The sequence below is a fragment of the Pinus tabuliformis genome, chromosome 5_1, assembly GCF_031772625.1.
Source record: "Pinus tabuliformis cultivar Carrire ecotype Pingquan chromosome 5_1, CPIR1, whole genome shotgun sequence".
In the NCBI taxonomy this organism is placed as follows: domain Eukaryota; kingdom Viridiplantae; phylum Streptophyta; class Pinopsida; order Pinales; family Pinaceae; genus Pinus; species Pinus tabuliformis.
In genome coordinates, this window is record NC_142305.1 from 287007772 (window position 1) to 287296129 (window position 288358).

At 39.0% G+C, this 288358-nt stretch overlaps 2 protein-coding genes across 3 annotated transcripts; both read right to left on the reverse strand.

Moving 5' to 3' along the window:
• Positions 1-78286: 78286 nt before the first annotated feature.
• On the reverse strand, positions 78287-216403 carry LOC149164469 (PLAC8 family protein). 2 transcript variants are annotated; one of them, XM_089432085.1, is made up of 5 exons: positions 216154-216403; positions 211535-211640; positions 168929-169106; positions 101051-101277; positions 78287-78803 (listed from the first exon to the last, which is right to left on the reverse strand). In XM_089432085.1, exons 2-5 carry the CDS (start codon positions 211535-211537, stop codon positions 78648-78650), a joined length of 564 nt encoding a protein of 187 aa, XP_089288211.1. In that variant the 5' UTR covers positions 211538-211640; positions 216154-216403; the 3' UTR covers positions 78287-78647. The 2 variants fall into 2 exon arrangements, with proteins under 2 accessions (XP_089288211.1, XP_089288212.1); XM_089432086.1 differs by lacking the exon at positions 211535-211640 and having other exon boundaries at positions 216154-216398.
• LOC149164470 (uncharacterized) lies at positions 145709-156114 on the reverse strand. Its single transcript, XM_089432506.1, has 3 exons — positions 155261-156114; positions 154986-155156; positions 145709-145802 (listed from the first exon to the last, which is right to left on the reverse strand). The coding sequence occupies exons 1-3, from the start codon at positions 156052-156054 to the stop codon at positions 145709-145711; spliced, it is 1059 nt and encodes a 352-aa protein (XP_089288632.1). The 5' UTR covers positions 156055-156114.
• Positions 216404-288358: the final 71955 nt, after the last annotated feature.

Consider the following 288358-nt stretch of genomic DNA (forward strand, 5'->3'; position numbering starts at 1 on the left):
GTTACCTGTGACGGAATGGTGATATAAAACTTCCTTCCATACCACAAAAAAAATGACCACATTTATGGCACTTTATGGATATCACCCACCCTCTTTCACATCGTGTTCAAGCAAGGGAAGATCACATCACACATTAACAACAAGTTCTCCAACTCTTAAGGGCTAACCCGACTTTCACACGTAATCGAATAAAACAATAGTAAAATCATCAACATAGGGAAAGAAGTTTTGACATAGGTGACTCAGTATTTTTACAATTACAACCATACAAAGAAATGTCCCTTAAGCAATTTCAGAAGCTTAATAAATTATCACCCAAGTACTATGGTGTTTACAAGGTGTTGCAAATGATTGGTAAGATGACATATAAATTGGATTTTCTTGCATCTTTTCGAGTACACCGAATTTTCAATGTTTTGTGCTTAAATAACTTTATAGGTGGCAATCTTCTAGTTCAAACAATATGGACGAAACTTGATGACGAAGGAAAACATATATTGGAAATTAAAGCACTCATGGAAACAAAGCCTAGGAAGTTACGTAGTTGATCAATTTGAGAGTATCTCATTAAGTGGAACAACGCACCTGCTAAAGCTTCCACATGGGAGGATGAGTGTTTTATACAAAAGAATCTAGAACTACTTAGACATTGAGGATGAAATTCTATTGAAGGAAATGGGCATGTTATGTTCCTAAAATACTAATGTAGCCCACATATTGTTATTTCCATGCCATATGTACCCTCGATATTGCTATTATTGTGGCGCTTAGAAAAGCTCATTATTGCTACTTTTGTGTGCTTACATTATTATTGTTTTGTAGGCACTTATTATATTGTGACCCTTTTGACTGTTATATACCAAAAATGTTTTATCATTTTTACCATTCAATAATTGTTCATTTATGTGATGTAAACGTAGGTTCCCCCTCAAAGAAACTTATTTTCAAGTTGTTGATATATCTTTCCTTTTGTTCTATGATCTAGTTACATTAAAAAAGGGAATAAAAAAGGCAAGAAGCATTTCCTTCACCTTTTAGAAGTGATAAAGGAAAACAACGATAATGGAGTATAATTCAAAGTGAGGAAGATGTGATACGCTTGGTGTAATTTCATTTTAAGACATTATTACTTATATTTATTTGCAAATATTGTGGAAATATTGGGTGTGGGGCTAAGATTGAAGTTGAATAAAAAATGTAAATATTAATATATTGTTATGAATGAAATAATTTTTACCTCACATATTATTTATTTGGAAATGTAAGAGGATCCACCATGTGTGTAGTCAAGTTCCCAACTGCAAGGCACAAATTAGGCATCAGTTGTAGTTCAAGAAAGGGTGATTTTGAAGTGACAATTGTCATAGTTAAGAAAATAAATAGTCCATCTTTAAAAAATATTCCTACCTCCAGCATTATAGTAGGAGAGAAAGGACAACGAGTGGAAAATAGGAAGATAGATTATGGGAGAAAAAGGAAATATGAAACAAGAGGTAGTAGTGGGAGAGAATGATTGGTCCTAGAAGAATCAATTATAGAAGGACGATTCGATATTTATAAAATTCCTAATAGGAAGGACAAATTGAGGCTTGAGGGGATTTGCTAAGGTAGTAGTTCACCAGTACGGTAGAGCTATAGGGTAGTGAATTGAATTGTTGTGTATGGATTTTCAAAAAAAATGGTGTTGCATAACTTCTTGTTTTTATATATGTAGAAATACGAATGGGTAATATGTATATTGTGTTGTATCAACATATCTAGAGGAAAAAAAAATTAATCCTGAATTTTGAAAAAAATACTCTGTATAGAAATGATGAATAAACTAGGAATCTAGATTTAATTAAATTTTAATAAAAAAATTCATAAATAGAAATATATAAAAAGGTTAGCATGTCTAAGGGATAACATTAGGAAAGTCTCTTAAGTTACCCCTCAACAACATGCATTCCCTATTTGACTAAAAGAATCGTTGAGAGAAATAGAAAAATAGAAACCTGAAAGCCATGAGTCATGTATTCTATTCTTCTATAAACAAGGATTCTTCGTGATTATATGAGATATATGTAGATACATAAGTGGAAATAATAAATTATGTTAGGATTCAGTAGTACACTATTCTAAAAATATAGAGAATGCATTCTAAAACATAATTACATTCAAACCTAAGAGAAAGGGATTGGATACTTAAAACATGACTACCTTCTATAATAAATGTCAGTTTAAAAGAATTTTATTAAGTCCAAAAATTAAAAACACGCATGGAAGCTACTTTCCTCTTATGAAAATTGAGTTGCTGGAAAATATTATCTATAGTTACACAAACAATTTTTAAAATGAAAACAATTTAACTCATAGTCCAATAAAAGTTTGTTCATTTTAGGTATGTTCTATGCTTAGAGCAATTTATTTCAATTTTCACATTTAGCTCCATATCTTTTCTAGATTAGCAATCACATTAGCATTAAAGTAAACTACAAATAGAACATAAACATAAATCTCAGAAGACAAGCCAAGACACGAGGACACAAGATGTGTTGCTAGCCAGGGACAAACCCCACAATGTGAGGAAACCCTTGATCAATTCTTCTTTTATGTTTTTCAAAGTTCAGCAAAGAAAGCAAGAGAGATAGTACATTTACAATAGAAGTCAATCACTTTGACTTTTGATATCGGCATGAGATCAGTTGAAGACATAGTGCTTCAACTGATTCTCTAAGGTGACTCGTTCACCTATCATAATGCTACATCTTTTCTATTTGTTGCACATTACGGTGTGACACCTTGTTGTACTGTCACATGTGATGAACCTTGATGACTGAGCTGCTCTCATCTTCATGCTGCTCATCATGATGCATCTTCCATGGTCTTATTCATCATCAAGCTGCCAATGCTCATATCATAATGCTGCTTATTATGCTGCCCATGATCTCATACATCATGCTACCTTCTTTCGGAGACAGATGCTCCAGATGTTTCGGCAGTTCCCGGTAGTTCCGGCTTTTCCAGCAGTTCCAGCTTTTCCAATAGTTCCGACAGTTCTGGCATTTTTTACTTTTCTGTCTTTTCCAGCTTTTCTAGCTTTTCTAACTTTTCTGACGTTTCTAACTTTTCCAGAAAGTTTGGCTTTTCCGGCTTTTCTGGATTTTTTGTCTTTTCCAGGTTTTCCGGCTTTTCCGACTATTCTGGCTTTTCAAGAAGTTCTGGATTTTCCAGCTTTTCCAACAGTTCTGGTAGTTCCAGATTTTCTAGCTTTTCTGGTTATTCTGGCTATTCTGGCTTTTCTGGCAGTTCCAGCTTTTCCAACTTTTTCGGCTTTTCCAGTTTTTCCGACTTTTCCTTAGGATCTCTCCTCCTACTAAAATCCAAAGATAAGTAGAGAGAGGAAGAAATCCAAGTGTGTGTAGAAATGACTTGAAGTCATCTTTTATTTATTCTAAAACATAGAGGTTGACTAGACATGACTGTTGGGCTTCTGAGCCTACATAAGTTGTTGGTCGACTTAACAATTTGTCCATAACTTAAATAAATTCATAAATTCATAAATATTTATTGGAATTGGATGATATTTAGATAAATCCTACACCTCTCAATGAGAGGGATCCAGTAAAAATATCAGCTGCCATAAATAATATGACAAACATGGAGTTTGGCCCTAGTTGCCAATTTTAACACTCCCTCTCAACTAGGGAGAACTCCATCCGTTGATCCATATGTCCAACTATATTATCTCTGCCATCAGTGCCCTGCACTGCTCTGCTCAGTTATGCTCAACTTTGCTAGCTCTGCTCAACTCTACTGGCTCTGCTTAGCTCTGGCTAGCTCTCCTTAGCTCTGCTGGTTGTACTTTGCTCTGCTAGCTCTATTGGCTCTACTCTGCTCTGCTCAACTCTGCTGGCTCTGCTCTGCTCAGCTCAACCCTGTTGGCTTTGCTCTACTCAACTTAGCTCTGCTGAACCATGAAGAAGAAGAATTGATCGAGAATGTGTCATACCGTTCTCTACTAACTTGAAGTCAGTCTCAGAGTGTGTACCACTGGTCCGAGACCAGTCCTAAACTGAGTCGAAGTCAGTGTCATACTAGGTACAACTCCTACCACTGGTCCCAGACTAGTACTCTACTGACTCGAAGTCAGTCTCAGAGTATGTACCACTGGTCCTAGACCAGTCCTCAACCGACCCAAAGTCAATGTCATAGTGGGTACAACTCCTAGCACTAGTCCCAGATCAATACTCTACTGACTCGAAGTCAGTCTCAGAGTATGTACCACTGGTCCCAGACAAGTCCTCAACCAACCCGAAGTTAGTGTCATAGTGGGTACAACTCCTACAACTAGTCCCAAACCAGTACTCTACTAACTCGAAGCCAGTCTCAGAGTATGTACCAGTTGTCCCAGACCAGTCCTCAACTAACCCGAAGTCAGTGTCATAGTGGTTACAACTCCTACCACTAGTCCTAGACCAGTAATCGTTGATCCCAGATCAATGAAGGTCAGCCTAGCATAGGGAGTATGGTAGATACAACGATGCATCCATCGATACTACTATCGTCCCTATCCTCATTTCCCTTCTTATTGATCAGATGAGAGGTACTTCACATGAGTCCCAGATTGCATGGGTAGGATGCCTCGACAGGAGAACTTAATCAATCTTCTCCTCGCAGGAGAGCTAATCATCCTGTAACACAATCACCATGGAGAACACATCATCCAGGCCTCGCAGGAGAATTAATCATCCTGCTACACAATCGTCATGGAGAACACATCATCCAGACCTCATAGGAGAATTAATCATCCTGCTACACAATCTTCATGGAGAACACATCATCCAGACCTCATAGGAGAATTAATCATCCTGCTACACAATCATCATGAAGAACACATCATCCAGACCTCACAGGAGAATTAATCATCTTGCTACATAGGAGAGTGAATCATCCTATCCCACAAGACAACGAATCATCTTGTCCCACTACAAAGCGAATCATCTTGTTCACAAGAGAGAAAATCATCCTATCCACAGGAGAGCAAGTCATCCTGTCCCACAAGACATCTTGTTCACAGGAGAGTGAATCATCTTGTCCACAGGAGAGTGAATCATCCTGTCCCACAAGAGAGCGAATCATCTTGTCCCACAAGAGAGCGCATCATCTTGTCCACAGGAGAGCGAATCATCCTGTCCATAGGATACTGAATCATCTTGTCCCAGTGTGCACCACTGGGGGAGGGTGAGTCACCCTGTGGTCATATGTTGCTCCAGTAAGAACTGCAAGCCCCCAGAGCTCCCAGAGCTCAATGTGTGCAACATGCAGGACCCTTTTACAAGGGTCTCTGGATGACTCCAAGTCATTTGGGAAGATCAAAAATTCGATCTTTCCCTGGGGCTTTGACAAAGTGTAGCGACCTTTACATCATCTCAGTGCAATGGAGCCTCCTTGCTCATTGACTTACCATATCTCAGATAAGGCAGTATTTGATGTCTATCTGCTGGTGCAATCATTGAATATGGGATTCCTCAATAATCGAATCCCACCTCTGGTTGTCACAGAGAATCACAGTGGTATTCATCATGTGTAATCACTCAAGAGTTTCCACAACTAGGCAACTTCATACGAGGTCATACTCGTAGTTATGTATCTGGTCTTAGTGGTACTTATAACAACTGATTTCTGCTTCCTGCTCATCCATGATATCGAAGTAGAATCCAAACAGAACTAGCACTGATAAGTGCTCTAGTGATCCTCCACACTTCCTGCCCAGTTAGCATTTGAATAATCATGCAATTTTCATATTTCCAACAGTGTATCTCAATCCATGAGAGATTTTGCCTCGAAGATATCTCAAAGGATTCTTGGCACCAATCTAGTGAGGCTCAACCAAATATGAGCTCACCATGCTAACTGCAAAACATATGTCTGGAGTTCACCAAGAACATCAATGTGATAGATTTTATGAAACTCAAAGGCATTTCCCAAATTTTTTCTGACATCACTACCATAGAACTTCTGAAATTTAATATCCTCGAGGTAGTCACAGGCTTGTAGTTTATCATTCCACATTGGGAATCCAATTCCCTCTTGCTTCTACAAATGAGAGGGTCTACACTTGTCAGAAATAGGTCGTCCTTATGAGGTGCCAGTATGAGAGGTCTATCATCCACAACCTTCGAATAATGGTTTGGATCGGTTTCACTCCTAGTGAATCTCAGCTTCATCAAACAGCTATCAATCCTCTCATACTACGCCCGGGATGTTTTTCTTCAAGCCATAGAGGGCTTTCTTCCACCTGTTTACATGAGATTCCCATTCATGAATATCAAACTCCATGAGTTGTTCCAAACGTGTGGACCTGCTACATGAGGGGAATCATCCCCTTGTAATATTTTCCTTCGGTACATCTCAGACATGTACCTTCATGCTCTTTTTGAATTCAGACATCCTAGTCACCATCTGACTCACAGACCTCCGGTGCTGAGTTAATGGCCATGGTCCCTAGTGGACTTGAAACAACCCTGAACTCTAAAACATCTTTGAAAAATATATTTTCAAACACGTACCTTTCCATCGATGAGTGCCACCCTGGAACCTTAAGCTTCCATTTCTGAGATGGACGCCAGGTTGTTCTTGCGATCAAGTACATAAAAGAGATTATGGATTTCCTTGCTTTTTTTGAAGAGTCAACCATTTCCTTGATGATCATTCCTTTGATCATTGAAGATGTCCCTGGAATGATTGTTATCTTCATCAAGAGATGTGTCTCTGCTTTTCAAACACTCCTTCGCATAATGGCCAAACTTATTCCAACCAAGGCATTTGCCTTTCCTTCCACCCTTAGATCTGAACTTCCCAATGAAGTGATCTTCCGTTGTGCCATTCTGATAATATTCTCTGCTTCCACTTCACACTTAGCGAACTTAGAAGAGAGATGTGGAACTCATTAATCCTTTTTCCGTGTCCCTATTGTCTTTGGTGATTGCTCTTTCACTCTTGCTTGGGAATTTTCTTCACCGCAACTCTGATACGATGTTAATTTTAGGTATGTTCTATGCTTAGAGAAATTTGTTTCAATTTTCACAGTTAGCTCCATACCTTTTTCCAGATTAGCAATCATATCAGCATTAAAGTAAAATGCAGATAGAACATAAACATAAATTGCAGAAGAAAAGCCAGGACAAGAGGACACAAGATGTGGTGCTAGCTAGGGACAAACCCCACAATGTGGGGTAACCCTTGATCAATTCTTTTTTTTATGTTCTTCAAATTTCAACAGAGAAAGTGAGAGAGATAGTACATTTATAATAGAAGTCAATCACTTTGACTTTTGATATCGGCATGAGATCAGTTGAAGACATATTGCTTCAACGGATTCTCTAAGGTGACTCATTCACCTATCATAGTGTTGCATCTCGTCTATTTGATGCACATTACCATGTGACACCTTGCTGTACTGTCACATGTGATGAACCTTGATGACTGAGCTACTCTCATCTTCATGCTGCTCATCATGCTACATCTTCCATGGTCTTATTCATCATCAAGCTGTCGATGCTCATATCATCATGTTGCTTATTATGCTACCCATGATCTCATACATCATGTTGCCTTCCTTTGGAGACAGATTCTCCAGTTGTTTCAGTAGTCCTCGGTAGTTCCGGCTTTTCCAGCAGTTTCGACTTTTCCGGTAGTTCCGACAATTCCGACATTTCCTGCTTTTCTGGCTTTTCTAGCTTTTCTGGTATTTCCCACTTTTCCAGCGTTTCTGACTTTTCTGACAGTTCCAGCTTTTCCGGCTTTTCCGGCTTTTTGGCTTTTCCGGCAGTTCCAGGTTTTTCAGATTTTCCGGCTTTTCTTCAAGTTTTGGATTTTTCGTCTTTTCCAGCTTTTCCGGAATTTCCAGCTTTTCCAGCTTTTTCGGCTATTCCAGATTTTCTAGCTATTCTAGCTATTATGTCTTTTCTGGCAGTTCCAGCTTTTTCAGCTATTCCGGCTTTTCTAGCTATTCTAGCTATTCTAGCTATTCTGTCTTTTCTGGCAGTTCCAGCTTTTTCGGTAGTTTCGGCTTTTCTGGCAGTTCCGGCTTTTCTGGCAGTTCTTGCTTTTCCGGTTTTTCTGGCTTCTCCTTAGGATCTCTCCTCCTACTAAAACCCAAAGACAAGTAGAGAGCAGAAGAGATCCAAGTGTGTGTAGAAATGAATTGAAGTCCTCTTCTATTTATACTAAAACGTAGAGGTTGAAAAGACATGACTGTTGGGCTTCTGAGCCTACATAAGTCGCTGGTCGACTTAACAATTTGTCCATAACATAAATATTCATAACTTCATAAATACTTATCGGAATTGGTTAATATTTAGATTAATCCTACACCTCTCAATGAGAGGGATCCAATAAAAATATCAGCTGCCATAAATAATATGACCCACATGGAGTTTGGCCCTAGTTGCCAATTTTAACAAAGTTACATAGTCTCAGCTTCTATTGTAAGCAAGGAAATGTTGTTACAAATTCAAAATATAGAATATGTAAATATATATAAATATTTAATCTTGTGCCAAACTGTACTTGACCATGTTGAGGGAAAATAACTATATATGGAGCTGAGGTAATTAAATTAAAAGTTACATAAGACCTATTCTATAAAATTGAAGGTAATGAAACTTCATTCCCAAAATAGAGTAGTTCGCAGACTCAACTACCAAGTCTTCTAAAATGTATATACACTTATATTAGATTCCTAGTAGCAAGAGTATGGAAGCCTAAGCATGGATTTGGCTAGAATTTGGCCTACATTCAACATATAGTATTGAAAACCCTTCAATAAGAAGCAATGATAAAGAAGTAAGTTGATGGGTACCTAGGGTGAATCCAAGCATAAAAAATATAAATACCCTTCCTTTCGATAACCTCAAATGAAAGAGTGGAACTAATGTACATTCAATAAGAATGATGTTGGATGACAAATTGGATGGAAAAATAAGAATAATTATAATGACTTGTATAAAAAAAGAGGGTTAGGAATATACAGAATTACCTAGAAAGAATTTAGTGAAAACTAAGAGTCACGACCTTGAGATAAATCCATATTCTATTACTGAAGCATGGTTTGTAATTTAAATATAAAAGAGAAAAACTATCCTTTCTTTTCAGAGAAGAAGAAGTACTGCAAGGAATAAAGAAATTATGTAATTACCATCTAGGCACGCAAGTCATTAACATTTCAGAAAATATATGAAAACCCTAACCCTATGGGAGGGAAGGGTGGAGGCTTATTATTAATCTATACAACTTGAACGGAAAACAAAATATAGTCTTCCCTTCTAGGGTTAAAGAGATAAAATGTTAAGTAAAGTTTGTAACCTAAAACACTATAAAACCCCTCTCTGTTAGAAGCCATGATTTAAAAAAGAAAGCTTTGGCATGTGAGGAAAAAATGAAGGAATTTAGGTAAAGGACAGTTCCATCCTTTACGAAAAATCAATGTCTCGACTAATCTATGAAGAATATTGAAAACAAAAATTACAAGAACAAATACCAGTACCATCGCAAAAAGTTACCTAAGAGATCAGTAAGGGTAAAGGCTAGTTGTTCCATTCGAGGGAAGGAAGCCAAACACATGGCAAGTTAGTAGCAAACATGAACACCCTCATATAGTTGTGAAAAAGAGATGATTTCCCGATCTAAACACTTGGCCTACATTACTGCATAAATCCCCTTAGCTACGAGGTTGGAACACCCTAGGAACAAAATCACAAGGAGGGAAGGAACTGACTTAAATTAATAAATTCATGAAGAGAAAAAAACTCTAAATGGTCATACAAGTAAGAAAAGTGGTCACGCGAAACCTCAAAAACCTTACCACTTGTAGAGCACCAACGAGAAAGCACCAAAGTGAGAATGACCACAAGATCGAAGAAGGGTGTAGTTACCCTAAAGTGGTAGCCTAAGTTTTAGTCATTGTTAGCTCATGAAACATAAATGTCAACCATCCTTACTCTAGCCTATCATGTGGCCATGTGAGGTCTCACCTTTAAAAGAGGGCCACTTTGCCAAGGCAGAAGTATTGGCACATGTCCTATTGGGTCACAAACCCAAGATTTAACTTTACATTGCCACTACAAATCGAATTAATGTTAGGTAGAAGTATTACATTACTAAGGTTAAAAATAAGAACTTTATATAACCAAATTATAATAGTGACTAACTATATTACAATGGTAATCCATGAGAGTTTTTGTTAGAGATGTTGCAGTTTCGACATTTGAGAAGGAATTATTGACAAGATATCATAAAAGTGTTATATAATTCATGGTAAGTTTCCAAATGCCTTACCTTAGTTAAATATTTTTTTGTAACCTATTATCACAGTCTAGTTTTAGAGTAAAGGGCTTAGTGGTCTTAAGTACTTTTTTTTGTAACCTATCATCATAGTCTAGTTTCAAAGTAAAGGGCTCAATGGTCTTAAGCTTTTATTGAAAATTTCAGGGGCACTCACAGTTAAATTGTCATAGTTTCAGAGTAAAGGGCTCAGTGGTCTTAAGATTTTATTGAAAATTTCTGGTGCACTCACAGTTAAATTGTTAGTGTTGTTCTAGAAATTTTGAAATGGAGGAATTGACCATTGAAATGGAGGTTTTGATAAATCAAAGGTCAGCATTGTTCCAGAAAATTTGAAATGGAGGCATTGAACAATCAAAGGTCAGTACAATAGAATTTCAGGCACACTCAAAATTAAATTATCAGCGTTGTTCCAGAAAATTTTGAAATGGAGGCTTTGATCAATCAAAGCTATTATCAACGTTGTTCCAGAAAATTTGAAATGGAGGCATTGACCATTGAAATGGAGGCTTTGATCAATCAAAGGTCAACATTGTTCTGGAAAATTTGAAATGGAGGCGTTGAGCATTGAAATGGAGGCTTTGATCAATCAAAGGTCAGCATTGTTCTGGAAAATTTGAAATGGATACATTGACCAATCAAAGGTCAGCACAACAGAAACATCAAATTCAAGTAAAAGTGCAACAATAGTCTAACTAGGTAGAGGAATTTCCCAGCTTTCATTGCCGCCCAGAAAAATGTCCGACTGCGGCCATCGACAATTCCTCCACCCTCCACCACCCTCTGCCAACTTCGCCACCATTCCACACTAATTGCTTCTGGGACAGCCCTCTAGCCTAGAAAGGACTCCAGCCTCCACCAGAAGATACTGACGCTACCTAAGACCTGCATTAATGCGATAGTCATTTGAATTTTGAAAATGCCCACCAAAATTCTAGATATTTTAATTTCAAATTCGAGAATGGTTAATCAATTTCATCTCATTGGGTATAGCAATGCATCAGGAGCTTAGCTAGCTGTGGCAAAAGGAGGCGAACTCAAATACTTCAAATCTTTTGGTGTGGCCACCAATATCCACTTGGATTATTCCTCCCACCTTAGGAAGCAATGGTCCCCATTGCGTTGAGTTCCTCCATGAGATGATGAAAATTCTGCTGAACTTCATCCTTGGTGGGCCACTTGGCCTGGTGAAGGAGTTGGACTTCTTTGACAGCTCAATATAGTTGGATCTTCTGCTGGCGAGTTTTCCTAATTTGCGTGTCCATGATCCGATCAGTTGCAGCTTGTTCCATGCAATCCAAATTTAACTCTGTTGATGTGAGTTGTTCTGCAATGTTGGACGTGTCTAGTAATGGTGGAAAGTATGGCCGAAGGTGATCCACATTAAACAATGGGTGCAGGCCAAGGAATAGAGGAATGATGAGCTCAATAGAATTATCTCCCATAGCCTTAGTGATGGTGTATCGCCCATATCGAAGCGCTGAATCCTGCAGTGGGGCCCAACGAGGCACTCCTTCTGCAAATGTAACCAAACATTTTTTCCCACCTGGAACTTGTGTGGTACCCGATGCTGATCATGCCGTTGCTTGTACTTGGCATTGGTTTTGTCCAATATGTCATGGACCTATTGGCAGATGTGTTGAATATTCTCAATGAAGCTACTTTCCTTATTCGCATCGGACTGGACATGAGCCGAATCTCTCCAAGTCACTGTAACTGGTATGGCCACATCAATGGAACATAGTGGTTGGAATCCCAAGCCCACCTAAAAATGGTTGTGGATAGTCGAGTTGTGGAGAGCACGGTTGTAGCCATGTTGGACATAGGGGATGCTCTCATCCCATGTGCATGGATTATTTGAGTTGTACATGGACAGAATGTGCACCATCATCCTATTGACGACCTTTGTCTAGCCAACAGTTTGGGGATGGAAAGTTGTGGAATTAGTGAGACTGCTATCCCGATATGAGATGATAGACTATGGGATCCCAAAGTGTAGCCACATTTGTTCAAATAAGAGTTTAGCAGTGGCTTCTCCTATGATACTCTTCTTGCAAGCTACCATAATGGCCATGTTCAAGAATCTGTCAACGACCACATAAACACAATTGTTTCCATGCTTAGTAGAAAGAAGGCTTGACATGTAATCCATGGATATGGATTCCCAAGGCCGACTAGGGGTATGCAGCGGAGTACAGAGACCTTGCTTCTTGGTGGTCAGTTTGGAGATGGCACATGAAGTGTAGGATCTTATGTACTTCCTGACATGTCGTCGAAGATTCGACCAATAGAAATACTTCTGCAGTACTGGCACTATTTTCTTGACCCCAAAATGCCTAATGGCCTAATTGTAGTGCACTTCCCAAATCATCTTCACATGCTCACTATGTCCCATATGGCATAATAAAGCATCCTAGAGATGAAAACCTGGAACTTGCTGACCCCTTAAGAGAATATGGCATGTGCGACCGAATTTCGGGTCGCTTTGGTAGAGAAGTGGCCAATCAGAAGTCTCATGCCCACAAGATTTGATCATGGTAGTTATCTCCATGATCGGTGGTCAACTAAGGCAGTCTACAACATTATTTGTGCTTCACTTCTTGTACTTGATATTCAAATCGAACTGTTGCAGGTATGTGGACCACTTCTGATGGTGATCATTCTGCAACTTCCCTTATGTCTATATGAATTTCTAGAGTTGGTGCTCTCTGTGGATGATTGTTTCCTTCCCCAAAATGTAATGCTTACATTGTTGGTAGGCCTTCACAATGGAATACATCTCTTTATCATATGTGGGATAATTTTGGACAATGTCTGAAAGTGTCTCATTGTGATATGCCACTAGATGCCCTTGTCAAGTAAGGACTGCACCAATGCCATTGTCAAAGGCATTTGTCTCAATCTCAAATGGTTGTTGCAATTCTGGTAATGTGAGCACTGGTGCAGACTAGAGGCGATGTTTCAACTCTACAAATTCCTTCTGTTGAGATTCAGACCAGAATAATTTTCCTTTCTCTCCTCCTTTGGTGACTTGACTCAAGGACCAAGTGATATGAGAGAACCCCAACATGAACCTGTGGTAGAAATTGGCAAGACCTAGAAAGTTACGGAGCACTGTTAGAGTGGTTGGGGCTAGCCAATCTCGAATGAATTGGATCTTGGTTGGATCCACCTGCACCCCCTATTTATCAAGGTCCTTATAATACTAGTGATTACCCCATTCTTATTGTAGTTATACCCCTTATTAATATTTTTGTGCCCTATTGCCCCCATATTGTCATTACTGTGCCCCATAGAATCCCTTTATTGTTATTTTTGTGGCTTTATATTATTATTGTTAGGTCGGCTGGATTATATTGTGACTCCTTAAACTCCTATATATAGAAAGGAGGTTTTGTCATTTGAATCGTCCAAGAATTGTTCATTTATGTAATGTAAAGGAAGTTTCCCCCTCGAAGAGGCTAAATTCTAAGGCGTTGATCTATCTTTTCTATCTTTTCTTGAGCTGGTTTCATAACATTTGGTATCAGAGCTTTGGATTCTAGGGTTTCGCTGCTCCAAACAGGTCATCGTGGAATTTTTGCTATAACTTTTTTTTCTGCGATGTTTCAGAAGTTGCAAAAAAAACCGTTTGAGAAGAAATCGTGGTGAACCTTCGGTCCGAATTTCAGAGCTTTTCACACTATATTTGTGGAGATATGATCTGAGGAAGTTGATCTTTTTGCAGACTCCGGAATTACATTCCAAACAGGTGACCTGGGGAAAATCGTCATAACTTTCTCTGAGGGGATCGGATTGAAATTTCGTTAGAAGGTACAGAAAGAGGACGGACTGTAGTTTCTTGTATGCATTTTTCAGATCCAAAGGTTGAAACAGTGACTTGTGGCATGTCGTACAAGTTCGCTCTACTGAACTAGTCTATAATCAAGTCACTGTGGGAGATTTCGCATAACTCTTCCTTGGAGAATCCAATTTGGGTCAGACTTGTGGCATTGGAAAGAGGACACAAAGGGTACCACAGGTCACAAATTTAGAACTAGATGATCGGAAAGTACAGAGATACATCAGAGGCAATATCGAGCTCCTACAAAGTGAAAAAATGTGTGTAGATTTTCTTAAATTTTTGCTTAAGCTTGGTTTGAAAATTTATTTTGAAGGAATGAAAAGGGCATAATAGAGCATTATTATCGGTAACTGATGCCCCGAGGAAAGAAAATGCAAACACCTAGTAAGGAACCTGAAAGCTCTAGCATGACTCATGAAGAAGAAGAAGAAATGCTATATGATATATCAAAATTACAAGAACAAGTGTCACAAGTGTCACTTGCACAAAAAGCAACAGAATCTAAGATGGATGGATTACGGAAAGATGTAGAAGCTCAGATGGATAGTTTAAAGAAAGGTGTAGAAGCTAAGATGGATTGTTTAGAGAAAGGCGTAGAAGTTAATATGGATGGCATGGAAGCTAAGGTGAATGGCATGGACGCTAAAATTGATGGCATGGATGATAAGATGGAAGAATTGAAGATAAATATGAATAAGTTGCTACAAGAAATGGTCACTAAGGGTGAAAAGGTACTAAAGGAAACTCATGATGAGAACAAAAGAAATGTTAATCATGATTCCATAGACTCTAATGTTGGATCTAAGACTCACCATATTCCAAAAATCGATATGAGGAAGTTTGATGGCGAGGAAGTTTGATGGCGAGGATCCCGCCACATGGATATTACAGATGGAGCAATTTTTCAATCTCAATAATGTGCAAAACACACAAAAGGTACGTATGGAAACTTTATATTTGGAACCAAATCAGTTTGTATGGTATCAATGGCTTTTCTCTCGTAAACAATTTATCACTTGGGCAATTTTTATGGAAGAATTGATAGCACATTATGAGGATACAAAAAGCAACACTTTTTTTAGCCAATTGATAAGTCCCAAACAAAAGGGTTCAATAATGGAGCACATTGAGGAGTTCCAAAAATTGAACATAAGGGTAAAAGATATTCCAGAGGAGCATAGGATTGATGTGTTCTTAGGGTCTTTAAAGGATAATACCCAACATGATGTTTGCCTTTGGGAACCTAATTCATTAGAGAAGGCATTCAGGTTAGCAAGAAAAATGGAAAGCAAAATTATCGCAACCAGGAAACATACCACTCACAACTATAAAGACGGAAGTGTTGTTGCCCTTAGTCTTCCACAACCTATAAGGTTGACACCACAACAATTGGAAGGAAAAAGGGCAAAAGGGCTTTGTTATAGTTGTGATAGCAAATACACTAAAGGTCATAAGTGTGCTGAGAAGAAATTATTCTACATAGATTGTGAATAGGAAGAAGAAAAGGAGCAAGAAAGGTCAAAAGAAGAGGATATACTCCAGGAACAAAGCCTAGATGAAGAACAAATAAATCCGACCATATCTTGTAATGCATTGGCGGGAATTACCACTCCTCAAACCATCAAGATAGAAGGACAAATCAAGAGGAAAAAGGTAATAGTGTTGATTGATTCAGGAAGCACCCACAATTTTATTCATTGTAAGGTAGCAAAAGAATTGAATTGCTTCCTATATCCAGCACCAGAGTGTCAAGTGATGATTGCAAATGAAGGAACAATAAATTGCTCTGGAAAGTGCCATAATATCAAGCTATCCATGGGAGAATATGTATTGACTAGCCCAATGCTTTCCATTCCAATGGGAGGTGTTGATGTTGTACTAGGAGTCCAATGGCTACAATCCTTGGGTACAATAGCTTTTAATTTTCAAGAACTTTTCATCAAATTTTCTACGGAAGGAAAGGAAGTTGAATTAAGGGGTATTGCAGGGAAACCAAGAAAGATAATCAGCTCTAATGGTATGACAAAGCTTCTAAAAAATGAGCAAAGAGGTGTAATTACACAATAATGTTCGCTAGATGTTTCCACATTGGAATCATCTATTTCTCCAGATCTCCAAAAAGTCCTGGACAATCATTCCAAGGTATTTGAGACTCCCAAAGGTCTCCCACCTATGCGTGATCATGATCATGCTATTCATCTAATTCCAGGAAGTGTTCCCCCAAACATCAGGCCGTACAGATATCCCTATGTCCAAAAGAGTGAAATTGAACGTATGGTTGCAGAAATGCTAGAGGCTGGTATAATTCAATCGAGTCAAAGTTCTTTCTCTGCTCCAGTAGTATTGGTGCATAAGAAGGATGGATCATGGCACATGTGTCCGGATTATAGGGAGCTCAACAAGCTCACTATTAAAGATAAGTTCCCCATTCCTGTCATTGACGAAATACTGGATGAATTGCATGGATCAATTTACTTCACCAAGTTGGATCTTCGTTCAGGATATCATCAAATCAGAATGAACACTGAAGACATTCCAAAAACAGCATTGATAACTCATGAGGGTCATTATGAATTTTTGGTCATGCCTTTTGGCCTTACCAATGCACCTTCAACATTTCAAGGTTTGATGAATTCAATTTTCAAACCATTCCTTAGAAAATTTTTGTTAGTATTTTTTTATGATATACTAATCTACAGCAAGTCTTGGAAGGATAATGTTGAACATGTTGACAGGGTGCTACAACTATTGGAGGAGAAACAATTATATGCAAAAAGATCCAAATGTTTCTTTGGAGTCCAGGAGGTGGAATATATGGGTCATATTGTATCTCATGAAGGAGTTAAGGTAGACCCTAGCAAAATTAAAGCCATTAAGGAATGGAAAATCCCCACACCCATAAAGCATCTGCGAGGATTTCTCGGGTTGACAGGGTATTATCACAAGTTTGTTAAGAATTATGGGAGAATAGCAGCACCTCTAACAACATTATTGAATAAAGATGCATTTTCATGGACTCCAGAAGCAACAAAGGCCTTTGAACATCTTAAAGAGGCAATATGCCAAGCACCGGTCTTAGCTACATCGGACTTCACAAAAACCTTTATTGTGGAATGTGATGCTTCAGAAAATGGAATTGGTGTTGTTCTAATGCAAGATGAAATACCCATTGCTTTTGAAAGTCGTCCAATCAAGGGAAAGTTTTTAAGCAAAGCTATTTATGAGAAGGAAATGTTGGCAATACTCCATGCACTTAAGAAATGGCGACCCTACCTAATGGGAAGACACTTCAAGGTAAAAACGGATCATGATAGCCTTAAATACTTCTTAGAACAAAGATTATCCTTTGAAGAGCAACAAAAGTGGGTCACAAAGATGTTGGGTTATGACTTTGAAATCATCTACAAAAAGGGAAGCAAAATGTGGTGGCAGATGCACTCTCAAGAAAGGATGAGGATGTGGAAGCATTGTTGTGCGCCATTTCTATTATCCAACCAGATTGGATAAACGAAGCAAGGGAGGAATGGAAGAATGACGAAGAAGTGTGGGCATTTATTCGAAAATTACAACAAGATTCCAGTACGTCTGATACATTTAGCTGGCAAAATGATTCGTTATGATACAAAGATCGCTTATACCTCTGTAAGAATTCCCAGCTAAAACAAAAGATTCTTATGGAATTTCACAGTTCTCCCTTATGAGGGCACTCAGGATTTTTAAAAACTTACCACAGGGTTAAGAAGGAATTTTTTTGGGATGGCCTTAAATCAGATATTCAAAAGTTTGTGGCAGAATGTTTGGTTTGCCAACAAAATAAAGTTGAAACAATTAAGACACCGGGTCAATTACAACCTTTATCCATTCCAAGCCAACATTGGGAGGAGGTTTCAATGGATTTTATCACAGGTTTACCCAAGTCTGAGGGAAAGAGTGTCATCATGGTGGTAGTTGGCAGACTTACCAAGTATGCACACTTTTGTGCATTATCACATCCATTTAAAGCCAGTACAGTTTCTACTGCATTTATGGAAACAATTCAAAAGCTACATGGAAACCCAAAAATTATTGTAAGTGACAGAGATCCCATTTTCACTGGAAATTTTTGTACAGAATTATTTTCTTGTCTTGGTACTCAGTTAGCTCATAGCTCATCTTATCATCCTCAATCTGATGGGCAAACTGAGATAGTAAACAAATGTTTGGAAGGATATCTTCGTTGCTTTGTATTTGATAAACAGACAGAATGGGTCAAATGGTTGCCTCTAGCTGAATGGTGGTATAACACTTCCTTCCATACAGCAACAAAAATGACCCCATTTATGGCACTTTATGGGTATCAACCACCATCCATCACATCATATTTAAGAGAAAATTCTAAGGTTCAGGCAATGGAACATCACATCAAACATCAACAACAAGTCCTCCAACTCTTAAAGGATAACCTCGTGTTGGCACAGAATAGAATGAAACAACAGGCAGATCAACATCGCAGTGAAAGAAGTTTTGACGTAGGTGATTGGGTATTCCTACGGCTACAACCGTATAAGCAAATGTACCTCAAGCAAGCTAATAAGGATAATAAATTATCACCAAAGTATTATGGTCCGTACAAGGTGTTGCAAAAGATTGGTACTATGGCATACAAATTGGAGCTTCCTGCAGCTTCTCGATTGCACCCAATTTTCCATGTTTCATGTTTAAAGAAGGTTATAGGCGACAAGATCCCAGTTCAAACAATATTGCCAGAACTTGACAAGGAAGGAAAAATTATATTGGAACCAGAAGCAGTCACAGAAACAAGAACTCGACAGCTACGAAATCGATCAATTTCAGAGTATCTTATCAAGTGGAAGAACTTATCCGCTGAAGATTCCACATGGGAGGATGAGAATTTTATGCAAAAGTATCTAGAACTACTCAAGCGTTGAGGACAACACTTTTTTGAAGGAGAGGGGCATGTTGGGTCCCGATAATACTAGTGATTACCCCATTACTATTGTAGTTATACCCCTTATTAATATTGTTGTGCCCCTATTGCCCCCATATTGTCATTACTGTGCCCCATAGAATCCCTCTATTGTTATTTTTGTGGCTTTATATTATTATTGTTAGGTCGGCTGGATTATATTGTGACTCCTTAGACTCCTATATATAGAAAGGAGGTTTTGTCATTTGAATCATCCAAGAATTGTTCATTTATGTAATGTAAAGGAGGTTGCCCCCTCGAAAAGGCTAAATTCTAAGGCATTGATCTATCTTTTCTATCTTTTCTTGAGCTGGTTTCATAACAGTGGACCACTTCTGATGGTGATCATTCTGCAACTTCTTTATGTATATATGAATTTCTAGAGTCGGTGCTCTCTGTGGATGATGGTTTCCTTCCCCAAAATGTAATGCTTACATTGTTGGTAGGCCTTCACAATGGAATACATCTCTTTATCATATGTGGGATAATTTTGGACATGTCTGAAAGTGTCTCACTGTGATATGCCACTAGATGCCCTTGTTAAGTAAGGACTGCACCAATGCCATTGTCAAAGGCATTTGTCTCCATCTCAAATGGTTGTTGCAATTCTGGTAATGTGAGCACTGGTGCAGACTAGAGGCGATGTTTCAACTCTATAAATTCCTTCTGTTGAGATTCAGACCAGAATAATTTTCCTTTCTCTCCTCCTTTGGTGACTTGACTCAAGGACCAAGTGATATGAGAGAACCCCAACATGAACCTGTGGTAGAAATTGGCAAGACCTAGAAAGTTACGGAGCACTGTTAGAGTGGTTGGGGCTAGCCAATCTTGAATGAATTGGATCTTGGTTGGATCCACCTGCACCCCCTATTTATCAATAATGTATCTCAGATACTAAAGGCGAGTAACGCCAAAAGTACATTTCTCCAAATTGGCGCATAGCTTGTGTTGCTGCAGTGTTTGGAGAACCTGTCAGATGTGGTGGAGGTGCTCTTCCCAACTGTGGCTGAATATTAGGATGTTATCCAAGTATACCACTACAAATGAGTTGGTGAATGGCCATAAGATGTCATAAATGAGCCTCATGAAGGTTGTAGGAGCATTCGTCAACCCGAACGACATAACCAACCATGCGAAAATGCCCTCCTTGGCTTTAAAGGTAGTCTTCCACACATCGAAGGATTCGACTAGTACCTAGTGATATCCGGACTTCAGGTCAATCTTGCTGAGATATTTTTCTCCCTTGAGTTGTTCTAGAAGGTCATCAATCCATGGGATCATGTACCTATTCTGGACAGTGATCTTCTTCAGCGCCTGATAGTCAATACAGAGTTTCCAAGTCCCATCCTTCTTCTGTACCAACACGATCGAGATCCCATAGGGTGATGAACTTAACTGAATGTGACCTTTCTACAACAACTCATGAATTTGCCTTTTGATTTCATCATTCTTCAGAACAGAGCATCGATAGATTGGTCTAGTGGATAACGACACACCTGCAGTCATATCGATGGAGTGCTTCACCTGAAAATGCAGAGGCACCCCTGCAGGGGAGGTGAGGATGTCCTCGTATTCCTCCATGACCTTGTCCATCAGTTGTTGTCGTGTGGAGGGAACCTGTCTGGAGGTCGTGGTCACTATCTTCTTATTTCCTTCAGGGCCTATCATCAAGAAAATAAATTTCTCAGTCTTTGAAATCAACTTACTCCATTGTTTTGCAGTAACGAGAGATGGTGGTAGGTAGGGCTACCTCTGGTATGATGTATAACTTGTTTACTAATGTAACAATAACAGTGCGAGGCCTTGACTCATACACAACATGTCACTTCCACAGGTATGGTTTGCCTAATAATACATCACAAACATCAAGGGGAGAAACTTCACATAATACCTCATCAATGAAGGGCTTGCTGCCATATGGAAGGCGACATTGTTGGCTCACGCGCAGATCCCATCCTTGGTGAAGCCACCTGATGGTGTACGATTATGGGTGTGTTGTGGTTGGTAAGCCCAGCCATTTCATGACCTCTACAGCAATGAGGTTTTTTTGTCTCCTGCTATCGACAATGAACTGTAGAGGGGAACCCTTCACCCACATCTAGGAGTAGAAGAGACGCTCTTCCTCCTATAGATCTTCGGGTTCCTCCTTTTGGATATTTGTGGTGGGGACAGTGGCATTGGGCTCCGCATCAATAATCTGCTTCTCCTTGTCATTCCCCTTGTTAGGTTTTGACTCAGAGTCGAAACATGCATTTGATTCTGAAGCCTTCAGCTCAACCACCAGTGATTGCTTGGTCTGGCACTCGCTTATGTTGTGGGTGGAGCTCTTATCGAACTCACACCACTTTCCCATGTCCATCTTCATCTTTGAAGTTTTGTCACTTGCTTTTGGCTTTGATTGGTTGCCTTGGGCCGTCCCGCCTTGGCTTTATCCTTTGTTCTGCGGTTTGGGGCACCTTTGCCTAGATTTGGATTTGCAGATCCAAAGTCTCGCTTCTTCTGTTTAAACTTCTGCTCGATCTTGATGGCATATCAGCATGCCATGCCAAGCAAGGACATGCCCAAGAACTCCATCTCATCCTGGATATATCTATCTAGGTAGTTGCGGTACTTGAGTACCAAATGTTTCTCAGAATCCTTGATGCTTAACTTCGTGCCTAGTATATGAAAAACATTGGTAAAATTTGGTACATCTTCATCAGGATTTACAAGGCTGGTCTTGCAAAGGTTTGACCAGTTCAAACCCTAACTCCTTATATCCAGACCTCGTTGGGTGTTAAGTTCCTATACCAATAGGTTTCATTTTTCATGATTGACCTAGGAAGTGCAAAATATGTTCATCTTTTCATGCTGCAAAGGTTCCATATTTTGTAAAAGCATTAGAAGAAAATTAAAAAATGTAAAGAGGGTATGCCCTAAAAGAAAAATCAAAGGGCAAGAAAAATCAATTGGTCAGAAAAAATAATAGAAATGAACCCCAAAGAAAGACCAGGAAAGTGGCCAACCAAAATGCCACTACTAGCTTGTTTGTAAATTCACATTGTGCGGATATTATTGTTCATCACACTTGATGGATGGCCCAACAGTTCAATCTGGACCATGCCATGTTTTAAATTGCTTGTTCTAGACTAGAGAATGAATACCTGTCCAAATAGTTCAAGCTTGGTAGATGAGTAGATAGGCAGAGAAATTAAGGAGCCCAACTGCTTAATCTGGGCCCTTGGAAGAAATAAGGGTAGATTTAGATAGGAAGACAGTCAAAAGAAAAGAGGACAATCAGGGTTTGCTAGTTTAAGTGCACCCAATCAAATTAAAGAAAAAATGCTAGGTGTATTAGGCTGGGTAGGTAATTTGAGGTTGCAGAAGCAGGTGGGTGCTCATTTTTGTCTTGTCAAGAAAGACTCATATCATCAGTGACATAAGCACTAAGGCAATGGTTGGACTATGGAACAATGGATGCATGACTAACCTTCCCCTCTCCTCCCTCACAACAAACACTCACTAACATCCCTTAAAGAGATTGAGATCTGCTCAAAAACTCTTAAACTTCACTCCATGTCCATGAAAAATTTAAGTAAAACTTCTAGTTTGCTTAAAGGCTCAAAGCCACATTTCTTGTGTAAAATCATCATTTCAATTTCCTCTCATGCCTAAGTTCACTTGATAAACTTAGCATTCACCTATACAAATTCAATCCATAAAGTCATATTAATTTCTAACTCTATTATTTAACTCCCTAAATCATTTTCCCTACCCCTAGTTCTACGAAAAATTATATAAAAACCCCAAAAAATATTAAAATATCCCACCCCATGGCACTATAGCCATATGATACAGTCTTGGGAAATATCTAGTCCACTTGGGACTGATATTAGCCTTTCCGCGTCCTAGCCCTTGGAATTAACTTAGCATTTGGCTAAGTTAATAACCATCCCCCCCCACTCATAAACCTTATTATTTTACCCTCCGCGCTCATATCTTTGGGTTTTTGTTTAAATATTTGATAAAACGGCTAAACCATAACCCTCGGCGCCCAAAACCCACATAACCAAAGTTTCACCCCCGCGGTATATTTTATAATAATTAATACATGGGCGGGTCCCCGCGCCGTATTGTACCCGCAACTTCGCATCCCGTCAACCCTCTGATCCTCCCTCCCAGATCCGACGGCCCTCGCCGATTTCGGAGCCGCCCCGACGTACGGGAGTTAGTGCCCGATAGCACGGCGGTTTTGCCGTCGTACAAAAGACGCGTGCCCTCTTCTGATTGCGTCGGGCGGGCTCTGACATATACCGCCCCCGTACCAAAGGCGGTCCGATAAAACCATTTACCACCTTCTGTCCCAGCTGCACACGTCATACGCCACGCCAGCCCCCACACCACTGCTTCGTCCGACGTGTCCGCTTCATCATCCAACCATGTTAGCGCCAACGTCAGCTACCACGTCACCTTACCATACCCGCTACCCGCCAAATGACGTCATGCTGACATCATCCCAAAAAAGCGCCAAAAGCGCCAAAGTCCCAAATTTTCATAAAATTACGCAAAAACGACCGTTTTCTTTCATTTTCATTGGTCAGTTGGGGAGCGACGTGCATGCCGTTTTACGTTGATTTGCCGCCCAAGCTTGAATTTAATCATCCACGCCGCTGCCGCCTGCAAATTCAACTCCGCAGTTCACCATTGAACCTGCTCAGCCGCCCTCTGCACCACAAAACCAGGTATTTTCCCAAATTTCACCTGTTAACCCTCCTTTTCGCCATTTTCTCCATTTTTAGCTGCGTGGATCAATGGGCTCGAGCATAATTTATTGAGGTTGTAGTAATGGAACCCGCTATAGAGCAACAGAAACCAAGATGGAACTATAGCCAAAGTTTTTCAACTTTACCTATCTTGCTTTAGAAAGTTGTTCCTTCATATTGACCAACAATCCCTCGCTCTAGTTGAATATTGTTGGCTCCAAACACTCCACATCGTACTGCATGTGTGATCTACTAGCTACATGAAGCGTTGAGATACCAGCCAATCTGGCAATGATGAATTAGAGCGTTCTTAAGGGAAAATGTGTTACATATTTTTTGCTAATCTTTCCATCTCTCGCTGGCTTGGATCGAGGTATGCAGTAAGTGGAAATATAATATTTCACCCTGTCTCCACTCCTTCTCCCACCTATAAGAGAGATGGGGGCACCTCTCATGGATAAGCCTATCAGATAATATATTTCCTCTACCGTTATCTCGAGCAGATGTTCCCCAAATCTGAATGTTTCTACTTGCACATCCCATAAATGAAAAAGGTATGCTAGTAATTCCATCTTCTTCCTCATACTAAGAAGCCAGAATAATTTCAACAATCCATAGTTTTCCAGTGCCTGGATGGTAGCAGGATCATTAGTTGCATTCAAATGCTTTTATTCATGTTCTCTTTCTCTCCAGATAAAGGCCATTTTCTACTAATGAAGACCTGAAACATCAAGAAGAGAGTCATTAGGATCCTTTCCATGAAAAGAAACTGAAAGTTTTGGAGGGAAACTGGAAAATGCATTTTGGATTTATGCCCAATGTGCCCCTATGAGGAGAGATAGTGCATTGCACCCCTCCCGTGTAGTGCATTCTCAATTAAGCGCAATGCACCTTTCGACCATTTGGGCCTGCATTAGTCCTACGAGAGTTATTTAAACCCCAGGGCTCTCAAAAACACCTAAAAATTACATGAAAACACAAAATGGAACCATGAATTGAAAGAGAAAGGTCTTATCTCTTACCTAGAAGTTACGATGCTTGAAACGATCCACCAGATTGATCGCAATCAGTGGCAGAAGATCAAGGGAAAAACTACTCAGAACTCTCACTGTTGAAGGTAAATGTGAAATGGTAAAAATGAATAGTCATTTTGAATATTTATGGTTGTTTATTCCATTATTTTATTCGTATTTAATGTTTTCACCTAGTTGCAACCCATTTTTACCATGAAATGAGTATTTTTAATCCCCTTTGTGATGTTTTGAGCATGTCGATAGTTGTTTGACAGGTATATATCATGTTTTGAACAAATTATTTTGACCAAGGAGCAAACTTTTATCAATTTTTGGGGCTCCACAAACTTACAAAAAAGGAACCCCCTAGAGTCCTCTTTTAGCTCTTTTCAAACTCCCAAAATATGAAAATATTGTCGAGCACTTTTCTTTTCGAACTCATTAAAAAAAATGATAAGACATCTACTTAGTATAAGTTTAACCATTTCCGAACTGAGATAGACTACTTATGAAAGAGGAATACCTTAGTCAAACATGGCTAAGAGGTTCTCTTGGGTATTATTTTCTAGCTTTACAGACCTTAGGGACTATCTATGGAAAGGAACATCTAGAGTTTTCTTTTTTGCCTCTTTTTCAAACTCTCTAAACATGAAAAATATGTCGAGTTATACCTTCGTTTGGCTTGTTAAAACATCAAACAACGATGGAATCTTCGTTCATGACGATATCGGACCACTGCTTCTCTAGGTTCATTAAACATACTCAGAGAGATTCATCTGAAGGATGAACTTACAAATCAAGCATATGTTGTCCTCTTGTGCTTGTTAAAATATAAAGAGGTATTGACCAATATGGTTGGGGAACTTTGGAAAATAGGGTACTTCATTTGTTAATGGCAGTGAGTCGCTCTTGAACACGACACTATTCCACTTCATCTTTGTGGTTGTTGGGTTGGTAAATCTACTTGTCATTTGGTTTATCATACCATTTCAAAGCCTCCGCTTTTGGTTTTGGGTCAATGTTGCTAACTCCATTCAATATCACCATTGTGTTCAAGAGAAGTCATTGAGTTAATATCTGCTACAATATTCTTAAGCCTTCATTCCATGTCTTCCTTTCCTGATCCAGTTGCATATCAGCATCATTCTATCTCAAATCATGATACCCATTTCATTTCATTGATGGGGTATACATCAAGACCCTCCTGTGATGGGTTGCTTCTTGTCGACATCAGTTCATTATCCAGGAATTTAACTTAGAAACATCCCTTAGTACCTTGGTGCTTTCATACTTCAATGGTAAGTTTCCTCACTCTTGGCAATAGGTTTACATGATTGGGCTTCAACTGAAATATTATGTTTAGTGTTCGACATCATCTCATTTATTCACACCAGACGGATTGTACTTGAGTACCTTGAGAGACATTAACATCATCAGTGGTTTCTCTCGCGTATGTTAATGGCTTACATCATTTGTCAGTAATCATATGGTGTCTACCATGTTCGACCTCAACTCATTGAATCACATGGTTATAATCATACATTGGTTGGTCATGTGAATGAGATAGCAGACCTTAGATCTAGTTCCATCCATCCGGGATGCGATTTTAGGAGTAATACAAGATCACAATGTATGATGATTATGATCGTACAGATAGTCATCCATTCATGGGTCCACCATTTTTCATATGTGGATGTGTCTCCTAATCATTGTACATGTAATGTTAACTTATGTGTTAAGTATGGGTATGCCTCCCTCAGCAAAGATGTCATGATGTAAATGTATTATAACAGATGATCTCGTCGATTGTTCTTGATTGCGACTTGTGACAAGGTAAAGCACTTCAGTCATCAATTGTCATTTCTAAATTTGCGCTTTATGGAGTAATATGTTATAGACCATTTTGTCACATTTGGTCAGTAGGCCTACAAACATGATCATTCATATCCTTTGAACATTTTTTCACCCTCCCTACATAAATCCCTAAACATGACTCTTTCTAATCCCTGAGTTTCTACCTAAAAGTACCACATTTCAGTCATTTTATGGACTAACTCACCTTGGATCCTCATTTTCCAACGTTGACTACCAGTTTTCCCTACTCCACACCTCATTGATCACCAGCAATTTGCTCAATGTTGTGGGTGCGTGGATTCTAGAAATTCTGGAAAACAAAAAAGAATCTTGAAGTTTCCTCTTCCATAAGATTCCAGGATATGTTGTAACTATTTACCTCAGATAAAATATTGAATCCTTGAGCTCATCCTCCCATCAAAAGTGGATCTCAAGCCTAGATTGGTAAAAGGATAAGAATTCATGAACTACCTCCTTCACCTATATATTTACTATCATCCATAGGCAATGGGATGGCTTTTGGAGAATGATTCTACCTTTATATATTTGATGTGAGATATATCATTCCATGCATTAGGGTGATTAGAGGTGCACTTTGTGGCAAGGAAAAGACAAGTCAACTTAGAGGAGCTCTTCTACAAGATCAACACCTATTTTTAGTTGTAACTCACTCCATTTCTATTAATGCAAAGAGTTCTTATTTTTCCTATATATGATGTTATGGTTTCATGTGTTTCAATACCATGTTGATCTATTGAATAAAGTGATTATATGAAGCTACATAGATTATGTAGATCGTCGGTTTGTGTTCTCTGACTGTGAAGGTTCTAATTATAGCGATTAGAGATAGGATTGGACCATACAAGCCAAGGAAGGAGAGAAGCATACAACAGATTTCAGGCAGGTTTCATCCTGTTATCTATTTACTTTAAGGAAAAAATTAGTCCCTTTGTACTTCTATTGTTCTAGGTCAGTCCACCGGGCCTAGGGAAGATACTTATGTCTGCAGTTGTAGATTCCATATAACACTTAGATACTCCCTTTGAGGTAAATAATCCAGAATCTACAATTTGACAATTTTTATATAAGAACAGTCCTTCATTTTTGAATTATCTATTTTTCTTTTTCAAGATGAGTTGAGGTTTTAAGGATAACCCTTTCTAATATTTATAATAATACTCTTTTTATACTTTAATTAAAGAAATTTAATAGTGACATTTAATTTGATCCCCTTCTTTTTTACTTGTAGTCTTTTGCATTTTAATAAAAATTAATATTTTATTATAAGTATTGATAAAAGTTTATTTTTATATTAAATCATATATATATATATAGACTTATATAAAAATCCATATAATATATATCATCCTTTTCCTTTTTCTTTTTCTTTTTTAAATACCTTTTTCACTCTTCTATTTTTATCACCTTTTAATCACTCAAGATAAATATAATATTTGTTGTTATATTTATATATAAATCTCACACTATATATATATATATATATATATATATATATACAGGTCGTACCAATACATAGGAACAATGGCAATAAGTTTTCCCAGGCTAACCATGATGAAAGTGAACCACAAAAGAATGAACATACTTGTTAACCTTTCACATGCAATAAATGTGTTACAGGCGGTAGCATATCAAACAATGGGAATGTATGGTAGATCACTTGGCAGAAAAGGGAATTCTTGTACAAAAAAGATATTGCAGATTTATATGGATTTGGAAAGAATTTGGGTAGACAGACTGACCATATCACTGACTTCGATTTGTACATATGAGTGGGAAACTGACAGCATGGGTTTATATGAATGATGACTAGTAGAGTTAGGGATGAGAAGAGTAGTGAAATCAAACAAAGGAATATGGTGTAGAGGTTCATATTTGAGCAACATTGAATGCAACTAAAGCAAGGTAAATGACAATGTTGATGGTGGCATGACAAGGATCCATGGCAACTGTGGAACATGTAAGCACGGGTGATTGTTGACCATTTCTATCATGCTATTGATAGGTTGCAATGTCAAGGGGAAAGGAATATAGAATTCAACCACATCTACAATTTTTTTCTTTTCTTCTAATTATTTAAAAATATATGTGATTCTTTTTTTAGTTTAAATTCTCTTTTTTTAATAATTTTTATATTTATTAAAAAAAATGTTTTACATACATACATACATATATATATTTCATATGGCCAAAGGCCTGATAGCAGAATGGAGAACCTCCAAAAAATCTTTTTATGGCTAATAGACATAACCGCAATGGAAATGAACTTGAACAAGAATTGATGGCCAAAAATTGAGATCAGAGAATGAGGCTCTGATACTAATGTAACAAACAAATTTTGTATACTCAGTGGAATATTCAAAATATTTGGAACATGTAAATATATATTATAGGATAACTAATATATTTATATAAGAATGTGAATGTATAAGAGATATGATTTATATGTTAGAAATGAGGACCTTGCTTATATACTAGGAAATGTGCCCCTTCATGAATAGTCATGTCCTTTAGGACATGTTTTTCAATATGTTAATTATTTATTAATTAACTTATATATTATGTTTATAGCACTCTCACTAGGGAAGATACAATGAAATTGTTATTTTTTGTAGGAGCACTTGGAGCTATGGACCAACAATAATATAAGATGGAATAACACTAGAGCTCATCGCTAAGGAATGTACCAGAATTGAACTATGAGTCTTTGAGTGCAATCCCTGTGAAATTGTTTGAGGCCACTATAGTGGTAGTGTAATCTTCTGCAGTCAGTGGATGAATAAATCATTGTGGTTCTTATTGTATAGTTGATAAACCACTTCGACAAGGAAAACAAATTCATTCTGGTGCTTGTTGAGTTGTTGATAAACCACCAGGACAGTAGATTCAATCTCCTGGACTGAGCAATACCCCAATTGGACCTTCGTTGAAGTCCTATGAATGAGATTTAGTAGAGTGAGTGGGTCATTGTGGTGCTTACTACTAGAGAGAAGTTGATAAACCACCTGGAAATTGAACTCCATCTCTTAAATGTATGATCAATCCATTTTATGAATTTTCCGTAAGTAATGAACCCCTCAGACTTTGGATCTGGCTTAGGGGTGGTCAACTACAAACAAAATGCAGTGTGGTTGGCCTATGGTTTGGTGTGTAATGGATGTCCCTCCTTTAGTTTCCAACCATATTAACACATAGAGATAAGTATAATTTCTTACACATATTAGAGTATGGATTATGATATTACTTGTTTTGATTATCATTAATTTAAGGTCATGTATGTTTATGAATGATTGCTTGTGGTTCACTATTATGCTTGGGATTTAGAAGCTATTTTATATGCCTATGGTTGTAATAAATACTTAGACTATGAAGTTTGTCTCCATACTTATGATTTGCAAGATATATTGTATGCTATGAACTGAATGAATACCTATATTATGTTGATAACTACTTAGTTCATGAATAATGTAATAAATTGTGGGTTTATGCACCTTCATGTTATTGTTATGGCTGATAACTAAAATTGTTTTAATGCTCATACATTTCATGTTGCTAATAAGATAGATTGTGACTCTCCTTGAATAATTATATTTGCTCTATATGTGCATGTTGAGCTAATTAGTGTTACACCTCTCATTGAATAAAGTTTAAAAATATTTTGCAAGAGGTTAGTAGAACTAGGTTGATTGGTACATTGTTCCATCATCAACATTGATGAATTATGTCAAACTTAGCAAGGGGGTTTCCCCTCTTCTTGTCTCAAGAACCTACAAATTGGGCGTTATGGGCACCCTTTCCCTATATTGATTACCAAACTATATTTTTAGGACCATAGTTTTAGGTCCTTGGGTCATAACCCATAAATTTTGGTGTTGGGGCAGTTGCCCCCTTCTCTATGTAGAAATTCAAAACTTTGTATATCATTACCATCTATTAGATTAGTGGATGGAATGGTTAACACATACTTACTTATGATAGAGTCTATTCCTGACAAGCTGGTTCCCAAACCCCAAACCAATGCAGACAAGTCGATGCTCAAAACCCTGACCAATCCTAGCAGGCCACCACACTAGCCCTAGTCTAACCATATTGGGCTTATAGTATGCTACAAAGTAGCATGGGAAGGCTAATAGTTGATTCTCAGTTCATCGTGCCCTCCAGCGTAATGGACCACCGAACCTATGGACAAAACTAATCAATTGTACATGTAATTCATACACAGTGGAGGCTTAGTGGGCCTAGAGTATAATCCTTCCTAGTAGAATCTCTCCATCGACCTATTAGGACACCAAGCCCCTAAAGGATTTGAACATAACATCTCATGGGAAAACCAATATGTTGGCATAACTAGTCCAGTGGAACTTCACCACCAGACTATTGGGCCACCAGGCCCCCAAAAGTGTTTGTGGAATAATCAGTTGAGTAGCATCAATCTACTTGTGAATCTAGCCTGGTAGAATCTTTCCATTAGATAACCAAACCATCGAGAATAACTTACATAAAATAATTAAATGGTCAATATGATTCATTGTGGTGTGGCTCACGGGTGAACCCCTTTGGGCTCTCGGCCTTCAACTTTCAAGAGAATGTGCAAATAAGAGTTCAATCAACTAATTCCAAAGAGAGGGCGTGATGGAGTGGACCCACAGGGATCACATCCTTCAGGTCATTAGCTTAACATGTTTATGGTGTGGAAGGAATGGAGCAGATCCCTGATCAAATCTAACATGGACCTAGGGGTTCCACCTAGTCGGCAACCTTCAACCTTTGGCCCTTTCTCGTGATGAAAACTACATTTACACGTGAAAAAAATGACTTGCCACCATTTGGCTCCTTGTATGCCCGCAATGATTGTGTGGTAGTGCCAAATAGACTAGGTAGAGGCCACGTGCTTCCCCCGTGATGACATGGCCTCTTTTTTTAGGTCAATTTCCTAACAATCATAACCTTTGATTTAGGACTCAAATTGAGATAAAATGTACATCACCAAAAATCTCTTAGTCAAAAGAACATAATGACAATATTAGTTCTATGATTTGAAGTATTTGATAAATGAAGTTGTGTAACCCCATATTCATAACACACCTTGGAGACCAAGTTAAATAGTTAACACTTCCACAACCCAAGACAATAGGAGGGTCTAGGAGGTGGTTACACTAGTGGTTATGTTTTGCTCCTTCAACTTCTAACTAAGTTACAATATCTAATATTATAGATTCTTATTCACCATAATCACATGGCTAACCCCTTTTCCATGTATAATGGGTGGCATAACTCTTGCATACAAACTTTGATTGAAGTAATTCTTGCATTGTTGGAAACATATGAATAGCACTAGGGAGTGTGGTGCTTAATAATAATAATAAAATTACCCCCAAAAAATGTCATTTGGTGCCTCAAATTACTCCTAGAAGGTTTCATACCACAATTTTCCTAATTGGGACCCATTGGTAAAAATAGTCATGTAAGTTTATTTCTCCACTTTTTCCACTCTAAAAGTGTCAATATGGATGAAAAATAATATAATGATCCAATCTAGATCACACCTCCCCATTTTGGGAAGCTTTTGGTCTCCAAGCTTCCATTGAATGAGGTGAGGAAACATTTTCTCCTACAATGAAATTCAATAATACATGCCCGCTTTAGGTCTTAAGCTGGCCCCATGGACCAAAGGGGGTAACCCTTGATATGCACAAATGGTAATTTCCTCAAAATACTTCAAAACAATCATTTAAAAATGTTTATATTGTCATATTAATTATGGTATGTAAGATAGAAAAGATGAGAACTTAATAATAGAGTGGAGATAATAAGCACTCGAATAAAAACATGTTGAAAGATATCCAATAGGCATTATCATATCCATAATATAGATTCCTCAATGTAAAAAGGTGAAAGGTTAGGAAGAAGGATATGCCCAAGTGAATAGTATTGGTAATCACTAGTCATAAAAGAATACATATATATTAAACATAAGTGGTCATACTACTAGTATTCCTACACAAATTTAAGAGGAGGAAGTGTGTTAAATTTATATCAAGCAATTCATTGTATGCATGAAAACAATGAATACTCTAAGTAAATTTAAGAACTTACAACACAATTATAAACTTTGCAATATTTAATTTCTGACAAATATATCTACTGTGATTAATTAGTGATAGTGTATATCAAACAAATATGAAGTTCTAGGAAGATGATAAGTCAAACCCTAACTAAAACATTAAAAATATCTAGAAAATATTATAAATTCTCCATAATACTTTAGTCACTGATTAAAACTATCAAGGAAACATTAATAGGCAATCATGGTTTGTGAATAATTATTTCATTGAATAAACTATGATCTACAAAGTTGTATAATTGCATATAAGTAAAAAAAAAAAAAATGAATTCACCTAAGAAAAATTTTAGATTCACAATAATAAGAGATGAACTGAATCTACATTATGGGAGATAGATCTATTGGTTTATCTTTGATCTACTACTTAAAAATTTGACCACTGAGCTCTAGTGAGTTTACTCACCTACCCTTGCATAAAAGCCTCCCTTGGTTCAGATGTCTTTGAGCCCTTCTTATTCTATTCCAATTTGGTTTACCATTTCCATTTTTATAACTTCTCCTGTAATAATAACATCAAGATTAATGGTAATTTAGATTAGTGGCCTCCTATTGGATCCATGGTTATTTAGTAAATTAAATTATTTCTTTAATCTAATTCATTTCAACGAAGTTAAAATTTCTCCTCCAAAAAATTTACACCATATCCAATTAATTTTCTTCCATCACATAAAAATAAAATTTAATTTCTTAAAGATTACATAGGAATGAAATGCAATAAATTTATTTTCTTAAAATCATTTGGGTAAAAATATATATTACATACCTCTAATTTTATGTAAATAATTTGATTTGATTTTTTTTTATATTATGCAGTAATTTTTTTTGGTTAAAATTAACCCATTAATAAAAAAAACAAAACAAAACAAAAACAAAAAACCTCAAAACTAAACAAAAACAAAAACGAAAAAACAAAAAAACCTCAAAACTAGAATATATTTCATTTAGGTAAAATAAAAATTCAAATTTTAGAAAAAACCAACCGTAAAAAAAATTCTTGTAACCAAAACTTTCAATAATGCCACATCATAATGATATTAGTTCATTTTCTTGTTCTTAATCTTCTCAGATGCCACTACCAAAATTTTGAGACAAAAATAAATTCCCCTTGCAGATATAATTTAATTGAATAAGCCAAATAATACGTTGATATCACATAGAGCGAGAGGTAAGGTTTCACGGAAGTCAGTTTCTCGAAACAATGATACAATTTAATGTTGATATGTAAGTCCATTGCATTGGATGATTTACACTTCCTTTTTTTTAAATGAAAACCATACATATTGGAAGGTGAGGAGCAAGATATTTAATTTGTAAGATGCTATGTGATGGGATCAAAGGGCAGAGGATCAATGTGGTAAATCAATGAAAACTTTTACCTTGATGTGCAAGTCTGATATATCAGAGACTTTATATTACTTTAGATGAACGGTGGCAATTTATATAGGGTGTTAAACCATTTATAACATTATAAACTATTTTTTCCTAATATCATTTAAATTACTCACGTGCCTTATATTAAAGTTGGGAAAAAACTTCAGTTTGATTTATAAAAGGTCAGATGTTTTTCTTTTTCTGAAATTTTATATATATATATATATATATATTATAACGAACATGTATTATGTTACTTAAAGAAAAATGTGAACTCTTACAAAAATCACATGCACTATGATATTTATAAAAGTATTTTATTATAATATATCCCATATCATATAATAATTTTCAATGATTTTATAAGATTGATGTTTTTTATATGAAAATAATTTCATGAATTAGGAAAGATATGAAGTTAAAGATGAAATTTAATATTGCTATTTTAGATTTAATAGAAAGAATTTTGATATGGTTAGCATGTATTGATTATGAGAAAAATAATAATATCATTATAGAATTTGATGTTTCGGATAATATTTTAGGCTATATACAAATATACCTAAGAGAAGGTGTATAATAATGAAGTTAATAAGGCTAGTGATTACAAGATAAAGGTCTAAGTGACAAAAAAATTGAAGATGTGGCATAATTAAAGAGGGTCAAATTATTCTACAATATTTGGATCTTACTAGGGATGGTGCCTCCCTATGAGGTAGCAAGAAATGAAAACTTTGTGCCTTCAAACATTGGTCATGGAGTCTATATGAATTTGAAAGTCAAGAACATAACCCCTCTCAAAAATGCATAATATCTACACCATATTAGTAGATAGTTACAAACGACGAAAATCCTATGAATATCCACCAATAGACAAGTGAATGTGTTCCAAAATCATTTTATTTATCTTTTTTACCTATAAATATTCATATCCATGCTAGAGAGGTTGTTTCTATGAGAACCCATGATCGATAACCCATGTCGTGAGCAGTGGATTCCACCTCTTATTGTACTAATCAGATATGCATCATTTGATAATAAAAAATATTGTTGCCAAATTCATTGGGTGGATCAATTATGTTAACCACCATGGATTTTTTTGACATGATTTCAATCATAATCACCGATCTTTGTTAATGTTGTCCATTGGATCTATCGTATGAATCAAATGTTTTTAAACCTCATGAAACTTTCCATCCAATGGTGATCTCCACTTTTATATGCGATGAATGTGGATCATATGATCCATCGGGTGACTCATGCATTGTTAAATATCACGCAAGTGTTTACCCAATGAAAATGTGGAGCATTTAGTTTGGTCTCTCTGTACTATTAGATTTGTCATGTCGAAAAGTGGGGATTATCCCTCATGTATGTTGAAACATGATTCTCAATAAGAATCATTGATTTATCAATGGAAATTCCAAATGATTCAATAATTACAAAAATTCATAAGATTTCTCTTTCTATATTTTTTCATTCATCATTTTAAAATGTGGGGTTTTTAATGTACATGATATTAATCCCATCTATTTTTCATTTTAGAAAATATATTCCATTATTTTCATTGATATAAGAGAGAAAAACTTCTTTTGATTCAAAACCTTTAATTGTTTAATAAAGAAGGGGAACTCTTAATATAGAAAGAAACAAACCCTAATTTATCCATGAAAATGTGTAAAAATCATTTGTAACTTAGTGTCATATTTGATAGATAGCAAGAATGATGTAGTGATTAATTACAGAAGATTAAGTATAAAACCTTGATGGGCTAAGTTGTTAATAAAGTGTGAGATACTATGACCTTCCTATCAGCATACAAGGTCATTATTTAAGGAAATCAATAATAATGATTAGGTCTAAAAAGTCAATTCCAATTGTTTATAATCATTGCTCAAAGTGGTTTATGATGGAAATTCATTTAGCATTAACAAGTTTTTTAGTATGTAAAGTAGGATTACTCTTGAAAGAGATGTTCAATGGTTGAGACAGTAAAGTAAGGATTTGTATGAATACCCTTTTTTCCTTCCCAGTGTCACTACACTACCAAAGAGCATCCATATCCCATAGTGTAGTCCACCCCGACATCACAGTGCTTTCTCCACTTCCAATAGGCATCCATAGCCTCAACAGAGATACATGCATTCACCTCTTGGATAATGTGAAGACACAATAACATATTTTTTGTTAAATTGGGATGTTTATGCACTAGATCTTACGCTAATACCAAATACCTTGTTGCACTACCAATGAGCATCTATATCCCTATGGAGATGTTTGAATCCCCAAATTATATATGAAGATTACCACAAACTTTGCTCCACTATCAACAAGCATCTATAAGCCCCATAGAGATGTTTACATAGATATTCTTTATTATAGCATAGAGGGATGATGTCTAATAATGAAAGCAAGATGGTATACTCACATCATAATTATTTATCATTAAGTATGTTAATCTCTCATAGTTTCAACTCTACCCGCACATAAATTAGTTATAATTTATGTTATAGGTGGATGTAAAACTTTGATCCAAATTAAAGTGATTAGTTAGAATTTGAGTATTTAAGCCATTTTTAGAATATGGTTACCAAAACAAAATTCCCTTTCAACCTGCTGGCATGAAATGAATCTCTTTAGTGACATTTACCCAAACTCATTAAATAAATATATACTAAGTATGGGTTATCAATCAATATATCATTCTCGCTAGGATCAATTAAGGTGTTTAAGACACAAGGGATCCATCATTATGTGATAAAAATTATAAAAGACTTATTTATGTACAAACTTAATTGATCAAGGGTTTTCCCCATCTTGGGGTTTTTCCGTGGCTTGTGCCATATCTTTGTGTTCTTTTGGCTTGGCTTGTCTTCTGCACTTTCATTTAATGTTCTTTCGTTAGTTACTGATGGTTTATGGTCTAATAGAATTGATAATGAAGTGACTAAATAAAGCAGAGAACATGTTAACTCAAATTTTAACATGGTATCAGATGTCGGATGAGAACAAGCCTAACTCAAATTTTGACATGGTATCAGAGTTGGGATGAGGACAAGCCAAAGCAAGAGAATGGAAGAAAGCAATCACTCTGTCATGCAGATCTTATGAAGTTATCTTCTGAGGCCAGCTGCAGAATGACTACTCTTATGCTGGAGGCTGAATCTCAGAGATCATTTATGGGCTCAGTTGCAAGCTTCTACTGTGTCGATCCTATTTTATTCTGAGGCATGAACAATCTCCTATGATGGACAGATCAAAAGGCATACCTGGGCTAAATTGTCTTTCTCTTCTGTGTTGATTTGAGTCTATTCTGAGGTATGTTACTCTGAGTTTTGAGGTTTAATCTTTCATCTTTCCGGAAGGCTCTTCATTGGATAAACACTGCAATTCTGTGATTTATCTCGCACAGCTCAAAGGGTTAATCCTTGATGTCTGCCTGAAGCTCGAACATGTTTTCTTAAAGCTGTTGCTCTGATGTCTTTTGAGGAGGTTTCCTGAGGCTCGGATCTCTTTTCCTAATAAATTGAGACTGCTTTAAAAGCTACCATTAAGGGTTGTTCTCGGACCTATATCAAGGTCTCATTATGGACATGATTTCTGTAGAAATTTCTGTTTTCCCACCCCGGTTTTCAGTTTCACCTTATTTCTCCCATGTAGTTAAATGCCCTTCCCCATAACCATACATTTAACAAGCTGAAAAAATAAATATTGCTAAAAACACAAATTCTGGAAATTTTACAGAATGCTGGAAATTGCAGAAATAAAAATCAGCAGTAATAAACAGCCATTAAAACACATTTAAACACTGAGATTTTTGGTCAATGTGACCCTGGAAAAACCCCCTACAACTCTTGGGGAAAACCAATTTGAGAGCTCTTCTTTATTTCTGGAAAATGCCTTTTTACAGTACGAGAAATATTCAGCAAAAATCAGCAAGCAAACTTTTACAACTTATCTCAGCCTTGTTGAAACTCCGCCCTGCTGAAACTCCGCTGTACAGACTTGCTAAAACTCCGCCCTGCTGAAACTCCGCTCTGCTGAAACTCCGCAACTCACTGTCTAGAAATCTCCCTTGCTCTCTTGCTCTCCTTCTCTCAATCTGCTCATGAAATAATTAATGACCTTTTCCTCCTTTAATCTAACCCCAAGTGACGTTTGGGTGATCCAAGTGACTTTTGGGTGATCCCTAAATACAATGGTTGAAATAGATTGAGATCTAAAGCTGAGATTAAATGCTCATTTAAATCTCACTTTTTATTTTTTAATTCACCCCACTTTAATAAAGACCCACTTAGTCATTTATTTCCAAAGTCACTTTTCCTTTCTAATTTTTCATTGACTTTATAAAAGTCACTTTAAAATTAGACTTAGTAACTTTATCACTTAAAGTCACTTTTAAATTAGATTTAAATTTATAAAAATTATAAAGTTACTTTAGGAGAAAAATTAAATTCTTTTGGACACTTTTCCCTAGGCCAAAGATCAAAGCCTAAGGGAACCACCTGTCCTCCGGTACCAAATTTCAACACTCCCTCTTATCGAGGAAGGTGTTCCTCACCACACCCATCTTGTCTCTGAAGTAGACATGCATGCCCCGTGGTAAGGCTTTAGTAAGAATATCTGCAACCTGCTCATCAGTGGAAATATACTCAAGCTTCACAGCTCCCTTCTGAACATAGTCTCTGATGAAATGATATATGATCCCGATATGCTTTGACCTGTCATGAAATACTGGATTCTTCGTGAGTTTAATGCAACTCTGATTATCACAGTAAATCACTGAAGGTCTCAACGGTTGACCAAAAAAGCCAAACAACATCTTGCGGAGCCAGATAGCCTCACAACTAGCTAGACTGGCTACCATATACTCTGCTTCCGCTGAACTTAGTGCTACTGACTGCTGCTTCCGGCTGAACCATGACACTACTGCTGAACCCAACCCAAAACAGCACCCTGAAGTGCTCTTCCTATCAGAAGCACAACCTGCCCAATCAAAATCAGTGTATCCTGCCAATCTCACTCCATCTCCCTGCCTGTAGTCCAGACCATAATCCACTGTCCCCTGCAAGTACCGCAAAATGTGTTTTGCAGCCACCCAGTGAACCTTCCTAGGCTCACACATAAACTAACTCATCGTGTTGACTGCAAAATAGATATCTGGTCTAGTGTTGATCAAATACATCAAGGAACCAATCAGCTTCCTGTACAATGTGGGATCCACCAACTCGGAATCCGAAGCATGAAGCTTCTTCCAGTTGGTGATCATCGGTGTCGACATGGGTCTACAATCCTCCATGTGGAATCTGCTAAGGATGTCCACAATATACTTCCCCTGCCCCAGGAAGAAATGCCCCTCCTCCTGCCACACCTCCAAGCCCAAAAAGTAATGCATCAAGCCGATGTCCTTCATCTCAAACTCCGTCGCAAGATCTCTCTTGCAGTGCTCTATGAGTCTCTCTGCACCTGTAATGACCAAGTCATCCACATACAGCACCAGAATGAGAGGCTCCTCACCTATCACAATAAAGTAAAGGTTCGGATCTGCCTCACTCTTTGTGAAACCCATCCCCTGCAAATATGTATCTATCCTGGAGTACCAAGCTCTGGGAGCTTGCTTCAGGCCATAAAGGGCCTTCTTCAGTCTGCACACATGGGACTCCTTCCCATGCACCTCAAAGCCCTGTGGCTGCTCAATGTACACCTCCTCCTGTATGAAGCCATTGAGAAATGCAGTCTTCACATCCATCTGGTGGATCTTCCAACCCATCTCTGCTGCTATCGATATAATGGAGCGGATCGAAGTATATCGAGCCACGGGAGCGAAGGTCTCCTCATAATCAACTCCCTCTACCTGGGAGAACCCTCTAGCCACAAACCTTGCTTTGAATTTCTCAATGCTGCCATCTGCAGCATGCTTTACCTTGTAAAGCCATCTGGAAGTAACCACGGATTTGCCCTCAGGCCTCCGCACCACCTCCCAAACATCATTCTTCATGATAGAAGAATACTCCTCCTGCATGGCCTCTCTCCAGACCTGCTGGCTAGCTGCCTCCTCATAGCTAGAAGGCTTAGAGTCAAGGATGCTGGTAACCATCATCATATAGCTACAAATCCTCTCAGGTGGTCTACTCTCTCTGACCGGCCTCTTCGGCTCAGCAACAGATGAGGCATCTCTCAAGGTGTCCTGAAGCCACTTGGGCTTCCTTTTCCCTGAGCGCACTTCTCCCACCAGAGAATGAAACTCCTCCTCCTCATCATCATCAGGAGCCTAAACTCCTGACTGTCTGTCTGCTATCCTCCTACCTGCACCTGAAGCTGTAGAAGCTGAGGTACCGTGTGAAATGTCCATTAGTGGACTCCCTAGTAAAATGCTCTGTGAACTGCTCTACATGCTGCCCAGAGCACCACCCCTCTGGCTCGGTGAGCCATTGCTCACTGACGGACCTGACATCCTCATAGATGTACCTCCTGATCCTCCTGATCCCTGCCCACTGGATCCCTGCGACTGACTCAACTGCTGCTGAGGGTCTGGCTGATCCAGATACTCTAACTCCCGTGACCTCCTAAAGGCCACGTCCTCCTCGAACTTCACAGCCCGTCTGACAACAACTCTCCTCTATGCAGGAATGTAAATCTGAAAGGCCTTTGAGGTCTCACTGTAGCCCACAAAGATACCCTTCTCTACGGTGGGCTCTAGTTTGGTCCTCTTCTCCTTGAGTATATAGGAGTATGTAATGCATCGAAAGATATGAAGATGACCAATATCAGGCTTCTTCCTAGATAAAGCCTCCTCCGAAGTCATGTGCCCCAAGGCACGATGCAAACTCTTGTTCTGCAAGTAAACAACTGTGTTGCAGGCCTCTGCCCACAAGAACAATGGCAACCCCTGATCATGTAACATGGCTTTGGCAGCCCCTATGATGGATCTGTTCTTCCTCTCTGCAACCCTGTTCTGCTGGGGGTTGTAAGGAACAGTGAACTCCCTCCTAATGCCTGCCTCCGCACAATAATCGACAAACTCTCCAAGGGTGTACTCTCCTCCATTGTCCAACCTCAGGGACTTGATCTTTCGACCTGTCTGTGTCTCCACAAGATCTCTGAACTCCTGAAACCGCTTGAAGACCTGACTCTTGGTCTTCAGAAAATAAATCCAGGTCCTCCTGGAGTGATCATCAATGAATAAAACATAGTACTCATATCCACTCAAGGAAACATGAGACATCCGACCGCTCACATCGGAATGAATCAAATCAAGTATCCCAGTCGCTCTGCTGTCACTGCTGGGAAAAGGGGATTTGGCAAACTTGCCCCTCACACAACCTCTGCAAGTATCAAAGTGATCAGTACTGAAATCTGGTACACCTGTAGTGATCTCCTGCAATGTCCTCAAGGCTCCATGATACATATGTCCCATCCTGCGGTGCCAAATCTCACACAGCTCAGAACTACTAGCTCTGCTGTCGGTACTACAGCTCAATGCCAAAAGGGCTGGAATGCAAACTTGTACACCTTTGCATGGCGTACACTTATCACTTTAGCTGAATCAGCTGGAGTGCCCCTGGGATACATCAACACCTGTCCTCCCCTGAACAGTACCTCATATCCTCTGTCCTCCAAAGCTGAGACAGATATGAGGTTCTTCCTCATCAATGGCACATAAAGAACATCTGACACTTTCAAGGGAGGTTTGGACTCCCTCTGAAATGTCAGTGTCCCCACCCCGACTACTCTAACAACTCTGTCATCACCGAGTACTACCACTATATTAGTGCCACTCTCTGAAAGCTCTGAGAAGTACTCACGGACTCCTGTCATGTGACGTGAAGCCCCACTGTCCACATACCAGATACCTGAAGATGCTCCGCTAATCGAGGGAAAAGCATGCTCCCTCTAAACCTGTGTGGCAGGTGATCCTCCACTAGAGGACTCACACGTAGTGAACGCAAACTCCCGGTCAAAACGACCTGCAAAGTCCTCAATCTCTGTTGAAGCTGCCACGTCCTGGTTCTTCCCCTTCTTCTTCTTCTTCTCCGGACACACAACTGCAGAGTGTCCCATCTTTTGACAATTCCAACACTTCACCTTGGAATAGTCCTTCTGTGTGTTCCCCTGTTTACCTTTACCTTTGCCTTTGCCCCCACCACTGCTTGTGGAAGCCTACTTCTTCCCTTTGCCTTTCTTGCCTCCTGCCACCAGTGCTACATCCTCATCCTGCTCAACTGGTTTGGCTGCCCCAAGTTGACCTTTCCTGATCTCTGTCTGAATGCAATCATCCCAAAACCTCTCCCATGTGGGAAGGGTCTCACGTGCACAAACCCCATCAGTAAAGTTCAACCATGAACGGGGGAGGCCATTCACTACAATCCGCACCAACTCAGTGGGTGGAATGGCCTCTCCAATCGCTGCCAACTCATCTCTCACATTAGTAATCTTTGTGACATATCCAGCTGCACTATCATTACCCATCTTAATGTTTTTCAGTTTCTCCTTCAGAACCATTTTCCGGTTCTCATTGGTACTCTGGTAGAGATTGGACAATGTTGTCCACATCTCATGGGCATTGCTCTTTCCTCTCACATGAGGAATGCAATGGTCTTTGATTCCGTCTAGAATCAGCCTCTTACCCTTGTTGTTCTTTTTATTATAAGCTGTCAACTGAGTAGCATCAGTAGGCACAACAACAGGGTTCTGTGTGGTATGCACCATGATATCCCAGACTTCTGCCTCCTCAAAGATACTTTGCATTCTCTCCTTCCAAACGCTGTAATTTGTATGCCCATCCAGCCTATCCTCCACCCTCAATCCCAATGACATCCTGTTGTCCTAAAACTGAAAAATAGCACTGTTGTAGTAAAGATAAAACTGTTGTTTATGAAAAAATCAGCTTGCTGGAATTTTCTGAGTGAAAAATCAGCAGCTGTAATTTTTCCTTTTGCTGTCCCAAACTGTCCTTCAGCACTCAAGCGTTGATACCATGTAGAAATTTCTGTTTTCCCACCCCGGTTTTGAGTTTCACCTTATTTCTCCCATGTAGTTAAATGCCCTTTCCCATAACCATACATTTAACAAGCTGAAAAAATAAATATTGTTGAAAACACAAATTCTGGAAATTTTACAGAATGTTGGAAATTGCAGAAATAAAAATCAGCAGTAATAAACAACCATTAAAACACATTTAAACACTGAGATTTTTGGTCAATGTGACCCTGGAAAATCCCCCTACAACTCTTGGGGAAAACCAGTTTGAGAGCTCTTCTTTATTTCTGGAAAATGCCTTTTTACAGTAAGAGAAATATTCAGCAAAAATCAGCAAGCAAACTTTTACAACTTATCTCAGCCTTGCTGAAACTCAGCCTTGCTGAAACTCCGCCCTGCTGAAACTCCGCTGTACAGACTTGCTGAAACTCCGCCCTGCTGAAACTCCGCTGCTGAAACTTCACTATGTTGAAACTCTGCTCTGTTGAAACTCCGCAGCTCTCTGTCTAGAAATCTCCCTTGCTCTCTTGCTCTCCTTCTCTCAATCTGCTCATGAAAGAATTAATAACATTTTCCTCCTTTAATCTAACTCCAAGTGACTTTTGGGTAATCCAAGTGACTTTTGGGTGATCCCTAAATCCAATGGCTGAAATAGATTGAGATCTAAGGCTGAGATTAAATGCTCATTTAAATCTCACTTTTTATTTTTTAATTCACCCCACTTTAATAAAGACCCACTTAGTCATTTATTTCCAAAGTCACTTTTCCTTTCTAATTTTTCATTGACTTTATAAAAGTTACTTTAAAATTAGACTTAGTAACTTTATCACTTAAAGTCACTTTTAAATCAGATTTAACTTTATAAAAATTATAAAGTTACTTTAGGAGAAAAATTAAATTCTTTTGGACACTTTTCCCTAGGCCAAAGATCAAAGCCTAAGGGAACCACCTGTCCTCCGGTACCAAATTTCAACAATTTCTAGTCATATTATCTGTGACTAGGCTTAAATCTTATCTAAAGAAAGCGAAGATTTTTAAAGGGCATATATATTCCCTGATCTGGAGGTTTGTGGGCCTAATCTAATAGCCCTCACCAAGCCCAGTTATCTTTCAATCAAATCAGAATTCTGGGTTCAGCATATCACAATTTAAGGGGGTCAAATCAAATCAACAGTATTTTCTCAGAAGCCTGAATTTCTGTTTGGAAATATTCCTTCGATTCGTATAGAAAGCAACTATTCAACAAATTATGAGCTCTCGGCCTGAGTGAAGAAAGTATAATACTTTAGGATTTCTAAGTCTTCATCCTTGATTGAGAAGGAACCCTTACCTCTGCAAATTGAAGGACAAACAAGAAGCCAAGTATCAACTTCTGAAATTTTCTCCAACATTATTTGATCTATTTAATAAGTTTGATCAGAAGAAGGATGTTCCGAGCTTGGTCATACACTGGACATCATCCATCCTCAGTATTCGGCACTTAAGTTTTGTTTTCTGAACTATGAAATCTAAGCACACTTATTGGTGCTTTGTAAAGGTCCGGTACATCTTGTAACACTTCAACTTTTGGAAGGCAGCTTGAAAAGCTACAGACTTCAAGCAAATATTGTCTTTGGTATGACTGAATCATACGCAAGACATGGCATTCAGGTTCAGATTTATGTATTATCATCCCAAACAAGTAAGTTGATTCACATTGTATAGTTATAAGAAGCCATATTGACATTACGTCTTCAGTATACAGTATTCTGGCATTTCATTTACAGTCAGGTTAACATTGGCATCATCTCACATACATACTTACAGTCAACATTAAGAGAAGTATTGGTATGACATACTTGCAGTCCGAGACAGTTATGATATTTTGATAAATTACTGACGACAGTATCATATTGAAATTCTGATGTCAAGACTGGTTGTAGGTAGTTTGAATTTCTCTTTTCTCATCATTCAGAAAAGAAGAAGCATTGTTCCATTACTCCAATCTATGACATTCAAACCTCTATCATAAAGAAGAGGGAGTTGAGTCTCCTATACGAAAAGAGAACCTACGACGATGGATCTCCAGTTTTGAACAATAGCATAAAATTATAATTTGAGTACGAGAGGATAATCACAACAAAAGGAGGATCACACCTTGTATCTGTGCATAAACCTGGAACAAATCTATAGTCTGATCAAAGCCTATAGCCTGGTGGTGATTTCAGTCCAGCATAAAATTTTCTGAGCATTTTATTATATTTCAGTGCATCATGAAGAGGTGTGTTGCAGGCACATATGCTACAAGGAGTCGAAGATCAGAAGCAATCTTTGTAACCATACTTCCCAGTATTGGAAAGGTCAGATGCATTCACATAAGGCGCCTGGCAGCCAATGAAGAAGTGTAAATCCTCTGGAGGAAAGGAACAGATCTAAGGGTGCTCTATGATTGTCTCATCTTCCAATAAGTCTGGTTCTCTTGAAGTATTGTAACTAAGATAGAAGAAATAACAATTGTTGAAGGATAATACCTCTGGAAAGGATCTTTTTCGTTTTTTTTAGTAAAGTCTACAGCTCTAATCTGAGCTTTCTTCAAATCAAAGTCTGAGGTTCTAATCAAAGTTCAAAGACTATTAAACAGGGGCAGTATGAAGAAGCCTAGCACTTGATGGAACCGTGTTAGTAGCATCTTGGAAGTCTGGCCGTTAAGAAAAGTGCATAGCACCTTGAAGTAGTTTCTTATAACAACCCTTATGTGCAAGAAATCAGAGGTAGCTTGAAGAAAGATATAGATGCCTGAATAAGAAATCATGAATTAAGTAATTTGATGATTCAAGATCACGTGAAGCAAGGCTTCAGAGGGAGCGACAAAATCCCTGATGACTTTTCCTACCCAATAATTTTTTAAGTTATGGCAGTTGGGTTTGATGACTCTGATGATCTCTGTCACCTCAGAAGGATAGGTTGCTCGAAGTTTATGCATGGAAGAAATATGTCAATTAGAGTATAAATATATAGTAACTGATGATGTTGATCCTCATATAAGTTGTCTCTTAAAGTCAAGATGGAAAGACCTTACCATGTTGCATTGTTCCCTGCACTTAAAAGTTGCTGGTCTGCATTCATATATCTTGTGGATCCCTGTTTATGCCTATGGATAAGCCTCATATATTGGACAGTTGTTTGCTGAGATATCCCTGTGACTCTAGTGCACTATCAATCATTGCTAGACTGAAGTTTGTGACTCTACGAACTCCATTGAGGCTGAATGAATAAAGCAGCCAGCATGGACATCTAAGTAAACTCCACAACAGCCATTTATGCACACATTGTTGTATATTTCAGAGTAGGATTCAGAAAATCCTATATTAACAACAGATACCACTTTATATGGTACAGCAAGGGACATTCTTGTTTATGGAAGAACACTACCAGGATTATGGCATGTTTAATTACAAAGTGGATGGATCTTATGATAAGCAGGCTGCCAGATGGACACTTTGCACTCTGGAAAGACAAGCTTAGGCTTGTGGTCTCCCTGAGTAAGAGGGAGTAAGAACAGTTAAATATTTCCTTCATCAGATATGCAAGAAGCAGAGGATAGCCAAGTGCTGCTAAGATCTCTGATGTAAATCAGTAAGTTGTGTATACATCTATATGTTGTTGGGAGCTATGAGGCTTTCATTTGACAATTTGATCATCAATATCATCTTCAAGATCTAGTCTTGATTTCCAGAAAGCAGCCTGGCACTATTCCCTTTATGAAAGGATCTTTGGTTAAGATGGAACATTGAGCTCTGGGAGCTCCTGAAGACTTGGGGTACTTATTGAGCTATGAGCGACCATAGGGTGAGTGGTTCACCTTCCCCTATAGGTGCGCGGTGTACAGGGTGAGTGGTTCACCTTCCCCTGTGACAGATGACGTGTGTAGGGTGAGTGGTTCACCTTCCCCTACGATTGATGACACATGCGTGTAGGGTGAGTGGTTCACCTTCCCCTACTGTTGATGACAAATGCAAAGGATGAGTGGTACACCTTCTCCTATGGCATATGAGCAGGATTAGTCATTCAACTTCTCCTGCGGATACCCCGATGAGAGATGCATTTAGGCATCTAGTTGTGGACATGTTGGTGGGACGTGGTTCATCCTTTCCCCACATGTAGGATGCTCATTCCCTATGATTGATGGTTGACATGTCGGTGGGATGTGGTTCATCCTTTCCCCACGAGTAGGATCCTTCCTACAATTGATTGGTTGGTATGCATGTAGGATGTGGTTCGTCCTTTCCCTACGTGTGATTGTGATGTGCGATTGTAGGATGTGGTTTGTCCTTTCCCTACGTGTGATTTTAGGATGTGGTTCTTCTTTTCCCTACGTATGGTTGTGAGCAGGATGTGATACATTCTTTCCCTGTTATTGATTCAGTATCATCATACCCATGTAGTCTGGGACATATGGGAAGTACCTCTCATCTGGAAAATGAGTTTGGAAAAGTGGTTAGGGACCATAGAACTACTGATGGACACATCGGATATTGCCGTACTCCCTATGACTAGGATACATGGTCTTCTTCAACTTGATCTGGGATCAAGTCTGATTGAGGTTTTACCTCTGGACTGGCTTTTTTCAGTAAAGAGTGGTAAAGTCTTATGACTCACTCTCGATCAATTCTTCTTCATTATTACATCAGTGTTCAGCAGATCAGAGCAAAGCAAAGATGAGATTTAGAGATGGTTCATGGTGTCTGGATGACTTTATGATCAGTGACAGTCGCCGATGGTTTCACAGGCAGAATTCTCCCTAGTTGAGAGGGAGTGTTAAAATTGGCAACTAGGGTCAAATTCCACCTTGGTCTACTCCTTTGAAGAAGATTATTGTGGCATTGAATTCCTCTTTTCGAGAGGTCCAAAATCGACCTTAAGATCATCAAATTTGGATAAGGAAAAATATTTATTTACTTAAAAGAAATTCTACAAGTCATAACCTTATTAAGGTGGGAAAAATGAAAATTTGAAATTCAAATTTGCCTCCAAAATGCTAAGGTCGGCTTCACCTCCATAAGGACAAATTGTTATATATAAAGGTGCCCTCCATTCTCATTTGACACATCAATTCTCTCCTTATTCTCTCTGAAATGGCCACAGAAGAGGAAGATCTCTAGCGAAGGTATCAAGGGCAAGATTGGGATCTGTTTAGTCTTCTTCATGAGCTGAGTTCCTCAGGCAGGAGGCCAAGGTCAGTATGGAGGAAGTCTGGGTTTATCTATGAATAATTTTGGGCTCATTTATCATCTTTTTCAGGACCGAGTTAGAGCAGAAAAGGAGCCGCACTTGGCAAGGGTTATTGGATGGTGTTTTTGGTATATATTTGTATGGGTCTCCTCTCCAACAGTAAGTCGCACTCCTATTAACATGGTTCAGATAAACCGCAATACTTGTCACAGAAGGCCGAGAGTTTGGTTGTCATCACAGCTAGGTCGTGGGCCTAGTCTCCATGATCAGGTGGACTGAAAGGCTTATACATCAGCCCAGATCTACTAACTAAAGTGCACAGAATCTTGTGAAGGAAAGTCGTTGCCCTGAAATAAGAACTAAGGGTGAGTAATCAGCGTGAAGTAAAACCTAACCAGAACTCAGTCTTGAAGAGGCAGTTTCCTTGAAGATTGGACAGTGGTACTGATCCTCATATTGGAAAATCTATGATTGTACTCTCTCTTCCTCTGTTAAAAATTTGATAATAATAATAAGAAGAATTGATCTGTTGAGGAAAAGTGTAACTAGGTTCAGTATTTGTAAATGTAATTTTGATCTTTGTACTTGTCAAGAAAAAAAAATATTATTTTGTAAATTATTCGAATGATTTTCTTGCTCATTCCATAGGTCTAGGAAAGTCAAAGAGTCAAAGTCATGTGTAAAAAGCTCTTCTTGAGCATATATGTAAAATTTATACTAGTCAAGAACAGCCCTCCAAGACAAGCACAATCCTCCAAGGTAAGCACGAAAAAGTCTGCCTGCAAAACAATGAAGAAAAACAATTAAGTCGGCCTCAAAATGTATATTGAAGAACAGTCATGTCGGCTCAATTAAAGTGACATGTCTAGTCATGAATACAAGTCGACTTACCTGCACGTAGACCACTATATATACCCCGCTGGGGTTACCACATGAAAGAGATATTCGGATACCTCTAAAACTTCGGATGGTGCAAGAATCTCGGTCAACCACAGGAGGACGAACACTTTGGATAAGTAACTCAGATTCTCTTGGATCGGTACAGGGATTTAATCTGCATTACAAGAGGACATTGTCTCGTGGAAAACTTCAGTGAGCAGATTACAATCTCAGCCTAACTATGATGATTATCTCGGTGCAAGAGTACAGTGATTGTTTCGATATAAATAAGATAATGAATATGACAGTGCTAATCATTGTCTCGACATATCAGATGGAGAGGATACACTCATTGTCTCAGCACAATTGTGATCTCACAAGTAATACACTCTCAACATACTAAACGCAGTCAAGACCTCAACATAATGATAGTCATCATCTCAGTCATAATCTTAATGAAGACAAGGTCATAATGAAGATTTCAGTGCATGGAATCAAGATCGTGATGAAGATCTCAATAAAGGAATAGCCATGGTGCAACAAGTGGTGCAGTAGTGATGGCCTCAATGGTGAAGCAGCAGTGTTGATGATGATCTCAGCAGTAAGGAGAGGATTGGTGTCTTGGTCTTGGAGTGGCCTAGTAGGTCAAGGGTCATGGTCTTGGTATTTGTCAATTGGAATCTCTATAAGAAGAATTATGTGCGGGTTTTCCTCTCCAAGAGGGAGAGGTTTTGGCCCTGGCAGAATGCCAACATCTTGTGTTCTTGTTTCTTTGTTTTTGGTAGCTATTTGATGAAATAAGAAACACACACTCTAACAATGTCAAAGAGAAGATTGTGCTAATAAGAAAATTAAAAATGCCTCTCAAATAGTTATCATGCCTAGAAGAATTGTATTAATGCTAACTGCCCTAAATTCTTCAACATGGTATTAGAGCTAAGGTTCAAAAGTCAAAGGAAGGGCAGCAAAGAGACATACAAGGATCAGTCTTCAAGGGCATCAAAACAAGTTGAAGGGTTTTGTCAAGATTGAAGAATCAAGTCTACAACGAGCATTCTACAACAGCAAGAACTTGTGTCTCCACAAGCCATCATCAAAAGGCCAACAAGAACCTCATCAAGATGTTTACAAAGCAAGGTAACTCAAAGGATCTCAAAATCAAAGAAACGGGTTGAAACCCTAGTAGCAATCTTGATCTACACTACTAAAGAAGGTAAAGCATATTGAAGAAGAAAAAGCATTGTCATCACCTTCAAGGTTATAAAAGCATGGATCACTTCCTTGCCCTAGAAGGAGATCATCCAAAGGAAGCAGCAGATCATCCTCATAAAAAGGAAGCAACCTTTTCCCTTAAAGGAATGCTTTCCATCGAAGAGAAGATCATCCAAGAGGAAACTCCAATACATCTTCCCCAACCAGCATCAAAGTGATCAAGTAGAAGAGTTCATATTCACTTGTCAAGTAAGTATCTTTCATTTTTATAATCAAGTTTGGTTAAATGACTTCATAACTGCAAGGAGATCTATGGATTGAATGGGTCATCAAAGGTCCTTGCATGGAATAAGGAGGATGTCACAATCCTCATGGATGAGAGAAATCAGTGAACAGGTCTCCTTTGAATTCATGGGAGGGAACTCTTAAAGACCTGGCATCCCTATGTAGCAAGAAAGGAGACATAAAAGAGATATATAAAATGCTAGAAGACATACTCTCTGAAATGAAGTTAAGAAGGTCATATCACTTAGAACTAATTGAAGGTATCAAAGGATGTAGGAATATCTTCATAAGATCTCAATTGGGAGACCTAGGAGAGATGATAAGAAGATGATCATCATAAGCAAGGTAACAAATGTCCATAAATGTGGAAGGTTACCTCATTCGACAATTTGTGGTCTCTATGCTAGATAGAGAAAGATAAGTTGATGGCAAAAGCATTTAAGGTTAAAGAACTCAAACATGTGCAGAAAGTAAAGGGAAGGTTGGTCCTCAAACAAGACAGAATTGTATAGCTAAGATTCAATGCTATGGAAAAATGATGAAAAGAAGCACATATCACTAGAAAGATGGAGGAAGTTGAAGAAAAAGGCCAAGGAAAGAGGGAATAACAATGATTGAGATAGTATCCCTCACAAACGGGTCCTATCTTAAGCTCCTAAATCTTGTGTTATAGATATGACCATGATAATAAGATGCATCGTGGCATCATGGAAGCATTAGGGATAAGAGCTCGTTACATCACCATGGGAATCATGAAGGACAAAATGTAGTATACCTAGGGGGGATAATATGGGGTACAAAGGGAGGTACCTAAGGGAATAATGTAATAATGGGATGGGCCATAGTAATAAATAAGGTGGTTAACCCGTATCATGTAAGGGACCACAAGTAGTTAACAATAATGTAATAATCCCATGGTATTAGATAGATGGTATTGAGGGAACCAGGTAATGACCCATGGTATTGTATGTATGAGGCCTATATAAAGGCTAGAGACTCCCCATTGAGAGATGTCAAGGATTATTGTATGAACAGGCATATGGCTTGTGGAGTGTTCTCCTTCCTTAAGGAGTGAATGTATGGTGTTGCCCTACCTTAAGGGTTTGATCAATAAAGAAGAATTTCTATCTATTTCTCTCTGGTTATTTTTGGGTATATTTGAGTTTTCATATACTTACAGGTCAGATCTATAACAAATGGTATCAGAGCACTTTCTTGGGCAAAGCGGAGAATTTTTTTTTAATTTTTTGCAGAAACTTTTTGGGGCGGCGAGTTTGCAGATCATATCTGTACGTTCTGATGAAAATTTTGCAAAATATAATTGCAGATCTAGGTTCCTTGCAAAAAAATACCCAATTTGAAAAAACAAATTGTCCGAATCGGAGTTCGGATGAGGGAGATATCACTGATTTAAAAATCAGCTATGTTACAGACATTTTTTGGGGCGGTGAGTTTGTAGATCAGATCTGTACGTTCTTGTGCAAAATTTGTAAAATCTCATTGCATATCTGGGTTCTTTGTAAAAAATACCCAATTTCAAAAAAACAATCGACCGAATCGAAGTCCGGATGAGGGAGATATCGCTGACTTAAAATCAGCTATTTTTCATAAATTTTTGTGACGGCAGGACAGTTGCAGCGCGAATCTGAAATTCCAGTGCCTAGATCAGGATTTCTATCACATGGGAAGATGCAGAATGGTTGTTCCATTTCCGAAAACAGGTCATAATAGGGATTCTGAGCAATATTGACTAAATTGTGACAATTTCAAATTTTTGCCAAGTAAGTGAATTTTTTTTCCCAAACCCTCTTCATGGTGATTCTATATTTTACAGGAAAAGATAATGGTCCTACTATTGAAGAATACATAAAAGAAAAAAATTCATTATGGGCAAAACATTGGAGATTTTGGGTAGTGGCTAATTTTACAGACAAGGCGGCCACATGGTGGGAATTACTTAATAGAAAGAAGTGTTCCAACCTGCCTGATGAAGAATTTGAAAAATTCATTTTAGACAAATGGTCTCATGCTAGAAAACAAGATAATGAGAAACATGTGGGCTTATTTCCTACTGGTATCTCCTTATTGCAAGTTCATGGATTGATTCAAAAGGAGAAGATCATTGTGTCTATAAATCCTAGTTGCAAGCATAATTTTATCAATGTTAATTTGGCAAAAAATTGCAAGTTCCCGCAAAACACATTGAAAACACACAGGTTGATAATGAGGATGTTCAAGTTTATAAAGATTTAAAGCTTTCTATGGATAAGTATGTGTTGCATTGTGATTTTTATACTTCAGATATGGAAAACATGGATGTTGTTTTGGGATATCCTTGGATGGAATCTGTGGGTACTGTCAATATTAATGTGCAGAAGAAATTCCTGAAGCTCTGATATAAAAAGAAAATTACATTGCAGGATATTTCCATTAAGACCCAAGCAGAGACTATGGAGGCAGAAACACAAAGCTCTAATGACATTGACACATCAGATGATGAGCCTTTAATGGTTGACAACCAAGCACAAACATCGAACCAGGTACCAGAAAAACAGGGAGAATCCAAGGAGGCTGAAGCAGAAAAGGTTACAGGTATTGATACATCAGATGAGGACTCAGTGGTTGAAGTAATACTGGAAGATAAGAAACAACAGCAGGCACCACAACATGTACCAGATACCAATCAGGCTCCATTAGGTGGTGAATTAAAAAAAGATACGTCGTTGGTTAAAACTTCAGCGTTTCACCACCCTCATCACCCCGCAAGAAAACAACCAACGAGATGGAAACGAATTAGCCACAAGGACAACAACCCCTGCATGACAAATAGAAAGGGGCGACGATCCACCTACTACACATCAACACAAAAGAGCCGCCAAGGTCAACTTCCAAGCGAGCTAGGCACCAGCTAGATCTAGGGTTCATCTTTCTCTTGGATGGCTAGATGCACGTGCATGGTACCAATGGACTACTCTTTTGAGTAGATCTTATTATTTGTGTTCTTCGTATGTTTTTGGAATGAAACATGTTAAGGGGGGTGGAATGTAGTATACCTAAGGGGGATAATATGGGGTACAAAGGGAGGTACCCAAGGGAATACTGTAATAATGGGATGGGCCATAGTAATAAATAAGTTGGTTAACCTGTATCATGTAAGGGATCACAAGTAGTTAGCAATAATGTAATAAGCCCATGGTATTAGATAGATGGTATTGAGGGAACTATGGTAATGACCCATAGTATTGTATGTATGAGGCCTATATAGAGGCTAGAGACTCCCCATTGAGAGATGTCAAGGATTATTGTATGAACAGGCATATGGCTTGTGGAGTGTTCTCCTTCCTTAAGGAGTTAATGTATGGTGTTGCCCTACTTTAAGGGTTTGATCAATAAATAAGCATTTCTATCTATTTCTATCTGGTTACTTTTGGGTATATTTGTATTTTCATATATTTGCAGGTCAGAGCTATAACACAAAATCCATGGCAATCAAACTTGAAGGATATATCTCTTGGGAACCTCATTGGACATTGCAGGAAAGGATAAAGACATCCAAGACAAGGCTCATCATACATCAAGAAGGAAACATTTTCTAGATGGGGATATACAAGATCCTCAAGGTTCTTCGATGGAATCCTCATAGGAGGGTTCACTAATCTATAGAAGAAGCAAGTGTTTCATCAGAAACTCCAACTTATGGAATTCATGGGATGATGGTATGATGACATGAGAAATGACGCAGATCAAGGGATTAAAAATATTTTCAATCAAGGAAGTTGCTCGAAGAAGCCTAGATGACCTAAAGGTAAAATTAGGTATGTATGCTTGTGTTTAATATTACAATGTCATGTCGTATGGTTGTCAGTAACATGGATCATTGCTTCTATCTTGAGAAGCATGATCAAGAGAAAAAGGATCTCCTCCTCTGAAAAGATGCAGGAAGGCATAGAGTCACACTAAGATGAAATCAACACAATATGTTCTCATATGAAGTATGAGGTGGTTGACTATAGTTAAAAAAATCTGATTGAAAGCTTGTGGAATGAAATGAATGAGGAAGGAAGAGATCGTGAGATATGCAACCATGATGAAGGCAATCAACATCCAATAGAATAAGAAGATTTGACTAGGAAATATCCTAGAAGGATATTTCCTAGTCAAATCTGAGAAAAATAAATAAAAAATTATATATATATATATATATATATATATATATATATATATATATAAAATAAAATATTAAAAAAGAATAGACACCCTTGACAATGGATATCTTTGGAAGATGTGTCAACATGAATGCAAGATGTTGATACCTACAAGAATATGGCATGATAAAGAGTCATCTAGTAAGGTACGATTTGATTTAATGTTATGTTTTGATTTCTTGAATAATATATGGATGAGTGCATGCAAGGCTACTGGAACAAGAGTTGAAATTACAAGTACAACTAGCATTCATGTAGTGGACGGAAATTCCTAAAAGAAGCATGATGGGAAAGAAGTAGCTATATGGCGAAGGTTCTAGATATGTATCAACAATGCCACTTTCCATAAAGAAAGGAATGGAATGACGAACCAAGAAGGAAAGTGATCGATGGTTGATTCCCTACAAGAAAGAAACTCAACTGAATTTTATGACATCAAGAAAAGAAGTTGATCAAGAAGTTGAAGGACCCACGAAGAAGAAGTTGTTGATGAAAAGGAGAATCCCTTGTGTGAAAATTCTATCACTGCAGCAACTGATTTACTTTTCCTACTTATTTCATCATATGTTATTCATGAAATTACTTCATCAAACATTAAAATAAATACTGCTGCAGATATCACATCATAATACAGAAACAAAAATATGCACACATTGACACAGTTATTTTGGACTAATGTCCCCGGAAAAACCCAATGTGGGAAAACCGGTGCAACAAGGGAAGATTTTATTATTCAGCAATTTTCTTGTACAACAAGGTGCCAAACTGGCTTACCCACAGATAGATAAACTTCTAGCACTTTCCTAAACGCAACGTAGGCCTTACTGACCTCTACTACAACCTAAAACCCTTTGCATCAGCCTGAAACCCTTTGCGCCAGCCTACTAAGGCTCTGCACAGCCTCTCTAGGCTTCTGCGTCACTCCTGCAGCCTCTATGTGGATGACGCAGGCCCTTCTGGCTCTGCGCAGTCCTTGCTGCCTCTGCGTGGCTTCCTCTGGCTCTACGTCTACCTCTTCTGCACTGATCTCCTGTCTCTCTATTTCGTACTTGCTTCCTCCTGACTACTCTCCAGACCACTGGTTCAATTTCTCAACAAACTCCGCTCTAGAAATTGAACTGACTGGTCTCCCTTTGTGTGTTCTCCAAGTGCCCCTCAAGCCTCTTCTTATACTTTTTTTGTTGACATCTCAACGGCCGAGATTAAGTCCCTAATCAATAACTAAGATTAGATCCAGCTTGATCCATGTCTTTTGGACCATTCTAACACAGATTCATATTAATACACATTAATATTTTATTTTCCCTAAGTTTAGGCTTAGGGACTCCATTAAAAAAATTAATTATTTTAATATCTACTAATATGTTTAGAATCTACCCAAACCCTTTCTGGGTATTGGAGATCTACAGTGCCCCAACCTCTCCACCAAATTTCGTGGCTAGAGCACATCCGATGCTACCCCAAATCAACACTCCCTCTTAGCGAGGACTGTGCTCTAGCAATACTCCTCACTGAGTATTACTCTGATCATCCGGCATCCGTCCCTGTGCTGATGCTAGGCCTCCCTGCCCAACATCCTCTGCATTGTTGCATCCTGTACTGTTGCCCATGGTTCTGCCACTGCCACTATTGCATTTGTACGACAGCTCCCTCTGCATCTGTGTTGTTCCTCGTCCTTTCTCCTAGCACTGCATTTGCATTGCGCCTTCCTCTGCATCTGTGTTGATGTTGGTCCTCTCTCCCAACACTGCATCTGCACTCCAACTCCCTCTTCATTCGTGCCACTAACACACTACTTCTGAAAGGGGTTCTTTACCATCCCCATCTTTTCCCTGAAGTAGTCAAATTTTGACTTTCCAAGGGCCTTGGTGAGGATATATGCCACTTGTTCCCCTGTAGGAGTGTAGCTCAACTGTACAGCTCCACGTTGGACACAATCTCTGACAAAGTGACACCGGATATCAACATGCTTTGACCTATCATGAAATATTGGATTCTCAGAGAGTTTGATGCAACTCTGATTATCACACATGATCCTGGTCGCCTCCATATTTCTTCTAAATAGGTTTACCAGCAGTTTTCTAAGACATATGGCCTCACATGAAGTTGTTCTTTCTGTCATATATTCCACCTCAGACAAGCTCAGAGCCACGGACTTCTGTTTCCTACTACACCAGGAGGTTATTCCTGATCCAATGTTGAAACAGTACCCAGAGGTACTTTTCTGATCCACTGAACTTCTTGCCCAATCTGCATCAGTAAATCCACTCAACCTGATATCCTTCCCCTTGTTGTACAAGAGCCCATAATCAACTGTTCCCTGTAAATACCTGAGAACGTGCTTGGCTACTGCCCAGTGAGCCCTCTTTGGTTCCACCATGAACTGACTGAGGGTGTTGACAGCGTAGCAAATATCTGGCCTGGTATTGACTAGATACATCAAGGACCCTATGAGCTGTCGGTATAGGGTGGGATCGACATCCTTGTCTTCTGATGCATCAATTTTCTTCCAGTTGGTGATCATTGGCATAGCCATAGGTCTATAGTCTCCCATCCTGAACCTTTTCAAAATTTCTATAGCATACCTTCCTTGCCCAAGGAAGATTTCTCCTTTCTGCTACCAAACTTCCAACCCTAGAAAATAGTGCATTTGTCCTAGATCCTTCATATCAAACTCTGTGGCTAGATTCTTCTTACAATCTTCAATGAGTCTGGATGATCCTGTCAGGAAGAGTTCATCCACATATAATACTACGATAAGTGGCTTGCTCTCTATGACCAGATAGTAGAGATTCGGATCCGCGTCACTCTTGACAAACCCCATCTTCTGCAAGTAGCCATCTATTCGACCATACCACGCTCTTGGTGCCTACTTCAGTCCATACAAGGCTTTCTTTAGTGTGCATCATAGTTTTAAAACTCCGACTCCGACTCTGAAATGGTAATGACTCGGCCAGCTCGATTTCAATGACTCAGTCGTTGTAAAAAATACATTAAATATTTATTTTTTTTATAAAAAAATATAATTTTAAATATTTTAACATAATTTTAAAGATTTTCATTCATGTTTCCAAACACACAACACTATAATATAGATGGAAGACAATATATGATCAAAGTAGGCTCATGAACCAATCCATTATATCAAAATGGTACCCAATGGCAATACGTAGTCAACTGTCATACATGATCAAAGACTCAAAACAAAAAACACATAACCAAGGAGGCTAGAAATGGCCTCTACAACAAAAGTAAACTGTGACCAGACTCCAGTACTAGTACTACAGCTACTGGCTAGTAGCTACTGCCAGAGGAACCAAGCTCATGTCGATCAATCTCTGGATCATCATCAGAGTCAGACAGGGGGCCCCATGGCTCCTCCTCATCATCATCATCTCCAACTGCAGTTGTAGAAGTGGTACCACTAGCAGGCTGTGAAACTACAGCAGATGCAAGCTGAGATAGAGTAGATATGCGGCTGCGCTTCTGTCGTGGCTGAGCAGAGGAAGCACCTACAACTGGAGTCCTTGCTGGCTGTGAGACAGAGGCTCGTGGATTGGAATATGCATTCAACTGAACAGTATGTTCAAGTTCAACTGATGTCTCGATATCTAAATCTAAATCAAGATCCTCATCACGATCAAACTCTGCTGGACGACTCTCCACTACCCAATCTGATGTTGGATCAATGTCTTCCAACACAATGGGATCTGAATCAGGTCTTTTGTTTAGCAAATGGTTTCGTCTGAGCCGGAGGTTGTATTGGACATAAACTAGATCATTTAACCGTTTTTTATCCAAACAGTTTCTCTTCTTTGTGTTACTTGGGAGCAGGAGCGAAAACGGGAGCGAGAGCGACATTTTCAGAAGCTCCTGGTTTGGGAGCAAATCCCAGAGGAGTTCGACAACCAATGTCACTAACATCAAGGTACATAAAGGGATTGGTGCTCTTGATTAAATACGAGTTCCATACCCTAATACATGACAAAATTCAATGGAAACATTGCAATCCTCCAATCCTGAAATCCTGAAAAACTGATAAGTCTGTTGGATTTTGAATGAAATCTAAAATTCTACTTTCTCCATATGAAATCCAATGAGGCCGAAACCAGTGTTGTGAAAAGCGCGATTAAATCGCGCTTTTTTGAAAAATCGCGCTTTTTTCCCCGCGCTGATTTAATCACGCTTTTTACACGAAAAAATCGGCTTTTTGCCGATATTTTCCGAAAAAAGCGCGATTTTTTTTTGAAAAAAGCGCGGGGTTGCCGGGACAGCATGATTTTATAAATTCTTTTTTGGTTTTTCATTTGGTCATTTGGGTTTTTTCATGCAATTTTTTTTGAAAGAAACAAATAATTTTTGAGTGGGGCAACTTAATGATCAAGTCTGGGCCCTAGTATGGATATGTTATTCATGGTAATGTTAAATTCTTAAAGTAAAAGTGACATTCTCCTTAATCTTCATTTTCATCCTTTTACTTAAATTTTTAACATTACCATGAAATGACTCAGGATGTTTGAGAGTGGTTCCAGCGTCATTGGATTTCATATGGAGAAAGTAGAATTTTAGATTTCATTTAAAATCCAGCAGACTTATCAGTTTTTCAGGATTTCAGGATTGGGAGATTGTAATGTTTCCAGGTGACACCACCTGCTCGGGCTACCCCTGCCACCAGTAGAGGACATGGTCTACCTCCTATAGCTCCTACTTCTAGTTCTTCAGCTTCTAGAGCACATCAAACTCCACTGTCATCTCCACCAGCACAGGCACCAGCATCTACATCTAGAGGAAAAGGGAAAGCTGTGGCATTTTCTCGCAAGAGGGGCAGAGGAAATCAATAGGATTAGACCTCATTTTATTGTATATGACATTATGACATGATGAGATACATTATCATATTATTTGTTGATATTTTGAGGCTGAGTTGGGACTCAGGAGTCAGGACTTACTATTCAGGACATGATTCAATGTTATGTGTGATTTTAGCGCTAGAAATGATATTAAACATCTTATATATTAGTTCTTTTATCATATTTATGTGTCAATGCATTTATTTTATGTTGTAGATGGTTTAGATATTAAAAAAATTGAAAAAAATTGAAAAAAAATGAAAAAAATAAATAAATATTTTTGTACCAAAAGATTTTTTCCCACTTTTTTCCGATTTTTTCCCGATTTTTCCGATTTTTTCTGATTCGTTCCTCGCGCCGATTTAATCTCGCTCGCACTTTTCACAACATTGGCCGAAACCACTCTCAAACATCCTGAGTCATTTCATGGTAATGTTAAAAATTTAAGTAAAAGGATGAAAATGAAGATTAAGGAGAATGTCACTTTTACTTTAAGAATTTAACATTACTATGAAATTTGAATAGCATATCAATAGTATAGAGCATTTGAGTGTGTTAAATAGGGTTTGGGAGGGGTAAATGGACCCCAAATAACATTTAGCTAATTCATAAAACACCTTGAAGTCCAAACCAATCAGAAAACCCCTTAAAATTTCATTAAAATAATGTTAAATCGTTGTTTTAGTGGGTTACGGGCCGTTGTTTGCGACTCGGCTGAGTCAGTACAGGAAACGGCCGAGTTGGCCGAGTCAGCCATGACTCGGCCAACTCATTCAATGACTCGGCCGAGTCATCGCTGACTCGGCCAACCGAGCCGTTTTTTGTACCGAGTCACTCTAGAGGGCAATGGAACGGACCAACTCGGCCGTTTTTTAAAACTATGGTTTGCATACATGAGACTTCTTCTCATGAGTTTCAAAGCCCTCTGGTCGTTCAATATATACTTCTTCTTCTATTACCCCGTTCAAAAATGTCGTCTTGACATCCATCTGATGGATCTCCCATCCCATCTGGGCTGCAAGAGATATCACGGTCCTAATAGATGTATACCTGGCTACCGAGGCGAAGGTTTCCTCATAGTCAATCCCTTCCTTTTGAGCATACCCCTTAGCCACAAACCTGGCCTTGTATTTTTCAATACTGTCGTTTGCAGCATATTTGATCTTGTAGATCCATCTTGAACCTACCACAGATCTGTCTTGAGGCTTTGACACCACCTCCCAGACATCGTTTACCATTATGGAGTTATACTCCTCCACCATCGCATCTAGCCAGACTTGATGCTAAGCTACCTCTTTGAAGTTGGCAGGCTCTCCATCCTGAGCTACTAACGCCTAATACCTGTCTGGCTATTTTCGCTCCCTTTTACTGTTCCTTGGCTCTCCGATGAAGTTCTCTACATCACGCAGAATCTGACGAAGTTCCCTGCTGGTTCTTCCTCTGCCAACAGGTGCTTCTGTTTGCTCCTCTTCCTCATCCTAAGAATCTTCCTGATCTGAGGAAGGATTCTTCACTTCCGTTGGTTGAAGAGGCATGACCAACGGATCCTCTTTCGACTACTCCTTGGAAGGCATTTCGCGAGATCTTTTGAAAGCTCTGTCCTCCATGAACTTTACATCTCGTCGTACTACTACCTTCCTGCTCCCTGGAAGATAGATCATATACGCCTTAGTGTTCTCGCTATATCCTGACAAATACCCCTTTTCTGCAGTCTGATCCAACTTCTTCCTCTTTTCTTCGGGTATGCGACAATATGCCAAACTCCTAAATATCCTGAAATGACTGACTTCAGGTGTCTTCCCAGTGAAGACTTTCTCTGGAGTAATCTTGCCCAATGCCCAATGAGGAGTCCTATTTTGAACGTAGACAGTTGTGTTGCATGCTTCTGCCCATAGGAATTTTGGCATATCCTGATCATACAGCATGGCCCTAGCTGCTTCTACAATAGTCATGTTTTTCCTTTCTGCCACCCCATTCTGCTCCGGATTGTAGGGAGTTGTCCACTCTCTTTTGGTGCCCTCCTTAGCGCAAAAATCAGTGAAGTCCTTATCGACATATTCTCCGCCATTATCTGAGCGCAAGACTTTTATTTTCTTACCTATCAGATTCTCCACTAGAGCCTTGAACTCCTTGAATTCACTAAAAACCTCATCCTTGGTTTTCAAAAAATAGATCCAAGTTTTCCTCTAGTGGTCATCAATGAAAGTAAGGAAATACTCGGCACCGCTGAGAGCTTTGACGGACATAGGTCCGTAGATATCTGAGTGTATCAAACCTAGCACACTCTTGGCCCTGTGGTTGCTCCTAGGAAATGCCGCCTTGGCATACTTTCCTAGAGCACATCCCATGCATACATCATCTCGTTCCGTACTCAGATCCGGAACTCCTGTTACAGTGCTCTTGAGAATTCTCAGAGCTCCATGGTGCAAGTCACCCATCCTTCTGTGCCATAGTTCATTCAAATCTTTGTCCCCATGACTGCCTATTAGTGCCATTGGAGATTCTAGTTGTAATTTGTACAACCAATTACTTTTGATCCCGATCTGCACTTTCTTTTTCCAGCTAGGGTGTTTGACGTATACCTTTTCCTTGATGAAGTAGACGTCATAGCCCTTGCCTTGTAGTTGTGACACAGAAAGTAAGTTCATCCCCAATCCTGGCACATGCAACACATTTGTGGCACGGAACCACTCTCCCAATTTTGTCTGAAAAACTATGGTACCCTTTCCTACTAGAGTACACTTTGCCTTGTTCCCCATGGTGATCTGAAAGTTCATCTTCTCTTCTCGATATTTTGAGAAACACTCCCTGATTCTCGTCATATGCCATGAGGCTCCACTGTCTATATACCATACTTCTGATGATGCAGCACTAGTCATGCATGCCACTTCTTCTTCCAACCTGGAAGCCAACATAGAGAAATCGAAATCTCTCTCGCTTATGCAATCTTATGAAAATCTGTGAGTCCCCTGAGGTGGATGCCTCTACATTGTGGTCTCGACCCATAACTGATTTTCCCTTTCTGTCTCTGATTACTTGCTCTGATACCATGTGAAAATTCTATCACTGCAGCAACTGATTTACTTTTCCTACTTATTTCATCATAAGTTATTCATGAAATTACTTCAACAAACATTAAAATAAATACTGCTGCAGATATCACATCGTAATACAGAAACAAAAATATGCACACATTGACACAGTTATTTTGGATTAATGTCCCCGGAAAAACCCAATGTGGGAAAACTGGTGCAGCAAGGGAGGATTTTATTATTCAGCAATTTTCTTGTACAACAGGGTGCCAAACTGGCTTACCCACAAATAGACAAACTTCCAGCACTTTCCTAAACCCAGCGTAGGCCCTACTGACCTCTGCTACAGCCTGAAACCCTCTGCGTCAACCTGAAACCCTCTACGTCAGCCTACTAAGGCTCTGTGCAGCCTCTCTAGGCTTCTGCGTCACTCCTGCAGCCTCTGCGTGGATGATGCAGGCCCTTCTAGCTCTGTGCAGTCCCTGCTGCCTCTGCGTGGCTTCCTCTAGCTCTGCGTCTGCCTCTTCTACGTTGATCTCCTATCTCTCTATTTCGTACTTGCTTCCTCCTGACTGCTCTCCAGACCACTGGTTGAGCAAGAGCGCCTTTCAAGCGTTAGCGTGAGCGACAGTCGGACCCACCAAGCACTACTATCCGTAGTATAGATAGTATAGACCCTAGTTTAGATAGTATAGATAAGGGTTGGCTCATTACCTCGTACCAATAAGGCCAATAAGGAGAGCGAGTGCTTGCCTCATTAACAAACATATATATCAATTTCTCAGCAAACCCGCTCCAGAAATTGAACTGACTGGTCTCCCTCAGTGTGTTCTCCAAGTGCCCCTCAAGCCTCCTCTTATACTTTTTTTGTTGACATCTCAACGGCCGAGATTAAGTCCCTAATCAACGGATAAGATTAGATCTGGCTTGATACATGTCTTTTGGACCATTCTAACACAGATTCATATTAATACACATTAATATTTTATTTTCCCTAAGTTTAGACTTAGGGACTCCATTAAAAATATTAATTATTTTAATATCTCCTGATCTGTTTAGAATTTGCCCAAACCCTTTCTGGGTATTGGAGATCTCATGTGCCCCAACCTCTCCACCAAATTTCATGGCTAGAGCACATCCAATGCTACCGCAAATCAACACCTTGTTATAAGAGAGCTCTGACAAGTCCTTGATCAAGAGGGAGCTTGGACTGGGTCACCCCTGATTAAAAAGGAGTGACATTTGTGTTTTCTATTTCATGTGGCATGCACTAGACCAGGACTAACAGTCGTAAGTCTTAGTGAGGGCCATGAAGAGAAATGTAGACACATGGTGGATGTATCCTCCCTGATTAAGAGGGAGAGTAGACACAACATTCTTGTCTTCACCTGAGAAGAAATAATGGAAGACACCTAGGAAGAAATAATGGGAGGATTGGGTAATCATCTGGCATCTGATACTCTTTGAGGATGTGTAGGGCATCCAAGATAAGAGTAGGCAAGAGGGCCGATATTCTTTGAGGGTTGGGAACCTGAGATAAGAATAGTCCTAGAAGGTCATACTCAGTGAACACCTGGGTGGGTATGTACCTTGAGAGACAATGATGAAGGTGGCTATAGTCATTGGTCTCGCCAGCATTGTAGCTCATGGTCTCGTGGAGAGATGGAGTTGTTAGTCAAGGCCTTGCACTATGACAATGCTAATTCTTATGAGAAATTATTCAGATTGAGAATGACCAAGTACCATTGTAAATACCTCTCTAGTTAAGAGGGAGTATTGAAGAAAAGTGTAACTAGGTTCAGTATTTGTAAACGTAATTTTGATCTTTGTACTTGTCAAGAAAAAGAAATGTTATTTTGTAAATTATTCGAATGAGTTTCTTGTTCATTCCATGGGTCTAGGAAAGTCAAAGAGTCAAAGTCATGTGTAAAAAGCTCTTCTTGAGCATATATGTAAAATGTATACTAGTCAAGAACAGCCCTCCAAGACAAGCACAATCCTCCAAGACAAGCATGAAGAAGTCTGCCTGCAAAACAATGAAGAGAAACAATTAGGTCCGCCTCAAAATATATATTGAAGAACAGTCATGTCAGCCAGTTAAAGTGACATGTCTAGTCATGAATACAAATCTGCTTACTTACACACAGACCACTATATATACCCGCTGGGGTCACCATAGGAAAGAGATATCCGAATACCTCTGAAACTTCGAATGGTGCAGGAATCTCGGTCAACCACAGAAGGACAGACACTTCAGCTAAGTAACTCGGATTCTCTTGGATGGGTACAAGGATTTAATCTGCATTACAGGAGGACATTGTCTTGTGGAAAACTTCAGTGAGCAGATTGCAATCTCATCCTAACTATGATAATAATCTCGGTGCAAGAGTATAGTCACTGTTTCAGTAAAAATAAGATAATGAAGATCACAGTGCTAATCATTGTCTCAAAATATCAGATGGAGAGGATACACTCACTTTCTCGGCATAATGACAGTCATCATCTCAATCATAATCCTAATGAAGACAAGGTCATAATGAAGATTGCAGTGCATGTAATCAAGGTTGTGATGAAGATCTCAATAAAGGAATAGTCATGGTGCAGCAAGTGGTGCAGTAGTGATGGCCTCAATGGTAAAGCAGCAGTGTTGATGATGATCTCAACAGTAAGGAGAGGATTGGCGTCTTGGTCTTGGAGTGGCCTAGTAGGTCAAGGGTCATGGTCTTGGTATTCGTCAATTGGAATCTCTATAAAAAGAATTATGTGAGGGTTTTCCTCTCTAAGAGGGAGAGGTTTTGGCCCTGGCAGAATGCCAACATCTTTTGTTCTTGTTTCTTTGTTTTTGGGAGCTATTTGATTAAATAAGAAACACACACTCTAACAATGTCAAAGAGAAGATTGTGCTGATAAGAAAATTAAAAATGCCTCTCAAATAGTTATCATGCATAGAAGAATCTTATAAATGATAACTACCCTAGATTCTTCAACATGATCAAGGGTTTTCCCCATCTTGGGGTTTTTCCCTGGCTTGTGCCATATCTGTTAGGTAAAATTGACTGGGTGTTTGAGTCAAGGTTGACCTTGTTAAATAGTAGTGGTTTTGAGCACATGGTATAGTGTACCATGGTATTATGGTTTGTGGTATTGCATGTAATGGAACCTATAAAACGTTGGGAATAATTCATTGTAATGTAGGCCTGAAGGTGAGTGGTGAAGGCTCACTTGGTCATATTGGCCAGGGTTTTGGCGAATGCTAATGAGATCTCATTGGGTTGGGGTTTTCCCCAGATTTGGGGTTTTCCTGGATAAATATTATGTGTATAATATTTATGTGTATTGTTGCTGGTTATTTTATTATTCCTCTCTGTAAATCTCAGTAAATCTCAGTAATAATTTATCTCTCTGCAGTAAATTTCTTAACAACTGGTATCAACGCTAAGTTGGCTTCAAAAGGACGTTTTTTGTTGCCAAGGGTTTGTATTGGCCTGGTAGATAGAGAGATAATTGATTTTTTCTTGCAGGTCTGGATCAAAAGCCATAGGTTGTGAAGCAAAGATGTGCGTTATTGAGTCATGAGAGATTCAGTGGATGAGGAGGATATGTGCACATGGATTAATTGATTGATGAACCATGTACCTGAAAAGAATACCTAGATAACTGGGGGTTACAGTGGCTGGTGACCCATGTAATTCGGTAAATGGGTTCTTTTTATATGGACATTTATGTCATATGTACAAAAACAGCAACAAGGGTAAAAAAAAAATATTATAATGGAGTGAAATTTTTATTTTGCATGTAAATGGGCATACTGCTATAAGACCTAGTGAGGCATGCGTACCCCTCGGTAATTACCAGTAAAGTCTAGGTTAGACCTAGGTAATAAGGGGATGTCGGGTTAACAAATCCTGGGTAAAAACTTTGAAGGGGGTAAGGGCTAGAGTGAGCGGGATTGTCTCACTTAGCAAGTTTTGGCTGGATTTAGTCAAGGAACCCCAAGTCAAGTTTAAGAGGGGAATTGTTAGGTAAAATTCATTGGGTGTTTGAGTCAAGGTTGACCTGGTTAAATAGTAGTGGTTTTGGGCACATGGTATAGTGTACCCATGGTATTATGGTCCGTGGTATTGCATGTAATGGAGCCTATAAAAGGGTGGGAATAATTCATTGTAATGTAAGCCTGGAGGTGAGTGGTGAAAGCTCACTTGGCCGTATTGGCCAGGGTTTTGACCAATGCTAATGAAATCTCATTGGGTTGGGTTTTTCCCCAGATTTGGGGTTTTCCTAAATAAATATTATGTGTATAATATTTATGTGTATTGTTGCTAGTTATTTTATTATTCCTCTGTAAATCTCGGTAAATCTCAATAATAATTTATCTCTCTGCAATAAATTTCTTAACAACAATATCTTTCTATTCTTTTGGCTTGGCTTATCTTCTACACTTCCATTTAATGTTCTTTCGTTAGTTACTGATGGTTTATGGTCTAATAGAATTGATAATGAAGAAACTAGATAAAGCAAAGAACATGTTAACTCAAAATTTAACAACTATACTTGTTTGAATTGCTTCTAGGGTTTGCAATATATTATAGTAGAGTATGGCATATATTTGGAATAAATATTGAGGCCCTAGATATAATGAGATTGATATCTTGATTGAGTTAGTGATGTGATCTAGGGGTTATAACCTAACCCAAGCAAGAAGTTGAAGTATAAAAGTATGTGTCTCTTGTTGTTCATGAACCTAACTAAGTTTAGGTATTTGATGTCTAAAGTCTAATGCTTCCATTATTATATGATTCTGATATAGTTAAGTCCATTCTTCTATATATGTTTTTGGTTGTACTTGCTATCTAAGTTGTGCTGGCACATAATATTCAAGATGATGAAAATGTTTGTAAGTAAAGTTGATTTGATTGACAAACATGATGAAGTAAGTTATATGAATGATGATAAGAAGGATGGAAGCCATGAAAGATTATATGATGCTATGGAAAAGAAGTTGATCTCCCTAAGTTAAAAGGGAGTTGGGATAAAAGAAAGAGTATGTCTCCCAAGTTGAGAGGGAGGACATATTATAGTCATGATGAAAAACTTCAAGAAGAAATTGGAGAATGAATGTTGAGGTGTTGCTGAAAGAAGGAAAGATTTGGTTGTAGAATATGTTGTTGCATGAGAAGTAGGAAAGGAAGCTATATGATTGAGGAAAATTATGTCAAGATTTGGAAACCTCTAAGTCCTACTATGATAAATTGTGAAGCAACATCAAGATGTTTGAAGACCCCGAAGGTTTGTGTTTAGTTATGTATTTGAAAGTTTGTTACTGACTGGGGTTGATCAGGAAAATCTCTTGAAATTTTGGAAGCATGCTCGATGTTACCGATCTATTGATCAGGAAAGAAATTTGATGTGTTGAGGCATTGTGTCTGTGAAATGCTTCGGAGGACATTTGGTTGGCATATGTGTTGATGTCTAGTTCCCGAAGTAGTAGGGATGGTGACGTTGATCATAGAGCTCTGACCTTTCATTACGCCCCTAGTTCCTTGGGTTGATGATTAGCAAGTAAGCCTAATGGTACCTAGGGAGGCTGAAATTTTTAGTCCATCTTAGTCCCACCCAAATAGATTGCCCGGGTCAGGAATCTAGTCTAGTGTTGAAGAATGTAACTAGGTTCGGTCTTCATAATTGTATTTGAGTCATAATGAAATGTATTTATCAGAAGAAAGAAAGAAAAAAAGTGTTATTATTATTATGACTTATTAAAGTGTGGGTTTCATGCTTGGGTCATCATGTTTTAGGTCAAAGTCCCCATTGAGGACTTCTAGTTTTTGTCTCAAGTCATTAGAGTCATTTTCCACTTAAAGAGACCCTTCTTGGGCTTTTGAATCATGTAAAAAGAATTAATATTGAGTAAAATAAGTCATTTGTCACCTCCACACCAAGTCGGCCCTTACCTGATTAAGTCAACCTACAAGAGGGTAATTCGACCTCCCGAAAAGGGTATATATACAAGCAGTTCAATCCATTCGGAAGACATATCTCACACAAGTTAAATATCCAAGAGAAGGAGGCAGAAAAAGTGTGAAATAACAAGAGGAGGAGATTTGCTCGAGAAGGAAAAATCAAAGTTATGGGTTGTCTCTCTCTCTCACGTGTGGATTTACTGGGCTATTTGCTGGCACGCTGAAGTTTTTGTTGGGTTGAATATTTTGTTGGCCTACTGCTAGGTCGAAGATTTTGTTGGGCTACTGTTAGATCGAAGTTTTGTTGGATTACTTCTAGGTCGAAGTTTTGTTGTTGCATCTAGGTCAAAGTTGTTGCTAGAATGTCATCATCTGTAGAAGAAGAGAGGGCTGACTTGGTTGTTGAAGTCTAAGTCTAGGTCGAGGAGTCTTGGATCATCTTGTGAAATTATTAAGGAAGAGTTGTTGACTAGGTTCTCCCTTAGATAGGGGTTTTTCCCTGGCTATCCGCCTACACTTGGTGTATGTGATCTTTGTGTTATTGTTTTAGTAATTGCTTGATGAACTAAAGATAAAAGAAGAACATAATAAAACATAAGAATATCACAAGTAATAATCAATATAAAGAAAATATTTGCCTTTCTAATTTTCTAATAGTATGCATCAAAGGTGAATCGGAGAGTAACCTTGGTGTCTCAAAGGTGTTTGAGAATGAAAAGAATGGATTAGTTATTGATGATGCAAGTATATATAGTTTAGTATTTTTTCAGTAATCAGAGATTGTTGAAGGTGTTTGCATCAGTAATTAGAGATCGTTGAATACATTTGCATCAGTAATCAGAGATTGTTGATGGTGTTTGTATGGTGGCTTTGGTGAGAAGTTGTAGTGAACAAGATTTATTTGTTTATGACATAAGTGGCCTATTGGTTCTAGTGTAAAAATAGATGAAAGATGGATCAACAAGGTCATCAAGTGGTAGTTTGTAGATCATGGGTAGTAGCTCCTTCTAGAGGGTGCTAGTAAATGTTTAGGGGCAATAGTCCCTTTCAGTAGAGATTGATAAACGAGCAAGGGAAAGAGTCCATTTTAGTAGCCACTGATAAACGAGCAAGGGAAAAATTCCCTTTCAATGAAGATTGATAAACAAGCAGGGATAGAAGTTTCTTTAAGTAACATTTGATAAACCTACAAGTAGTAGTTTGTGGAGCATTGATGTAATAAAGTTGAAGCTTGTAATAAAAAGAAGATTGGTGTCTTATGTATATGTTACTCATGTGCTTGATGTTTATGATGTTATGTTCTACATTATTGAGTTGTGTTGTTGATGCATGAATAATAAGTGATTGAAAAGTATAATTGGTGAAGAAAAGGGAAAGGAAAAGCAATTGAGTCTATTCATTATGTGTGACTTGGTTTTGCGTTATTTCTCTCTCACACGTGCAAAGGAAGGCTAGGGTTTCTGTAACATATTTAGGGTTTTCCTCTACAAATTCGATCTTGAAGAACAAAAGGCAAGAAGGTCAAGCGAAGGTCACAAGAAGTCATCCTCGAGCTCCAGAAGTCAAAGAAAGCCAAGTGAAGGTCTAAGAAAGTCCTGGGAGGCTAAAAGAAGCTCGCATGTGTGGCAACAGCGACTGTTGGAGGGCCGAATTTTTTAGTTTTGCAATGGAGGCCGAAATTCTGCAGCGGGAGGTCGAAGTTGTGCTACTGGAAGCGATTTGACTAGGTTTGACTTGGACAAGGAAAGCACATCATCTGGAAATGTTGGACTTGGTCTTGGAGGGTATTGGTATTGGTCTAAAGGTCTTGGAATTATCCAATTGAAGAATCTATAAGGAAGGGAAGAGATTTGCAGGTTTTCCTCTCAAGTGGAGAGGTTTTGGCCCTGGCTTGCAGCCTATACTTTGTGTTATTGTTCTTCTTGTTTTTGGTAGATGTCTGATGATATATATACATAATAATAATAAGAGAAGTCAATAAGTAAGATAAGTAAAAATACATCATAAGCAAGTTATCAAAGAAAGAGAAACCACTATAATCATTCCCCTTTAGATTTCTCAACACATTTGTGTGTTGAGTATTTTTGGAATACAATATATATTACATGGTATTACTTATGGAGCGGTGAGCATGGACATATATGGTGTAATGAATATGTTTTAAAGGTTATACATGTTGAATGCATAATAGTTGGGCATAATGTTATTATATATGATGGAGACAGAATACTTTAAACGTATTGACTTAGTAGGTCAAAGTTTTGTTATTTACATATAAGCAGCGTTCTATCTAAATAGAAGATATCAAAGTAAAGTTGTGATTGTTTTGGAAATTGAAAGAAGACATTTTTTTGATAATGTATTCACTCATCTCCATAGTTGGAGTAGTTCTCATTGGTAAAGAGAACTACCATGAGTGGAAGATAAGGCACACCTTGATTTTCAATAAGTTGTGGAAAGGAGTTTGTGAAAGAGGAGGAAATCCACCTCAAATGCCCACTTCTAACTAGGAGCTTGTCATCTGGGAAAACAAGAACAACAAGCCCTATGCCTTGATTGCAGCACCAATCAATGAAGAGTTGAGTCATCATATTACTCCTTTTGCAGATGCTTTTGGTGCATTAAGGAAGCTGAAAAATTAATGATTTGCACTCTGAGCTAGAAGTTGTTCAATTGATGATCAAATTGTTTAATTCAGAATTGAAGGATGATGATCCCCTTGCCTTAGCCTATGAAATAAGAGCTATTATGCATGGCATAGAAGCCACTAGTGTCAAAATCGATGTTCCTCTCGATGTTTTTTCAACGCGTTGTATACCACTTTTTCCCACTTGAGTCATTACAAGCTAGTGGCAAACTTTTAGAGAATTTTTTTACTCTCTTGTGGACAAGTTTGATGAAAGAGAAGGCTTTTGGGAAGAAGAAGACAGTTTCTCAATCTCTTGAAGAAGTTGTAGCCTTGCACAAAAAGAAAAGAATCTTGAGGGATAGGATTCCTCTAGAGGAAGAGGTGGTCGAAGAGGACGAGGAAGGAAGAATTTTAGAGGCAAGGGGGAAGACATTTCCAAGGAGAAAGGTCTGATCTTCATTGCATACGGTGTAACAGAAATGGTCATGATGCTTCTACATGTAAGCTCTCATGGGACAGGATTAGACATGAAAGGGATGAAGAGAAAGTAAAATCATCAGATAAATCGAAAGGAAAAGCACTTGAGTCCGCTCATTACATGTGGCACATTGCAACATTGGAGTGATTGAAGACTTACTTAATGTTTCACTTGCTTCATGGAAAGATACTTGGTTGCTTGATTCAGGAGCAACTTGCCACGTGATTTTTAGAAGAGATTTCTTTGAAGAATTCACTAGCAATGTTGATGGAGCAATCTACTTTGCAAATAAGTCAAAACTCAAGCCATCAAGGCTTGGCACCAGCAAGCTCAAACTGTCTGGTCTTCCAGACTTTCTTCTACATGATGTTTTATACCTCCAGGAGTTGAGGAGAAACTTGATGTCCTTGGTTCACATTCGCCAGCAAGGACACTCTCACATATTTGATGGCAAGGTTGAGGTCAAAAGAGCATCTGACCACTTACTTGTCATGATTGGGATAGAAGAAGAAAGACTATGGAAGTTGTAAGGAACCTCTGCTCGTGCAGAGAAATTTTCATACAGTCCTCACTATGATAAAGGTACACTTCCATCAAGTCTTTTATGGCACACTAGATTTGGACATTTGAACTATGACAGTGTTCGTTTGTTGAAGAAAAATGGTGTTACTAGTTTACCAACTATTCCTAGAAAACTTAAGCAGTGTCATGTTTGTATTTTAGGAAAGCACAAAAAACAATCATTCCATGATTCTCATCCCAGAGCACATAGAAAGCTTGAACTCATTCATTCTGATTTGTGTGGCCCAATGTTTGTTCCTTCTGTCAATGGTAATAAATACAGGATGACATTTATTGACAACTACACTAGAATATGTTGGGTATATCTATTGAAGAACAAATCTAAGGTTTTTGAAACTTTTAAAAAATTTCATGCATGGATAAAAAAATGATGCACAATAGCATATTGGCTTTATTTGTACTTATAATGGAAAAGAATATACTTCAAATGAATTTGAATATTATCTTCATCAACATGGGATCAAATAACCATGCTTTATAATCCTCAATAGAATGGTGTAGTTGAAAGAATGAACAAGATAATCTTAAATATGGTACGTTCAATGATGTTTTTCAAGAATGTTAAGTTGATGTTTTGGGTTGATGCAATTCTATGTGTTGTGTATATAAAGAATAGGTGTCCATCTCATGCTCTGAAAGACAAGACTCCTTATGAAATGTGGTATAGCCACGTTCTTTTGGTGAGGCATCTCAAGGTTTTTGGTTCCACCTGTCATGCCTTGATACCTAAGGAGCAAAGAAACAAACTCGGTGCGAGTCGCGAAGGTATCTTTTTGGGGTACTTAGATACCTCCAAAGCATATCGTCTTTATGATGAACTAAATAAGAAGTTTATAATATCTAGAGATGTGATCTTTCTTGAAACTTCCAAGACTAGCGATGTTGTTGAGAGGCAGCGTGATCGTTTGGACAGATTCAGGCATGCAAAAACTTTTCAAGAGTTTGATAATGAGATTCCACATCTTGAAGGGGGGATCCCTATACTGGATCAATCTGTGGAATCTCCTTCTAAAGCACTCTCTCCCCCTCATGAAGCTCCAACCATTGATCAAGAAGACACTTTGAGTGATGTGATTGAGAGAATTGGGAAGCTAAATCTTGATTCAACCCCATCTTAGTCAATTGAGCAGTCTGGGCCATCTCAAAAAGGTCCTCCAAAATGGCTCACAAAGACACTTGAAAGTGTTCGTCCTAATGAGGTTGGAAAAACAGGGACAAGAAGCTCTGCTAGACATAATGGAAGTAATGTAGACAATTCTAATTCACCTATTGATATGATGTTTCTTATGATTGTGAACTAAATTTGTCAATAGATTTCGAACCAACTTCCTTCAAATAAGTCGTTTCTCTTAATGAATGGAAAGAAGCGATGCAGAAAGAATATGATGCTTTGATAAATAATGGCACCTAGAAGTTGGTTGATCCTCCATTGAGGACCAAACTGATTTGCTGCAAGTGGGTCTTCAAAAACAAGTGTAAAGCATATGCCTCACTTGACAAGCATAAAGTCAGACTTATGGCAAAAGGTTTTGCACAGAAGGAAAGGGTCGATTACGAGAAGACTTTTCCCCACAGCAAAATGGGCTACCATCCGAACGCTCTGTGTCTTGGCAGCTCTAAACAATTGGAAAGTTCATCAAATGGATGTAAAGATTGCTTTCTTGAATGGAGATCTAAAAGAGAATGGTTTTATGTCCCAACTAGAAGGATTTGTTGTGAAGGGTCAAGAACACAAAGTATGCAAGCTTGTCAAATCCTTGTATGGCCTCAAGCAAGCATAGCGACCCTGGTACAAGAAATTCACTGAGCATCTTCTAAAACTCAATTTCAAACACTATTATCTTGATTATGCAAGTTTGTTTGTCAAGAAAATTGGCAAAAGCGTTGTATATCTTGCAATGTACATAGATGATCTTCTGATGACAAGGAACAATGAGAATTACATTGCATCCGTTAAGAAAGAACTGAGGAAAGGTTTTGAAATGACAAATTTGGGTTATGTTCACTACTATCTTGGTATTGAAGTAACCCAACATCCAAAGTTTATATTCCTCTCTCAAAAGTACATTGGAGATTTGTTGAACATGTTTGGCATGGTTGAGCGCAATCCCTTGATTACTCCAATGGAACAGAATTTAAAGCTCACATCCACTGAAAGAAAAGAATTTGAGGATGCAAGGAAGTATAGACAGGTTGTAGGAAGTCTCCACTACCTGATTACTACCCAACCAAACATTTCATTTGTTGTTGGAATCATCTCCAGGCTTATGCAAAAGCCTTGTGAGGGTCATTGGTCTGCTACAAAAAGGGTTCTAAAGTACTCGGAGGGAACTCAAGACTTTGGACTCAAATATACACAGGTGTGGATGACTTTAGCTTGATTGGATACTCTGATTCATATTTTTATGGAGATAAAGAAACTGGAGTATCTACTTCAGGTTATGTTATAAGTCTTGGATCAGGAGCTCTCTTGAACATATTTGGCATGGTTGAGTGCAATCCCTTGATTACTCCAATGGAACAGAATTTAAAGCTCACATCCACTGAAAGAAAAGAATTTGAGGATGCAATGAAGTATAGACAACAAGTAGGAAGTCTCAACTACCTGATTACTACCTAACCTAACCAGATATTTCATTTGTTGTTGGAATCATCTTCAGGTTTATGCAAAAGTCTTGTGAGGGTCATTGGTCTGCTGCAAAAAGAGTTCTAAAGTACTCGAAGGGAACTCAAGACTTTGGACTCAAGTATACACAGGTGTGGATGACTTTAGCTTGATTGGATACTCTGACTAAGATTTTTATGGAGATAAAGAAGCTGGAGTATCTACTTCAGGTTATGTTATGAGTCTTGGATCAGGAGCTCTCTCTCTCTCTCAATGATGTGCATTGATGTGCATTATTGTTTTGAAGCAAAAATAAGTTTCTAACTTGGACAACGCTTTATAAGCACTTAGATTTTCCTCCAAGATGTGCATTGATGTGCAATATTCTCTCTCTCTCTATGATGTGCATTATTGTTTTTCAAGCAAGAATAAGCTTCTAACTTGGACAACGCTTTATAAGTACCTAGATTTTCCTCCAAGATGATAGCATAAACTCACTCAGAATCATTCAGGTATAACATTAACATCTAATATATTTTCACTCAATTGGTATCCCCATTACAGGTGCTCTCAGATTTACTTTCAACGTGACTACAGAAAGTCAGTCAATATGTGTCACCTTAAGTATATCATCAACATCTAATTTAATACCACATAGTACAATTGTATTATAATGTGCCTTGATAGCATTATTTATATATCATTAAATACCATATAATAGTAATGTATCATAAATAGTACATTTTAATTCTACGTAGTCAAATAGAAATACCGCAAAACTGTAGATATGTCATAATAACAAATATTATGTATAGAAAATCTATATTAAAAACTGGAGATGATATTATGTATAGAAAATCCATATTAAAAACTTGAGATGATATTATGTATAGAAAATCCATATTAAAAACTGGAGATGATAAAAGGCATGGGTTCATTCTATGAGACTCGTTATCATCCTCCATATGCTTCTTGCTCCTTGCTTCTTCAGCTTCATATAGCCAATGTTTTGAGTTTATATATCTTGAAGGTCCACAAATGATGGAGGTGTCCCCCTAGGGAAACATGAGCACCTTGTACAGACACTTCAGTCTTCCATAATATGTTTATGTTTGATATCCATCTTTTGTTTGGAGGACCAGACAAACAAAATGAAGTTCATCGAGGGATAGACTGATGCGGCCCTCTATAAAACGCTAATTTTTAATTAATTATAATGTAATATTTATATTTAATTAATCATAATGTAATATAATAGATATTAATAATGTACTAATTATGTATTCAGGAGGCAAAAGATCATCAAGTGCGGGTCCCAGTTCCACTTGACATGCAAAGGAGAATACTCGCAGTTACACCATTAAATGAATGGTGCTACAGAACTATCAATATCCCAGGCGACACGGTGAATGGTGACCCCTGCTCTTTTCATCCATGGTATGATCCATTATCTTTCTTACCAATCTAGCCGAGTTGACACTATCACTTGCATTAGCATTGAATGTTTTTATCTAATGGGTCTAATGGTTAAGAACATGTGCTTCTTTGTAACAGGTCACGTGTCCAAATCCAAATCCAGTGAGGTGGAGTTGATTTTCCAGTGAAGCATTCTCAAATTGGACTAAAGAAGGACCTTTAAATAATAAATTAAACATAATCTTGTATGTGTCAATATCAATAATGTATTAAGCATGTCAGTAACAGAATATATTATTGTGCCGAGAGGCTCCTCTACAGCAGAATATATTATTGAGCCGAGAGGCTCATTCTACAGCCCATTATGAGGGATGTGTAAGTTTCCGTGCCCCTTTAAATAAAAATTTAAAAAAAAAAAATATGTTCTAAATAGAAAAATAATGTCGACTATAATTAAAAAAAAATGAATATGCTTTAAAGTAATTAGAAGTAAAAAAAATGTGTGAATCTCATTTTTAAATCTTAAACTTTTCAAAAATATTTCAAGAAGAGATTTAAATAAACTATTTGAAAATCTATGTTAACTAATTTATGTTGATATCAATAGAGAAAAAAAATTAAGTTTTTGTGGTTAAAATTTTTGTTTGGTCCTATATATACTCTATTTAATATTCAAAAATACAATTTAAACAATGAAAAATAACACATTGTATTTTGCACTTTAAAAAAGTTTGGTTAATATGACATTAAGGTATATTACCATCCCAATTGATCTATTAATAGTTTAAATTTTCTAGTCAGCCATAGAATCTCTCAAATAAGATTTTATGGAATCTTCACCAGCCAATTTTATGACTCTTCACCAGCCTATGGATGGGAAAGTCAAAACCCTGTAAAATTTCACATTCAAAATCAAATCTGTTTCTGCCGGTCAAAACTATCCTCTTTGAAGGCATATATAATATATAAATACAGTATACGTATAAAAGTATTGATGTCCTAAATGAGATTTGTTCTGTTTTTTTAGGCAGGATCTAATTCACCAGGAAGTGTATTTAAATCCTAGGTTGATGTGCAATGTGTCACGAAAACAGAAAATTATAATAATTAAAAGTAATATAATAATAATAATAATATAAGCCAAAAGTTGAAATTTACAAAATATTAATAACTAGGATAAATCCATCTTAACTGTAGATTTATGAAATGTTGATAAGGATCAAATCCATGGAGGTGCCTTCAAATACTCCTTTAAAAAGCATTGCATCTCAAGGAGGTTGATTCCTCTCAGCACTGGATAGATACAGGGTTAAGACAGATTTTGAATATTTCCAAGTATGAGGAGGAACAAAGATACCCATTCCCCATTGTAACTTAGACCTGGAGGAACAAAGTCAACTTGAATTGTGATTCTAAGCTACCACAAACAAAAAATAGGAAACAGCACAGGAAACGGGAACAGAACAAGAAACAAGGTTATAGGGTTTCGGGAGATGAGATACATAAGCCCCCTTCTTCCCGGCATATATTATACTTGTAAAATTCACTAATAATGTACTAATGACTAATGTAGCTTCAAGATAAGGAAAGAGAACTGGAACAGGAACTGAACAAGAGAGACAGGGCTGCTGATCAGATTTCTGGTAATTATAGTCGCAATTCATATATCTTATTTCAAGGCATTACAATTTCTTTACCATGCACATCTACTCACAGGCAATTCATTTTCTCAAGCTCAAAATTGTCTACAATAAAGCTCATGCATTTCTGGGCAGTTCAAATTCTTTGGAGGACTAAGGATTATAATCGATACAATCCTTACTAAGCCTAATATAGATTTCAATTTTGCGAGACAATGTTTCAAGTGGTGGGAAAACAAACAGGTACACAGAATCTCTCAAAGAAATGGAGAGTTCTATTTAGTATTTATGCAAACGGATCACTTACAACTAAGAACAAAAATGCTACTTTTCAGGACAAGTACACAATATACATATTACAGATACATTTGATCTTTGTATAAAACATAAAAGAATTAGTATCAGACCACCTTCAATATCTTTGCCTCAATTTTCAGATATTGCTTCCATAGTCAGAACAGGTGGGGCAGTTACAACAGAAAGATTAAATCCATCTGAACGCTCATGAATTTCCCTATACTCTTGACAAATTGCACACATGTGGCAGAACAGATGAGTTGCAAGATCTCCACAGGGTGCCTCCTGCAATGCAAAAGTCAATAAAGGATGTGATTCCCACTAAGAAGAAAACGGTTAACTACACAGTTGAATTACCAATGGTATGACTAGAATGCCAGTATATGCCACATGACCATAGAAACCCAAGTCTTTCAGCATAGTTACGATCAAATTTACTATGATTATTATGTTCATTGGGAATTTTATTTAAGCATGTTCCAGAACACTACAATCAGATACTTTCCTATTCCAAAATTGAAAGAAAACTCTAGTACTAGCAAGAATGTTTTTGAAAATTTTAATAAGAAAAAGGCCTGATTGACTTGACCAATTACAAGGCATTTAACTCAAACTTCACAGCGATCTAAATAATTTGGATGTGACGTTGCAAAAAATGCTGGGGTTCACCCATATCTCAACAACAATTGTAACTAGAGGTTGACAGCATAGATACAAAATTCGAATATAGCTACAGTTAGTCACAGAAAAATACAGATCTAAGAAAATTCATCACAGCTCGGATAGGAGAATACACATCTCACAAATATGAAAACACTTGAAAAAATGATATGTTCATAAATAGAAAATTAGTTATCAGAGACTTACATAATATAATAAGCTGTGTGTTCAACATATAGGATCTATTCCTTCTATCATATCTCTTACATAAATATAAAATATATTAATTTATAGATATGTATAAAATATAGTAACTTATAGTTTCTAGTATATATTTTCTAGAGAAAGAAATGCCAAGGATGCTGTAATCTTCACGTGGCCACATCCATCTCATATTGCATCATTAGTGCATTCGATTAGGCATCCATAATGGCTAAGATCATCATTTATTGTCATATAAGATTAAGGTTAAAGCCAACCTCGTCAACTTTAATGCATAGGCTCAGTAAGCCTCTTGGTAAGTGCATCCCACTTATGTGAGTCCATAACCCCTCTTGGGAGGAACCCCTACTTAAGTTGTGTATAACTACACAACTCAAACCTTATTGGTAAATTATATTTTTGATCATTGAAATAAGGCTCTCCAATACAAGTGTTTTCGTCCTATGAGCATTACACCTTCAGTGTTCTCTTATGGTTGTGCATATTTTCTCTTTTGTGCATTTGCCCATCTCATGTGTAGCACACTCATGCTTGGGCATCTTTCTTTCTCTAGTGCACTTCTAGTTGAGCCCTAGCACTCTTCTTCAGCCCTTTTCTTTATCTTTCCACGGCATGGTTTTGAGTTGCCATTTCGGTTCCATTCGATCCCCTCTTCTTGTTTGTGATCTTGAAATGGTATCAGAGCAGGTGTGAACCTTCCCTTCTCATTTTGTTATTATTTTGCTGGTTTTTTCCAACTGCTGACACACATATTTCTCTGCATAGACTTGGCATGTGCAAAAACACCTGGGTTGTTTCATAATCTTTTGATAATTGAAACACATCCCTCTAACACAAGTGTTTTAAGACTATGGGCATGACATTTCTGGTGTTTTAAACATGGTTTTCCAAATGGAGGGCAGTGTTCACCACCAATGGCTATCCCTGCAAGACTTGGTGGGAATACATCCTGCAACCTCTCTAAGCATTACGCCTTAGCAGAGAAAATCCAAGCCCTAGGTTCGCGATCAAAACTTGCCCTGCCATCCTCAATGCTAGCACCTCATAGGGTCAAAACAACATCTTCAAGTGAGAATTCTTTCTTTGATCCTTTCCCCACCTTTGTCTAGGGTAAGAATATCACTAGTTGCAACATTCTTTTCTCCTACCCTAGACTGGGTCCACTTGACCCTGTGTGGTCCAACTCCTTTGAAAGATCATTCTTCAAGAACCATCTGGGATACGAATTCTAACAAGGATTTTAGGGATTGGCGAACTCCATCACAAGTCTTATCCCATAAACCTAACCCTCAAATCCTCTCTTCCTTTCCCCAAAATACATAGTACCTTGCTTAGAAAGCAAGCAAGCTCCATCCTTCAAACTCCTCTGGGAAAGGGTTTATTTGGGTTTGTTAAAATTGGCAACTAAGGCCAAATTCCACCTTAGGACAGCTCATATGATGGAGAGGATTATTGCATTGGATTCCTCTTCTCGAGGGGTACAATTTTGATATAAAAATCATCTCGCTCTGACAAGCAAGAATGGAATTTGAATTTATTCTTTCTCATGCACAAATTGTCAAGGTCGGCCTCAGTGAAATGTAGGCTCATGAAACCCAATGGATGTGTCTCCTCACCCTCGACGAAGTGTATAAATAGGAGTGACCTCTCTCTCATTTGGACATCATTCATCTCATCATCTCTCTCCTCTCTTGATTGGTTCGTACAGCTTGGAGGCCTTCTCTACTTTGCACGTGTGAAAGAGAACGAAATTTCAGGACTGTTTTGGAGGCTGAAAATTTCAGAAATCAGAGTAATGTTGACCAGAGTTGACTTGGACTGTTTGACCATGCGTTGACTTCATTTTTGTGGGAAGAATTTCGTTTTCTGAAGGCCGCATTAATTGGCACGATTTTCGAGATGATTGGGACATTTTGACCAAGTTGACTTCAGCGTTGACTTTCTGACGTGACTGCAGAAATTACAGCAGGGTTTGATTGGTTTGACCAATCTGTTTTTGTGCTGACTTTGACCCTCTTGGAAGGCCGAATTCTTCTGCTGCTGACTGAGCTGCTTGGAGGACATTTTGGGGCTACTTTGACCACCGATGACTTTCTGGTTAGGGCTGCATTGTCTGCTGTTGACTGCTGATTTGGCAAGACTGTTTTGGGCAAGTTATTTGATATTTGTACTCTCTCTCTACTAAACTATTGAAGAATAATAAGAAGATTTGATCAAAGAGTGTCCCACATTCGAGTTTGTCCCTGGCATCCACCATATCTTGTGTCCTCTTGTTTTGGCTTGTCTTCTGCACATGTTTTTATGTTCTATCTGCATTTAGTATCAATGTGTTTAAGTTAATGTGATTGCTATTGTATATAATTGGAAATTGTCATTGGGTTGGTAAAGGAACATTGAAGTAAATTGTGCTAAAGCATAGAATATACCATTGTTATCTAAAATTAACATGGTATTGGAGCTCAGGTGAAAACAAAGCCCAAGCAAGAGTGAGGAAAAGCAATCACTAAGTGAAGTTGTTCATGACGACAACATCTTACTTCAAATCCGAGGACAAGCTTAAGGACAAATCCGACTATCATGCATGGAAGATGTCTCTAGATTTGACATTGGAAGAAAATGATGCCATAGACTATGTCAAAGGAAGAATAGTGGAGCCTCCTTCAAATGCATCCGCAGCTACACAAACAAAGTACAAGAAAGGTGAGGTTAAAGCTAAGAAGATTATTGTTGATTCTATTCACAAGCCTTTGGTTGCCTATATTTCTGATTTGGAAACATCTAAGGAGATGTATGACAAGCTGGTTGGGATGTTCAAAGTAAATAATGCAAATCAAGTTCTCTTTCTCAAGAAAAAGTTGAAAGACATCAAGATGGATAGAGGAGAATCCATCCAATCCTACTTCATCAGGATTACTGAGATCAAGAATGATCCTATCTATTGGAGAAGTCATTGGTGACAGAGGGCTCACACTTGGAGGCCTTACAAGAGAATGGGATGTGTTCAACACTACAATCCTCAACAATGACAGGATTCCGGGATTTGATGAATTATAGGCCAGATGCATTCAAAAAGAAATAAGGATGATGGAAAGAGACGAGCCTTCAAATGGAAACAATCTTACCGCCTTCTCCACTCAGTCTAAGGGGAAGAACAATGTTGGTCCAAGAAATCAAGGACAAGGGTTCAAGCCGAGATTCAAAGAAGGAAGGAAAGGAAGATGCTTCAATTGTAACAGGTTTGGCCACTTAGCTAGAGAGTGTTCTCACAAGAAGGATACTCCAAGAGATGATGACAACAATAACAACAACTTAAAAGGCAATGGCAATCAAAGGAACAACAGGTTCAACAACAAAGGAAAGAGGAATGCTCCTGTTGCTCAAAATGGAAATGTTCGTCCTCCCAAGTAGTCAAGAAACTCCAGGTATGAAGAAGTTAATGTTGTAAAGCAAAAAGAATTTTATCTTGTTTCTGCCCTCACCACCGCCTCTCCTCCGAATACATTGGATCATTGGTTGATTGTATCGTAGAATGTAACTAGGTTCGGTCTTCATAATGACTTGTAATTATGAATTTATGTAATGAAGAAGACAAAGATAATAAAATATATTTTTGTAATACTTGTCTCATGGGTTTCATGAGAAAGGAGTTTTTATTATAGGTCAAAGACTTCTTCTTGATGTCTTTAGGGATTTGTCATCTTGTCATAAATATAATTAAAGAAGTCATGTATATGAAGTGATGTTACACTCAAAGGACGAATTATTGATGTAAAAGTATGCCTCAAAACCTTGTCATATTGCTCCTTGAAGATGGCTCAATACACGTTGAAGATCCTACCTTATTCATGTCAGCCTACACACTTGTTCAAGTCGACTTCCTAGCAAAAGGTCATGTCGACCTAGAAGCAGTAAGACTGTCTCTATATATAAATGGACTGCGGCATCATTTGGCACCATGAAGTTCGGATAAGTTCTGTGATTACAGTGCTATTGAAGGACCACAGAAAGAACGAAATAGAAGAGGAAGACAGTGAAGGAAAGAAGGATAAATATACCACTGTTTTGGTTCTCATCCACCGAGTTCAGTTCTGTGGAAAAGTGCGAAGAAAGGAATTGCTTTCTGAGCTAAGTCCGAAGACAGGAATGCGAAGTAGGAATCTACTCAAGAAGGGAATTGTGATCCGATACTAAAGAGTCGAGTCATTTATAGAGCTCAGCCTTGGATTCAAGGTGTAACTTAAAGGGTGCAGAAAAGTATTGACAGTATATTGAAGAGAGCTGAGAAAGAGTACCTTGTTTAGGGATACCAAAATAGAGATCGAGTTTCTCTAAGCATAGTCGAAGGAACAAGGAACAAGTACAGTACAGTGCAGAAGGCATACTGAAGTCAAGGGTCAATGTCTTGGTAATGGTACTTGTCAATTGAAAATACATAAGAAGAATTGCTTTCAGGGTTTTCCTCTCCAAGAGGGAGAGGTTTTAGCCCTGGCTTGAAGCCTAATCATTGTGTCATTGTTCTTATTGTTTTACGTTTTTATTGTTATTTGATGTACTGCACATAAATAATAATAAAGAACAACGATAATGCAAGAAGAGTTACACAAGTAGTAATGAAGTAAAGAGAATTTGAAACAAAACATGCCCTCCTAAATTCCCATCATGATATCAGAGCTATGGTTACATTCAAGGGCATCTTAGTGACACTTAAGGGTTGGCTATCTCTTGGGCGAAGGATTGAAGTCACCACAGTGACTGTTTCAACACTATATCTCTGTGTTACTTCTAGTTCAGTATCAATTCTAAACTCTTTGGTGCATTTCAATGACACTCCAAGAATGGCATCTAAGCAAAATCTAACATATCTCTATATAATCCACAATGTCGGGCTAGGATGGATTACAGTCAAGTATACATTGTAGAATTAATCATAGGTTCGGGTCCTCTCTATACTTGGATACCTCCCTCAGTCTTGGTTCAGTGATACACAATTCTTGACATACCTTTACAAGTATAGGTGTTGCAATTCGGATGGTCTACATGTTGGCTTCAGTTCGGATGCTAACCACAGTTTGGATAAATGCTCAGTATAACAATGACATCAGTCTCGGATCCTTTCAAGAAAGATCTCAGAACCTCGGTCAAGAAGATGGGTAAACTTTCGGTGGTACTACAATGACAATGCTTCACTATATAGGTGCCATTTGACAGTGTTATAACCTCGGTAATAAGAAGTCTGGAACAGCGACAGTATTAATACCATAGAATGTCACAGTAATATGCCACACAATGTTGCTCGATGTCAAGAGTAATCTCATCATTCACCTTGTTGTTGCTACTTTATTACAATTGATCTCAAACAGTGATTGGTTCGACCTATATGACAGTACCATAAGATGATCAGTGTCATATGTCATATCAATGATCATAAGAATCAGATGTATGAGGAGTCAAAGTATCTCAAGGCTCAAGTGATCTCAATAACATATAGTCTGAAGCAGTTTCGGTAATGTCATAATTATGCTATGGTGCTTGGTGCTGGACAGTGCAAGAAGGTCTCAAAGGAAGTCTTGTAAAAGGATTTCAGTTGTGTCATGCTAGGCAACTCAAGCAAGGATCTCATTCAAGGAAGCATCAAGGTGAAGATCTCCTCTTCACGTGCCAAGTAAGTATCTTTCATGTTTATAATCAATCCTTGGTTTAAATGACTTCGTTTTGCAAGGAAATCAATATGCTGGTTGGGTAACCGAAGGTCCTTGCATGAAATAAGGAGGATAGTCATAGTCCTCAAAGATAAGAGAAGTCATTGAGCATATCAATGAAAAGGGTCTCCTCTAATTTCATAGGAAGGGACTCTTAAGGTTCTCTCACAAAACAATATTGGAGACATCAAAGAGATATATGATGCAATGAAGCAGGTCATATTGAAGGTATCGAAGAATGAAGGGATATCTTCATAAAATCTCAACTGTGAGATTTGGAGAGATGATAAGAAGATAATCATCATTAACTAATAAGCAAGGTAACAAATGTCCATGGGACAAGAGAGTTGCCTCATTCGACAACTTGTGGTTTCTATGCTAGATGGAAAAAGACAAGTTGAGGACAAAAGTGTTGAAGGTTAAAACACTCAAACATTTTCAGAAAGGAAAGGGAAGTTTAGAAAATTTGGTCTTCAGAAAAGAAAGAAGAGTATAGCTAAGATTCAATGCTATATGGAAAGAAAGCTCATATCACCGGAAAGATGGAGGAAGCTGAGGAAAAAGACCAAGGAAAGAGGGAGTAACAAATCTCTACTATGATTAAGATGGCCTCCCTCACAAAAGGGTCTTATCATAAGCTCCTAAATCTTTTGTTATAGATATGACCATGATAAATAATAAGATGCATCGTGGCATCATGGAAGCTGTTGTAACATATTTGGTTTTGATAAGCTAGTTTTTGTTTAAAAAAGAGGGTATAAAAAAAAATAGAATAAAAGAATGAAAATGCAATAAAAAATGATGAAAGGAAACCCCATGAAAAGAAAAAAACAATTGTATAAGTGAGAAAATTTAGATGCCACTAGAAAGAATAATATTTGCATCAGTTTAATCATGATCAAATCATTTAAATTTGTGTCTCTAGATTAGTGAATAAGTTCACCAAATTATTTAATCTTGGTTGAACATGAATTAGATAGGATAGAATAGGAAAAAAAATTGACCAAATATACTCAAAACTTGGCCAAATGCAAAATATGTACTAGAGTAGGGTTAGAATAGAATTAGGAAAAATAAAATGGTCGCTAGATCAAATGCGCCTATTCATAAAATAATTATGCTTTAATTAGGAGTTAATCGTTTTTTAAGGGTGATTAATTATATGTAATAAAGCTATGAAATGATTTTAGTCCAAAGTCATAAAATGACAAAATTCATTTGTCACCAAGCACTATTGAGCAGCTTGCTTTCAACAGTGATCATCTTCCCTACCCAAATCAACAGCAGGGAAGTCATTTCGCAGCCCCTTCCCTCTTTTCACGTTAACGGCAGGGGGGGTCCGAAAAGTGGTATTCTTTTCGGCAGGCCCCTTGCAATGTGTCATCCCCTCGCAACTTCGCATCCCCCCCCCCCCCGAGGCTCAATACCGCTTACCACTACCCCCCCTCCGAAATCCGCTCATCCTTCTCTTAAACACGTCATCCCGCCAACGGTTATCACACCACTTCCACACATTCCCTCCACTAATCATATTCTCCCACATGTCCATACCTGTTGCTACATGCCCGTTACACTCCTGCCCGTTACCATGCTCATGTTGTCCATTAATGCTCCCAAATCCTGTTTGGTAACGGTTTGATCCTAACGGTAATTCATTTTGTTGTTATAAATAAACCCTCCATTCCTTTCGCGTGATTCCCCTGACTTCATCGCCACTGTTTGAATTACAAGTTTTAAAGCTCGACTCTGGTTAAACTCTTACAGACTGTGCTTACTTTTCAAGCAGATACCAAGCTCACTAGTGTCTACAGAGACTGTTCTCTGTTCAGGTATCTATCCTATCAGCATCTTGTTACTCTTCCTCTCTGTTTTATCAGAATATGGCACCAAAGAGAAAAGACCAACCCTCTGGTAGCAAAACCCCAACTCAGGAAAATCCTAAAACCTCTGATACCCTAGACCTTGACCATATCCCCTTAGCAGACCAGTTTTTCAAAATCACTGATACAGAGTGTGAATTTGATATGTTTGAATTACACCACTAGCTAAAACAAACTTACCAGGATTTAGAGGATGAGATTAATCTATGGGAATCCCTGTTGCCCATGTTTATGTTCCCTCAAACCCACTTATTCCCTGATTTGGTCATGTGGTGTCAGGCTAGGTATAATCCCCTCCAAAGAACCATTGTGGCCCAGAATGGAGACATTATGATCTCTATCACACCTGAAACCATAAACAAAATGCTGCTAATTCCTGAGAATGACTCCCTTAGCCATTTCTTTGTTGCTGTCCTCATGGATTTATATCATAAACTCACTTTCCCCCAAAGAGCTCAAATTTTCGAAATCTTTCTTCCAGAAGATGTTGAGCTTCCCAAAAAGAATCCTCCATATCCAGCCTCTATGTTTCCAGAGAGAGCCAAACAAATCATCTCCCTAGTTTCTTGCTTGTTAGGTTACCAGACAGACCAATGGGTAGATGAACCTATTCTAGGTTATCTATCCATCTTCTCCAAAGAGCACAAGCCAGCATTCATGTATAATTACAGTGAATTTCTGGCTGAAAATATGCATGAACAGATAATGAAGATGACTATTGAGGGTGTGTTCAAATACTCTTCTGTATTGGTTCATATGTTCCTTTTTCAACAAGGAGACATGTTGCCAATAACTTTACATAAGCAGGATGATCAACAAATCAATCAATCAGTTATACAGTGGACCTCATTGGTTAGAAGAAACTCAACTGAGTTTAAATTTACAGATTTTATTAACTATTTCATTCATCCAGTTGCACAGCTTCTTAATAGCCAGAGTGAACCTAGAATCAGTTTAGAGATAAAAAGGGTCCTGCACCTAAGTGACCAAGCCAAAACTGGAGACTGGTATCTTTACCAGAATTATACAGAGATAAGGGTATATGGCTGTGAGCTAGCTCCTTATAAGCTGCCTAAATATGTTCCAATGAGAATTTTCTCTCTGGAATATATAAGGCAAATGATTAACATGGATGAGCTTCATTTTGTTTCAGGTAAGAGGAAGTCTCAATTTAAGATCAAGTCCCAAGTGGGACCTTTTATATGTAATACCAGAGCAGCAGGAATTGAAGCAGATTCAATTCTCAAGCAGATGGGATTCCAACCAAGCTTTACCTAGTCATATGACCCATTCAACATAATCTCTAATTTAAGGGTGGAACTCAAAACCATGCCTTATAATCACACTCCTAGACCAGAGATTGAGAAATATAGGAATCAAGAACAGTGGGAGGAGAACACACTTCAGGAAGCAAAAGAGAAAATTCTACCTGCTTCTACCCTCTAGACTCCCATTTCTCAAAGCAAATAGGAAAAGAGGCCAAGAGAAGAATCATCATCTTCAGCAAAGAGTGCAAAAGAGTTTGTCATCTATCAGAAGAAACAAAAGATTGATCCTAAAGTTACCATTGTTCAGGGTCAGAAAGAGCCAATAATTATTAATTTGGATGATTCACAGGTTTCTACAGGATCAGAGGAAAATGTCCTTAATACTCCATCCCCCTCTTCAGCTTCACAGAATCTACTGGAGATTACACAGTGAACAAGAGTAAATGAACAAGATGAACCCAATATTTTCACTAATTTTCTAGAAATTAAGCAAAAGAATGAAACTCTTAAGGCCAATGTCTATGCTCAATTCTGGAAGCAGACATCTACTTCACAGCATAGATTGTTGACAGCATTTGACAATGAAAAGGGAAGGATGCAAATGGCATTCTTACAGGCCCAAGTGCCTTTTCCAAAGACTTCTTCAGACTATAAGAAAACTATATTTTCTTTTGATGCAAAACAAATACATCCTATCAACCAAATGGACATGCATAGACAGTCTGGAGAGATGCTTTTCTCCACCATGACTAACACTGCCATGGCACTGTCAAAGTTAAGAACAACTCTTTCAAATGTGCAGTCATAGTTGAAGATAGAGAAGATATCCTCCTTGGCAAAGGATAATAGGGTCAAATCATTAGAAGATTTAGTGATCAAGATTGGGTATGATCCCACTGATGTTAAAGTTGTAGAGGACATCATCAAGAAAAAGAATGCAGACATTACAGCACTTAGGAAGCAACTCAAATTACCTTCTACAGAGGATCCTCAAACCAAGGAGATAGAAGAAAGCGAGCAACATAAAGAAGAAATGCTCAAACTAATCATTGAGCAGAATATACAAATAAAGAAGATGGAGGAGCAGATAGAAAGCTTGCTCAAGGAAAAGGAAGAGTCTACACAAGTGGCCATAGCTCCAATCACAACTATACCCATCACAGTGGCAGGGACAACAGGGGAATCAACATCAGCAACAGCAGAGTCTACATCAAAAACAGGTGATCTAAATAAAGTCATACAAGAATTGTCTCTCCAGAGACAGGAAAATGAAAAACTTCAGAAGAAATTCAAAAATCTGGAGGCACAGAAAATAAAGAATGACACTCTTTATGTAGAAGAGATGCAAAAGACCCACAGACTGACCAAGAAGATTGAAGAGTTGGAAAATGAGTCACTAATGGCTCAGACCTTGGCCCAAGCCAAGGAAAACATTTGGGCATATATAAGTCAAGCTATAACTGAAGTTTGGCCCTCCATACAAATTATTTTTGAACAGGAAGAGCTTATTACTAGATGCCAGACAGTTATTGAAGAAGTCAGAGCAGCACTTAAACAAAAACCAGATGAGGCCACATATATGATTAAAGTGTTGAATTCAAAAACCAGAGCTGAATTAGAAGAGATTCAGATTGCAGACAGAACAGAAACCATTTTAGAGATTAAGAAAGTTTTGCAGAAGAAGAATCTTATGACTCAGTTGGAGACAAAGTGCCAGACTTTGAGAACTATTGTCTAGAGATTTCATTTTAAGTTCAACTTGCTTAATCAAAGAGGATTGCCAGGACTAGTAGCACCAAATGACAGATTGATCAGTTTGGAGGAATATTGCCAAAAGCTTTATACAATTGCAATTGATAAAGCCAAATTTGTAGGTATCAAAGGTCATCTTACAGGGAAGGCTTTCTTAGAGGCTTTAAAATTTGATTTAATGATCAAGCATGAAATTAAACATATCTTTGTAAATAAGCCTACTTTTGAAAAGTATACCGAGGTGGATGAAGTCTATAGAAAGTTAATTAATCTTTCTATACCAAGTGAAGATAGATGGGATCACTTGTGTGAAATCATGAGTAACTTTCACCATCAGCTGCTTCATTGTCACATATGAACATGCTGTCAGTCTTTCATCAAGGGTTAATGTCATATAATTGACAAGTGTATCTCCATACAATATCAAATCTTTATCACAACATACAATCATTTCCATCAAAGTCCTGCTTTATAAAGATCGGGAAATCCATCATGATCATACAACTTAAATAAAGTGTAAGATGTTTGCCAAATACCATACCAGGAGAGATTTAAGTCATATTAACTATTATTGTCAAGTGCACTAATATATCACGAGTCAGAGATCAATCTTACTTTCATATGCATGTGATAGGCAAACATAAATCAAATCATCTATGAAGGTGATATTCTTGTCATACCTTGAGTCTTAACTTGCCACCCAACATTGCAACTAAATCGTAATAATAGCCTTTACATACCTTGTAACATTTGGATACCTTTAGCTATATATGATTTGTCATCAACAGTTGTAAAGCTTGCACACTGCTCTAGCTTACCTTCCTGCACCAGCTTCTTCCAACACTAGTTTTTCTCTTCCAGTACTATGTTTCTTTTCTTGCACTAGTTTTTCAGATGATCCCCAAGAAGGATCTGCTTATCACATCTTCAGTGGGAAGTTAGAAGCATTCAAATACTCACATGTTCATGTAGCAACAATAATCAAAATAAGAGCACTGACATAAAGAAATAGCATGAAAGATACTTTCATGGGAAGTTTCTAGCTCCCTCTTGATTTAGTCTCCATCTTATCCAAGAGGCGTTATTGTCCATTGATCACATATAGAGATGCCTCCTCACGATTATTACCTATATCCTTTATCTTCTTTCATCAACAACTACGTCTAATCAATGCATAAATCTTCAATATACCCTTCTCCTAGGGTTTCCACTAGATGTTGGAACAACTTCTCACTGATCATATTAGGGTTTCATCTCCAAGCCCACACTCCAAGGGTTTCTGCCAAACCCTAACTATTCTTGCTAGAACAAAGTTACCTAGGGTTGCTTGCAAACCCTAGGATTCTTTTAGGTCTTTACCATAGTGGTGTCTTCATAAGGGTGATTACAAAGACTTTTCTTCAGCGCAGCTCTCATACCATGTTGATTTTCTTTAAGGGCTATATTGTTCTTTGCTTAAGATAATTGCATTACATCATTTACACATTGAATTACCCCCATAGCATCATAAATTCATAACATCATATGCAATTATGTAGAAAGAACAACATCATCAATAATGCAGTGGAACATAAAGGAACATCGGAAGAAAAGCATGCACAAATAGAGACACCAGGATTGGTCGAAGACCAGAGCAAAACCCCAGAAGGGGGAAAACCCAAAAACAATTCTTCTTCTTCTATTAGATTTCATCAATTGTTTAGCTGAGATATAAAGTACAAATATCAACAGGTTGCCCAGGGCCTATACAGGTCTTGTTCACAATTTCATTTGTGAACAAGATTCATCATCAATGTTGCCACCCAAAGTTGTCCCAATAACTTTCCATTATGGCTACAACATACAAATACTATCATAATGCTAAGACTAACTATACTACCATAGTGCGAAGACCAACCATACCAATATGCTTCAAATATATATGTGATGCCAAATCAATATGGTGAGCCATGCTAGCTTTGTCTCATCTATGTATATATAGACGTCGTCGTGCAAAGATGCAAGTCTAAACTCATTAACAAGATACATACATCATAACCAATAATGTTATACGTACAATTTAAGATACCAAATGATGCCTTAACGCAGAGTAATGGTGTGCCATACATAATGATATTCTGCCATACCATATATGATGACATACCAACACACTGTACAACTGAAGTCAAACGTGTACATATGTTGTATTGTGAAGAGACAATGTAGGTACTATTTATCATAGAGAACATAATAGTAGAAACCATATATCATCGATATGCCAATAATATAATGTCGATATATACATAACGCAGAGATGTTGTGGATGCCATATAATATCTATAGTGATGTGATATTAATACGGGGACATAGATTTGGGTGCCATATCATAATGAGAATGCAATTTGGGTGCTACACCATGAGAGCGATACCAATTGATAGAGAGCAATCCCAATATAGCAAGTGCAATGGCAATGGGTAGAGCGAGAATCCTGAAGCATAGGTGTGAGAGTTTTGTAGATTAGATAGAGTGAGACTATTGTAGCGAGGGCGAGAGTGAAAGAGTAAGGTTCTGCGCGAGGGCTGAGAGAGAGATCTTATCACAAATCGAGATACATCTTGAAGCAAGAGCGAGCCCCTAAGGCAAATGCGAGAGTGAGAGACCTGTAGCAGAATGTCGTAGTTGAGCGATGCTTGTAGACAGACCGAGAGTGTATAAAGAGTAGTGTGAGCTATCCAAACTTGAAACAGAGAGACCTAATTTCCATCTCAACCCTCAGATCACATTAAACATTCGAATCCTCAGATCACATTAACCATCCAAATCACTAATAAAGAGATCAACCAATGCAGAATATATAAAGAATGTTGCTAATCGAATATGAGCTAAGCCGACATAGATTAATGGAGGGAAATTTCCAATTTTGAATTTGACAAATTGTATCTAAATATATGTTTCCAAAAACCCCTTCTTTTATAAAATTATTGACCCAAATAATTCATTTGACCAATTCTCTTTGACTAATATAGATTAGTCGAAGGGAATTTCTTCCTCACTGCCAAATTTAACAATTGGAAGGGCTTCTTGGAGGGGCTGAATTGGTGCTTGGAGGATGACTTGGTCTAGGGTTTTGGGTTTTGGTTTTCTCAGATTCTATAAGAAGAGGAGATTTTCTAGGTTTTTCCCTTGGAGGGGTTTTTCCCTGGGTTGGAGCCTAATACTTGTGTCCATCGTATTTATTGTTTTTTCTCTTGATAATTGTTTGATGAAAATATCTAATAAAGAAGTACAAGAAGAAACTGAAATTCACAAGCAATTATTAAGGTTCAGGAGAATTTGAATTGATAGTTTCCCAATTGTATTCTCCAAAGGGGGGGGGGGTGGGGGGGGGTGGTGGTTGCGAGACTAACTGCTTGCATCTAATGATGAGGCAAAGAAGGGTGATCTGTACTCTCTAATGAAGACCAGTGTAACTCTAGTAACACAGGACCCCACACCTCATAATCATATAGGCCAATGGGCCGAACTACAGTATTTAGGAGTGACATCTTGGACAACATGCCCTAGAAGTGGTTCTGGAAACACTCTCTCAAGAAGAGCGAGGAAACCATAACCTTTGCTAACTCAGGGTTGTAGTGCATGACATAGGCTAAAATGCAAATCTATGAATAGTACCCCCAAGTAGGTGTATGTATAAGTGATCTCAGTCTCCTCCCCTTGAAAAGAAATGGTGATCAAAGAGTGCCTTCTTTGATCCATTGACAATCATGACCTTGGTTTAAACTAGGATGATTGTCAGTTGTCTAAGGTCACAAAAGAGGGAAGCTAGTTTTCTCTGCAACCCCTCGGGGAAGAGGCTAGAAGGACCACATCATCAGTGAAAAGAAGGATAGGTATCAAGACATGATGGAGTAGGCATCCATCTCCCTCTTGAGTGTATTGCTTGCAAATCCAAAGATCTACACGTTGGTTTTAGATAAGCGTTTATCTGTATTTTCGATGAGCATTTCTCTGTTTTTCAATATTGTTTAAGTTGAGCCTGTGTCACATTTTTTAACAGTATTCCCTTTTAACGGTGCTCCCTTTTGACGGTGCTCCCTTGCGCCATTGCCCATATACTAAGCTCCTGTTAGATTCTTCGACTGGTTATCTACCTGCAGTGATCGTTGTCCCTACCTGCCATTACAGGGATTAGAGAATCATATAGTAGTTGCGAGCAGAAGCCATCCTCCCGCGACATCACACCTATCCGCTTCGCTGTCTCATTCCCCAAAATACTACGCTGTCTCATTCCCAAAATACTACATTATCCTCTGTCCACATCCGTTTTAATACCCCTGCTTTAATATATCATAGTGAATTTTTACACATATTACCAGCAGAGGTGCAATTTCTTATAGTTTATTAGCAGCAGAGGTATATTTTTACAGTACACAAATTTCAAAAAAAAAAAATGCATTCATTGATATCTATCGTGGGAGTGGTTCTCACCGGCAAGGAGAACTATCCAGAATGGTCACGCAAAATCAAACACACTCTCATTTTTAATGAGCTGTGGAAAGGAGTGTGTGTTGGAAACGAAGACAAAGAGCCAGAACAGCCTACCTCAGACAAGGAATTCGCCATTTGGGAAAATAAGAACAGCGAGGCTTATGCATTGATTGCAGCATCAATAAATGAAGAGGTGAGTCGCCATATTTCACCATTTTCAAATGCTTTCGAAGCCTTACAAAAACTGAAGGAACTCTATGACTCACACTCTGCACTTGAAGTTATTCAACTCATGATTAAACTGTTCACCCTTGAATTACAAAATGATGATCCTCTTGCTCTTGCATCAGAAGTAAAATCTATTATGCATGATATCAAAGTCACTAATGTTGAACTGGATATTCCTCTGATAGCTTTTCTCAAGGCACTTTATCCCACTTACTCAAATTATCTTGAGTCATTGCAAGCAAATTGAAACCTCAAAGATATTACCTTTGACTCCCTTGTGAAAAAATTTGTTGAAAGAGAGAAAGCTTTTGGGAAGAAGACAACTCCTCAGTCTTCTGAAGAGGCTATGTTCCTTGCTCATAAAGAAAAGAGTCTTGCTCAAGATTCTTCCAGAGGAAGAGGAAGAAATTTCAAAGGCAGGGGGGGCAGACACTCCCAAGGAGAAAAGTCAGATTTGCACTGCATATGTTGCAAAAGAGATGGATCACATGATGCATCCACATGCAAGTTGCCTTGGGACAGAATTGAGCAGGAAAGAAACCAACCCAAAGGTAAAACTAATGACAAAGAGAAAGGTAAAGCACCTGAATCCGCTCACTATGTTGTAGCACACTGTAATATTGGAGTAAATGAAGGCTTATTTAATGCTTCTTGGAGAAATGATTGGTTGCTTGATTCAGGAGCAACTTGCCATGTGACTTTTAGAAGAGATTTTTTTGAAGAATTTACTGACAATGTTGATGGAGCAGTATACTTTGTAGACAAATCAAAACTCAAGCCATCAGGGCTTGGCACAATTAGGCTTAAATTGCCTAGTCTTCTAGACTTTCTTCTCCATCATGTTCTATATCTCCCACAACTGAGGAGAAACTTGTTGTCCATGGTCCACATCCGCCAGCAAAGACACTCCATTCATATATTTGATGGCAAGCTTGGGGTGAGAAAAGCATCAGACCACTCACTTGTCATGACAGGGATAGAAGAACAAAGGCTTCTCAAGCTGTAGGGTACCTCTGCTCGTGCACAAAATCTCTCATACAATTCTCATTATGAAGAAGGTACATTTCCATTAAGTTTATTATGGCATGCTAGATTTGGACACTTGAACTATGACAGCCTCCGCTTGTTGAAGAAAAATGGTGTCACTGGTTTGCCTACAATTCCTAGGAAACTTAAGAAATGTGATACTTGCATTCTAGGAAAGCATAGCAAACAGTCTTTTCATGATTCACATTCCAGAGCACATAGAAAACTTGAACTCATTCATTCAGATTTATGTGGTCCAATGCTTGTTCCTTCTACAAATGGAAATAAATATATAATGACATTTATTGATGACTACACCAGAATGTGTTGGGTTTATTTATTGAAGAACAAATCTGATGCTTTTCAAACATTCAAGAACTTCCATACATGGATTGAAAATGATGCACAATCTCATATTGGCTCTATTCGCACTGATAATGGAAAAGAATACACTTCAAATGAATTTGAAAACTATCTTCGCCAACATGGGATCAAACATCAAACAATTGTGCCTTATAATCCCCAACAGAATGGAATAGCTGAAAGAATGAATAGGACAATCTTAAATATGGTATGCTCCATGATGTTTTTCAAAAATGTAAAATTGATGTTTTGGGCTAATGCAGTTCTATGTGCTGTATATGTAAAGAATAGATGTCCATCTAATGCTATTAGAAACAAGACTCCTTATGAAATGTGGTATGGGCACATTCCTTCGGTAAAGCATCTCAGGGTCTTTGGTTCCACATGTTATGCCTTGATACCAAAGGTACATAGAAACAAACTTGGTGCAAGAAGTCGTAAGTGTATATTCCTGGGGTATTGAAACACTTCCAAAGCATACCGTCTCTATGATGAAGTCAATAAAAATTTTGTTGTATCTAGAGATGTAATCTTTCTTGAATCATCCAAAACTGACAATTTTGTTGAGCGGCAACTTGATCGCTTGGATAGATTTGCAAATGCAAAATCATTTCAAGAATTTGATAATCAAATTCCACATCTTGAAGGGGGCATTCCTACACTAGATCAACCTGTGGAATCTTCTTCTGAGGCACTCTCCCCCGCATGAAACTCCAACAACGGATGATACTTTGAGTGATGTGATTGACAGAATTGGGAGACTCAATCTTGATTCAGTCCCAACTCAATCAACAGAGTAGCCTGGACCATCTGAGAAAGGTCCCCCAAAGTGGCTGACAAAAACACTTGAAAGTGTTCATCCTGATGAGGTTGGAAAGACAGGAACTAGAAATTCAAACTAGCAAAAATGGAGGTGATGTAGATGACTCTGATTCACCTGTTGAAATGGATGTTTCTTATGATTGTGAATTGAATTTGTCTACAGATTTTGAACCAACTTCCTTCAAAGAAGCTGCTTCTCATGATGAATGGAAAGAAGCAATGCAAAAGGACTATGATGCCTTAATAAAGAATGGCACTTGGAAGCTGGTTGATCCTCCATTGGGAACCAAACCAATTGGCTGCAAGTGGGTCTACAAGAACAAGTATAAAGCTGATGGCTCACTTGACAAGCACAAAGCCAGGCTTGTGGCAAAAGGTTTTGCACAGAAGGAAGGGGTCGATTATGAGGAGACTTTTGCCCCCACAGCAAAATGGGCTACCATTCGGACACTCTTTGCCCTAGCAGCTCAGAACAGTTGGAAAGTCCATCAAATGGATGTAAAAACTGCTTTCTTGAATGGAGATCTAAAAGAGAATGTTTTTATGTCCCAGCCTGAAGGATTTGCTGTGAAAGGACATGAACATAAAGTATGCAAACTTGTGAAATCCTTGTATGGCCTCAAACAAGCACTGCGACCCTGGTATGAAAAACTAACTGAGCATCTTCTGAAACTCAATTTCAAACATTATGATCTTGATGATGCAACTTTGTTTGTCAAGAAGGTTGGAAAAACAGTTGTATATCTTGTGGTATATGTAGATGATCTTTTGATGACAGGGAACAATGAGAGCTACATTGCATCCACAAAAAATGAATTGAGGAATTGAGGAAAGGTTTTGAAATGACTGATTTGGGCTATGTTCATTACTATCTTGGTATTGAAGTAACTCAACATCCGAAGTCCATATTCCTTTCTCAAAAGAAGTACATTGGAGATCTGTTGAACAGGTTTGGCATGACTGAATGCAATCCTCTGACTACTCCAATGGAACAAAACTTAAAGCTCACATCCGTTGAAGGAAAAGAATTTGAGGATGCAACAAAGTATAGACAGCTTGTAGGAAGTCTCAACTACCTGACTACTACCAGACCAAACATTTCGTTTGTTGTTGGAATCCTCTCCAGGTTTATGCAAAAACCTTGTGAGAGACATTGGTCTGCTGCAAAAAGAGTTCTAAAGTACTTGAAGGGAACTCAATACTTTGGAATCAAGTATACACAGGTGGGAGACTTCAACTTGATTGGATACTCTGATCCAGACTTCGATGGAGACAAAGAAACTGGGGTATCTACTTTAGGGTATGCTATGAGTCTTGGATCAGGAGTTGTCTCTTGGAGATCACGCAAACAATCAGTTCCAACAGATTCCACAATAGAGGCAGAATATGTGGCAACAGCTGAGGCAACAAAATAAATTGTGTGGCTCAGGAAAATTCTTGAATATTTGCAGGTAAAACAAGTACAATCGACTCCACTCATGATTGACAATACCTCGGCAATAAAGCTGGCCAAGAACCCAAAGTTCCATGATCGAACAAAGCACATCAATACAAAATATCATCTGATTCGACATCATGTTGAGGCCAAAACAATCCATCTCCGCCATTGTTCCACTAATGAACAGATTGCAGACATCTTCACCAAAGCGCTTGGAAGAGAAGAGCTTGAAAGATTCAGAACGATGATTGGAATCACCAACATCCCTTTAGATTAAGGGGGGGGGAGGGGAATGTTGACACCTAATCATAGGGATTGGGTGAACAGTTGTAATTAGTGTAAATAAATAATAGACGAAATGGAGAGTCATCAGGAGATGAACTGAACAATCACTCCCTCTTGTATATAATAATGAACAACTTGAATGAATAAATCAATTACATTTTGAGGAGTTACCTCCTGGTCTGACACTCATCAAGGTATATCCCAAACAATGTGCGGGATAGCCTGATAGGGAACAACCATGTTCAACCCCAATGGTGCTCTCGATAAAGTCTAATAATCCATGATCTATGCGAAGGCGACCCAAAATTGACTCGTTAAGGTGCATGATTGTTGCCAACAAGGTATCAAATATTACCAATATCTTTTGGTCTCTCGGGTAAAGCCTTGAACGGGACGAAGTCAAAAACTTTCCAAAAGTCCATAAAACATCAATAGTCTTTCAAAGAGCAATGTCGTGCCTCTGCAATAATGGCCCAAAACATAAGGATAAAGTCAACGGTCTAGTACTTAGGTCAAAATACGACCTATCCTCTAGCTCGGAGATGCCTCTTCTCAAGTGGAGGGTCATAGCCTAAGTCACTATGTTCAACGAACATAATTCTTCAGATTCGAAGTTCATTGTACTTAAAGGCAATTCGAATTTGTTCGATTTTGTTCGTCGAACATAAAGGCAGGTTGGAATTCAAACTCGAACACCATCGCAAGCTTAAAAAAAATTAAAAAAATTCAAACCCGAACACCATTGCGAGCTTAAACAAAATTTAAAAAATTGCCCTTTATTCTATTAAATTCGAGTTTGGGTTCAGCTTGTTTTGGCAGTTTTTTTGGATCGGGTTGTTTTCGCGGTTTATGATTTAATAAAAAATTAAAATTAGAACCCTACACTCACTCTCCAAACTCCACTCTCAACTCCTGTGGCAGTGTAGTTGTTTCCACACTCGACCCCTGCATGACACGTCTAGACTCCACACTCGACCCCTGCGTTCTCTTTTAACTTGTCATAACCTATATCTCAAACTCCCATTGCAACCTCGTCGGAGTGACTTTGACTCTAATGCAACTTATTTTATCCATTTATTTTTCTTCTCTTTATAGTCCTTACCTAACAATCTCTAAAAATTATGCAAGATCCTACCCAAAAATTTAACAAAGTTGGAAGAATATGTGGATATTTCTAAGATATTAACTGCGAGTTACCATTTGTGCCAAAATATTGAGAATTACGCAAAGTTTTTGGCAAAGAAAACACCAAGAATTAATGGAATTATGATAATCATGTTTGTACAAGAATGAAACACCTGCTAGCCTGTCACTAAAAGAGGGATTACTATTTGACTATCAGATTGCCATGAAATGCAATGTAATTGAAGTCGATTCATTGTAATTCTTGTCAAGTAACTAAACTTACAGGCTGCACTGTATATATGTGTTTTTCAGCCTACTATGTCTTCAAAATTTTATTTATATATATATATATATATATATATATATATATATTTCAAATTTCTAGTATGTCAAATTTAATGTTGAACTTTATTGCTAAAATTTTAAGTGTCGAATTTTATTCAAATTTCAAAGTCGCCGAACACAAACACGAACACGGTGACGTAGGTCGTAGCATAAAGTTTAAATAATGTGTGGCCTACCATGATCGTCCTGTAGTTGTTGGGATCCATACTAGAGCTCAATTTGTGGATTGGGTGGATAATGTGATCTGACCAAGACTATGGAAAAACCCAGCAGACCACATGTTTGAACAAGTTGGCCAGGTGGCTATCCATGGCACGAAGACCCTGCTTGACAAGCAGGAATATATATATATATATAGAATGAACCACAAGATATTCCTACATATTTGTTAATTGGGTTTAGCCCAAGTGGTTGCAAGGAAAATAATTATCCCCACCCCACAAATTTAAGTCCCACATTGTGACTTGTTGCTCTTCATGAGCCATTTATCAAATATCATTAACATCATGAGATTGCTAGCAAAGCCTCAAGCTTCTGTAGAATTCAGTTTACCCTAGGTACCATCATTGGCATGAGAGGAAGTGCCTGGAAAGTTAGACATGGTATATATAAATTGAATTTAAAAATAAAAATAAAACAAAGACACTCTTACATATCATAACCAAGTATAGGTAATAATCCCGCCTAAATCTATATTAGAATCATTGCATCCCTTCATGTCAAACTTTAAAAAAAACACTAGGAAAGATTAGATACTATATTGGACATAGAACAACCATAATATTCCTACGCGTCATAGCAGAGTTTCAATATTAATTCCTTCTAAACCGATTATAAATTGATGGAAACCCTTAAAACAAAGAAAAAGCTAGGAAATATTAGAAACCACATTGGATCGTAATGATTTTCCAAAATGTCCATTGGGATAAACACAAGATGGAATATTTGTACCTCCAAATTATACTTGGCACGAACTGCTTTCCGATAACCACATGCATAACATGAAACAAGTGAACACAGCAAGCCCACAAGACTTCCTTCTGTCACTGAACAGCAAATTCCAGTAACAACACTCCATAACAGAAAGTGCACCAAGCAAGGTCCAGTCCAAGACCGCCCTTCCAAAAATTCCACATTTTTTCCAAATAGAACACAAGGGCAACAGAACCCTATACAACCTGCACAGAAGGTACAGTCAACAGTTGGTGAATTTTATAGCATAAAAATAATCGCCTTAGAATGAAGAAAATAATGCAACCAATTTACCAAATATTTCAAAAATCAATGGGCATGCAAAGCGAGCAAAATGGAAAGGTATAAATACCAAGGAAAAATACAAATTTTATATGCAAGAATATAAGAGTAAGATTTGTTTCCAGATAGACATCATTTGACCACCTGTGTGTATTTCCATTTCATGCTTGTATAACAAGATACTCCCTTGTATGAAAGAAAAAGGGGGCTATTTGGCAACCACTAAGAACACACATAATATGTTAGAAATATTTAACATATGAGGACAGATATGCCGGAAGAAGCCATCATAGATTTCAATCATTGCAAAATATATCGTGAATAAATATATATATATATATAATAGCACATACATTCTTACTCATGTCTAATTACATCATAATCATTTGATTAAAAATTTGTCTCCGCATGTCATTAACTTGTCCGGACATCACATTTTATGATATGACTAACTCGTAACATAATACTAATGACCCCCTTAGAACTGACTCCTAAAAAATTGTCTACCACCAGCACACTGCCGTCCCACGCCCACCGCCACCCACCATGTTGATTGTATTTTGATTTTTCAGCAACTGTCTACAGATCTCAGAACTCCTTACTTTTTGCTTAGTCCTGATGAACGATTTTGGTCACTCGTGGGCATATTGATATAGTTAAATTGTATTATGTTTGTCAAGTGCCTTTGGTGAAAATGCCTGCTATAAGATAATGTGCTCTGCAAAAATTCAACTCCAACTCCTTATTTTGTACTATGTACTGGCCCTCTGATTGACAATAACCTACATGTATGTGTTCTGTTTTTTTTTTTTTTTAAATTGGATTCCTTCTAATTTCCATCACACTTTGATTGTCACACAGCAACACTGTTGGCTGCATTTGTTTTATAGTTTCAAATCACTCAATATCTTGGGTAACCAAACTGTCACTATGTAAGAGACCCTGCCCAAAATATATTGGGAAATCCACACAATTTCTGAGTTTATAAATTCTGGTCCACTGTGGTATTTTTACAACAATTTGTATGCAGAGTGTTGTAGGCAGCCTTTTGGGTTTTATCTCCAAATAAATATTTACAGTGAACAAATATGTTAAATGAAACCTCAAAATAACATTGATAGTGCCAAATCCCTGAGGTAATAACACCTAAATACAGCTGATACACAGTTTGCATTAAAAAGATAGACATACATAGTACATACCACTGAAATTAAATGAGTATGACAGAGAGTACTATTAAATAGTGGAGGATGTATAGCTGTAGGTGTTTATCATACTTCAGATTTATATCAGTCATACAATGTAACTTCCAGCACTCATAAAAACATATGTATGCCACTTCCAGACTTGTAAATGCCCTCAGAAATTGATAGTACAGATACAGCAAACCTCTGATCAGCAAATGATAAAATTCGCGGCACCTTCAGCAAGCAGAACTCGTCCACTTGACAGCCTATTTGCCGTCCCCTTCAACACTGCCTCAAAGACACATATAAATGAATCCACAGCCTCATATCAGCAGATAAACTTACCCTAGACTCCCCACGAAATAAAGCTCAGCCTCCAATGTGAGTTATCTTCAGTCAATGGAATAAACTCGACCCCTTTTTGCAGCTATATACTCAGACCACAGAATAGAGAAACATGGCCATTTCAGAATGGTAACCTCGTCCCCTTACCTTCAGCAAACTCGACCCTCGTTTAAAAGATAAAACTCAGGCAGCATTTATGATCCAAGAGGATCCAGGAGGATTTCTAAAAAGTACCAGTGGCATGATAAAAAAGGCTCAAAACTCAAAGTGGCTGAATATCGATAAACTTAGCTTCAGATTGAAATGCTCATCATCCGGATTCCAACGGTGCGAATGGCACTCGAATCCGAGCTCATATGAAGAAGTTAGAGCAAGTCAAAGGACAAGTTTGACTTCGATAGGTGGCAGAAAAATGACATGGCAAGATTCTTCAACGAATGGGGAAGCGCCAAGTCGCAAGCTGCCATTGGCCCTGCAGTTCGCTGATCACAAATGGCAGAGGTCCGCAGTAAAAGAATCAACCCCCAGCATACCCCCTTTAAAATTCATGACAATGTAACTTTCGGGGGTAGTTTTGGACAACCCCTCCCCCAAAAAAATTACCGGGTTTCAATTGCGATATCACAATCGCAGACTGGAGGCAGGTCGATGAATCAGCCCCAAGTAGGAAAGGGTGCGATGTGATGATCGCATATCGCACATCGCAAAGGGATAGCGTTTTACAGAATCGGCCCCCGGCAGTCAGGGTTGTGATTGCGATATCAAAATCGCATATCGCACAACGCAACACTTTGATAACAGTAACACCCCCCCCGGGTCCGCCGATTGTGATACGCCGACTTCCCGGACGCAATACAATTATAAGGTGTGGTTTTTAAAACCCGTCGAGTCCATCGGTTCACAGATCTTACTGTGCGGCGGCCCGTTATGGAGAATCACCCTCAGCCCCGCCAATTGCAATACACCGAAAGGCCTACGGATGCGACACGGTTATACACTATAGTTTAATAGTTCTGTTGGGTCCGCCTTTCTCGTTGATCGCTCATCGCTTAGGTACAGGGTCTGTGCACCAATGTGTGAACTGTGGCTGATTGCGATTTGCGATATTATATCAGATCCGATAGATTATGTATTGCAGTTGATAGCCCATCGGGTCCGCCTTCATCACAGAAAGCTTGTTGCCAAGAATTCAGGTCTGTCCATCGATTTAAAGCGTCGATTCTCTGTGTTAAAACCATCAGGTTAAGGATTAATGTGTAGTTAAGAAGTTAAGCAGAAATGGTCTGTAGGAACTGTTTTCCGGTGAATTTTCTAAGAATGAAAAACAACCGCGCGCTGTCTTCGGACTAATATGTCGATGGTTGAAACGGCTTGCTAAACTTGTCATTTAGTAACTGTCTGGTTTATGAAGGAATCTGCCCACCAGAATATAAATTGGGCTATCCGCACAACAAGAGGGAGGGGCACAGCAGAGAGCAGCATAGATTTACAGAGCAGAGCAGCGGCACCTGCTCCTGGCAAGTGGATGGAACCTTACCTCATAAGTGAAAAGGTTCTGAGAAGGTGCAGAAAGCCCTTTTATCAGAATTGGGCGTTTGGATAGGCGATTTTGCACGATTTTTCGCCAAGAAGTCAGTGGTGTTGTCTATTTCTAGAGTTGGGCTCTCCATTTGTCATCTATCTTCCAGATTGGAGGTATAAGGGTGTTTATGTAAAATCTGCTTGTACTTCTTCTCTTTTCATGCCATTTAATGAATGAAGGCCTCCCCACTATTGAGCAAGGCCCAGAGATGTAGTCCAAATTGGATGAACTCCATAATCAAATCTTTGTGTCTTGATCTCATGCGTGATTATGTCTCTTTAATCTTCATTTTATATGCTTATGTTCCATGATTCTCAAGTGCTCTGTTCTATGTAATTTAATAATGCATCCATAGCAAAAAAATCATGGATCAATTTATGAGGTAATTCATCCAGGAATGCAACAAGAAATTCAACACTCAGGCAGCAATGAGGAAACTCAATTTGTCCCTTCAGAACCTCAACCCACAAACGAAGAATAACCTTGGTTTTTATGGCAATGAAATTCGTCCTCCTTAAGCTTGGAATCTTCACCTTTTAATAGGTAAGCACAACCTGTCAAAGAGATAGAAAAACCCATATTAGAAGATAAAATCCACAGACAACAATTTTACCTCCTTTATCTTCTTCAAATCTCTTTCTCCATTGAAGCACAATGGCGAAGTCTAAGTGATATCACTTCCTAATCTAGCTAGGGTGTATGGTTTCAACACCAAAACTAGCAACCAGACTTCGGGTTTCCAAAAACACTAGACTCTTCTCCAAGAGCTCTTTAAAATTCTTTTTCTCAAATGGCAATGACTAGAATGAGGAGAGACCCCTCACTTCCCATTTTATAACTCACTTGACTCTTTTTGCCACCCTTTTTACCTTTTCCCTCCAATTAAATACTAAAGGCACTTTTCCTTCCTTTATTTAATAAAGTGATTTTTATTAACTAATTAAAGCCACTTTTAACCCCGGAAAATGCTTTAATCGCCTCCGTGGTCACACCAACCACACAAAACCCCCTTTTATCATTATGCCTTGTAGATCTTTTCGCCCCGATTCCAACGAGCTATTACACTAAGGTGTTTCTCCAAGTACTTAGCTTGAAACAACACCTTAAGCGTAATTAATTAAAATATGCCCGTTAATAACCCTATTTTACAAAAATCGTTGGAATGCAGTGGAACCAAGATCGAACTGTGTGGAACTGATCCTAATGATGAAAAATAGCAAGCGATCTCAATCGAACACCGTAAAACTCCACAAAACCAATAATATAATCCATACATGTGCCCTGCATGACATGAGCTCTGGAAGCTCCTCCTAATCTCATCACGAGGTAATGCAAAAATTGGGGACATTACACACTAGCTATTCCAATAGCTATTTTATGTTATGCTTGTTGAAAACTTAAGGAGCGTACCAAGGAACTGTTTCCTATGGTCTTTGGTCTCTAGGCCTAGGAAGACACTTTAATAATTTTTGTGGTGGACTTGGGGTGTTATAATTAAGTCATGGGGGGGAATGTGCGTTTAATGTACTATATACCTTGTACTTTATTATTAAAGTGACTTGTGTTATAAAATCACTTTATGAGGAAAAAGTGCATGTGACACTTTCTAAAATTAAAGTGACTTTATATTTTACAGTTCACTTTATGAGGGGAAAAGTGACCAAGGAGAAAAGACATTATAAAGTACTAGGAAGCCACAAAAGATGGGGCCAATGTATGAGGGGTCCAATCTTAGCCCTCCAATCTAAGATCTCAAGATTAGCCATCCATTCCTATTGTTTTCCCCCAAGCAAACAAAAGGAGAAAAGAGACTATTATTTGCTCATTATTATTCTCATGAGTATGTTGAGAAGAGGAGAGCAGCTTGAGAAAGAAGGCTTCAAGAAGAAATACTACAGCTCAAAGAACAAGGAAATCAGCTGTTCGAATTCCCTTGAAGACTGTGCTAAAGAAAAATAGAGAGCTCGAATTTGCTGGAGGAAGTCAGAGATTCATTAGCATGCAGCTCGAGGGCATTCTTCAGCTCAGTTTGAGTTACATTCTACTGGAACGTGTTATTCAGTGGTCTGATAAAACACCTAAGGCAATCAACTCGTGTTCCTTAAGTTCTGAACAGCCTCAGAATATATTTCAGACCTGTGTCAGAGGTCATTTCAGCACACTTTTCAGACTGTATTAGAAGGCATCTCGGCGTATATTTTGGGTTTGAGTCAGAGGAAAGTAGAGGCAGCATTTCATATGGGAGGCAGCCATTACACCTATGCACATTATTTGCTATTGAACTCAAGGTTCCAGACTTATATATCAGTGCAGAGATTTAAATTCCCAGAGGTTTAAGGAGCTGTCAGAGGTCCAAGAATTTCTGAAGAGAAGGGTTGACTGAGTATAAAAGATATCAGTCTAGACCACAGTGAATACAAGATCTCAGTGGAACTCCTTTATGGGATGAGATAAATTAATTTTCTTCTTGTATTTTGTTGTAAAATTTCTCTAAAGAAGCAAAATAAACTCCTCCTTAGAAGACTGGTTTTCCCCAAGAGGCTGTGAGGTTTTTTTCCAGGGTCAATTTGACCAAAAATCACTCTCTGATTGTGTGTGTGCATGTAATTTGTCTTATGTATTAGCTGTGCTAATTAAATGGTAAAGTAGCCATAATGTTTTATGTAAATGCAATTATCAGTCACATGTTTCATAATGGGTTTGGGCATTAAACCACGCAAAACATAAAACTGGGCTGGGCTACACAAATTTCTACATGGTATTAGAGCCAAAGTGGGGCCAGACCAGATATTTTTCCACCGCTGATACAGAGACCAGCAAGCAATTCAACTTCTGCTAACAGTCAAGAGACTTATAGAACATTGCCAGAAACCCAAAGACTTCAGTAGTTGAGAGGGAGGTAGGTTCCTAGTTCACAGATTTGCTCCTTTTGTTAGTTGGGAGGTCATGGCAACAGGGTTGAGGGTAGAGGACAGATTGGCAGGGGCTAATAATTTTGGCCCTTCAAAGGGGAGAATGATGCTTTTACCAGAGGAAGTTTAAGTGTGGGACATTGTAGAGGCTCTTGTACAACCACCTACTCGTTGATTTTGGGTAGCATCGGATGTGCTCTAGCTCCAAAATTTTGTGGAGGGGCTAGAATACATAAGATCTCCAAGATCCAGAAATCGTTTGGAGAAATTCCGCCCGGATTGCGAGTTATTGAAATAATTAATATTTTTAATGGGTTCCTAAGTCTACACTTAGGAAAATAAAAATATTAATGGGTATTAATAAAAATATGGGTGAGAAGCTTCTAGGAGGCGAGAATCAAGTCTGTTTTAACCTTAGCCATTTATTAGGGACTTAATCTCGGCCGTTGATTCATCAACAGGAAAGGTATAAGAGGAGACTTGAGAGTCAGTTGGAGACACACCATACTGATCAGCCAGTTTGATTTTTCTGGGGCGAGGTTCGCTGAGAAAGTCGAACAAGTGATTTGAGTTGCAGCAGAGGGGCAGGGATAGTTGGGGTGGAGGATCTTCTCTGGAACCCCAAATACTCAGCAGAGAGAGGTAGAGATACACTAGAGGAGGCAGCGCAGACCAAGGAGGACTGACACTAGGCCAAGAGGGCCAAAGCAGTGCTTGACGCAGTGCCAGCGCAGAGGATCAGTGACCTCCTGCAGAAGTCCGAAATCAGTCGGGGAGCAGCAGGATCAGTGAATTTGCTGCAGAGAAGCAACTGCCCCGAGTGACAACATTGTTTTAGAGGCAGAGAAGCAACTGCCCCGAGTGACAATGTTGTTTTAGAGGCAGAGGAGCAGCTCAAGGAGAGACGCATGCCAAAGAAGTGACGCAGAGGCTCACGCAGTGCCTACGTCAACATTTCGAGCCCGTAGAGGGTGACGCAGTACCCGAGAGGAGCTCACGCAATGACTGCGTCAGCTCTCTTGGGCCAGCACAAAGCCTGAAAGACTCAAATCAGACAATTGTCAGGGTTGGAGGAGCAGAGCAGATTCGATCAGTGGAGCTGGTGGGGCGCTATTGTTGTTGGTGCAGAACAATGTCTGGGGAGACAAAACCGAGGTAGAGGGAGTCACTGCCTTGACAGATTTCTAGCCAAAGAAATCTAGATCCGAGTTGCAGCAGCAAAGGAGGATTGGAGAGGACTGATTCGACATTTGGCTGGAGGAATTCCGTGAAGGAAATCGGGACTCAGAGGGAGTCTAGAGGAGCTTGTTCCTCAGAGGATTTCTAGCGCCGAAGAAATCAAGATCCAAGTCTTGCTGGATTAACAGGAGGAGAGGGAGAAGAGAACCAGTCCTATATTTGTTGAGCAGAGATGGCAGTTAATGGACTGAGGGATCAGGACAGATTGGATAGAGCATCCAATTTTGTCATCTGGAAGGTCGGGATCCTGGCAGTCCTTGAAGGTAGTTGTTGTTCTGGTCGACGTTGATCTGCTGAAGAAGTACGAGGAGGCCCATGCGAAGGCTAAATGCATGATTCTTGACGGGGTCAAGGATCATGTGGTCCCACACAATGCTAAGAAGGAAACAACAAGGGAGATGTGGGAGACGTTGATCACCTTGTACCAGGGGATTTCCATTCAACGGAAGATGCTATTGGAGAATCAGTTGAGACAGTACCAGATGCAGAAGGGAGAAGAGATCGATCCCTTCCTTCTCAGGTTGCAAGGGATTCGAGACCAACTGACTTTCGTTGGGTCTACACCAGATACTAAGTTCATGGTCAGGACTGCCCTGAATGCAGTCACCAAAGACTGGGAGACATTTGTCCAAAGTATCTTGGGTAAAGCTTCTCTCCCCAGTTGGGAGGAAATGTGGGCATCTCTTCGACAGGAAGAGATCGAGAGGTTGACCAAGGTAGGAAGTAGCGGCAGAGGAACCCGGGTCAAGAAGGTGGAGGAGGAGGATGCAGCTCTTGCATCATCGGGATAGCATGAGCAACAGAAAAGGAAGAAAAAGGATATATCCAAGGCCAGATGCTTCAGGTGTGGTGAACTAGGACATTTCGCCACTCAGTGCCCCTGGAAGAAGGGCAAGGAAGAGGCTTCTGACTCGAAGGCTGCTCTAGTGAAAGCTGACAAGGAGGATGATGACAAGGATTGCGCTAGGAGTGCTCATGCACCTCTAGAGAAGAGGTGGGGCGACATCAATTGTAGTCGGGAGGACTACACGAGAGGGCAGAATCCTTGAGATGCCTAAAATCTTGGATCACATATGGCTACGGGAGCCCTTAATGACAGTAGCAGAATGACGGGAGTCACTTGGTGCAAGGGATGATGGAGCAACAGTGGCATAGCTAGAGTGCCTAAGTCTAAAGCAACGCAGTGGATGTCGTAGCAGTGCGAGAGGCACAGAGCAGATGGCAGCAGCACAGTAGCAGCAGAGGGTCAACATAGATTAGCAGCAGAGGTAACTTCAGCATCACGAGGCATCTATACTGACCAACATGTCAGTTTTTGGGTGAATTTTCAGTTACTTACTTCTCAATAACTGAGTTGCAGTGCAGCAGTTAGCAGTGGCAGTACTATGGGCAGCATGATGCAACATTTTGAAAGGGAGCTACAGTACAAATGTAGCAGTGACAGTGGCAGAGTCATGGGCAGCATTACAGGATGCAGCAAGTGCAGTGGATGAAGCGCAGCAAGCCAAGCATCAACAGCACAGAGGACCCATGCAGTGGATCAGTGCGATACTTCTATTGGGAAGTATTGCTAGAGCACATTCCTCGCTAAGAGGGAGTGTTGATTTTGGGTAGCATCGAATGTGCTCTAGCTCCAAAATTTTGTGGAGGGGCTAGAATACATAAGATCTCCAAGACCCAGAAATGTTTTGGAGAAATTCCGCCCGGATTGTGAGTTATTAAAATAATTAATATTTTTAATGAGTTCCTAAGTGTAAACTTATGAAAACAAAAATATTAATGGGTATTAATAAAAATATGGGTGAAAAGCTTCTAAGAGGCGAGCATCAAGTCTATTTTAATCTTAGTCATTGATACGGGACTTAATCTCGGTCGTTGATTCATCAACAGGAAAAGTATAAGAGGAGGCTTGAGGGTCAGTTGGAGACACACCATATTGATCAGTCAGTTCTATTTTTATGGGGCGAGTTTTGCTGAGAAAGTCGAGTAGGTGATATGAGTTGCAGCAGAGGGGCAGGGATAGTTGGGGTGGAGGATCTTCTCCGGAACCCCGAATACTCAGCAGAGAGAGGCATAGATACACCAGAGGAGGCAGCGCAGACCAAGGAGGATTGACGCTAGGCCAGGAAGGCCCACGCAGTGCTTGACGCAGTGCAAGCGCAAAAGATCAGTGACCTCTTGCAGAAGTCCGAAATCAGTCGGGGAGCAGCAGGATCAGCCAAGAAGGCTGATGTCATAGCTCCAGGAGGCAGTGAGGGCAGCGCATGGCTGACGCAGAGTCTAGAAGTGCTCCACGCATGCCCATGCAGCTACTACGAAGAGGCAGCGCAGTTGTAGCCGAGGATAGTCAGTTCAGTTGCCGGATTGTAGGGATTTTTGTCGGGTGAAGTGAGGTAATCTCACTTAGGTTTATGCCAGTGTATTTTATCTTTGTAATGGGATAGCCAAGAGGGCATCCAGAGTTGTATTCAAAACTACTACTTAATAATAGAAAACCCTCATAGTTGTTCCACCGATTTTCCCGCATTGGGTTTTCTGGGGACGTTTGTCCAAAAATAACGGTGTCCCTTGTGTTTTTGTCTCATATCTATTTCAGTTTATGATCTGTACGTAAGTGTATTCTGTTGTAGTGTTTTTCATCATTGTTTAAATAATTAAATAACTTGTTGAATGTAAAACAAAGTAGGAGATGCTAAACCAATGATTGCAATAGGATTTCTGATGTGTAGATTCAGAAATTTTCACACTACTGACCGAACTCAGTTAGTGGACTTCAACAAGAAGAATGTGAAGGCTAAGAAAATCTTTCTAGATGCCATCAAGGACCATTTATTCCCTCATGTATCCACGATGAAATTTGCCTCCCAGATGTGGGAGTCCTTGGTCTCTTTACACCAGAGTTCTATTGAGAATAGGAAGATGGAGTTGAGACAGAAACTACGCAACACCAAAATGACCAAGACCGACAATGTGACCTCATACCTCACTAGGATCTCACAGGTGAAGGATGAGTTGGTTGTCGTGGGAGAGGCTATTCCAGAGAACTAGTTGGTCGGGATTGCCCTAGATGGGTTCTCTAAGAAATGGGATGAATTCATACATGGCATTGTGGCCAAAGGAGAACCTTCTAGATTGGAGGAGGATGTGGGACGATTTCATCTAGGAGGAGTACTAAGGCGGGCAGCAAGAGTGGTGGGGGTAGTGAGGAGAATGTCGCCCTTGCAGCGAAAGGCAAGAAGAAGGCCAAGAAGGGGTCTTCTAGTGGAGCGAAGCAGGAGAAGGGAAAGCAGAAGGCGAAAGAGAAGAACATGAGCAAAGTGAAATGCTTTGCTTGTGGGAAGATGGGTCACTGTGTTGTTCAGTGTCCCAACAAGAAGAATAAGAAGAAGCATGGAGTTGCAACTTCAACAGAGGTGGGCAATTTCGCTTGCACATTTGACACTAAGTTTGCCTAATCAACAGAGGTGGATGAGTTTGCATTCGTGGTGAGTTTAGCCACTCATGTTACATCTTCTCGTGCATGGTTCATTGACAATGGAGCATCCTGCCATATGACCGGAGTGAGAGAGCACTTCACGAGTCTCTCAGAGGATGTTATTGACTTGGAGGTTGTGCTTCGAGATAACTCCAAGGTCAAAGGAGCAGGAGACGGAATAGTATCATTCTAGAGGAGTCTTTACTTCCTCTGAAGGTGACAGATGTTCTTTATGTTCCGAGGCTGAAGAGCTTGATATCAGTGTCTAGCTTGGAGGACAGGGAGCATGAGGTGTTGTTCTGAAAGGGATAATTGTTGATATATCCCAGAGGATCGAGTATCGAGAATGCTCGTGTGATTGGAGCCTAGAGTGGGAGGCTATACAGGCTTATGTTTCAGCGTATTAAAGCTTTGGTGGCACAGACCAACAATAGTGAATTGTGTGAGCTATGTCACAAGAGGATGGCCCATTTGCACCATGGAGCTTTCAGGATGTTGAGGGGGATGGTTACAGGTTTGTCTGACTTCAACACAGAGCATCATGATGCATGCAAGGGGTGTGCATTGGGAAAGAACACCAAGTCACCTTTCATGAGCAATGACAACAGAGCTACAGGTATCCTTGACTTGGTACACTCTAATGTTTGTGGTCCTATGTCTCATGTATAATTGACTGGATGTGAGTACTATGTGACCTTCATTGATGACCACTCCAGGAAGACCTGAATTTTCTTTCTAAAGACCAAGGATGAGGCCTTCAATAGGTTCGAAGAGTTTAAGGCTCTTGTAGAGAACAGGCGGGAAGGAAGATCAAGGTGTTGAGATCAGATAATGGGGGCGAGTATACCTCCAATGAGATGAAGGATTTTTGTAGGAGTGTTTACATCAAGAGGAAGTTTATAGTTCCTTATAACCCTCAACAGAATGGGGTGGCGTAGAGGAAGAACGGGGCCATAGAGGGTGCAACTAGAGCAATGTTGCATGACCAGAGTTTACCTTTCTTCTTGTGGGTCGAGGTGTGTAACACTGCAGTATATTTGCAAAACAAGAACCCACATAGAGTCTTGGGGAGCAAGACTCCTGAGGAGACGTTTATCAGCAAGAAGCCGAAAGTTGGGCAAACCAAGATTTTTGGGTGCATTACATATTCACTTGCCCCTGCAGAGAAGAGGACGAAGTTGGAACCCATTGCAAAGAATGGGCATCCTAGAGGGTTATAGTGAGACCAGCAAAGCCTACCATATATATATTCTTGCATAGAGGAAAGTTGTCCAGAGGCAGGATGTGAGATTTGAGGAGGTCTCGGGAGATTGATCAAGTAGAGCAACAAGCTCCTCAACAAGGGGCCACACCACAGGCTTCATCAGCATTAGGTGGTCCATCAAGATCAGGAAGGTCATCTACTTCAGTGGTGACAAGGTCTCAGACTCCAATATCACCGAGTGTAGGATCATCTGGTGCAAGATCGTTAGGTGCAAGATCTCAGAGTCCAGGATCTCCATTGATTATATCAGAGCCTTCCTCGTCAGGAGGAGAGGCACTAGTTGAGGATTTTCCCATACCACAAGAGGCTACTACAGGGAAGAGGAAGCCAAGATGGCTTTGGGAGACTCTAAAGGAAGCTCAGGAGGTTGTGGGGAAAGCCAAGTGGTCAATCAGGGAGAGCAGACCACCAGAGAGGTTGGGTGGCTTTGCGGCAGATGTTGTTGAGAGTTGAGACAAAGCCAGCTAGACTTGAGGAGGTCGCCAGTCAGCAGATCTAGAAGGATGCCATTGTGGAGGAGTATACCTACATCATGATGAATGATGTCTAAGAGGTAGCGTCGCGACCTGATGGGAACTCAATAGTGACTTCCAAGTGGCTCTACAAGATCAAACATGCTTTAGACACCAACGTGGAGAAGTTCAAAGCTCGTTTTGTGGCGTGGGGGTTCTCACAGGTAGAGGGAGTTGACTATGAGCTATGTCACACGGTTCGAGTTCGAGTTCGAGTTCGACAACGATTAAGTTCGATTCGAGTTCGAATTTTCCGATCAGGTTCGAATGAGGTTCGGCATTAGGTTCGGCATTAGGTTCGACTATACATATTTTTCAATATATATATATATATATATATATATATATATATATCTATATATGACAAAATAATAGAAAATTCAAAATCAATCCATAAACACATGAACACAAATTCTTAATAGTAAACATACATCAATAATGTAATCATTCTAACATCTAGTTAAATGTAAACATACACAATAGTAGTTTGCAAAAAGAAATGACATAATTTTCAGTCTTCAAAATTTAAATGAATGTCAAATACTAGTAATCTTTTAAAAAATCACATAATCAAAACATGATCAAAATTTAAACATACACATCATTGTAGGACATCTTCAAATTTCAAAATTTTAAACATCATCAAAGTCATAATATCATCAAAGTCATCAACACATGGAATTCCATCATTTGGCTCATCATCATCAATGCTAATATAATAAGGAAGTCATAAAGACCATTGCCAAATAGTTATAATCCATAAAATTGTTCCAGGAAATTCAAAAAACATAGATAGTCTATACTTATGGCCTACTAGACTCTAGTATGATCAAAAAGCTCTCAATCATCATGTGCATATGGCATAGTAAAGGCACTAGAATGGGGATCATCAAAGTCATCAATAGATGGAATTCCAACATTTGGATCATCTAGTGAATCACCATCACTGCTAATATCATCTTCTTCTGGCTCTAAATCAGCATCAAACCATGGCTCGTAGGAACTGGATGCATCTTTGGCCACACTACTCAAGGCCAACTTCAAATTACTGCGAACATAAACAAGGTCTTCCAACCTTGTAGACAATAATTTGTTTCTTTTCTTGCACTGGATATGGTTAAAGCTACTCCAGTTCCTTTCACAAGAAGAGGCACTTGATCCCTGGCTCAAAATACGAACTGCAAAACGTTGCAATTCAGGAGTCTCTGATCCATAAAACTGCCACCATCTCCCTGGAGGAATATTGGGCCTATCTTGTACTGCACTAGACCTTGCAAATATTCCCTCTTCCAACCTGTATGCTCGGAGCTGCTCTCTAATTCTCCTGCATTCTTCTTGATCAGGGACCAACCGTTCAACTGCATCATAAAGGCCATTCATGACTTCTGCATCATTTGTTCTTTCTATCCCAAAGAGTCTAGGATCCAAATAACAAGCTGCTGCATGTAAAGGACTATGCAACATCTTCCATCTTTCATCAATCATCTCCCATATTGCAATGTACTCATTTTCCTCATTATTAAAAGATTTTGCAATGGCTTCTTTAGCACGATCCATGCCCTCATAAACAAAACCCATGGAAGGGGTATCACTATCAACCATGCGAAGCATATCAACAATTGGTTCACATACTTTTAAGACCTTCTCAGCATTGTCCCAAAAAGCAGTCCCTAAAATCACCTGTTCCAACTCCTTTCCTTTAGCTTTCTTTTAAAGATGAGACTTTTCCCACTCATTGTTGCAAAAAACACCTCTTATACTCCCTTTTTCTTCAACTAACCTTTTGATAGTAATATAATATGTGGCAAACCTGGTGTCACAAGGCCTGAGCAACTCTCTAGATGCATTATTCCTGTACAAGCTCAATGTGAGTTGATGGTTAAATATGAAGTGAGAAATTTGTTTCCCCCTCCGAACTGTCTCATTAATCCATGGAAACTTTGCCAAGTCATGTAACAATAAGTCAAGACAATGGGCAGCACAAGGTGTCCAATATATTCTTCTGTATTTATCCATGACCATGTTTCCTGCTCCAACACAATTTGAAGCACTATCTGTTATAACCTGGACCACATTTTCTTCTCCAACCTCAAGAATAGCTTCCTCTAAAATCTTGAAAATAAATTCAGAGGTCTTCTTATTCCCTGATGCATCAACTACTTTCAAAAAAAGTACCCCTTTAGGGCAAGAAACCAACACATTAATAAGAGGTCTATGATTCATATCTGACCAGCCATCTGATAAAATTGTGCACCCTGTTTCCTTCCAAGAGTCTTTGATCTTCTGCAAATTGTTTGTAACTCTTTCTTTTGACCTCTTCAAAATAGTGGTCCTTATGGTCTCAGAACTAGGAGGGAGATATCCATTACCAAAACCTGCCATCATCTTACATGCGTTGATGAAGTAAGGGCTTCTTGCCACATTAAATGGAATTGCACATTCAAAAAACATATCACCTACAGCATCATCAACTGCTTGTTTCTGCATGGGCTTCCAAAGAGTATTTAATGTGGCTGTCCCACTTGATTTACTGATCTTTGACTGAGATGAACCCCCAACACCAACCGTGCTTGAAGAAAATGCAGAGAATGAATTGTAATTCATTGCAATTTCTGTTTGAACACGTTGTCTTTTGTTTTCATTCACTTTCTTAGCCTTTTGTATATTGTCATAATCTTTCTGAAGTGTCTCCTTGAGCTCTGCAGACACATTCTTGCAACCTTCAACGCCACCTCCTTTGCCATTAGTGACAGACAGTAAGTGGTCCATGACTCTAGTTAAAGATCCAAAAAATTCATTATTACATAACTTGCATTTCAAATGCCTCCCATGAGGCCCGTCCAATTTCTCCACATATTTCCATCCTTCTGCCGTTGACTTTGGAGGTGCCATGACAAATATGTCTGCATTTTTGTTGGCAATGGCATATTAAAATTCGAATTTAAATAAATGATAAAATAATGAAATTCAAATATAAATAAAACTTGATATCTTGATTAAAAAGTAAGAAGTAAAAAAAATCTATTGAATCACGCCTATTGAGTCAAAAATTATGAAATAATGATTTCTAATGCATGTCAAAAGGCTGTGACCTCTAGTTGTTTGTGTTGAGGCAGCGAAGGGGTTAGGACTTTTTAATATTCTCCAAAGGCTACAGCCTAGTATGATCTCATTTGTACACAGCCTAGTATGAAACTTTCGACTTGAAGTTGAAGCCTTGAAAGTTGAAGAGAATAAAATTATAGAACTAATTTATAATCAAAGAAAATACTCTACAGATTGTGTGACATTTAGAAAATGAAAGGTTTCTGGTATAATGTAACATCTGCAGCATGCTCTATGGGCCATCCAGAAAGCAGGGCATCAAAACAATGCCATCATAAACATGTCAAGGCTCAACATAATAAAATAGGCATTTAAATAACCTCCTATTGATCATCCAGTAATAACATTGCAATGGATGTAAATATTGAAAATAGGCAGTAAAACTTAAAAGACAGTCATGTTCAGCTGCCAGCCTGCCAATACTGTCTACTATCAAGATCAGAGTGCTGGATTGCTTGGTGCTAGTAGCTACTGCTAATTGCTAATTTGCTATATAACAGCCAATTGTTGAAATGTTGATTACATAACTAAGGCCTAATGAATGACTATTGTGTAATTTTGTCATTGCATAGGAGGTTAACTTTGCTATTTACAAATTACCATGGGGACCTGGGGTAGAATCTATAGACCTAAGTTCTGACTAGATGGGCTGGTTCTCGTCAGGCAGTTCAGAGTGGACTTTTGAAGCTGAAGGGAGTGGAGTTACTGACACCTCTCTGACTTTTTAGGAGTAGTTATGGAAGTTCACGTCTCTGGAGAAGATAGTAAAGAAGTATTTCGTATTGTTCCTTACACCATCGGCTCACTGTTCTTGAAATTCAGAGACAAGTATATAACCCTCAATCGGAGCAGGCAGATCATCACATCCTGGTCCAGGTTAAGTTCATTTTACATTCCAAATTTTGGAACTCTGTGATTTTGTAGATGATCAACAGCAAGGTTGGAAACTTTAAAGAAAATGAAACATACATGGTAAGGAGGTTGATGGCCAGTTTTGCAAAACTGTGTAGAGGCAGGCACCAACAAGGGGCATCTAAACTTTTCACTAAACTGAACTTACAGGGAAAGATTAGGGTAAAGCCTTTGAAATATAAAAAGAATCCTTTCAAATTTAAATTGTAGATATTTACATTTCCAAAACTGACAAAAAAAAGCCTCATAAAGTGACAGAAGAATTCCAACAGTGAGAAATCTAATGAAGGTTTTAAGGACTCAATCGATTGAACATGGGTATACTTTCAAGTTTCAACAGATTCAGACTCAAGCATAGAGGTGAAAGAGGCAGAAGGAGATGAATTGTAGGAACAGAGAGAGCTGCAGGGGAAACGCAACATTGAAAATGAATTTAGAGAGCTTCCCAAAGACTGGTGGCATCAGCATGTTGAATGTACAATACGCTTAGACACCTAAATATTAAGGTTAACAGAGATGCAAAGCTGAGTTAGAACAGGAATAACTCAACATTGAAGTTAAACTAAACCAGAAAAATGCATACCCCAAATTAGTCCAATCACACCAATCAGTTTAAATAAACAAATGTACAAGAAACAATCACAATAATAGAAATATACAGACAATCGGTAGCTGAAAAGTTGATACAGATTATGACTAAGTAAAATGAACTCTAGTAAAAAAGAAATCTGGGTCATAATCACTTCGGTTGGACAGCGGAATCATGGATAACAAAACAACGCTACCAGATTTGTCGAACAGCGAGAGCATGAATATTAATACAGTATTAATATTCATGCTCTCGCTGTTCGACAAATCTGGTAGCCGACGGCCCGAACCCTGTGACTTAGACCCCAAGCACCCACTGCCCAGCACCGTTAAAGGTGAACCACAAAAAGGTTAATCAGGGACCCGCGGGCCGACAAGAAGTGACAATGGTCACAGACTATAGAAAAGCGGGGGCCCCAACTGCAGCCTTTCACTGTATAAAATTACGTAAAGAACAGACCCCAACCGCAACGTTTCATTGTATAACATTACGTTAAGATCGGACCGTAAAAGACTTCCACCGACATAATACATTGTGTAATCATCAATGCAGACCCGAAATTCTGAAGATTGGCTCCCGTAAGCGTAAGTTTTGAGCGCAGTGTGTACATACCTGTCGCCGGTCGGTAATGGGCAGTGGCACTGGGGCAGCAACTCACGATCCGGCAGGCCGCAGCAAGACAACGTCGCCACTCACGACTCACGATCCGGCAGGCCGCAGGCTCGCAGCAAGACCAGTCACGACTCACCACACTCAAGAAATTCACAATCGCGATTCACAGAATCACAGTCACTCAGCAACGACAAATGAAACCACTCGACAGCTTGTGCCAAATGCCTCCAACACCATGGTTTTTAAAGAAATTCTTGGCGGGAAGAGATGAATAAAACCGCGGTTTTCTCATAAACAGGCAACTAAAACCGCTGAAAAAAAACCATCGAACCTAAAAAACCCTTGAAATTCGCGTCAATCTGTTCAAGTTCGATTTCAGGTTCGATTTTTTCAGGTTCGAATTCTTCAGGTTCGAAGAAGTTCGTTTAGGTTCGAACAGGTTCGGGTTCGTTCAGGTTCGCCTTGAGGTTCGCCTTTCAGGTTCGGCGAACATGAACGAATTTGAAAAAAAAAATTCGGGTTCAACGAATTTCGAACCTGAAGCTTCAGGTTCGCCGAACCCTGTGACTTAGACTATGAGGAGAACTTCACTCTGGTTGCTCGTTATACTTCCATTAGAGCAATGATATCTATAGCAGCTAAGATGGGTTGGAGGATTCACTCAATGGATGTGAAGACTGCCTTTCTCAATGGTATTATACAAGAGGAGGTGTACATTGAGCAGCCACAGGTCTTTGAGGTGCATGGGAGGGAGTCTCATGTGTGTGGGCTTAAGAAATCCTTGTATGGACTGAAGCAGGCGCCGAGCACATGGTACGACAGGATAGATGCCTACTTGCAACAATTGGGTTTCCAGAAGAGTGATGTTGATCCGAACTTCATTATGGTTGGTGACGATCAATGCTAGTAGTTTTATGAAGAAGAATGAGAATGAAACTATGGAGGAGCTTAACAAGAGATTTAATGACTTGGTGGAAAGTATGCCTAACGATATTAAGCCTCCTGAAAAGTTTCTTTTGTGCTCTTATTTGGATGCTTTTGGTGTTGACACTGGCTACAAGCTAAGGAGAAAGGAACCTACAAATCTGAATGAAGCTCAAACAAAAACTTTAAAGATGGAGAAGGCTAGAAAGGAATCAAGAAAGTCAGAAATTCTTGGTTAGAGTAGAGGGCCATTGAAGTCTCATGAACATAAAGGGAAAGTTGAAGCAAAGGAAGTTGATAAGGATCCAATCAAGGAGTTAACCCAATTAATCAAGAGCACGGAAATGAATCATGCAAAAGAAATGCAAGCCATGCAAAATAAGTTGGTGGCCATAGAAAGATCACAAGTGCAAAGATTCCAACCTAGGCCCAATGATAGATGGCAAAAGAATAAGGGCCCTCCACAAGATTATAAGCCCTCAAATCCATTGGAATCCACCAACATGGTAGATCAGGTTCCCCCTTATTGTAGGGCATGTGATAAGTTTTATGAAGAAGCCACATGCCCATATGTGAAGAGAATCATGGAAAGTGGCATGCTAGGAGTTGAACATGTGGGAACAAGTGGTCAAATCAATATGTTCTCCATGGAAGATCAAGTTAGCATCATGAAAAGAAATGAGGAGATTGACCATAGGCCTAATAATCTTGGGGTTGATAATAAGATTGCAAATTTTGATAATGTCACTAAGATTTTTGGGGAAAAGCCTACATCTAAACATATTCTTGCTATGGAAAAACACAAAGGGATGACTTATTAGAGAAGTGATATTCAAAATCAGAATAATTACAGAAAATTTTCTCCTCCTACTTCGGAAATAAATTTTGACTTGGGTGATTGGGTGAATAATGCAATGGTTTCTATTCCGATGACAGAGCTTTTGAAGATACCGTCTCAAAGGGAAAAGTTACTAAGTGCCATTGAAGTTACTCAAAGGGAATAAAAGCCTAATGATGAATAGGAAGACAAAGAGATTATATTGAAAAGTATGAACTATTATTTGGGGAGTGAAGATCATCAACCATTTTTTTGTCTCTTTGATAGTGAATGATCATCTTTTACACAACTACATGCTAGATTCAAGGGCTTTATCAAATGTCATGACCAAGAAATTCAAGGAGCAATTGAACTTAAGGGTATCTAGGCCCTATCACAACATAAGTTCAATGGATTCCAAAAGAATTAAAGTGTGGGATAATTAATGATTTACAAGTTTTCCTAATTGCATACCCAGACAGAATAAAGGGAATGCTCCTATCAAGGAAATGGGCATCAGATTTAGGTGAGATCTTCAGATGGGCTTATCATATGCTACCATCCCCATGCCAGATAGTACCTTTGTCAGGCTTGATCGGGAGTTAGAGAAGATATCATGTTGAGGACCGAAGGAAACCCAACAATAAAATTATCTATGGGTCATACAAGTGGGGAAGTGATGCAGCGTTGACGAATTTTCTACCACCCTTGACAAAGCGGATTCAGAATGAAAAATTTAGGCATAGCTAAAAAATCTTAGGTATTTCAAATCTTCCATCAGAACATTCTCAAGACAAGGCAGAGGGAGTGAAAGCAATTGCGACATCATCACCATCGCAACTAACCAAGAAGAAAATGAAAAAACAAAAACGATATAAAAAATGAATCGCCATTTTTTAGCAAGATCAAGCCTCAACAAATCAATAGTCGAAAAGGGAAAAAGAAGAGGCTTGGTATATCTGATGGCCACAAACAGGTTAATATTGGGGCAAGTCAAAGTCTCAAGATAGTCAAAATTGGACAGGGCACATCAAAGAAAGAACCTATGGATCTGCATGTGAGTAGGCAGGTTCTCAAGATGGATTTCATTGAAGACATCTAATGCCATGGTGCATCTCTATATTGTATTTCTAACCTTGATCTTTGTCATTTTTGTTATTAGAGTAGTTTCATTAGAATAAATTTCCATTTCTTGCTATTAGAGTTCTTTATTTCAGTGTGTTAGTATTTGATTATATATGATGATATTTGAATGGACGATACTGATATATGTATTTTTGTGGATGCATATTCTAGGTCCCTGCATGCCCTCACTTCCTGTCAAGCAAGCATCCCCTGTGGAACCAAATGTTGACCACTGAAGTTGCACCTGAAAAAAGCTTGATGACTCCATGCCCAAGGATATGTCAGAGGCTTCATGTACCATCAGAGTTCATATATCATCAGAGTTTTTTAACTTCTTATTCTCATCTTCTTCTATGTTATACTCAAATTCCGCAAGCCCTATGGAGATGATGTAAAGTGATGCTAGTGTAATGAATTGAATCATGTAACAGGCCTAGGTAACTTGAGACATTGTTATCAAGTGAGTTTACTTTGGGAGGTTTTTTTTACTTGGTTAATTATTACATACTTTCGAGGACTTAATAATTAATTGAGCTTTTTTCTCCAAGCAATAACCCCAAAGCCAGAGTGCGACTTGATGGCAAGAGATTGGGTGAGTCCTAGTGTCTAGATTCATTGTATATTACCATACTAGATCACTCGTAAGATTTTGGAGAATTTGACTAGGTCTAAGTAGGATTTTTTAATAATTAAAAAGATCTCGTAAAACGAGATTTTTTAATTATTTTCTATGTAATGATGTAAACAAGTAGTCTTGGGAAATGTCTAGGGCGTGTGACTACTCGAAATTTATCCTCAGAGGCCAAACATTATCAACCCACTTTAAGGGTCAAAAAACGACCTATAGTCCCTCAAAAGCCCATTTTCCTAATGTCAGTGGTTAAAAATGAGAAAAAAAAAATCAATAATTGGAAAAAATTTCAAATTTTTCCGAAGTCAAAATAAGTCAATGTATGACATGGAAATATAAGGGAATATCAAAGGTGATGTTGCAGCCATGTGGTGCCCACCACATGAAGGACAACTCAAGTCAAAGTTCCAAATGTAAATCAAAGGGTGGTGAAAAGGCAGTCAACAAACATCACGTTGAAGTTCATGAGGCACAATGTATGGCTAAATTTTAATAATTTGATTTTGATTCAACATGTTGAAAATAAAGTGGTGCACATAGAAAGTTAATGGGAGACAAAATTGTGACATGGTAGCCACATTGGAGGTCAAATTTGTTGAGAAATCAATGCTAGTAGGATTGGGTTAGATTTCTCTATATTGATAATTACTTGTGAATTATGTTGGCTTCTTTTGCTTATTTGTTATATTATCTTTCACCAAGCAATTACCAAATTGTGTGCATGAAGATCAGAAAAACACAAGACACAAGATGTAGGCACTCTTCTAGGGCAAAACCCCTATCTAGGGGAAAACCTAGTCAAAAATCTCTTCCTTCGATAGTTTTTCTTGAGAATCTTCTAGACACAGACCTCCTCCACACCAAGCCAGCCTCTCCTTCATCGATCCAACCTTTGACCTAGTAGCAGCACCACTTCGACCCTAGCAACTTCGACTTGCCAGCTTCCGGCATCACCAACAGCTTCGACCTTGACAAAGAGACTTTGATCTCCTAAACTATCCCACACGAGAGAGAGAGAGAGATACCAAAACTTCCGTTAATCCCTTACTGTGTTTTCTTATATGTGTTGTGCTAGAATCCTCCATATCTCGGTGTGACAAACTTCGGCCTTTTTGGTGCTGGAAACATCTAGCACTTTGGTCGATGCCATGCGTCCAGAGCAATCAAAATTCATAACCAGAGCTATAATGAAACTTTGAATTCTTGGTCTGTGCTTCCCTGCAGTCTATGTTGAATTGGTTCAACAAAAATGGTGCCCAGCTGTCAATCTAGCACCCACCATTAAGTATAGGTAAAGCCGCATACATGTAATTTTGTCTTCCCTTCCTTCTTGACCAAACTCACTCCTTTTATACTCCTTTTTCACCTTCCCACTTTTCCCAGATTCCAACTTCAGATATCGAACTATGTGTGAGATTGTGAGATACTCCAAATGAAGTCGAATTGCCTTGTATATATCAGTGTTGCAAAAATCGTGATTTTTTGACTCGACGGATATTATCGCCCGATTTTTACAAAGTTTTTTTTCGAAAAAATCACTGAAAAAATCGCAATTTTCTCCAAAAATCGCGATTTGAATGGAAAAAATCGCAACCCTCTAGGACAGCGCGTTTTATAAGCAAATTGATGAGTTTTATTTCTCATTTTTAGCAGGCAGCAGACTTGTTTGTGGGCTGAGGAGGAGAGGAAGGTGTCTACTAGGGCAGAGGAGGAGAAAAACAAGAGATTTTAGCATCCCAATTAAGAGAACTTCGTGTTTGGACCAAATTTCTTCGGCAAACCGTGGTTTCCAGGTATGGGCACCAAATTTGGCCATTTTGTTTTGGTTTTTTTCTTGTTTTTGCTTGGGTTTCTATAACCCATTGATTATCAATGATTTTTTAGTGGATTTGATGGTGTTTTTTTTTTCATTTTTGTTGCATAGAGTGGAGAGAGTTCATTTTGGTCAAAAATGCAAAAACTTGATTGTTAGATTTATTAGTTTAATTTTTTCTTGTGCTCTATTTTTTTGCATCATTTTTTATTGGGTTTGAATGTGCATTTTTTCTATTATTGTTGGATTGAGTTGAGGTTTTTTTTTGTTTGTCAAAAATTCAATGTGTTGTGTCATGTATGTAAATTTTTTTTATCTTGCAATTCTTATTGCGCCATAGGTTCAACCTCAAACTTCATCTTACATTAAAACTCAAGAGTTCAACCAAGTTACGAACATGCCAAGGAAATTGGACCCTTTGTGGGAATTTGGTGAACCTGATGGAGGGTTTGATAGAATAAACTTGTCTTGCAAGTTGTGTGGGCAGCGTATGTCAGGGGGGTTTATAGATTAAAGTATCACCTTGCACAAATCCCTGGACGTGATGTAGGGCCTTGTACCAATACAAATGCGGAAATCATCCAAAGAGCCATGAGATCATTGGAAGAATTAGAGCAAGACAAAGTGACCAAAGCAGATCTGAAGAAGCAACTAGCAGGGAGTGTGTTAGGATGTGAATATCGAAGTGGCACTGATTCTACTTCAGCATCAATGTCTACAACCAACCTTGTAGCTACCTCATCATTTTTTGTTCCTAGAACCACGACTAGTTCACAACCATCTATCACTCCAATGCTTTAAAAAAATGAGAAAGAAAAAGCTGACAAGTTGTTGGGCAAGTTTCTCCTTTGGACTGATATTCCTTTCAATGTTGCAAGGAATAATCCATTTTTTCAACCTACTGTTGATGCTATTGCAATTGTTGGCCACGGTACAAAATCCCTTCTTATGATGACTTTAGAGGCCACATTCTTCAAGATGAAAAGGTTGACTGCACCAAAAGATTGGAGGAGTTTAGGTCATCATGGGCACAAACAGGATGCACTGTGATATCAGATGGTTGGACCGACCAAAGGGGGAGAACCTTTATAAACTTCTTGGTTAATTGTCCCAAGGGGACAATGTTTATGAAATCTGTTGAGGCATCTACACATATCAAAGATGCAAAATTATTATGTGATTTGTTGGATGTGTTTATTTTGGAGGTGGGTGCAGAACATGTTGTCCAAGTCATAACGGACAATGCTGCAAATTATGTTGTTGCTGGCAAGATGCTTATGGAGAGGCATCCTACTTTATTTTGGACATCTTGTGTTGCACATTGTATTGATTTGATGTTGGAGGACATAAGAAAATTTTCCTTTGTCAAAGATATTGTTGACTCATCAAAAAGCATTACAAAATTTATATATAATCATGCATATGTGCTTAGCTTGATGAGAAAATTCACCAACAACAAGGAGTTGGTGCGCCCCGCCATTACACAGTTTGCCACCAGTTTCATATCTCTTCAATCCCTCTTGAATTCTATGTGGGATGTGAAGAGAATGTTTCTTTCAGATGAGTGGCGTGCTTTGACATTTAGCCGCAAACCAAAGGGAGAGGCCATATGCAGATTAGTTTCATACTAGGAAAACTTTTGGGCGAGAGTGCAGGAGGTGTGCAGCGTTACTGAACCTTTGGTAAAGGTTCTTCGATTATTTGATGGTGAGAAGCCCGCAATGAGCCATTTGTATAAGGCCATGGACAGGGCCAAAGAATCCATTCGGGCCTACTATAATGATAAGGGAGATGAGGGGTTTCAAAAACAACTCCTCCTATGGGAAGTGATTGATGAACGATGGAACAACACACTCCATCGTCACAGTCATGCTGCAGAGATCTCCCTGAACCCCGCATTTTCTTACCCATGTGGGTTCTTATTTGATGTTGAGATCATGGATGGATCCTTAACCTGTGTTCAAAGGATGGTGCGATCTCTAGCAGAACGTGCAGAAATCTCCAAAGAAATGGAGATATACAGAATGGCAGGTGGCACATTTAGCTTTGAGATGGCTATGGTTGATAGGAAGACTAAAATGCCAGGTATTTTTTAGTTTGTTTCAAATTTCATTGTCTCTTCAAGTTCATAACTTCATACTTTGCTTCAACTTTCAAATTTCATTTTTTTCTTATGTTTATCTTATTTGTAATTTTGTTGTAGATGCATGGTGGACTCGCTATGGTGCCAGAGTACCCCATCTGTGAAATCTTTCCATTCGAATCCTCAGCCAAACATGTAGCTCCTCAGGATGCGAGCACAACTGGAGTGTATTTGAAAAAATACACAACAAGAAGCGCAACAGGTTAAACTTAAAACTTAAAATATTCCAAATTTCCAATTAATTTTTTGAATTCATTAAATAATAATTTTTTTATAATTATTATTTTATGATCTTTGTACAGGTTGGAGTCCCAGCGACTTAATGACATGGTCTACGTCTACTACAATCTTCGATTGTGGGTGAGGCAACTTGAGAGGATACCTGATATGGAGGCCATCTCATTGGATGGGATTGACACCACTGCTGCATGGAGGGTTGAGACTGAGAGGCCTCTCATGGAGTCTATCGATGATTGGTTAGAGCAGGAGGTAGTGGAAGGCGTAGAGGGGGAGGAAGAGGAGCAACAGCATGAGGAGGCGACACCACCTACCCAAGCTACCCCTACCACTAGAAGAGAACATGGTCTACCTCCTGTAGCTCCTAGTTCTTCAACTTCTAGAGCACAGCAAAGTCCACTGCCAACTCCACCGACATCTACATCTAGAGGGAAAAGGAAAGCTATTGCATTTTCTCGCAAGAGGGGCAGAGGAAATTAGTAGTATTAGTTATTTCGTTCATTTCATTGTATATGACATTATGACTCGTGATATGAGATACATTATTATATTTTTTGTTGATATTTTGAGGCTGAGTTGGGACTCGGGAGTCAAGACTTACTATTCAGGACATGATTCACTGTTATGTGTGATGTAGCATTAGAAATGATATTACACATCTTATATATTAGTTCTTTTATCACATTTATATGTCAATGTATTTATTTTATGTTGTAGATGCTTTAGATATTAAAAGAATTGAAAAAAAAATGAAAATTTTTGTATTTTACGATTTTTTTCCGATTTTTTCCTCATTTTTACGATTTTTTCCCCTCGCCGATTTAATCCCGATCGCGATTTTCGCAACATTGGTATATATATAGCCTTCCAATGAGATCGAATTGCCTTCCTTGAGGCCAGCTTGATCTTTCTGAGGCCGACTTGGTGTGGAGGTTACATAATTCATTTTTAACTCAAAAATAATTCTTTTTACATTGTTCGAAAGCCCAAGAAGGGTCTCATAAAATATACAATGACTCCTTATTAATCCTAGGAGTCCACAATGGGGACTTTGACTAATAAAATGATGACCTGAGCATGAAACCCATGTTTTAATAAGTCATTGTAACAATAATAAAAATTCTTTTGACAAATACATTTTATGAAGACCGAACCTAGTTACATTTTTCAACAAAATTAAGGCCTAGTCAGCAGTCAACAAAGTAGCTCATGAATGACCAACTCAACAGGTCGAAACATCCTTTTCTCTCTCATGGATTCACCAATAGTAAATTTGAAGTTTGTTTTGGGTGGAGTTGACTGTCCCACATGACAAGTTGACTAGAAAGTTAGTGTTGGAATTTTCTAAGTCTATCAGTTAGAAATTCTTCCTGTATTATCTGATTTATTTCTTCCTACTTGTTCAGTGACTTAACAAGTTATTTACCATGTAAATACTGAAAATAAATACAAGTACAGTATCAAGTTATCAACACATATAGATCATCAACTGAACGAAACATGCACACAAGTGACACCGTTGTTTTTGGACTAATGTCCTCGGAAAAACCCAATGCGGGAAAACCGATGCAGCGATTCAGAGGGTTTTATTATTATGCAGTTTTCAGAATACAACCTGGGTGCCAGAAATGGTTCACCCAACAAAGGATGCCCTCGGCAGTAGTACCTCTCTGTCGGAGACAGATATTCCAGCTAAATCACCGGATGAATGATCCCACAACAACAATGCAGCTTATGTTGCTCTGCATCACTCTGATAGGCACTGTGTCATCCTATCCAGCTCTCTAGCTCCAATCTGTCCCATGAAAATCTCCCAACGCTGCCTTTGGGCCCTGAGTCAGCCTCTCTGGCCCAGCGTCAGCCTATTTGGCCCAACGTCAGTCTCTCGGGGCTCTACGTCAGCCTCTGGAGCCTCTACATCTAACACGTTGGCCCTCTCTGGCACTGCGCAGCTTCTGGTTGCTTCTGCGTGGCCTCTAGCTGGCTCTGCGTCAACCTCTCCTGGCTTCTACACTAATCCTCCTGGTACTAACTCTACCTCTCTGCTATGTATTCACTGCCCCTCAGTTGCAACTCAGATCACTTCACTCCATTTCCTCAGCAAACCTTGCCCCAGAAAATCGAGTTTTTGATCTCTCTTAGTGTGTTCTCCAACTGACCCTCAAGCCTCCTCTTATACTTTTCTCGTCGGTCCATCAACGGCCGAGATTAAATCTCTAATCAACAGCTAAGTTTAGATTTGGTTTGATCCATGTCTTTTGGTCCATTCTAACTCAGTTTTATGTTAATTCACATTAATATTTTATTTTTCTTAAGTTTAGACTTAGGAACTCCATTAAGAATATTAATTATTTTATAATCTCCCAAACTGGTCAAATTCTACCCAAACCATTTCTGGGTCTTGGTGATATCATGTGCTTTAACCTCTTCACCAATTTTTATGGCTAGAGCACATCTGATGCTACCCCAAATCAACAGTTAGTGAGGAAAAAATTTGCCACTTGTGTCAGAGATTGCAAAGAATTGTTTTTATTCGAATTTGTTGAAGAGTTAAGCTTAGTGGAAGCACTAACACTTGTGTCAGAGTTTGTCCACACTTGTCTCCCACTAACAGCCAATAAAAAGCCAAATATGCAGATTTGTTTGGGAGTTAAACAACAGTCAACGCTGCCAACCCATATGCACAACAGTTTGATGATCATTTATGGACTCGATTTGGAGAGGTGTCAGTTCATGGCATCTTGTTGAGGATTTAGTGGGAGTTGGTCTCACCTTTTCCCTATTCGAAACCCCACATGGCAACTCAAGTAAAACGCACCAGCAGTTTGAGGAGCACGCTTTCCACCTAACAGAAATTTGAATTTCACATTTGGCACGAGGTTTCTACCTTTGGAATTTGATTTGCTAGCATTGGCATTATCACTACTCCACTTGTCACTTGGTTTTTTCATTGGAATTTTCCCCCCAAATGTCTATTTAAGTGAGCATTGGGCTCTCACTATGTATTCATGTTATAAGCTATTGGGCTTGAGGAAACTTTGTCATTATGTACACTTGCATTTTGCTAATAAAACAAAAACTTTGGGGTGACATTGGTGGTGTTATCTAAGCAATCTTAAGGTGATCTATTTCCATGTTATATTGTTATGCTTAAATTTCTTATGCATTTGGTTCTTATTAATTTATATTGTCATTTGTTGTGGATCTATATTTGCAAGCTACCTTGCACATATATTTCATTTAGAATAGTATTCTAAGAGTGAAATTGCTAATTGATTTTTGTAGGAATCTTTAGTTTATTTCACCCATTGTGTTGCTCTAACTCCTTTTTGTAAGTTAATATTTGTCTCCAAGTGTGTAGAAAAACTTTGTTGAATTGTGTTGGAGAAGCCTCAAATAGACCAACTCACTCCAAAGCTTGCTCAAGATTGCTCAAGGCCCATCGATTTTAACTTCAAAGTTTTCATCTAAAGAAAAGCAAGAGGGGAGTTCTCTTTCCCATATGTTACTTGAATCATTTGCAAATTTAAATTTCATATTTCTTTGATCTAGAGCTTTCAAAGATCACATAAGTTAATTAAGAGCAATTTTCTAGACTAGACAAGAATGGGGATTCACTCTCATCACTTAGTTTGGTTTCTTGTATATTAGTGTGTATTATATTTTGTGTTGTTTGCATGCTCTCTCAACTAACATTCATTTTGTTTTGCAGCCCATAGTTGGAGCATTTGCTAACTCATCTTATGACAGATTTTGAGAAGCAATTTCTTGAGACTTCTAACAAGTGTTTGCAGGACCTTTCACACATGTGGAGATCAAATTTCAAGGAGGTTGCAAGCACTTTCTATAGGACCAAGTTTGTATGGAGATAGCAGCAAGAATTGCTAGGTCGTGGGCCCTTTGAGGCTGATTTCTCTATTTGTAATTTTCAGACTTGACGAATTTCCATTGGCTATTGTGGTTGCCAAGTTTCACAAGGAGATTATAGCTTCTATAGTTCCTACTTTGTAAAAGCTTCTCCTTCATCTTTTGGCCAGCCTTCCAAAGGCCTTCTTCTCATTGTAACATCTAATAAAAAATTCCATTTTTCTTGTGGGAGCTTGGGAATTTACCTATGGTATCCCTCCTCCTCATTTAGAAGGAATTTTCTTGGGTGGACTGACTTGCATTTCTATTTTTTAGATTTCTCATTTAGTTCATTACATGCTCTTTTGATTTTATTAATCTTACTCACATAGCATCCACATTTGATTTCATTTCAAAATTTGTTTTATATATCTTAAGTATTTCTACATTGCAACCTATTGCATTTCATGCACATTCTTGGAGCGAGAACCTATTTTATGTTTTATGTGGCAAGTTTAATTCATTTATTTAGCATTTTGTAGTACATTGCCTCATTATATGCTTACTTGTTACTTTGATCATACCTAATACATTTTGAAGCAATTTACAATCTAGTAATCATTTCATTTACTTACAAGCAAGCACTTCACTTTTTGCTACATTACAATTGGTCTAGCTTCATTTACTTAACATTTTGGCTCACAAGACTTATTGATACATCTTTCATTGTCAATTGTTGCTCAAGTATATTGTTCATTGGTACATCTTTTTGAGTCATTTACTTGGAGCAAACTTGCAAATTTTGGGTCATTTATGAAGCTTACATTTGCATGCCACTTACTTTTGCAAAGCTTGTGAGTAATGTTGAGGATAATTGAAGTCATTGATGCAATCATATTGATTCATTTACTTTAAGGCATTGTACTTTCCTTTGCAAGCACTAATAGCATCCAAGCATTTCAATTTGGGCATTTTAGTTTCGATCTTGCACATCTAACATTTACCTCCACGCATTAGCTTGGTTGTATAGAAATAATAGGGTAAAGATCTTCCTTAAAAGTTCTTCCATTTGGTACGGAGTAAGGTAAAGTGTGTGACCCTACAGTTCTGAAGGTGGGTTTTCCCCTTGTAGGAACGAAAGCACACATGGATTCTAAGGATTGGGGGAAGGGTATTGTTTACAAAGACAAGTGCTTCCTCAGCCCCTCTTCCTTGCAATCACCCCAATCTTTCCCTATTGGTAAAAGGTTGAAGGGACCACCCCCCTTAGCTTTAACTAAGAAAGAGATTTAACAGAGAGAGTTGGGAATAGGTGACAGCCTCATCTCTTAGTTTGCCACCAAATCACAGCTTGTGGGGTTACGGGCTTTTCCCACACTAACCTAGGTGTGTGTGCTAGGCGGCATCAACACCTCCCTTTCATAACTTAGAATATACATTCTCATTAACCACCATGTTAGCAATTTAATCCAACAATGTCATGATCAAGCCTTTCTAAAAATGCACATGGATTCATAAGGCAAGGATCTAGCACCATCTCAAAGCATTTAGGAGCATCTCACCATCAAAGCATCAATGACCATGAATAATGAAACACCAACTCAACTAAGGCAACCACTCATCAATGATGATGTCAACATGAAGGTGCAACCATGAACACCACCAAGCTCATGATCCATGGACGAGGACTACTAGAATCAAACATCCTCAAGACAAGAAAATTCCCTCCAAGTTACCCTTGAAAGTATAATAATTAATGGCATACGAGGGGTAGAGGTCATAAAATTTTGATGTATCCTAGGAAGATGCTCCAACAAATTATTACAAACTCTTTTGCTTCAATAACTGTCTCAAATCCCCATTTGCCAGTGATTCATTTCAAATTTATTACATCTTCTAAACATCTTACATGACTAAATATATTTCAAACATCTTCAAATTTGACAACTTGTTTCTCAATAACAACTTGAAGTTCATTTGGTGTTTCATATAAACTTAACTTGCTCCAATTGTGTCCAATATGCATAAAAATGTTGTTCGTTACCCACCATTTTGTGGGTAATATCCCTAGGAGAAAAAATTTCTCCAAGATGATCCTTAGCCACCAGCCACCAGCTATCTCATTGTACCATTTTCTCCGTCACTTGAGCTAGCCATGTGGTCCCTCGCCCATCTGCCATGATCGTATGTTTGAAGCGGGCCTCCCGAATCTAAAGGTATGCCTTGTCATTTTGAAATTGAGTACTGTAGTTTGCTTATCATGGACACTTCTGGGTATGGATTAATGGGGGGATTCAGCGGAAAGAATGGGCTAGGTCTGTGTTTTTGTCCCCTAGACCCCTTTTAGGCATTAACCTTGGATTCTAGTCCCATGGGATCTCTTTTACTGACCATTTGGTTCCAGGGATGGTATTTCACGAGAAACCTCGATTTTGGTTGCGTGGTCCCGCTCCCTTATCCGCTCATATTACCCTCTTTCCATTCATCATTACCCCATCCATCATTTCTCCCACCTGGGTCCACATTCCTCCATCGGGTCCACATAGGGCCAGCTCACCCCTTCCCCTTGCCCACACCTTGGGTCATGGCTTCGAATGAAGGCCAGAGGTTGATGCAGCTAAAAAGAAAGTCAAAAGCATATAAGGCCACATTCAACAGTAAAAGTACCACAAAATGCAAAAGATGGCCAGTACAAAAACATTTAGCACGTGGGCAAAAGCCAATACATAATGGCCATCACCCTAGTTCCAATAGGTTCTATGAGCCTCTTCATCATATAGGAACCCATGATTGTCCCAACCCCTTGTGGGCGATGAACCACCCCATCTTAAAGGAGGGAATTCACTGCTATATCCTATACATCATGCTCTAACCCCTTGAGCCCAGAGCAGTTAATCAAAGAAAATCATAAAAAGGCAAAAGGCATATAAAGAAAGGTGGACAAATCAAGGTCTGGGCACCTCATGTACCACGATTGCTCCCTCCTACACCTTATAAACCCAAGGATGGGTTTCCCTCTTATTAGCTACCCTTGTGCCCAACATGTGACCCCGGGTTGCCCCCCTCTCATTCCTAACTCATTCACCTATCTGCCACATGCCACCACCAATTGACAAATGTACCTTGACCAATGTTGCACGAAGCGGGGACGAAACGGGGATGCAGAAGCGTCATTTCAAAAAATCTAAGAAGCGAAGCGTCTACTATATATATATATATATATATTTGCATTTATATTAAAAAAACCATCCAAAATACCAAATTAGTTGTAAAAGACATGAAAACATGCATATTTTTACATAAATCAAGATAGATATGGCATCCATTGTACATCAATGATTAATTATTCCAGCATCAACCATCTAAAATCTAGATTCCTCTTCTCTTGTCTAGCCTTTGCCTCTACTTCAATTCTATAGGGATTTTAGTCAACATTGCCTAATTTTGATCAAACAGCTTAATCCAAGCCTTATAATATGGTAGAGAAAGCTTAACATGTCTGATCAATGATTTTGATTTGAGTGAAGGGTACATAATTGCTAAGGCCATGACAAAGGAGTTCAACAATCAATAACACCAACACTAGGGTACATATAGGGCTTGTTTCTCTTGATTAAATGCCAATCACATGCCCTCATACATGATATATTCCAATGAAATTTTGAATGGGATATGAAATTCTATTTTCTCCATATGAAGTCTGATGAGGTTGGAACCACTCTCAAACATCCTGAGTCATTTCATGGTAATGTTAAAAATTTAAGTAAAAGGATGGAAATGAAAGATAAAGGAGAATGTCACTTTTACTTTAAGAATTTAACATTACCATTAGGGAGCATCTAGGAAGCATCTAGGGAGCATCAAGGGGCACCTTGGGAGTATTCAGAAAGTGTAGTTCCTCATAGAACTGTTCGAAACTTCCAAAAACAAAAAAACCCCCGCGGAACCGTCCACCTTCTCTCAAATCCGCTTGCGATCCACAGTGGATACACGCCCGAACCTCCACAAATCCACACCCAATCCTTTCCGGATCCGCGGATCGAGAAATAGGAACTGCGGATCGGGCAGTAGGAGTCGCGGATTAGGCCCCCACGAATCCAAATTTGCAATCCGATTTTCCGATCCTCGGTTCCGGCGAAGGATTGGTGGCGGATCCATACGAGACGAGGATCTACCTTTGGATCCTTGGGGGGGGGGGATGGTTCCTGCAACATTGACCTTTACTATATTATCCCCTTCAGAAGCAGAAACCACTTAATAGGGTACTTGGCTAGCCCCATTGGGAGCTTAGGAGACATTGGCACATCATCAAAGCCCATTATGGAAGGGGCAGGCCATTATGAAGTCCCCACCTGTGGTCCATGATTAGGTAAGCTCATTTGCTCGATTTCTCTAATGACTTGTTGCAATAGAAGCCTAGGGACGCATTGGCTCTTATACAGGGTTGCATATGGTTCCCATTTGGGGTTTGGTCTCCCTATACAAGGTCCTAACCCTCTAAAGGGCTACATTGGCACATGTAGTGTGAGTGTTGAGAGCCATGGGCCTCCACAACAGCAGAGTACGCTCCATGGATCCCCACAGCCATTCAGATATTTCTCATGGTTCACTTATTGGACGAGGAGGATGCACCTGATCCATCATGACCAGTTGGCCCCAAATCTACACCATACACTTGGCAGATGATCCAAGACTTCTACGATGATGTGGCATCTCCTACATTATCATCCTAGCCCTTGAGGGCAACCTACAGGCATCTTCGATTTGTTTGGAGACCCATAAGGACACTTGTGTGCCCCCACAATCATTTGGAGCACCACAGGTTATCACAAGGGGAAAACCCCTTGTCCACTACTTTTAAGGGTCCTATTCTTCATTGTGGCACCCATGGACCTCATTAGGCCTCTTAGAGGGCCATATGACATGCATAGATTATTATTTGACCTCTTGAGAGGCTTACTTTTCCATTTGTGAACTAGCTTGGTGGACTTGTCACCGAAAGGTTGTATTATTAGCACATTATTTTATTTTTGGGGCTTATGTAGGCCAAGGAGGCTAATTCGAACTCCTTATATGTGTATAGATACAAGTGAGTTGAGATCATTTCTCATCATCACTTTGGATTGGATCTCTCTCTTCTTTAGAGAATTTTGCACTTTTTGCCGGAAGATGAATTGGAGCATTTATGGATGAATTTTGATGTATGGTTATTGGTTTATCTTCTCTTGGAGCTTATTTATTGTCATTTGTAAATGGTTGGATATACTCTACTGCATGTAAGTACGAAATTTTGATGTTATTCTTTATTATTTTTGTCATATATGCTGGATGGGATTTTCGTTGTTTTAAGGCTAATTGTTGCATGCAAATTATTGCTTAATATTGTGGGATTGTCTCTATTATAACGTTCTCTCCATGCATTGGCCCTTGTAGTATGAGCGAAATCTCCTCGAGATAAAATTTGACCTTGACAAGCCATTCCCCCTGTACATTTGAAGTATAAAAGTTGCAGGATTGCTTTCACTTGACCCACAGGGTTTGTGAAGTAATTTTGAGTCCTCCTTGACTGGAAACCAAGAAATCTTACACATAATCAACATAGACTCTATTCTCCCAAGTACTGAGGCACTGATCTACCAAGGGTGGTCACCAAAACTCCTATTCTTTCACCTTCTCCCAAGTTTAACCACATTGTGGTGCCTAGGGCATCAATTTCCCTACAAGTTAGCCACTGAAAAAGTTCGAACTCCTAGGGTCTCCTTCATTGGCCTCTCTTCTAGCCCTCCTCCAAATTTGAAGACATTTTGACGATGGAGTTGGGAGAAAAGCCAAGCCTTAGCTCTGGGACCAAATCTTGCTAGTACTTCCCAGGGTCAAAGCAACATCATTGAGTGAAATACTTCCTTTGATCCTTCCCACCTTGTCTAGGGTAAGAAAAGCATTGATTATTTCATACCTTCCTCGTACCCTAGACCAGATCCACTTGGCCCCGTGTGGTCCCGCTCCTTCAAAGGACCATTCTTCAAGAACCATCTAGGATACCAACTTTAACAAGGATTTAGGGTGTGGGGAAACTCCTTTCAAAGCCTATTCTCATACACCTAACCCCCAAAATCCTCTTCCTTTCCCTAGAAGCGCATAGTACCTTGCTTAGAAAGCAAGCAAGCTCCACCCTTCAAAACCTTCTCAGAAAGGGTTTGGGTCACTCATATCCATTGACTTATCATTCATTAGTGACTCCATACATATTGGGTCTCCTCCCATCGGTGAAATTCCGTAAATAGAAGGGAGCCTTAGCTGAGGTGATAGTGGGCTAAGACTCCATTTGTTGCCCTTGGCCTAGCATTTTCCCTTTAGGGATTCCCCTTAGGTCCCTTGCTAGTTTGAGCGCTAACAGTCCTCAAGTGCAAAAGTGACAAGGATGAGAGCATTCATGTTATTCTTCTAGTAATGGTCAATCATTGGATATAATTTTGGTGTTTCTCCTGTGACTATCCCAAAAGGTCATTGTAGAATAGAAACCCCCCCCCCCAATCTTTTGTTTCCAACATGGATCATGTTAAATGGAGCTATAGGAGGAAGGGTTCAACTAAATTTGGCAGAGGGAACCACAAGTGGGGCCAATGCGCAGATTTACTTTTTCTATATATTCCTTAACTTGGAAAATTTAATTTTTCCTATAGACAAGAATTAGAACGATCTCAACCATCCAAGGAGATTTAACCTCAACCCTTCGTGGCAGTGGTGGGCCTAGATCGACTTCTAAGGGGAAAAAGGGCCAAAACTTGGTCATTTTCACTAGATATCTTGGTGCTTTAGCTCAGCAAAGAGAAGGGAATTTTATTTAGCAATTAGGACTTCAGATCAACGCAAATAGAGGCAAAACGACAGGTCGATTCACCCTCATCTTTTCCAGCAAGCACAAACTTCTTCCAAGGGCCGCATTCAATGTGCAGAAGGGATTGTACAGGTCGTACGAGTTCATACACTACGCAAAAGGGAGGCCAAGTTGGTGTGAAGTACGCAAATCTCTTGTGCAAAGGTTTAGCAGAGAAAAGGGAAATTTTCCCTTTCAGTTGTAATCATTTTTCGAAAGATTTGTTGAGCAAAATAATAAAAACACCAAGATTGTAGGTTTCCCCAATTGGGGTTTCTTGGGTAAATTTGTTGTGGGGTTTTATGGTCTATTTGTCTTCATTCGTTCCTTATTTCCATTGCATGGTAGTTAGTAAACTCAGTTTATTTGTGGGTTAAAGTTTAAGTTTAGTTTTCAGCTCTTTGCTTAGTAAAAATTCACAGATTAGATAGTTGAGTTTTAAGAAAACTAACATGGAATCAAAGCCACATTTCTAAGTGAAGACCACCACCCGTGTTTTCAACCTCAGGAACAGGTTAAGGCACAACAGAAGGGTTGTGCTAGGGTTTCTAGCAGTGTGACCTACGATTTTCACCAACAGAGTGCAGTTTTTACCAGTCAGACCAACGTGCTAGTGTTTCTAAAGAATTCGACCAACAAGAATGTCTTACCAAGGTTTGAGACCAGAGCATAATTTGGAGGGAGCAGCAAATTTCTACTCATGGAAGGAGAGGATTTATGTCATGCTTGAGGAATAGGGTGTGTAGGAGTTTGTGGAGAACCCACTAGCCACACTAATTGACCCCCGACAGTTGGCTCAACATAACAAGAATGATGCTAAAGCGAGAAGGATCATTCTTGAGGGAGTTAAAGACCATATTATACCACATCTTTCCAGCAAGAAGACTACCAAAGAAATGTGGACAACCATTTTGAACCTATATCAGGGCTCAAGTGAGGCCAAGAAACTCATGCTCAAGGACAATCTCAAAAATATCTGGATGGGCAAGTTTGAGCTCATATTTTCTTATCTCGTCAGGTTCACCCCGATGAAGGATAAGTTGTCCGATGTGGCAGAGATAGTACCTGAAGCAGACATGGTGAGCCTTGCGCTATTAGGACTTCATAAATCATGGGATAACTTCCAAGACACAATGAGCGGCAGAGAAAAGCTTCCAGAATGGGAACAGTTGTGGGGTGACTGTGTTTAGGACGAAATCTGGAGGAAGGCTAGATTTGGAGCTCATGTTAAGCATGAGGACGAGGAGAACTTTGCCCTAGTTCACAAAAGGGACAAGACCAAAGGCAAGAAGAGCAAAAGAGGGGCCAAGTCCATCTTCAAAGGCAAGAAAGAAAATAAGGATCTCAGCAAAATAAAATGCTTCCAGTGCCATCAGTGTGGACATTATGCCACCAAGTGTCCACAGAGGAAGAAGGGATCCAAGAAGGACAAAGTGGCAGCTTTGGCAGAAGTGGGCAAGTTTGGTTCCAAGTTTGAGAAGGAGTTCTCGCTCATATCTTACATGGAAAGCTCAGTAGCCAGTAGCATAGGATACATTGATAGTGGAGCATCCAGCTATATGACTAGGAACAAGGAGTATTTCAGCCAATTGAAGGAGAAGGACATGCATTTTCACATTGAGGTAGGAGATGATAGCAAGAACTTGACCAACGGCGTGGGTACTGTCAGATTTGAGAGGGAGTCTGGTAACCCTCTCCATCTCAAGGATGTCCTTTATGTTCCAGGTTTTAAGAAGAACCTTGTTTTAGTGTCAGCCTTAGAGGACAACGGGTTATGACGTCACTTTCAGCAGACGAAAGACCTACCTCAAGCTCTTAAATTCTAGAGTTATGAAACAAATTGAAGTGAGGATGAAAAACCTTTACAAGCTACAGTTTGAGCCAGTCGCGACCTTGAGTAGTAAAGAGGGTCATGAGTAAGGACGACACCTTGGGGAGTTATGGACCTATGGCACAGGCGTATGGGCCATTTACACCATGGAGCATTAAAAATTCTCAGGGAGATAGCCACAGGATCGCCAGTGCAACATGGACTAACATGATGTGTGCAAGGGCTGCACACTTGGCAAGTATGCCAAGCCATCCTTTCCCGGCAGTGAAAACCGAGCCAAGGGCATCTTGGACTTGGTTCATTCGAACATATGTGGTCCACTCTCTTCTCCATCTCTAATTAAATACATGTACTATGTCACCTTTTTTGATGACCATTCGAGGAAGATGTGGATCTTCTTCATGAAGAAGAAAGACGAGGTGTTCTTGAAGTTCCTAGAGTTCAAAGCAGTGGTGGAAAACCAGACAGGAAAGAAGGTTAAAGTGTTGAGACCAATTAACAAAAGGGAGTACATCTCCAATGCCTCAAGCATTTGTGTGCCAAGGAGGGCATCAGGAGGGAGCACACCACACCCTATTACCCTCAGTAGAATGGGGTGGCAAAGCACAAGAAAAAGAGTATTGTTGGAGCAGCCAATGCCATGTTGCAAGACCAGGGACTGCCATTATTTCTTTGGGCAAAGGCATGCAACACTGCAGTCTACTTGTAGAACAAGAGTCCATTTAAGGTGTTTGGACGAGTTGCACCAGAGGAGGCATTCATTGGCAAGAATGCTAGATGTTTCTCACTTCTGGATTTTTTGCAGTTTGGTTTACTGCCACATGCCTTCAGAAAGCCAAAAGAAGTTGGCCTACAACAACAAAAAGGCATTTCTATGGGCTACAGTGAGACTTCCAAGGCATACAAGGTGTACGTAACAAGAATGAGGAAGACAGTTATCAAGCATGATGTCAAATTTCAGGAGGAAAGAGCTCTTAGCATGTCCTTAGAGTGTGAGCAAGCTACAACACAAGAGGAGAAGTTGTAGGTTCCTAAGCAAGAGGCTCAGCCAGCCCCTCAAGCCACGTCGCAACCAGTTGTTTGGCTAGTTGTATAGCAGTTACTAGAGGAGACAGCACAGGAGTAGGAGGAGAGAGAGGAGCAAACAGGGCCCACTCCAGTAGTGACACCTAGCATAGGTAGAAGAAAGTCAAGGTGGGTTGATCAATTGATTTAGGAGGCTCAGGACAGGGTTGGAGCACTCAACTCTACATTCAAGCAAAGAAAATTGTTGGAAATACTGAGAAGGGGGTGAATCAGTATTTCTTATCAATTAGTATTTTTAATCTTTCAAAGCATTAATTGTTTTTAACATTTCGTCAACATAAACAATAAACAACACCATTCAACAAGGCTTAGAAATAAAGACAGCATACACAAAGATATTTAGGTGGAAAACCCCCTCCAATTCAAAAAGCACCAAATGCTAATGTCTTTCAAAAATAATTACATCAAGTTTTCAGCTCCAACTAAAGGAGGCTCTCGTTACCGCTCAAACTAGCAGGGGCCCTATGAGGGGATCCTATGGAGCAACTACTAGCTCAAGTGGCAACAATGGAGTAACAGCCCATTGTCACCTCAGTTATAGCCCCCTACTCTTTATGGACTTTCACCAATGGGAGGAGACCCAATATAAGAGGAATCACAAGGGTGAATAGATCAATGAATAGGTGGAGAGTGATTCCTAGAGCCTATTCACAAGAGAGACTCAATTGAATGGTTTACTTGCTTAAGAAGCAAGGTGATGGGTTCTCTAGGAAGGGCTAAGAAGATACTTAAACATAAGTTTGAAGAATATCCCTTGACAAGAGGTGTCCCAGACCTAAGAATCCTTAAGGAGAAGTGGTTTCTATGTGATCCTTGTAGAACTTGATTTTTGAGGTTGCGGGACCATAAAGAACAAAAGTGGACCCAAACTAGATCAAGGGTGTGGAGTTGATCAAAAAAAGAGGGGTTTGACCAAGTTAGGGAGGAGAATAGGATCAAAGGACTAATTTTCTTTTGAAATTTGAATGCAATGATCCAAATGAGGACACTAACCCAAATAAACCTAGGGACAGAAATGATCCAGAGCTACGGCTTGTGATATCTCGGGATTCCACCATCGAATTGTGCTCAAACTTGGAGGACCTCTTGAGAAGACCCCAGTGTAGTAGTGGACCAATTTTCAAGGTGTTTGGATGGCTACAAAATATTAGGGTTTTTCTTGATGCCCTAGGTGACCTACTAGGGTTAAGCCTAGAATTGGGAGAAGTGAAGAAAAGAAGGGTTATTTTGACCACCAAAGGGATGTGATGATCAATGCCTTGCTTCTTAGGCTTAATGGAGTCAATATACACCTAGATCGAGGAATTTCTTATGCGAAGGAGCCCTAATTGACCTTTGATAACCTTTCCAAGTGCAGCAACTAGGTTATTAGGGATTTATACTTCAAAATTTTGCAAAGTGATGAAAAGAAATCTTGGGGTAAGCCCAAAATCCCTTTTCATATATAAATGTCAATCCTGGGACCTGTGGTTTCTGTCCCAATAAGCCTTGTTGGAAGCGTTTTAGGCTTTAATCCATTTAAACACAACGATTGAATGCCTTTTATAACCATCGCAAACATACAAGACACATGCTGAGTATTGAGATCTCGTGGCCACATGGTAATACCATACATAGCAATAGATGGATTTAAAAAAGAAAATATAATAGGGTGTCACTATAGATATTGACGGCCCACATACCCCAACTTCAAACTTCACCTCGGATGTAAAAACGGAGCTCCAGAAAATTCATTGTGGTCCGCTACCATGTAATCAGGCTTCGAATCATCCTCGGCTTTCCCACGAGTGCGCCATCTTGAAATATTCAGAAACCAGCTGCTGATTCTCCCTTGCAACCTTCATGTCCGGGAACTCTATGTTATTGTAATCAGCAGGTCCCAAGTCCTCCGCACTGCGATCTAGCAGCACAACCTCTGAGGTTATAGACGACGGAGACAGCGCCAAATTGGAGCCAGAAAATGACGTCCCCTGACACTCGGACATAGCCGATCCATGATACAGAAGAGTCAAACGAACCTAGCAACTAATCCTCCAGGTAACTCTTCGCACGGCTCAATATCCACATCTCGCATTTCAGAACTATCTACTGAGGCAATTAATCCAATCGCATTACACACACATAGTTATAATCGACCAACATATATACTCAATGATCGATACACGAAACTAAATCAATTATAAAACACACATATGCAAGTGTACACAATTAACACTGAATGTAATTTTATATATTTACAGAACAATTACATACTAAGGCGTTCCAGCCTTAGAAACGAGCTCACACTCGCTATATTTTCCTCACCCAGGTTTTCCTCACCAACAGATATCTCCCCACACCCTATTAGAATCAGATCTTCTCCTTATTTTCCTCTATCTAAGTTCTCCAAAATACATGCACGTAGATAACAATCCATCAAATCCTCTTTAAATCTGTTTTAGAGCAGATTTTCTCCTGTTTTCCAGCTTGACTGTCCACGTCTTCATCGCTTCTCTTGGATTCCTCTTTAAATTAAAAAAGGGTCAGATGCTCCTGCATCACAAAGAGATGAAGTCTCAAGGCTTTAAACCTATTAGGTGCCTCTAGCAACATTCACCCACCCCCTCTAAGCACAACGCATGCATTAAATCACTTATTCGAGGTTTCCATAAGAATTTCGCATTACTTTGACCCATACAAGAATAATGATAACAATACCATGCACTAGTTAAGATAACAAGAATAGCATTTAAAATTTCACTTACAAGAGAGAGAGAGAGAGTATATCCATTCAACTTTGCTTTAGAAAGAGGCTCCAAAGACAATAGCAAAAATCTAAACACCATAGTGCATCAAGAAACTCCAAAAATTTCATCCCAGAAATAAGTGCGAAAATCTCTCAAGAGATACTAATCCAATCTAAGTGGTGATGAGAGGAATTAATGAGCCTCTCATCAATTTATATCCTCTCTAAAGAGTTTGATTTTCCTAATTAGGCCTAATTAAGCCTCAAATAATAAAATAATGTGCACAATAACATCCCTTGGTGACAAGCCCACCAAGATAGCTCCAAAATAGAAAGATAAGCCTCTCAAGAGGGCAAAATAGTAAACATAATGAGTCGTTGGGCCATTGAGAAGGCCTAGTGGAGTCCAAAGTGTGCCATGGTGAGAGAATAAACTCCAAACATAGTGGATAAGGGGTTGGTCCCTTGATATCCAAGCAAGTCACATGTGGTGTCCCCAAGTGGGTGTGGGGCCACAATGACATCCTCATGGGTCTCCAAGTGGATCGATAATGCTTGTAAACCATCTGTAAGGGCTAGGATGATGACATAAGCCCTCCCTTTGTCTCCCGTGGTGAGACACATCCTCATCTGGACCCTAGAACCTCTGCCAAGTGTGTGGTACAAGTGTGAAGTCGGTTGGGCATGGTGATCCAGGTGCATCATCCTCATCCAAAAGGTGGAACACGAGCAATCACTAAATGGTGTTGGGGATCCATGAAGTACTCTCTGCTATAGTGGAGACCCATGGCTCTCTACACTCATCCTACAAGTGTCAATATGGCCTGAGGGCTTGGACCCTGTATAGGGATACCAAACCCCAAATGGAGACCCACATGCAATCCTGCATAAGATCCAATGTGTCCCCTCGCCCTCCAACACAACAAATCAAGTAATCAAGTAAAAGCGCTTACAAATCATGGAATCAATTGGACACTTCATGGTGGCATGCCCTTCCATAGTGGGCGTTGGCATGTACAGGTGTCTCTAAGCTCAATAAGCGAGTTAACCAAGGACCCTATTAGGTGGTTTCAACATTTAAAGGAGGTGACATGTCCATGGTACATCCATCAAGTGGTAGGTAGCATGTGTCATAATGATGGCATGAAGTGGGGATCAGGGGAAGGCTCCAAGCTACATGCCATGGTACAAGGGTAGATATAATGAGCGAAGCCCACACTTGGGTATATGAGTGTGGGAGGGAACAAATCGTGGCACATGAATTACCCCAGCCTTTGTTTCCTGACCCTTCCTCACATACCTTTTTCCTTTGATTGATTTTACTTCATAACTGCTTGGGGCTCCAAGGGGTGAGAGCATGATTTGTAGGATGCTGCAGTAGATACCCCCTTTAAGGTGGGGAAGTTCATTGCCTACCAGGGGTTGGGACAATCATGGGTTCTTTAATGTGGAGGGGGCTCATCTAGGGCCCATAGGAATGAGGGTGATGGCCATAGATAAGGGGTAGAGCTCATGTTTGGCTTTTGCCCGTGTGCTAAATTTGTATGTCTCGGCCATCTTTTGTATTTTGCGGTACATTTCCTGTTGTAAATTGCCAAATTATGCTTTTTCTTTTCTTTTTAGCTGCATCAAACTCTGGGGCATTGTTTCAGGCACGACCCAAGGTGTAGGCAAGGTAAGGGGGAGGCTAACGTTATGTGGACCCAATGGACAAATGTGGACCTAGATGGGAAAAGTGATAGATGAGGTTAAAATGAGCAGAGGGGAGTGATGTATATGGTGTCCAAAATCGGGAATTCCCATGTAGTGCCAACCCTAAAGCTAATAGCTAGTAAAGGAGATCTCATGGGACTAGTATACAAGGCTAACCACCAAATCGGACAGAGGAGACAACAGTACAGACCTAACCCACTCTTTCCATCGAATACCCCCACCAATTCGTGCCCAAAAGTGTCCATGATAAGTAAGCAAAATTACTCAACTATACTAATGAAAAGCCATACCTTCGGGGTCGGGAGGCCCACCTTCAAAAATATGATCATAACAAATGGGTGAGGGACCACATGGTTGGCTCAGATGGCGGAGATAGTGGCATATCGAGCTATCTAGTGGCTGCAAGGGGTTGTTGGCTTCCGACTGAGGACCATATAGGAGAAAATTTTCTCCTATGGATACTACCCACAAGTGTTGGGCAACAGCTCCAACCTATAGGATGCTCCAACACCCTGTGTACTGGGTGCAACTGGACGACCACTCCAATGCCCTGTGCAGGCTTCAACCTGCCCTAGCACCACCCTACCACCCTGAAGTGTTCTCAGGCTCCAACTTGAAGGTGACTCCAATCCTCTGCCTTGCACCACCCTGCCACCCTAATTAACCGACAGGCCATGTTTCACAAATTTCAGACTGGATCCGCCTGTGCTCTGAATCAATATAAAGAAATTGTAATGAAAATTATGTTGTTATGCTCGATATGTATATCTCAATCAACTGCTGGCAACCTCACTGCTCAACTCTGCTCAATCTATCACTTGCACAATCGTACATCAACCAATCCTGCCTCTGCTCAATCACAAAGCCAAACCAAACCTTTGCACAATTTCTGACCACTTTGCACTCGATACTCAAATATATCATTGTTACGTCTCAAGTCGCTATCACTATCAAGTCAAGTCAAATCATCACATCAATCATGTCACAATCATCACTATAGTATCATCACTGTCTACTGTCTAGCACTGTCATATCCGTCACATGTCAAGTTATCTTATCATCCCAAGAAGGTTATCATATAAGATTATTGTACTATGTCATCAAGCCAACATCCATACAGTGTTATCAAGAAGTTGTCATGTACAAGGAACACTGTGTATTGAACTGTTCGTTGTCACATCAAATTCACTGTATGGTCATATCAAGTTCATTGTATAGTTAAGGGTCACTTCCAGATCTTAAGAATAAGGTTATGCCATTGTTTTATAAACTTTTGGACACACCAAGGTTCATATATATACAAGCATTTTTATATCATTGTTGTCCACAAATGTTGCCTTTACATCAGGATCACAATTTATTGATCATTGTCAATATATCACCAATTCTGCCATAAACATTTCATTGTTTCAAAAAAAATTTACTAACACATATCTACCTGTGAAACTTTGTACCTTAACTCATGTTAATATTGTGTTATATAGGTTGCTTTATCTAGGATGTTACTATAACTGTCAAGGTTACTGTAATGTCACTCTAGTAGATGACTCGGAACCTCAAATATTCACAAAACATAGTTCGTAAAAGGAGAAAGTCTGAATTTTGTTACCACAAGTTGAGTGCAGAGATAATATGTTAAGTGATTGTCATTGTTAAGGCTGCAGAGTTGTAGATGAGGGGATTGAAATGATCCCCACGTGTATTGAGCCCTAAATCGCAGGCCAAGTTAGGGTTTATGCAGGCTTAGATCACTTGCAGAGATTGGTTTTTTTGTTGGATTTCAGGAGTAGATGCCCTAAAGTGACCTTGGATCCTTCCTACAAATGCTTGTCACAAAAACAATTCCTAAACCAAATAAAACTAGACCCTAACCCTTCTCGCTACCTCAGAGATATAGGATTTTAAGACCATAGCAATTGTGAATCCAACGTTCAAAATTTTGGAGCTCAATACTTCGGTCTATAGCTTTAACAACCTTTGGTCCTTTTGTAGATACTACAATTTGCTTCAGGATTATAAGGCTGAGTGCTCCAAAGATACAAGACCCACAAAAAAAAATTCCTTCACCCTTAATCACAGAACCAACACATTAAGCCCTAGCTAAAGGGTTTGACTTCAGATCAAGCCTTTTACTTTTTGTTGGTCCTATAATATATGCTCCCAAATCAAAAGAACAAACTTAAGAAGGATAAACCAGGTAGGTTGGGTTGCTTCAAATAGATAACCAAATGTGTCCCTTAACAAAAACAAAAATACAAAGAGCCAAAAACCCTTCCAAAATTCTGTCCTCCCTTCAAATCTTCATTGAATTCCACAGGTCTGAATTATTAATTTCATAGCTATTTCATTTTTGTTGAAGTACGATTATCTTGAAGGTAAGACTAATGCTTTATTTATAACTGTTTTGGAGGAGATCGTAAAAATATTCGAAGACCTATTTTTAAGGTTTGAATTCAACCTTTAAGTTCCTTTTGTGGGAGGTCATTTGCCTTTCAGTTTAGTGATTTAATTATTTTTAATTTTTATCTTGAAACATGAAAACCCTTTGTTTCAATAAAGGTTCCTCACCATTTGAGGGCTAATGGATATCTTTAGGTAGTTTTATGAAGAGGGCCTTCAAAATATGGTTGTTGGAGGGAGGATCATTATTTAAGTATTTGAATTTTAGTGTCTTACGGCACAAGGAATGAGGTCGGTTGCCCTTGTAGATATCAAAGTTCATTACCCTAGGTAAATTCAAATTATGACTTGAGGTCCCCTTGTGAAGTCATTTAGCCACACTCTAGATGAAAGAACCTTCTTTAAATTAAATAATGATCTGGCCTATGGTAGGGTGCCATGTCACCATGCATGGGGTTTTAGCCCACGAATTGGAGTCTTCAACCTCAAACACAAATATCTCTCAAACCAGGAGACCTCTCACAGCATGCCACATACCACTAGAAACAACTTGACAAGGAGAATCTAATAACGAGGATCTCTAAGGCAAACTTAGTGAATTGCTTCTTCAAAAACTTCTAACAAGTGCAAAGTACGTCCATTGCCTAAGATATTCAAACTCTAGAATCAGCGTTTTCAACCATCCAACAGTAGAGCTTCCAACTTGATGTAATTCAAACAAACATTAAGATTGTTCATTTACAGTTTGACATCAATGACAAGTGTTTAGTCAAAGTCGAACTCCAAGGTTGATATCAATGACAACACCATTCAACAAAAACAGCCACATAGATACACAAATTATATGGCTTTGATGACTGAGGCTTTAGACTCAACGCCTTCTAGTTATAAGGAGGCAACCTCGCAGGAGGTTTGGCATGATGCCATGGTGGAGTACTCTTCCTTCATGCAGAACGATGTCTAGGAGATTATACCAAAGTTGGAGGGTATGTTAATTTTAGGGCTAGATTGTTCTCTACTGTAGATAAATACAGTTTTAAACTTTTTCAATATTTTCACATTACATTCACCCCATAACATGATTTCATCATTACCAATTATGTAGAGAGAACAATAACATCACAAAGCATCAGAACAGTAGAAGAAAAGCATACACAATATAGGCATCGAGATTTAGGTTAGAGACTAGGCGAAACCCCACAAGAGGGAAAACCCAACCAAATTCTTCTTCCTAGATTTTCATCAAATGTTTAGTTGAGATACAATGTACAAATATCACGAGACATAAGTCTTTCATCATAAATGACATTAGGCCACCTGGGGCCAATCCTGGATCATACCAGATTCTTGTGAGATGATTGTCCACCCATCACCGTCACAGCCACACATCTCTCTCATAGAGGCAATGTCACATATCATTGGCAAGGAGGCGCTGTCACATTATCATTGTCAAAGAGACATCGTCACAATATCGCTCTCATATAGATTGTCATATCCATTAAAGGTCACTGATATAAGCTTACTGCTAAACATCTTATTGTCATCAAGAGTATTGTAATTATACTTGTTTTCACTATCATCAAGAACTTGTTATCACTATCATCAAGGCTATTGTTGACACTGTCATATCTAGGTCAAGGTTACTATCATGATAAAGATCACTACCATATCATAAGGACATTATCGTCACAGATCATTGTCACAGATATACATCATAAGGTCACTGCTATGTCATGATTACTGACATATATTTTATCTCTTATTACTATCAACAAATGATACTGCGAAGAATGAATGTGAGCCATAGAATATCAACAAGCCACAGAGACCATGCGAGCCATTGCAATATAAGCATTATGATAGAGAGCTATAGTGATATAATACGATGCCACAGAGTCAGGTGTTGCCACTGTATAAAATTTGATGTCAGTATAATTTGATGACATTGACGTCAATATAATGTAATGCCACCGTATAGGGTATTCTAGCCATAGAGTGTAATGCCACTATAATGTAATAGGCACCACAACAAGCGATGCCATTATAAGTGCAATGCCACAAAGAGCGAAATTTGTGACCCACTAAGATATGCGAGTTCCAGAGGTAACAAGTGCATGCTATTAAGCGAACCACAGAGCATCCGTTAATATAAAATGCGCCCCTCAAAATGGAATGCGGGCCACTGTATACAGATTACAGAGATATCATATGTGAGTCATTACAGAGAATTTTGAGCCACTGATAATGCAAACCATTGAATAAGGATAAGCGAGCCACCACAAAAAGATTGAGCCTCGGTTTGATATGTATGCAAAGCCACATAGAAGAGTGTGTGTTGACTTAGGGAAAAATACAATCCACTGGTATATGCAAGCCAAATATGAGTGATACGAGCCATTTTAAACCATGCGAGTTACATAGAAAGGAATACGAATCATTGTGAGTCATGCGAGCCACATAGAAAAGAATACGAGTCACTGTGAGTCTCATAGAAACGAATATGAGTCAATATGAGTCACTGTTAGATATGAGCGAGCTATTATGTAAGAGCCACAATCATAAAAGCGAACCACATAGATGTATGCGAGTCATGTCCAAAAGAAGAGTAGCCACAGAGAAACAAATAGACCTTAGGGTATTGTTTGCTTCTTGCGTGCCAAGAGGAGAAGCAAATTATCCCTTCCTATCAATTATCCTTTCACCAAATGGGTATGTCCATTACAGGAGCTGACATGAAATACATTTTAATTTCAAACTTGCTCATTTTAATAATTAAATATATTTTTCCAAATGCTTGCTTGAATTGATTCGAGCCACATTAAATAAGAGAAGAATCAAACCAATTAATAATTTCCTTTATTCAATCTGAATTCATCTTTGGGGTGAGATGGGCTCCTATTGGGTCTTAGGGTTTTTATGGGGAAATTCGTCCCATAGCTGCCCTAATTTTCAACAGGGTAGATCTATGATTGAATCCAAGTGGGTCTACAAGATTAAGCACGGAGCCTACGAGAGCATGGAGAAGTACAAGGCGAGATTCATAGCCAAAGGGTTCTCTCAAGTGGAGGGTATTGACTACGACAAGACTTTTGCACCTGTGGCTAGCTATTTGTCTATTAGGACCATTATAGCACTAGTAGCGCAGAAGGGTTGGAAGATCCACCAAATGGACATGAAGATTGCCTTCCTTAACGGAGTTGAGGAGGAGATTTACATAGGGCAGCCAGAGGGGCTTGAGGCACATAGCAGGGAAACGCATGTGTGCAAGCTCAAAAGAGCTCTTTATAGACTCAAATAGGCCCCACGAGTGTGGTACTCTAGCATTGACAGTTGTCTTCTGGGATGGGGCTTCACCAAGAGTGAAGCTAACCCTAACCTATATTACATCACGGTTGGGGTGAAGCCTCTCATTCTTGTGTTGTACATAGACGATCTCATACTGACAAGGGACGAGAAGCTCATCAGTGACAACAAGAAGGATCTTGCAGCAGAGTTTGACATGAAGGATATAGGGATAATGCACTATTTCCTTGAGTTGGAGGTTTGGCAAGAAGACAGGCATATTTTCTTGGGACAGGTCAAGTACACTCTAGAGATTCACGAGGTTTCACATGCAGGATTGCAGGCCCACGGCCATTCATCTAGTGACAAATCGGAGGAACATAGACGTTAGTAGAGAAGAGTGAGTTGATGCCACACTCTACAGACAATTGATTAGGGCGTTGATGTACCTTGTGAACACATGACCTGAAATTTGCTAAGCAGTGAACCAATTTAGTCAGTTTATGGTTGAGCCTATTAGAGTACAGTGGGTTGCTGCCAAACATATCCTCAAGTACCTCAGAGGCATAGTCGATTATGGGTTGATGTATAAACAGCTTGATGGAATGAAGTTGGAAGGCTTCAAAGATGGAGATTGGGTAGGGGGTTCCACAGACAGGAAGAGTACTTCAGATTTAACCTTCATTGTTGATCCATTAATGAAAAAGGTATTATAGACTATGTGTGAATTCGCTTATGTTACTTAATGCAATGGATCGAAAAGATTGTGAATAACATAAACAATTAAACCATTGAAAACATGTTCAAACACATCAACACAACAAAATTTAATAAAGGAGTTCACCAAACTTCCTGGCTACGTCTCCTGGTCCTTTCGCTTCCAGCGTTGACCTCTTTATTATGTCTTCAAGAATGTTGTTACAGGCATGAGCTCAAAAACAGAGTCTCAGATAAGAAAATGAACCTCACCACTGCGTTCAGCTCGAAATTTCGAGTCAAATGAGTATAAACTTGACCATATTTGGCCACTGTGACCTCCAGACCCCCTGGAAAGTCAAAAACCACCTCTCCCTATAGCAAAACCACTTTTCTGCTGTGCAAAACCGCCTCTGCCTGTGAAAAACCGCCTCTGCAAATGAAATCTGCCTTGGAATCCATGTTGGTGGTTTCAGCCTGGTTCGACACCTGCAACAATTTAAATAAAAATTTGGTGGCTTGGTTATCAAGCTCCACCGTATGGCAAGTTGGCTAGCGGACTTATGTGAAAGCGTTGTTATATAATGGTTTTTGGAAGGTCAGCGGTTCAAACCTCCGCCCAACCCTTCTGCCTTGTTCCTTGCTATACTTTAATGGTATATGATATATATATCATATACGATATATTGTTGCGTTGCATGTGGGATTAATGTTAAGGTTGGTTATATATGGTTCGGCGGTGATATTAAATTCTTAAAGGGACCGGCGATCGAGGGTTGACCCTAACCGTCCGGCCCTTTTTCCGGCGGTTACCAACCATAACAATAAATATAACCCTTATCACTCCGTTTAACAAGTGATGCGATGGCTCATCTGGTGAGCGGAATCCGGCAAGATCTTAGGAATCCGGGAGGTCAGGGGTTCAATCCTCCCTGACCCCAAAATTTTGGGATTCGCATGCCAATATTGGGCAAATCCGCGCTGCCACGTGTCAGAACCGGATTGGCCCATATGCACCAATCATAAACTGCCACGTCACCCTCCTTGCTGACATCATCAAAAACATGTGGCGCACTCCCGGGACGACACGTGTCCTGCTGACATAAGCATTAACTGTTGACTGTTGACCAGTTTGACTTTGACTTTTTGACCTTTTTTGCCCTAGTTTGCCTGAAACTTTGAATGGCCTTAACTTCTTCATCCGAACTCAAATTTTCACGCTGTTCGCACCGTTGGAATCGTCTCATCGAGCACTTCGAAGACTTTGATCTAGAAGCAAAATTGAATCCATTTTGGCTTAGGTCAGTTAGTTGTTACCTGGTTCAGCGAGAAGCAAAGATTAGTGGCACTAAGCTCAGCCAAGGTTGAATACATATTTGCTAGCCTGGCATCTTGTGAGGCCCTTTGGTGAGGAAGCTACTTGTTGGGCTTTTCAATGAGAGGTCGGAGCCTACAGTGATACACTATGACAATCAGAGTTGCATTAAGCTCTCTGACAATCTAGGGTTTCATGACCACTCAAAGCACATCAAGATCCAGTATCACCATATTATAGATTGTGTTCAGACGGGCAAGATCAAACTTCAATACATTCCTATACTAGAGCAAACACTAGACATATTGACCAAAACTTCGCCTAGAGGAAGCTTTGTCCATTTCAGGGACAAATTTGGTATAGTTCAGAACACCTTGCTCTCTAACAAGGAGTGTTAAATCAACTTAGAGAAGGAAGGGTTTAGCTAAATTTATTAAGTGCACTAAATTTGGCAGAGGGACCCACAAATGGGGCCAAGACACAAATTTATTTTTTCTATTAATTCCTTGACTTAGGAAAAATTTAAATTTTCCTACAGTCAAGAATTAGAACAATCCCAATCATCCAAGGAGATTTAATCTCAGCCCTTCGTGGTAGTGGTGGGCCATTTTCGACTTCTAAGAGGAAAAAGGGCACAAAACTTGGTCATTATGCACTAGAGATCTTGGAGGTTTAGCTCAACGAATGAGAAGGGAATTAAGTTCAGCGATTAGGACTTCAGATCGCTACTGATAGAGGCAGAAAGAGAGGTTGATTCCTCCTCAAATATTTTTTAGCAAGCACAGACTTCTTCTAGGGGCCACATTCAGTGCACAGAAGGGGTTATATAGGTCATACGAGTTTGTACAGTGAACAAAATGGATGTCGAGTTGGTGTGAAGTGCGCAGATCACTTACGCAGACATTTAGCAGAGAAAAGGGCAGTTTTCCATTTCAGTTGTAATCATGTTTTAGAAGATTCGTTGAGCAAAATATTAACAACACCAAGATTGCAGGTTTTCCCTAGTTAGGGTTCCTTGGGTAAATTTGTTGTGTGCAGTTTTATGGTGTGTTTGTCTTCATTTGTTCCTTATTTTTGCTGCATGGTAGTTAGTAAACTCAGTATATTTGTGAGTTAAAGTTAAAATTCAATTTTCACCTCTTTGCTTACTAAAAATTCACAAATTAGATAGTTGAGTTTTAAGAAAACTAAAGATCAGTCTTCCAATTCAACTTATCAATGTTACCAGACTCGGAATCGGCAATAAATCGACGAGGCAAAAGAGCGAAGAGTTTTAATCGGATCGGGAAAAAATCGGCAAATTCATTAAATAAAAATATACACATATATTGAATTAAAAAAACCATTTTTCATTAATATTGGGTAAAGGTATGTCCAAACAATGCATAATATCAATAGATGTCCAAAATATCATGAATAAATAAGTATCTCATATATGTTATGAGTCCACACATGATCCAAAGCACTGAGTCTTGAGTCCTTAGAAGCATATGCTTCTAAAAGTTTACAAAAAGTTAAAAACTGCATACTAATCAGAAAAAAATCAGCAACTAAGAGTCTAAGACTCTTAAGAGTGAGAACTAGAAGCGATTCCTCCCACTCCTTCGCTTGCTTGACTCTCAAAGTTCTCCAAGTCATGAAGGCTGAAAAGAGGAGGCTCATCTAATTGAACCCATTCTGCCGCATTTGTAACTTGCAAATCTAACTCTTCAAGGTCGATTGGTGAATGATCAATACCTGTCATTATCATGAGACATTGAAATGTGAATTAAAATTTCACTTTGAAGTTTGAACTTTAAACTTTTTAAGTACGAACTAGATTATGAAACCTTCAAATTCAAGCTCTCGAATCTCACCTTGTATTTGTTTGTTGCGAAGTCGCAGATTGTAATGGACAAATACAAGGTCATTCAAGCGCTTTTGTGTCAATCGGTTGCGCTTCTTAGAATGTATTTTCTCAAACATGCTCCAATTGCGTTCACAACCTGAAGCACTGCATGCTTGGTTTAAGATTCGAATGGCAAATCTCTTCAAATCTGGTGTATCACTACCAAAGTTTTGCCACCAAAGACCTAGCAAGTGGTAAGGGTTTGTGAGTAGAAGACTAGAAGTACCAAATTAGTAAATAGTAAAAACTTAAAAAGAAAAGAAAATTTAATAAAACATTTAACATACAAAATAAAGTTTAAACAAATTTAATGAATTGATGAAGCCTTCAAGCTGGGTACCTGGCAACATCTTTGACCTTTGTCTTATAGCACTGGTATAGGCAAACAATTTAGATGGTGCCCTATAATCTTGTAGCTAGGAAAAGACACGACTTTGTTGTTCTGGATCAGGGAAGCACCTTTCCAAGCATGTCATAAGTCCTCTGCCAACCTCCCCATCCTCATTAAATTTGCTCTTATCATAAAAATATTGTGGGTTTAAGAAGTACCCAGCAGCATGTAAGGGGGAATGCAATTGCCTATCCCAACGTGCATCTATAATGTCCCAAAGAGGCATATACTTTGTCTCATCATCCCCATATCTTCTTTTGATGGCCTCCTTTGCGAGATCCATCGCCTCATAAATGTAACCCATAGCGGGTTTGTCACCATCAACCATCCTGAAAGTTCAAGCATTCAAATTTAAAGAAATATGAAACATTGTAAATAAAAAGAAGCTTGAAATGAAATTTAAAAAATGAAAAAGTTAAAAGACTAAAAGTACCTGAGAACTCTAACAAGGGACTCCGTCACAGCAATAATCTCTTCAGCATCTTTCCAGAAGCCATCATTAAACACAAGTGCAGCAATTTCGATGCCTTCAGGGGTCTTGGAATGTTTAGATCCCATCCACTCAGGTCCCAAGAACATCCTCTTCAGATTTATCTTTTGCTCAACCACAGATTGCAAAGATATGAAATTTGTTGCAAATCTAGTCACTGCAGGTCGAACAATTTCTTTACCTTCAGTGTATATTCTCATAGTGTTTAGGACAATAGTGTGGTTGTATAGGTATTTGGTTATGGATTTTGCCTTCTCCACAACCTCATGTATCCAATGAAGCTTACCAATGTCCTCAAGCATTAAATCTATGCAATGGGCAGCACAAGAGGTCCAAAAAATAGTGGGGTGCCTCATCTCAAAAAGTCTACCAGCAGCCATATAATTCGCTGCATTATCAGTGACAATTTGTACAACATTTTCTTCTCCCACTTCTTGAACGACTTCCTCCATCATTTCACAGATAAGTTGGGCAGTCTTAACCTTATCTGAAGCATCCACTGACTTGAGAAACATTGTGCCTGCGGGACAAGATACAAGGAAATTTATTAAAGTTCTATTCCTCTGATCTGTCCATCCATCACTCATGATGGTGCACCCTGTTTCTACCCATGATGAACGAAACTCAGCTAGCACAAGCATGACATCTTCAACACTCTCTAACAACATATCTGTCCTAAGGCTCTCTGATGTAGGGGCTTTGAACCCTGGACCTGCAGCAGCAATTGCATCAATCATAGCTTGCCAATAAGGACTTCTGGCACAGTGGAAAGGTATGTCAGAATAGTACCAAAAGTTAGCAATGGCCTTCCTTGCTTGACTATGGATATTTTTTTTCCAACCAGTGCCATCCAAGGTAGGTTGGGAACCAGGTTTTGTGCGGGGAGCAAAAAAGGTGTTTATGTTTCCACCTCCACTGTTGAAGGAAGGAGTTGTTGTTGAAGGACTGCCATGGCTTTGAGTTTGACTTGGCCTTGGAGGCATGTGTGGAAAACTTGGGAACGGCATTGAGGATTCAACAGATTGAGGTGACATGTGGCTAGTGGCAGAAAAAGTATCAACTCCAACATTTCCTATTTCAGCATTTTGCTTTGCTTTCTTGGCATTATGCTGCTCTAACATATCAAGGGCCAAGGCTGCTTGGTATTGGACATTCTCATCAACTTTGCCGCAAATACCTATATCATGGCCAGGTATTTTTGCAAGGTGGAACTTGAATCTATAAATGCCTCCACTGCAGTCCTTTTTGCAAAATTTACAAAGGAGCAAGGGTTTTCCGGGAATCTTGTCACAATAAGCCCAAGCAAAGTCCCGCTCTCTCGACATTGTTGTTGCTTTGAACTTGTGTTTAATTTGTGGCTTCTGTTAAGATTTGGAGTCTGGCTTCTATTTAATTTGTGGCTCCTGTGAAAGACAACAAAAAATCAAATTTAAAAATTATCCAAAAATTTAAAATATGCTAGAAATTTAAAAAATTAAATGAAGACAGAACCCCTCTTTTTCCTTTCTGCTGGACCAATGCCATCAATTTGGTCTGCCCCCAAAAGAAAACACAGGGATTTATGCTGCCAGTTCCTGCCATCAGGTAACGTCCAAAGAAAATTACAGCATATCCAAGTGTTGTTACCTTTGGGCAGCCATCTCTCTATCATAAGGCACATACAGTTTTGGAAGAAATTAGACTAATCAGTAATCAGTGATCACCCATACCTCTAACTTTGACATATGGACAAAACACTCATATCTGTAACTCTGACTGGGTAGTATGGGTAGAGCATTGGGTCATCTGTATATGGATCAAATTCTCATACATTTCACTCCTCTGGTGTGAACCAAGATAGTCATGAAAGAAGCCTTGTACAGTATTCAGGTTTTGCTGGTAGAAATATGGTCTCTGTTGAATCAGCAGTGTATGGATCTGGTGTTAAGGAGGCCCATTAACATGTTGTCTTGCAGGAACTAGGGAGACCATTGAAACAAGCAGCGAAAACACATTAATCTTTAGGAAAGCACATTGATGTTACTAATGGACCAAGGATTAAAAATTTAAAACAGAAACTGCTGACAAACCAACCTGTCTTGATTGTGTAATGGAGAATGGGAATCTCAGTACTACTGACATCTATAGTTAGAACTTAGACCTATAACGATATAACCCTTGCATATCCACCATTTACTAATTCCAACCACTCCATGTTACCAAATCACATAAAACGCTAAGCCGAGGCATCAAGCACCACACCTAATCAAAACAGAGGATTTAGTCAAAGTTGCCAATCCCTACAAAAAAAAAAAAGCATATGCTTCTATTGGGAAAGCATTTATGCCTTGTAGCTGTAGATTACTTATGTCAAATTACACATTTGTAATTTACGTCGCAATATGCTCGGCAAGCGTTGTATATCTCTCCAGTTTGCAACATTGTAGATTACATATGTCGAATATGATTTGAGAAATGCATGGAGCTTGGTTAGTGTAAATAAAACCCGAGCTACCTCTTTGTTACGTCAAGGCTGGCCGCTGAAGGCTCACGCGTGACGCAGGCTCTGCGGCTTCGAATGCTGCTCTGTGGCGCTGCGGTGTCGAGTCTGTCGACTGAAGACTGCGGACTCGGGACTGTGCTATCAGTATCACTCTGCCTCTGCGCTATCAACCAATGAAACACGCACCAGTATCACCGTTAAACAATTCACGACGCATGTTATAAACGCAAACCGGAACCGAAAACCCTATGTGAAATTGGCGGGACTCGCTAAAAAATCGCAGAGTCGCGTAAATCGCAGGAATCGCGAGTCAAACTCGCGTTGACCACGAGTTAAACTCGGTCAACGCGAGTTGACTCGCCGAGTTTCAAGTCGGAACTTTTTGCCGCCGAGCCGATTCATACTCGCGATTAATCGCCAGAATCGGCGATTCCTGTTTCACTGCAACTTATGAGAATCTAGTGTCCAAAAACTTTAAATGTTTGCCATGTATCATTATAGTTCTAGAAACAAAACACACTCCAAGCACATCGATGTCTCCTAATGACTACCAAGGTCTTTACATAGGTTTTGTTACCGCTCAAACTAGCAGGGAACCTAAAGGGCAAATGTTAGACCAAGGGAAACAAATGGAGACTTAGCCCATTGTCACCTCAGCTAAGGATCCCTACTATTTACGGACTTTCACTGATGGGAGGAGACCTGGTATATTATGGAGTCACCAATGAAGGATAAATCAATAAGTGGACGTGGAGTGACCCAAACGATCCCTCTCCAAAAGAGGTTGAAGGATAGAGCTTGCTTACTTTCTAAAAAACGTACAATGTCTTCTAAGGGAAGGATGAGAGGATTTGAGGATTCGGTTTAGGGAATATGACTTGTGAAAGAGTTTCCCAATCCCTAAAATCCTTATTGAAATTGGTATCCCGGATGGTTCTTGAAGAATTGTCTTTTCAAAGGAATGGGACCACACAGGACCAAGTGGACCCAGCCTAGGTTAGGAGGTAAGAGTTTAGCAACCAATGATGTTCTTAACCCAGACAAGGAGGGGCAAAGGATCAAAGAAAGAATATTCACTTAAAGGTGTTGAATTAATACTATGAGGCACTAGCCTTGGGGATACTAGGGAAAAGTTTGATCTCGGAGTTAGGGCATGGCTTTTCTAACAACTCCACCGTCGAAATGGCTTCAAAATTGGAGGAGGACTTAGGGAGACACGAGCGTAGGAGAGGCTAGGAGATCAAACTTTTTGGAGGGCTATCTTGTCGGGAAAATGATGCCCTAGGTGACCCAACTTGGCTAAACCTAGGAAAAGGTGAACAAGAATTGATTTTAGGTGACCACCTCTTGGTAGATCAGTGCCCTAGTCTTGGTAGAATGGAGTCTATGATAAATATCAATGAGGACCTTTGGTTCCTAGTCAACGAGACCTCAAGACTACTTCGCTAGCATTCTAGGTCAAAGAGAAGCAATCTTGCAGCTTTTATACTTCGATGTGCAAAAGGTGATGGCTTATCAAGATGAATTCGTTGATAGAATTACCCCTAGGAGATTTCATTCAAATTACATGGCCCAGACATCCAGAGATGCTATATAGAGACAATTCCACAATTTAAGCAATAAACGCATACAACAATTAGCCCTAAAAATAGCGAAAATCTCAATCCAATGTATATGAAAAAAATAAAACAAGAATAGCATTAAAAGCATGTACTTACATGTAATAGAACATATCCAACCATCCACAATTTGACAATAGAGAAGCTCCAAGATAAGATCAACCAAATCCACACATCAAAATTCATCCATAAAGCTCCAATTCATCGTCCAAGAAAAAGTGTGAAATTCTCAAGAGAGAAAGAGATCCAATCCAAAGTGATGAGGAGGAAATGAACTCATTTCACTTGTATTTATACACTAATGAAGAGTTTGAATTAGCCTCCTTGGCCTACATTAGCCCCAAAAAATAAAATAATGTTCTAATAATTTAACTACTGGTGACAAGCCCATCAAACTAGCTCACAAATGAAAAAATAACCCTCTCAAGAGGTCAAATAATAATCTATGCATGTCGTAGAGCCCTCTAAGAGGCTTGATGAGGTCCACAGGAGCCATAATGAAGAGTGAGACCCTCAAAAGTGATGGACAAGGGGTTGGCCCCTTGTTCTCCAAACAATAAACCTGTGGTGCTCCCAATGGGTGTGGGGGCACAATAATAACCTCATGGGTCTCAGAATGAGTCGAGGATGCCTATAGATCGTCTGCAAGGGCTCCGATGATGGTGTAAGGGATACCACATCATCTTACAAGTCCTGGATCAGCTGCCAAGTGCATGGTACGTCTATGGGGTCGGCTGGGGAAAGATGAACCAGGTGCATCTTCCTCGTCCAATGGGAGTATCTCGAACATCTTTGTCCATCCCCGGGGATCCATGGAGTGTTCTCTACTGTTGTTAAGGCCCATGGCTCTCAACACACACCCTACATGTGCCAATGTAGGATTAGGACCCTGTATAGTGAGACCAAACCCAAGATGGAGACCATCTACAATCCTGCATAAGATCCAAAGCATCCCCTAGCCTTCCAGTAAAACAGGTCATTAGGGAAATCGAGTAAATCAGTGTACCAACCATGGACCACAAGTGGGGCTCCATAATGACCTGCCCTTCCATAATGGGCTTCGAGATGTGCCAATGTCTCCTAAACTACAAATGGGGTTAACCAAGTATCCTATTAGGTGGTTTATACTTCTAAAGGGGATAATATGTTCAAGGTACATCCTTCAAAAGGTGGTGGCATGTGACAGGTAGGTGAATGAAGTAAAGGATGAAAAGGGGCAACCCTGGGTCACATGTTGGGGTACAAGGGTAGCTAATAAGAGGGAAGCCCACACTTGGGTTTATAATGTATAGGAGGGAGAAATCGCGGTACATGAGCTGCCCCAACCTTGATTTTTCCACCCTTCTTTATGTGCCTTTTATCGTTTTATGATTTTCTTTGATTAACTACTCAGGGCTCAAGGGGTAAGAGCATAATGCATAAGATATAGCAATGAATACCCTCTTTTAAGGTAGGGCGGTTCATTGCCCACCAGGGGTTGGGACAATCATGGGTTCCTATATGACGAAGGAGGCTCATAGAACCTGTAAGAACCAGGGTGATGGCCATGATGATGGGGTAGAGCTCATGTATTGGCTTTCTCCCACGTGCTAAATGTGTTTTTCCTGTTGAATGTGACCAAATGTGCTTTTATCTTTCTTTTTAGCTGCATCAACCTCCAAGTATCATTTTAGGCCTGACCCAAGGCATGGGCAAAGGGGAAGGGGCGAGTTAACTCTATGTGGACCCAGTGGAGGAATGTGGACCCAAGTGGGAGAAATGATGAATGGGGTAATAATGTGTGGAAAGGGGGTAATATAAGCGGACAAGGGAGCGGGACCAGGCAATCAAAATTGGCGTTTCCCGTGAAATACCATCCCTAAAGCTAAATGGTCAATAAAGAGATCCCACAGGACTAGAATCCAAGGTTAATATCCAAAAGGAGTCTAGGGACAAGAGCACAGACCTAACCCATTCTTTCCACCGAATCCCCCCATTAATCCATGCCCAAAAGTGTCCATGATAAGCAAACTACAATACTCAATTACCAAATGACAAGGCATACCTTTAGGTTTGGGAGGCCCACCTTCAAACATACGATCATGGCAGATGGGCAAGGAACCACATGGCTGGCTCAGGTGGCGGAGAAATGGCACAATGAACTAGCTAGTGGATGCAAGGGGTTGCTAGCTACCGACTGAGGACCATCTTGGAGGAAAAATGGGAGACCCACCTTCAAACATACGATCATGGCAGATGGGCAAGGAACCACATGGCTGGCTCAAGTGGTGGAGAAATGGCACAATGAACTAGCTAGTCGCTGCAAGGGGTTGCTGGCTGCCGGCTGAGGACCATCTTGGAGGGAAAAAAAAATTCTCCTAGGGATATCACCCACAAAATGATGGGTAACATCTAGCTTCAACTGGGATGTGATCTCTCGAAGAAGTGGGCGAAGCTGCTCGAGCGGTAGGTCACAAGAACTCCATCAATCTCTTGGTTACCGTACACCTGTCACTTGCACATACAATAGAAGGAAAAACACGGTGCAGCATGCTTTCGCGGCGTCTCATGATCGCACATGCTATATGTTAGGCCATAAAATCAACAGAAAATAAAACATGCTGACATGCATCTATCTACCATGAGAAATATCATATGACGTTAATTCTAATGCAAAAATCATCATGCAATGCATCCTATACTAACATGCATGTAGTAAGGCTAATGCTAAGTGTAATCATAAAGCCAGTGCAACCACATCATCAAGTCAATATAAATATGTCTGCCTATATGATTACTCATGCGGCAAATCCCAAAGCGAATGCAAACCCAAACACATGGAGGATGTTGTGGGCGGGAGGTGGGAAAATATGACACCCACACACATGGATGATTGTGTGACAAGAGTTAAGAAAAGGATGTAATCTAGTCCATAAGATCTTCTCGTGCAACCAAAATATAAAGATGTCAACAACCACCTCATAAAATTTTGATGGATGGCAACCTTTGGCATATCAATTCCACCATTGCCCTTATTATTTACGTCATGGCTTATGGCCTTCATTGGGTTATGATTAGTAGGAAAGGGAGGCCGACAAAATGGAGAAATAAAAGTAGGTTGCACATGATGATTACACTGGAGAGGGAAGATTATGGAGTAATCAAAACCTTGAGGGTTCGTCCAAGGAGGAAAAGTATAATCAATGAAGGGCTTCTCTTTGACACTATACTCAGGCGGGGGGAAGGACTTGTTGGGAATCACGATTGCCCTCAGACCAAAACCCCCAGGTGTTAGTCAACGATCGCATCGCCAGAGATAAGGATCCACAAGAGGCGGTTAGTCCACGTCACGAAACACACAAGGAGCGTTGATTTATCCAACGTCCAACAATCTCCCCCCCAACGCGAGTCGAGTGTGTATCAAACTCGTGACCTACGCTTTGATAACACTTGTTGGGAATCATGATTGTCATTAGACCAAAACCCGCAAGTTTTAGTCAATGAACGCATCACCAGAGATAAGGATCCACAAGAGGAGGTTAGTCCATGTCACGAAACACACGGGGAGCGTTGGTTTATCCAATGTCCAACAAAGGGCTCACAGTTACTTGAGATCATATGACCAGGGGTGAGGGAATCACTTGATGAAGACTCGACATGATGACCAATAGGAAAAAGGGAGAAAGAAAATTGTATTCAATAGGTTGTGCTTTCCCAAAATCATAATCTAAAGGCTCAAGTGACTTGGACATAGAATCATACTTAGGAGAAGTGGGAGCCTTGTCGATTCCCTTAGTATCAAAGATTGGGTCTCTCCTAAACGGAAAATTGATCACTTCCAACTGCCCCTATTTATGCAAAGGAAAATGAAGATTCTCCTTCCCAAGGGTATCAATGGGTATGTCATCATAAATAGTGCCTGAGAGGAAGGGAAGACCAATCTCATCCTCATCCTCTTTGTCGGTGTCGTAAATGGGAGCACAATCAAATTGAGGATCATCTTTCAAAGGACTAATGGGATCATCTCTCTCAAGGTTTCCAAAAGAGGATTCATCGGGAGTAATATCCTTGAGAAAGGTAGGGTTGGTCTCAATTTCACTTTCCATAAATTCATCCTTCCCAGCACATGTGTCCTTAAAATCATCATTTTAATCATGTAGGGTTGGTCTCAATTTCACTTCCATAAATTCATCCTTCCCAGCACATGTGTCCTTAAAATCATCATTTTAATCATGTGGACCCAAGGAGGACTCGTATTCTTGCTCATCACCTAGATTCTTAATGTCTTGATGATGCTCGATGAAGGCTTCCTCTTGGATGCTTAATGCAAGGTGTACTTGACAATGTCTAAGAAAGCCATCAACGAACTCTTTAATAGACGAGATGCTCCTAGGTTCATGATCATGCAGCCATGAGTTATGACCACCGAGAGATCTCATGAACAATAACATAAGGACATCTTGGTGGAAAACTTTCTCTTTTGAAGCATGTGCATTAAATCTTTCTAAGTGGTCAATTGCGGAGAGTGGATCACCATCAAACATGGGCACCCCACGTACCATCCTTCCCGCGACATGATTAGGATGCCCAAGGATGTTACCAATGTCCAAAGCGAGCAATTTATCAAAGAATGACAACCTATTTGAGTTATACATGAAAAATATGTAGGAGTCGCCAAGGTGAAATTAAAGATGCCTAGAAAAATGCTTGCTTCACCCTACAAGCATCGACCTTAAAATTCATTGAAGAACTAGGGCTTCGTTCTTCCAATGGAGTCGCCAAAAATGATATGTCAATATGTCATATGGAGAACAAAACACATGTTTCATGCCCCCGGCAATAGTGCCAAAATGTTACCGCTCAAACTAGCGAGGAACCTAAAGGGGATACCTAAAGGGAAAATGCTAGACCAAGGGTAACAAATGGAGACTTAGCCCTTTGTCACCTCAGTTAAGGCCCCCTACTATTTATGGACTTTCACTGATGGGAGGAGACCTGGTATATTATGGAGTCACCAATGAAGGATAAATCAATATGTGGATGTGGAGTGACCTAAATGATCCCTTTCCAAAAGAGGTTGAAGGTTAGAGCTTGCTTGCTTTCTAAGCAAGGTACAATGTTTTCTAGGAGAAGGATGGTAGGATTTGAGGGTTCGATTTAAGGAATATGACTCGTGAAAGAGTTTCCCAATCCCTAAAATCCTTATTGAAATTGGTATCCCGGATGGTTCTTGAAGAATTGTCTTTTCAAAGGAATGGGACCACACGAGACTAAGTGGACCCATCCTACGTTAAGAGGTAAGAGTTTAGCAACCAATGATGCTCATAACCCAAACAAGGAGGGGCAAAGGATCAAAGAAATAATATTCACTTAAAGGTGTTGAATTGATCCTATGAGGCACTATCCTTGGGATACTCGGGCAAAGTTTGATCTTGGAGCTAGGGTTTGGCTTTTCTCACAACTCAACCGTCGAAATGGCTTCAAAATTGGAGGCCTTGGGGAGACACCAGCACAGGAGAGGCTACAAGATCATACTTTTTGGAGGGCTATCTCATCGGGAAAATGATACCCTAGGTGAACCAACTTGGATAGACCTAGAAAAAGGTGAACAGGAATTGGTTTTAGGTGACCACCTCTTGGTAGATCAATGCCTTACTCTTGGGCGAATGGAGTCTATGACAAATATGAATGAGGACCTTTGGTTCCTATTCAAGGAGGCCTCAAGACTACTTCGCTAGCCTTCTAGGTCAAAGAGAAGGAATCTTGCATCTTTTATACTTCGATGTGCAAAAAGTGATGGCTTATCAAGATGAATTCGTTGATAGAATTACCCCTAGGAGCTTTCGTTCAAATTACATGGTCCATACATTGAGAGATGTTATATAGAGACAAAATTCCACAATTTAAGCAGTAAATGCATATAGCAATTAGCCCTAAAAATAGCGAAAATCTCAATCCAATGTATATGACAAAGTAAAACAAGAATAGCATTAAAAGCATGTACTTACATGTAATAGAACATATCCAACCATCCACAATTTGACAATAGAAAAGCTCCAAGATAAGATAAACCAAATCTACACATCAAAATTCATCCATAAAACTCCAATTCATCTGCCAATAAAAAGTGTGAAATTCTCAAGAGAGAGAAGAGATCCAATCCAAAGGGATGATGAGCAAATGAACTCATCACTCGTATCTATACACTAATGAGGAGTTCGAATTAGCCTCCTTAGCCTACATAAGCCCCAAAAAATAAAATAATGTTCTAATAATCTAACTTTTGGTGACAAGCCCACCAAACTAGCTCACAAATGAAAGAATAAGCCTCTCAAGAGGTCAAATAATAATATATGCATGGCGTAGGGCCCTCTAAGGGGCTTGATGAGATCCATGGGTGCCATAATGAAGAGTAGGACCCTCAAAAGTGATGGACAAGGGGTTGGCCCCTTGTTCTCCAAGCAATAAACCTGTGGTGCTCCCAATGGGTGTGGGGGCACAATAACAAACTCATGGGTCTTCAAATGAGTCTAGGATGCCTGTAGATTGTCTGCAAGGGCTCTGATGATGGTGTAGTGGATGCCACATCATCCTACAAGTCCTGGGTCAATTGCCAAGTGCATGGTACATCTATGGGACCAACTAGACAAAGGTGAACCAGGTGCATCTTCCTTGTCCAATGGGAGTATCTCGAGCATCTCTGACCATCCTCAAGGATCCATGGAGTGTTGTCTATTGTTGTGGAGGCCAATGGCTCTCAACACACCCCTACATGGGCCAATGTAGCCCTCTGGAGGATTACGACCCCATATATATAGAGACCAAATCCAAGATGGAGACCATCTACAATCCTGCATAAGGTCCAACGCGTCCCCTAGCCTTCCAGTACAACAAGTCATTAGGAAAATCGAGTAAATGAGCATACCAAACATGGACCACAAGTGGGGACTTCATAATGGCCTGCCCTTCCTTAATGGGCTTTGGGATGTGCCAATGTCTCCTAAACTCCAAATGGGGTTAACCAAGTATCCTATTAGGTGGTTTCTACTTCTAAAGGGGATAATATGTTCAAGGTATTTCTTTCAAAAGGTGGTGGCATGTGACAGATTAGTGAATGAAGCAGGGGATGAGAAGGGGCAACCTTGGGTCACATGTTGGGGTACAAGGGTAGCTAATAAGAGGGAAGCCCACACTTGGCTTTATAATGTATAGGAGGGAGAAAAAGTGGTACATGAGGTGCCCCAACCTTGAATTTTCCACCCTTCTTTACATTCACTTTGCCTTTTTATGATTTTCTTTGATTGATTGCTCGGGGCTCAAGGGGTAAGAGCATGATGCATAAGATATAACAGTGAATACCCCCTTTTAAGGTAGGATGGTTCATTGCCCACCAGGGGTTGGGACAATCATGGCTTCCTATATGATGAAGGAAGCTCATAGAACCTGTAGGAATCAGGGTGACGGCCATGATAATTGGGTAGAGCTCATGTATTGGCTTTCCCCCACGTACTAAATGTGTTTGCCCCGACCATCTTTTGCATTTTGTGGTACATTTTCTTATTGAATTTGACCAAATATGCTTTTGTCTTTCTTTTTAGCTGCATCAACCTCCAAGCATCATTTCAGGCCTGACCCAAGGGGTGGGCAAAGGGGAAGGGGTGAGTTAACTCTATGTGGAGGAATGTGGACCCAAGTAGAAGAAATGATGAATGGGGTAATAATGTGTGGAAATGGGGTAATATAAGCGGATAAGGGAGCAGGACCAGGCAATCAAAATCGGTGTTTCCCGCGAAATACCATCCCTAAAGCCAAATGGTCAGTAAAGAGATCCCACAGGACTAGAATCTAAGTTTAATATCCAAAAGGGGTCTAGGGGACAAGAGCAGAGACCTAACCCATTCTTTCTGTGGAATCCCCCATTACTCCATGCCCAGAAGTGTCCATGATAAGCAAACTACAATACTCAATTTCCAAACGACAAAGCATACCTTTAGGTTCGGGAGGTCCACCTTCAAACATACGATCATGGCAGAAAGGGCGAGGGGCCACATGGTTGGCTTAGGTGGCAGAGAAATGGCACAATGAGCTAGCTAGTGGTTACAAGGGGCTGCTGGCTGCCGGCTGAAGACCATCTTGGAGGAAAAAAAAAATCTACTAGGGATATCACCCACAAATGGTGGGTAACAGGTTTGACTTCTTAATTCCAGATCTGATTTTAATTCCTAGCAATTTTTTATACCCGGAAAATATTTCTACAATTACAAAATGTAAAACCCATTGGAATTTTTAACAAAAAATTAAATGGTAGAAGCGCACACACATAGGAAATCTTTCACACATCGAATAACCCTCCAATTGCTCTTGACTTTTATTCTCTAAATAATGAGGGCTCCCTCCCTTACTACGAAAATGGCCCACAAAGAAAATACTGGAAAATTTACAGCAATTTAGAACCTAGCTTATCAACCCTTGAGAAACCCTGATCTGCACCTTTGTTGGCTTCTCTCCAGTCATGCAACCCTCTAGAAGCTGGTTCTCACTAACACATGTAGCCGTGCACTCTCCCACCCATCATACGTGTGGCCCGTGCGCTATCTCTCTCACACTTGCAACCTAAATCTCTCGTCATCACTCATGGGAATCCCTTCCTTAAACGCTTCACTAGTACAGCCTTTCTGATGCTGAAACTCGCTCACAGGTGAGGCCCTCTGCAAATCAAGTGTTCAAAATAATTAGTATATCCTTAGCCTCCACTCAATTTTCTCTGGATTTTTCTCCATTGCTGCAACACTTCCTTTCTCTTCAGCTCTGAGTATCACACTCTCTCTTGAGTCTTTCTCCTCTCCTTAGCCTTGTTTTTATAATTTCTCATTGAGCTAAATCCCTAACCTTAATCTCCAAAGTGATGGATGGCTAGGATTAAATCATAACCCACTTGATATCAACAGTTGAGATTAAAACAAATTCATTTAAGTAAATAATTCATTTTTCTCTAGTTACTTTAGCTCAATGACCAACATAATTGATTATGTTATTTTCCTAAGTTAACCTAAATCACAAAAGAAAATAAATTGAACAAGTATGCTTAGGAGACTTTGGACAACTCCTGCATGCTTGACACGTATCCAAGGCAGAAGTACTTGTCCGCTGCTACAATCATCAACAACTTATTACTCCAACAGATGTCTTCTGTGTCTCCATATTATTCCAAAAAGCTGAGTTCACAAGCATTCAACTTCTTCCACTTATGTCTCCTTTAATATACCAGAGGGTTTTAAGGGCATCCCTGGTGGACAAACATTGAAAGAAAGCATAGAACTGCCAAAAGAGTCGTAGAAATCTCAAAAAAACAGAGAATACAAGTCAATGAACCTATTTACTTAAAGAGCTACAGTAGCAGTGGATTTTCAAGAGCTGCATTTCATGAACATGTATTTGCTTTGTTATTAAGCTGTCAAGTTGTTATGCTTTCAACCCTCTCTCACAATGATTTCCATTTCCACTTTTTTGGAAGGAAAGAAAAAAACATACAGCTTTGCATATCATCAAAGCAAGCACAAATGCCTGACGACCATGGTATTGGATCCTGCCGGGGTTCATGACTAGATAAAATCTCATGGATGTCATCATCTGATTGTGCTGCAGGCATGTACCCTGGTGGAACATAGCTACCTTGTCCCTTCATAATGTACTCCGAGAGACTGGTTGTCTGCCATCAAAAAGCCTATTATCAGGGAAGGAATATAATGATCAAGTGTAGCTTTAAAGTTCCGATAATCTGTACAGAAGTATACAAATTATGATATAGTAAACATGAAATGCATGGCATATGCCCCCTTATCACAAAACAGAACATTTGCTCTTTCAACATACCTACTTCCATGTATACGCAAACTGTAAAGCTAAACAAAATCAGTTATAAAGTTTTTAAAAAAGTTAAAATTAACTTCAAAAGAATACCAAAAGCTCGACTACTAAGCATTTCCAGACAACATGTACCCAACCCAATCTTGCAATGAAAATCACTTAAACTTCCAAAATGCAAATAATATCAACTTCTAATTTTGATGATCAAGAGAGAGGCATTCAGCAAAAGAATGTGAAAATCGACTATTTAATATTTATAAATTGAGCTACAGAAAATGGAAAACGTAAAAGAATAGGACAGACAGAACATTTCCGAAAGAAATGTCTCCAATGGAAAGAAAAAGATCAAATATGTACGCATTTCAAATTACCATAATTTGGCAGAAAGGAGAAAGGAGAAAATGCAGTGGGAACAATATATCTGCATCACACAGCAGAAGAATCGTCTCACTTTATATGAATGGATTATGAGGATAACATGATACTAGAAAAGGAGTATAAGAAATGACAGATAATGCGGGTGAAACATCTAACAACAGCAATATGAGCAGTCACAAAGTTACAACAATTGCACTATCATCATTCCCCAGAACACAAAACTGAAATTGAGATATAAACGTTCATCTGAGCTACTGGTATATCAGACCCTTAACATATGATTTCTCTATGTACCTCAGCCCAGCCAGAAACCTTCATGAGAATCAGCTCTTTCTTCCCAATTGTTCCATCAGAGAGTGAGCAAACAACAGGCAAAGATCCATGCCAATTCCAATTGCAGGGCAGTGAGACCTGAGGTTTCCTCTCAACCACACCCCCCAAGACAAGTCCACATACCTTGAAACCCCTGAGCAGTTGTCAATCTAGTCCCCAATGCACACATCACTAATCCAGCAAACCAATTGTTGGAAATACTGAGAGGGGGGGTGAATCTATTGAATGGTAGTGTCATCAATGCCAACATCTGTTCTTGAACGCTCTTAATATTTGTCTAGATTGCCTTGATTGGAAGCTCCGAAAAACAATAAGCCCTGGAAAGCCCTAGAAGCCCCACACTTGTTGAAGTTTTTGAGGATGAAGATCAATAAATTTGCTCTAGAGATCTTCGTCATGCCGATTGTTAGAAATATAAATTCTAATTTGCTGCTTGACTGTTAACAATACACCAGATTCCTGAATGTAATATATATTATTACTTGATAAAATTTGAAAATGAATACAAGGCTGAGGCGGTGCTCCTTTAATAGGAGTTGACTGGCCATGCCTAATCAGAGAGATATGTCCCTTGGGACTAATGTCTCTTCATTTAACGAATTAATTGCTAATTAATTGATTATAATTAATAATAATCATTTATTAATCTAGACAATATTTAATGTTTTTAATAATTTTTATGAATTTAAATTCATAACATTGCCTTCCCCTTAAGATGCTTTGTCCTCAAAGCATTGGTAGGTCTGGGTGTTGATGCAGGAAATGTTTTGATTCCCAAGACGAGTCTTCCTCTGGCAATCTCTTCCATTTGATGAGGTATTCCTTTATTGTCTTAGATCATAAAACCTTTTCTCAGGTAGCGAGTATACCTTCAGGGTCAAGGACTATTCTTCCTTCTTCATTGGTCTCTAGTATTTCTATTTGTGCTATTTGGTTTTGCCCTAATACTCTTTTGAGACTTGATACATGAAAGGTATTATGGATTCGGCAATTGTCTAGTAACTTTAATCCATAAGCTACACTACTTATCTTTTTGATTATCTGATACGGTCCATAATATTTAGGTGATAATTTATTCTTTCCCTGTTGTTTTAGTGATAACTGCTTATAAGGTTGGAGTCTAACAAAGACCCACTCTCCCTCCTCGAACTCTCTTTCAGAGCGGTGTTGGTCGGCTTGTTGTTTCATTCTATTACGAGCCATGGTTAGATTTTCTTTTAGTAAGTTGATGATCCTTTGACTCTCTCCTAGGTGGTCTTTAACTGTTGGTACCCTAGAATCAAGGAGTGCAAAATCTTTTCACATGGGTGACTCGTAACCATATAAGGCCTGGAAGAGTGTCATCTTTTTTCTTTTCTAAATAAGGCTAATTCTATTATAATACAAAAAGGTCAAAAATTACATAGCAGTTACAAAAGGGCATGGCTTAGAAATCTTGCCCAGAAAATGTTCATTTACCCAGCTTGTATCTACCAAGATTGAACACCGTCAAAATTGAATTACTGCCTTCTGCTGTATCTATGGCCTCTATGACTCGAAACCATGACTCTAAACGATACATAATAGGGACCCGAAGACATACAGACAAATAAACCCAAACGGCCGACACATAGACAGACAAACCCATGCTGTCGAACTGATACATAGACACGAAAAACAGAGACAAAATGTGGCTCTTGCAGCCTGAGTTGCCGAGAGCACCCTTCTTATCTTGCTCATTCATCATCAGTTGTGTAGGGCGCTTCCTCAATTGGGCACCCAAAATGAAGAGAGTCATCAGAACCAGAGAGAGGGATCATCACGCTGGAAGGCCGTCCCTGAACAGGCGCGCTTGGGCCTGCGAGAGCTGGTGGACAAGCTATGGGGGAGCTTTCCCTGTCAGTTTCATTGGGACCTGCAAGAGCTGAAGGACCGGCTAAGGGGAGCTTTCCCTGACAAGGCGTTGCAGGTCGATAATAGGCCCTGTCCCATGAACAGGAGGAGGAAAATCCAGTGTGGCTTCTGCCGAATCTCTTAGAATATCACAATGCTCAACCGTTACAGAGATAATGAAGGTGGAATTAGCGAGAGCACAGGGAACCCGGTACCTTACCATAGGATGCTCGTGATGCCCACAGTCCATACTACAATCGCTTTCCATGCCTCTGTCGCGCCCAGCTCTAATGCCATGAAAGTGATGCGGCTCAGAAGTGACTTCGACGGAGGAAGAAGGGGAATTGGGGCCAGGCTGCTGGATGGAGGCCCTGTCGCGAGAGCTGCCACGCCGACAGCACATCCTTTGTCTTTCACCCCTCATGTCTGAATTCCGATAATGAACTCGCGTACCGGGACCTGGTGAGGAGACCTTAATCGGGCCGAGGGTAGCCAAATCGAGCTCACGACGCAGATTTCTGAGGCGTATAACAGTCTCTGAGAAGGCTGCAGAGCATGGATGCTCTTGTTCCCTTCCCCAGTCCGCCGAATGATGCACCAGAAGAGCGGCAATATGCCAGACGAAAGCAATGGTATGCTCAAATGCCAGAGGGGTTCCGTGTTTATTAACCTCCATAGCGCAGTTCACCAGGCAGTGCAGAATGGACGACATGACCAGCATTAATGCCGGCATAAGTTCTACTGCATGCGAGCCTACTATATCAGCTGCGGGGTACTGCATGTCACTAATGGGCTGACACCTGCCCATGTGACACCCCATTTGTCCTCCACTCGCATTAGACACCCGCATCCGGGATGGAAGAGTGTCATCTTAGTTGACATGTGGTACGTGGTATTATACCACCATTCTGCCAGGTGTAGCCACTGGGTCCATCTGTTTTGTTTATCTATAACGAAACAACGCAGATATGTTTCCAAGCATTTATTAACGATTTCAGTTTGCCCATCTGTTTGGGGGTGATAGGCCGAACTCATGTTGAGGGATATCCTTGCTTGGTGGTAGAATTCGTTCCAAACTTTTCCCTTAAATCTTACATCTTTATTGTTGACGATGACCTTAGGAAACCCGTGTAGTTTGTAAATATTTTTACAAAACACATCAACGATTTGTTTAGTCATGTCTGTCTTTTTAATAGCCATAAAGTGGGCATATTTAGTGAGCCTATCAACTACTACAAATATTTTATCCGTCACGTCAATTGCAGGTAGTCCTTTAATAAAGTCCATCGAAATCTCTTCCCACTTCTTATTTGGAATGTGTAGTGGATGTAGTAATCCTGCAGTTGGAAAATTTTCGCTCTTATTTCTTTGAAAAATATCACATTCTGCAACATATTTCTGAATTTCCTTGCTCATACCCTTCCAATAGATGATTGTCGGATGTTGTAGTAAGTCTTGTAGAATCCGACATGTCCGGCTGCAAGGGAATTGTGAGACTCTTTTAGTATTCTCACCTTAAATTTGGATGCGGGTGTTAGGTAAATTCTACCCTTATGCCATAAGATATCATTCTTCCACTCAAAGTTGGTATATTGGTTGATATTCTTAATCATGGAGTCACAATCCTCATCCTTGGCATATTCGGCTCATATTTCGTCCAATCATTCCAGAACAAGTATCATGGCGACACATGTTGTGTGGTCGTCATCCTTACGTGAGAGTGCATCAGCTACGACATTCTCCTTTCCTTTTTTGTGCAATATTTCTAAGTCGAAAGTTGACAACTTCTCCATCCACTTCTGTTGTTTTGTTGATAATGTCTTTTGTTGAAGTAAGAACTGAAGACTGTTGTGGTCGGTTTGGATTGAAAATTTACTTCCAAGCAAATATTGGCGCCACTTCGTTAAAGCGTGTATGATGGCGAGCATCTCCTTTTGGTATGTTCATTTAAAGCCTTCTCGTTTATTTAGTTTCCTGCTCTCAAATGCTATAGGGTGGTTGTCCTCCATTAATACAACTCCAATGCCGAAGCCAAGCATCACATTTGACTACGAACAGTTTGGAGAAGTCAGGAGTTGCTAGTACTGGTGTGGTTGACATTACTTCCTTTAAATTCTCAAAACACTTGTTTGCTTGGTCATTCCACTGGAAAGCATTCTTCTTTAACAAATTGGTCAAGGGTGCTGTCAGATGTGCATAGTTTTTTATAAATATTTTGTAATACTCGGTTAAACCTAAAAATCCTCTTAGCTTGGATACGTTCTTGGGTTTGGGCCATTCTTTGATTGCCTTGATTTTGTTGGGATCCACTTGGACTCCTTCCCTAGATATAACATGTCCTAGGTATTCAACTTCCTTTTGCCCAAACGTACACTTTGATAGCTTGGCGTAAAACTGGTTCTTTTCCAATACAGACAATACTTCTTCCAGATGCTTGAGATGTTCTTTCCACGTCTTACTGTAGACCAAAATATCATCGAAGAAAACTAATACAAACTTCCGCAGATAAGGGTGAAAGAGTTCATTCATGGTTGCTTGGAAGGTGGTTGGCGCATTTGTTAATCCAAATGGCATGACCTTGAACTCATAATGCCCTTCATGAGTCCTGAATGTTGTCTTTTCGATGTCTTCTAGCCTTACTCGTATTTGGTAGTAGCCTGATCTTAGATCTAATTTGGAAAAGTATTCTGCACCGTGTAGTTCATCTAGCATTTCATCAATGAACGGAATCAGAAACTTATGTTTAATAGTGATTTTGTTTAAACCTTTGTAATCTATACATAATCGAAAGGATCCATCCTTCTTCCTGACCAATACTACAGGTGCAACGTATGGACTTCTACTTTTCGTAATGATTCCATGCTTCAGCAGGTCTTGTATTAAGCGTTCTATTTCTGTCTTGTGGTGATGGGGATAACGATATGGCTTAACGTTTACTGGTGTTGAGTCTGGTTTGACTTCGATAATGTGTTCAATTTGCCTTTCAGGGGGTAACTTCATTGGTAGATCTTGAAAAACCTTCTCGTATTTCTGAATCAAGGATGAAATTTCTGATGGTTGGTGGGTCCCTTCTATCGATAATAACTCCAACTGCTGACATTGTGCAACAAATGTTGGTGCCCCCTTGCGAATAAGTTTTTTCATCTACTGAGCGGAGATGACTTGAGTTGGTGGTGCTTGAAACCCAAACAACTTATATTTCCTTCCATCCCACTTGAATTTAATGAACTGCTTTATGTGATTTGTTGAATACGTGCCTAGTGTTCGTAACCATTGTACACCTAAAACGACATCTACTCCTCCTAGGGGAACTGTATAAAAACTGGACTCCATTGCGTATTCGCTTAACTGCAACTTAACTTTATGGCACTTGCCTACTCCATCTATACGTTTTCCATCTGCTACCATGACTTTTAAATCTGCTATTGGGTAAGCAAAAAATGTTCAGTCTTTTTGCAACATTGACATCTACAAAGTTGTGTGTACTTCCTGAGTCTACTAGAACGATAACGCTTTGCTTATTGATGTGACCTTTAAGCTTCAGTGTCTGTGGTTGAGCTATCCCTGTGATGGCAGCTAAAGGAATTCGTGGCATATATTCTTCTGATTCTGGACTAGGGTTTGCATTTCCTTCATTGTCCTCTTCGTCAGAGCTGTTTTCTGGAGATTCTTCTTCTCATTCAGCGTCGCAGTTGTACAATTTTTGCATTGCACATTTGTGTCCTGTGTAATACTTCTCTCCGCACTTCCAGCATTTGCCATTTTTTTCCTTTTGACACTAGTTTATTGTTTTCCTTCATTTCGCATTTGTGGTGGAACGTACTTGCTAGTGTTCTCTGATGATGGTTTACTTGACTTCCCCTTGGAATAGTTGTTAGTTCTCTCGTTACTGGCATATGGTGCCTTGTAGAGTTTATACTTCCGTTCGATAATTATGGCTGCGTGTCTGGCCTCCTCAATGGTTTTGGGCTTATGACATTTTAATTCTTCGCGAATGTAATCTTTGATGCCACAACAGTACAATTTTAACAGCTCTTCATTTGAGAACCCTCTATGTCTTACTGCTAATACTTCCCATTCGTGAGTGTATTCACTCACTGATCCTTTTTGTTTCAGGTGAACGAATCTCTCGTAGACATCATCCTCCTCCTCGTCATGAAACCTTTTTAGCAAGGGGTTTTTAAAGTTTTGCCAATTGAATGAGCAACCCGTACATTTAGACAACCACCACAAAAACCAATCGTACGCTTCTGCTTCTAAGTAGTTGGATGCAGTCATGACTCTTTCTTGCTCGCCGAGTGGAGGGTTTTCTAAAAAGATCGCGTCCATCTTATTTACCCATACAACAGTGCCCTTACAGTTCTTACCATCATACTTAGGTAATCCATTATTGATCTTGAGATGGTTCCTTTCGAAAGATTTAGTATAACATTGGCTTCCTTCGAAGTGAATTTGTGGTATTCGCCGCTTCTCATGCCTCAGGAATTCATGCTCTGGAGAAGTCTCACCTTCCAGAGTCTTGGGACCCTGTGTAGCTGAAGGCGGACCAGTCCCTCTGAAACACTAGCTCATCAAGTTTTTTAAGTAAGAGATATCGTTGGCCATTTGGTCCTGCTTACTAACTGACTTCTCGACATTATCCAAGCGTTTATTTAACTTGTTGATGTCCTCTTGAATTTTTTTCATATCATCATTGTTGTTGCTTGCCATTTTGTTTTGTTTTTTTCTTGAAGACCCAATTTTTTTCGTTAAATAATGATAAAAAATAAAAATAATAATAATATTTTTTTTTATTTTTTTTAAACTATATATTATAAAGTTATAATTTATAAATGTTATGTAATTATATAACTTTATATTTATATTCATTCTTTTTACCTTATTAAGAATCGACTGTGTGTGTGTATATATATATATATATATTTCAACCTTATTAACGAATCAACGGTGTACGTTCAACAGTCACGACGTTTTGTTAAAGAGTTGACCGAATTCGTGAAAAGGACTCTCCAGGTCGATCGATAATCTGACTGACAGTGGTCAACTAATCCATGTTACGAAGCGTTGTTCTCCACGCCACGGAGCCTTGCAGATGCCGGTTGTGTCATGGCACGACTGTTCCTTTACGCCGCCAAGCCAGGTAACCGCGGACACCGCCTATTCGACCTTGCAACAATGAAACAGCAGACAGGCTGAGGATGGGAGGCTCGTAGGGCCTGACCGCCAGCAAGGAACCACGAACGTCACCTGTTCCGACAAGGAACCATGGACACTGCCTGTTCGGCCTTGCAGCAGTGAAACAGTGGACAAGCCGAGGATGGGAGGCCCGTAGGGCCTGACAGCGAGCAGGAGGTCATGGGTGTCACCAGATGAATTCTGGCTCTAATACCACTGTTGGAATATAAATTCTAATTTGTTGCTTGACTGTTAAAAATACCCCAGATTCCTGAATGTAATATATATTATTAATTGATAAAATTCGAAAATGAATACAACGTTGAGGTGGTGCTCCTTTAATAGGAGTTGACTGGCCATGCCTAATCAGAGGGACATGTCCCTTGGGACTAATGTCTCTTCATTTAACTAATTAATTGCTAATTAATTGATTATAATTAATGATTTATTAATTTAGATAATATTTAATATTTTTATGAATTTAAATTCATAACACCAATTCCAACAATATGTGGCATGCCACAAGGCTCCTCATGGTTTGTGAGAAATGGCCTCTAAAAGTTGATGTTGAGAAATCAATATGTTAGTAGATTAGGGTTGATTCCTCTTACTTGATAATTACTTGTCAGTGTTTGTTGGTTTTTATTACTTAATTATCTCTTCTTTATCAAGCAATTACCAATACATAAAGTGCATGAAGATCACAAGAGACAAAGAACACAAAATATAGGCTAAAAGCCAGGGCAAAACCCCACAAGGGAGAAAACCCAAACAACTTCTCTTTTTATAGAATCAGATCAAAGTGAGACATCCAAGACCAAAGACCAAGACGTCCACAAGGAACCAAGTCAGTCCTCCTTTAGATCTCCTTCAACCAAACCAAGTCAACATGAATCAAAGTTGGTCAAACCTCTTCTAATCAAAATTTCTGACTTGCAACTTCACAAATTACCTCGACACCTTAGCAGAGTTGCCCTGGTGCCTTCACAGAGTTGTCGTGGTGCCTTCGCAGAAACAGAGTTGCCCGAGCACCTTCGCACAAACAAAATTTCAGCCCTAATTCGCAGAGTAACTTCGCACGTGTGAACAAAGACAAGCAAAAATTTTATTTTTCTTCTTTCCTTGGATTCTTCTTCTCTTTTACACAGAAATCGAAGTGTGTGTGAGTGATCAAATGAGGTCGAAGTCTCTTCCTTTTATAGCCATCCAGGAGATCGAATAGGGTCTCTTCAAGGCTGCCTTGACAAGGCTGGGCCGAATTGGTCTTGTGGGGCAAAATGACTCATTTGACCTTGTTGTAGCGGCCACAACCACCCTCCAAAAATTTTCCCTCGCTTTGTTTTGGAGCCTCCCTCCTCAAAATCTTAGCAGCATGTCTTGCACTGCTCAGGTACTTGTGTTTCATTCAAGTTATCTCTCTCTTTGCAACTTGTGTTCACTAACTTGTTTCGCTAACCAACCACAAGTTGACCCCATGACTTGGTTTACATCCGGTTCTTGCGTTGTCTTGGGCCTTGGCAAACTACGCAATCCTATAGGGCAACCAACCTTGCTCTCAGGAATTGCGCAAAGCAGCTTGGCAGTCAGCCCTACTCTCCAAAAATGCGTAGAGCAGTCCGGCAGAGAGTCTTGCTCAGAGAAATTGCGCAGACCCAGCTGGTAGCTTGTCTTCAGCTGGGAAATTGCGGAGAGCATGAGAGGCAGCCAGAGCCACGCAGCCCAAGAATTGCGCAGAAGCATTCCTTCAATCGTTGTCCAATGCACGTGCCAGCAAGTTGTCTAGTTCCCTCCAAAACTGCGCCATTTTCCCATGCATACATGGCAACCCTTTACCGAAAAAGAAAAAGGCAAAAAAAGCAAAAACATCCCTAGAAAATAGGGATCTATTTTTAGCACTGGGAGTTACACTCAAGTTGATTTTAGAAACTTTCTGCCACTTGTCGCTTTTTCCTAGATTTTTGGCATGCGCGTCATAAACCCTGAATCTACCAAATCTATTTAAATGACGCCCCAGAGCTCATTATACACACTCGATCTTGGAGCTTTGGCATTCCCAAAGCATCTAGGAACCTTCGGCATAGTGGGCATAGCTTTTCCGGGTAAGTTTTGCTTTTAAAGTATTTTGCTACTTTTTTTGTCACTTTTATTCCCTTGGCTTGTGTGAGTGTTGTTTTGCATGTCTTACTGAACGACCACTATCGTTTTAGTTTGTTTTAACTTGTAGAAGTGTTGTTTCAAGTTTTGCATTGTCTTTCTTAAGTGTCGCATGCATAACACTATTTTTGCACTAACGTCTCCATTGCGGCAACTGTCCCCGTCAGCTTCGTTGTTCGTCCATTTGACTGATTCCTGCATTGGTTTTGATTGCATGCATGAACATTCACTCCTATCTGCACCATCCTTCGCCCATGCATTCAGATCTACTCGTTTTCAAGTTGCCCTTGGGCAGATTTGGGCTGCCTTGGCTAAGATCTTGCTTTCCCCGGCATGCACTGCACATTCCCAAACTCAAGGCTCTGCCTTGGCTCCAGGAATTGCGCAGAAGCTGCCTGTCACTGGCCTCCAGCTGTGCTCTGCGCAGTTCTGGGAGACGTGTTAAATTTGGCAACTAGGGCCAAACTTCACCTTGGACAACTCATATGAGGCAGTTGATATTTTTATTTGATTCCTCTCTCCGAGAGGTGTAGGATTGATCTAAAGATCATCCCATTTTGATATGTACAAATGGAATTATAAATTTATTTTGTTTATGGAAAAATTGTCAAGGTCAGCCAGCAAACTAATGTAGGTTCAAAAGCCCAACAGTGATGTTTATTCATCCCCAACGTTCACATATAAATACAAGGAGCCTCCTCCTCATTTTGGCATCTCACTCACACTCATTCTTCTCTCTACTTCGTTGATTGGCTACGAATTTCAGAGGCAGCTCTCCACATGTGCAAAGAAGAGAAGGGTTTTATGTCCCTGCATTGACCAGTGTTGACCGAAGTTGCAGGAGGGTTGTTTTGAATTGCGTTGCCCTGTTTTGACTGCGGTTTTGTGTGGGGGATCTTTGTTTGGGTACGCCGCATTTCTGGGCACAGAGATCGAGGTTGTTTGACCATTGTCTGACCAGCATTGACTGCATAAGGGTTCCCTACAACGTTGACTTTCGTTGACCAGATTTGATTGGATTTTTCAGACTGTTTTTGGGTTGATTTGACTAGCTGTTAGAGGTCGAGTTGACCAAGTTTGACCGAGCTATTTTGGAGGTCAACATCTGCCATGTTGACCAGCATTCACTTTCTGGTTAGGGATTTTTGTTACTGTTGTTTGACTGGTCAGATTTCACTTTGATTGGGCAAGTGAATATTGTATATTGTACTCTCTCTGCAAAACTTTTGAAGAATTATAAGAAGAATTAATCAGAGGTTTCCCCACATTGGGGTTTGTCCCTTGCTGGTGCCATATCTTGTGTCCTCTTGTCTTGGCTTGTCTTCTACTATTATTGTTTATGTTCTATCTACATTTTACTATCATGTTGATGTGATTGCTAAACTGGATATTGATATTGGGCTAATAAGAAAATTGAAATAAAATTGCTCTTAAGCATAAAACATACCATTGTTATCTAAAATTAACATGGTATCAGAGCTTAGGTGAAGACAAAGCCCAAGCAAGAGTGAAAAGAGAAATCACTAAGAAGAGCAATCACTGAGATCCTTTGATCAAGGACAAGACTCAATGGCCTCCACATCCTACTTCAAGTCTGATGACAAGCTTCATGATAACTCTGATTATCATGCATGGAAGATGTCTCTTGATTTGACTTTAGAAGAGCAAGATGTTATGGATTATGTGCATGGAAAGATTTCGGAACCTCCTTCTAATGCACCAACTGCTGCTAAGACAAAGTACAAAAAAGGTGAAGTCAAAGCCAAGAAGATCATCAAGGATTCTATTCATAAGCATTTAGTTGCTTACATCTCCGATTTGAACACGTCAAAGGAGATATATGACAAGTTGGTTGACACGTTCAAATCTAGCAATGCAAACCAAGTTCTTTTCCTCAAGAACAAGCTGAAGGATATAAAGAAGGGAAGAACTGAATACATTCAATCCTACTTCATGAGGATTACCAAGATCAAAAATGATCTTTTTTCGATTGGAGAAGCTATTGTTGATAGGGAGCTTACTCTCATTTCCCTTGGACGACTCCCTATGAATGGCACGTGTTGAACACCACTATTCTTAACAACGACAAGATTCCAGATTTTGAAGAATTGCTAACTAGATGTTCTCAAGAACAAACAAGGATCATGGAACTAGATATGCCTTCAAATAGGAATGATCCTACTGCATTCTCCACTCATGCTAAAAAGAAGAACATTATAGGTTCAAAGAAGCAATGTCAAGGAAGGTCGGGTTTCAAAAATGGAAGGCAAAATGCTTCATTTGCAACAAGTTTGGCCACTATGCTAGGGAGTGTCCCAATAGAAGGGATACACCTCATGATGATGACAACCACAACAACAACAATCAAAGGAATGGCAGATTCAACAACCGAGGAAAAAGGAATGCTCTCGCTCCTCATCAAGGAAATGGTCGCCCTCCCAAGAAATCAAGAAACAACAAGTATGATAAATCTAATGTTGTTGATAACAAGCAAAAAGAATTTTATCTTATATCTATCCCTCCACTACATCTCCTCCGGACACTTTGGGAAATTGGTTGATTGATAGTGGTGCCCCAAGGCACTTCACTGGGTATAAGGAAGCTCTTTCAAATCTGATTGAAAAAGATACAAGTTTGGAAATTATCCTTGGAAACAATGCCACCTATCCTGGGAAGGGAGTTGGGAATGTTACTCTTCAATTGAATCGAGGTAACACCATTCATCTACAAGAAGTATTATATGTAATCGATCTAAAGAAGAACCTGGTATCTATCTCGACGATGGAGGACAAAGGATTCAAGGTGGCATTCATCAATGGAAAGGTATGTGTGTGGAATAAAAATTTCAAAGATGAATTTACACTTGCCTTCAGGGTTGATAGCCTATATCAAGTTGGAGGAAGTCCATTGGGAGCTATGTCTTGCGACACATCACTTCAATCTGAATTATGGCACCGAAGGTTTGCTCATCTACATTATAAGGGTCTACCCAATGTGAGGAAGATTGTGATAGGTAAGCTCGAATTTAAAGTAGAACATGAAGGTGTTTGTCAAGGGTGTGCTAAAGGAAAGCATACAAGGGGTCATTCCCCTCAAGTGATAGCAAGACTACCGACATATTGTAATTGGTTCATTCTTATCTATCTGGTATGATGCCCGTGAACTCATTAGGAGGATATTTATATTATGTTATCTTTATGGATGATTTCTCTCGCAAGACTTGGATATATTTTTGAAGAAGAAGGACAAAGTATTCTCATGGTCCCGTTCTTTCAAAGCTTTGGTCGAAAATCAAACTAGGAAGAAGATCGAACTATTAAGGACCGATAATGGAACCAAATATGAATCAAATGAGTTCAATAATTATTGTAGAGAAGCTGGCATTGAAAGGAAGACTACTACCGCATATACTCCTGAGCAAAATGGTGTTGTTGAAAGGAAGAATCTTTCTGTCGTAGAAGCCACTTGTACCATGCTTCATGATCAAAGCCTTCCGAAGTTCTTATGGGCCGACGCTGCAAACGCCGTCGTGTATGTTCAAAATAGATGCCCTCATCAAGCGTTGGACTCCAAAACTCTTGAAGAAGTTTTCACTGGTAATAAACTTGATGTTTCTCACTTTAAAATTTTTGGTAGTCCCGTATATTTCATGTGCCGAAAGAAAAGAGAAGCAAATTGGATGCTTCTGGGAAGAAAGGAACATTTGTGGACTACAATGAAACTTCTAAGGCATATAGAATCTATGTGTGTGGCCAAAGAGAAGTGGAGATAAGTCATGATGTCACCTTCAATGAGGATGCTTCCCTTGGGAAGATTAGTAACCTTCCTCTTCCAAGGAAGGACAATTAAGCAGATTCAGGAAAGCAGGGAGAACCGCAGGATGAGCCAATGCCCGATGCTGAAGGACCCATAGATCCCATTGATCCACCCCCTCATGAGCCCTCCTTCTCAAAAAGGAGACCCTCATGGCTTAGGGAGACTCTTGAAGATGCCGAGAGACATGTTGCACCTAGGGGGACATTTCGTGAAAGCAAGAAGTCGAATAGGTACCAAGGGTACTTAACTGCGATGAGCACCATTGCTCAATCTGAGCCTTGCACATTCGAAGAAGCTGCAAAAGCACCAAGTTTGGAAGGATGCAATGAACGAAGAGTATGAGTCCATTATGAAGAATGATGTCTGGGATGTGGTCCCAAACCCAAGGACAAATCCGTTGTCACCTCGAAATGGCTCTACAAGATCAAGCATGGAGCTGATGGAAGTGTTGAAAAGTTCAAGGCCAGATTTGATGCTCGAGGCTTCTCTCAAAATGAAGGTGTAGATTATGATGAGATATTTGCACCAGTTGGCCTCTACACTACCATCCGTTCGATTATAGCCCTTGTCGCCTCGCAAGGATGGAATCTACACCAGATGAATGTCGAGACTACCTTCTTGCATGGTTCACTTAAGGAGGAAGTCCATATAGAACAACAACCTGAGGGGTTTGAAGTTCAAGATCGTCAGACACATGTGTGTAGGTTGAAGAAAGCCCTCTATGGGTTGAAGCAAGCACCCCGAGCTTGGTATGAGAGGATCGACAGCTATCTGATGAAGTTGGGATTTACAAGAAGTGAAGTTGATCTGAACCTTTACTTTAAGGTTGAGAATGATAGACCTCTCATCTTGGTACTCTATGTTGATGATCTCTTTCTGACATGTGCAGACCCTCCCATTCATCAATGTAAGAGGTAGTTAGCTTCTGAATTCGAGATGAAGGACCTAGGACTGATGCATTACTTCATAGGGTTGGAGGTCTGGCAAAAGCCAAGTGAGGTTTTCCTTTTTCAAGGAAAATATATCGTGAAACTACTTGAAAGATTTGGGATGGTGGATAGCAAGTCCGTGACTACTCCGATGGAACTTAACTTCAAGAAGTTATGCGGAAGTGTTGTTGGGCCCGATTTGGGAAATCCTTCTGAGTATCGTCAACTCGTGGGGGGCCTGATGTTCTTAGTGAACTCCCGTCCGGACATATGTTTTGTAGTGAATACATTGAGTCAATTTATGGTCAAGCCTCATCACATACATTGGATTGCTGCCAAGAATCTCTTGAGATATCTCTGGGGCACAATCACTTATGGATTGAGATACACTGTCGGGAATGTGAGGCTCCATGGTTACTCTGATGCAGACTGGGTTGGCAGTGTGGTGGATCGTAAAATCACATCTGGATGTTGCTTCTCTCTAGGTTCTGCTTTGATATCATGGATGAGCAGGAAGCAGAAGTCAGTTGCCTTGAGCACCGTTGAGGCTGAATACATTGCTGCTAGTATGGCCTCCTATGAAGCTGTTTGGTTGAGGAAGCTCTTTAGTGAGTTGTTTCGACATGTGTTGGATACCACCGTGATCTTCTACGACAACCAGAGTGGGATTCGTCTTTCGGAGAATCCCGTGTTTCATGACCGCTCCAAGCATATTGATATCAGGTACCACTTTATCCGGGATATGGTACAACAGGGAGCAATAAGGCTCCAACAAATTGGGACTAATGATCAGGTTGTCGATATTCTTACGAAGCCCCTAGGGAAGGTCAAATTCTTAACCTTTCGTGAACAAATTGGAGTCGTGGAGAGACCCTCTTATGAGGGTCCCGTATGAGATGGATGTTGAGCTTTGGGAGCTTTGGGGGGCTTGCGGTACTTCTTGGAGCGATGAGCGAACATAGGGTGAGTGGCTCACCCTCCCCTAGTGGTGCGCGATGTACAAGATGAATGGTTCACTTTCCCTTGTGATACCCCATGGTGACATATGCATAGGTTGAGTGGTTCACCTTCTCCTATGGCATATGAGCAGGATGAGTGGTTCACCTTCTCCTGCCAGCACTTCCTACCCATGCAGTCCGGGACTCATGGGAAGTACCTCCCATTTGGCCAATGATTAGGGAAATGAGGATAGGGGCAATACTACTACTGATGGACGCATCGTGTACTACCGTACTCCCTATGCTAGGATGTTGATATTGATTTGGGATCAATGGAAACTGACTTCAAGTCAGTTAAGAGTGGTATGACACACTCTCTATTATTGGAGACTGACTTCGAGTCAGTGGAGAATGGTATGATACATTCTCGATCATTTCTTCTTTCTTCATGGTTCAGCAGAGCAGAGACGGGGATGGTACAGATTGTCAGACAGTTTAGTAGGTGAAGTTCTCCCTAGTTGAGAGGAAGCGTTAAGTTTGGCAGCTAGGGCCAAACTTCACCTTGGACAACTCATATGAGGTAGCTGATATTTTTATTGGATTCCTCTCTCCAAGAGGTGTAGGATTGATCTAAAGATCATCCCATTCTGACATGTACAAATGGAATTGTGAATTTATTTTGTTTATGGACAAATTGTCAAGGTTGATCAACAAACTAATGTAGGCTTAGAAGCCCACCAGTCACATCTATTCATCCTCAACGTTTGCATATAAATACAAGGAGACTCCTCCTCGTTTTGGCATCTCACTCACACTCATTCTCTCTGCTTCATTGATTGGGTACGAATTTCAGAGGCAGCTCTCCACACATGTGAAGAAGAGAAGGGTTTTTTGTCCTTGCATTGACTGAAGTTTCAAGAGGGTTGTTTTGACTTGCGTTGACCTGTTTTCACTGCGGTTTTGTGTGGGGGAGCTCTGTTTGGGTAGGTCGCATTTCTGGGCAGAGAAATCGAGGTTGTTTGACCATTGTTTGACCAGCGTTGACTGCAGAAGGTTTGCTGCAAAGTTGACTTTCGTTGACCAGATTTGATTGGACTTTTTCGAACTGTTTTTGGGCTAGTTTGGCTAGCTATTGGAGGCCGAGTTGACCAAGTTTGACCGAGCTGTTTTGGAGGTCAAAATCTTCTTTGTTGACCAGTGTTGACTTTCTACTTAGGCTTTCTGTTACTGTTGTTTGACTGGTCAGATTTCACTTTGATTGAGCAAGTGAATATTTTATATTGTACTCTCTCTCTGCTGAACTTTTGAAGAATTATAAGAAGAATTGGTCAAGGGTTTCCTCACATTAGTGTCTGTCCCAAGCTGGTGCCATATCTTGTGTCCTCTTGTCTTGGCTTATCTTCTACTGTTATTGTTTATGTTCTATCTGCATTTTACTATCATGTTCATGTGATTGCTACTGGCTATTGATATTAGGCTAATAAGAAAATTGTTGTAAAATTTCTCTTAAGCATAGAACATACCATTGTTATCTAAAATTAACACAATGCCCAGCTTTGCCCACTGGGATTCCGCAATGCGCAGTCCCTGCGAGCAGTCAAGCCGAACTGAACTGCGCATTGCGCAATTCCAGTCCACAATCAGCCTCACTGAACTGCACTCTACGCAGTTCCAGTCAGCAACAAGTCTCACTGGCAGCTAGGACTATGCAATGCGCAGTTCCAACTAACAGTCTCCCAGCCTCTGAGAGTCACTAATGCACAATCTTGCCTAGTAGTCACCCATCTTGTTGCATGATCGATCCTTGAAGTGCTTTGTGTTTGTTAGATAACATTTGCACACCGTGAGTGTCCACTCTATCTCCAGGGACATCAGTTGTTGGGCAATCTCTCAGTAGTACAGGCATCATAGTTTCCAAGAGAGCTAGATCAAAGGACACTGTAGAGAGCAACACTAGAGACGTGGTTCAATAGGTGCCAATAAACTTGCCCATCTATGCAGACACGCAGTTGTTCGTAGAAAAGGACATGAAGATCACACGGCAAGAAATAATGGACATATTTGCAGGCAATTTCAAGGAAGATCTGGAAGATCAACAAGTCTATGTCAACATTCACAAGTCAAGCATAGGGTTGCCTGCAGGTACCCCGCCTTCCCGTGCACAGGTATCATTCACTGGGTTGTCTCACATACTAATCCCAAGACGATGACATTGAGCAATACCAATGGGAACACAGCTTGCCACCTTCAAGTCGGAAAACAACCATCAGATGTATCACTTGCCACAGTCAGTGAACTACATGGATGCACTGTTCTTCACTCCCAACAGCAATGTAAACTCTAGAGATATCATGAAGCGTTGGGTAAAAGAGCCATCAAAGTTCAGGATGACACCCAACCAGGTCTACAGACGAAGTCACTCAGGAAGGCTTACCAACTCCTGGTCATCTTTGCATGTCGCTTGTATGGCCAAGAGAGCACGGAGACCTTCCCGCAGAGTTGGGTTGTTATGTTAGATCAGTTGGCAAATGAAGGAAGGCCTTTCAATTGGTCGGACATGTTGGCTCTTCAGCTGAAAGTGCATGTGTCTAATGCCCAGAATCCGCCTAAGGATGGACAAGCAAGATTCTATATGTTTGCATACCTGCTTGATGCAATCTATGCCCAATAACAGTTCCCTGGCATGGGTTGGACATGGACACCATCAGAGGAAGTTGTGAACGTCTATTGCAAGTTGCTCTCTGAGTGCAGCTACCGAGGAGTCATGGCAAGGTTGTCTGACCACTTCATCGCCCCGCTATACAGGATGATATTTGAACAGGATCCACCTTGCATGTCCCAAGAAGCGATGCAAGCATTGCTTAACATTGCAGATTGGTATGCCTCACCCAGTGGCACCTTCATCAGGATGTTTGGCGCAGAGAAGCCTCCGCATGAGCTACCGAGGTTTGCCACGGACAAGTTGGTCATGCAAGAGGTTGCATACCACATCTCCACAGGGTTATCAACAAGACTGCACAGGAGGAAGAAGGCACCATGGCCCACTCTTCCTTTGTGAATTGGGTTGTACGAGATCCGTACCTTGAAAGATGCAGATGTCGAGACCGAAGACTTGAAGAAGTTTGGGTTCGGCACTAAGAGCTTCAATCCGTATGATCCACACTGCATATGCAAGAACCACTGTGCGAAGGTGTACTACCCATGGGTCCACGAGGCATGTCATTGGCCAGAGGAAGATCCTTGGAGGTATTGCTATAACTCCTCTAGGCTCAATGAACCGGTCAACATGGTTGTAGAATGGAAAGCAGCACTGCAAGCAACAGCACCACAGGAAGCAACAACAATAGCAGCAGTGAGAAACAAACTGGCACAAGACAAAGGCAAGAGGAAGATTGCTGAGAGCGTAGAGGCTGAGCAAAGCTACAAGTTCAAAGAAGATCCACTTGTTGAAAGAGTAGCTTTGGAGATAGATGCAAAGAGGCGACAACGCGAAAGGAGAGTAGCACAAAGAAAGAGGGAGAAGCAAATATTAGAAGAGACGGAAAGGAGATTATAGGAGACAAAGAAGAAGTTGAAAGCAGAACATGAGGTCAGGAGGAGAGAAAGGGAAGAAAGGCAAAAACAGGAACTAGAAGAAAGACAAGGCGCACTGACAGAGCAAACTGCGCAGATACAGGTTGAGACAGCAGAGCAGCCAGGAGATGATGAACAGGTGAAGGTTCGGGACCTTGCTCAGCAAGTTGAGCAGTTGAGACATAGAGACGACACATGAGCTAGAGGACCAAGACATCGATCTCATGCCGAGGGCATCCGAGGTCATACCACAATCTCCACCACCTCCAGAACCACAACTAGTCTCGAGCGAGCAAGGAGAAGTTGTTCTCCTTGATGATGATTCGGAGACGGATGTGTACAATCTGGCATTTGACGAGACATAGCAGAGGATTGTACAGGCACGAAGAAAGCAGCTCCCGGATGATCATACATCACCTGCGCACACAAAAGAAAGGGTGATTGTACCAGATGTTAGAAGACATCCAATTGCCATGGTCGAGGCTTCTAAGGCTTATGCAAAAGCCACGAGTTCAACAGTCAAGTTCTTGATAGCAGAGAATGATCGAATGGTGAAGGACTTGCAAGAGGCCAGGCAGAGAACAGAGCAATCCACAGGATCCGCCATGACAGAGATGAAGAAAGCAATAGTGGCAGAGATATCAACTTTGGAGGCCACCATGTGGATAGTGTATAGAAGATTTGTCACCGTGCACAAAGCGGTTGTCCATCTATACAACTTTCAGCAGCAATGCACGCAGACAACCCAAACTCTCAAAGACATTCACACTGCTATTGCGCACATGCAAGAATGGACAATGAGGTACAAGGGAGCCCCACTTTACTTGCACAAGAGGATGAAGCCAGAGGTTGAGCTAGACAAAGCACGGATTCAGATGTTGATCCGAAACTATGAGCAGCTCCCTCCACTCATCACTAGCATTGAGGCTTCCTATGCACAGTTGTTCAAGAGTTTAGATGTCATAGTACGAATGCACAAGATCCCTTCCATCGGAACCCTCACCCAGGCCATGAGGAAGAACCAAGTCATGCTGGATGTCGACAGGTACATAGAGCAGTTGATGCATGTAGCCACCAACGATGACTTGCAACTCAGCGCAGAGAACATGCAAAGGTACATCAATGATCCAGCCACACTCGTGACAATGTTGTGCATGTTTCAGGATGAGATGGACAAAGGTTTCAAAACCATATACCCGAAAGCCATGGAGACAAGAGACCGCTTCAACAAAGATGTCATCAAACAGTACGAGGACACAATAGCGTAGTACTAAGCTTGGTAGCTGTTCGTCACCAAAGATCACCGCGAGGAGGTTACCGAGTTGGTCTTTCCACAAGACCTCGAGTGATGTTGTTTGTCTTGTCACGCTGACTCAAGCCTATTTTTGTCCCACATGGGTATACGTGGAAATTATATTATTGTAAATATGTTGTAAGTTAAACTCCAAGCGTCATTAGTAGAATGTGAACAATCACTATTGTAATGTAAAGAGTCATGAGGGTAGTCAAAGGGGAATGTCAAGGGTCACCCCACCCTTTGCTATATATAGAACCTCATAACTCATAGTACAAGCTTTTGGGAGCCAAGCTTTTGGCTAGGCATTGCTTAGAGAAGGCTTGGAGAGTATTGTGACGAGCCTTGGCTTCTCCACAGTGCAGAGCGAGTACATCTCTTTGGAGGAGCAAACGGTGTTGACTGTAATGTTCCATTATTGGAGCTAGTGGCTGTTAATGGTGTATGTATGAACGAAACTTTCACTTAATAATATATAACAGAGCCAGCACGTTTTCATGCATATGTTGTTATTGTAGTTGGACTATTCTGGTTGCTTTAGCAATGTATGTTATTTAACTTACGCATTTGTGTATGAACTATTTTGTATGCAATTGTATGAATCTTGTTGCAATCATGTTGTTGGTTTAACCTGTCACTTTGGATTGTGGACTATTCTACTTTCCAACTTGTGATGTCATTCAGCTCGTGTGTTCCTTTCAGGTTGCGTACTATTACAGGCTTCTAAGGGACACACTTCCTTTTCCCCTCCGTGTGTTAGAACCCCCATGCATCTCACTTGACTCGCTACAAGGTCACACACTTGCTTTCGACAAAGATATCACACTTACCTCTGCGCGCTATCGCAGTCAAGGCATTGCTTTACTACCCACTGCTGGGACTCCTACTCCAAACGGTTTGAGGTCTAGTTGGGACTTCTTATCGGGGAGATCCCCTGACATGTTGACGGGTATAGCCCCATCAATAGACTCAAAATAAAATATTTTATTTTGTTACAAAATGTCCAAATGGGACTTCGATACATTACAAATTTTCTTCTTGACTCAATAAACCCTAGAAGCATGAAGAACATGTTTTGACTAGAAAATAAGAATAATAATAATATTTATTTTTCTTCTTTATGCTTTTACATGAAATACATATTGATACAAGTACAAAGATAATTATGAAGACCGAACCTAGTTACATTTTCAACACTCCCATTAACTAGGGAGGTATTCATAGTTACACAATGGGATACAGGGACACTCAGATTGAAATATTCTCATAAGAAGAGTTTGGATTGATAAGCATCATTAAGCATCATCATCACAACCAGAATTGCCAATTACAAAATGGCAAGGCCTTGATTGACAAGCTCTAACTCTCCACTAGATTAAAGCACAATGCTAGGAGGCATACATTTGGACACCATCGTCTCTCAATGCACATACCCCATCTAGATGTTCACCAGGTATGTCCCTACAGGACTATTCTTATCTTGGATTCCCAATGCTCAAAGAATATCAATGCTCCTCAGGATTACTCTTATCTTGGATGCCCTACCCCATCCTCAAAGAGTACGAGTCCTCGGGACTACTCCTATCTTGGATTCCCAATCCTCAAGAAGTATCGGTCCCAGATGCTTATCCAATCCTCCATTCTCCCTACCAGTGCCTTCACTAGACTTACAGTTCTTAGTCTTGGCCTAGTTCATGACACATGGAGATTACAGTGTCCCTCATCACTCCCTTTCAACCAGGGAGGTAATATCCACAAGTCAAGGCTTGTCTCTTAAATACTCAAGATTTTTGTTTGGAAGAGGCTTTGTCAATACATCAGCTAGCTATTCATCTGTAGAGATGTATTGTAGCTTCACGACCCCATCTTGTACAAAACTTCGAATATAGTGATACTTATTCTTGATATGCTTTGTCTTAGCATGAAAAACTAGGTCCTTTGTCAACCATATGCAACTCTGGTTGTCACAGTGTATAACGGTAGGGTCCAAAGGTCCTTCAAACGAATCTGAAAGCAACTTTCCGAGCCAAACAGCTTCTCTACCAACTTCACTAGTTGCTATATATTTGGCTTTGGCACTACTAAATGCAATTGAGACTTGTTTCTTGCTCATCCATGAGATCATAGAAGATCCCAAACTAAAACATCCACCAGTAGTGCTCTTTCCATTTGCATCACTGCCTCCCCAATATGAATCTGTATAGCCCAATAATTGTATCTCATTACCAGCATATCTCAAACAGTGATGTATAGTCCCATGAAGATATCTCAAAATATGTTTGTGTTGATTTCTGGTAGTATCGGATGTGCTCTAAGTCCCAAAATTTGTAGGGAGGCTTAAACACATGCATTCTCCAATACCCATAAATCGTTTTCGGAAATTCCACCTAGAGACAGTTTTATTAAAATAATTAATTATTTTTAATGAGACCCTAAGTCTAAACATAGGAAATTAAAATAATTAAAGGGTATTAATCTAACTGTGGGTGAAACTTCTAGAAGAAGACGAGGATCAAGCCAAAATGATCTAAGCCATTGATTAGAAGTTAATCTGGGTCGTCGATTGTCCAACAAAAAGATATAAGAAGAGGCTTGAGGGGCACTTGGAGAACACATAGAGTGGGAGATCAAAGATCGAATTTCTACAGAGAGAAGCGCAGCAATTGTCGAAGAGAAGTTCGAAGTGATTTCTTGCAGTGAGGGGCAGGGATAGTTTCGGTTGGAGATTTTTCTTGATCCGGGAATAATCAGCAGAGGAGGCAGAGAGAGATCCAGGAAAGGCAACGTAGAGGCTACGTTGGGTAGCGTAGGTGTGAAAATTCTATCACTACAGCAACTGATTTACTTTTCCTACTTATTCCTCAATAAGTTATTTATGAAATTACTTCAATAAACATTAAAATAAATATTGTTGCAGATATCACACCGTAATACAGAAACAAACATATGCACACGAATCAACACATTGACACAGATATTTTGGACAAAAGTCCCCGGAAAAACCCAATGTGGGAAAATCGGTGCAGCAAGGGAGGATTTTATTATTCAGCAATTTTCCAGTACAACAGGGTGCCAAACTGGCTTACCCACAGAGAGAAAAATTCTCCAGCACTTCTCCCAGTCGCAACGTCAGCCCAGCTGACCTCTACGTGGCTCTCAGACACTCTGCGTCAGCCCCTGCTTGACTGCGTCAGCCCTAGGCCTCTTTGCGTCACCCACGCAGGCCCAGCTAGTGACTACGCAGTCTCCTGCTTCCTCTGCGTCTGCCTGAAATGCCCTACGTGTGCCTCTCCCTCAGCGCTAATCTCCAATGTCTGATCCTGTCTCTCTATTCCGTACTTGCTGCATCCAAACTGCTCACCAAACCATTGGTTCAATTTCTCAGCTAACCCCGCTCCAGAGATTGAACTGACTGGTCTCCCTCACTGTGTTCTCCAAGTGACCCTCAAGCCTCCTCTTATACTTTTCTCGTTGACAGATCAACAGCCGAGATTAAGTCCCTAATCAACGACTAAGATTAGATCTAGCTTGATCCATGACTTTTGGACCCTTCTAACACAGTTTTATATTAATTCACATTAATATTTTATTTTCCCTAAGCTTAGACTTAAGGACTTCATTAAAAATATTAATTATTTTAATATCTCCCAAACTATTTAGAATCTACCCAAACCATTTTTGGGTATTGGAGATCTCATGTGCTTTAGCCTATCCACCAATTTTCGTGCCTAGAGCACATCTGATGCTACCTCAAATCAACACTCCCTCTTAGCGACGATTGTGCTCTAGTAGTACTCCTCACTGAGTAGATAATGATCCTCGACGGAGTGACGGATCATGTAGTCTGTCACATCGTTGGCATAAACACTGCCAAGGAGATGTGGAATGCTTTGTTGACGCTATATCAGGGATCTTCAGAGCAGTGGAAGATGTACTTGGAGCAAAAGATGAGATCTATGCAGATGCAAAAAGGGGAACGCATTGATCTATTCCTTACTAAGCTTCAGGAGACCCGAGAGGAGCTGGCAGTTGTGGGGTCAACACCTTAAGCTTCCGAGATGGTAAGACTGGCCCTGAATTCAGTTTCTGGGGAGTGGAAAGTTTTTGTCCAGAGCATCCTGGGCAGGGCGACTTTACGAGACTGGGATGGAATGTGAGCAGCTCTTAAGCAAGAAGAGCTGAGGAGAGACTTGGTCAAGTGTAAACTTGAAGGAATCAGCAGCAGTGGGTCGAAGCCCAAGGAGGAGGAAGAGAATGCAACCCTTGCATCAAACCCTCGCATCCAAGAGGTAGCAAGAGCAGCGGAAGAAGAAGAAAGATGTTTCGAAGATTAAATGCTTCAGGTGTGGTGAATTCGGTCACTACGTTACACAGTGCCCTCTCAGGAAGAAGGACAAAGATGAGAAGCATGATCCGAAGGTTGCAGCCACGAAGATCGAGGGGGAGGAGTTCACCATGATAGCGCAAGCATCTCTAGGAGGGAGGTGGGGAGATCTAGAGTTGCAGTTCGAAAGGACTGCAGTTGGGCAAGATCTTTGAGGAGTCCACCTCTCAGATCAATACCTTGCTACAAGAGCCCAGATTAGTAGTAGCAAGATGGATCGAGTCAGTTGATGCAGAGGAGTGTCGGAGTGACAATTGTAGTGGCTAGGAGCGCCAGAGATTGAGCAGCGCAGAGCTAGAGTTGGCAGCAGTGCAGTAGGCACAGAGCAGAGGTCAGCAGCAGCACAGAGCTAGAGTTGGCAGCAGTGCAGTAGGCACAAAGCAGAGGTCAGCAGCAGCGCAGAGGCTTTAGAGGGTCAGCGTAGAGACTAGCAGTAGTCAGACTCCAACAACAAGATGCATCATGCTGAACACCTGTTCAATAATTTTGGATGCTTTTCCGTTGTTGATGCAGTAGCAGCAGCAGTTGGAGAAGGTTGCAGTGTAGATGCAGTATTGGCAGTGGCAATGCCAGCAGCAGCACGAATGCAGAATTGAGAGGGAGTTGCAGTACAGATGCAGTGTTGACAGTGGCAGGGTCAGCAGCAGTACAGATGCAGCATTTGCGCAGTAGTTGGTGGGCAGCGATGTCAGACATTAGCAGCACAGAGGGAGATGTTACAGAACAGAATGATGCTTCAACAGGTTGCATTGCTAGAGCACATTCCTCCCTAAGAGGGAGTGTTGATTTCTGGTAGCATCGAATGTGCTCTAAGTCTCAAAATTTGCAAGGAGGCTTAGACACATGCATTCTCCAATACCCAAAAATCGTTTTGGGAAATTCCACCGGGAGACAGTTTTATTAAAATAATTAATTATTTTTAATGGGAACCTAAGTCTAAACTTAGGAAATTAAAATAATTAAAGGGTATTAATCTCACTATGGGTGAAACTTCTAAAAGAAGACAAGGATCAAGCCAAAATGATCTAAGCCATTGATTAGAAGTTAATCTAGGACATTGGTTGTCCAACAGAAAGATATAAGAAGAGTCTTGAGGGGCACTTAGAGAACACATCGAGCGGGAGATCAGCAATCAAATTTCTGAAGAGAGCAGCGCAACAATTGTTGGAGAGAAATTCGAAGTGATTTCTTGCAGTGAGGGGCAGGGATAGTTCCAGTTGGAGATTTTTCCTGATTCAGGATTACTCAACAAATGAGGCAGAGAGAGATCCGGGAGAGGCAACGGAGAGGCTACGGTGGGCAACGTAGGCTGACGCAGAGGCAGCGCAGAGCCTTGAGGTGATCCGTATTTTTGTTGGAGAGGTTGACTTTTGAAGCCGAAAGCCAGGGTGTGAGACTGAGAGGACAAAATTGAAGTCTCATAGGCAAATCGATCAGCAGAAGGGGTGACGCTGTCCCATAGAAGCTGTGACATTGGGCCTACGTAGTGACTGCGCAGAGGCAGCGTAAAGGCCAAGGGACAAGCCATTATGTGGTTGGATCAGTCGAGATTGCCAATGATAGTGTTTGGTATTTCGCACTAATCCTCTGTCAGTCATATTCTTTGTACTAGATAGCCAGCAAGGTATCCAGTGATTGTATTCAGAAAACTACTACTTAATAATACAAACCCTCAGCTGCTGCACCTGTTTTCCCACATTAGGTTTTTCTGGGGACATTTGTCCAAAAATAACTGTGTAGATCTGTGTGATATTTATTTCTCTCCTGCGTTGTATTTATATTTTCTGCAATTTTTATTTGTGTAGGCTACAGTGTATTTAATTCGATATTTGCCATAGCACACAGCAAGTAGATTGGTTAATCGAATTAACAATTAGAAGAATTAACATCAGTTGCTGCAGTAGGAATTGAGTAACTGATTTTTCACAGCTTGGCTACTATCCAATGATCATGCCTTGGCTCCATTTGGAATTGACTAAGAATGTTTACTGCAAAACATATGTCTAGTCGGGTGTTCACAGGGTACCTGAAGGAGCCAATCAATTGTCGATAGGAAGTGGGATCAACACAGCTTGAATCTGAACTTGTTAATTTCTTCAAATTAGTGATCATCAAAGTTGTCATCGGTTTACTGTCCATCATACCGAACTTCTACAATATCTTAATCACATATTTCCCTTAACCAAGATAGGTCTCACCGAGTTTCTGCCATACTTCTATTCCCAAGTAGTAATGCATTTGTCCAAGGTCCTTCATATCAAATTCAGCTGCGAGTTGCCTCTTGGATTCTTGAATACGACGCTCCACACCTGTCATTAGTAGGTAATCCACAGAGTATTATGATCAGAGGTTCATTCTTTATCACCTTGATGTAGAGATTAGGATCTACAGGTCTTTTGACGAAACCAAGTCTTAGTAGATATACATCCATCCTGGCATACCATGCCCTAGGGGCTTGCTTCAAGCCATATAGAGCCTTCTTTCAACCTACAAATGTGTGTCTCCTTATCATGAACTTCAAATCCTTGTGGCTACTCAATGTAAACTTCCTAATCAATTGTCCCATTCAGAAAGGTTGTTTTTTGTTAATTTTAGGTATGTTCTATGCTTAGAGCAATTTATTTCAGTTAGCTCCATATCTTTTCCAGATTAGCAATCGCATCAGCATTAAAGTAAACTGCAGATAGAACATAAACATAAATCGCAAAAGACAAGCCAAGACAAGAGGACAAAAGATGTGGAGCTAGCCAGGGACAACCCCAATGTGGGAAAACCCTTGATCAATTCTTCTTATATGTTCTTCAATAGTTCAGCACAGAGAGAGAGAGAGATAGTACGTTTACAACAGAAGTCAACACTTTGACTTATCTAAATAAGAGCATAGATCATCTCTAAGAAGATGATACATGAGATCAGTTGAAGACATGCTCCTTCAACTAATTCTCCAAGGTGACTCCTTCACCTATCATTGTGCTGCATTTCGTCATCATGCTGCACCTCACCGCGCTGCACCATGTTGCACCCATCATCACTACGCTGCATCTCATCACGCTTCATTAATCATGATTGTACCCATCATTGTACTGCATTATGTGCCATTGCTGCACCATGTTGCCATCCTGACCTCTGTGTTGGCTGCACCTTGCTTGCTTATTGTCCCTAGCATGCTTGTTGTCCTTAGCATGCTTGTTGTTGCATGCTAGTTGTCCCTTGCATGCTAGCTGTAACATTGCATGCTTGGTGTATTTGCTGCTAAGTACCATATAACTGTCCCAATGTTAGTTAGTTGTCCTTTGCATGTTGCTCTCCTTCGGAGACAAATGCTCCAGCTGTTTCGGCAGTTTCGGCTGTTCCCGACAGTTCCAGCAGTTCCATCTATCCTGGCAGTTCCGGCTGTTCCCGGCAGTTCTGGCTATCTGCCCTCTGGATCAGGGCAACGTTATCCCTTAGGATCTCTCCTCCTACTAAAACCCAAAGACAAGTAGAGAGAGGAAGAGATCCCAAGTGTGTTGAAATGACTTGAAGGCCACCTCTATTTATACTAAAACATTGAGCACATGTGGGGTTTATTTGGTTGCTGGCTGACCTTGAGGAATTGTCTTATAACGCAAATAAATTCATAACTCCATGAATACCTATTGAAATCGGATGATCTTTAGATCAATCCTACACCTCTTGATGAGAGGGATCCAAGAAAAATATTAGCTGCCATAAATAAGATGACCCACATGGAGTTTGGCCCTAGTTGCCAATTTTAACATTTTTACATCAATTTGATGGATGTTCCATCCCATAGTAGTAGCAATAGAAATGAGTGATCTAATGGTCATATATCTTGTTGTTGGAGCAAAAGTTTCTTCATAAACGATTGCTTCTTGTTGAGAGAATCCTCTTGCCACAAACCTTGCTTTATACTTCTCAATACTTCCATCAACTTCATGCTTGACCTTGTACACCCATTTGGAAGTCAAATCTCATTTGTTTTTAGGTCTAGAAACAATTTCTCAGACATCATTTTCTTTATAGATTCGTATTCTTCTTGCATTGCATTCCATTCTTGATGTTTGGTTGCCTTCTCATAACTGGTAGGTTCGGCTTCAATAAGTTTAGCCATGCAAACTGCATAACCTAAATATCTCTTGGGCTTCTTACTTTCTCTAAATGTTCCTTTAACTGATGCATGTCCTTCAGCTTCCTATAGAATTGACCTTAACCAAGTTGATATTTTTTGAGTTTCTTGGATGATGACTTGTTGCACAGGTTACTTTCGTCCTTCAATTTCTTCATGATTGGTTGTAGGTTCTAAAGTATTGTCATGCCTTGAAACTTCTTCATTTACAAAGATAGGTTCTTCTTTTCAGCGACACCATTTTGTTGAGGATTGTAGGGAACTATCAACTCCCTCTTAATTCCTACTTCTTTGCAAAATGCCACAAGATCTCTTTAAGTATATTCTCCACCATTATCTGATCTTAGGGTTTGATCTTCCTTTCTATCAAATTTTCTACTTCTATCTTGAACTCTTGAAATTTCTCAAATACTTCATTTTTAGACTTTAGGAGGTATATCCAAGTGTTTCTAGAGTAATCATCAATGAATGTTACATAACATTGATGACCACCAAGTGACTTCTCTCCATAGATCCACAAACATCGGAGTGTATGAGATCCAAAATTCATTTGGATCTTCGACCACTGTTAGTAAAAGGTTTCTTCACATTCTTACTAAAGTACATCCCTTACAAACTCTGTTATGAAACCAGCTCACAAAAAGATAGAAAAGAGAGATCCACGACTTAGAATTCAGCCTCTTCGAGGGGGCAACCTCCTTTACATTACATAAATGAACAATTCTTGGATGATACAAATGAAAATACCTCCTTTCTATATATAGGAGTCTAAGTGGTCCCAATACAATCAAAGCCTACATAACAATAATATTGTAGGGCACAACAGTAACAATGGTGGGCTTCTATGTGGCATAATAGTAACAATATGGGCACTACATGGGTACATCAATATAATAAGTGGGTTATACTAATAACAATAAGGGGTTACACTAGTAGTATAGGGGCCTAACAAACTCCTTCATGGTCTTATTTCAATTCGGGGATACCAGTAACCATATGATTCAATGATGGCAATATCTTGTAATGAATGTGACCATACCTTCTATGCCATAATTCAGAAGGGTTGATATCTAAATGCACTAGAGCTTGAGGAGGAGGTGTTAGAAGTCTATACAGCCTACACTCACGAACCCCAATAGTCTTTGCATTTTCAACACTGGATCCCTTATCCCAAACAATAACTTTTCTATCAGCAAATGCTACCCTATCACCTCTATCTTCTAAGCAAGAAATAGAAAGCAAGTTCTTTTTCAAACCTGGGACATATAGGATATTGTTGAGATGAATATCCCGCCTGATTCCAGCGCCAAGGAGATAGATCCAATCCCTTTAACCGGGTAGCAATTGTTGTCTCCAAGTTCTACTGAATGAGAAGACTTTCCTTTTGATAGAGTCTTGAGTTGACCACATCACCCTGTCATGTGCCTTTAAGTTCCACTGTCAATTACCCATGTACTATCATCTTCAAGTGAACCTGTAAGAGCGCAATAAAGACTTCCATCCATGACTTCTTTAGATAGCTTGGAGATGAACTTGATAATGCAACCTTTAATAGATTCAAGGAGGCTCTTAAAAGTCTTGAGGTCTTTCTTCATATAGCTTGCCATTTGGAGAGTGAGAGAGAAGATAAGTAGTTGCTTCAAGAATGTATTTCAACAAGAGTTCCAACAATGATGTGATCTTCAAACTTCCTTCCTTCACCATAGCTCTAATACTATGTTGAGAAATCAATACGCTATGTTGAGAAATCAATACGCTAGTAGATTACAGTTCATTCCTCTTACTTGGTATTTACTTGTGAGTGTTTGTTGGCTTTTATTACTTAATTATGTCTTCTTCATCAAGCAATTACCAATACATAAAGTGCATTAAGATCACAAGAGACAAAGAACACAAGATATAGGCTCCAAGCCAAGGCAAAACCCCACAAGGGGGAAACCCAAAGAACTTCTCTTATTATAGAATCATATCAAAGTGAGACATCCAAGACCCAAGACCAAGACATCCACAAGGAACCAAGTCAGCCCTCCTTCAAATCTCCTTCAACCAAATCAAATCAACAAGAACCAAAGCTAGTCAAACCTCTTCTAATCAGAATTTTTGACCTACACCTTCACAGAGTTGCCCCAGCACTTCGCAGAAATAGAATTTCGACCTTGTAATTCACAGAGTAACCCTAGCAACTTCACACGTGTGAACAAAGACAAGCAAAAATTCAATTTTTCTTCTTTCCTTGGATTCTTCTCTATCTCCTTGGCCTTCCCTCTTTTCCTTCTCTTTTGCACAGAAATCAAAGTGTTTATGTGAGTGATCAAATGAGGTCGAAGTCTCTTCCTTTTATAGCCCATCTAGGAAGCCAAATAGGGTCTCTTCAAGGCCAACTTGGTCTTGAGGGACAAAATGGCTCTTTTTGACTCAAAATAAAAAAATAAAAATAAAAATCTTTTTGTTACAAAATGTCCAAATGGGACTTTGATACATGAAGAATTTTCTTCTTGACTCAATAAACCCTAGAAGCATGAAGAAAATGCTTTGACTAAAAAATAATAATAATAATAAAATTTATTTTTCTTCTTTTTGCTTTTACATGAAATACATATCGATACAAGTACAAAGATAATTATGAAGACCGAACCTAGTTACATTTTCAACAGTGGAAACCCCATTTGTTGGTCAAAGAACCCCAAACGAGGTGCAATAAGCAAGTTTATATTTCACAAGCAAATTATTTTTATTAAAAATCAAACGGGTCAAGTCAAAGGTGAATTCATTAAAGGGTAAAATCAAAAATTAGGTAAGTCGGTCATAAAAGGACAACGAATTTTGGATCCAAAATTCATTCAAAATTTAAATTTAAATTGAAACTTTTGAAATTCGGCTCCCTCCTTAAGTGACCCTCTTCAACACTATAAATAGAAGACGAATTCACAAGGAAAATGCATCAACTCATTGATCAGATGCAAATCATTATCTCTAATCATATGTGGCCCTTGAGTAGCCCATCATATCTTTAGGAGTAACATATTTTTGGGGCTGAGGATTTTCACTATTATACAGTGGAGACATGCAAGGCCTTATTCGATCAAGGAAGTACCATGATTCTGTCCACTGAAGTTTTGGCTTTCATCAAGGTTAATCCGATATATCTTTTACGGTCAAATCGAATATATTGTAAGAGGATAATTCAGACTCTCCTTCCTGAGGCAGATTCACTCTAACTGAGATCTATTATGACATGTTCTTCGTTGGATCCTTGATGAATTCGACCACCTCTAAAGCAAAAGTTGTGACAGTTTTGAAGACTAATCTGTGATGATTTTCGGCCCCCAAGGGCACACATCTATAATGCAAAGTCAAGAAGAATTCATTGGTGCAGGATTGAAACAATTTATCTTCAAAATCTGAAGATTATCTTCGTTTTGGCATAAGGGTTATCTTTGTTTTCGTTGGGGTTTTTGAACATATTCACAGATGCCTGTGACATTTTGTGTATAGTCTTCCTTCACGAATTCCAATAACTTTTTCCTTAGAAATGCTTGAATCTTTTCCCAAACCAGAACTTTACCATCTACAAAGGCAACCCTATCTCCTTTATCTTCTAAACAAGAAATTGAAAGTAAATTCTTTTCTTTTTCTTCAAACATAGAACATAGAGTATATTGTTGAGGTGTAGCTTTGCTCCATTTTCCAACTTCAATGATGTAGATCCAAGGCCTTTGATTGCATAATTGTTGTTGTCTCCTAACTCCACTGCATGAGATGATGGTTCCTTCAATAGAGTATTACGCTGTCCACTTTCTCTCGTCATATGTCTTGATGCTCCACTATTCATGATCTATGCATTGTCATCATCAAGAGTACTTGTAAGTGCAGCCAAGAATCCTTCACTCTTGACTCTCCTAAATAGATTGTATATGATCCTTCCAATCTAGCTTCTTGCAATTCTCACTATATTGATTCCCATCTTCAAGTAACTTGCCATAGAGGGAAGTAACCTTTTCTTTCAAAATTGCTTTTCCTTTCTTCAAGTAATTGCCAACAAAGTGACCTTCAACCTTCTTTGACCTTAGCTCTGATACCATGTTGAGAAATCAATGTTAGTAGGTTTTGGGGTTTGATTCCTCTTTCTTGATAATTACTTGTGAATTATGTCAGCCTCTCTTACTTTAGTTTATCTTTCATCAAGCAATTACCAAATTATATATGTATGAAGATCACAAGAACAGGAGACATTGTAGGCGCACAGCTAGGGAAAAACCCTTATAAGGGGAAAACCCAGTCAAGAACTCCTCCTTCAATAGATTCAAATCAAGATGAGACACTTCCAGACTTCTAGACCTAGACAAAGACCTCCTCCAATCACCATGTCATCCTTTCCTCCTTGTAGATGTCCTTTTCCCAACCTTCTAAGTGTCAATTCTTCACGGTGTAGCTTTAGATCAGAATTCCGGCCCTAGCAACAGATTTTCCGCCCCCAGCTTTAGAACTTTGACCTTGCAACAGAAACAAAGTTTCAGCCTCAGCGTCAGCACAGTACCTTCACACGTGTGAGAGAAAGGTAGCCCAAAATCTCGATTTTATTCTTTCTATCTTCTTTCCTTTTTCTCCAGCAACTTCACACTCTTTTCTAGCTACTGCTTCTTAGAGATCAAACTTGTTGATAATGCACTCCAAATGAAGTCGGGTTGCTCAATATATAGGCTTCTTGTGAAGTCGAATTGCCCTAATCCGGGCCGACTTGTTGAGGGCAAGGTCAACTTGTTGAGGAGGTGACAAATTATATTTTTGACTCAAAAACAATTCTTTTTAAATGATACAAAAGCCCAAGAAGGGTCTAATGATAATGACAATGACTCTAATGACTCAGACAAAACCTAGAAGCCCTTAATGGGGGCTTTGACCTAGAAAACATTGACCCAAGCATGAAACCTATGCTTTAAATAGTCATTTTCTTTAATAATAAACTTTCTTTTGACAAGTATAATTATGAAGACCAAAGCTAGTTACATTCTTCAACAGTTTTTGGGGTAACAAAGCAGTGTGATTAACATAGAGGCCCAAATCATTGAGATGTATTGTCATAACGACAAAGTGTGTCTATCCTATGATCAAGAATAAATGAATTATCTGTGTATGAGCTAGTGCGATTTAGTTGCAGATCTATGCATCAAACCCGGCCAAAGTCTCTTGCGGTGATATAAATATGGAATGGCTAAATGATGAAGTATAAATCAATTGGTCTTGTGGTCGTCCAAATATATATTCTAGCATGTTGACAAAACAATGTGCTTGTATAATACGATTGATTCCCCTAACTTGATAATTACTTGTGCGTGTTTGTTGGCTTTTATTACTTTATTATGTCTTCTTCATCAAGCAATTATCAAAAACATAAAGTGCATGAAGATCACAAGAAACAAAGAACACAAGATATAGGCTCCAAGCCAAGGCAAAACCCCACAAGGGGGAAAACCCAAACAACTTCTCTTCTTATAGAATCAAGTCAAGCGAGACATCCAAGATCCAAGACCAAGACCTCCACAAGGAATCAAGTCATCCCTCCCTTCAGATCTCCTCAAACCAAACGAAGTTAACAAGAATCAAAGCTGATCAAACCTTCTTCAGGTCAAAATAGAGTTACCCCAGCACCTTCGCAGAACATAGTTTCGGCTTGTAATTTGTAGAATAACCCCAGTAAATTCACACATGTGGACAAAGACAAGCAAAAACTCGAATTTTCTTCCTTCTTTGGATTCTTCTCTCTCTTCCTTGGCCTTCACACTTCTTTCTTTCTCAAAAATCGAATTGTGTGTGTACAAATGAAGTCAAAGTCTCTTCCTTTTATAGTCATCCAAGAGGTCGAATTGGGCCTCTTCAAGGCCGACTTGGTCTTGTGGGACAAAATGATTCTTTTTTACTCCAAAATAATATTTTTCTTTTTTTACAAAATAGTCCAAATGGGACTTTGACACATGGTAAATTTTCTTCTTGACTCAATAAACCCTTGAAACATGAAGAATATGCTTTGACTAGAAAATTAATAATAATAATATATTTATTTTTCTTCTTTTTGCTTTTTACAAGAAACACATATTGATATAAGTACAATGATAATTATGAAGACCGAACCTAGTTACATTTTTCAACACTCCCTCTTAACCAGGGAGGTATTCATAATTACACAGCGGGATAAAAGGATACTCCAATCGAAATATTCACATAAGAAGAGTTCAGATTGATAAGCCATCATCAAGCATCAATGACATAACCACCATTGTTAATTACAATATAGGAAAACCTTGACTAACAAGCTCAACTCTCCACTAGATTAGAGCACAATGCTGGGAGGCATACATTTGGACACCACCAACACTGCCTCTCAAGGCACATACCCCATCTAAATGTTCACCAAGTATGTCCTTACAAGATTATTCTTATCTTGGATTCCCAACCCTACAAGAATATTGGTCCTCTTAGACTACTCTTATCTCAAATGCCCTACCTCATCCTCAAAGAGCATCGGTCTGCGAGACTACTCCTATCTTGAATTCCCAATCCACAAGAAGTATCGATCCTCAATGCTTATCCAATCCTCCATTCTCCCTACCAGTGCCTTCACTAGACTTACAGTTGTTGGTTCTGGCCTAGTGCATGATACATGGAGAATATAGTGTCCCTCATCACTCCCTCTCAACTAGGGAGGAGATATCAACTAGTCTCAGCGTGTCTCTTAAATATTCAAGATTTTTTATTTGGAAGAGACTTCGTCGATATGTGAGCTACTTGTTCATCTGTGGAGATGTATTATAGCTTCACAACCCCATCTTGTACCAAGCTTCTAATATAGTGGTACTTATTATTGATATGCTTTGTAAAAATTGTCTTTGTCAACCTTTTGCAACTCTAGTTGTCACAGTGTATAACGGTAGGGTCCAAAGGTCCTTCAAACAAAATTTCCAGAAGTAATGCCTCTTCGAATCAAATTGCAGCTGTTTTGAAGTGGGCTTCCTTTTTTTTACAAAGTTTGTTAAATCAAATCTTTTGTGGAAGGACGTAATCCTCACACATTCTAAATTAAATTCAACAAAATTTTTAAATATGGTATGTGGGGAATTTACTCTAGCCAACACACTTGGAAAAGTGATTCGAATTCTGTACCATTATAAAAAGAGGCCATGTAAATGTAGATGGGGGGGCTCCTTTCCCAAAACTGCAGACTGTAGGGTAGTAATAGTTTTGTTAAGCTTGAGGCTATTTCTGCAGCCTATACGAGAGGAGTAGAAACTCAGAAGATAAAAGAGAAAGCATTACTGTAATCTTCTTTGTATTCTCTTGGTTTTTATTCCTGATCAAACCAGCAAATGGAGAAAATTCAGTCTTGCACATGATTGGAGTATTATTGTTTTTACTTGTGTAAGATTGAATTGATGTTTTAACTTGTTTCTTTTTCTACTTATGAGTATGATCTTTCATGCCATGTATTGTTGCTGGATTTGACTGCTCATACTTGTTTTATAACCCGTTAAGTTATATTGCAGATTAAGTAGGGGAGAAATGAATCTTTAACTCGCATTTGAACAGGATTTTATTCCTTGAGTTAATATTTGATTATCAACTTAGTGGAATATTGTTGGGTTTCGTTATGTCATCTTATTTGGATTGTTCCTGTAATGTGACAGAATCTTCTTGTTCAAATGTAATTTTCCTTTTGGACTTAGGACTTTAACTAGCAACAGATCCTATGAATTGATTCTCTTATTTGTTGACTTATTCTTAATCTTAGGTCCAAGCTGGTTCACACCTCTAGATTGCTCTTGATTGAGAAAAGATTTACAACTTCCTCAATCAAGATAGATTAGGATTCATTTCTTTTTCTCATTTGCATTCTAGTTAGAATTTCCATCCATTCTCCAACTTGCATTCACCGTGCCAGTTACATCAGTTTCTGGCCATCATTTTTCCATTTGTATAGATTAAATAATAGTTTCATTTTTGTATTATAGTAATCATTTTCTGATTCTCTAATATGATTCTGTAGCAAATTATTGTATTATATTTTGTAGCTTTAATTCTAATTTCTAAATGTAATATATGAATTAGAATTACTTAGATCATCGTAGTTTATTAACAGTGAAACAAACAGTTTTCTGCTTTCAATAACGCTATCAAATTTAGGCTGTTTGTTTCCCATCATTTCATTTGTATAGTTAACCTGATCATTAACTTGTAGTTGTAATTTAACCATAGAATATTATAGATTGGTTTTATATTATTAAAGGATAACCGTAGTTTATATTAGGAATAGTTTCTCCCGGATTCAGCTTTTGTAAGAGGAAAGGATCTAAGGCCAACGGAGCCTATAAACCCGTTGATAGTAGCCATACCAAACAGCTTGGGCTATTGAAGAGCCTCGGTCTGGGCTATTCCTCCATTGTTGACTAAGGTGCATATAACCCACGTCAACAGGGTTTACACATGAACCCCCTCATTTGATTTAGGTGGAGAAAACCCCATGAGGAAATCTATAAATAAAGGAGAGTTGGAATCATTTATCATCATCGATTTGGATTGAATATCTTTGTTTTCTTGTGCTGAGGCTCTGAAGGTTTTAAGATCCCTTCTTCTTGATTAGTTTCAATGGAAGTGATCCCACCCTAGCCAATCCATTGTCTAGTTTCAGTGGAGATGATCCCACCCTACCTAGACACATCTTTTCTTGTTCTGGCACAGCATATTTATTTGGAGCATTTCTGGTCCAATTTTGGTACACAAAGAAGAATCTATCTGATGTCATTTATTAGGCCATTTACAGGACAGAGAAGATCATCCATTGAAAGAACAGCTCTAAACCCAAGCCAAGGTTTGTGGCTAGCCTTGAGGAGGAATATTTGGGGCAGCAAAATTAGTTGAAGAGCAAATTTTGGGCAAAAGATCCTGCAAGGACCAAACTGAAGCTCATCTACTCAAACAACCTTCTATTATGGACACCGAGGGCCAATCATTAAGCAACTATTGGAGCAGCAAAGCAGCAATCCCTCATTAGGGTCAGCGAAAGCACTCTTGGGCAGCACTTGAGGTTAACAACACTTCCTAAAGCCTTATTAGGGTAGTAGTTAAGCGCAAAGGCTCTTCTTGAGGCAGCAGATCTCTCTCTAGGATTGTCTAGATTCATACAGCGCTCTTAAGGCCATTCTGTGACAGTGCAGACTCAGATTAGGGTAGCAAATCACTCTCATAATTCATTAGCCCCTCAAGACGGTGGCGTCTCCTGAGACAAAGTTAGATCAGTGCACTAGGGTGTTGAACGTACTCCTCCAATAGCGAGGGTAATCTTGGATAAAAAGGTTCTGTCTTAAACCTGATGGTAGCATAGTGAGACAGTGGAAGCCATGATTGACATTAGCAACAGCAACCTTATAACGTCAAGGAGCCTGGAAGATAGAACAGTGAGTTTCTGCGTTGAAAAATAGTACTAGCAGAGTCAAGTGACAGTGGTTGTAGCTAGATTAGATAGTTGTTAATTATGTTGAAAATGTAACAAGGAATGGCTTCTTTGACTTGTGCCTTAGTCAAAGATGCCAATTCGAATCCAGTCTCATAGTTGCTTGAGCTAGCTTTCAGTTAACATGTGTGTTGTGGCCCATCACTGAGTTATTGTCAATTAATTCGAGTTAGATGGTATGCAATGAGTTGTGGACTAGTTGATGGCTAAAATTAGCTATCTAGTGGAGTTAACTCTAGTGTCTGTCAGTTAACTGATCTCTAGTTCTAGAATAGAGATAGACATGAGTTTAGTTTAGTAGTTTGACTTTGTGTTAACTCAACTAACTCTCAGTTAATAGTAGCAGATACTAAATTTAGCCCTAGTAAGTCATGCAATTCAAATTGCCTATTGAGATTGAATGAAGGCACAATTGTATTTATTTATTGTACATAGGTTTTTGTGTAGAGGCTTGAGGATCAAGGCATAGCTAATTCTCTTGGGAATTGCACAAGGAAATAGGAGAAATTACTATTTTTTAGGGGCAAATTTGTGCTAGGAAATAGGAGATCCTAGCAGGCCTTATGTATGCCTAATTCTCTTGGGAATTGCACAAGGAAATAGGAGAAATTACTATTTTTTAGGGGCAAATTTGTGCTAGGAAATAGGAGATCCTAGCAGGCCTTATCTGCCTAAGTGTTCGGCAAGCCTTGAGAGATATTTGATCAGTATTGCAGAGAGCTTCAGGCTTGAAGTAGATTCTATGTAATAGATCAGATTGCTCAGTTGATTCAATACAAGCAAGAGGGGTTTTTCCCAGTTGGGTTCCCCAAATATATTTTGTGTTCTATGTGTGATTGTGTTTCTATTCATTGTTTTCTTTCCGCAATTTTTTGGTAGAGAAATCTTGTGACCTTTGTGATCAATTTGCTTTCATTAGCAGTTGCAAGGTTTCAAGGATTTTCTACAAAATAATCTAGTAGCACAGATAGTATGAACTATAGTCAAACTGTTGAATATTGACTGAAAAATCTAGGAAATTATTGGTTGAGTACATTCATTGTTTCATTGGGCAGTCAGCCTAAGTCATTGTGTTTTCATTGAAGAATTGTATAGTTGTTGCATCTTTATATTCATGCCTACATATTGTTATGAATCTGTGTTACTGTTAATAATTCATTGAAAGAAAACCCTAGCCAGAATAGAAACCCTGAGGGCAAAAAAATTCCTTAGGATATTACAGTGGTAGCAGACAGAAATAACCAATTTGCTGGTGCGAGGGCAGCAGCAGATGACCCAAGGACAGCAGCAAATGACACAGCTCATCCAAACTATAAACAATCTGTGTGACAGTGTTGCTAATGGTTTGAATGTTGGTAACAGAACTAGTGTTGAAGGGAGGAGCAGCCATAATCCTGGCCCCTCCAATACTTTTGAGCAATATAATGCCAGGGCGACCCATGGAACTTATCGTAGGCCCTTATTGCCTCAGTGTTTAGACAGCCAGCCACTGGCAACCCAAGGAGCAGCAGAACAGGATGGACTCTTTGATGAATACTTTCGGGGGTATGCAGAATTGGAGGAAAATATACGAGCAGCCATGTCTTTCCAAGAGTATAGCAACGTCAAAAACAAACATAGACCCAGGAGACATCATAATCAGGATCTAATGCACAAGATAGGCAAGCTACCCATTCCCTCTTTTGATGGATCCTCAAAATGCTCAACAAGGGCTTGTGTACAAAAGTTGGACACCTATTTCTGACTTAATCCCATGCAGGAAGCAAACGCTATCCAATTTGCCACATTACACTTGGAAGGGGAGGCACATGAATGGTGGTACCATGGACTGGTCACCTTGGGGCACTCCAGCATAACCTCTTATATGGACTTCACCCAAAGGTTGATAGAACGTTTTGATCAGAAGGATCCTAATATACATTTTAGAGAGTTGGCACAACTCAAACAAACTAAACACCAAAAGCTTTCATTGCAAAATGTGAACGAACAACAATCATGGTGATAGACATATCAGAGCAGAGGTTGGTCATGCTCTTTGTAGAAGGTTTAGCTAAACAATTGCACGGGTGGGTCAAGGCTTTCAAACCGACCACATTGCAGGAGGCCATCACCAAGACTTGAGATATGGGAGGTGCAGCACCAAAAGTGAAGACTCCACCCATACCACAAATCCCTCCAAAAGACAAGGACAGGAGGACATTTGAGAAGAACGAAACCAAGAAGGATCGATTGGATGAAGAAGCTCGAAACGAGCTTAGAAGAAAGAAGCTTTGTTTCACTTGCAAAGAGCCATGGGAACCTAGTCACTGATGTTTGGGAAAGGGAAAGATTCACTACATCGAAGTAGTGTCCAATAGCAACAATGAAAATGATACAACATAGGCACCAAGCAAGGAGCCTAACATTTCTAAAGAAGCACCATCCCTGGAAGAGGCTAAGGGAAACAAAAAGCCACAGCCGAGAATTGAAGGAGGTACTATCCCCAATCTCTCATGAATCCCTAAATACCACACCTTCAAAATCAAGGGTGTCATACGAGGACAACGAATCATAGCATTGATTGATGGTGGAGCAACGTACAACTTCATTGATGCAGCCGTGGTGTTAAGGAGAGGCATCCCTACCCAGGAATTTGAGGGTTTTGAAGTGAAGGCAGCAGATGGGTATAATATGACATGCACACAAGTAGTTCCACGTTTGAGCATTACTTAGGTAAGTAAACACTCACTGATGATTTTTATGTGATAGAAAAATGTGGTGTTGAGAGTACAAATCGTTAAACTTGCTACGAAGATTCGTAATTACTAATGAACTACCAAGCGATGGAAATGGAATTTTGAGACCCAAAAGGCAGCAAGAGAGTACTAAGAGGCATGACCAATGGCGGTCCCCAAGTTGTAACGACCAAGCAAATGGAGATCATACATAAGTAGGGCGAAGTAATTTGCATGACAGCTTGTATGAGTACAAGCCCCAGATCGTCAAGTAACAGCTTGCAACCTTGTGAGCTGGGATGCAAAGAGAATGCTGAACATGACATATGCACATTCTTGAGAGATTGGAGAGCCCACCTCTTAGTAGAGTACTCCAAAAATATGTTTGCCTGTGAATTGTTGGACGGACTCATCCATGATGATAGGTACAAGGTAGAAGATGAGATAATCTTCTATGAAGATCAGATATATTTAATTCCCGAAACTACACTCAAGGAAAAGCTCATTAGGACTACACATGACAGACCAGCTGAAGTCATGTTGGAACTTCACTCTCAAACCAAGGATTGCACAAATATGGAACAGACAGTTGGCAAAAACAGGTCAAGGAATGATGACAAAGACCCCAAAGAAAATCTGATCGCAGCAACACATTCTCCTGAAGTTGATGGCAGTCTTATAAAAGGAGGGAACACAAGACATATTAACTGCCAGAAGCACCGTAAAAAGCATGGAAAGAGGTATGTGGCAACAGAATTTGTCACCAATATGAAGTTTTATCTGAACCAATTTTCTATCTTAAGTCACTGCTTACAAAGTTTGGTAAGCAAAAGCTGCTAAATCACAGGACTATGAAGCTAACCATCCTAATCTTCCAAGCGGACCTAATTCATTTGAGCTAAGTACCAAATTTTATTATGAAATCTTTGCTGTACTTAATACCTACAATGTTGCTACAATCCTTTGTACTACAAAATATCTTAAGGTTATAAAAAGGGAAGAGTTGGAAGTGTTTTTCAGCTTATTTCAAAGTTGGAAGGATGTCATGACTGTATTGTAGGCTGCCAAATCTTTCTTACCATGGTCAAGTGATTGCAAAGTTGCAGAGAGCCATATTGTCATTGATCCTTCCCAGGGTGAAGGGTCCTCCACTGGCACAAGGATGGAGTTATTTAATAGCCAGCCCTGCACAAAACACAACACTTTAGAAAATGGAAATGGGCCATCTTCAAATGATGTGGAAATAGCAGCACATAGACAGCCAATGGAAACTAGTGTGAGCCTATTACCACCAAAAGGATGATCCACCCCTAAAACTTATTACTATAGCCATTGAAGGTTGCCGCTATGCCAGGAGGAGGAAAATCATCTGAAACGAAGATTAGTTCAGCAATAGTGAACAGCTGTAATTTTTTCCCCAGTGATCTAGTAAGAGGGGGCAGCAACAATTCCATGATGATATCACCCATCAACGTAATGGTCATTGTGCTACAAGAAGGAAGAGGGGATGCTCATATGTTCAAAATGGAAGTTGTAAGGATTGAAGGAAATTTTTCATTATTGGAGGTTGAAGAGGAAATTATGCAGCACCCAGACATACCATTGCTTGAGGGCATGCAATGTAGTGAAGGGGGGGACTGCAATGCCCCCTATGGATGAATTGCCCATGGGAGAATGCAATAGCCTACCCAACCCCATAGGCTATAGGGAAAACCCAATTATCCAATGCAACATTGGGTAAATTTTGGGGTAGCTAGGGCAAAAAGCCAAAATGGGGGGGTTTACACATGAACCCCCTCATTTGATTAAGGAGGAGAAAACCCGATGAGGAAATCTATAAATAAAGGAGAGTTGGAATCATTTTATCATCATCGATTTGGATTGGATATCTATGTTTTCTTTAGTTGTGGCTCTAAGTGTTTTAAGGCCCCTTATTGATTAGTTTTGGTAGAGGTGATCCCACAATCCCTTGTCTAGTTTTGGTGGAGCTGATCCCACCCTACCTAGACACATTTTCTTGTTCCGGCACAGTATATTTCTTTGGAGCAGTTCTAGTCTATTTTGGCACACAAACAAAAATCTATCTGAGGTCATTTATTAGGCTATTTACAGGACAGCAAAGATCATCCATTGAAAGAACAGCTCTAAATACGGCTAGCCTTGAGGACGAATATTTGGGGCAGCGAAATTAGTTGAAGACCAAATTCTGGGCAAAAGATCCTTCAAGGACCGAACTGAAGCTCATCTACTCAAATGACCTTCTATTCTGGGCACTGGGGGCTAATCATTAAGCAGAGATTGGAGCAGTGAAGCAGCAAACCCTCATTAGGGTCAGCGGAAGCACTCTTCCGCAACATCTGAGGCTAACAACACTTCCTGAAGCATTATCAGGGCAGCAGCTGAACGTAAAGGCTCTTCTTGAGGCAGCAGATCTCTCTTAGGTCCTAGGATGTCTGAATTAACAAAGAGCTCTTAAGGCCATTCTGTGACAATGTAGACTTGGATTAGGGTAGCAGTCACTCTCATTAGCCCTTCTAGACAGCGGCATCTCCTAAGAGAATGTTAGATCAGAGCAGAAAGGCGCTGTTACTGCAACAGCAAGGATAATCTTGGATAAAAAGGATCTCTCTTAAACGCGTTGGCAGCGTAGTGAGACAGTGCACACCCTGGTTGGCATTAGCAACAGCAACTTTATAACGTCAGGGAGCCTGGAAGACAGAACTGTGAGTTGCTGTGTTAAAAAATAGTACTAGCAGAGTCAAGAGATAGTGGTCGTAGCTAGATTGGATGGCTGTTAATTAATCTAGTAGCACAGATAGTATGAACTACAGTCAAACTGTTGAATATTGACTGAACAATCTGGGAAATTATTGGTTGAGTACATTCGCTGTTTTATTGGGCGGTCAGCCCTAGGTCAGTGTTTTCATTGAAGAATTGTATTGCTGTTGCATCTTTATATTCACGCCTAAATATTGTTATGAATGTGTGCTGCTGTTAATAATTCATTGAAATAAAAGCCTAGACAGAATAGAAACCCTACCGGCAAAAATTTCCTTAGGATTTTACATTCAGTACCAACATGGTGCAAATCTACTGCATAAATATTCTGCAGTTGTAATTGAAGTCCACTGACGAAGAATTGGGCACTATGAAAATAAAAAGAATACCATGAGGCCATGACACATCATGTCAAGGTGGTCATATTAAAAATCATGAGATTGTGATGCACAAGCTTCTTTAAATTTTAATTGTATTCTGCTGACAAATTCGATAAGTTAATCCATGACAACTAACATCATGTACAAGTAACCCTTTAAAAAATCCCAAGCATAAAAATGCATTAGTGTAGTAGTACACATTTTAGGCGCATCTTTGCCTTAGATATTGAATATACGGTTAACATTGATTGGATGGCAATCTTGAATTGATTATTCATGACTGTTTTCGACAGTTGAAGCGTTTCCATTTTACCTGAAACTACTCTTAATGTTGACATGCAATTTCAGCATGTGTTATACGGTATACCTACAAAATATGAAAGAATATAGAGTTCTAATTTTTAAGTCAAGAGTTTCTTCTTTCAGAAATATGGTATGTTAAGACCCTCTAATGCAAGTAAAAAAGTAAAATGCTACAAACCACCATAATAATGGGTAGGACTGGGTGGAACAGAGTAACAAAGGGGAGAAAATGCAATAGGAACAATATACCTGGATTGCACAGGAGAAGAGAATCATCTTATTTTTCTATTAATGGATTCTAAGCACAACATAAATACTAGAAAAGGAGGATAGAAATGACAGCCATATGGGGAAAACATCTAACAACAGCATAATGGGCAGTCACAACAACTGCAACAATAGGCAGTTCCATAATTCCTGGAATATGAAACTGAAATTGAAACATAAATGCCCATCTGACCTAATAGTGTATCAGAACCCTTAGGCATTATTTTTGTACATGTACCAACCTGGCCCGGAACTTTCAAGAGGATTACCTCTTTCTTCCCGGTTGTTCCATAAGACGGAAGCAGCTAATGGCACACGGATATCCATGTCACTAGATACGGGATCAGTGAGACCTCGGCCTGCCTCTCGACTCCTCCCCTGGATGGGTCAACCAGCATCCTCAAGACCCTTGAGGAGCTGTTGCTCCAGGCCCCAGGGCACACACCACCAATCCAGCAAACTGATCGGCTCTTGGAGATCCTGGAGCCTGATCTCCAAGAACAGAGTGCTAATCTCCATATTCAATCAAGCACCCAGTCATCCATCTTGAATTTCTTCCACACGGCCTTGGATATTGAGATTTGACTTCCTCGCTCATATGTTCCCCCTTGATCATATAATCAGGGCCCCTCAGCCTGGCATACTCCCCTGAGGACATCATCCGGTAGTGTATCAGGCTATCAGCTTTTTCAAATTCATTGATGAGTCCGATGAGAAGCCTGTCTCTCGGTATCCAAGGCTTCCGAAGCTAACTCCAGCAGGCATTGACATCCTCTCTTTTGTAATGCAATGAAATTCGGTTTTCAGCTTTTTAGCATTCATCATGTAGTTGTACATTCTCTTGTAGCTTCTTTTAGCTCTCTTGGCTAGATACTTAGACCTCACCTTTATCTAAAGGAAATTACGTTTTCAGCTTTATCATTCATCATGTGGTTTTACATTCTCTTGTATATTCTTTTAGCTCTCTTGGCTAGATACTTAGACCTCACCTTTATCTGCTTTTGATAGCATCGATTTAGGAGTTGCTTTTCCACTCCCACTTGATATCCTTTTATCAGTCCCATTGCCTACTTTTTGCTGTCATTAGTTAGACATTAATGAAATTACCTTATCTACATTTAAGGACCTCGACCTCTGTAATGGGACTGCTAAAAAAATATCTTACTAGAAACAGGAACTGTGAGAAATGTGCCAAGAGGGTTTGGAAAAGAACATGAACTTCTACTTCCGGCATACAATATGCATATTAAATTGATTAATGGTGTAGCCAGCTGTGCAGTAGCGGCTAGTTGGAACGGTTGCAGCAATGATGACCCAGGTCCAAATCCTGGTAGGAAGGCTTCAGTAGAAACCCGCATTCAAGACTGGTTGAAAGTCCCAGTAATCTTGACGGCCCACTGATACAACGAATTATTTATGAAATAGTTTTGTTTTCAAGCGCTATCGTCTGAATGTTCCAATAAAAATGTTGTGATGCAATGTGCAGAAGCAGAAGCAGAATCAGAAGTGAATCTCCTCATCAGGTTTCTGGTGATACTTCCCAAAATTGCATTCATTATTTGAATTGATGTTGTTAGTTTCCAAAGGTCGATCATGTTCGACCTTGTATGGAAGTTTCAGCAATGCCCTCCTCCATCTGTCAATCTCGCTTTTAAAATTGTAATGAAAGCGTCTATGTTATGACAATGTTGGATAGCTATAAATCATATCAGTCCAATGATATGATCAAGTCAAGAATTGAATCTACTCATTAATAGCCACGGAAAGGGTAATTTCACTGATAATTTAAAAAATGATTTCCAAACAAAGAAAGAATAATATTAAACACTGTGAAGCTAAAAATAGGCATATGACAACCGAAATTAGAAATTTCCTAAAATGCTCAAATTCTAAATGAGCTTCAAGAAAGTAATCCCACATTAGAAAGTCCCATGAATCCCCGAAATGCGTTGAGTTCAGACACAACTTACCGTCAAGTTGCAACAGCCTGACGCCGACTTTATCAGAATCGCGAATTTTCCGTTCGCAGAAACCCTAACCTGCGCTTCAGTTCTTGAATCAGACTGAACACTGCCCCGGGAGCTGCGGCCGTCGCTATGGAAATGGATTCCTCTTCAAACGAATTAAATGTTGCACATTCAATACGTTGAACTTCTTCGTTCTGCCGTTGTCAATTGATTATATTTATTTAATATATTTTTTTCCCAAAAATTCACTACACGTATACATTGATCGGTGTTCGGTCTCGTGTATTAAAAAATATTTGCGTTGTTCTTATAAAGTCTTTGGTGTTCGGTCTCATGCATTCAAAAACATTTACCGAATAAAAATTGCATTATTCATATAAAGTCTTTTGATTGTTATTCAGAAACATTTATTAACAAAAAAAACTACTTACAAACTTACAAATTTTATTTATTTAAAAAAACATTACAAACTTCGGGACTTCAGGATGAATCACATTGAGTTTTGAAAATAATTCGCAAATTTGGAGAAAGAAAGAAATAAATTATTTTAACTTCTATGAAATTAAAGATAAGAGAAAAAAGAAAGAAAGAAATTATTTTAACTTTTATGAAGTTAAAAATAATCTATGGGACAGATTGCTTTTTCATAAAAAGAAATTATTTTAACGTTTACCACGCTAAAGATACCTATGGGAGAGATTGCTTCTTCATCTGCGTGATGTATTAAGCTCTTTTTTGTGAAGCTTCAAAATAAATGCTCCCAGCGTTTCAACAAACCCCTCGCTAAATAGATTATCCCTGTTGTCTTTGAAGGCCTCACATTCTAAAATGAAATGTTTTTCTGTTTCCACTTTTCCCAAAGAACAAAAAATACATACTCTTTCCTCCCACACTTTCCTCCCACACTTCTTTTGCTTTTTTCCAGGGCATTGTTTCACAAATGAGAATTAGTCCTTAATTTCTACTTTCAATATAATATATAATCATTATTATTATCACTATTTATTTTTATTCATTTTCTACTTTCGATATAATATATAACCATTATTATTATCACTATTTATTTTTAATATATTAATAATAATATATATAATATAACAATAAATATAATAATGTATAGTATTACATATATCAATATATTATTATTATTAATTTCTATTTTTATTTTTATATATTTTTTTCCATATATGACTAAAATATATATTAATATTTTTTCTATTTTTCCACTTATTTACTTTTTATATATTTGTTTATTATATTTATATTTGTTAGTGAATTATTTAATTAAAATTATTTCACTATTAATTTATTATATTTTATATACTTATGATTATTTATATTATTTAATTAGTAGTATATTTGTTTATTATATTTATATTTGTTATTGAATTATTTAATTAAAATTATTTGACTATAAATTTATTATATGTTATATATTTAGGATTATTAAATTATTTAATTATTATAACATAACTATATTAATAAATATGGTTGATATATATAATTTATATTAATTTATTTGAATAAATCATGTTTAAATTTAAATTTTAACACAAAAATCATACATACTAACTCAATATATTTAATATATTAATTTTATTTAACTTATTTTTATTCACCTAAAATAATAAAATATAATATTTTCAAAATCTTAAAGTAATTATAACCTAAAACTATCTTAAAAACATAAGACCCAAAAAGAAATAAACCTAAATGAATGAATCCAAAATATAAACCAATAAAATCTAAAATAGTTAACCTAAAACCTAATCCAAAAAACCTATAATAGAATTTTAAATAAATTTAATTAAAATTATATATTTAAATGTGAATATTCAAAAAAATTCCGCATACTAAATTCATATGGAAAATATATTTAATAACTTAAAAAATTACATCTTTTTTCCAGAAGAAAAATCTATATATGTTATATTAAGGTCATATAAGCATTTGATGATTACATGGTAGTATGGATCTCATATGGAAAATATATTTAATAACTTAAAAAATTACATCTTTTTTCCAGAAGAAAAATCTATATATGTTATATTAAGGTCATATAAGCATTTGATAATTACATGGTAGTATGGATTAAAAAATTACATCTTATCTAAAAAAATATTTTCAAATATCATACATTGATATTCTTTCCAAATGCTCGACATGTTATGGCATAAGAAGATCATAAAGAACTTGTCGGAAACATTTAAATAAATTATTTCGAATGAATTATAAACCAATATCAAATGAAATGAAATGATAGAACAGGTGTCGGGATGTGCGGCTAGCAAATATATAATTTGATAAGAAATTTTTAGTAAACATGTGGTGCGTGAATGTTAGGTGAAATAAATAATTTTTAAATTAAATTGGTTAACCTTTGATTTATCATAAATAATTTTTAAATTAAATTGATTAATCTTTGATTTATCATTCGTTGCTGCCTGATGTATTATGATAATATTTTTTTGAAATCAAATCTTGTCCACTCATTTATTTAAAAATCAAAATCCTCAAACCTAATTTCAATATAAATATTTTAAATTAATTTTTACTTCTTTTATTGTGAACACTTTAATTTGGTTTATATTTTTTTCAATTTTCTCATATTTGACTTCTTAATGTTCAATTAACTTAACATATCTAATTTTCTCATATTTGACTTCTTAGTGTTCAATTAACTTAACATCTCTTCTCCATTTATGACCTTGCATCTCTCGCCTATTTGTCTACCAATGCTTAATCAGATTTTGCATCTTTGTCGTGAGGATGAGCCACACTTGCTTGCTTGTAACATCAACTTAAAATGTTCAATGGGATGGATTCAGAATAGGTGAAAGTTGTTTCTTGGTTTTTTTATAATGGATGTAGTGTTATTGAGTGTGTTTCAAGATTTAACTTTTGTTCTTAAAAACTTTTAAAGTATTACATCATCAAATTATGAAAGTTTTTATTTCTAATTACAAATTAGTTTGAGTAATTTTATTTGTTAAATATTTTTTGTTAATTAGATATAATAGACACTATGGACGTTCAAAATTATCTGTGTAAGTTCTCTAATGTTTGTTAAATTTAGAGGCCACTATTCATTCACTAAAACAAAGACCCTTGAATTTCCTCCTCAAGGGCCTTCTTTATCGCTTGTTTGCATGAGATGATAAACCTTTTGTCTCACCCACTAACCCCTTATAATTGACATTGATCCATCCACCATCACAATTTGCAACCATTGCTACTAAGGGCCTATAAAATAGTGTTAAGTGCATCAACAATGCAGTGGAGAAATGCATGCAATTATTAAATATAAGTGTTTGGTCCCTATAATACTAGTGTAATCCTTTATTGTTATTAGTGTATCCATTTTGTTGTTATTATTGTACCCATGTAGCTTCTATATTGTTATTATTGTGCCCCATATAAGCCCATTATTGTTATTGTTGTGCTCTTACATTATTATTGTTATGTAGGCTCTGACTATATTGTGACCTCTTAGATTCCTATATATACCAAGGTCGTCTTGTCATTTGTATCATCTAAGAATTGTTCATTTATGTGATGTAAAGGAGGTTGCTCCCTCGAAGAGGCTAATTTTGAAGTCATTGATCTATCTTTTGTTTTTTTTTTGTGATCTAGTTGCATAACATTTGGTCTCAGAGCTTTGGATTCAAGGGTTTCGCTACTTCAAATAGGCCATCTTGGCATTTTCACTATAACTTTTTTTATACAAAGGTTCAAAAGTTGAGATTCCAACCACATGGAGCCGAAATCTTGATGAATTTCCTATAAAAATTTCAGATCTTTGTTTGTTTTAGCTTCTGATATATGGTCCGAAGAAGTTATGTTTTTTTCCAATCTCACGCAGGCAACCTTCGGAAAATCTTTGTGACTTTCTCTATGAGCATCAGATTTGAATTTTGTAAAAAATGACTGAAATTACATCGACTATAGTTTTTCTTATATCATTTCCAGGGCTGAAGGTTCAAACAGTGACACATGGAATTCCTCACAAGTTCACTCTACTTAATCAGTCCATAATCTAGACATCGTGGGAGATTGGGCATAAATTTACCTTGAAGAATCCAATTTTGGCCTTACTTGTGGTGTTGGAAAGAATACTCAAAGGGATACGAGAAGATGAAATTTTAGATCTTGGAGAGCGGAAACTACAAAGATACAACATTTTCAATATCTAGCTCCAAAAAAAACAAAATGGTGTGTATATTTTTTTAATTTGCATAACTTTTGTTTGAAAAATCATATTGAAGTGATTCAAAGGGCATATAGAAACATAGATATAATTATTTCATTCCAATATGCCTCGAAATAAAAAAAAAATATACACAACCATTAATCAACCAGAAAACTCTAATATGATGCATGAAGAAGACGGGGAAATGCAACATGATATATCAAAATTATGAGACCAAGTGCAACAAATTTTGCTCTCGAAATGTAGAAAAACCTGTAGATTCATAACCTCATGTAATCTACTAAAACAAGAGACATGAATCTACTTCTACTCTTTATAGCGGAAGCCCATAAACATCGAGTAAACAATAATCAATAGAGGAAGAGAATCAAAGGCACATAACATAATAAATATCTAGGGAAAGCCACAACACAAAACCCCACTATCTGTTTTGCATTAATCTAGAAGATCAAGATGAAATTACAAGGCTTGTTCTCTCTAGAACAATCGTAGCACTCAGCAAATTCAATCTCCAACTCATAAGCAAGCGCAAGGCCAAAGCTTAACCTCTTCACAAGCTCTCCAAGTCTTTATTCCAATGTGTAATTCCTATGAAGGATAGCTTGTATTTAAAAGGGAAATAAAGCCTCTTCACATGACAAGAGATCGAGATTTGTTTTTTGATTTGGATGAGAAAGATCTTGGAGTGCACATCGAGATGGGCAATGATGGTAGATACAGTGCGACCGGTATCGGTACCATTTCCTTTGAGAGGGAGTCTGGTAAACCCTTCGTATTGAAGGAAGTAATGCATGTTCTAGGATTGAAGAAGAATCTTATCTCTGTGGCGATGTTAGAAGACAAGGGATATGATGTTGTTTTTAGCGAGGGAAAGGCTTTCCTGCGCAGTAAGACAACTGGAGAAACCCAGAAGATAGGGGTTTGAGTCAAGAACCTTTATCAATTGCATGTAGATGGCTGTGCAACAATGGCATGCAAGGTAGAAGGATTGGTGAGTCGGGATGATGGCGAGTTGTGGCACCGGAGATTAGGCCACCTTCACCATGGAGCCTTGAAGATACTGCAACAGATTTCTACTGGGCTTCCTAAAGGCACTCTTGCACAGTCAAATCAATGCAAGGGGTGTACTTTGAGAAAATTTGTGAAAGCCACCTTTCACGAAAAGGATAGTTGCGCCACGACAATCCTTGAGAGAATTCACACAAACGTGTGTGGACCTTTCTCAGTAGCTTCGACAGCAAAGCACAAGTACTATGTGATCTTTGTTGATGATTTCTCTCGAAAGTGTTGGATCTTCTTCATGTAGAAGAAGAGAGAGACATACTCAAAGTTCTGTGAGTTCAAAGCACTTATCGAGAAGGAATCAGGGAAGAAGGTGAAGGCTCTTAGGAGCGACAATGGTGGTGAATTCATCTCTAGCGAGTTCAAGGACTTCTGCAGCGCAGAAGGGATTCAAAGAGAGCTCATAGCTCCCCAAAACCCACAGTAGAACGGGGTTGCTGAGCGGAAGAAAAGAATGATCGTGGGTGCTGCACGGGCGATGTTGCATGATCAGGGCCTACCCCTTCACTTGTGGGCGGAGGCATGGAATACTACAGTATATGTGCAGAACCGTTTTCCTCACAAGATACTTGGCATGAGTACACCCGAGGAGGCTTATTCTGGTTAGAGGCCTGATATTTCCCCTTTGAGGATTTTTGGTTCTCCTGTTTACATGCATGTGACGAAGGATGCCAGGAAGAAGCTGAAGCCGACCGCAGAGGTTGGGATATTTGTGGGGTACACTGATACACCCCACAACTATTGTGTGTATTTTCCAGACAGTCGCAAGACTGTTGTGCGACGGGATATCAAATTTCAGGAGGAGAAAGCCATGAAGTGTTTGCTTGAGAGGGAGCCACACTTGCATGCAGATGAGGAGCTATTAGTTCCTAAGGATGAGCTTCAGGACATGGATCAGCCACAAGATGAAGTTCATGGAGTGGAAGAGACCACTCATGCAACGCCAACCATCAGAGGGCGAAAGCGCACTACAGAAGTTGAGCGACTGGCTCAAGATGCAGAGAAGGTTGTAGGACCACCTACAGGACTGCGCAGACAGAGACAGTCACCTGATCGGTACACTGGATACATGGCTCTTGTGAGCAAATGTGTCGTGACTGAGCCATCCTCTTTCGAGGAAGCTGTGGAGGATCCCGCATGGGTAGATGCCATGGTGGAAGAGTATGATTCGATTGTCAGAAACAGTGCATGGGAGATTGTCCCAAGATCGGAGGGGAAATCAGTGGTGGGTTCGAGATGGATCTACAAAGTGAAGCAGGCAGCTGACGGGAGTGTGGAGAAGTACAAGGCAAGATTTGTTGCCTGAGGCTTCTCACAGATAGAGGGGATCGATTATGAGGAGACCTTTGCACCTGTCGCAAGGTATTCTTCCATACGGACGATTCTTGCTCTCTCAGCGCAGATGGGGTGGCACATTCATCATATGGATGTGAAGACTATGTTCCTCAACGGAGTCATTGAGGAGGAGGTGTACATAGAGCAGCCCGAAGGTTTCGAGATCTTTAGCAGCAAGTCGCATGTGTGCAGGCTCAAGAGAGTTCTGTATGGGTTGAAACAAGCACCTCGTGCTTGGTACACACGGATAGACAGTTATTTCACCGGACTTGGATTCTCCAAGAGTGAGGCAGATCCTAACCTATACCAGATTGTGGTGGAGGGTAAGTTGCTTATCACTGTACTTTATGTAGATGATTTGATTTTGACAGGAGATGAGTTGTTGATACTTTCATGCAAGGAGGATCTTGCTAGATAGTTTGAGATGAAGGACTTGGGCCTCCTTCATTATTTCCTGGGATTGGAAATTTGGCAGCGCAGTGATGGACTATTTGTTTCTCAGGGTAAGTATGCCCGGGAGATACTGGAGAAGTTCAACATGCATGGCTGCAAGCCTGTTGATACTCCTATTCCTAGAGGTTGGAGGAAGGAGGATGCTACTTCAGCGGAGGTAGTGGATGCCACTGTTTATCGACAGTTGGTGGGGTTGCTTATGTATCTGGTCAATACACAACCTGATATATGATATGCTGTTAACTAGCTTTCACAAGCTATGGTTAAGCCAACCAAGCTCTTCTGGAAGGCGGGCAAGCATGTATTTCATTATCTCAGAGGCACATCGGGATATGGATTGTGGTACAGACAGGAGGATGAGGTGAAGCTATGTGGCTTCACGGATGCAGATTGGGCAGGGAGCCCAACGGACAGAAAGAGCACATCTGGAGGGATCTTCAGTATCGGGTCGACAACAGTTTCTTGGTACAGCAGGAAGCAGAGATCCGTGGCACTCAGTTCAGCAGAGGCCGAGTATATGGCAGCAATTTTGGCTGCATGCGAGGCTATATGGATGAGGAAGATCCTGGTCGGGTTGTTCGGGTCACACTTGGAGCCTACTGTGATTTATTGTGATAACCAGAGTTGCATTAAACTCTCGACTAATCTAGTATTTCATGATAGATCCAAGAACATTGACATCAGGTACCATCATATCAGAGATTGTGTGCAGCGGAGAATCATGTTACTTTCATACATTCCACGGAGGATCAGGACGCTGATATCTTGACGAAGGCGCTCACCAGGAGCAAATTTGAATACCACAGAGGCAGGATAGGAGTTGCAGATAATCCATATCTTGTTGAGAGGGAGTGTTGAAAATGCAACAAGATGATGGATCTTAGTGAAAAGAAGTCGCCTTCACTAAGTGGGCCCGCAGGCTATTTTGGCGCAAAGTCTATTTTTAGACATATGGATCATGGTCTATGAGTTGCAGAATGTTATTTGTGGATGATTGGTCGTGTTGGTAAAAATAGATGGACTTCTATTTTTAGACATATGGTCAGAGTCTATCTTTAGACTGCCAGTCTAAAAATAGAACAGTCGAATATTATTAGCTCTTAATAATATTTGGACTATAAACATTATCTTATCCTCTTAGAGCACTTCAGTTCGAGCTACGGATGTGGCACATGCAACTGCCAGAAGGAAATACGCTTTTCTTATGGGTTGGTTGAGCTATTGCATGATGGACTTCAGTTAGAACTCAAGTGATTGAGTTTGGTGGAGTTGATTGAGGAGTTGATGGAGTTGTGTTCAGTTTGACTAAGTTGAACTAGTTGTATTTAGTCTAACTGCAAATACACTAGTGATGTGTGATGTGAATTAATTATTAATTAATTCACTAATTATTAACTCATAAAGCAACTAAAGAATACATCAGTTAACTCAGTGCATGGACAGTTCAGTGGAGACAGGTGTTAGAGGTGGAGACTACTATCAGTTGTGACTATAGCTGTGCATGAGATTTGCACAATCAATGATTGAGATTGCCAATGAGGATTGCATAGTACAAGCCAAGGGAAAACGAGCTTGGATTATTCCTATTCACACATTGGATTGCGCAGTAGAGGCAGGCAAACAGTGGAGGAGATTTGAACCTGTGACTTGATTCAGATCTGAGCTAGTTTGTGTGTAGCAGGTGGAGATAGTACTGAGTACTTGTGAGGAGTATTGTACTATGTATTGTTACATGTTCTCTATCATTATAATATACAGATAGTTGGGGGTTTTCAGCTGTATGCTTTCCCCAGTACATACTGTGTTGATATGTGTGATTGATGTTTCAATGTGCACATGCGATTGTTTTTTATTCCGCAAATTGATGATCAACGTAGAGGAGGTTATGTATTATGCATGCATTCCGCAAATAGTGTATAATCAAGATAATCTCTGTGAATAAGTGTTATATTATTCAAAATTTCTACAGTTGTTTGAATGACATGCTCGCTTGCTTTGTTGTTTGAATGACACGCTCCCTTGATTTATTTCTTATTGCACTTGCATTAAACACTAGCTTGATTTGATGCTCACTTGAAGAATAGAATACTAGAATTCACACTTGTTTGATGGTGATTGCTTGCTAGATGGCTTGCTTGAACTTGCTTGATTGATTACTGACAGTTTGTGCTTTCTTGAATGTACTCACTGAATGTGTTGATTTAAAAAAAGGAAGGGTGTCGAACACTATCAAAAATGCACCCAAGAGACAAATGATAAGTTCAATCTTGATGACTTAATTGAAGACTTACTTGACTTAATGTATTCACCTTAACAATTCAAATTAGGGTGTCGTTTACAACCTAGAATGCACCTGTACAATTTAGTTAAAACATGTTTATTTGCAAGTTGATGATGTTGATGTCGTCTTGGCTTGAAATGCTGGAGTTTGCAGTTGCATTTGATTTCCTTGTGTGAATTTGCTTGTTGATGTAGAATGTCGATGTTGACAACTTTGATATGTGTTGTAGTTGCGCAAATGCATGTGATTGTTTATGCTTGATCGAATGCTTGTTGCAGCTTCTTAATTTCAAGTGCTTTGATTAATGTGCTTGTTTCATTCACTTGCTTTAGAATCCTTGTGTGTGTTAGATAAGATAATTGTAGTGTCAAAACTAGACACAAAACATGCACAATCAATCACTACACAAGGTGTACCTAAGATCCCCTTATTCAATTTCAGGCGGATCTAGGACACATCAACACCACAAAAAATATGTCTTTATTAAGGATTTGAGTACATCAACCTTTCATCTTTACAACATCTTCGTTGAAACTTCTCAAGCACAAAGTTTGAAAACTCCTTGGAGTGAAATTGTCTTCAAAAATACTAGATGTTCACTCACTCAATCTTTCTCAAAGTAAAAAATTACTTTGGATTACAACAATGACTTTTTCTTTTAAAAATATTCCCTTATCACTCCAAATTTACAAAATATACACCTTATGACTCCACAAAATAACTTATTACTCCATTACATAAAAAGTTACAAATACTCCTTATCTCTCCAAAATGTACAAAAATCACTTCTTACTTCTCACTCCAAAAAAAACTTATCACTCCAAAATATTAAAACATACCCTTATTACTCCAAAAACATCACTTCAAAACTAAAAATAAGAAAACACACCTTATTTCTCCATTAAAAATCTTTAATAATCAACTTTTTTTTTAAGTTCCATTAAATTTTTTAAATGAAGTCACTTTAAAATGTGAATTAACCTTCATGAAATCACTTTTAAAAAGTGAATTAATGTTTCAAGCTTTAAACTTTAAGCATATAAAAAACCATACATATGTATTTAGTTGGAGATACTTTGTTGGAGAAATAAATTACGCACCATCATTTTTTTAGAGAGACGCATCATTTCCAAAATGGATTCCACGTCGGTGCTCAACGCTGGTCTTTCTTTTCAACTAGTTTCTCCATGATGTTGGCTCATTTTCAGCACATATCGTTGCGTGTGAGAATCCCATAGCAGTTACTGTTACAGACATAAAGTAATTCTTCATGCAGATGCAGGCATGTAGTGACAGTGGGGCCGAGATACTTGAAATCGAATTTGACTAGCATTCATTTGAAGGTGTTGACTTTGACTAGCATTCATTTGAATGTGTCGTCCAGGTAACCCACATCAAGTCGAAAGGTAAAAAACTAGCCATACATTGGGTATTAAATGCCCAATGTAGGCTGGCCCATCTCTATGTATATCATGGGGGCATCCATGTACACCATGGCTGACATCCCGATCCCCGGCGAATTCCCGGCGACTCCACCTTTTCTATTCAGCGATAGTTTATTTAATGCGGTTTAAGAGTATTAGCTCTTGCCATGAAGGAGAGCCGCTGCCACTGTCCCGCTGGGACGACTCGCATTGAGTGATACACCTACAACATACGGCACCGTCCTTGATTTCATGTTTGAAATTTGAAATTTCTGCGCGCCAAACAAAAGCACTCAATCTGTTATTGTGAAATCGTCTTTTCTCTGATTTTTAAAATCCGGCAAGCAATTTCGCTATTTTCAAATGTTGTGCGCTAATTTTTTCACAATTTGAAATAGACCTTGGGAAAATAATTATATTTTCTTTGCAGGGTTAGAGAATTGAAAGATGGCGAATGATCATATTTTCTTTGCAGGGTTAGAGAATTGAAAGATGGTGAGTGACCCTTTCTTGAGCGGTGCAGTAGCAACTTGGCGTGCTAGATGAAATGGAGAAGCTCCTCAACGACATCAAGGTAGTTGCACTTAAATTTCCTTTGAGATCATCAAAATGTGCCTTGCCGGCTGGTAAGGAAATTCACCTTGACTCTAAGCTTGAGGCCATATCTGTCGTCTGTCAGGATGGAGTGTTGACCGTAACCGTTCCTAAGCTTCCCCTCCCGCGCTGAAGAAACCGAAGACAATGGAGGTTAAAATTGCACAATTCCTTCGTTGTGTATGCAGAGTTCAAATTATTTGGTAAATTTTGTAGAATTTCGTTGTTCGTGCTCTACTATGATTTTTGCATATTTTTGTTTTGAGAATTGATAAAATTTGAGTTTCCTGTTACAGCAGAATACTACTCTGCATCCCTTAAAGAGTTGTCTGATTGTGAGTGTGTTTCTGGTTATCTCAATATTAATCATTTGTGAAAACAGTGCCATGTGGAATTTAAATCTAAACGTCTTCATATTTATTTAAAAATAGATGTATATAGTACTCTAATAGTATGTTTTCCTGGTTATCTCATTATAATTTCTGTATTTGAAAAGTTTTTATGGACGGTGTCATTTGTGAAATTTTTTACCCTTTGCCATTTAAATTTAAACCTAAACCTCTTCCCTATGAATTTAAAAATCAATGTATATTTTAAGCCACACTTTTCGAGTCTAATTTCCAAAGCGGGATGCGTTGGAAATATTAGCTCCTAGAATCACTCAAGGAAACGTAAGAGGAGGGATGATTTGGGAATAAATTAAATGATTTCTATCCAATTATTGGATATGATTATTTTTTGAAATTTTTATATGTAAGTATTGAATTATAAAATAATGTGAGGAGGGACGACTTGAGAATAGATTAAACGATTTCTATCCAATTAATTAGATAGGACTATTCTTTGAAAAATACATTTATTATATGTAAATATTAAATTATAAAGGAATGTATAAGGTGAGAAGGTTGTATCTATATCGTACCTCCAATTTTCAACGATGGAAGGGTGAAGAACAAGTAATTGTCGTGAGTCTTGGACCAAATCTACAAGAAACATATTATTACCTTCTTGAATCCCTGTGTCGAATGTCCTCAAGCCTTGACATCAAAGAAGAGCGTGCCCCACATGCGTTGCCCGTGCTCGGAATTCCCAATTCTGCGACTCCACCCTTCCCCACAAAAATCCACTCTTATATATTATAAAGAAATAATTCATACTTTCGTTTATCAGTCCATCCCGGCCTTGGTACTCACCTCCCCTGATAAATTTTCACAGGCTAGTGACGAAATCCCCCTTCTGTGCATTTTTTTTAATGCATCCCATCTGATTAAAATTTGATGTGTTTCTTTCCTCCTCAGTATATATATTGATTTCGTCCACACGCACGACAAGTATGCCTGCCTTCTTTCATGTGCTCAGCCCTGGGAGCATTGACCGGTGGCTCCATTTCACAAGTATATCTTCATATGTATTTACCCGCAACGAATCAATTTTAGGAGTCTTCTTCTGCTTCGTGGACAATGCACCTATGTCTCGTAGGTTCAACAACCTGTTTTATTTCTGAATGCTGATACTCGAGATTTCAATTCTTAAGCAACTTGGGACATAAAAAGAGTTCTAAGTCGTTTCCTCAACATGCTACTCCTCTGATACCACATGAAGAAATTTAATAAACTAATAAACCATTCATAAAATAAATAGCAGAAACATACTCAAACCAGACAGGGCGAAAAAGGCCTCAGCCTCACTGCATTCCTCTCATTCTCAATCCCATGTACAAATAATGATAATAGTACAAATAAATACATGAGGAAGTTTGTCTCAAGATAGTGCATTTATCTTGAACAAACTTGGTTGAGATACATTCTCAACAAAACACTAATCTAGGAGTACTAGTTGGAGAGAATCTCTCATCCTAATTAAACTCCCTAGTTTGAGGAACTAACTCCTAATTCTCAAGATTTGATTTATTTAATTATAATTTTGGATTTATAACCCCTTCTAGCCTTGGAGAGGGCTATCTCATTTAGGTTGTTCAACTAATATGATATTAGGCTGGCTATAGTGCTTAATAAGGTCTGATTTTAAAAGGTTTTATGGTAAGAAAGGAGACATATCCATTACGCATGGAGTCATGTCAAATTGATTATTTGTCTAGTGATAAGATGAAGAGAGAAAGGGTTTTTCCACAAGGGCAAGGTAGGTAGCCTTGGTGATGAAATTAATTCATTGTAGGAGGGTGAGTGTGAGAAAAAATGGAAACAACACAAAGAGTATCAAACTGTAGATAAATTATGAATGTTGTTTTAAGAAGAAAACATAGATCACTTGGTAAAACTAAGTCAGAGCACCTTTTAGATGAATTCTAAGCTAAACATCTAGTTCTTCCAAGCATGAAGACATACATTCAAGAGATGTAAAAAACATAAGACAAACTTACAACATGAAAGAAGCACAACACCATCAAGATCTGACACAGGAATCCTTGCAAATCACCTTTTGTCTTTCATTCACTGGCAAAAATTTCAGAAAAGATATCACATACACAAGTCTCTTTCTCTCCAATATGACCAACCTTTTTCTCAATTACATTCACATCATAAATAGACAAAAATGAGTTAGTTCTAACCTCTAGGGGTTGAATTCCTCATTTGGATTGTTGTTTCTAACTTCTGCAAGGAAAATAGAACTAACTTCCTAAAACTAGGGATTGCATAACTAAATCTTTTCTAAGCACTTTACATTAATTCATCAGCCCCAAATCGAGCTTGTGAGTGTGAAAATGTTTTATTACAATTACTAACACCTAAAAAAAACAAATTACATCATGTTTAGACTAAGATAAGTTGCTCAAAAGTAAATCTATCTGGAAACACAACGCCTGGAGTTGCGCAAACTCCTAAACTTCGAGAACTGTAAAAACGTTGTGCTTTTTTAGATGCTTTTGGTCAGTTCCTGAGCTGATTGATAGCTCCAACACCTACAAATAAACCTGCATATGGACACCTTCCCCTTTAGAATCTTTCCTTTACCATACAAAACCTCAAACTCTGACAAATCCTCTTGTAGACAAAAACGCAGTGCCTATCTCAGAAGCGCAACATCGTCTTCTTTTTATAGTTTAAGTGGTAAAGGATGTTTGTAGACAAGTTGCACCCAATAATGATGATGTTGACACTGTAATAACAATTTTATATGCCCCATTCCATCATCCTTTGACCAAAAATGCAAAATGTCCAACTTCACATAAAAAACCCTAATGATAGCTAGGGCACAAAATGCTACAAAGGTGCTTCTTCAAAATAGCTTCAGAGTTCTAACTAGATGTGGCTGCTAGGGGAAATTTTTGCAAAACAATATCACCTGGAACCACAACCCTATAAACAAGCATACTTTTTAGGTAAAATCCAAAAAACAAAACTGTGTTACTTCACCCCTTCCAACATTCAGATTTTGGCTGCCTCAGCCAATAGGTCTAATCTGCCCCTATCTTTCTCTTGCAATTCCTTTAACTATTGTTTAGTGTCTCTTATTTCTTTCCTCATAGATAGGTTTTGCCTGCATACATTCTTCATTTTCCTGTGAAGTGGAAGGGATCTTCTCAACATATATTTGGCATCATCCATGGATGGTTGATAGATGTCCATAAGATCACTCCATTTCTTTCTCATCATTTCATCCTGTTGCTTGAGTTCAAAGATATCTCTGTGAGCCTCTTTCAGTTGCCTTCTCAACCTATTAAAAGTGTGCTTCCCCTCATCTACCTCCATCTTCTCCTCTTGCATTGTCTTCTCTTCTTGGATTTGTAGCTTCTTAGATGAGGATCTTGTAATCCTAGCTGCTGGTATTTCTGCCTTCTTAACATCTTCTTTGATTACTTTCTCTTTGCCCTTGGACTTGACAAAAATTGGTGTAGCTTTAACCATAGGCACATCTTCACTAGGTTGAGTTTTTGTTTTTTTTTGTTTTTGTTTTTGTTTGTTTGTTTTTTTTTTTTTTTTTTTTTCTAGAATAGCCTTCTTTAGCTACCTATTTTCTTGCTACAACTGTGAAATCATGAAATGAGCCTTCAATTGTTCTTGTAATTCTGCAATCTCCCTGACCTTATCATCAATCACCTCAACTTCTGGTATGGTCTCCATGGTCTCAAATGTCTGCTCCAAGGGCATCTTTTTGGCAGCAGACCTAGTGAGAGGTTTCTTAGGGGCAACCACCACCTCTATAACTGGAAAGGTGAGTGTTCCTATCTTAGCCTAAAATCCATTAAAGTTCTTGACAAACTCCTTAGTCAATTGTAGATTGTACCCTTGAATCTTTTCACAAAACCTCAGACACCCCACCTTCTCAAAATCCATTATGATAGTTGGGTCTAAGTTGATATATGAGAGATCTTATGGTTCAAACCGGACAATAGCACCTCCCTTGTACTTTCTTTCCTCTAGAGTTGACATGATGTTTGTTTTGTAGCAGTGAATAGTCTAAGGTTTAAGGCAAACTTATTTTGTGCAACTAATATAAGAGTAATGACAAGAAGGACTCTCCAAATTAACATCTGATGATGATTAAGAAATAAATTCTACACAAGAGACTAATCAACACAAACCTTCTTCAAAAAACCCTAAAACAACTTGCAAATGTTTGATAATGGTGGCAGAAAATTCAAAGGGGTAGGCATAGTGCCAAAAGCACAGTGTACAAGAAAATGGGCTTTCAAACACTTCTTAAGCACACAGACTTATGACAAGGAGCTTCAATTCAGCGTAATGGCTTGGCTATCTTTATATTGGAGGTTGCAAATCAATTTTTTACAGTTCGGCAAAGGCAAATGCAAAAGATGGAGCACTGTGTGGAAGCAAAACGATTAGGAGAAAGTGCAACGAAATAGGCAAAAGTGCAATGATGGAGAAAACACAGTGATAATGAAAATGGTGTGTTGTTGGTTCTTACGCTATTTTATCAACTCATGCATGTAATTGGATAATAATTCAAAACCATGGTACTTAAATAAGCTAAAGTTTTCACCTGTGAAAGAGATTTGACCACCGGTTTGCGAGAAATGTAGCACTGTGCGGAAACGCAACGCCACTACTTCCTTTGTGCATCAACCTAGCACGATCACACCACAAGCTTCTAATGGAAATGAAAATGAGTTGAGTGATCTTGGATGAAAGAAACCGTGCAAATAACTTTCTACAATGGCCAAGAGCAGAGCTGATGGTGATAATCATGATTTCGTATCGAAATGATGAATGCACAACACTTTGTGGGAAGCACAACACGTGGAAAAACACAACAATCTGTCCTCTTGACCGTTGTACCCTTGTTGAGGTCATGACCACTCATGAAATGACATATAAATCGACTCAAACACTTACAAATATGTGCCCATGATGACAAAGCATGTCACATAATCCTTCTCATGATTTCTTGATGTAACTTGAACCCTAAACCTAGTTAAATTGACCCCTTGGGATATAAAAGACCATCTTTGTGACTCTTGACACACTTTGACATATTTACAATGAATAATAATAATAATAATGTATTCCAACCTACGACCTAAATCTTGATCTTCCACAAGATCATAGCCACTCCTTTACACTTTTGACAAAATTTGAAAGAGAAAAAATATTTTTGACTACTATGACTATAGGATAATAACATTTCTAATATAATTTTTCTTTAACCTGGTTTTTAAATCACTCAAATAAGATACAATTGAATAAATTATCAACGAAACACTGGCGGGTAGCCTAAGGCACCACTTCCCGACAGGTAAAAAGTGCATTTCATTTTTATTTGTCTTCCTTGAATTTGTTTTATTAGCACTATTTATGATTTTTTTGCATATATATCAAATGAAGAGAGATTTATCACCTCTCTCCCTTGCTAATCTTATATTTTATTACAGATTAGTGCTACATTTTTGCAGTTCCGGGATGATTAAAGAATAGCAATCCATGCGCAAGTGATTTTCAAAGACCAAATTCCTTTTCGAAAGAAGCATGTTTCACTAGAAACATGAAGAAGTCAATTTCATGTTCGAGCACATCCATCATACCATTGTTATTCCTTCATTTTCCTCTCTCTAAGCTTACAATCCATTCATGTTGAAGTCGAAATTTCCATCTTCCTATCACTACTAGATCAAGAGTTTAAAACCACTTTCCCTTTGCAAGTTTTTTACCTTCGTGCCTCACTTACATTCATCCCTAACTCGTGAATAAAATCATTCAACTCACTTACAATGTTGAGTTACCCTGTTGTCTTCTTTCCTTTTGCAAAATAAAACTTATTTCATAAGTGTAAATATTTCATCTATGGTCCTCTACATTATTACTTTATGCTTGTGTTAGATGATGGGGAATTCATTAATGACATCCTTCTAACAAGTCTTGACCCATCGACTTCAGCACATTATCTGGGTTCTAGACTAGAGATATTTTTAGTATCTTAGGATTGCATGCCTAAATAACAAGTTCTCTCACCAATAAACAATGGGATTACATTAATGTCCCATGCTTATTGGATCTTCTAGGTGACTCGACTACAACTCATTTATTCATACCTAGTAAGATGTACTCGGACATATTGACTCTCATTGATATTAATGGTGAGTAGTCTTGTGTTCGTTAACGACACTCATTAATGGTCGATAATCCAATCATTTCTTTCTATGTTCAACATCAACAAAATTTATTCACATAGATAATAATTATGCTACGATGTGGGTATTGTAGTGAACAATCCAGGGTGCTAGAGTAGACTAAATTTAATGTCAACCAAGGTAGGTAAACTTAGAGGCACGTGTCTAAAGTTTATAGACCTAAAAGGATCTCATCTATCTAAATAAGTGTCTATTGTGACAGGCTACAACACTCTTTTACAAAATATTGAAATATGTTTCCTTTCACAATTTAAACACTTATATCATCTAATTTAATTAACTGTTCTAAAAACATAGTGTTACTCGTTTGAGTTCTCAATCCTCTTACAAGGACATAATTCACAAAAACTCTTTCAAGGTAACACACTAAGCATACCAAAGATCAAATTCGTGAAAACAGAGTCCATAAAAATATCTTGAAATTCAATGTTCAATTAAACCTTTTACAAAGTCTGATTCAATAATTTTGCAATTGAATTTCCAAGGTACTACTATGAATCATAAAATAACAATTGCAAGAACTTCTAATCAAATTGATCAACTCACAAGCAATGAAATGACATCAAACGCTATTCAGATCTGAAGACTAAATCCTATGAAACAGAAACGAAAGTGTACCAATCTTCACGTAGGGCCCTTCCATGCTTTGATGGCACACTTAGAAAACTTCAGATGATAAGAACGCTAAGTCATAAACACCATATGAAATTCTGCCTTTTGATTAAGTTCTGAGAATCAATTAAATTCAAAACAGAGTTCTGGAATACACTTACAGTCTCAAGTCTTCTCTTGTCTAATCTCTTCTACACTAGCATTCCTCCTATTTATTACAATTTACATCCAAACGTACATTCATTATCGCTTCAGATGTTTCTGCTTTTACAATAAAAAAGGTTATTTTCATTTTTTTTCTAATCCTAACTGATTTCTAAAACAAAACGAAATCAGTTTAGGTAACTTCAGATTTTTGCTGCTTTTACAACCAAAAAGGCCGGGTTTGACCAGCATTGACCATGTATTCAGGAGCTCCAAATTCGATGCTAAATAGATTTTCCACCATGTATGTACATCCTAGATCACGTCCTTATCCTCTGTTTCGATTTTCCTGCCATGCCATGTGTCACAACATAAAACAATTACAGGAAGTCATTACATCCCGTAATTTTGTTGAAAATTTCCAATTTTTAACATAAAAATCCATAAATTAAATTTAATGTAAAATAACAATTATAATGCTTCATTAATCAATTTCAATGGACTATGAGGGGTTTATGGAAGAAAATGATAGATAAATGATGGCTTTTTAGAAGAAAAGAATAGCAATAAAATAGTACCAACATCTCTCCCAAACTCAATGATTTGGCATGTCCTCATGCTAATCCTGATGTGCTCCCTTTATATTCTGTTCCTGCTTGTGCCTCTGCCGCTTGTAGCAATACATCTATATTCTTCTGAACTTGGAACTCATGTTTCATATTCTTATATTTTTCTTTGAGAACTTTTTTCTGAGTGTACCATTTTGTCGCCCATTTGCACGTTTCAGTTTGATCAGCCCTAAGTTCTTTGATTTTCTTCTTCAGTTTCTCATTTTTCTGCTGAATCTTCTTGCTTTGAGCTCTCAACATTCCATTTTCCTTTTTTATGACCTTCTCTAACATGTTTGCTTCCATCAATTCCTCTTTTAGCTCTTCAATCTGTTTCTCTAACCTTCTCTGTTTCTTGTTTGTAGGTGCTGGCTCTTTCCTTTCTCCCTTGTTATTCTCAGTTTCCATTTCTGCTTCCTGTTCTGGCTGTGAATTAGTACTGCTTTCAATTTCCGTTGGTGCATTTGCATTTGGCTCTGGTTGATAATCTTGTGTTTTATTCCTTTTTATTCTCCTTGATCTTCTTTTATAAGTAGTGAAGATTTTATCTTTTTCAATTTTCTTGGCAGTTTCTTGCCTCATCCTTCTTGTCCTTACACTACTGCTGGGTTGAGGAACATTGCTTGACTTACGCTCAGGGATTTCCTCATCAATATCAATCATAAACTCTGTGCATTCTTGTTGTTCCTGTTCATCTTCTCTAATTTTAATTTGATTGTCAATCAAAAAATCTTTCCATGTTTTTCCTCTCCTCTGCAACTCAAATTCAATTAGAATTTTGATCAAACCAAAATGATACAAACTCTTATCTTCATTACCTTTTTGTTTCTGAATGGTCTTCGACATTTTAGTCAAACTCTGTAAGAGAAAATATGGCAGACTGATGGTGCATTGATCTTTTAAGTGCAACAAAAGTTTGATGTGATATAGGTATACTATACTGTAACGTCCTTCACATGTAACAAATTTTTGAATAATGTATACCATTTCGTCCCATGGGTGGATTAGCCAACTTCTGGGAACACCCTTTTTCCAATTGACAGAGGAAACCCTTGACCTACACTGTTTGGTTTTGAAATACTTTTCCCCTTCTGGACTGATTCCCAATGTTTGTGCTATGGTATCCTCTGAAATTCTAAAAGAAGAATTTCCTATTAAAGCTTTCTCTCCATTGAAGGAAAATGCAAAATTGCTTTGTAACCTCTTCATTATTTCCATTGAATTTCTCTAGAAAAGGCAACCAATGTTTTTCCCTTAAAATCGTGACACAGTCTTCATGATATTGTGAACTATCAATTTTTTCGGGCTCTGCTCTATTGGTCATTTTGTTAAAATCTTTGTTTTAACCCTCTCTTTTTTTATGCTCAAAAATTCAATCAGGGTTTTTAACTTGTTACCTCTTTTCATGTGTTCCACTAAGCTGACCTGGTAACGTCCTCGATTCTCAGGGTTTCCTTCTTCAATTGCTTGAGCTGACCTGGTTAACGTCCTCGATTCTCAGGGTGGAAGTAAAAAAACTCGGGATAAGCCTGTCTGCTATTCTCTCCCTTTGTAGCACCTACTATCTCGGCCCTCTTTGAGAAACTCAGAGTCTGAACACTAACACGGTCACTAACTTTATAAACTCAGAGTTTTATAAAATGACAACTCAACAGCCGACCTTCATCCAATTGCTATGATGATAATGTAGAGTTGGAAGGCGCATTCACATCATGAATACAGAGGAGCAGTACTGATTTGCAGAGGTATAATCATGATAACTCACTATGCAAATCGTGTGTTGATAACGAATATATTTCATAAGCAGACTTTGGTCAGAAGCCTGCTTTTATAACTCCAGCAGTCGAAAGGAATGAAATCATTTGGCGAACGGTGTGACAAATGTCTTTCCATTGACCGGCCTTTTGCATTGGTGCCCATTGCTTGTTGGTACTTTATTGACAGAGGTCAGATTTAAAAATGATGGGTTTATGTTATGAAAAGGTTTGAAGAGCGTAGTAAAGGTGTGATAGGGGATGATAAGCAGAGTGATAATGAGGTGAGGATTTAGGAATATGACAAAGGTTATGGGGATAAGGATTTTTGAAATTGATAACAAGCAATAATAATCATCATTTTTAACACTAAAATAATTTAAGAATTTTAAATGTTAAAAATAAAGATTTCAACAATACATTACACTTGTTGGTTGACAAAACGTTGATTTGGCTTGCACAGGTATGATTGATTTGTTTGTACAGGTATGACTAATCTTCATTGTCTAAAATAGGTCCCTTTGAAATGAAATTGAATATAACAGGTCCCTTGAAAATCTGAAGAACCATGTTTGTGAAGCTTCTTTTATCCTTGGTGTTGATGTAGCCTTGATTATAATTCTGATGATAAGAAACCTTTGAAAACTTTGTTAAAGTAGCCTGATGTATCTTGAATGCAGTCTTTAACAGGTCCCTCTGATATGGGTGATGTGGACATAGCCTTCTGAATAGGTCCCTCTGATGTTGGTAATGTTGACATAGTCTTCTGAACAGGTCCCACTGCATATTGCTTGAACAGGTCCCTCACTGTTTCTTCAATGTTGACATAGTACTTCTGAACAAGTCCCACTGCATATCTCATTGCTTGAACAGGTCCCTCTAATCAGAACAAAAACAACTCTTTTATTGAAATACTGAATTACTAAAACAAATTCCTTGAAGATTTAAAAATGAGGAGATGAGACTTGGAAAAACCATTGTTTCTTCTCCCCCACTAAGTCTTTGACTTGTCCTCAAGTCATTATTGAAGTGATGAAAAACAGGAAACAAGTAGAACAAGGAATTCTTACCAGCCAAATGAATGGTTTTCTAGTAAGAATTCGGGTTTAGAGTGTGCCAGAGTCTGGTTTTCACATCTAAACCATTATTATTATTATTATTATTATTATTTTATTTTATTTAATTAATTAATTTATTATTATTATTATTTTTTTATTATTTTGTATATATATATATATATATATTTTTTTTTTTTTTTTTTGTTAAAGCAAAAATGAAATTGAATGAACTAAGGTAGAGATATCACAGCTGAAGGCTGCAATATCTCAACCTCCCTTTGCTGAGATACAGTTTGAAGAAAATCTTCCTTGCTGATGGGCTTATGATAGAGTTTCAACCTATGTCCATTGACAATAAAGGTGTTGCCTTCTCCATCAATTGTAGTAAGCTTGATTGAGCCATTTTCATATACTTGAACTATTTCATATGGGCCCAGCCAATGTGTTGTAAATTTGGCTTTATGATCTCTGAATTTAGAGTCAAAGAGTAAAGCCCAGTCTCCTTCTTTGAACTGTTTCTTTTTAATGTGTGCATCATGCCACTGCTTCCTTTGTTGTTGTATTAGGATTGCTCTCTCCTCTGCTTGCTGCCTCATTTCATCTAACTGGTTCAATTGCCGAATTCTCTCTTTTTGTGCTTCATTGAGATCAATTCCTAAATCTGCAGCCATCTTATAAGTATGTATTTGAAATTCAATAGGAAGCGTTACCTCTTTTCCATACACCAGCTGATATGGTGTAAATCCTGTAGTGTTCTTCCACGTGATTCTGTAAGCCCAGAGTGCATCTTTGAGCTTCTCTTCCCAATTCTTTATGTTCATTGCTACTGTCTCAGTGATGATTCCTTCCAATGTTTTATTTGTAGATTCCACCTGGCCATTGGCCTGTGGATGGTAGGGTGTACTTTTCCTATGCTTGATTTTATATTTTTCTGTGATGTGTTTGACCAGCTTAGAAGTAAACTGAGTACCTTCATCTGTCACTATCTCCCTTGGTACTCCATACCTTACAAAAATTTCTTCAAAAAGGAAGTTTACCACTGTTTGGCAGTTGCCCTGACTAGTGCTTTTGCTTCAGCCCATTTTGTCACGTAATCAGTACATACTAGGATGTACTTTTTGCCTTTGGAAGTTGGATTGATGGGTCCTACAAAATCTAGAGCCAATTTTTCAAATGGCTCTAAATGTACTTGAGGCTGAAGTGGCATTTCATCTGTAGCTGTTGGTCTGCCCATTCTTTGACAGCTGTCAAAACTTTTTACATACTTCTTGGAATCCTTAAAAATAGATGGCCAATAGTATCCAAGACTGAGAATCTTGAATGCTGTCCTTTTTGCTGCAAAATGCCCACCACACGGTTCATCATGACAGGATTTTAAAATATCAATTATTTCATCATCTCTTACACATCGTCTAATAATCATATCATAACTAGTGTAAAATAAATCTCCATTAACCCATGAATATCTAGCACTTTGTTTGATCAGCCTCTTCTTTTCCTTTGGAGTAAAATATGGAGGTGTTTTTCTTGTGGACAAATAATTAGCTAAGTCAACATACCACGGATTCACTATTGAAATTGCAAATAAATTTTCATCTGGAAAAGAATCTTCAACAAGAACAACCTCACCTAAATTTTGCAGTCTAGAAAGAAAATCTACCACCTAATTCTCCTTACCTGGTCTATCTAACACTGTAATAATAACAACCATCTGGTAACTCTGCCATTAGTGATTGGTTTATTCATTAAATACTTAATGGCAGAGTGATCAGTATGTACAAAAACCTCATAACCAGTTATATAATGTCGGAATTTATTCACAGCATGTATGATTGCAAGCATTTCTTTTTCAGTGACTGTGTAGTTTAACTCTGTAGGTGTTAGATTTTTACTAATGAAATAGATGGCATAATTGAAAGACTCTTCTTTTTGGCCTAATGAGGCACCTACTGCAGTATCAGATGCATCTGTAAAGATGTGAAATGGTAGGGTCCAGTTAGGTCCTTTTAAGACTGGTGTGGTTGATAACTTTTCTTTAAGTGTTTCAAAAGCTTTATGACAATTCTCATTCCAGTTGAAAGGTGTATCTTTTGCTAGAAGCTTAAACAGAGGTAAAGCTATTTTACTAAAATGTTCAATAAACCTTCTGTAATAGCTTGCATACCCAAGAAAACTTCTTACCTCTTTTTGAGTCTTCGGAATTGGAAAATTGACAATGATCTGGATTTTTGATGGATCAACTTTAATGCCTTAAGAAGAAATATAGTGACCTATTACTATCCCTTCATTTAACATCATAAAACACTTTTCATTGCTCAGGGACAGATTAGCTTCAATACATCTCTTCAAAACTTTTTCAAGATTTTCTAATGAATGCTCAAATGAATTACCATACACTGAAAAATAATCCATGTAAACTTCAACACATTCATGAACTAAATCAGCAAAAATAGCTAATACAACTCTCTGAAATGTAGCTGGAGCATTGCAAAGTCCAAATGGTAAAACATTATAGGCATAAGTGCCCCAGGGACAAGTAAAAGTGGTTTTTTCCCGGTCCTGTAAGGCTATCCTGATCTGGTTATAGCCACTGAAACCATCAAGAAAAGAGAATGATGATTTCCAGCTAATGTGTCTAGCACTTGGTCAATAAATGGTAGTGGGAAATAATCTTTGAGTGTGGCTTTGTTCAATTGTCTGTAATCAACACAAATCTGCCACTTGCCATTTTTCTTGGGCACTACTACCAATGGGGATACCCACTGACTCTCAGAGATAGGATAAATAAAATTGACTTCCAATAGTTTTTGTAATTCATCTCTAACAATATCCTGAAGAATGGGATTCATTCTTCTCTGCGGTTGCCTCACTGGTTTGATATTACTATCTGTATAAATATGGTGAGTGCATGTTTCAGGGTGAATTCCGTGCATATCGGTGTAGTCCCAAGCAAATGCTTTCTGATATTTTCTCAATAATTGAATCAATTTTTCCTCCTGAGATGAGTCTAGGTGAGTGCTAATATTCAAAGTTTTTCCTGGACTAATCTCTATGGTCTTGCTCTGTGTGTTTGTGATAGATTGAATGGGAAAAATGTTCTGAAATGTTGTTTGCAAAGAATGAATGGTGCATGTTTCCTGAAAATTCTGTGCCAAAAGTTCATCTGCAACATGGTATTGTTCATTTCTTAATTCTTCAGAAATATCAGGTTGAGAAAGGAACAATTCTACCAAATCATCATTATTATGTTCTTGAAAATCATAGATTTGATTGATGCTGAAAACAGATTGAACTTCTTCCTTATCATTGTATTTATCATCAAGCCATAAATTGTGTGCTACTGCTGGTGATTGTGCTGATGGGTAGAGAGTGAGTTGTTTTCTTTTAGTTCCTCGTGAAATAACCATATTACCCGATCCACATCCTACGAATGCATCAACAGTTGCTAAACATGGTCTACCAAGGATGATAGGGTGTCCTCCTAAATTAGATTTTGGCTGAAGAACTAAAAAGTCCACTGGATACTCCCAAGAGTCCAGTGAAACAATTATGTCCTCCAAAATCCCTTCAGGAATCACTTTAGACCTATCAGCTAGTTCTAGAACAATTGTTGTGTGCTGCAAGTTTGTGAGCTGCAGTGTTTTCATTGTTTCAAGGGTCATCACATTTATTGCGGCCCCAAGGTCAATTAAGGTGTTTGGAATATGTATGTTGTTAATGATTGTAGTGACTCTAGGGATACCAGGATCAACATACTTTTCCATTGAAATAGTGTTTGTCATAAGGCCAGCTAAATGTCCAATAACATGGATAGTTTGTGGATTAACTCTGTTTCTGGTAGGCTTCTTGAGACATAGTTCTTTGATTGCTTTAGTATATATGGGAATGTCTTTTATGGCTTGTAATAGTGGAATTTTTATATAGACATTCTTTAGCTCATCTAAAACATCAAACTATGGTATAGACATGGGAAGTTTTGCTTGGACCAATCTTTCTGGAAAAGGTGGTGGATGCAACGGTTGCATTTGTTTATTTTTGATGTCATCATTTTGTTTCCTTTGAGTTGGAGTTTCATTTTCATTTTCTTCGTTTTCTTCTTGTTTTTCAGCTATTGGAGGTTCTTTTTGAAGTACCTTACGAGACCTCAACGCGATATTTTGTAAAGGTAATGTGGGATATGATGGTCCCTCATGTACATTGTAAGCTGGTCTCTCTGCTCTGTTATTTGGATTTGGTACAGGTTGAGCAGGAATCTGAGTGGCTCTAGGAGGTTGGTTAGATGGAAGTTGTAGTTGAGGTGGATTTATTGGTGGAGGAGTAGTCAATGCTTGTTGAGTGTTTTGGGGTTGATGAACAACTTGCTGCTGAGGATATTGTTGATATGTTTGAGGATATTGCGATTATGGCTAATGATACTGTTGATATGGCTGAGAATATTGTTGGTATGGTTGAGGATATGGTTGATATTGTTGAGAGTATTGCTGAAATGGTTTCCATTGTTGTTGTGGGTAATTTTGGTGTTGCCATGGCATGGGTACATTCCAAGAATTATGAACATATATCTGATCTTGTGCAGGAAATTGCAAATTTTGGTTTGGAAACATACTTGGAGGTGGAGGTCTTGGTTGCCACAGTCTCTTAGCGCCCATGAAATACACATTGTCCATATCTGCATTAGCTTCCACATTACAATTTTGCAAAATCTTGATTTTAGAACAATGAGATATATCATGATTTTCAGTACAAAAGGCGCAAACTTGAATGTTTTCTAATGGGCAGTCTTTCAAAGCATGTTTCTTCCGGCATTTTGGACAAAAGACAGCCATTACTTGATCTTCCTCTTCTTGTCTTTTCTTTGCTTTTAGAGTGTCAATTTGAGTTCCTAAGGTACTTAATAGATCTATTTTGAATTCTTCTAACAAATTTCCTATTTCAGCCCTTGTGACACTTGTTGAAGCAGATTTTGTGGCTTTAGATGATAGAGCTCTTTTTCCATTTCTGGCTTTGCTCCTTGAATACTTTTCACATAAATCAACAATTTATTCGAAAGGTAAACTGGAAATATCACCTTTTCCCATCAAATTAAGATCATCTAAGTATTCCTCTCGAATGCTCTTCAAAAATATTGTTCAAATCAGATCAAGAGACATGGTTCTATGTTTTGATTTTTGTAAATTGTAAACAAATCGTTCCAAATACTCCTCTAAATTTTCATCCTCTTGTTGATTCATTCTAAAGATATCATCTTTAGAATCTTTCGATCTACAATAAGGTTGGTATTTCTTTAGGAATATTTTTCTCATGCCATCCCAATTAGTTATTGCATGTTCGCCAAGTCCCATGAACCATCTTAATGCTGATGCCTTTAATGTTGCTGGGAAGAGTCTAAGCCTATGGGCATCATCTGTGTAACCATATGTTCGACATACTATGTCAAATTCAAACAAGAATGAATCTGCATCTTTTGAAGCCATGCCATAAAAGTTTGGTAACACAGATGGAGGTATGTTTTTCATTTTTATTTCCTCATCATAATTTTCTCCTGGTTCTTGAATAGGAAATTTAAAGGTTGACTCTTCCTCCTCTCTTCATCGTGTTGTTCAGGAGTGGGTCTTCTTGCTGATCCTACTCCTTCCTTAGCCATTTTGATAGGTTCCTTTGTTGATTTAATTTCTTGTTCAGTGTCACTTGTTTCAAAGAGAAGTTGTTCTAGTGATTTTTCTCCTTCTTGAGATTTGTCAAAATCAGTAGGTTCAAGGAGAGATTGTTGATTTATTTTACTACTTTCTCTTTTTTATAGAGGATTCAGGGAGATGTTTTTGCTTTGATTCGCATGCTAATAGAATTTGTCTCTTAATGAGTGTGAGTCTTTGCCCTGATTTTTGTTTATCCTCTAATTCTTGTATGGTGACTTTCCCAGCTGGTGTTGTGTGTTCAATTTTTCCTAAAGGGTCTGCTCCTGGTGGTAGGTTAGTTTTTGGATGGGGGGTTTTTATGAATCTACCTTTATCATCTCTAAATCTAGACATAAGTAAACATGACTTCTAAAATGATGAATCAAAATTAAATCTATGTTTTTGTTTATTTTATTCTTTTATTCTATTTTTTTTAGAAATCTTCTAGTTGCGCCTCCTCGGCAACGGCGCCAAAATGTAGTGACCAATCCAGGGTGCTAGAGTAGACGAAATTTAATGTCAACCAAGGTAGGTAAACTTAGAGGCACGTGTCTAAAGTTTATAGACCTAAAATGATCTCATATATCTAAATAAGTGTCTATTGTGATAGGCTACAACACTCTTTTACAAGAGATTGAAATATGTTCCTTTCACAATTTAAACACTTATATCATCTAATTTAATTAACTGTTCTAAAAACAGAGTGTTACTCGTCTGAGTTCTCAATCCTCTTACAAGGACATAATTCACAAAAACTCTTTCAAGATAACACACTAAGCATACCAAAGATCAAATTCGTGAAAACAGCGTCCATAGAAATATCTTGAAATTCAATGTTCAAGTAAACCTTTTACAAAGTCTGATTCAATAATTTTGCAATTGAATTTCCAAGGTACTACTATGAATCATAAAATAACAATTGCAAGAACTTCTAATCAAATTGATCAACTCACAAGCAATGAAATGACATTAAATGCTATTTAGATCTGAAGACTAAATCCTATGAAACAGAAACAAAAGTGTACCAATCTTCACGTAGGGCCCTTCCACGCTTTGATGGCACACTTAGAAAACTTCAGATGATAAGAACGCTAAGTCATAAACACCCTATGAAATTCTGCCTTTTGATTAAGTTCTGAGAATCAATTAAATTCAAAACAGATTTCTGGAATACGCTTACAGTCTCAAGTCTGCTCTTGTCTAATCTTTTCTACACTAGCATTCCTCCTATTTATTACAATTTACATCCAAACGTACATTCATTATCGCTTCAGATGTTTCTGCTTTTACAATAAAAAATGCTATTTTCGTTTTTTTTCTAATCCTAACTGATTTCTAGAACAAAACGAAATCAGTTTAGGTAACTTCAGATTTTTGCTGCTTTTACAACCAAAAAGGCTGGGTTTGACCAGCATTGACCATGTATTCAGGAGCTCCAAATTCGATGCTAAATAGATTTTCCACGATGTATGTACATCCTAGATCACGTCCTTATCCTCTGTTTTGATTTTCCTACCATGCCACGTGTCACAACATAAACCAATTACAGGAAGTCATTACATCCCGTAATTTTGTTGAAAATTTCCAATTTTTAACATAAAAATCCATAAATTAAATTTAATGTAAAATAACAATTATAATGCTTCATTAATCAATTTCAATGGACTATGAGGGGTTTATGGAAGAAAATGATAGATAAATGATGGATTTTTAGAAGAAAAGAATAGCAATAAAATAGTACCAACATGTATGAATGAAGACTATATGTTCAATATCTTGTAACAGTGTTCGAATAAATTAGATTTAGTTTCTGAGTTCAACAATAGTATCTTAGTTCCAACAATAAGAAGGCATAGGCATTCTAATTCCTCTTTTCCTACAACCAAGAGAAAATAAGAAGCAAATATGATTCTTTCACTTCACATGATCTAGCAGTAACAACCAAGATATCACATATGCATAACTTATTTACGTTTCAGGTAGGTGAAGTTGTGTTGTTTTATAATCTTTAATCATTAATTCCTTGAATGCTAAAAGATATGTATTTAGAAATTTCCCATGAGACATTGCTTTCCCCATTTTCAAAAGACAAAAACAACTTCAGTTGTGGGGGGAGGGGATATTCATTACTATTTTTCATTTCCATATTCCATAACCTCGTACTTTGCTGACCAACATGCCTCTCCCAACTGACTATTAGTGTTTATTGTTTCAAAGATGGATATGTTTTGAAAAGGTTCAAATTATGAGCAGGGATCACTTGATGTATATATAGGTCTTCATTTTGAATGAATTTTTCAAGTATTCTTGGTAGGAATAAGAAGAAGAATAAAATAAAAGTGTTGTCACATAAGAACCAACACTTCAAATACTTATGGTTTCCACACAAGATGTAGGTTTTAACCCCGTACAAAAATTACTTGCGAACGAATTCTTAAAACAAAAAATATACAATGACGAGAACATAAAACAAATATACACAAAGATTTTCCCATGGATCCCAAAATCGGGACTACCAGATTGATTTTTCATTATATTCCTTTCAATGTTACAATATATATATATATATATATATGTTGAATCATCCATAAACCCCAATCCATAACCCTGGATTAGAAAATAAGCGTAGTTCCCTTGACCAGATCTACAAAATACCATGGGCAGAAAACCATATGCAAAACCCATGCACAAAACCATGGGTAGGTCCGCCCAACTATTAGCGCGTGGGGGTAGTCGTGGAAAGAATATAACACATATCCAACATTCTCCCACTTATTGTTTTCTTTCCATACAAGGGGTTACAAGAGAGCTTAGTCATTGGTCCAGGATTGCAATGCCCAATTTTTCTTTACACCAAGAAAACTTCCCAGTGCTCACAGACTTCGTCAATGCATTCTACAACATTCTTCAAAGTGTCCACCTTTACCAGCAACACCTTTTTGTCCTTAACCACATCCCTCACAAAGTGATATTGAACATGAATGTGCTTTGTCTTTGAATGATAAGCAAGGTTCTTTGCCAAGAAAATTTCACTTTGGCTATCACAGAATATCCTTATAGCTCATTGTACCAACCCCATACTTGAACACAATCTCTACAACCAAACTACTTCCTTGCTTGCATGAGTGGTTGGCATGTATTTGCCTCTGTAGTTGAAAGTGCCACTACAGGCTATCTCTTGCGCATCCAAGTGACTGCTCCTCCAAATAGGTTAAACACATACCCATTTGTAGATCTTCTTTGATCGAGATCTCCAACCTAGTTTGCATCAACAAAGCCATGGATGTCCAAAACTCTGTCCAATCTTGGTCTTCCTTGGTAGCACAAACCATAATCACTAGTGCCACACAAATACTTGAAAACCTGCTTCACTGTTGTCCAATGCTCCTTCCCTGGTTTTGTCATAAACCTACTTAATACTCCCACTGCATGTGTAATGTCTAGTCTAGTACATACCATTGCATCCATTGGGTTACCAATTGCACTTGCATATGAAACATGGGACATGTCCTCTTCCTCTTCCTATGTCTCGGGACATTGTTCAAAAGATAATTTACACCTATATGAATAGGAACCTTCATTAGTTTACTATCTTGCATATTAAACCTCTACAATATTGTCTTGACATACTTCCTCTGGTTTAACCAAAGCTTCGTCTTTGCATAATCTCTTTTAATTTCCATGCCTAAAATATAGTTTGCAACACCAATATCCTTCATGCCAAATTTGGAGGAAATTTGGGTCTTCTGTACCTACTTCACGAATCACTTGGGTTCATCTCAACACCTCCATCGAAGTCTTTAAACAGATCTTGTATGTCCAATTTTTTTCCAAGATATTTTGATGACTGCAACATTTCCTCCCCTTTACCTTCTACCTACTCCTCTATTTTACTTCTTCATTCCTGTGAATCTCTGGATTTTCCTCCAACAAGACTTCAAAGCTATTCCTTTGTGCCATTCTTCCTCCTTGATTTCTTTGTTGTTGTCTTCGGTTAGCGTGACCCCTTATGTTTGGTCTCACAAAACCTTCAACATCATTTCGTTCTTGTTCTTTCCCCTATTCCTCAATTTTATTCAGAGGGCATTCCTGGATCAGGTGTCCATGTTCATGACAACATCCGCACTTGAAGGGAATCTTCTCATAATCTACCTATTTTAACCATATTTCATCCCTAAATTTTAGTTTGACTACTTCAAGAAGTGCCCCTGAAACATCCACTTCCACACAAATCTTGGCATACGATGTATATCTCCCTTGTAGCGTTGCCTTTGATATCTTAATAAACTTCCCCAGCGTGTCTCCTAAGAGCATTAATGTCAAAGGTATATAGTAGTCAAGGGGTAATGAGTACATCCTAACCCAAATTAGAACTCTAGTAAAAGTCTCATTTTCTGGAGTGGAATTTTCCATCCACGACCGCATGTATAGACCTGCTGATGCAAAGAAGTAGGGACCGCTGTAAAAAATTTGGTCTCTATCCTCCATATTCGCAAACACCATAGTCAGAACCCCTTAGATGCCTTATGCAACTCAATCTCCCCACGTGGTTTCCATTAGTGTTTGATCAAGTCACATAATGCTTTTTTCTATGGGCCAGAGGCCCATAAACTTGCAGGTAATAACATATGATCTCATGTGATCCCTAAAGTCTCACGTCTCAGGATTTATGATTAATGTCATTGGTTTACCATCATTTTAGGCTTACACGACCCATTCCCAGTGGTCCCTTTTGACTTTTGTTGTTGTTCTACCTGATTCCCTACAGTACTTTTGTTCTCTTCTCTTATCTAACCATTCCCGCCCTGAGTACCTACTCCAACTACTCCTTGGCTGCTATCTGATGCACCGTCAGCTGGAAACTTGAAACCCGCCTTCAATCCTTTCCCTTTGTCTGTTACTACATTACAATAGGAGGGAGCCCCTCTCCATCCCCCTCTGAACACCATCTACTTCAAACCCTAACTGTACATGCACAAAAACCCTCGCTTTGGTTTGCTCCCCTCCCAGACAAACTATTTCTTCTCCCTACTCTTGATACTTAGTAAACACATTTAAACTTATTTTTGGTTTCTATAGAATTATATCTTTTTTTTAGATCTTTTGTATATTTTAAGTTTTATGATATTAATTTTGAGTTTTTCATATTTTTGTATTATGTTTGTTAAAAAAAGTAAAGTTTAACTTGTATTCACAGATTTATAGGATTTATTTGCAGTTTTTCATATTTCATATTTTTGTTGTTATGGGATTATTTTGAGTCTTCTTCAAAAATCATAGGAGAGTAACCACATTGACATGAGTAGTGGGGGTTGCCGTGGAACCGTCTCTTACCATGCTAGTTAAAACAATAGGTTAAATTGTAGGAGACACAACTTTAACATACTAACTTTGATTAATGTGCTTCTTTCATGGTTGGAAAGGTTTGGGAAAAAGTCAACATCATAGTGTCCTATGCCAAAGAGAGAAAATTTAACCTTGGAAAATGTTGTTTAATGCTTCAAAATGGCTCCATTTTTTTTCTCCAAACTAAAGATAACATTTTTTTGGTGACTCAGAGGAACCCAGCAGCCTGCCTAACACGTTACTACTAGTGAACCTCTAGGGGGCTACGATCTATCCTCCTCCTCGTAGCCCGAGTCACAACAAGGGGGTTTTGAACCTGGGTCTCCTAAGTTTCAACGATTTCACATATCTTGGATTACCAATTGAGCTGCTCCCTTCGACCAAACTAGAGATGACATTAAAATGATCTTACAACCTCATTTTTCCAAAATTTTCTACTCTAAAAGCATTAAAATGCATAATAACAATATTAAAATAAATAATAAATAATATAATCTTCCAATTTATATAATTTATATAGGATATTTTTAATATTTAAAATAATTATATTCTATTATTTTAATATAATATAAATACTTATTTTAATTATTTTATAACAATATAAAAATAAATAATATATTCATCCCATTTGTATTATTTATATATTTTTAACATTTAAAAGAATTTTATTGATTTATTTTAGTATTATATAAAGTTTTATTTTTATTATTATTATTTTTAGTTTAAGGATTTAAACTTTAAATCTGGTGGTTTCTATAATATTTCATAACATAACAAGAGGGGTTGCGGAGCAACAAGGCCCTGCCCGATAGAATGTTTGGGATTCTAGAGTTCAGTTAGAAGTTTATAAAACCTGTAAATTAGTTAGCACATATATTCAATGAAGCATAAGGAAGGACAAATTTCAAAAGTTCAAACAATTGCTAGGCATGAAGTAGCTGACTCACTTTCCATTTGAGTGTTGAATGCAATTTTGCAAGAGTGTAGATTGAAATAACATAGGAAATGTGACATGGAACAAATTGATAATGTGGAGGATTGAACTAAAAGTTTGCAAATATTTTTTTAGTACAAAGTTAATCTAGCACAAGCACTGAATTAGCGCAAAAGTGACATAGAACAAATTGATCATGTGGATGAATGAACTAAACATTATGGTGCAAATATTTTCTAGTAAAAAATTAATCTAGCATAAGCACTGAATTAGCGCAAAAGTGACATGGAACAAATTGATAATGTGGACGCAACTGCTGGGCAAAATATTGTAAGCCATAGGTTTTAAAACTTGCCAACGGAGTTACAATCCTCTTCTGTGGAACAAAAAGTTATACAACAAACTTTTATAGTTATTTGTGGTGAATCATTTGAAGTTTTTTAAGTTAATATGAATTGGATTTTTCTGACTTGTAAAGATTTTAAAGAATACCAATTTTTGACACATTCAACGGTTGTAACTTATTTTAGTTGTCATACTTTTCCTGGAAGAAGTTCACGAATGGATTTTCCATGAGTAAGGTGGCCTCCCCTGTTATCAACATTAAATTTCTATTTGTCAAGTGAATAACTTGTTGCGAGATGTTCAGAGCAACAATTATTTTCATCATGCTAGTTGGGCCTCACTGTGAGGAGGATAAAACAAATATAGTAAACTAAAACTAGTGCAAGGATTCTAATATGCATGTAACTAAATGGATTTAATTGAACGAATAATCAATTTCATTTTAGTTTCAAAAGGACAATAGATTATATATTAATTAAAATACACATCCTGTATAAGACCATAACTTCAATTGAGTATTACTAGGTAAAACATTAAAATCAGGATAACACAGGCAAAGCACCAAACTTAAGTAGTACCTGGGAAAGCAAGAACCTGATCACATGTACAACAAGTCATTGCTATACTCATCAAACAATGCTACTGCAGAAATGATATGTTTCCCGTTTCATCTGTATATAATATATGTTAAGAAAAAAGAACACTAACATTATTATTATGAAATCGAAGTAACAACCGATCTCTTTACTATGCCATTTCAAATTGAACATATAGTGATAAGAGTTCTGACACAACAGTGCTATGTTACTAGAATGGACAACTGGAAAATGGAACGGTAAATGGGAATGGAATAAGACATAGGGCTAGAGGCTTCTGAGAGATGAGAAACGTGAACCCAAGAGGATGACAACGAACAAGTCAGACTGACACGCAGAAGGATAGGATTTCAACAAGATTGGAAAATATGAATAATAGTTGAAATTGTAAATTAAAAATTTAATGAATATATATATATAGTAAAAGAAACATAAAACTTGTAACCTAGACACACCACGTGCCCCCACTTAGCCAAGCATCACCAGAAAGCTAACCCAAGTTCATCATTCACAACTAAAGCTTCAAAGTGAAATTAGACGTTGGTCAATTCCCAAAACACCTTGGGATGAAAGAGTCTACCATCTTTGTGATGTTAGGAGAGTTGAAGATGAACTTCTATTTTTCAAAATTTCTAACACACTACCAACCTTCTAAACTTGTTAAATCCTCAAAACTATAATGGAGTTAGAAGGAAGCTTCAAAGTGAAATTAGGTGTTGGTCAATTTCCAAAACACCTTGGGATGAAAGAGCCTACCATAAGAGGGTTGAAGATGAATTTCTATTTTTCAAAAATTTTGACACGCTACCAACCTTACTTGTTAAATCCCCAAAACTATAATGATTTAGGAACACTTCTCTCCTTTCTTTTCGATCATAAACAAAATTTTAAAAAATCTCAATTAATCTTTTAAGTTCTTAAAATCTAATAAATCATATTAGTTCTAATAAAGTTATTCTTCTTCATCATCAGCATCAATATTATATATGTATACTTTAATAATAGATAAATTCTTCACATTAAAAAAATGTTTTAATTATAAATATGAAATAACATATGTATTTTAGTTTTTTACACACAATATATTACTTAATTAAAAAGATTATAAAGTCGTTACGACTCCATAATGAGAAATATGTGTAATTAAGGCGTTACGACTCCATAAAGAGAAATATGTATAATCAAGGTGTTACAAATGCATACTGAGCGTTTGACCATGCCTGCCTTCGCATAAGTTCAACGGCATATCAGTTTTGTTTTTCTGGGTTCTCATTTTATGTTTAGAGCGTTGTATCTTGGCGCTCTTCTTCAGGATTAGCAAACCATTTCATTACCGATTAGTGTTGGAAATCATGGCGGAAAATTAATACAATTGGAACATCGCGAGACAATTGGCTCAAAGGACACATATGTACAATTAAAATATGTAAATATACGATATTCCTGATAAAGGGGATATTTATGTGAAGTCATTAAAATTAAATTCTGGGTATGTACAATACCTTTCTTCCTTCACCATTAGCAAACCATTTCATATCAGTGTTGGAAAATTAAAACAGGATTTAGAAAGACTCGTTTAGTTGTTATGTTTTTTTAATTAAATTAATTAATGGGAAAAAAATAAGTGTCATGTAAAGTGATTTATGGTATCTTGAGTATATGGTATCTTTGCATTTCGAAGTTCAATGGGCAAACGGTGAAACCACAAGACTTTATATTCAACACATTTAAAATTTCCATAGTAGATTGGGGTAAATCTTTAAGAATCTTGTTTTATATTTTTTTAAATGTATATATGTAATTTAGTGGGAAAAATGATTATAATTCAAATGTCAAATAAGTAGTGGGGAGAACCATCATAAGTTATTATTGGTAAATGATTCTTATTAAAAAAATATGTTAACATGTAAACTTTCACCCCTGCCATATGCCTCTCTTGAACCATTAACCTATTTCCTTAAGTCCAAGAAAGACTATTTCTTAGCCAAGTAGAATCAGTTTTAAACATACTCTAGGCAAGTTCTAGCAAGTTTTAAATGTGTATATATTCAACTTACATATTAATTATTAATTCATTTTTTCCCTGCCTTGTTTTGTTATGTGAACATTTTGACTTAGCGAGATTATACAAAAATAAAAATAAAATTTAAAATAATGATAATGATAATGATAATTATAATTATTAATAATATTTTGATTGGAACAAATTATATATAAATGAAAAAATAAAATAAAATTAAAAAATAAAAGTATAATTATAATTAGTCATATTTAGACATATATCTCTCTTGGCTGTCAGTTTTTTCTGGCATGCATTGTTGATGCCCATCTGTATGGCTTATGCTTATATTTTTGTGGCAAGTTCTCGCCATCCCTTTGCTTATTTTGATCTATATGAGACATATATCCTCTAATGTACTGCTATGTTTATATTTCTGATATAAATACAATTATGCTTTTTCGTTTCTGAAAATAATAATTAAACCATTCTAGATTTATTTTAATTCTGGATCTACTAAGTTTGGGGAGAGATCAAATTTTTTCAAATGCAAACATTTTTTAGAGCGAAAATAGATTTGATCCTTCTCTATTTTAGATCCAAAATTAAGATAAATCTAAACTAATAATAATAATATTTAAACAAACTTATAATTGAATTAATTCCTATAAATTTTATAATTTTAACAGTACAAAGATGTATAATGGAATAATAAGTATTTTAATACCATTATAAATAAATATATATCTATATTTACTAATCAATTTATTTATATAAATTAACTAATATATATTTTGTTAAAAATAATAATATGCGAAAAATCGTTTTCCCATTATAAATTTTGAAAAATTCTAAAAATTCAATAAAACAGAGGTAAAGGCATTGTTTTATTTTACTGAAAATTCAATGAAAAGAAATACAGCAATTATTTTAATTTTGAAATTCAAATTTCCTAAATATTCTATAATCGAAATAAGATTACACTTATTACCCTCATAATTTTCTCCAAGGAACATGCCCAGAGAAAAAGAAGATCCAGCGCATCTTCGTTACGCCATTATCGGCATCAACCATTACTATTTGTTCCAGTAACATGTCCTGAGAAAAACAAGATCCAGGGCATATTCGTGCCGCCATCTATCACAATCAATAATTGCCCCTTGTGACAAGATCTGAGTTGAGAGTTACTGTGGAGCTATGAAGATCAATTGACAAGAAATATCAGTGTGGAAAATAATGCGCCACAGACACCAAATAGATATTGAGTTCGTATTGTTTACTCTAGATTGAGACGGACTGTTGAAAAAACGATGAATGAGAAAACTGAGAAGCAAAGAGAAAATGCCGTTCCTCCGGGCACAGTAGTAGAATAAACGAGCGACAGATCGCCGTTTAAATTTCTTATTTTCGTGTTCAGTTTTTCAAGATGGCGCAAGCAATGAAATAGCCCCCGAAGCAGCTGTAGTTCTATCGCCCCCAGAGTACCTTGCAAGAGAATATTTAAGAATTTGGAGGCTCTGGATCCATTAGCTATTATTGTGTAGACAAAAATATGGAGTGAAAGTATGAGGGCCAATAATTTCCAGACCTGATTGCTGTAGAGATGATAGGCTTTCACCAGGTTTTCGTGCGACCTATGCTGTTCATTAATTTTCAGTTCAGCGGTCCGGTGATCGATTTCTGGAGCCTCATTGCAAACTCTCGTACGCTTATCACCAGCGAGCGTGTTTATTTCAATTTCCTCACTACGAGACGGTATTAAATTCTGGAGGAGTCGAAAGGCGTTTGTAACAAATTGGGGGAAATGTGTGTGGATTGAACTAAAGGGCACCGCGATGATATAGAGATGTCTAACAAAATGCATCCAGATGGCCCCAAATGGTAACACAACAAAAGAAAGATGCCTGGCACTAGAGAAATTCATAACAAAACATAGAAAGAGCGTATAGATTCTGTGATGAAAGGTGAAGCGAGGCACGGCCCAGAGAAACTATATATATGAAATATTATGACATTCAATATATGCAATATTAGGACATTCAATGGGTGGGTAGATAACTAGATATGTTGGGGATATGTTTTAAAATAAATTTTGTTTAATTAGATAATTAGAATGGTATATGTTTGGAGTATGTTTTAAAATTGTTTTTGTTTAGTTAGATAATTAGAATGGTATATGTTTGGAGTATGTTTTAATTTTTAATTTTTATTTTTCCTTTCAGTTAAGAGTTTTTTTTGTTTTTTTTTTGAGATTTAAGGAAATAAGTATTATATAGGTGGCTTGGTTTTTTTAATAAATATTTAAGGAAATATGTTAACTATGCTAGTGGTTTGGTTATCCTTGAATAAAGGTGATGAGTCTCTTGCATTGGCAGATATTAACCAGTGGTGGTTTTCCTTGAATAAATGTGATGAGTGATATCCCTTGCATTGGTGGATAGTAACCAGTGATGGTTGTGTTTGTTCCCACTGCGAGTTTGATAACTAAGTTATAATAGGTTTTCCCATTTTGTGAATCCATAAAAAAAACAGATGGTAAATAAAGATAGACATAAATCCACAATAGGCGTCAAACACTTATTTTGTTATACACAATTATTATTATGATAAAAAGAATTACCATAATTCATTTCATATGACAGTTGTTTATATAATTTTGTTTTAATTGATCAATTCAATTAATAGAGAACAAATGACATGACTACTTTGGAGATACAAATAATTAATATATAAGTTAAACATATCTACAATTAAAAACCAAAATTCTTAATTATGGAAGATCAAATTCTCTTTGGAGATAAAAAGAATTAATATATAAATTAAACATATCTACATTTAAAAACCAAGATTCTTAATTATGTAGAATCAACTCCTCTTTATCATGAAGAATTTTAATTTGTGGACTTCTTCATGACTGCGACCAAGAGGCAGTCTTGGTGGACCTTTAGTGGGGGAGCGATGATGGAAGGGACATATGTGAGATGATATGATATGATATATATGGTTTGAGTGACCGAGGGCACTAAATGTGATTGAGGACTAGGATGAGATGATCGATGTTGTGATGGGTCTACTTAGTTAGACAACGTGGGCAGCTTGAGTCATGGACATCGAGTTGGATAGATGGAGCATGGAAGACACTATGCTGGGACATTATGCAGGTGCACTTATATAGAGATGTCACTTATGGGCATCCAAGGAGGAGTGCCAAGGAAGTGAAGTTGTGTGGATGGATTTGCTGATGCAACATGGGGACATTTTACTTATGAGCCGATGGAGGTGTTGTGCACATTTGCACAACAAGGCCATGGACTAGTTTGATTTGTGAGCAGTCTATTAGAGCATTCCTATTACATGGAGAGTTGAGGCATCTTACAGTGACCTTTGAGGCCGAGACATGTATGCTTGCCGAGATGTTGGATGGAGATGATTCATAGGAGTTCATGATGACTTGAGATTGTTGCAGCCATTAGAGACTTCATATTATAGTGGTCTTGGAGAATCTGATGCATTGAGGAGCTGGGGTCAGTGGTGTACTTGATTTTGATGCAGCATGGGATGCATATCTTTGGGCACATTTATGGGGTGTGTTCAAGGGGAGTGACTTAATTGGGATGATTGAGATGAGACACTGTGGAGTTGATGGTGTTGCAGCGATGATGATGCCTTGGTGGCAACACTTGGGCATGGGTTGAGTCGAGGCTTAACCTCTTTTATATACATGGATGTTGATTGGTTTACAACCATGGGCAACACATGGATGGTGAGACAGGTGTATACTTGACCTTTTGATAGACTTGAGGTATGGCATATTATAGATGTGATGGAGGTTGCTTCATGGACCTAGATGTGGCACATTGAGAGTTAGTTTGATGAGAGGATCTCTTCATTTTGAGGAGATGGATCTTGCACATATATGGATGATGATGTTTGGATAAATGTGACTAATTAACATACAACACATTGATACCAACATCATGGACAACATGTTACAGATGAGATGGAGATTGATTCATGGACCTGGACATGGTTTACTTACATTTTGACGGAGATGGGATGGATTCTTGATCAAGTCGATGTTGTAACAGGATGATGAGAGAAACAACTGATGATGGCATGAGGAGGTGCATTTTCATGGTTTGAGTGTGACAGTTGAACTGATCACCTGACTAGTTCGAGCCATGGAGGCTAGCGGTGCACTGAGATATTTTAGAGTTGGGTTGGAGTATCATGGCAGTAGTTCACATGATGGCGATACATGATGGGGTCGACACGATATATGTTGCAGTGATAACATGTAGCTTGAGTTGGAGGGACCAACCTTCCACGGTGGGGTAGCATGTGGAGATTGCGACAGATGTGATTGATGATCATGGATTGAGGAGACTTTCCTATTCATGGAGTCATGAACCTTGATGGTTTATGCGATGGCAGAGCAGAGATGGATAGCATGGACATTTCAGATGTTGGAGCTAGCGACACTTTGCGATGTCATATGATGGTGTTGTCAAGGACGACAACCGTTTAGAGTGGGGGAGTATGTCACGTCCATGAGCTGAGCTCGCATGATGTGCAGCGGGGGGAGGGCGTGCATCTTTGGTTAAAGGCGACGAGTCGTTGGGTGCGACGAGTTGGGTGGTTGGTTAAATGCGTCTGAATCACATGCAACGAAAGTTGTGACAATGGGATGAGTTGGTGTGCGACAAGTTGGGCAGTCGGTCAAATGCGCCCGAGACACGACTTGCGATGAGCCAACACGGAGGTCGAAATTTGGCTAAGCATGGAAAATCACGATGGAAAGATTATATAGTGGACGATTGGGTAAGTGGACCTAACGAACCAATGTGAGGGGTGAGCCGACTTGATTTATGGTGCGATGGCCGAATTGTATGGTCGGCCTAGGCAGGCCGACCCACCTTATCATTTGGAGAGTTCATATATATTAGTGAATGCATAAAAGAGATAAGGCATCAAGTTTAAGCTTCAAAAGATAACTTGAGCGTACTCTTTACTTGGAAAGCAATAGATGGCGAACAAATAAGAGGGCCGAAAGTAAAGGCGGATCGAGGTCCGCAACACTTGGCCGAAAAACAAAAAACTGAATGGGCGAGCTGCGGTGCGGCACCCGGACGAGCTGCAATGGGGCGACCCTGCCCGGACGAGCTACGGAGACGCTGCCCACGGACGAGCTGCAATGGGGCGACCCTGCTCAGATGAGCTACGGAGACGCTGCCCACAGACGAGCTGCAGAGGGGTGTTCATCCAAAATGGATTAAGTTTTGCCTCCAGATCAAAGTCTTCAAATGCAGATGAAAATAGGATCAAGTCGAAGTGATCATCGATACGATTCCAACGGTGCGAATGGCATGTAAATCCGAGTCCGGATGGAGAAGTTAGAGCCAGACAAAGTTTGTGGAAAACTAGGGCAAAAAAGTCAAAAGCCAAAAGTAAACCAGGTCAACGATAAATGCCTACGCCAGTGGGACACGTGTCAACCTGCGAATGGGCCACAGGTCCTGGATGATGTCAGCAGAGAAGGTGACATGGAAATTTTTTATTGGTTCACACGGGCCAATCCGGTGCTAACACATGGCAGCTCGAATTTGCCCAATGTTGGCATGAAATCCCAAAATTTTGGGGTCAGGGATGATCAAACCCCTGACCTCCCAGAGTGGCAACGACTTCGCTAGAATTATCTCACCGGTTGGGCTACCGTCGGAATTGGTAACGGATATGATGAACTTGTTTTTATGTTGTGTCAGGATCTCCACTGGAAAAGGGTCGGACGGTCCAGGTCAACCCCACGACCGACTGTCCTTTGATTTTATGTTATCACATTATCCCACATTCACTGCAGATTGCAACCACATATGGTATATCAATACCATATCATAAAAACATAACCAATGAAACAACAGAGTTAACACAAATCATATCGCATATCCAATGTATAACGGTGGAATGGTCGGTGGGGGTTTCGAACCCTTGACCTTCCAAAACCTTATATACAAACAAATTCGCATAACTCCATTAACCAACATGCTGAAGGGTGGGACTTGGTTAACCAAGCCACCAATTTTTTAATAAACCATTGCAAGTGCCAAACCCGCCCTATCGCCAGCACGCAGTCCGAGGTGGTTTTATGCAGGCTGAAGCAGTTTTTGCCAAACAGAGGGTGGTTTTGCAGGGAAAGAGGTGGTTTTGGACCATTCCAGGGGATCTGGAAGTCACAATGGCCAAATATGGTCGAGTTTATACTCGTTTGACTCGAAATTTCGAGTTGAACGCAGTGGTGAGGTCCATTTTCTTATTTGAGACTCTGTTTTCAAGCTCATACCTGTAACAGCAATTTGAAGACAAAATAAAGAGGTCAACAATGGAAGCGAAAGGACCAGGAGACGTAGCCAGAAAGTTTGGTGAACTCCTTTATTAAATTTGGTTGTGTTGATGTGTTTGAATGTGTTTTCAAATTGTTTATGTGTTTATGTTATTCAGAATCTTTTCAATCCGTTGCACTAAGTAACATAAGCGAATTCACATATAGTCTATAATACCTTTTTCATTAACGAATCAAGTGGTGTCAGAGCAACAAGCTTTTTAAGGTATGACAAGTTTGTGTGAAGATTTGAATGCTTACTAGGTTGAGGCTCGGACGAGGTGAAGGTGAACTTGTTGAGGCGAATCCAGAGATTGGAAGGGTCTTTTCACAAAGAAGGATGGTAGAAGAAACTCCACTTGGATCAGAATCTCAATTCTTGGATGGTTTAATGAAGATTCATGCAATGGTGGAAGAGATGTATCGCGAGTTTAAGAAGAACAAAGATGAAGGCACTTCATCACCTAAATATCTAGAATATAAGGGAAAGGGAGGAATGCTTCCTCCACCATCACCATCATCGTCATCATCCTCTTCTTCTCATAAATCTAGTCCTTCTAAGAAGAAGAAAAAGAAATCCTCTTTGGTCAAATTAGATGTAAAATTTGATTTGCCAATTTATGATGGAGAACTTAACGCTGAAAAGCTTGATAATTGGATAAGACAAATTGAAGTGTATTGCAGGGTGCAAAAAGTTGTTTCAAAAAGGAAGAAGGTCCAGCTTGCTAGCCTTCCACTTGGAGGAACTGCACTTGTATGGTGGGAAGGAAAGACACAAGCAGATCTCCAAAATCATGGTAAAATCATTTCAACTTGGAATGAATTTGTTTCTGCCATTAAAAAGAAATTTTATCCTTTGGCTTATATGCAACAAGCAATGATGAGTTGGAAAACACTATGTTAATTAAAAGGTCAAAGTGTTCAAAGTTATACTCAGGAATTCCGTAAGAGAGCTTTAACATTAGGCATATCATTGGACTCACCAGAGACATTGTTGAAATACATAGGCAGTCTTCATATTTATTTGAGGCATACCATACTTATGTTTAATCCAACTAGCTTAGATGATGTATCGGTTCAAGCAACTCATCTAGAAGCTAGAGGCAAAAATGTAACCCAAGATGTTGGGAAATTATCCAAACCTATTGAAAGCAAGAATAAAGGCAAGAAGAAACTTAAATGGAAGGAGAAGAAAACAAACACTGTGAAGAAGGGTAACCTTCATGCACTCATTGTAAGAAGGAAGGACACGATGAGGCACACTACTGGTCATTGCATCCGGAATTGGAGCCCAAGAAGTTTGGGAGTAAAGAACGAAAGAATGTTGCTGCTATTCAAAAGGACTTGGGATCAGATTCAGGTGACGAGACAACAATTACAACAACAGGTATAAAAGGTAAAGATTCTAAAGCATCTACAAGTACTTCTTCGCATTCTGTTGATAATAATAATGATGAGAGGAAAATAAATGAGCTATTTCACATTAGAGTCATTTCCAAGCATACTAAAATTGATACTTTATTTGATAGTGGATCACAAGTTAATTTGATTTCTAAAGCAATTGTAAAGAAGTTCGGTCTAGAAACAAAACCTCATAAAAAGCCATATCCATTAGGGTGGATGTGTGATAAAACTAAGCTACAAGTTTTGAAATAATGTAAACTTCGTTTTTCTATTGGGTCAAAGTTTGTAGATGAGGTTGAGTTAGACATAGTCCCATTGGACATATGTGGAATTGTATTAGGAAGTCCATACTTGTACGATAGAAACGCTATCTTCTATCAAACTGAAAATAAGTATCAACTCACGAAGGATGGAGCTGAATATATTGTAAGAGCTCATAAACTCAAAGATAACTTCTCTCTCATAAATTCAGGACAGATGAAAATAATTGTAAATTTAAGTAAACAATTTTTACTTATGATTGTAAAAGCAAAGGATATTGATAAATCTGATGCATTCCAAGGCTGTAATCCTAAATAGAAAGAAGATCTAGTTAAAGTTGTTTCCGATTATGATATTATGTTTCAAGAGCCTAAAGGGCTTCCACCCAAGCGAGAGATAGAACATGAGATTTATTTGCAGCAAGATGCTCCACTACCTAACATTGGAATGTACAGGTTATCATCTCTAGAGAATGCAGAGATAAAGAAGCAGGTACAAGAGTTGCTCGATCAAGGGTTTATTCAACCAAGCACATCACCGTGCGGATCACCTATTGTGTTAGTGCGAAAGAAAGACGGTTCGTGGAGAATGTGCATTGATTTTAGAGCATTAAATAAAATCACAATAAAGAATCATTATCCTCTTCCTTGTATTGATGATTTGTTAGATTAGTAAAAGATGCAGTTTACTTCTCTAAATTGGACTTGTGAAGCGGCTACCATCATATCACAGTCGCAGAACAGGATGTATGGAAGACTGCTTTCAAAACGAAGCAAGGGCTCTATGAATTGATGGTTATTCCTTTTGGCTTAACTAACGCTTCAGTTATATTCATGCGAGTCATGAATGATGTATTTAGGCCATTCATTGATGATTTTGTAATAGTCTATTTAGATGATATTCTTGTTTTCAGTAGAACATGTAAAGCATGTAAAACAGATCTTAGATATTTTGAAAAGAGAAAATATTTATGTAAAACTGTCAAAATGTGAATTTGGCAGAACATCTTTGAATTATTTGGGTTATATTGTAGGGGGTGGTTAATTGAAGATATATCCCTCTAAGGTTGAAGTCATTGTAAATTGGCATAAGCCCAATACTGCTACAGAAGTTAGAAGTTTCTTAGGGGCAGTACAATACTGGAGAAAGTTTATTGCTAACTTTTCTTTGATTACAACTCCTTTACATGCTTTGACAAGTGTGAAATAGGTGTTTCAGTGGGGAGGAAAACAACAGAAAGCCTTCGACACACTGAAAGAAAGGATCAGGGGCACATCAACCCCAACCTATAGATTAGTACTATTAGGGCCCATCAAACCCTAATTCAGTTGTTACATGCCCTAAAGAAGTCAATCATCAGAATGCCTAGCTTCCCAAGAAGTTTCATGACCAAAGTCATCCAGAAACTGCCTCTAAGAAGATCAGCGCAGGTAGGCCTTCATTAGGGTGCGCTGCAATGCAAACCATACACTGACAAGGTGCTATGCAGTACACTTGGTCCCTCTTTGGCCTGCGCTGGGCAAATTTGAGCGAATTTCCATTGGGGTTTGAAAGATTCCTTAACCATTGGATGCCTCTAGAAGTTTCTCAAACCTATATACTCCTTTGAGCTCATATTTGGATGAGGAAGGGAGTTAACGAACATCAATCCCTTATCCCTTCCTCCATGGAACTAAATTCTAAGTTTGGGAGGGCATTCATTATCACCATTTATGTCATAACTTCCTTCATTCACCTATAAAAAGACCACTCATCTAAGTGATCAGGGGCTGGAAATTATTGAATTATAGGGAGATACTGTTAGTATGAGACTTGAGTTGATTTCAAGTATTCTAATGATGTCAAAATGTCTTGCTTGTTATGAGGAGAGGATGGGATTGAAGTGGAGGAGTGATGCTGAATCAAGCAATGGGTTGTAACTCTTCCTTTTACTAATAAAGTGTTCAAAGCTTTTTCCATATGCTTGTGTTATTCATTTATGCTTTCATATGTATATCATGTACTTGATTCCATGCTATGTTTAATCAATAGATCATTATCATATGCTTTGATTGGTTGTTGTCTTCTGTTTGTGTGCATGTACTCTTCAAGCAGATTAAGTATGGAGAGGAGCGACATAATTGGTCAAGGGAGATAAGGAGCAAGCGAAGGCTACAAGTAGGCTTCTTTGCCTCTTATTTAATTTGTTGATCATAGAAAAAGTAGAGAACTCTTTAAACTGTTGTTCTAGACTTAGCTACTAGTCTAGGGGTTTAAGCGTTTATCTGTAGACACTAAAAATTCCCAAAACAAATTGGCGACTCTGCTGGGGAGAGATCATCAATCCTAGTAGCTTATCAGCCTCTTAAGACATTTATACATATTGTACTTGTGGTCTTTCATTGAATTTTAGTATTTTTCCATTGAAAATTGAGCCGAAACTGTGCCAAATTGTCTTCAAATTTGCTTATTGTCACCAGCGCAGTCCAATGAAGGACACAGTGCACTGCAATGCACTTCCCGCATAGACCCAGTGCGCTTCAGCGCACTGTCTCTCACTGCTGCCTGTGTTGATCCCTTGAGGGTCAATTTCCCATCTAGGAGCTGAAGTTTTTGAGCCAATTTTCTCCTGTTTGAATGATTTCTGAATGTCAATGATGTTTTGTTTCTGAAAATAGTGTTTCATCTCCTTACTTGACCCTACTTAGACTAGGATTGATAAATGTTTCTTATGTATTCACTTTATCATTTTCAATCGATAGTCAAAAGTTAGTTTTTTGATCGATTGATCTTTAGCAAAAGAAAGTGTCGTAAAATCGTCTTTTCCTTCGAAAATTGAATTGTCGTCAAATCTTCGTTCATGAAAGATCGATTGATTGATGTGTGCAAATGATTAGTCTTTTCGTTGAAAGTGTCGTAATTCCTCATTTCTTTGAAAACAAAAGTGTCGTAAAGTCTTCCTTTCCTTGAAAAGAAATTGTCGCAAAATCGTCCTTTTTATGAAAAGAGATTTTTGATCGATTGTGCATATTTCCTTTTTGTTCATTCACATTAAGGGAAATTGAAAAGAAATACATGCATGTTGCATTGAAAAAGTTTGTGTGTGTTGATAAGGAATAGTGTAGGGAATTTGCATTTAGATTATGCTCTTTGCTCTTTGATCAAAAGAAATCTGATTGCTCTATCCCTAAGTAGCTAGGATTTTCATCGTTAAATTGAATGGAAAGAATGCTTATCATGATAGTTGCATTCGTAGGAATTGCAAACATACATCACGTGGTGAACCTTGAAAGGCAAATTCTAAGGAAGATCAACTTAAAATTTATCTGAATTTACCTAATGGAGCATTGTCACCTAACGAAAAACATTTAGAGGTCTAGGCTAGAGACGTGTTCCGACATCGTAAAACAAAGCAGCTATTGCTAACTTGTCTGCAATACATCCTGAGTGTGATACCTCATTCCATGTACGTGAGTATATCGTAGCTTGTCCATGTACCTTCGGGTATATAGTGCGGTGTTAAAGTATGTAAAGTATATGGTAATGCTCTCACTGTGCGGTTTTGCATTAGACAACGCTTATACGAACTGGGCCTCCACGTACCTTCAGGTATATATGGGAGGAAAACTCTAAGTTGCTATCCATCCTTAGGTAACCGAGTCGGCCGCCTTGTACACTGTGATACACCGAACACAACATTCGGGGAGATTGCCTACCCGTACTTCTTAGTTCGCCAGGAGGTATTCTGCAGTTCATAGTTACTTGGTAAACCTTTTGCCTAGATTATCCCTCTTTGTTTTGTTATGGTACTTTGATTAAAATAAATTAATTGATCGCAGATAACATCCTCCACGCTCGCTCCTTAGTTGATCTTAGGTTGAAACATATGGCGACGAATCCGGAATCCACCGATCAAGGAGTTCCTTTTGATGGGAATCCTAGTCCTTTTCCTCCTGTCAGAAATATTGGTGCTCCTTATATGGCTACATTGTCCCTTCCGGGTTTTACCATTGGCTTGCCGATATGGTTGTTTTCAACCTCCTTGGTTCAAAATGCCGTGATTTCTCCGCAATCGAGTACACCAAAAATTGGACAAAATCAACCTCCAGTTGATCCTAAAGTTGACCCTTTGCCTTCTTCTTCGTTTGTTTCTTCCTCCCCTTCTTCCTCTTCACCTGGTGAAAGTATTGGTACTAGTAACCAGGTGGCTAAGAAGAAGAAGAAAGGGAAGAAGAAGGAGAAGAAGCAAATTCAGCAAAGGGGCAACCAAGCAACCATTGCTTTGAATGCAACATCTGATGAGAAATCGTCCATCAAGCCTCACAAAGTTCGATATCCATGCAACCTTTGTGCGGGAGACCATCTTCTTCGAAATTGTCCTTATATTCCTTAGATATTAGAAGAATGGTTTTCCTGTTCACATCATCCTATGTCATCAACTTCTGGAGATCATGCTAGTGACACACCATCAACTAGTGGCAGTAAAGTTCATGGAAACAAGGGTAAAGTTAAGTTTCCTTGTAGGTTATGTGAAGGGAATCACCCCATTCACCTTTGTCCCTATCTGGATGAAGCCAAAAAAGTGTTGGATAACCGTCCTGCTTCACTGCAACGACTTCCATCTGGTTACAGGAGACTATCCCTTAATCCTTCACTAGTTGATGAATTGACTAACTCAAATCAACCGTCAGTCAAACCCACTCTCTCTGAAAGTGAATCCTCTGAGTCTATACCCGACCCAAATCAACAGGTCGAGGTAACAGTTGACCCGATTTCACCTTCAGCTAATCGTACCTTTCCCGAAGAGAGTGAAAATGATACCACTCAGGTTCTTTTCGTTTCTTCAGATTCTAATGAGCTTGGGGGTAGTCCTCCTATTCCATCAAGACAGGAGGAAAATCCTCCCGCTCTCTTAACTCAAGGGGTTAATCCTCTCGTTTCTATGGTACCCCCTCCAAGTAGTCTAGTCACTTCCTTTAATTGGAATCGACTGGCTCGATTCTGTCTTCCCTCTTATGTGCCTTTTCAGATCATAGTACAAGTTTGTAATATGATTGTATCTGGCACTATTATAGATGAAGGTGCATCAGTGAGCATCCTTTCCTCAACTGCTTGGAAAGCACTCAGTTCGCCACCACTTGTGCTAGTTATCCAGAATCTGTTGGCTTTTAACAGAGGAACCAGTAAACCATTAGGGATCCTCCCTTGGTTACCCATTACTTTGGGAGGGAAAATCATTTATCTGAACGTGATGGTAGTCCCAAGCCCTTTAGATTATAACTTACTACTTGGGTGTGACTATGTTTATGACATGGGAGTTATTGTTTCAACACTCTTTCAAGTGATTTGTTTCCCACATGAAGGCAGAATTGTCACCATTTACCAGCTTTCATTTCCTGGTCTAAATATGGCTTCCAGTCAACCATCTTCCCTAAGTGGTCCTTTTGTAACAGTGGTATCATCCCCACCACGGGTTAATTATGTGGCAACATGTTCCATACCTACATCAACTGACAATCAATTCAGTGATGTTGTACATCATGCATTGGGGGGATTGGAACCAAATCTCTCTTTCATGACCACTTATGAGTTGTGATCGAAAGAGTATGAGGATAGTTATTTTACTGTGTCAACCTCATTAAAAAATGAAACAAGTCCATGAGGATAGTTCCTTGTCTTGTGGCAACCTCGTTAAAAAATAAAACCAAGGATATGAGGACAGTTCCTGGTCTTGTGTCAACCTCGTTAAAAAATGAAACAAGCCAATGAGGATAGTTCCTTGTCTTGTGTCAACCTCGTTAAAAAATGAAACAAGGAAAATGAGGATAGTTCCTTGTCTTGTGTCAACCTCGTTAAAAAATGAAACAAGGGGTATGAGGGTAGTTCTTTTACTGTGTCAACCTCGTTAAAAAAATGAAACCAAAGATATGAGGATGGTTCTTTTACTGTGTCAACCTCATTAAAAAAGGAAACAACTCTTTGAGCAGAGTTCCTTGTCTTGTGTCAAGCTCATTAAAAAATGAAATAAGGTCCCAAGTTCCAAGTCGAGTCTTTGAATAGATCTCGTAAAATCCCAGTCGAGTCTTTCACTTGATCTCGTAAAAGAACCTTCATTCCATCCACTTGATAGCCACGAGTAGTCTACTTAGGTGAATATAATGAAGCTTGGGGGGCATGCACCTAATGGTAAAGTTAAGTTTTCCTATAGGTTATGTGAAGGGAATCACCCCATTCACCTTTGTCCCTATCTGGACGAAGCCAAAAACTGTTGGATAACCATCCTGCTTCACCGCAACGACTTCCATCTGGTTACAGGAGACTCTCCCTTTCATCATGCTGGGGGCATGTAAACCAATCTCAAGCATAGTTTTTCATTTTAAGCTTGTGTAAAAGTGAAACTGAATTCAAGCATAGTTTTTTGTTTCGAGCTTGTATAAAAATGAAATTGAATCCAAGCATAGTTCCCTATGGTTCAAGCTTGTGTAAAAATGAACCCATTTCCATTTTAACCCTCATGATTGCCATTCTATTAGCCTCTTCTGTCAGATGAGCCTTGGTTTTTTTCTCCCTCCTTCGTCACTATCTGCTTGGCCGATCATACGCTTTCACTTGGTTGTTTTACCCTTTTTGAGGAACAATTGCAACGAGTGGTCTTATTAGCCAGCCTCTTCACATCAATCAACATGTTTTGAGAATTTCCAACATCACTGGAACCAGTTGCTACCCTAGACACTACTCTTTCCTCAAAATGGAGTCCTCTTTAAGCTCTTTTCAGACTCTCTAAATATGAAAAGATTGCCGAGTGCTTGTCCTTTCCAGCTCGTTAACGGATTGGAAATGATATCTCTCTTGTATTATTTTACACTTTTTCAGACTTGAGAGATTAACTTACGAAAACGAACTTGTGGATTTTCCTTTTCGTCCCTTTTCAAACTCCCTAAACATGAAAAGGACCGAGTTATCTTTGTTGTTAAACTCGTTAAAAACATCAAATAGCGACAAACTTGTCCATTTAGACAAGACCGAGTTTCACCTTCGCTAGACTCGTTAAAACATCAAATAGCGATGGATTCGCCTGAATGGTGGAATTATACAACAAGCATATGTTATCCTCCTCAAGCTTGATAAAAACAAAGTGGTACTAGTCAGCAATGACTGGGGAAAATGGGAAAAAGCCGAGAAAACTTTATGGTAGAAAGTCTCTCTTGAACATGACACTTTCACCTCATCACCGTGACTATGTGGGTTAGGTCATTCAGCTTGATGGTTATCACACCATTGGTCTATCATAACATCCATTAATTTGTTTTGGGTCAATGCTACCAATTCATCTTAGTGTCGTCGACATGTTCAAGAGAAGTCATTCAATTCAAACTTCATCCTTTGCAATACTGTAAACCTTCATTTTCATGACCGCCATTCCTGAACCTTGTGTTGTCAGTCATTTTTCATCTCCAAAATCATTTACCTCATTTCGTGTCGTTGATGTGGGATACATCAAGGCCCTCTTGCGACGAGTCGCTTCTTGTCGACATCAGCACATCATCCAAGAAGTTGAATTAGAAACACCCCTTCAGTACCTTGAGGCTTGCATACATCAATGGCAGGTTTCTCACTTCCGACGATAGGTTGACATCACTGGCCTTCGACCGAAATACTTTGTATGGTGTTTGACATAAAATCATTTATTCACACCATGCGAAATGTACTGTAGTACCTTGAGGGTCATTATCATTATTGGTGATTCCTCTCGTGTCTGTTAACTATTTACATCATTGGCTGGTAATCAAACGATGTCTTCCCATGTTCGACTTCAGAACATCTATTCACATGGTTAGACTTGTACTTGAGCGAAAGATTGGACGAGATTGAAGACCCCAAATCTAGTTTCATCCATCCGGGCTGTGATATATTCAGGAGTACTATATCAAATGTACAATGGCCTTACATTCATGGTCATCCATTCATGGGTCTATATCTGTAGACGACTATATTTATACATGTAATGAAAGTTTATAAGATGAGCATGGATATGCCTTCTGTTGAGATTGCAACAAGATGATGGAGCTTAGTGAAAAGAGTCACCTTCACTAAGTGGGCCCGCAGGCAAATTATGGCGCAAGTTCTATTTTTGATCCCAACAGGGATGATCACAGTGTGGGTGACCACAGTATTAGTGATCACAGTGTGGGTGACCACAGTGTGAGTGATCACAGTATGAGTGATCAAAGTCTATTTTTAGACTGGCTGTCAAAAATAGAAAAGTCAAATATTATTGTCTCATAATAATATTTGGACTATAAACTTGATCTTATTCTCGTGGAGCACTTCAGTTTGAGCTACAGATGTGGCCCATGCAGCTGTCAGAAGGAAGTACGCTTTTCTTATGAGTCAGTTGAGTTGTTGCATGCATGACTTCAGTTAGAACTCAATCAGTTGAGTTTGGTGGAGTTGATTGTGGAGTTGATGGAGTTGTGTTCAGTTTGACTTGGTTAAACTAGTTGTAGTTAGTCTAACTGCAAATAGACTAATGATGAGTTGTTAAACTAATTAGTAACTCATAATACAACTATAGAATACATCAGTTAACTCAGTTGCATGTCAGTGCATGTTCAGTTCAGCAGGGACATGTGTTAGAGAATCAGATTGCTATCAGTTGTGACTATAGCTGTGCATGATGATTTGCACAATCAGAGGGATTGAGTATGCCAATGAATTGGCCAATATCAAGAATTGTAGCCTGTGCTCACGTCCAACACAGTGTGAGTGATTCTTTGCAGGTGAAATATGAGTTTGGTAAACCATTCTCATCAGTTCTTGAGCAGGTATTGAGCTGGAGAGGCAGGCAAGCAGTGGAATAGATTTGGAGATCAGATCTGAGCTGTATTGTGTGTAATAGGTGGAGCTGGTACTGGATTGCTTGTGATAAGCATTGTACTTTGTAATGTTACATGGTCTCAATCATTAATATATAGATAGTGTGGGGTTTTTAGCGAGATGCTTTCCCCGGGTTACATACTGTGTTAATGTGTGAATGCTCTTGATGTTTTATTGTTATTGATGCTGCTATATTGATGATCAACATAGAGGAGCTTATTTATTGTGTATGTATTCCGCAATAGTACATGATCAGGATAATCTCTGTTGAATATGTGTTAAATTATTCAAAATTTCTACATGGTATCAGAGCTAGATTTGTAGAGAATTTGCAGAAAATTTCTACATGGTATCGGAGCTGCTTGATTTGTAGAAGAGATTTTTACAGGATATCAAGCGAGGATTGATCATCAGATCTACTATTCAGGAAGTGTTTACATTCTATTTCTTCAGGCAGAGTCTGTAATCGGGCCAGGTAGCCTCTGGATTCATCCTTCCTTTGGAAGGTGAGATATCCGGTGAATGCCCATACAGTCAATCTCTGTATGAGAAATATTTTGTTCTCACGAATTCTAGATCGGAAGCGGTTGAGTTGGTTGCTGGTGGAATTCAAATTTGCAGCAGTGTTGTTGAAATGTCTTTCAACGGATTGCGAATGTTATTCCAAAGCAAGAGCGACCTGGCGCTCAAGGATAAACTCAGAAACAATAAAGGTGAGAATGGATCTTCATCAAAGGTATCTGATGAAGAGAATTGCGCTTTGGCTGCCAAAGCAAAGAAGGGGAAGAACAAGAAAGCTTCTCATTCCGGTGCGAAAGGCAAGAAGCAGGACATGTCCAAGGTGAAGTGTTTTCACTGTCACCAGCACGGACACTATGCCACTAATTGTCTGCAGAAGAAGAAGAACAAGCAGGCTGCTGGATCTTCAGCAGGAGAGGCTCTAGCCTCACAGTTTGAGCTTGATTTTTCATTGATCGCATGCTTGGTTTCAAGTGTGATGGGATCAGTGTGGTTCTTGGACAGTGGTGCGTCTTTTCACATGACGGGAGATAGAGATTTGTTCTCTGATCTGGAGGACAAAGATCTTGGAGTGCACATCGAGATGGGCGATGATGGTAGATACAGTGCGACCGGTATCAGTACCATTTCCTTTGAGAGGGAGTCTGGTAAACCCTTCGTATTGAAGGAAGTCATGCATGTTCCAGGATTGAAGAAGAATCTCATCTCAGTGGCGATGTTAGAAGACAAGGGGTATGATGTTGTTTTCAGCGAGGGAAAGGCTTTCCTGCGCAGCAAGACAACTGGTGAGACCCGGAAGATAGGGGTTCGAGTGAGGAACCTTTATCAGTTGCATGTAGATGGATGCGCAACAATGGCGGGCAAGGTAGAAGGATTGGTGAGCCAGGATAATGGCGAGTTGTGGCACAGGAGATTGGGTCACCTTCACCATGGAGCCTTGAAGATACTGCAGCAGATCACTACAGGGCTTCCTAAAGGCACACTTGCGCAGTCAGATCAGTGCAAGGGGTGTACTTTGGGGAAGTTTGTGAAAGCCACCTTTCACGAGAAGGATAGTCGCGCCACGACGATCCTTGAGAGAATTCACACAGACGTGTGTGGACCTTTCTCAGTTGCTTCGACAACAAAACACAGGTATTATGTGATTTTTGTTGATGATTTCTCTCGTAAGTGCTGGATCTTCTTCATGCAGAAGAAGAGCGAGACATATTCAAAGTTCTGTGAATTCAAAGCACTGGTCGAGAAGGAGTCGGGGAAGAAGGTGAAGGCTCTTAGGAGCGATAATGGTGGTGAATACATCTCGGATGAATTCAAGGATTTCTGCAAGGCAGAAGGGATTCAAAGAGAGCTCATAGCTCCCCATAACCCACAGCAGAACGGGGTAGCTGAGCGGAAGAACAGAACGATTGTGGGTGCTGCACGGGCAATGTTGCATGATCAGGGCCTACCCCTTCACTTGTGGGCGGAAGCATGCAATACAACAGTTTATGTGCAGAACCATTGTCCTCATAGGATACTTGGCATGAGTACACCCGAGGAGGCTTATTCTGGTAAGAAGCCTGATCTTTCTCATTTGAGGATTTTTGGTGCTAACGTTTACATGCATGTGACGAAGGATGCTAGGAAGAAGTTGGAGCCGAACGCAGAGGTTGGGATATTTGTGGGGTACACTGATACGCCCCACAACTATCGTGTGTATTTTCCAGACAGTGGTAAAACTGTCGTGCGACGGGATATAAAATTTCAGGAGGAGAAAGCCATGAAGTGTTCGCTTGAGAGGGAGCTACACTTGCATGCAGATGAGGAGATATTAGTTCCTAAGGATGAGCTTCAGGATGTGGATCAGCCACAGGACGAGGTTCATGGAGTGGAAGAGACCACTCATGCAGCGCCAACCATCAGAGGGCAAAAGCGCTTGACAGAAGCTGAGCGACTGGCTCAAGATGCAGAGAAAGTTGTAGGACCACCTACAGCCCAACGCAGGTAGAGATAGTCACCTGATCGGTACACTGGATACATGGCTCTTATGAGCAAGTGTGTTGTGACTGAGCCATCCTCTTTCGAGGAAGCTGTGGAGGATCCCGCATGGGTAGACACCATGGTGGAAGAGTATGATTCTATTGTCAGAAACAGTGCATGGGAGATTGTTCCTATACCGGAAGGGAAATCAGTGGTGGGTTCGAGATGGATCTACAAAGTTAAGCAGGCAGCTGACGGGAGTGTGGAGAAGTACAAGGCAAGATTTGTTGCCCGAGGCTTTTCACAGATAGAGGGGATCGATTATGAGGAGACCTTTGCACCTGTCGCAAGGTATTCTTCCATACAGACGATTCTTGCTCTCTCAGCGCAGATGGGATGGCACATTCATCAGATGGATGTGAAGACTGCGTTCCTCAATGGAGTCATTGAGGAGGAGGTGTACATTGAGCAACCCGAAGGCTTTGAGGTCTTCAGCAGCGAGTCGCATGTGTGCAGGCTCAAGAGAGCGCTGTATGGGTTGAAGCAAGCACCACATGCTTGGTACACACGGATAGACAGCTATTTCACAGGACTTGGATTCTCCAAGAGCGAGGCGGATCCTAACCTATACCAGATTGTGGTGGAGGGTAAGTTGCTTATCATTGTACTGTATGTTGATGATTTGATTCTAACGGGTGATGAGCTGTTGATACTGTCATGCAAGAAGGATCTTGCTACAGAGTTTGAGATGAAGGATTTGGGCCTCCTTCACTATTTCCTAGGATTGGAAATATGGTAGCGCAGTGGTGGACTGTTTGTTTCTCAGGGCAAGTATGCTCAGGAGATACTGGAGAAGTTCAACATGCATGGCTGCAAGCCTGTTGATACTCCTCTTCCTGGAGGCTGGAGGAAGGAGGATGCCACTTCGGGAGAAGAAGTGGATGCCACTGTTTATCGACAGTTGGTGGGGTCGCTGATGTATTTGGTCAATACACGACCTGATATATGCTATGCAGTTAACCAGCTTTCACAAGCTATGGTTAAGCCTACCAAGCTCTTCTGGAAGGCGGGCAAGCATGTATTGCGCTACTTGAGAGGCACATCGGGATATGGTTTATGGTACAGACAGGAGGATGAGGTGAAGCTATGTGGCTTCACGGATGCAGATTGGGAAGGGAGCCCAACGAACAAAAAGAGCACATCAGGAGGGGTCTTCAGTATTGGATCAACAACAGTTTCTTGGTACAGCAGGAAGCAGAGATCCATGGCACTCAGTTCAACGGAGGCCGAGTATATGGCAGCAAGTTTGGATGCATGCGAGGCTATATGGATGAGGAAGATCCTGGTTGGTTTGTTCGGTTCTCATTTGGATCCTACTGTGATTTACTGTGATAACCAGAGTTGCATTAAACTCTCGGCTAATCCTGTATTTCATGATAGATCTAAGCATATTGACATCAGGTACCATCATATCAGAGATTGTGTGCAGCGGAGGATCATGTTGCTTTCATACATTCCAACGGAGGATTAGGATGCTGATATTTTGACGAAGGCTCTCACCAGGAGAAAATTCGAGTACCACCGAGGCAGGATAGGGGTTGCTGATAATCCATATCTTGTCGAGAGGGAGTGTTGAGATTGCAACAAGATGATGGAGCTTAGTGAAAAGAGTCGCCTTCACTAAGTGGGCCCACAGGCAAATTATGGCGCAAGTTCTATTTTTGATCCCAGCAGGGATGATCACAGTGTGGGTGACCACAGTATGAGTGATCACAGTGTGGGTGATCAAAGTCTATTTTTAGACTGGCTGTCAAAAATAGAAAAGTCAAATATTATTGTCTCATAATAATATTTGGACTATAAACTTGATCTTATTCTCTTGGAGCACTTCAGTTTGAGCTACAGATGTGGCCCATGCAGCTGTCAGAAGGAAGTACACTTTTCTTATGAGTCAGTTGAGTTGTTGCATGCATGACTTCAGTTAGAACTCAATCAGTTGAGTTTGGTGGAGTTGATTGTGGAGTTGATGGAGTTGTGTTCAGTTTGACTTGGTTAAACTAGTTGTAGTTAGTCTAACTGCAAATAGACTAATGATGAGTTGTTAAACTAATTATTAACTCATAATACAACTATAGAATACATCAGTTAACTCAGTTGCATGTCAGTGCATGTTCAGTTCAGCAGGGACAGGTGTTAGAGAATCAGATTGCTATCAGTTGTGACTATAGCTGTGCATGATGATTTGCACAATCAGAGGGATTGAGTATGCCAATGAATTGGCCAATATCAAGAATTGTAGCTTGTGCTCACGTCCAACACAGTGTGAGTGATTCTTTGCAGGTGAAATACGAGTTTGGTAAACCATTCTCATCAGTTCTTGAGCAGGTATTGAGCTGGAGAGGCAGACAAGCAGTGGAATAGATTTGGAGATCAGAACTGAGCTATATTGTGTGTAACAGGTGGAGCTGGTACTGGATTGCTTGTGATAAGCATTGTAATTTGTAATGTTACATGGTCTCAATCATTAATATACAGATAGTGTGGGGTTTTTAGCGAGATGCTTTCCCCGGGTTACATACTGTGTTAATGCGTGAATGCTCTTGATGTTTTATTGTTATTGATGCTGCTATATTGATGATCAACGTAGAGGAGCTTATGTATTGTGTATGTATTCCGCAATAGTACATGATTAGGATAATATCTATTGAATATGTGTTAAATTATTCAAAATTTCTACACCTTCCCTCAGCAAGTTCATGAGAAAAATCAAATTATCATGATATATGTATCGTAATTGATGCATGTCACCTTCCGCTTCGAAACCTCCTCTCCACATGATAAAGCATTTCACTTGACATACATATTTACGACTTCATGCTTTAGGGGGAAACTGTTACAGATCCATTGGGGCACATCAACCCCAACCTACAGATCAGTACTATTAGGGCCCATCAAACCCTAATTCAGTTGTTACATGTCCTAAAGAAGTCAACCATTAGAATGCCTAGCTTCCCAAGAAGTTTCATGACCAAAGTCATCCAGAAACTACCTCTAAGAAGATCAACGCAGGTAGGCCTTCATTAGGGTGCGCTGCAATGCAAACCATACACTAACAGGGTGCTATGCAGCGCACTTGGTCCCTCTTTGGCCTACGCTGGGCAAATTTGAGTGAATTTCCATTGGGGTTTGAAAGATTCCTTATCCATTGGATGCCTCTAGAAGTTTCTCAAACCTATCTACTCCTTTGAGCTCGTATTTGGATGAGGAAGGGAGTTAAGGAACATTAATCCCTTATCCCTTCCTCCATGGAACTAAATTCTAAGTTTGGGAGGGCATTCATTATCACCATTTATGGCATAACTTCCTTCATTCACCTATAAAAAGACCACTCATCTAAGTGATCAGGGGCTGGAAATTATTGAATTATAGGGAGATGCTGTTAGTATGAGACTTGAGTTGATTTCAAGTATTGTAATGATGTCAAAATGTCTTGCTTGTTATGAGGAGAGGATGGGATTGAACTGGAGGAGTGATGCTGAATCAAGCAATGGGTTGTAACTCTTCCTTTTACTAATAAAGTGTTCAAAGCTTTTTCCATATGCTTGTGTTATTCATTTATGCTTTCATATGTATATCATGTACTTGATTCCATGCTATGTTTAATCAATAGATCATTATCATATGCTTTGATTGGTTGTTGTCTTCTGTTTGTGTGCAAGTACTCTTCAAGCTGATTAAGTACGCAGAGGAGCGACAGAATCGGTCAAGGGAGATAAGGAGCAAGTGAAGGCTACAAGTAGGCTTCTTTGCCTCTTATTTAATCTGTTGATCATAAGAAAAGTAGAGAACTCTTTACACTGTTGTTCTAGACTTAGCTACTAGTCTAGGGGTTTAAGCGTTGATTTGAAAATGAGATCTTAGATTAATATTAAGGTATTACAGACTCATGTGCAAGATTTGCCTATATTACTTATTGCAACGGATCGAAAAGATTGCAAATAATATAGAAAATGAGCAGTTAGAGAAACATAACAGACACACACACATAACACAACAAATAATCAAGGAATTCACCCAAAACTCTTGGTCTACATCTCCTGGTCCAGCTTTCAGTGGTGACCTCTCTATTATGCCTTCAAGAGCAGAGTTTTTACAAATGTGAGCTCAAATTGAGTCTCAACACAACAGGAACAAACAACAGGTTTTTGCTTGAATCCCTCAAGTCTTTATGAGTAAATAGACTCTCCCTCTCTCTCTCTGTCTCTGTTTTCTCTCTATCTCAGCACTACCCCTCTCTGTCTTTGACACTGAGTGGATTTTAAGCCTATTGGCGCTTGTCGGTTTGTTTCCCCTCTCGGGCTCTCTGGCTTTCGGCCTTTGTCCACTCAAATCCCCTCTGACTGTTCACCAATCATGGTGTAACGTCTTCAGGTATGGTGGCCACCTATCTTCAAACGGAAGGGACCATCGGCGCATTGAAATCCCCAAAAATATCGTTTCTCTATTTACACAGAGAAATACACAGAAACGCTGTAAAATCCGCCAAACGGCCGTTTATCGGACTTCGAATATTATCAATTCCGCCGTAGACTCCATCGGGTCCGCCTTTGTATCGCTATTGCAAGTCACTTGGTCGCGGTTCCTTTGTATTTGGGTTTATAATGAAAAACCCCAAATACATAGGAAAACTCGTAAAATTGCTCCATATCGGACTTCAAATATTATCGTATCGTCTTCATAACCCTTTCGGGTCCGGCTATATCACTTATTGCATATTGCTTTTGACTTTCGATTGTCGATTGCTCCAATCGGCCTTATCGGATATCGGCGCATCGTCGTATCGCATGGTTGCTGGCCTGTGGCATCACCCCTTACATAATTGCGATGCGATATATCGCAATTGCATATCACCAATCCTTCAAACCGCGGGCTAAGTCCTTTTGCATATGAGCAATGCGATATTGCGATTTAATCTGGGTCGTTGATTTGTGCGCTTGATCAACGGTCCTCGTTAAATCACGTTGATCGCTATCGCGATTTCCATAAGACCGCTCCGATTTGCTTCGCCTGCTGCCTCCGATTGTGATATGCCAATTAGATTTGGACCGTTGATAAGCCAGATCCGACGGCTCCTGTGCATTGTTGTTTTAGCATCCAATAGGCTCTGTTTTCACCATTTTTGCGTGTTTTTCTCGTCTGATAGTGTTTTTCACCATTCTTGAAGGTTTATCCTTGGTGATAGTTCTTAAGTATTGAAGAATTAGAGGGTTTTTAGGATCCATTTTGGATCACACCTTCCCACTGAAAAGCTTTTGGACCACCAAAAGTTGGTTTTAAGCATCGATCAAGTGAGGATACAACGTCCTCACTTGTGCAATCTCTATCCATTGTGCACTGCTTGGTTTTGAACCTTTGAGTCCGATTCTCAGGTACTCAACATCCCCTTTGCGCATAGTTCTCACCTTCCTGTCTAGAACTGTGTCTTCCTGCAACTCATTGAGATATTCAGGCAACAGATCATCAATAGAAGCAACTGAATTTTCTCTTCGGGATCTTCAATAAATGAAGGTTCATACAGTCTCAAGTTCTCTGCATTAACAACTGAATATATATGCATATAGGCTGGCGAATCAAGGCAAAAAGAGTTTTCACCAATTTTCTCAAGTATCTTGAAAGGCCCATACCTTATTGGTTTCTGCTTCTTACCTTCACCTTGCATTCTGTCTTTGCTGATGTACAGCTAGACTTGATCACCAACTTGGAAACTATGCTCAATTCGATGCTTGTCATGCCTTGCCTTGTACTTGGCTTGGCTTCTTTCCAGCTGTTCATGCACTGCCTGGTGAATTTCTTGGATCTGTTCAATGAACTTGGTTGCTTTGTCCACATCATTGTGTCCATCAACTGCTACGGCTTTACCAAATACAAAATCCAAGGGAGACTTTGGTATAAAACCAAAACAAGTCTCAAAAGGAGATCTCTGAGTAGAAGAGTGCTTGGCATGGTTGTAAGCATGTTGAAAATAACACAAATGTTCATCCCAAAGCTTGGGATGCTTGCTGCAATAACATCTAAGCAATTGGATCACTGTCCTATTGACCACCTTTGTTTGACCATCTGTTTGTGGATGAAACGTTGTGCTCTTCTTTAATCTGGTGTCCATCAATTCCCACAGACTTGACCAAAGCTTCCCAATAAATCGGGATCTCGATCAGATACAATAGAAGTGGGTAGCCCAAAATGAACCCATACATGATGAAAGAACAACTTCGCTTTTGTTCAATTGTAACCTGCTTGTTACAAGGTATCAAAATACACATTTTGCTGAACCTATCCACAATAACATACAAATAATCATGACCTTTTCTAAATTTTGGAAATCTCCCAACAAAGTCCATGGAAACACTTTCCAAGGACAAGAAGGAACTGGAAGTGGAGTGTACAAGCCTAATTTTCTATTGTTGGGCTTGCTTTTAGCACACATAGTACACCCTTTAATATATCTAGAAATTGTTTCATGCATTCTTGGCCAATAACAGAACCTTTGCAACTGTGACTGTTTTACTTACACCAAAATAACCTGATATAAGAGAAGTGTGTGCTTCTTGGATTATGTTAACTCTTTTAGTTTGTGGAATGCATAACTTTCCCAAATGATATAAGAGTTGGTCCTTAACATAATAGTCCAATTCTTCTACTTGCTTGCCATGACTTAAAGTTGCATATATATCATTAAAATCTACATCTTGAGCATATTGTTCAATGTAGCTTTCATGAATTATTGAGTTATGCTTAAGTATAGTAGATGCATTTATGATTGGTCTTGATAGCATATCTGCAACCTTATTGTGTATGCCTTTCTTATATTTGATGACAAGATGAAATTGTTGTAGGAAACCCATCCACCTATAATGTCTTGATTGCTACAATTTAATTTGTGAGTGCAAATATTGAAGTGGTTGATGATCTGTATGTATAATTGTTTCTTTTCCCATTAGGTAATGTTTCCACTTTTTCACACTCTGCACTAATGCATACAATTCTTTATCATATGTGGGATAATTAACTACTACCGAATTAAATGTCTCAAAATTATAGCATATGGGTTTACCGTGTTGCATCAACACTGCTCCCATGGCATAGTCATTGGCATCTGTTTCAATCTCAAATGGTCGTTGAAGATCTGGCAGTGCTAGTACTGGTGCTGTACTAATTTTTTCTTTTAAGGTGTTGAAGGCTTTCTGCTATTTGCCTCCCCACTGAAACACCTTATTCAATCCTGTTAAAGCATGTAAGGGAGTTGTAATCAAAGAAAAGTTAGCAATAAAATTTCTCCAATATTGTGTTGCTCCTAGGAAACTCCTAACTTTTGTAGCAGATTTGGGTTTAGGCCAGTTCACAATGACTTGACCTTAGAGGGATCTATCTTCAATTCACCACCCCCTACAATATGACCCAAATAATTATGTTTTGCCAAATTCACATTTTGATAAATTCAAATAGAGATTTTCTCTTTTCAAAACATCTAAAGTCTGCTTTACATGCTTCAAATGGTCTTCCCATGTTTTACTAAAAACAAGAATGTCATCTAAATATACGATTACAAAATCATCAATAAAAGGTCTGAGTACATCATTCATAACTCTCATGAAAGTGGTAGGAGCATTAGTTAAGCCAAAAGGCATAACCAACTTTTCATACAGCCCTTGCTTTGTCTTGAAAGCAGTCTTCCATGCATCTTGTTCTGCAACTCTGACCTGATGATAGCCACTACGCAAGTCTAACTTGGAAAAGTAAACTACTTCTTTCAACTGATCTAATAGATCATCAACGTGAAGAAGAGGATAACGATTCTTAATCGTTATTTTATTCAGTGCTCTATAATCAATGCACATCCTCCACAAACCATTTTTCTTTCTCACCAGTATGATTGGAGATCCACATGGTGATGTGCTTGGTATTATGAACCCTTTATCGAGCAGCTCTTATACCTGCTTCTTGATCTCTGCATTCTATAAAGCGGATAACCTGTACATTCCGATATCAGGTAATCGAGCATCTTGCTACAAATGAATATCATGTACTATTTGCCTTTTGGGTGGCAGACCTTTAGGTTCTTGAAATAGGATATCATATTCTGAAACAACTTTAACTAAATTAGCTTTTTGTTTAGCATCAGCTTTTTGTTTAGCATCACAGCCTTCAAATACATTGGTTTTATCAGGGTTCTTTTCCTATACAACCATTAGTAAAAATTGCTTGCATGAATTTACAATTCTTTTCATCTGCCCTGAGTTTATGAGAGAATAGTTATTTTTGAGTTTATGAGCTCTTAAAATATATTCTATTCCATCTTTAGTGAGTTGATACTTATTTTCAGCCCTATAGAAAATGGCTTTTCTATCATACAAGTAAGGACTCCCTAAAACAATACCACATATATCCAAGGGAGCTATATCTAACTCAACCTCATCTACAAATATTGACCCAATAGAAAACCTGAGTTTACATTGTCTTGTCACTTGTAGCTTTGGTTTATCACATACCCAACCTAATGGATATGGCTTCTTGTTAGGTGTTGTTAGTAATCCCAACTTCTTTACAATTGTTTCAGAAATCAAGTTTACTTGTGATCCACTATCAAATAAAGTATCAATCTTTTGGTGCTTGGAAATAACTATAATATGAAAAAGCTCATGTCTTTTCCTCTCATTATCTTCATTATCAATAGATTGTGCAGAGTTACTTGTAGGTGCTTCAGAATTTTTACCTTTTATACCTGTGGCTGTGACCGTTGTTTCATCACCTGAGTCTGACCCCAAGTCTTTCTAAATAGCAGCAACAATCTTCTTCTTCTTACCACTGAACTTCTTAGGTTTCAACTCCGGATGCAAAGATCAACAGTGTTCATCATTGTGTCCATCCTTCTTGTAATGAGTGCATGAAGGTTTGTCCTTCTGTACAGCGTTTGTCTTCCTCTCCCATTTTAGCTTCTTCTTTTCCTTGTTCTTGCTTGTAGAATGTTTAGATGATCCCCCAACCTCTGGGTTCACATTCTTGCCTCTAGCTTCTAGATGTGTAGCTTGAACTAATACATCAGCTAGGCTAGTGGGATTAAACATGAGAATGGTGTGCTTCAAATAGCTATGCAAACCACCTATATACTTCAACAAAGTTTCAGGTGAGTCTAGAGATATGCCTAGAGTTAAAGCTCTTTTCTAAATTCCTGAGTATAACTTTGTACACTTTGGCCCTTTAATTGGAAAAGAGTTTGCCAACTCATCATTGCTTTCTGCATATAAGCTAGAGGATAGAATTGTTTTTTGATGGCAGAAACAAATTCATTCCAAGTAGAAATAATTTTACCATGTCTCTTCAGATTAGCTTGTGTCTTGCCTTCCCACCACACTAGTGCAGTTCCTCCAAGTCGAAGGCTAGTCAACTGAATCTTTCTCCTTTTTGAATCAATGTTCTGCACTCTGCAATATACATCAATCTGTCTAATCCAGTTAGCTAGCTTTTCTGCATTTAGTTCTCCATCATAAATTGGCAAATCAAATTTCACATCTAATTTAATCAAAGATGTTTTCTTCTTTTTCTTTTCAGGGCTAGGAGACGAGGCTGATGGAGGTGATGGTGGAGGAGACGAGGGAGGAGGCTTTTCCCCTTTCCCTTTGCCCTCTGGAACGTCAGCTAGAGAAGTTTCCTCTGCCCCTTAGTCTGGTTTAGGTGTTGAAGTGCTTTCACCTCGACCCTTTTTAAATTCCTGATACATCTCTTCCACCATGGCTCGCATGGCCATAAAACTATTCATGAATTGAGATTCTGATTCCAATGAAGTTTCTTTTGCCATTCTCCTCTGAGGATAGACTCTTCCAATCTCTGGATTAGCGTCAACAAGTTCTCCTTCTCCTAGTTTGAGCTTTGACCTAGTTAGCATACAAAAATCTAGCACAAGCTTGTCTAACCTTAACAAAACCAAAACCAAAAGATCTGATACCACTTGATCTGAAAATGAGATCTTAGATTAATATTAAGGTATTATAGACTCATGTGCAGGATTTGCCTATATTACTTAGTGCAACGGATCGAAAAGATTGCAAATAATATAGACAATGAGCAGTTAGGGAAACATAACAAACACACACACATACCACAACAAATAATCAAGGAGTTCACCCAAAATGCTACGTCTCCTGGTCCAGCTTTCAGAGGTGACCCCTCTATTATGCCTTAAAGAGCAGAGTTTTTACAAATGTGAGCTCAAATTGAGTCTCAACACAATAGGAACAAACAACAGGGTTTTGCTTGAATCCTTCAAGTCTTTCTGAGTACACAGACTCTCCCTCTCGCTCTCTGTCTCTATTTTCTCTTTGTCTCAGCACTGCCCCTCTCTATCTCTGACACTGAATTGATTTTAAGCCTATCGACGCTTTTCGATTCATTTCCCCTCTCGGGCTCTCTGGCTTCCGGCCTCTGTCCGCTAAAACCCCCTTATGAGCGTTAACCAATCATGGTGTAACGTCTTCAGGTATGGTGGCCACCTGTTTTCAAATGGAAGGGACCATCAGTGCGTTGAAATCCCCAAAAATATCATTTCTCTGTTTACACAGAGAAATACACAGAAACGTTGTAAAATCCGCCAAACTGCCATTTATCAGACTTCAAATATTATCAATTCCGCCCTAGACTCCATCGGGTCCGCCTTTGTATCGCTATCGCAAGTCGCTTGGTCGCAGGTTCCTTTGTATTTGGGTTTATAATGAAAAGCCCCAAATACACGGGAAAACCCATAAAATTGCTCCATATCGGACTTCAAATATTATCGTATCCATTCATAACCATTTCGGGTTCGACTATATCCCTTATTGCATATTGATTTTGACTTCTAATCGCCGATTGCTCCAATTGGCCTTATCGGCTATCGGCGTATCGCATGGTCGCTGGCCTATGGTATCACCCCTTACATAACTGCGATGCAATATATCGCAATTGCATATCGCCAATCCTTTAAACCGCGAGCTAAGTTCTTCTGCATATGGGTGATGCGATATTTCGATTTAATCTGGGTCGTTGATTTGCAAACTTGGTCAACGGTCCTCGTTAAATCGCGTTGATCGCTATCGCGATTTCCATAAGACCACTTCCGATTTTCTCCACCTGCTGCCTCTGATTTCGATATGCTGATTAGATCTGGACCATTGATCGGCCAGATCCAACAGCTCTTGTGCATTGTTGTTTTAGCCTCCGATAGGCTCTGTTTTCACCATTTCTATGTGTTTTTCTCGTCCGATAGTGTTTTTCGCCATTCTTGAAGGTTTATCCTTGGCGATAGTTCTTAAGTATTGAATACTTAGAGAGGTTTTTTAGGATCCATTTTGGATCAAGTGTTTATCCGTAGACACTAAAACTTCCCAAAACAACAATGCCAGTACTAGCACTGCCAAATCTTTAACATCCATTTGAGATCGAGATAGATGCAAGTGAATATGCCATGGGGGCAGTGTTGATGTAGCACCAAAAGCATATATGCTTTCATTCTGAGACATTCACATCCACAGTAGTTAACTATCCTACATATGATAAAGAATTGTATGCATTAGTTCAGACCCCCTTATGAGCGTTAACCAATCATGGTGTAACGTCTTCAGGGATGGTGGCCACCTGTTTTCAAATGGAAGGGACCATCAGCGCGTTGAAATCCCCAAAAATATCATTTCTCTGTTTACACAGAGAAATACACAGAAACGTTGTAAAATCCGCCAAACTGCCATTTATCAGACTTCAAATATTATCAATTCCGCCCTAGACTCCATCGGGTCCGCCTTTGTATCACTATCGCAAGTCGCTTGGTCGCAGGTTCCTTTGTATTTGGGTTTATAATGAAAAGCCCCAAATACACGGGAAAACCCATAAAATTGCTCCATATCGGACTTCAAATATTATCGTATCCATTCATAACCATTTCGGGTTCGACTATATCCCTTATTGCATATTGCTTTTGACTTCTAATCGCCGATTGCTCCAATTGGCCTTATCGGCTATCGGTGTATCGCATGGTCGCTGGCCTATGGTATCACCCCTTACATAACTGCGATGCAATATATCGCAATTGCATATCGCCAATCCTTTAAACCGCGAGCTAAGTTCTTCTGCATATGGGTGATGTGATATTTCGATTTAATCTGGGTCGTTGATTTGCAAACTTGGTCAACGGTCCTCGTTAAATCGCGTTGATCGCTATCGCGATTTCCATAAGACCACTTTCGATTTTCTCCACCTGCTGCCTCTGATTTCGATATGCTGATTAGATCTAGACCATTGATCGGCCAGATCCAACAGCTCTTGTGCATTGTTGTTTTAGCCTCCGATAGGCTATGTTTTCACCATTTCTACGTGTTTTTCTCGTCCGATAGTGTTTTCCGCCATTCTTGAAGGTTTATCCTTGGTGATAGTTCTTAAGTATTGAATACTTAGAGGTTTTTTAGGATCCATTTTGGATCAAGTGTTTATTCGTAGACACTAAAACTTCCCAAAACAACAATGCCAGTACTAGCACTGCCAGATCTTTAACATCCATTTGAGATCGAGATAGATGCAAGTGAATATGCCATGGGGGCAGTGTTGATGTAGCACCAAAAGCATATATGCTTTCATTCTGAGACATTCACATCCACAGTAGTTAACTATCCTACATATGATAAAGAATTGTATGCATTAGTTCAGACCCCCTTATGAGCGTTAACCAATCATGGTGTAACGTCTTCAGGGATGGTGGCCACCTGTTTTCAAATGGAAGGGACCATCAGCGCGTTGAAATCCCCAAAAATATCATTTCTCTGTTTACACAGAGAAATACACAGAAACGTTGTAAAATCCGCCAAACTGCCATTTATCAGACTTCAAATATTATCAATTCCGCCCTAGACTCCATCGGGTCCGCCTTTGTATCACTATCGCAAGTCGCTTGGTCACAGGTTCCTTTGTATTTGGGTTTATAATGAAAAGCCCCAAATACACGGGAAAACCCATAAAATTGCTCCATATCGGACTTCAAATATTATCGTATCCATTCATAACCATTTCGGGTTCAACTATATCCCTTATTGCATATTGCTTTTGACTTCTAATCGCCGATTGCTCCAATTGGCCTTATCGGCTATCGGCGTATCGCATGGTCGCTGGCCTATGGTATCACCCCTTACATAACTGCGATGCAATATATCGCAATTGCATATCGCCAATCCTTTAAACCGCGAGCTAAGTTCTTCTGCATATGGGTGATGCGATATTTCGATTTAATCTGGGTCGTTGATTTGCAAACTTGGTCAACGGTCCTCGTTAAATCGCGTTGATCGCTATCGCGATTTCCATAAGACCACTTCCGATTTTCTCCACCTGCTGCCTCTGATTTCGATATGCTGATTAGATCTGGACTATTGATCGGCCAGATCCAACAGCTCTTGTGCATTGTTGTTTTAGCCTCCGATAGGCTATGTTTTAACCATTTCTACGTGTTTTTCTCGTCCGATAGTGTTTTCCGCCATTCTTGAAGGTTTATCCTTGGCGATAGTTCTTAAGTATTGAATACTTAGAGGTTTTTTAGGATCCATTTTGGATCAAGTGTTTATCCGTAGACACTAAAACTTCCCAAAACAACAATGCCAGTACTAACACTGCCAGATCTTTAACATCCATTTGAGATCGAGATAGATGCAAGTGAATATGCCATGGGGGCAGTGTTGATGTAGCACCAAAAGCATATATGCTTTCATTCTGAGACATTCACATCCACAGTAGTTAACTATCCTACATATGATAAAGAATTGTATGCATTAGTTCAGAGTGTTAAAAAGTGGAAACATTACATAATGGGTAAAGAAACAATCATACATACAGATCATCAACCACTACAATACTTACACTCACAAACTAAATTGCAACAATCACAACATTACAGGTGGATGGGTTTTATAAAACAATTTCATCTTGTTATCAGATATAAGAAGGGCATACATAATAAGGTTGCATACATGTTATCAAGACCAATTATAAATGCATCCACAATACTTAAGCATAATTTAATAATTCATGAAAGTTACATCAAACAATATGCTCAAGACACAGATTTTAAGGATGTATATGCAACTTTAAGTCATGGCAAGTAGGTAGAAGAATTGGATAATTACATAAAGGAAAAACTCTTATATCATTTGGGAAAGTTATGCATTCCACAAAATGAAAGAGTTAATATAATTCGAGAAGCACATACTTCTATCATATCAAGTCATTTTGGTGTAAGTAAAACAATTGCACAATTACAAACATTCTGCTATTGGCCACGAATGAATGAGACATTTTCTAGATATATTAAAGGATGTACTATGTGTGCTACGAGCAAGCCAAGTAATAGAAAATTAGGCTTATATAATCCACTTCCAATTCCTTCTTGTCCTTGGGAAAGTCTAGAAAGGGTCATGATTATTGGTATGTAGTTGTGGATAGGTTCAGTACGATGTGTATTTTGACACCATGTAATAAACCGGTCATAGCTGAACAAACTGCAAAGTTGTTCTTTCAAAATGTATGGGTTCATTTTGGGTTACCCACTTCTATTATATCCGATCGATATTCTCGATTTGTCGGGAAATTTTGGTCAAGTCTATGGGAGTTAATGGACACAAAGTTAAAGAAGAGCACGACATTTCATCCACAAATAGATGGTCAGATAGAAGTGGTCAACAGGACAATGATACAGTTTCTTCGAGGATATTGCAGCAAGCATCCCAAACTTTGGGATGAGCATTTGTGTTATGTGCAACATGCTTACAACCATGCAAAACATTCTTCTACTCAAAGATCTCCTTTCGAGACTTGTTTTGGTTTTATACCAAATTCTCCCTTGGATTTTGTCTTTGGTAAAGACATAGTAGTTGATGGACACAGTGATGTGGACAAAGCGATCAAGTTAATTGAACAAATCCAGGAAATTCATCAGGAAGTACATGAACAGCAGGAAAGAAGCCAAGCAAAGTATAAGGTGCGACATGAAAAGCATCGAGTTGAGCATAGTTTTCAAGTTGATGATCAAGTCTGGTTGTACATCAAGAAAGAAATACTGCAAGGGGAAGGTAAAAATTTGAAACCAATTAGATATGGTCCTTTCAAAATACTTGACAGAATTGGTGAAAATGCTTTCTGCATAGATCTACCAGCTTACACGCAAATATATTCTATCATAAATGTTGAAAAATTGAGATTGTATGAGCCTTCATTGATTGAAGATCCTGAAGAGCAAGGTCAATTACCTTCCGTTGAAGACCTTTTGCCTGAGTATCTCAATGAGCTACAGGAGGACACAGTTCTTGACAGGAGGATAAGGAATTTCTTGACAAGAGGATAAGGACTTCACGACGGAGAAATGTTGAGTATCTTCGAGTTGGACTCAAAGGTACAAATCCAAGTAAAGAACGATGGATAGAGATTGGAAAAGTGAAGGAAATTTATCCTCACTTACTCGACAGCTAAAATCAACTTTTGGTGGTCCAAAAGCTTCTAGAGGGGAGGAGTGATTCAAAATGGATTCAGTTTTGCCTCCAGATCAAAGTCTTCAAATGTAGATGAAAATGGGATCAAGTTGAAGTGCTCATTGATACGATTCCAATGGTGCAAACGACGCGTAAATCCGAGTCTGGATGGAGAAGTTAGAACCAATCAAAGTTTGTGGAAAACTAGGGCAAAAAAGTCAAGAGGCAACTAGGTCAACGGTCAATGCCTACGTCAGCAGGACACGTGT

Bases quoted from the DNA above. Each gene is read 5' to 3' on its own strand.
- LOC149164470 (XM_089432506.1), bottom strand. From the start codon at position 156,054: ATGATTGATGCAATTGCTGCTGCAGGTCCAGGGTTCAAAGCCCCTACA. The intron at 155,157-155,260 runs GTACTTTTAGTC...TTGAACTTTCAG, and splicing joins TCCCTTGTTAGAGTTCTCAG to GATGGTTGATGGTGACAAAC. The intron at 145,803-154,985 runs GTACTTCTTAAA...TTGACTTGATAG, and splicing joins TCCCCCTTACATGCTGCTGG to TGATAGCGACTTGAGACGTA.
- LOC149164469 (XM_089432085.1), bottom strand. The intron at 101,278-168,928 runs GTATGTTTTTTT...CCTTCTGTGCAG, and splicing joins CTTTGATGATATGCAAAGCT to GTTGTATAGGGTTCTGTTGC. The intron at 78,804-101,050 runs GTACAAATATTC...TTTGCATTGCAG, and splicing joins GTGCCAAGTATAATTTGGAG to GAGGCACCCTGTGGAGATCT.